Genomic DNA, 288358 nt, shown 5'->3' with positions numbered 1-288358 from the left:
CTATTAGCGTATTAGATGTTAAATGGGAACCAGCTGACGAAGGCCAGGCTGACCCAGAAACTGTTTCACAGCATGATGGTGAGCATGAAGACCAGGTAAAACAAAGTGACACAAATCCAGCTGTCTGTGAGGTACCCGGATCTGTTCCAAACCATGTGCCAGCTTCTGCTTTTTCTATGATGGAGGTTTTTGAAACACCTTCTCATCTAGCAAAAGTCATACAATCTAGAGAGACAATGCAACAGTCCTTCATGGTGCCTTCCTCCTGGGGCACAACTGAGACTAAAGCTCAGAGACCACAAAATAGGGAGTCACATAGTGATCTTGATGACAGTTGTGAAACTGACGATAGTTGCGATTACTCTTCTGATTCAGGACGTAACTATCTGACAGTGTCCAAACAGTTGTTAAATAACCTGTCAGCGCCTGCGTCAGCAGAGAAAAATGACTCTGGTTCTGAAAAAGAAAATGAAGACCATGAGATGGCAAATTTACAACCAAGTCAAACGGGGAACAGAAGCAAGTCTTCAGAAAAGGATGACATCATCAACCTTGATTCTGACACCGAGGATGAAGGTGTCCAAAGCTGTCCAGAGACAAAAACAAAGAGATTATTCTCTACGCGCACAGGGAACAGTGGAGCTGCCAGCCTTAATCAACTAAAGAAACCTTCTCCTGAAACTGTGGAAGGAAACTGTCAAACCAATGGACTTACATCTATAGATTTGTCCGGATGTTGTGACGAAGTGATCCAGAGTGGGAACTCTGACCTTCCAAATAGGACAAAAACACGTAATAATACTGGATCTCACCATGGTAGAAAAGCACTAAGCATTTCAGATGATCCTGCTGTTATAGTAATATTTGACAGTGATGATGAAGAAAAACAAAGCAACAGACAGGTAAAGAGGAAAGGTGCATTCTCTGAGTCAATGAGTGGAGTCAGTACTTCATGTGGAGAACAAGTGAGGGTTATTGAAAAGAAGGGAAGTCCTAAAGCAAACAGCAGAGAGCCGAGTATGCCTTGTGCAGATTCACCAAAGTCACAACATCAGTCCAAACCCCAGCAAACACAGATAAAAGAAAAGAAACAGGATGTAACCTTTAGCCAATCAGATAGTATAAAGAAGAGAAAACTGATTAAAGTTAAAGTGCGTCCTGATCGTGTCCAACAAAACGACAACAGACAGACTACTTCAAAAATCATGGAACAACATTGTGATGATGCACAAAATAGTCTTCATGTCAGCCAAAACACCCAAATCAATTTATCATCAAAGAACCGCTCTGAGAAGCAGTCTGTGGACACGGAGGTAGACATCACTAAAGCTCGCTATCATCACGTTCAACAAAAGGCACAAAGGCAAACCTCAGAAATGGTGCAAAGAGAAGTAGAAAAACACCTTAACAACAAGGAAAGAGAGACTAGAGTTCTCTCGTCAGAAACGGAGGACAGCGATGATACCTTGATTTATATACAAACCAGTCCACCGTTCATGGACCACCGACGCAAGAACCCCCAGTCTGCGGACAAGGGAATGGGCTCCATTTGCCATCAGCATGTTGAACAAAAGGCCAGTGGACATATGACATCAAAAGCAATGGACAGGAAGGTTAAACGAGACCTGAAGAAGCAGAAGAGAAAGACTAGAGTTCTCTCATCTCAAACTGAGGACAGCGATGATACCTTAATTTATGCACAAACTAGTCCATCCTGTTCTGATAGCGAGGATGACTCCACTATGACTCCTGTGATTCCTCGCTTTGTTGTTCAGAAGTCTTCTTCATCTAGTAATTCCCTTAAACTTCTAAAACAGTCTACAGTCCAAAGGCGAGGCAAAAATGAATCCCAGGCAACTCCAGAGACCCCCACAGAAACCAGCAAGACTGACTCTAAAAAGAAGAAACAACAAGGGGCTAAAGGAAAGCTTGTATCCAACCCAAAGCCTATAAGTGATGCACACCATACAGAACCATTGTCTAGGTCTGCACATAGCTCATCTAGTTCCAGGCACTGCTCGTCCTCATCCAAACTACAGCAATCTCACTCTGACAGAAACTCTTCAACATTACATCAGTCTCGCACTCCTACAAAGGGCTCGTCATCTTCCACATCCATGCAGTCATCAGCAAAGGAACAAGTGTTCAGCGACTGGCGAAAGAGCTTTGTCCCAACCAGGAGAGACCGAAAGAGTAGTCTGGAGAGTAACCTGAGACCAAGGAACAGTTACGAGTCACTAAGGGAAGCCAGAGCTGGACCAAGTCAACGTGACAAGCCACACAAACGGAGACACAGCTCCTGTGAGTCTGTACCTCCTCTGATGAAGAGGCCCAAGGATGAAGCCATACAGATAACGAAGGCCAGACATCAGGACGCTCCATTAGTCCAAAGTTTGTAAATGTTTTAATTGATTTGATTCATATATTAATAATAGTCAAGTTCCAAATTGTTATTTTAAATGTGTTTGATCTTGACTGCATGTTTCTAAATGTAGGATTTCCCCTGAGCAAAGGCTACAAGTGGAAGAATGAAACGAGCGTCATGGCCAACAAAAGGTGATGTTCAACATTTAATATCGACTGCATATAAAAGATTGGTCAAGCTTCCAGGTATGAGCAGTAAAACCAATACGGAGATCCCTCTAACTTTCCATTGGCCAGCAGAGAGAAGTAACTTGTAGTAGGGCTGTGCGATATGACCAAAATCTCATATATATAGATGTCTTAATATCCCGATATTAAGACATCTATCGTCCGATAACAATATAAATCACAAAAATTCTGTAAATTCTGTGAATCTCGGGCAGCTCGACTTGCGTGAAGTGTTTCCAGCTGGGCGTCGTGTAGCTGGAGTCGAGTGTTTTAACCGATGCATGAAACGATACGTTTTTAGACATAAGTTGTAACGGACGCCGTTTTCTTTGTGAGTATTTCTTACACGGCGTGCTGCGGGGAAAAGCCTGTTCTAACGTTTGAGTCTAAGGTTTATTTTTTAGCACCTGGCGGCTCTTTTTTACTTCTCATCCGTAAATAATCTGCTCTTTCACGTGATTCAGTTTATTTTGAAAAGTCTCAACAGGATATTGAGCTTTATTGTGAAAGGTTTATGTGGAACAAGCGGACACGCGGTGGTTTTACCACCGTTGTTGCTAACGACAACGCATAAAAACAAACGCTTGTCTGTCTGTAGTGTGGTTATATTAAATATAAGAGAAAGAGAGAACTTTAAGAAATTAATAATAACTACAGTGACCATCAGAACCATGAGAAAATATTGCCGTAAACAGTTTATTTTGCGACACCACGAAACAAACGATAGCGTAAAATGAAACTATAGACGTTTTTATATCGTCATCCGATATATATCGTTATATCGAACAGCCCTAACTTGTAGTTGTTTCGACATATGGGAAAACTACCTTGGCTCCGGACTCAGAGTATTTGATCTGCTGCTGAATTTGACACTGCTTTTTTAACTCATGCTCAAGTCCAAAAGGTTTATTTAACAAATTTAATGTCCATGTAAAATCACTAGTATTAGTCAGTTTACAGGTTGAATGAGGCCATGTCAAATATAACGTGAAAATTGTGGTCTGGGCTTGTTATGTCTGGTTTTAGATAGCTAAGATAACACGTGAATATGCTTAGCTTGAGGCTTCACAACAGAGCTTGACTAAAGAGTCATTGATAACTTGCTGTTTTGTTTTCAAAGTCAAAGCAATGCAGTGTACAGTATGACCAGGTTTTCTGAGGTGTGTCCTGTGTTTCACTGTGTGCAGACCAAGGAAAAGGTTCAACTCTCCAAGACCTCACCACTGAAGGGAAAAACGCTCTGCCAAAGAGGCATTCTGTTGTTTTTGTTATGACTGGTTCTGTTTGATTTAATAAAGCACTTGTGTAAAACAAAGTGACGTTACATATAAAACGATAAGATGTTCAGCATTTTATGTGTTGTACTTGCTGTATTATATACACTCAAATACAGGAACACTGAAGTTGCACACCAGACAATCTTGAAAAGAAAGTTGGAAATGGGATGGAAACTAAAGTCATCAACGTTTTGATGGGTCCATTGTAATTCTAAGCAAAAACTGATTTGTTCCCTTATTTTCTGAGCAGTATACAAACATTATTCTTTGTTTTCTTTGGAAAAAGAAGTGCCTGTATGAAAACCCAACATGCAGCTGTTTACTGGATTTGCTCTGAATTCTGTTCATACTTGAAACTTTGTAAATAGTTTGTTGAATTTTTTTATCTATTCATTTATAAGCTTTTTTTTTTTACTCAGAAAATTCTATGCACCACTTAATAGCTGCATATATATATATATATATATATATATATAAAAACGCCTTATTACAAGAGGTGCTAATAGATTCACAATTGTTTGCCTTCCGAATGTCTGTTTCACTTGATTTTAAATGCAGTATTATGCTCACTCTGTTTAAGTGATGTTCCCCAGTGCCTGTGTTTCACCCATCAGAAGGTTTCAAACCGCTGACAGGTGAAATGAATAAAAGTTGTTACAATGTTCTGCTAGAAAAACATGGGTGCTGTTATTTGTGTGATTGTTATTTCATCATGTATTGCTCACCTGTGGTTGGGGAAATAAGTACTTGATCTGTTGCTGAATTTGTTAGTTTGCTCACGTACAAAGAACTGAAAAGTCTCTTATTTTTATTGTAGTTTTATTTTAATAGTGAGAGGGAATATCTGAAAAATATAGCAGATTCTTTGCATAATCGCAGAGAATACGGATGTAAAATCCATAGACATGGACATAGCGATAGACAGGAAAACAGCCCCAAAGCATGTTTCCATGTCTGTGCTTTGCTGTAATGTACAGTGGGGCAAAAAAGTATTTAGTCAGCCACCGATTGTGCAAGTTCCCCCACTTAAAATGATGACAGAGGTCAGTAATTTGCACCAGAGGTACACTTCAACTGTGAGAGACAGAATGTGAAAAGAAAAAAAAAAAAATCCATGAATTCACATGGTAGGATTTGTAAAGAATTTATTCGTAAATCAGGGTGGAAAATAAGTATTTGGTCAATAACAAAAATACAACTCAATACTTTGTAACATAACCTTTGTTGGCAATAACAGAGATCAAACGTTTACTATAGGTCTTTACCAGGTTTGCACACACAGTAGCTGGTATTTTGGCCCATTCCTCCATGCAGATCTTCTCAAGAGCAGTGATGTTTTGGGGCTGTTGCCGAGCAACACGGACTTTCAACTCCCGCCACAGATTTTCTATGGGGTTGAGGTCTGGAGACTGGCTAGGCCACTCCAGGACTTTCAAATGCTTCTTACGGAGCCACTCCTTTGTTGCCCGGGCGGTGTGTTTTGGATCATTGTCATGTTGGAAGACCCAGCCTCGTTTCATCTTCAAAGTTCTCACTGATGGAAGGAGGTTTTGGCTCAAAATCTCACGATACTTGGCCCCATTCATTCTGTCCTTAACACGGATCAGTCGTCCTGTCCCCTTGGCAGAAAAACAGCCCCATAGCATGATGTTTCCACCCCCATGCTTCACAGTAGGTATGGTGTTCTTGGGATGCAACTCAGTATTCTTCTTCCTCCAAACACAACGAGTTGAGTTTATACCAAAAAGTTCTACTTTGGTTTCATCTGACCACATGACATTCTCCCAATCCTCTGCTGTATCATCCATGTGCTCTCTGGCAAACTTCAGACGGGCCTGGACATGCACTGGCTTCAGCAGCGGAACACGTCTGGCACTGCGGGATTTGATTCCCTGCCGTTGTAGTGTGTTACTGATGGTGACCTTTGTTACTTTGGTCCCAGCTCTCTGCAGGTCATTCACCAGGTCCCCCCGTGTGGTTCTGGGATCTTTGCTCACCGTTCTCATGATCATTTTGACCCCACGGGATGAGATCTTGCGTGGAGCCCCAGATCGAGGGAGATTATCAGTGGTCTTGTATGTCTTCCATTTTCTGATGATTGCTCCCACAGTTGATTTTTTCACACCAAGCTGCTTGCCTATTGTAGATTCACTCTTCCCAGTCTGGTGCAGGTCTACAATTCTTTTCCTGGTGTCCTTCGAAAGCTCTTTGGTCTTGGCCATGGCGGAGTTTGGAGTCTGACTGGTTGAGGCTGTGGACAGGTGTCTTTTATACAGATGATGAGGTCAAACAGGTGCCATTCATACAGGTAACGAGTGGGGGACAGAAAAGCTTCTTACAGAAGACGTTACAGGTCTGTGAGAGCCAGGGATTTTCCTTGTTTGAGGTGACCAAATACTTATTTTCCACCCTGATTTACGAATAAATTCTTTACAAATCCTACCATGTGAATTCATGGATTTTTTTTTCACATTCTGTCTCTCACAGTTGAAGTGTACCTCTGGTGCAAATTACTGACCTCTGTCATCATTTTAAGTGGGGGAACTTGCACAATCGGTGGCTGACTAAATACTTTTTTGCCCCACTGTAATTTGAGGTCATACTCTGCAGGCCAGCTGTCAAGTCCAGAAGGAGAAAAAATAAAAACGACAGGTGCAAAGGAAGCGGTTCATTCCCATTTTAAGATAAGATACCTTTATTAGTCCCACGAGTGAGAAATTTCAAGTTAAGGCTGCCGACCTATTGCACGCAAAAAATGCACCACATGAGGAAAGATAAGGAGAAAAAAATAACTCCCCTCAGACTGAGCACCAATAGGGAGATCAGTTTGAGAACAGAAAAAAAACACCTCTGCACATTGCACATGAAAAAACTCTTAATACACCAAAGAAGCACATGACAAGCAACAGGGGTGGGTAAAGGGTGAGAGACAGCCAATGTAGACAGTACATCCGGGCCTGCAGCCTATGCGCTGGTCTCCTTGATCCACCGTCAGCATCGGAAAGCCAAAACTTGCACCGTAACCTCCACATGACCAGGTTATGTGGTAAATATAATGCTTTATTTGTCTACACCCTGTGGGCACTTTTTCGTAGAACTGCAATAAACTTCAAATAAACTTTTTAAACTTTGCTTTTCTCCAGAGGTTCTACAGTTGAGTCAAAAACTGAAGCTGTAGACTATTGCTACTTCAGTCAAAACCAAACTAAATGAACATTGGACATGCAACTTCAAATTTGCAGAAAAATAGTTCCTCGAAATACATTTTAACTAAACTCAAAAGCATAGAGAAAATATGTTAAGGCTGTCCAATTTTCTGAGAAGCATCTACCGAGTTGCCCAAACGGTGACCTTCTCGCCCTGCCGGATTCAGAACATTTGGTACCTTCCAGTTCTCTCCCTATTTCTCATCCCTATTTGGGATCTCTGACAAGTGTCTGAAGGTTGAGAAGACCTACAGGTGTGCAAAGAAATTAAGTTAAATACTGCACATGTATAACTAAGATTATGAATTATAGAATTGTGCATCATAGTTAGATGATCAATTTATCAATGTGTAAAATAATAATGGCACGGTGGTTAGCACTGTTGCCGCACAGCAAGAAGGTCCTGAGTTCAATTCTACCATCAGGCCACCATCTTTCTGTGTGGAGTTTGCATGTTCTCCCCGTGTTTGTGTGGGTTCCCTCCGGGTACTCCGGCTTCCTCCCACCGTCCAAAGACATGCAGCTTGTGGGGATAGGTTAATTGGATAATCCAAATTGCCACTAGGTGTGAATGTTCGAGTGAATGTGAGTGCGAATGGTTGTCTGTCTCTGTGTGTTGGCCCTGCGACAGACTGGCGACCTGTCCAGGGTGTACCCCGCCTCTCGCCCTATGACAGCTGGGATAGGCTCCAGTGCCCCCCGCGACCCTGAAAAGGATAAGCGAATGGATGGATTTATTTATTACTTCCTGCATAATGCATTGTGTTATGTGTGACCCTGAGCCGTAAAACTGTAAGGTGAATATCAATACATTTTCTCTAGTGCCTTTATGAATTAAATTATTGAATGACTGAAAAGGTTCAATATTGAATCAGCTTATTAACTCAAAACACTTGCAGAAGCCTTTAGATTGTATCTCAGTCTAGTTCTGTAGGCTACACAATCATGGGGAAGATAGTTGTCCAAAAGACGACCATTGACACCTTGCACAAGGATGGCAAGACACAAAAGGTCGTTGCAAAAGAGGCTGGCTATTCACAGAGCTCTGTCTCCAAGCACATTAATAGAGAGGCGAAGGGAAGGAAAAGATGCAGGGCTCGCAAAATCGCTAGCCCGACGTTCCGGGGCTAGCGATTTTTCCAGTCAGGCTACCAAAATCTATCTCTGCCCTGCCCGTCGGGCTATCATAGGAAGGAAAGATATATGTCAATGCTTTTGCATTCTTTCGGAAATGTCTTCTACTTCTGCTTCGATTGGTTTGCATTTTAAACTCCCAACCTTTCAGGCTGTTATGAACGGCTTATATTTCTAACATTTTGTGATGTAAAAGTGAACCACGTGTTTTTTTTATTTTCTGTGTGATGGAAGGACTTAAGACACGAGTTAGTTAAACAATTATAAATGACAGTGTGATGGCCATAGTACTTATGTGGACCAAATATGTTAAGGATAGTGTTTATCAATGTAAAATTGCAAAGAACCTTTGGATAGATTATAACATCCAAAGGCTTTAAACATCCGCTTTGTCTGTGACGACGGCATCAAACTACAGAGCACTGTTTTTACTAAAATTCAGCATTTTCTGATTAAAATTTGGTTGCTTTTTTTTTTCACTGTAACACCCCCTCAATTCTATTTTTGTGATATTCTTGGAGATTTAATCTTTTATACTTATGCTTTTTGGTGTGAGGGACGTAACATTTTAACAACAAAAGTATAGAAATCCCCCCCCCTAAAATGGTTTGTTCCAGCTCACCTCTCCCCTGCTCTGACTCTAGCGCTCTAGTGGCTGAGATGCAGCTGAGCGGAGGTGTAAGTGCCTGGCTTAAAACAGGACATATTAGCTGCATTTAACCTTCAGTTACTCTTTATATAGTTAGGTAGTTATCAGACCGTGTTTCTTTTTAGCTGAAAAAAATTACACCTGGTAACCTGCAGTGTTGAGTGTGTGTGTGTGTGTGTGTTTGTGTACAGAGAGACAGGTTCATAATGGATATAAGAAAGTTTTTTCAAAAAAAGGAGCCACATTCAGGTAAAAGTGTAAGATCAAGTGATTCATCAATCAAGAATAATGTTGGATCAGTGTTTCAATGTTTATATCTTGTATTGGTTGTTCATGTGGTTTGGTTATTTGCCTTTTGGTTAAAAGTAGACTGAAAGAGGACTTTTTGTTAGTGATCTTAATAGAATTTTTTCATATTAATGTCATTTTTCATCTAATTGAATACAACCTATTTATGTATGATTGTCAGTCCAAAGAGGGAGAGAGGAAAGAGGGAACGTGAGGAGAAAGTACAAGGTCAGGAAGAATCAGGTAAGAAAACAGACAGGGAACAGTGACAGGCACAACACAAACTGTTAAACTGGCAAAGAGAAGAAAAAAAACTGATTTTACTCACAATCTGGAAGTTGTGTCCTCCCTATATTAAAGCTGCTGTACAGAATCTGCAAAACAAACTGGGTTGAAACATTTTGACCCTCTTTAACAACATTCAAACATCACATTATCATTGATCGGGGAGATTAAAATTAATAATATATTTTTATGTGGTTCAGCCACAACTCTACTAAAACCTCAGCCAGTAATAGGTAGGCCAACTTTTGGACCGTCCAGTTGTCTGTATGACTGCTACAGTACGTACATCACATTTGCACACTATCAGAAAGAGCCAAACAGCCCTGGTGGAGTGAGGAGCTGTAAAGAGAAGCAGATGCTCTGTTTATATTCTAAACATGTTTTAAGCTTGTTTCAAAGATTCTGTACAGCAGCTTTAAATGTTTTCCAAAAGCACACAAACACTTATCAGTGTTTCTCAAACCTTTTACAGTGTGGACCACCTGATAAAAATGTCAAGCTCTCCTAAGGACCACTATGAAAGCATGAAACTCATAAATCTTACAACACAAAATTAGTCTTATTGAATTAGCAAAATTAGTGTCTGCAGTAAAGATTTTTTCATACATTGTATACATTCTACCACAGGCAAAGTTGCCTCCATTTTTATAGTTTTTTTTTTTTTTTTAATTAATTTATTTGTAATAATTTATGCTGTTTTGGGAGTGTTTTTGTATGTATCCAAAAAATGCACTCAGTTTACTTTTTACTCACTATGAGCATCATTCATTCATTATTCTCCTCCAGTAATTAAGGTTAGGATATGTATTTTTTTTTATTCCAATCCATTCTTCTTTTGCAGCATTTAAATAACCTTTATTAGATTTCATGGTTTTGTTACAGACTTTTCAAAAAAGTGTTTTGCTTTTCTTTCACAAATGTGGGGATTAAATTGTGTTAAAATGTACAAAACAGTGATGTCATGTTCTGTGACGAGGACCCAGGCACAGAGGGACTTGATGAATTTAAGAATCTTATGATTTAATAAAGAAATTTGCAGACTTACACAGAGATGGTAAAATTATGATGACTGATAGCTGTCAGGCGTTGTGTGGAGGCGAGGAAGAAGGAACCCAAACGCAGGACTCACAGGTAGGTGAAGACTGGTGGATGTTTATTATAAGGAGCGGAGGAACAGAGGGTGAACGGACACTGACTGGCTGGAACACTGAATGGCTGACTGACTGAGAGAACACGGGGAGGACAACATCACACGAACATCATCAATGACACGACAAAGAACGAATAGAAACAGAAGACTTAAATACACAGACTGATGAGGATGATAATGAGAGACCGGTGAGTACACAGCTGAACATAATCTGGCTAATGGCACGAGACGAGGTGACAGGAACAAACAGGAAATGGCAAAATAAACTGAACATGAACAAAACGGAAAGCACTGGGTCACCGACCCAGGAACCCTGACAGTACCCCCCCCCCCCCTCCAAAGGCCGGCACCCGACGGCCAAAAGAAAGAAAAACCAGAACAGGGCGGGCGGAGGGGGCCCAGGACGGAGGGACGGAGTCCAAAACAGAAACAGTCCAGGTGGGCGGCCGCGTGGCCGGCGGCCGAGACGAGACAGTTCAGGTGGGCGGCCGAGACGAGACAGTTCAGGTGGGCGGCCGAGACGAGACAGTTCAGGTGGGCGGCCGAGACGAGACAGTTCAGGTGGGCGGCCGCGAGGAAGACGGCGGCGGCCGCTGAGCTGGTCCGGTGGGCGGCCGCGCCGGCGATGACGTCCAGAACGTGGCTGGGGCGACGGTGCGGCAGCCGTAGGACCAGGCGAAGCAGAGGCTGGCGACGCGGCAGCCGCCGGACCAGGCGAAGCTGAAGCTGGCGACGAGGCTGAGGCCGGCCCAGGCGAAGCTGAAGCTGGCGACGAGGCTGAGGCCGGCCCAGGCGAAGCAGACGCTGAAGCTGGCGACGAGGCTGAGGCCGGCCCAGGCGAAGCAGACGCTGAAGCTGAAGCTGAGTCCGGCCCAGGCGAAGCAGACGCTGAAGCTGAAGCTGAGTCCGGCCCAGGCGAAGCAGAAGCTGAAGCTGAGTCTGAGGCTGGCCCAGGCGAAGCAGATGCTGACGCTGAGTCTGAGGCTGGACCAGGTGATGGCACGGGAGCCGGGGGTGACGGAGCCACAGCTTTAGGGCCAGCGGGCGCGGAGGCCCCTGGCTGGAGAGCGGCCGGGCCAGCGGGCGCGGAGGCCCCTGGCTGGCAAGCAGGAGGGCTCACAGCTGGCTCTGGGTGCTGTGGCTGCAGGTCCGGGGACTGGACTGACTGGAGGACGGGAGGCGACTGGACTGACTGGAGGACGGGAGGCGACTGGACTGACTGGAGGACGGGAGGCGACTGGACTGACTGGAGGACGGGAGGAGACTGGACTGACTGGAGGACGGGAGGAGACTGGACTACAGGGGACTGGAGGAGACTGGACTACAGGGGACTGGAGGAGACTGGACTACAGGGGACTGGAGGAGACTGGACTACAGGGGACTGGAGGAGACTGGACTACAGGGGACTGGAGTGAAGGCTGAAGAGCAGGTGAGTGAACTGACTGGAGTGGAAGCTGAACAGCAGGTGAGGGAACTGACTGGAGTGGAAGCTGAACAGCAGGTGAGTGAACTGACTGGAGTGGAAGCTGAACAGCAGGTGAGTGAACTGACTGGAGTGGAAGCTGAACAGCAGGTGAGTGAACTGACTGGAGTGGGGAAGCTAAGGGATGAACAGAGGTTGGCGATGCTAATGGCTGAGCTAATGACAGAGTTACCAAGGGGGATAAGATTGCGGCCTGGGCTAATAAGGCTGGTGCCTGAGCAGGGGACACCTCAGCTAGCCTAACCAGGGACAGTGCGAGGGCGTGAAAGGTTGGATCAGGAGGTGGATGAAGAGGTGAAGTAGTAGGTGGGCCGGTTAGCTCTTCCAAGCCTCCAGGGAGGTCAGGCTGGGTTGAGGCTGCCCTCAGCCTGGGCGCTGGGACAGGCACGGGAGGTGGCTGGACACCAGTCACCCCCACCCGGGAAACAAGAGTGGATGCGGAGGTAGACTGCGTCGCAGCTGCCTTCCTCCTGGGAGCTGGCACCGGTGTGGGAGCTGGTACTGGTGTGGGTGTAGGCCGGGCCCTAGTCATCTGAGGTGATGAAATGGCTGAGGAGGAAGGCCGAATCTGGGCTGCCGTGCTGGTGGGAAATGGCTGAGTGACGGGTGTGGAAATAGTGACCGGGTGTGTGATACTGGCAGGTTCATCCGGGATTAGTCTGTTTCTTCTGCCACCACGATTTACAGTCTTTGCGGGAGCACAGCAGAAAAAATCTTCCCAGTCTACATCATCCAGGAGGGAATCTCCCCATGAATCGGAGATGAGTCCCTTAGTTAATCTGGGTGAAGTGTCAAACGAGGAGGGTGGAAAACAATTACCGGAACTCACCACCGGGAGTTGTTGACAATAGTCCGTGTTATGGCGGCGTGTGCGCCGCTTTCTCCGGGAAGAGGAAGCGGCCGGGGTAAACAGCTGAGCCTCTGGCGCGGTAGCCTCCATTGAGCCGAGGTAGGAGGCGTAGCCGCGGTGCCGTGGCGAAGGTGGAGGTCCGGCGAATGAGGCGGCGGGTGTGTGAACGAGGCGCGGAGCGGCGAGAGAGGGAGCGGCCGAAACGCGGCATGAACCGTCCGCTCTCCGCGGCAAATGCTCCGGGGCAGGTGAGGCAGCAGGTGGGGGAACGCGGCGTCTCCGAGGCCCGCCCAGAGCCAGGCGAGTCCCCTCGAAGACGTGCTCTCTCTCCGCGAAGAGCCGCTGTTTACCCCTGACCATCTCTGCCCAACGGGAAAGCGCTGCCACCTGCCGCTCGTTGAGGTCCGAGTCCGCTGGGTCCCAATCGTGTCTTCGTGGCACGGGTCGTGTCATTCTGTCAGGCGTTGTGTGGAGGCGAGGAAGAAGGAACCCAAACGCAGGACTCACAGGTAGGTGAAGACTGGTGGATGTTTATTATAAGGAGTGGAGGAACAGAGGGTGAACGGACACTGACTGGCTGGAACACTGAATGGCTGACTGACTGAGAGAACACGGGGAGGACAACATCACACGAACATCATCAATGACACGACAAAGAACGAGTAGAAACAGAAGACTTAAATACACAGACTGATGAGGATGATAATGAGAGACCGGTGAGTACACAGCTGAACATAATCTGGCTAATGGCACGAGACGAGGTGACAGGAACAAACAGGAAATGAAACAGGAAGTGGCAAAATAAACTGAACATGAACAAAACGGAAAGCACTGGGTCACCGACCCAGGAACCCTGACAATAGCGGAGACAAAGATAACAGACGAAGAGGACAGGGAGGAACAGGGGTTTAAATGCACCAAGGAGACATTCAGAGACAACTCGGGACAACTGGAGACATTTAAGGATGCAGGGACTGACAAAGACGGGGAAGAAGTCTCATCGTGATGAGTAAAGTTTATCTTGCCTGGCTGGGCAGCTCTCTGGGTGCTCAGCACCCCCAAAGCTCTGATCCTAGAATCGCCCCTGCTGCAGACAGTGAAAGTCTGGTTTATTTCATGAATACAATGAAACATTTTACAGTCCACAGAGCAAAGTAGCATACATGATAATGGATACACATAACACGGACAGTGAAGAGTAAATCTCATCGTCTTACCAGTTGTTATATTCTGTAAACTTAAAATAAACCATTGAAATTAGAGTTTGGTGTTTTAAGTCATCCATTACTGAAGTCACACTTTAACGATGCTTCATTTCACAGTCTTTATGATGATAAAACATGCTTTCACGTTAGCAAATGTCTGCGCTGCCACTTGTCCAGAGCCAGGGTTCAATCTTCCTCTTCAATTACCTTTGATCATTAATAGGGACAAAAGATTTGTCACATTATCCCCATAAACAACATGTTTTTATAGAAATCATTGTGACACAAATATTTATATTCTTGTTTCACAATGTGCACGAACTCAAAATCTTCAGAGTTTCATATTTTTAAAGTATTGAAAAGAATACATTTATACCATTTATGAGCTACACTTCTTGTAAAAAACTGATTGGAAATGCGTTTAAAAAAAACAAAAGGAGCTATGACCTTCCTTCTGCGAGCACACGCACACACATGCACACACACACACACACACACACACACACACACACACACACACACATAGAAGGGGAGAGAGAGAGGTCATTAATACAAAGGATTGCAGCAGGTTTTGGATTTTCACTCATTGTTGGATTTAATATGAACAGTCACATAAAATTGATTCCAATTTTTCCTTTGCTTCAATTAAAATGTGTCTTTAAATCTACCATACCTTTTATTGTTCAAAAAGTTTACTGACATAGTAAGGGAGTAGCTAGGGAACTCAGTAAGTATGAGCAACAATAGCTTAGGGACAGTTTCTCCAATAAAGAGGAATTCATCATCTGCAGTTCATCAAAAAAAAAGTGCCATTAAAAACAATTCAGCACATCCTCAAAGTATGGATACAAACTGTTTTCAGCTGTAGAGGTAGAGGTACACTTCATGCACTTATCAACATGCAGTTTAGAGGCTTGCATTAGAGTGCATTGGTGCTTGGGCGTCTTTTATTTAGCAAGGTTATACCATTGTGAAATTAGCTATATAAATATGCTCAAGAGTCTATCGTATGTTTGTCATGCAATTAAAACTTCAAAAATATATTTTTTAAATCAGTAACTTTGCAAATTTAGAGGAAATGTTTTTGGATAACAAATGTGTCACATTTTAAACAGGCTTTGAATAATCAGCGCTAACACACAGACATTTATGCGCTGGTATAACAGACATGCTTACTGTGTGAAAGGCCCTCGGATGTCTCGGAGCAGAGAAACACGCTGTATTGTTGTTTTTCTCTATTGTATAAGCAGCGCCCGACTGTCAGAAACGCTCTGTGCAGGTAGCAAAGTCGGCTCCAACGCACATCCAGGCATCCGTGTGAAAGAAAGGTGTCGCTGCAGCTAGGCTCTCAGGATAGTCAGGCTTTTATTCATATTTGCATTCTGGTGCGTTAAAACTAGCAGCATCTGTGTCCCGCTTGGATCCGAAAATTCAGATATTTAAATAAAATGGTGAACTGGCTAGTGATGAGGAGCCACTTAGATCCGTAAAATGAGGTTAGATTACAGTTTTTTCTGATTGCTTAAGCACATTTTTTGTAACTATTGGCTATTTTTGCAAAATTCTACACACAAATAAGAAAACCTGTCACCCAATTATCAAAACATTGTAGTTCTCTTGCAAAAGCGAACACAGCTAGATTAACTCTTCACACCTTCGTAAAAATGGTGTTTTCGTATCAAACAGTACACACAAGCCATCATCTACTAAGCACACAATGCGCCAACTGCACACTCATGGTATGAATACAAAACACATCTGGCTTTTGCTTTCTCTGTGCACAAGCTAGGCCATGTCAGTTTGAGCTCATACTTTTGTCATAGGTCTGTAAACATGGAGGGATCCAAACTTCAAGTACTGGTGTTTATTTACACACATCAAAACAAACACAAGTGTTTATTTCCAAGTATAGGATTATTTGCAATCGCCATATTGACTATATGGATTTCTTGGTCTGCAGTGAACATGCGTCCTCTGCCCCCAGCATCTGGTCATCTAGCAATTCTGTAAAGTAACAATTTCAGTATTTTTACATCTATGGTATTGTTGTGTTTCTCATTAGCATATGGCAGTGCTACAAATCTTAGTGCAAAGTGACTGTACTAACCGATTCTCATTTCAAAATGTCCTTATGATGCTTGCTACAGAGTAGCGGCTCGAGTTAGGCTGAACCCGTCGGCCAGCTTCCCTCAGGGTCATTCCACAGTTGATTACATGGTCCACTATTGTAGCTCTGATGTCATCAGCAATTCTATTTCTTACTCTTCTAACCCTTCCTCTCCCCCCTCCTCGTCCTCTCCCCCCTCCTCGTCCTCTCCCCCCTCCTCGTCCTCCTCTTGTTCCTCCTTGTCCTTGTCGTCCTCTTCATCCTACTTCTTCACCTCCACGTCCTCTTCCTCGGCCTCCTCTACTTCTCACTCTTCCTGCTCCCTCCATTGTACTCCACACACAGAGCTTACCTGTATTATAGTGCTTGGGCTGATTGCAAAGTGAACTAATTATCTAAAAAAGTTTTTACATGTGACAGTGTGCCAGACAGTTGGCAAAATAGTGTAAATAATAGCCATAAATGTGTATAGTTTTGTTAGGAGTGTGTTGATCATTTGGAAATTGAGTGTAAAGCAGTGAGTTGTGTTTACAGTTCTGCAAAAAGAGTGCTGTGCAGTGGATTGTAGCTACAGGTTTGCAAAGTGTGTGTTACAAAATGGCAAACTGAGTGCAAAGCAGTGTTTGTGCTTTTAGTTTTGCAAACTCAGTGAGTGGTTTTGCTATAAGTATTAATAGTTTTAGAAATTGTGCTATAAGAATCACAGTTAGTGTTTAAGCATTCAGAAAAAACTGTAAATGAAACTCTTATGAACAGCTATGAATTCTACCTCTCTGCTGATGTGTTCCAAACAAACGATGTTTTCTACATGTCCAAACTGTGTGCTAACTACCTCACACCGCTGTGTCTGGGATCTGAAAAAATGAAAAGTTAAAACGATATAGTTGCAGCAGTTGTGAAGTACTGAGGAAAATACTGTGTGTCTGATGGGGTGTTTTTATATAGGTGGACTTGGTTTCAATTCAATTCACTTTTATTTATATAGTGCCAAATCACAACAAAAGTCGCCTCAAGGCGCTTCATAGATACAGAGGTTTCAGTTGGGCTCTGAGATGCAGATATAAAGAGCAGGTTGTAAAGAAAAAGGTGGAAACTATGGAACTACAGTTGGGATGTGTGTGCTGGGATGCTCTTGATAAGGAAGCCTCTTTATTGTTTTATGACTTGTTTTGCTGACTGTTGGGGCCCTACCTGTAACCCCCTATGTGTAATCATCGAGTCTTACTGTTACAGAGTGTGGCTACTAGATAATTATAGGGGGTCGGTACAGTGTTATTGTGGCTAGGTGTGAATATGTGGTTTAAGAAGTATCACAAGAAAAGTTTATTTCTAAAGGGATACCTGTTGTTTGTGGTGCTCTATTTAAAAACTATTAGCCTCTGTCTCTTTCAGAGCGCAAAAGAAAGTAAAATGCTCCTAAAGCAGTTAAATCATCTATGTGTAATCATTGAGTCTTACTGTTGCAGTGTGTTTGTGACTAGTAGATAATTATAGGGCTATTTGCATTAAAGGAACATTGGGGGTTAACATCACAGCAAATCTCAAACTGGTGGAGGGTTACTCAAACTCCTATAGCCTCTAGTGCCCCCACCTAACCTAAACATTCACATTGTTTCTAACTCCCAGCGAGCCTGACTTATGGCCTTGGCTCCCTATTTCGTCTGCCTTCAACAACGGTGGGGGTGATGTGCTCTCTGTCTCCTCTACTATCAGAAGAAGCAAAATCCTGACTCTCTGAAAACAGTATTTCTTATAACTCAGCAGTGTAATGCATCATAAACAATATCATTCATTCACACTGAATCAGCAGTCTAATGTGATACAAATCAGTTTAATAACTGTAATAGTTTCACCTTCTTCTAATTCAGGAGAATACTACAAACTAAAACTACATAATAATTTCACAATCTTTAATTAGGGGTATAACATAGCATAAGAGAATATTATAATCCCACAGTGTCCATCAAAAAGTCTACAAGCTCTAGAAAAGTGACAACTGAGGTGGCAACAGTGCAGGCACTTTTTTTTTACTTACAGTTTTTTCTGATGGCTGGAGCACATTTTTTGTAACTATTGGCTATTTTTGCAAAACTCTACACACATTTGTGTGTAGAGTTTTGGTCTGGGTTTGGTCTGGGTTTCTTGGTCTGCAGTGAACATGCTTCCTCTGCCCCCAAGTAACAATTTCAGTATTGTTACATCTATGGTGTTGTTGTGTTCCTCATTAGCATACGGCAGTGCTACAGATCTTAGTGCAAAGTGACTGTACTAACCGATTCTCATTTCAAAATGTCCTTATGATGCTTGCTACAGTGTAGCGGCTCGAGTTAGGCTGGACCCATCGGCCAGCTTCCCTCTGGGTCACTCCACGGTTGATTACATGGTCCACTATTGTAGCTCTGATGTCATCAGCAATTCTATTTCTTACTCTTCTTACCCTTGTTACCTCTTACCCTTCCTATCCTTGTCCTTGTTGTCCTCTTCATCCTACTTCTTCACCTCCACGTCCTCTTCCTCGGCCTCCTCTACTTCTCACTCTTCCTGCTCCCTCCATTGTACTCCACACACAGAGCTTACCTGTATTATAGTGCTTGGGCTGATTGCAAAGTGAACTAATTATCTAAAAAAGTTTTCACATGTGACAGTGTGCCAGACAGTTGGCAAAATAGTGTAAATAATGGCCATAAATGTGTATAGTTTTGCTAGGAGTGTGTTGATCATTTGGAAATTGAGTGTAAAGCAGTGAGTTGTGTTTACAGTTCTGCAAAAAGAGTGCTGTGCAGTGGATTGTAGCTACAGGTTTGCAAAGTGTGTGTTACAAAATGGCAAACTGAGTGCAAAGCAGTGTTTGTGCTTTTAGTTTTGCCAACTCAGTGAGTGGTTTTGCTATAAGTATTAATAGTTTTAGAAATTGTGCTGTAAGAATCACAGTTAGTGTTTAAGCATTCAGAAAAAACTGTAACATACAGTTCAAAGGCCTGCATTTGTGTGCATTGGTGCATGCTGAGGTTTTCTTTTGTTCAGCATGGTTATACCATTGTGAATTTTGCTATATAAATATGCTTCAGAGTCTTTCATATGTTTGACATCCAACTAAAAAATTTGAAAATATATAAATGTTTTTAATCGGTAACATTGCATATCTGGAGGAAATGTTTTTGTTTTGTTTTGTTTTTTTAACAACAAATGAGTCACGTTTTAAACATATTTTAAATAACCAGCACTGGCAGTCAGACATTGATGAAGCGCTGCCTGTAACAGACGTGGTTTCTGCGTGAAAGGACCGCGGATGTGTTGGTGCAGAGACACACGCTGTATTGTTGCTATTCTCTTTTGCATAAGCAACGTCTAACTGCCAGAAATGCTCTCATTTCACAAGTTGCCACATGTTTTGCCAGGAAGACGGTAAGACTGCACAGTTAAAAACTGTAAAAATGCTGAACTAAGAAGAAAAAAAAGATTTGCACTGTGTTTCACCAAGTTAAAAACAAATCATGCAAAGCTGCTTCTAACACACACTTTTATATTTTAGATCAGTGTCTAAAAAAGCACCATTAAATAAATTTGATCCTGAATCTATAAACGTAATCCCTGTTTGTATAAATTCACACCAAAAACCAAAACACACGCCACGAGTGATAAACAGAATTAACACAATGTTGTCTGCAGGTTACTGAGATGTTGTTCTGAACCTGTCTCCCAGAATATAAAAGTGCGGGTTTGTAATAGAAAATGCTTTATCTCGGTTGTCTAACAAGATCCTTACTCTGGTTGGCATTGCCTTGAGCCGGCTGCTGTAGTGATTTGGCGCATTATAACTAAAATTGAAGCACACAACGCCATCGCACAACGTCAACATTTATTTATATACAAAAAGAAAAATGCTTTTTTACATAAAAGAAGTCTCACTTCACAATTCATCACCATACTGAAACCGATTTTGTGGATACATAGTGTAAGTCCTCATCTTTAACCCATAGTGATTTGGGTAATTTCTCAGGGACTTGGAAGGGTGGCCATGCCCAGTCTACCTCATCAATGTTGGGGGAGTCGTCAAAATACTAAAAATCTTCCTCATTGTCGGTGTCCATACTCCAGAGTTGTGGTGATGAGGAGGGTGCGCTCCACTTTGACAATATGGTGCATCTTCAGTCCAATCTTCAAATGTAGGGTTCGTGGACAGACCTTCAGAGGCTGAAGTCTGGCCAGCATTCCTTTCACTGTTGTTTCTGTTGTGGTGCTGCTTGTACCCAGTTCTGCCTATTTGATGGCTGTTTGAGCAGAAGGGCTACGAGATGTCATCGTTTGCTGGCCCATTCTCACGTGCTCCTACAAATCAGGCTTTTGTTTTAGAAAAGAAAACAGATTGAATATCCTATGATATACATTTAAAAATTACAATAATAGTCTTGCTTTACTTACCATTTATGAAGTCCATGTTAAAAAAAGAACGCTGTTAGCCTCGCTGACCGACCAAAATGCTGTAATCGCGAGAGCAGTGTGAAGTACTGAGGAAAATGCCGTGTGTCTGATGGGGTGTTTTTATATAGGTGGGCTTGGTTTCAGTTGCCCTCTGACATGCAGAGATAAAGAGCAGGTTGTAAAGAAAAGGTGGAAACTACAGTGGTGCAGTTGGGGAGTGTACCTTTCTTTGTGAGGGTGTGTGTCCTCAGATGCTCTCGATAAGGAAACAGCATGTATTCTTTTTATGACTTGTTTTGATGACTGTTGTGGACCCACCTGTAACCCATGTGTCTAATTATTGAGTCTTATTGTTGCAGTATGTTTGTGTGACTAGTAGATAAGTATAGGGGCAAAAAAAGGTACAGGTATATTACTACTCATGTAATCTGCTGGTGTTGCTCCACTGTCAACGCAGCCATAAACCAGGAAGTTTTAGAGCACTTCATGCTTCCTGCTGCTGATCAACTTTATGGAGATGCAAATTTCACTTGTTGTTCCTAGAGTATTTAAAAGTAGAATGGGAGGCAGAGCCTTCAGTTTTCAGGCCCCTCTTCTGTGGAACCAGCTTCCAGTTTGGATTCAGGAGACAGACACTATCTCTACTTTTAAGATTAGGCTTCAAACTTTCCTTTTTGCTAAAGCATATAGTTAGGGCTGGACCAGGTGACCCTGAATCCTCCCTTAGTTATGCTGCAATAGATGTAGGCTGCCGGGGGATTCCCATGATGCATTGAGTTTTTCCTTTCCAGTCACCTTTCTCACTCACTATGTGTTAACAGACCTCTCTGCATTGAATCATATCTGTTATTAACCTCTGTCTCTCTTCCACAGCATGTCTTTATCCTGTCTTCCTTCTCTCACCCCAACCAATCACAGCAGATGGCCCCGCCCCTCCCTGAGCCTGGTTCTGCTGGAGGTTTCTTCCTGTTAAAAGGGAGTTTTTCCTTCCCACTGTTACCAAAGTGCTGCTCATAGGGGGTCATATGATTGTTGGGTTTTTCTCTGTATCTATGAAGCTCCTTGAGGCGACTTTTGTTGTGATTTGGCGCTATATAAATAAAATTGAATTGAATTGAATTGAATTTTCCAACAAAGCTTCCAGTATCTGGTTTAAGGACCATGGTGTCCCTGTTCTTAATTGGCCAGCAAACTCGCCTGACCTTAACCCCACAGAAAATCTATGGGGTATTGTGAAAAGGAAGATGCGATATGCCAGACCCAACAGTGCAGAAGAGCTTAAGACCACTATCAGAGCAACCTGGGCTCTCTCTCTTGTCAGTTGGCCGAGATTTCTGAAAAACCTTTCTTTGTACTGTAATATTCTAATCTTCTGAGATACTGAATTTGGGGTTTTCATTAGGTGTCAGTTATAATCATCAAAGTTGTGAGACATAAACACTTGAAATATGTGAAAAAAAAGAAAAAAAAGGAAATGTACATATCTTCATGCATGCTTTGCAAGCTCAGTGGATGTTTTTTTTTTCTTTTTTAAAGAAAAGCCTGTCTGTATAACAGAATCATTAAAATGTTAAAGGTTAAAAAAGGAAAAAGAAAGAAATATGTGTGGACTGAATGTATACATTATACAACTTTCACTTTTTGAATGGAATTCGTGAAATAAATCAACTTTTTGATGATATTCTAATTGTATGACCAGCACCTGTATATATATAAATTCACCACCACAGGGAGAATTTGTGTTAAATGTTGCATTGATAGTATATGGATTTGTACACTTGCAATTCTGGATACTAGTCTGTGTTAAATCAATAGTAATATATATTTTTAAATATTGTGTACTTAGATTAGGAACAGCAGTACTTTTACAGTTGTTACATGTTTAGTGAGCAGCTGCCAGATTGTGATGTCATGCATTAAGATGTCAGCTGTCATAATGTGACAGAACCAAGCTTGCACACTTGGATACAGGATTTCCTGAGGACACCCCTGCTTACATATAATTATAGATATTTATTATGCTCCACCTCGTACGAGTTTATCCCCGCCTACTAAAAAAACACCAATCAGAGTTGACTCACATGACACATAAAGGCTCCGTTTCGCCCTGTCATTCCTTCAGGGAGAGGGACAGTTAAGAGGAAACGCAGCAGCTGAGTCGTTCCTGTTGTGTTTATTTGAAGTGTGTGGGCGAGGCAGCGTGCGTGTTTGGTACACCGCCGTTTGCAGGAACACGGACTTTGTCGACAAAATTCCCTTTGAACAGAAGCGGGTGTGAGGAATATATAAGTCCTAATTATTATTTTATAAGGAAGCATGGACTCTTGCTGATGACAACCAACATTCTCGTGGATTTTACTAGTCTGGAGTGGAAATATGCTGCTGCGTTTATGTGGAAGCCTCGAAGTAGACGGAAATTGTCATAAGTAAGGCGAATGTGGTAAGTAAACTGACAAGATTTGTGTGTGTGTGTGTGTGTGTGTGTGTGTGTGTGTGTGTGTGTGTGTGTGTGTGTGTGTGTGCCTTTTATGTTAACTTTATATGTAAAACAAAAAGTATTTCACTTCTTGTCCGTCATCTCTTCAAAAGAAGTGAAACTGTAAGTCAGTGTTTGTATGTGTTTTACATGCCGGTGTGGCTGTTTACTAATCAGAAGGTTTGTTCGAACCAGCTCCAGTCTGCATGCCAAATATCATTGGTCAAGCTGCTCCCGATGCACTGGTTGGAGGGTGAATGTGTGTGGGGAAAAGCAATTAACTTCCTCGCGCGTAAATTCAACAAACCGCGCGTGTTGAACTGAGCAGCCGCGTGCACAAAGAATTCATCGTGCACACCTTGAAAATTTCCATGGTGAAAATTCCAAAACAAAACCCCATAAACTATGGTATGTTACAATAATATGAACTTTGAGTGGTAGATGCTGTTATTCATTAATGCAGTATAGAGGTGGGTCAGAGTAATAATAGAAATTAAGTTTAAAATGACATTTTCTATAGTTACCTGACAGCAGCTGAGCTATGCCATTATGGCCATGTCACATGAATGGTAAAGTAACAGCTATTTTACTTCTATAAGCTAATACGTTCATGTTGAATAAAAAAAAAAAAAATCTTATTCTTCAGTCAAACTTTGAGGCAGTAGCTCTCAAATGTTCTTGTAGATTGTTCAAAAGAACCCCCAAAGTCTAAAGAGTCTTTGAAATGTGAGAGTTTGAGCATGACAGGTAACAACTGACCTCTTTATATACCAGTGGCCCAGTATTAACTTGTTCCTTGTTCTGCAATTACAAGCTCTGTGTAAACAATCTTGGTATCAAAATAAACTTACACTTGTGAGATTTCATCAGAGGTGTAAAACTTGGAGCAGATGTTACTGAGGCTGAAACTCAGAAAGTCAGTAGGCGGAAGTGGCTCTGATGTGGCTAGTTAGCTGCAATAGCTCCTGATAATAATTAGTCTATTGGCTGACTTCGAAAATAACTGAGGAAACTGAGAAGCCAGTTTGTCTTTTTTCTTCTGGTGTTTGGCTGAGATTCTAACGTTTTAGCACGGTTCTAAACTAGTTACATAGCTGCTTTTCATTTTCAAAACCTACATGCTAAGACACACCCAAAAAATATAATGTGAACATTAGGGGTGGGGGAAAAATGGATACTGTGTAGTATGGTGATATTTTGTTTGCTAATAATGTATGGATACAGGGACAGCAGAAATCGATATTTTGTTACAAAAAAGGTTTTTGTGCTCTGACTTCAGAGCATGTTGATCCTTTTTCTGAGCAAGAATCCTGACATTCCTTCACTGTCCAAATGTGTTTAACTTGTTTTTGGCAACAATAAACATGACAGTTTACTTATTTTAATTTAAGACATGTTTTATTTTAATTAAGTTTAAAACTTTTTTATTTAATGTAAAATTATATTTTGTTTTAATTTACTTTCAAATTCTTCAGTTGCTGAAGGGGCTGCATAGTTTTCATAAACTGCATAGTTCAGAATAGCTATAATTGTACCAGATGGTTGATTCAGTTAAGTTGGACTAGACTGTAATACAAACCGTTCAGTTTGTCAACAATCAAACTGAAATGAGAGAGAGACTGAGTGTGAGACTTTGATATTAGATAAAATGAATATTGATAAAGTTTACCTTTATGTACAGAATCTGAATATCGCAAAATATTTTAAAAAATTGCAATAATATCGTATCAAGGGATATATGGTGATTCCCACCTCTAGTGAACATGGTTAGATCCCTTCTTTATGAGGAAACAAAAATGCTCATTAACATCAGAAGTGCTCAAGGTTATGTTTTTCTGCGCCGAACGGAGGTTCAGAGTACTCAGCCTTCTTGGAGTTACTGGGTGTTTGATGTAGTTCCACCTGGGGACCCTGTTGTCCTACTGGGAGACTTCAACACTCATGTGGGCAACGCTGGTGAGACCTGGAGCAGCGTGATTGGGACAGACCTACCAGATCTGAAGCAGAGTGGTGTCCTGTATGTCCATAATGAACACCATGTTCAAACAAAAGGGTTTAAGGTACCATGTTCAAACATAAGTCCACGTGGCATCAAGACAGTTCAGGTTGATGATTGATTTTTGCAATCGAATCATCAGGTCTGCAGCCATATGTTCTGGACCCTCGGGTGAAGAGAGATACTGAGCCGTGGACCCAAGGTGGTTGTTACTTGTCATGTTGGTAACCCCCAAACCAGATAGTGGACACCAGAGGTGAAGCGAACCATCAGGCTGAAGGAGTCCTATCAGGCTTGTTTGCCTGTGGGGCTCCTAACACAGCTGATATGTACTGACAGGCCAAGCGGAACGGGGCTCTGGTAGAGGCTGAGGTAAAAAGTAGTAGTGTTGGTGAGGCAAGGGCGTAGATTTGGCATGGACGGAAGGGCCATGTCCCCACCAATATCCAACGATTATTGAATTGTCCCCACCAATAATTTGATCTCTTCGAGTAAAGAAAAACAAAACTGATGGAAAGAAGTACAAAAAAAAAAAAAAAAAAAGAGCTGTCAACGTCTCATTCACCCAGTGGTGCACAAAGAGTTAAATTACATTCTCTACTGGAATCCTACGTCATGTGACAAATATGGCCAATGTGATTGGCTGTGCCTTTCGGAGAGCTCTGTTTAGTTTTAGCAGTGGCAAGCCTGCGCTGCAAGTAGGAGAGGAGGATGGCAGCAAAAATGAAGAACCTGGATATAAGAAAGTATTTTTCAAAGAAACCTGTAAGTCACTTAAAGTCAAGCTCACTCATAAAATGTGTCCGTCATAATAACGTTACAGGCTATGCTACATGTTACATGCAACATGTTATTGTTTGGCCTTTTCTGTGTTTATTTGTTCGTGAGTAAATCGGTTTGGCTGAGATTTAAGTTATTAGGTTAGATTAAATAAAACTTTATTAATCCCTCGGGAGTGTTCCTCCGGGGTTTTCACACAGCTGAATAAACGTCAAACAGAAAACTGATTAAACAGAAGTGTGAGATGGTTGAAAATTTACACCAGCGTCCGGTTATATTTTAGACATCAAGGAGCAGACAGCTGAGTGTCACTTCACCGAGGGAGCTCGTGACGTCATTCTGAAGGCTAGACCGTCCAATTTCACAGTCGCTCATTTCCGGCCTACCCGGCTTTCGGAGGACCCGGCCCACTTAGATCGAAGGCCGGATCCTCAGGTGGACGCAGCCTCTGAATTTGGACACCCTCGGTAGGGCTGTTTGATATAACGATATATATCGGATGACGATATAAAAACGTCTATAGTTTCATTTTACGCTATCGTTTGTTTCGTGGTGTCGCAAAATAAATTGTTTACGGCAATATTTGTTCATTGTTTTAATGGTCACTGTAGTGGTTATATTAATTTATTAAAGTTCTCTCTTTCTCTTATATTTAATATAACCACACTACGGACGGAGAAGCACCTGTTTTTATGCGTTGTGGTTAGCAACAACGACGGTAACGCCATCGCGTGTCCGCTTGTTTATGTTCCACATAAACCTTTCACAATAAAGCTCAATATCCTGTTGAGACTTTTCAAAATAAACTGAATCATGTGAAAGAGCCGAATTACGGATGAGAAGTAAAAAAGAGACGCCAGGTGCAAAAAAATAAACCTTAGACTCAAACGTTAGAACAGGCTTTTCCCCGCAGCACGCCGTGTAATAAATACTCACAAAGAAAACGGTGGCCGTTACAACTTATGTCTAAAAATGTATCGTTTCATTCATCGGTTAAAACACTTGACTCCAGCTACATGACGCGCAGCTGGAAACACTTCACGCAAGTCGAGCTGCCCGAGATTCACAGAACTTACAGAAAATCTTACATTTTTGTGATTTATATCGTTATTGGGACCAGAGGCGGAGCCAGACATTTGAAACACCCGGGGCTTAGCCCTAAAGGGTAGTATGCATGTGGGATTTTTTTTTTTTTTTTTTTTTTTTTTTTTTTTTTTTTTGGGGGGGGGGGGGGGGGGGGGCGTTAGAAATGACTGAAAGATTAATTGGCTCTGTTTTGAGTTTTGTTCAAAAAAGAATGACTTCATGTAGGGAAAAATATATATCACATATGCAGGACACCTTAAACTAGTTTTTTAATTAAGCAGGAAGGCAGAACAAAGTCAGGGCTGCATCAAGACACAAGGACTAGACCCCAATTCAACCAGACCCAGAACTGATCCAGAATTAAAACAGGACTACAACAGTTCAAAATCAGGACTACTTAGGATTTAACCAAGACAGAACCAGAATCAGAACTAGATGATAGTATCACTAAAAATCATCATAGACCTGCACTACACTTATTTTTTTAATTCTACACTATTTAGATTGAGAAAAGTTTATATAATTATTTAGCCTTGTTGTGCAAACAAGCCTGCATAACTTAATAAATGTAGAATTTGAAAAATAGCAAACCTAAAAAGAAACACTAGGTACGAGATACATGTATCACCGTATCATAGGTACTCTTTTGGTAAACAACCATTTGACTAACAGGTGTGTCTCACCTGCTCTTGTTCAATCTGTTCCTCTCTCTCCCTCTTTGTGCTGACAATCATCAAATATACAGTTGAAACCAGATATTTACACACTCACTTTGAGAGTGACTCAAATTTACATTTTCCCATGTCAAAGAAACAGGCTCTGTGTTTTGCCTTATATGCATCCACAGGTGTGCCACCAATTTACTCACATGGACTCTACGAACCAATCAGAAGCTTCTTCAGCTCAGAATGGAATCATCTGGAGTTTTCTTATTAATTAACAATAAACTTAGTGTATATGTACTCCTACATTTGATGAAAGTGATAAAAAAAAAATAGACAGCTCTGTCTCTCTTTATTCTGACATTTAACTAATTCAAAAGATATTTCAATATTTATTTATCCAAAACAAAACAAGTTTACTCTAAATTGATGTTGTACAGTAAAAAAATGTTCTTGCGTTTTCCATAAAGTGTAAATATCTGCTTTAAACTGTGAATATACTGCTGTGTTGAAATTCCTCTTGTTTTGCATAGAAATATACTGAACAACATACAAAGCATAATATATAAAATAACATCTACCCTTATGTCTATTCTTGTATATCAGTACATTACTGAAACCGATTTATTTAGCCGTGGAGGAAAACAACTGAAAATATGAAATAAACACATGTAAGCTAAGACTCTCTAAAGAAACAGCATTGTTGTTGTTCGGCTTTTCATTTCGCCATTTGTTGATTCACTTGAAGAGCAAGTAACGTAATATGGGTCAAGTGATCAGTTTGACATCAATCTTTCCTGATTCACTGTCATATTTACATTATTTGTACAGTACGAATGATTTGCTTTGGTACCTGGTCAAACTTCAGTTCTCCTCTGTCTGCCTGGCTCCGTTTCTCCAACAGCGCACTCGTAGGCAGCAGCTGCCCCGCCCGCTTAGTGCCTGAGCTCGGATCATACCAATATTAGGGGGGATTTACGCACAGTCGTAAATTCCCACAGTGTGCACTATGTACTTCGAATATTGTGTGTAGTTTTTTGCTTTATACAGTTGTCAGCCAGGCATCTAACTATGGAAAAAAAAAATTACACTCCAAAAGACCCCGGGATTCTGAAAAAACAACCCAAGCTTAAGCCCAGTAAGCCACCCCCCCGCTCCGCCACTGATCGGGACGATAGATGTCTTATATCGGGATATGAGATTTTGGTCATATCGCACAGCCCTAACCCCCGGCCTGTTTCCGGCTGGACAATAATAACGGTGACATTTAACTTAAGTCTTTTGTACATGTATACCACTCCACCCCAACAGCCCTTTTGAATGTCTCCCTAATTCTGAGGTCTCAAGGTTGGGAAGTATGTGCTAGGCTTTGGCCCACATCAGTCGAAAATTGTATGTAACCATGAATAACGTGTTGCCATGTCCACCAGGAGAGACTGGACAGTATAGATGTAAAACAAATATGCCAGCAGTTTATCTCAGTTAACGAGAGGAGCAGGCATGTGTTTGGCTGCTTCACATAGTGGACACTGAGTTGTTGTGTGGGACACCAGTAGTCCATGTCTGTTGCTGTAACAGTAGTTCATGTTTAGAATAAAAAATCCCAGCTCACTGACTTGATCGGGGCAATAGTGCCTAAAATGTTGCATAATTTTGCTGAGAGATCTTTTACTTTGTGGTGATCTTAGATGAGTAGTTTTATGGACAAAAACCACCAGGTCATTCAGTGTTGCCTTAGTGCTAATGTATAAGAGATGTTGGTGTACTATAACTGAAGTAATGTTGTTAAGTCCTTGAAGTCATATTCTTTTATTCTCATGACTGTGTTTGAAGCTATTTGTTTTATTTTTGTATGATACCTGATTTATATGGAATATGGCTGAAGTAAACTAAAGCCTAAAATACTCAGTCATTTGTTTAATAGTAATTTAATATTATATAATTCACATATAAAACTATGAATTGTAATTTTAAATGGTTTAAAATCATGTAGAATAGCATATCTAGGTAGGTGAGTATATTTCTCCTTTGTTTTTTGTTTTTTTGTTTGTTTGTTTTTTAAAAATCAAGAAGCAAAGACAAAAAGAAAAAAGAAACAGGACAGGGTTCGGTGATTGAATAATCCATCCCCACCAATGCCAAAACCAAATCTACACCCTTGCAAAACCGTCAGGCAACTAAGGAGGGGAAAGCAGTGCTCTACCTGCAGTGTGTGTATAGTGCAGGCGGAGTGCTGCTGACTTTGCCTGAGGGCATTGTTGAGCTGTTGAAGGGTACTTTGAAGAACTCCTTAATCCCACTGGCATATCTTCATTAGAGGAAGCAGAGTTTGGGGACGAGAGGAATAACTTGTCCATCTCCGGGAATGAAGTCTCTGAGGCAGTTAGACAACTCCTTAGTCGCAGGGCCCCTGGGGTGGATGAGGTTCACCCCGAGTTCCTGAAGGCTCTGGATTAGGGATGCACCGATACCACTTTTTTGGAAACGAGTACAAGTACTTGCATTTCAGTACTCACCGATACCGAGTACTTAATAAAAACATGATTTAAATTTACAGGTAACAGCTTTAGTCCTATAATTTAACAAAAAGAACAAAACAAGGGACTAGTTTGGAATTAAGAACATTTATTTAAAATTAAAAGCATGTTGTATGCAACATATTACAGAATAAATAATTGTGAAAAAAAAAATTTAAACAGTGACAGTGCAACTCAAGTATTGTTTTCAGTTTATTGTAAACTCTGCCGCTTTGGACAACACAAGGGGCATTAATAAACATCTTTGCCATTTAGTGCACAATATTTGAATAAACTAACATCCACCAACATAGAACTGTGGCAGTCAGTGCAACTGAGGTAGGTATTAACATCAAGTCTAAGACGACTCACTTAATGGAGAGAAAAAGTGAGTGGCAGGATTTTTTTAAGAAAAGTAGCTTTTCTGCATTATCAGCAGTCAGACTGTTTCTGTTTTCATCTATAATGTGTGACACTGAGCTAAAAACGTTCACTTTCCACACTGCTACATGGGGCTGAGAGGTATTTACTCGTCTGTTTCTCTGTTTAGAAGTCTCACTAGCACAGTCACAGCTGGGATGACATCAGAGGCTAGTGCGTCGTAGCTGCTCACTTTTTTAGTTAGTTCCTCAAAGGGGGCGAGGATGGCAACAGTCGTCTCCATAAGAGCCCATTGGTGAGCGGTGAGATAGTCAGGGAGTTCGTGCTCGGACACGCCCAGCACTCGCTTTTGCTCAATGAGGGACTGGAGCATGTAATACCTGCTGTTCCAGTGCGTCTGTAGGTCCTGCTGCAGTCTCTTTATTGGCTGGTTGAGCTGTCCCTGAATGTCCTCGAGGCGGGAGTAGGCTAAGGCGGAGTGTTTAAAATGCCCAACTATTTTCCGTCCCACTGCTATAGCATCAGCTATGCTCCTCTGTGCTAATAAGCGTGGGTAAATAAGCGTGGGTAAACTCTTTGTACTCGTTGTCGTGTTGGGATTTTGGTGCTTGATTAAATTGTGTTAAATGCGCTACCTTTTGAGCCTCCTCTGGACAATTTTGCTGAGCACAATTTGCAGTCTGCCTTTGTTTTCGCGTCTTCGTTCACTTTGAAATAGTTCCACACGGCTGACTTGTCTCGCCTGCCCTCCTCTCCTTCTCTTCTCTCCCTTCTCTGCAGACGGGGCCTGGGGGCGGGCACTCGGCACCTGTGATTAACCCCTTACATGCCGCTCAAACATAGACAGGTCTCAGACCGTGGTATCGGTCCCCGGTATCAGGGGACTTTTAACGAGTATGAGTACTTTAGAAAATGTGGTATCGACGCCGATACCCGATATCGGTATCGGTGCATCCCTACTCTGGATGTTATAGGGTTGTCTTGGTTAACAAGGCTCTACAATGGTACTTGATGATCAGGGGCTGTACCCGTCTTGAAGGGTGTGCTATAAGGGGATCAACACTCCTTAGCCTCCCTGGGAAAGTCTGTGCCAGGGTGTTGGAAAATTGAGTCTGTCCATTAGGAACAATGCAGTTTTTGTCCCAGTCATGGAACACTGGACCCCTTTGGAGAAGGCAATCTACCGTGTCCTGTGGGAGGTGGTTCGGGGGTATGGGGTGTGTGGGCTATTGCTACAGGCCATTCAATCCTCATAAAACCTTGATCTTTGTCTGTATAGACAGGCAGCACATATGTTTTGTTTTGTCTGATCCATTTTGTCTTGTTAAACAGTGGAGGAACATTTTTTTTTGTGTGTGTATTAGGTTGGAGGGCAATCATCTCTGCTTGCCTTTCTGTAAAGGTTACCAAACACTGCTACAATCTAACATCAAGTCTATTCAAATTCATGAAATTAGAATTATGCTAATATTAGTTTCCTGCTGAAGGCATAAGATGCAAGAATATTGAACATAAAATCAGTCTTTGTGGATGATGTCTTGCTTTTCCCCCAAAACTCACAAATCAATCCTTCTTCTTCTTCTTGTTCTTCTTCTTCTTCTTCTTCTTCTTCTTTGAGTTTCAGATTATTCAATAATTACAGTTCTTCTGATTAATTACACCTTCTGTAATTCTTCTTCTACCCCACTGCATTCTGAAAATATTAAATATTTGGGTATCAGTGTCTCTCCTAAGCTTGCAGATTTAACTAAATTAAACCACGTCCCACTTTTAAAGAAAGTAGGAGACAATCTGGCTAGATGGAAATCTCTACTAGGACTGGGCGATATTACGGAGCCCCGCAGGGGACATGGGAAAAAAAAATTTAAGACTGACTTTTGCGGGACCTCGCAAAACAAAGTCGGGGTCTCGCAAAACAAAGTCGGGGTCTCGCAAAACAAAGTCGGGGTCTCGCAAAACAAAGTCGGGGTCTCGCAAAACAAAGTCGGGCATCACATATTTGCAAAAGTGCTCCGACATTTTCGGAGATCTGACACCCACTAGCTCGAAGCTAACGGGAGGTTGAGACCTACTACAGCTGGGAGGAACACCGCTTTCCCAGCACATCATGCCTCGACCTCCCGGTCGGCTTCGCAAAACCTTTGCGAGATCCCGAGTTTGTTTTGACAGACATGACTGGGGGATAGGACAGGGAGAAAGAATGAAACAAAGAGAGGGAGAGAAAGAAAAACAGAGGGGAGAAGAGACGGTGAGAAAGGGGGGAAGAAAGAAAGAGAAACAAACAAAACACTTGGATCACCTGTATGGAGAGAAAAAAAAACAGAAGAGAAAACAAACAAAAAAGAGCAATATAATATAAACAGCACCATCACAATAAACTAGCTAGCAGTAGATAACAGTAGATACTAAATATTAAACGCTATTGTGCAGCACACAAGATAGAAAGCGCACAATGTGCTTTGAGGCAGCAGCCAAGAAAGGTGTAGTCCGCGTCTGTGAACACCCGTGTGTACACCTGTGTGAACACCTGTGTGGATCAGCACGCTTGTATTCCAAAGGTTTCTCCACGATCTGCTAGGGAGTGTGGGGAGCCATAGCCCCGTCCCCCAGGGCATGAAGCAGGTATGGAGGAGATCCGGGCCCCAGACATCCAGAGGCCCCAGAGTACGAGGACCCAAGGAGGACCACCAAAGGGGGGGAACCGTGCCACCCTCCTCGGAAGAGCTGAGTAGAGCCCCAAACGAGAGGTCACGGAGCAGAGGCCAGAGGGGGTTGCAGTGGCGTGCCCACGGGCTCTGCCGGCAGCCAGCTGTGCCAGAGAGGACCGGGCTTCAGGCCTGAGGGCACCCCACCCCCCGGAAGGGGCCCAGGCACACAGGCACTTTTATTAACATACAGCATAGATGTACATGGAAAAAATTACTCAAAACGAAATTATTAGCATTTATTAAATAATAATGCTCCAAAAATAAAAGAGAACAATGTTGTTTTTTTCTGCATAACAAAAAGCTCACAATTGTGCAGTCAAAATGTAAACTAAAACACGATGAGCATAATAACAAAGAGACAGATTTCGCAGCTGCTCTGTTCCCAACTTCTACTGCGTGACTGACAGCCTGGAGTTTGAAATCCTCTTTGTAACCACGTCGCTGAACAGGTGCAATTTATGGTCCTTATACACACGTACGGTAATATTACGTTGAAGCATAGTACGTATCACTCCGCGAGGGTCCTCGGTAGCCATAATGCTCCGACAATCCATAGAGTGGTGCAGCTCCGTAGCTTACCAAAGTCGTACTAAAAAAAATTTTGACGTATTGCTGAGCGCTGTGTTCCACATAAAATCAGTTTGCGGTCATCAAGCACAACCAGAATTCATACATAAGGCGGGCTGTCAATTTGTGAGAGAATGAAAGGATTTTAGGCATTAGCATGGTTAGCTCGTTAACACGTTCATGCCATCCAGCCCCACGCACGGGGCTATGTGCAGTAGCTCGTTAACAGAGATTTGCCGTGTCCATCTTGTCCTTGCCTGCAGGTGAAGCGGTGGGGGAGGAGGGGGAGTTCTGTTCAGTGAAGGAGAGGCGAGGCGCCGAGTAACGTTGTTTAGAGACAAAAGTGGACGAAAGAGAGGCAAACTTGCGGCTCCACAAGTATAATTATAACGTAACCTAGACTATATTGATATAAAGGATATTGTCACATCTTATATCTCGTATAAAAATATATCGATATTTTTTAAAAAAACTCGATATATCGCCCAGCCCTAATCTCTACCCACATCACTCATGGGAAGCATTGCCTCAATAAAAATGATGGTCTTGCCAAAAATTAAGTGATTTCAGGTAAACCATCTTTGTATATTTCCAAATACATTTGGAAAGATAAACCATATCAGCTTAAAAACACTACAAGGGACAAAGGAGGACTAGATCTGCCTAACTTCCAGCACTACTTCTTAGCCAACAGGCTTCAGTTCATCACAGGATGGTTAAAACACACCCTCTTAGATGAGCCCTGGCTGGATATAGAACGGGCACTATGCAATAATCTAGAGATTTCAGATCTACCATTTATCAGCTCAAACATCAAACGACATGAATGCTTTAAAACATCAACGTCAGCTCTTCTCTGACAGCTGGTGGGAGTTTCTAAGAAATGACGGAGTCTTCATTAATCCCATGCAAACGTACACCTATGAATGAAAGTAGAAGAGGAAAAAGAGAGACCTCTACTCATGCTGGGCACCTATGGGAGGACAACATGAGAACAGGAAACAAAACAAAAAAAACTCCTCTGCACAGAGAGCGCATAAATGTCCACAGTACAACAGTGGAGCACGTGACAAGCCACAGGGTTGGGTAGGGGGTGAGGAGTAGTCCGAAGGGGAAACAGCAGTCATCCTGCACAGCGCTACCATTCCAGCGTGGCACACCGACCCGCCGTCTTCCCCCACAGGAAACAAGCATCGAAGGCGTTTGGAAAGGGAGGGGGATGAGTGCGTGCTTATCAGTGTAAGTGTATGTGTGCGTGTCCAGGGTTCAGCTGAGACAGTGTCCTCCGCCCTATCAGGCTAAGTAACAACCCTGACATACTACAGAATAATAAGAGTAACTTCCCTTATTAACAAATTGTATTAACAAATTAAGTCTGTAATAAAAAGGAAATTTAAACCTCAAGTTGGCCATTTAAACTGTTAACAAATGATAGGCCCCCATACCCCACCTCATCACTCAGGCCGTGTGTGTGTGTGTGTGTGTGTGTGTGTGTGTGTGTGTGTGTGTGTGTGTGTGTGTGTGTGTGTCACAACAATGGCCTCAAGGGAACTATTCTGTTCTAACCTAATTGTATAACTATAACCCAGATTTTGGTTTATATTGTTTTTACAGGATGTATGCTCTCCAGGGCTTAAGAGCAAGGTGTCCACATCATGCCCATTGTTGTAGATCCTTAATTACCACCTCATCATCTTCAAGTGACAAAATGGGTTCCAATGTTGAACTTGATATTGGAGCTGATATTTCAGATGAACAACATTGTAAGAATCAAGAAGTGAGTAATTCAACAAACTGCGGACTGAAGAGGAAACGACAGCGGAAGATCTCTCCTTATTCTCACAATCGTCAACCAACAAAATGTGAAGATTTTGAAGTTGAGAAAGCCAAATCATGGACAGATGAAATGTTTGACTTCATCAATAAAGAGATTGCCTTTTACAAGTCAGACGTAAAGAAGGAGACTTCCAACGCTTCTGGGATTCAACACTGCACTGGACAACCTCTTGATCAAGACGGGTTGAAAAGCAGCAAAGGAACAGAATTATTTCCCAGCTCTAACAAGAATTATGATACATCTGCATCAGAGAACTGTTTGAAAGGTACGCTAATCTCTGCTGTATAAAGTTTAAAACATTCTCCCAAAATGCATCTGCTTGGATCGAATTATGTCTGTAAAGGGTTGTCAGTCATGTTCTGATAACTGAAGGTAAAAGAAATGCCAGTGCTGATGAAATAATGTATAACCACTCCTAATTATTCAGTACCTGCACCAAAGAATCCAAATGCTAGACTGAAGCTGGAGCTGGACATCTTTTCTGAATCACACTGCAACAAACCTGGAGTGGCGATATAAGTAACTTTCATCTCTTTATGTCCACAGATTATCAACATGTCATGTTGAACGTTGCTGCCACTTGCACAAAGCATGAAGCAGAGCATCCAGTGACTGTGACAGCAGTGTCTGGGGTCACCGTGCCAGAAGAGACTGAGAAGTACCCAGGACTAACGGTCAGCTGCAGTTCCTCACAAGGAGAGCGTGAGAGACTCAAAGAAACACCAGGCACTCTACCTTTGTTATCCAAGCATGTGAGATGGGAGAGGGAGGATGTTAGCCTCAAACCAATTGAAGGAGTAGGTTTAGGCAGTGGGCCTTGTGTGATTGGTGGAAATCAAGATAAAAATGTAAACCAACTTAAGAAAATTGAAGACCAACACTACTGCCATGTTGAATCTAAGGATGCAGTTGCACTTTCCAGCCTATATTCATTAACTGATAAAACTGAGCTTGGCAAAACACGAGTCTCTATGTACCAAAGTGAACAATCGGTGCGCAACCAAACAAGCTATAAAAATGGTGAAGAGGATACAACTGGTGTGTGTTTACAGGCTTGTTTAAGCGCATCTCTTCCTTTGAATAAAGTGAGCAGGGGAGAGCTGTTCTATGTAACGGTTGTAAAAGATCCACAATATGAAGATATTTCAGACACAGACAATTTATCGGATACGGACACGAATCTCCTAAACACAAATCAAAGGGACCCTTCATATGAAGATATAAGTGAAGATGAGAATCCAGAAGTTGATAATAATGACGAGGAGATGCCTTCACCTTCATGTGAAGTGTCTGAAGCCAGTAATATGCAGTTTGGACGTGTGCAGAGTCAGGCCGAGTTTCCAAAGAACCAAACACTTGGCATAGCACAAGATTGCTCTTGTCCATGTTTTGTTGAAACTGAGGATGGGTTTGAACATTTCTTATGTCCTAAATGTGACAGTGAGAAACATTTAGATTGGCAGGCAAGCTGCTCTTTGAGCCCCCTTTCTGACGCACAAGATCAAGAGGAGACTGATGAGGACGATGATTGGCTTGTTATGCCTATTAACGTATTAGATGTTAAATGGGAACCAGCAGACGAAGGCCAGGCTGACCCAGAAACTGTTTCACAGCATGATGGTGAGCATGAAGACCAGGTAAAACAAAGTGACACAAATCCAGCTGTCTGTGAGGTACCCGGATCTGTTCCAAACCATGTGCCAGCTTCTGCTTTTTCTATGATGGAGGTTTTTGAAACACCTTCTCATCTAGCAAAAGTCATACAATCTAGAGAGACAATGCAACAGTCCTTCATGGTGCCTTCCTCCTGGGGCACAACTGAGACTAAAGCTCAGAGACCACAAAATAGGGAGTCACATAGTGATCCTGATGACAGTTGTGAAACTGACGATAGTTGCGATTACTCTAATTTCGGACGTAACTATCTGACAGTGTCCAAACAGTTGTTAAATAACCTGTCAGCGCCTGCGTCAGCAGAGAAAAATGACTCTGGTTCTGAAAAAGAAAATGAAGACCATGAGATGGCAAATTTACAACCAAGTCAAACGGGGAACAGAAGCAAGTCTTCAGAAAAGGATGACATCATCAACCTTGATTCTGACACCGAGGATGAAGGTGTCCAAAACTGTCCAGAGACAAAAACAAAGAGATTATTCTCTACGCGCACAGGGAACAGTGGAGCTGCCAGCCTTAATCAACTGAAGAAACCTTCTCCTGAAACTGTGGAAGGAAGCTGTCAAACCAATGGACTTACATCTATAGATTTGTCCAGATGTTGTGACGAAGTGATCCAGAGTGGGAACCCTGACCTTCCAAATAGGACAAAAACACGTAATAATACTGGATCTCACCATGGTAGAAAAGCACGAAGCATTTCAGATGATCCTGCTGTTATAGTAATATCTGACACAGAGGATGATGGAAACCAAAGTAACAGACATGTCAAGAGAAGAAGTGGAGTCATCTGTGAGTCGATGGGGAGGGATGGTACTTCACAAGGTGAAAAAAGGAAAAATAATAAAACGCAGGACGGCAAGCATGAAAGTGCTAAAACAAAGACCAAAGAGCCTAGTATGTTTCCTGCAAACACAACGTCTCAGCATCAACCCAAACTTCAACATCCACAGTTGAAAGAAAAGAGACGGGATGTAAGTTTTAGACTATCGCGCAGTATAAAGAAGAGAAAACTGATTCAAGTTAGGCATCCTAAGCATTTTCAGCAAAAAGCCAACAGACCACCTACCTCAAAAACCGTGGAAACAGACATGGAAAAAGTCCTTACCAAAAGGAAGACCATTTCTTTAGAAATGGAGAATAGCAATGGTACCTTCATGGAAGCTCAAACCAACATTTTTGCCAATGAAAACTCTCAAATCAGTCTGTCATCCAAAGACTCATCTGAGAAGCTTCTGAAGTCTGGGGAGAGGGAGGTATACTCCACTAAAGCTTGCCACGAGCATGTTCAACAAAAGGCAAAAAGGCTATTGACCTCAAAGACTTTGGAAGAAGCATTAGAAAAATGCGTTAACACACAGAAGAGAAGAACCATAGTACTCTCATCACAAACGGAGGGCAGCAATGATGCCTTACTTTATGCACAAACTAGTCCATCCTCCAAGTACATGCCTAAGAGGTATCCCCAGACTCTGGATTTGAGTCCTAATCCTGTGAGTCCTCACTTTTTTGTTCAGAAAGCTTCTCAGCCTGGTGAGCACCTGAAGCACATGGAGCAGTCTACAGTCCAAAAAACTCTGGCGACACCAGAAACCAGCAAAAACACTCGCTCCTCTAAAAAGGAGACGCAACATTTTTACAAAGAGATAAATGACAAGACTGGATACAGACGAACGCACTACACTGATACACACCATACATTACTTCCTAAAACTAATACCAGCTCAGCTAGTGCCAGGCAACATTTTTCTTTATACAGTTTACAGCAATCTCATTCCTACAGCAGCCCCTCGACATTAAGTCAGTCTTACACTCATACAAAGGACCCATCATCCTTTACATGCATGCAGCATTCAGCCAAGAAGCAAGTGTTTAATGACCGTCAAAAGAGCTTTGTCCCAACCAGGAGAGATCAAGAAACTAGTGTGGAGAGTAACCTACGAACCCACAACAGTTTCAAGTCAATGAAGAAAGGTAGATGTGGTGATGATGTGGCACCCAGGCGGAGACACAGCTTCTATCCGTCTGTACCTCCTCTGATGAAGCGGACCAAGTGTGAAGCCATTCAGCTGACCAAGGCCAGAAATCGGGACATTCCACGGAAACAAAGTGTGTACTTTTGAAGTCTTTAAAATGTTTTGGATTATTATTCATTTAGGTAAAATGTGTTTAATCTCACTGCATGTTCCTAAACTTGATTCTAAATGTAGGATTTCCTGTGAGTGAAGGCTATAAGTGGAAGAATGAAACAAGCTTCATGGCTAACAGAAGATGATCCTCAACAATATATACATGGACTGCATATAAAACATGAATCCGGCTTCTGCTCAAATGTACAACTATACATTCTTACGTTTCTTTTTTTGCTAACAGCCCTGAGGGAACTATTTTGAGTTGTTTCAGATGTTTGTAGAGGTGCTACCATTTCTGTCTTTGGTTTATCAAAAGCTCTTCTGTACAGCACAGCGACATTTCATATAAAACTGTAAAATATTCAATATTTTACCTGTTGTCAGTGTAAATATGTACATTTAATTAATGTTATATTGTTAACATGTGTCATCATTGTTTGTTTAAACAGGAATTGGTTTGCAAAGGCTACTTCATACTTTACATTTTTACCTTGAAAGCTTATCTAGTACACACCAACTATAACTGTATTTTCAATTATACTGCTAAACAAATATAAATTGATGAATGAAGTATACATGTTGCAAATTTATGCCATAAAATGTGCACTTTTTTTAAGAACATGGCACTGGTCAATGAAAACCAGAACCATCACCTATATATAAACCGTACATTAAAAATCACACCAAAACTTAAAATTTTCCTTGAAGTCCTTTCAAAGCACTTTATACAACATTCTCACATCTCAAAGGCTGATGGGGTTTTGTCACCCTGCCAGGCAGTCGGTGTGGATACTGTAGGAATGTTTAGCTGATTTTAGAGTTTAGAAATGTGTTAACATAGAATGTAGAATTATTGTAGAGACACTGACACTGCCCTCAATGTAATAAAGGCCTGACTGTCATGAACTTAGGAGTAGATTGTAGGAGACCCCTCCCCCAGTTGAACTGTGAAAGGTCTCAACATTTGACCTGGATAACTGTGGTCTGGAAGGGAGATGGGTTTTATGACCTCTAGGGAGTCACCTACACCCACAGTGTTTTAACTGTCATGCACACTCACTCAAGTGCACACACATACATACAGGTATGCGTACACAGTCACACACGAGCACTCACACAGACACAGAGTTTGCAGCACACTGTGGGGGGGTTTATGATGGGGACGCCTCTATAAAGCTGGCTGTAACTAACAAAGGGGTGAAGATTTTGCAGAGGGACACACCGGCCTTGTCTTCCCTTCTAGAAGTGCATGCTTAAATGAAGATGAATAAAGGTTTTGTGAAATAACTACTGAGTTCCGGTGCCATCTCTGGATGCCTCGACGAATAAAAGAACCGGGGTGAAACTGATTTCGTAACAGTTTTGGTGCCGAAACCCTGGTATTCGCTCGAGGCCCAGAGAGGAATTGGCAGAGCTGAGATCGTGAAACGAGGCAAACAGAGAGCTAGCTCACATGATTAAAAGGTAAGTACGACCTGTTTATTTTTGAACCGTGCATATTGTTTAAAGCCTAAATTATCTGTTCGCTAAGTTGCACGTATCTCAGTGTAAATTCACTCAGTATGTTAAAGAAACGGTGTGTGATCCGTCTTAGTAATTAATAGAATCGGTGTTTCATCCATGGCGGTGTCTGATCCGTCTTAGTTATTAGGAAAAAAGTGGCGGTGTGTGATCCGTCCTCCGTGCGTTAAAGCAGGAAACGTGTGTTACTATTAGTTAGAAAGCGGGGTTTAAGGCCTCGTTGCCAGCTGAGAGCTGCGTGTGTCACGGGTTTGGTTACCCCACCTAGTCTCGGACGCGGGGCTAGGACCTGTGAGGGCAGGAGATCCAGGGTGGTGACCTGGGGATTCGTGGCTCCTTAAATAACTAAGTCGGGGAGAGGGCCCTGTCACCGATTACATTAATGTTGACTGAGTACATGGGATGATCCATGTCTGAGGCAAATTATGGTAATAATTGTAGTTTAATGATTGGAGAAAACCTGCACATGATACTTGTCTTTTATGCTGAATACTTTATCACTCTTATGATCTACAGTTGGTTGCAAATGTGAAGTTGTTTTAACTTTAAGACTTTGTCTTCCAGGATACAGGCTCCAGGTGGAGCTGGGAGTTAAACAAGCTGAACATGTAACTGCTGATTAATGTTTTTACACAGGGTTACAGGTTGGAGTATGGCTGCTCCAAGTGGGAAACCCTGGAGATGTGCAACATTCTTGTACATGTCTCATTGGAGAGTTGACACATGGTGAAAGCCATGTGGGGAGAGGAGTGTTATTTTTTAATCTGTAGATGTCGTGAGGTGCCATGACGAGAAGGAGTGGCTGAGAGGATCGTCCACAAGATGGGAGCTGAGGCCAGGAGAGAGGCTTCAGGAGGATCAGAGATCATCTTCAGCACAGCAGACATAGCACAGAGAGCTTCCAGGAGATCAAGAGGAGACTTCCCACAGAAAAATCTTAAATAAAATGAAAAAGATTTAATGTTGACGCTGAGGAAGACAACTAAGGTGTACGACGTGCTCTGCCTTAAATCTTCAGCAGCGTTGGACGTGAGAACTCGAGGGATGGAGAGAGCGTGCCAAGCTCCAAAAGTGACAGCGCAGAGGAAGTCCAGCGAAGGAATTGTGATTCTGTGTGAAGCACGAATGCTAGGAGACTGGGAAATAGTTGACACCACTTTTCCCAAGGATGAAGATCACCTAAAGTGTGTCACTTTGCCATGCAGATTTGATGCTCTGCAGAGAAGCCTTCTGCGAGGTCGAGATGTAAACAGACGAGCCTTTTGTCTACATTTAACTCATGTCAACTTCTCTAGGCTGGTTGAGGGGGAATTGGAGAGAAACGGTAGTGATAGGTGTGACTGTTGTAATTGTAACTGTGATTTTTCTTATAAGTGAATTGCCCAGAGACAGATCTGAGTCCACTCCGGGGACTCCACCATCACAGGCCACGGTGAAGCGAACCAAACGTAGTGAAACAGGTAAATCAGATGAGTGTTTTGATTATTATGGTGGTATAGACTTGGACTACGTTAAAGGGTCCACAATCTCGTATACATTTGATCTTTGTGCTGTCATTAAATGTAAGGGCTTGATGAACAGTTGGGTCCAACATCTTTAATGGCAGTACAAAATCGGATGGTGTTAGATATGTTGTTGGGAGAAAAAGGGGGCGTCTGCACGATGTTTGGGGATATGTATTGTACTTTTATTCCAAATAACACAGTTCCCGACGGCTCTGTGACCCGAGTTCTGGAAGGCCTAAAGACGTTGTCCACCACAATGTATGACACACCTTTCTGATAAAACTCACAACCATAGTGCGTCAACACCAAAGTCGATGAAATGCACGATGGCTTCTGTCAGAAAAACGTGTTATGAGAGAGTCTGTATTTTGTCAGCACCATCAGGATTTTTGTCTGAGGGTGTTGACCCTTTTTTAATGGTGTTGACAAATGTCACAAAAGTGTGCTATTCATCAATTATATGAAGTTAATTTTATTAATATTTCAGTCATATTACTTCTTGTGTATTTTACTGATATTTCTGCTTTTCAGACGTGTCGAATATTATCGAATTTGCCTTATCTTGAATCTCATTGTTTATGTATACATTATTAATCCTGTAGGAAAATGCTTAGTCCTCTGCATTTAACCCATTCACTCAGTGATGCAGTGGGCAGCTACCATTCCAGGATAGCCTCTGTTCGTTGGATTTGAACACCCAACCTTCCGATCATGTGGCATCTGCTGAGCTAGCTGTTCCCCGAGAGCTGGTCTTTAAGTGATGATGTATGAATCCTGCTTCCGTGCCTAAACTACTCTGTGTAATTAAGCCTGTTGTGCTTTTAAAATGTTTTAATGCTTTTTATCTTGTTCTATTACATCTGAACAAGCCCCTAAAAACAGTCAGTGATCACTGTCAACATAACCATCAGAAACCCTGCATTAACTTTTATCAAGTGGAAAAAAGATGACGTTCATCCTCCAGCTTCACTGTGTTTATTTTATGCTAACACAGCTGTGTCACTAGCGATCACCTAGCACATCATTATATACCAGCTAGCCCAACTTCAGTAACCCTACAAACATCACTGTTGTTTAGTTTTCTGTCTTCATTTATGTTGGAATGTAGGTGGAAACCAGCGAGCTAACTTCTAACTCAGCCACACTGATCATTTTATTAAAGATGACCGAATTTAGACAGTTTGTAACTCTCAGTGATGCCGCAGAGTTCCTTTGACTTTGGGATGTGCAGCAGAGTTTGTACCTGGAAATGACTAATATCAGATTTAAAGACCGCATAGCATTTCTATTGCTTAATACATAATTGTGTTGTGAATATTCATCCTTAATCCGTATAAATGCATATGGTTCAGAAAAATGATAGTAATTACAAAATGGTATGTTTCAGGCTAGAATAGCAAAGGGGAAGCTGTCAGTAGAGGGACGAAAGAGAAGGAACAGGGATGATCAAAGAAGGAGAGAAAACATTAACAGCCAGCCCGAGTTGAAGAAAGAGTTTCTCATAAAGGGAAAGATGGAGAAATAGAGTGAAAGAGGGAAAAATAAAGAACATCAGTGATCTGAAAGAAAGAAAAAAGTCAGAAGAGAAGGTTTTGGAAACAAGCACAGAGACAAAAGGAGAGAAAGTCCAGCAGGGTCTAAACACACAACCACAGAGAACTTTAGGAATCGAGGAGCAGGCGGCTACTTGCTGGTGAACGATTAAGATGCAGAACTTGACATGTGCAAAAACAGAATTGTTATTGTCAATGGAAAATTGTACTTAGTAGTCAGTATAATCTCTTAATAATATAAGTTTGCATATGGTAGAATACTGCATGCAATCATTTGTGTTTAGAAGTATGTAGTTGGTGGCATATTGAAAGAATGTCTCATCCTAGCAGGTCTGTAACATTCCAGGATGTTCTGGCGTTCACCCCCACATCCTAGGAGCACGGGAAAGGTTGTACCTTGTCTTATTGTTTTACGGTAGGATTAACGTAGCTATGTCAGTTTTAGTCTAAGTGCCTTTTTTACATATAGATGAACTGTTGGATTTTCCAGACCAGCAGGTTAAGGGAAGTCGTTTATGGGGTCACACTCTGACACACACACACACACACACATATACACACACACATATACACACACACATATACACACACACACACATATACACATCCACATTCCAATGTAAGGAACAAATGCCCACTGATGTAAATAAAGACCGGGGCAGTCACATCTGTGTCTGGAAGTAAGTTGATTTTACAGCACAATAAGCTGCTGAACTACTTCCATTTTTGTTTTCTTTGCTGAGGCTCACGTACTGGTGACAAAGGAGAACGGTTGAGTTTCATCTCATAAAACTGATACCGCTTCACCGTTAGGGTGAAGTCGAAGGCCGTATCAGTAAACCATGCTGAAGTCAAGCATGCCAGCGACAGCTCAGCAAAATCTTTGAAAATGGGGAATAAACAAGCAAAATTAACACCTGATGAGGAATGGTTAGAAAAACAACAAACCGGAGCAGGAATAATAAGTGCAAATAGGTGGAGAAATCCACGAAAAGCTAAAAACCACAGCTGGGAATGGAAACGCAATCCCTCAGCTGTTACCCAGCTGAGAGCTGCTCTGCAACAAGAAATTACACTAACAAAAGACCCAAAGAAAAAATTAAAACGTAAGGAAGAGTATAGACTTTTCCAAGTATGGGAAAACGAAACTGAAAAGAGAGCTGAAAACAAAAAAGGAAAGAGGAAAAGAAAAAACAATTTAAATGTGCTTCCATTAAAGGATTACTACCACCCATTAGGTCTCATGTAGAAAAATATTGTGCAGCACAAGATACAGGTAGAGTAGATGAGGCGCTTCAATATGCTGACCATGCACAGACAGTGAAAAAGAAAGAGAAGGTCTCAGTTTTTGTCCGCGACGCTGACACTGTTCTCACAGCTCTCAGTGGAGGCTACAGGGGAGGTTTCAGAGGCCAAAAGAAAGACAGAGGAATGCATAGTGGAACAGCAAGAGGTAGAGGCAGGTTTAGACACACACCAAAAACTGGTTTTAGCACTGCATGCTGGAGGTGTGGAAAAGAGGGACATTTTGTACGTGACTGTAAGAAACAAAGAAGCAGTTCAGACTAGGAAGAACATAATAATCCCTTGTCAAGTAAAAGATTAGAGATCAAAGTAGAAGTTTAAAAAGGGCTGGATACAGACCCAACTGAATCCATATAAATACAAGAGGAATAAAGTGGAATAAACAAGAGGCTAAATTAAATTAGAGCTTATCTTCAATGTATTCAAACTAATAATAGGACGGATAACAACCTGTAAATTGGTATTAACAATGAAACATAGTCGGGATGACGACCATGCCCGGAATGGATAGAATGAATGAAAGCAGATAATTCACACAAACACATATTAAATGAAATAGAGAGACGCATACGGTATATTAAGGTTGTGTCATCGTTCAGCCAAGGAAAGTGTGTGAGAAGGAAAATGTCTCCAGCTTGGGAAAGGGTGAAACTGCAGATCACCCGCAGCCCTTAGTGGATACAAATAAAATATAAATAAAATATCGTAATATACTATTGCTGTTATATAAAAATAATAGCATTAATAATGACATAATATTAATATTAGGGGCACCTTAGTCAGTTATGATGTAAGGTGGACAATTGTTAAAAGTAGTCTGCATCAAGCTTAAGGTTTGCTCAAATTCAGTACAACAACATATGAGATGAAGAAGATAAAGAAAATATCTAAACTAATAAAGTGCATAAGTGCAGGTGACCTGCTTGAAAATCTGTCATTCTAGATGAGACATTGCTGAGATATAGAGCACACCTATACTAACAACTAATAAGCTAAAGCCTGTATACAACAGCTAAAGCTACAAGAGTGAGAAGCTGAATTAAATATGTGGACACTGTAAGCTGATGAGCAAGTTACACATTTTGTACAGCAGGAGCTGCACAGGAACACATCAGAGGGAAGGAAACAGCTGTTAATAAAAGCTCAAGCACGCAGCTGTCTATGGGCTCAGTTTTTCTTTCTTTCCCTCACACTTCTGATTTGTCTGATTTGTCTTTGGCAGCAGCCTTTTTTGCATCCTGACTTATGTGTGTAAAGCGTTCATGCCGTCAGCAATTTGTTTTTGTTTTATTGGTTTGAAAAATAAATAAATTTGTGACCATACTTGTAGATCACAGTGACACATAATGATTAGGCATATGATTTACAAATATAGATGAAGTTTATTCTAAAGTTCAAAGAGAACAGAGAGGAAAAGCATCTTCAGTTGTGTCTAGGCTGTTTTTGTTTTTATTTTTTGTTTTGTTTTTTATTTTGTTTTTTGTTTTGTTTTTTTTGACGTGTTGCTTGAGTGAGGAGCACTGTGACCTCTGAAGTAGCTCTCAACATGCGATCTTGATGATGATAGGTTCAGAGCCAGCTGAGAGCTGCGTTGTCTGCTTTGTTTTAGGTGATAAGGTAGAAAAGTTCAAACTTAGTTTTTGTCTTTAAAAAAGAAAGAAAGAAAGAAAGAAGGGGTTTTGTGTTTCTCAGTAAAGAACGACTACTATTTCATTTTCTGTTTTTGGGAAAGGAGAATTTAAAATAATAATAATAATAATAATAATAATAATAATAATAATAATAATAAAACAAAGAGTGATGTTTTGTTTAAGTGGTGAAGAAAGCTAATACTGCAAAATACCGTCTAGTGCATGATCTGCAAGCAATAAATGAAATCATCGTACTTATCTTTAAATTAACTCTAATCACGGAGACCTGAGGTCACATACTTAGGGCGCACCCTCTCAGGTGAAGGCAGAAAGCTACGAAACAAAAGGAAAGAAGCCATACAAAATGTGCCACAGCCACACCCTAAGCACACACATTCTTTCTAACTCCCAGCGAGCCTGAGTTATGACCTTGGCTCCTTGTTTTTCTGCATCCAACAAAGGTGGAGGTGACGAATGTGCTCTGTTGTCTCTACTATCAGAAAACAGTGTAACTCCCTCACAGTATGTCAGCAGTATAGGATAATACAAACTTATCTAATGAATCTAATGATTTTCACATTCTTTTAACTCAGAAGTATGATGCAACCTAAAACTACACACTGATTACACAAGAAGTATGATGTGGCCTACAGCAGTATCATGATTCACTCGTTTTGATTACAGGTATAATGTAATATATAACAGCATAATAATCTCACAACTGCTACAAGCACATTTGCCTTTCTTAACATATGCAAGAGAAAGGCAACTGGTAAGAAAATGCCCTTTTGGGTGAGAGAGGCCCACAGACCCTGCATGCAAGCGTACTAACACACATACATGCAATGAAGAACAGCTTACACTATAGCACACACTATACATGCACCTATATCTCCCATTGGTGTTAAAGCAGGAAAAACTTAACAGAGTTTTGTTATCAAATGCTGAATCTCCAGCTTGCAGGACAATAGGAGAAACGTTTGTGAAAACAGAGAAGGATAAAATAAGAATACAGAGAGAATCTGGTATGACCAAGCAGTAATCAGACAATAGATTTAGTTGGTAATGGCATGGCAGTCGACTGGACCAGCGCAGACACGCTGCAGGACCGGATGCGCTGTCTACACCGGCTCTCTCTTCCCCTTTACCCGCCCCTGTTGCTTGTCTGTATTGATAGTCATGTGCTTTTTGTGCTGAGGTGTTTTTTCTGTTATCAAACTGTTCTCCCACTAGGAGCTCAGTCTGAGTGGAGTTTTTTTTTCTCCTCCTCTTACCTCATGTTATGTATTTTCATTGTTTTTTCCCATCAGCCGACCTCTCTGACATGACTTCCCAATGTGATGTTTGTGTGAAGTTGGTCAGAAGGTTCCTTTGTAAGTGAGCATGCGCCATTAGCGAGCTGCCTGCTGTAACCCTGATTTCCTTCGGGATTAATAAAGTATTCTGATTCTGATTCTGATTAATACATTGTGACATGCTTTCAGTCTGATTGATGCAACACAAGTAATTTACTGTATGAAGGAAATTCTCTCTTGTGATAATATTTTGAACGTGCATTTCTGTTGACCTGTCAACTTAGCGCATTATGAGCTAATATGCAAATTAGTTGACACTAGATTTGGAAAAATGACTGGATTATAAAATACGTGAATAAGATGTAACAGAGGGTTGAAATTAGTTTCTTATTTCTAGTGTGTGGAGAAAGGTTTTATCATGGCACACATCTGTTTACATGGGAGAGAACTCCTTATGTGATATGACATTTAGCAATTTGCAAATGTGCAGCACATCAGAAGGATGACTCTGAAATTACAAAGGGAAACAATTTTGCTGATAAATCTGCAAAAGCAGCAGCCGTAGCAACCACAGTCTTATTAACAACTCATGAAAACCACACCCTCCCACTGTCTGTACTGCAGGATGAAACACGGAGCAGTACTAGAATAGAGGATAGAATAATCCTTTAATTGTCCCACAAGGGGAAATTTGGTTGTAACAGCAGCCAAAAAGACACATATACAAACAAACAGGACACAGAACAGAAACACACACAATTTTTACATATTTACATCAAGGACAGTGGTTACTATATACAGAGAGTGCTGTGCAGTTATTGAATTGAATAAAAATAACTACAGATAAGACACTGATACTGATACTAGACACTGATGATATAATGAAAATAGCAGGAAAACCCATTCTTCCCAAATCATTACACAAAACAGCCGCTCTATTGAGCCATGGTTTAAGCCATGTCTCAACGGGAGGGATGATCTTTACCAACAATTCTACACTGTAAATTTTGAAACTTCAGCAAAAGAATATGTGAGAACATGTATGACGTGTCTGTGAAGGTTCTCAGTCATCCAGGTCATCGTAGTCAAAGGAGCTTGCAAAGAAAAGCGTCTGGACTTCTTTAAGTTGCTTGAAGACGTTTCACTGAGCCAAGAGCCAAGGTGTGAAACTGGGTGTGGGTCCCAGTCAGCCAGAGTTTCGGTGAGTTCATTGTGAAACCTGGCCCCACCTTATCATGTGATTTCCTGAGGTCAGATGGCCCAGGATGTGAGTGGGCGTTAAGGCGTCTGGGGAGGGAACTCAAAACTGGATTATAGATGGCAGAGAGTTGGTGTCGTAAACCACCGCCTCTGTTCAAAGATGGTCGCTCACAGTGGACATAGATGCTTCTTTCACTCCTCTTTCAAACCATCTGTCCTCTCTGTCCAAAATGTGAACATTGGCATCCTCGAAAGAGTGACCTTTATCCTTTAGATGCAGATGGACAGCTGAGTCTTGTCCTGTGGAGGTGGCTCTTCTGTGTTGTGCCATGCACTTGTGAAGTGGCTGTTTGGTCTCTCCAATGTAGAGGTCTGGGCATTCCTCGCTGCACTGTACGGCATACACCACATTGTTAAGTCTGTGTTTTGGCGTTTTGTCTTTCGGGTGAACCAGTTTTTGTCTGAGTGTGTTGCTGGGTCTGAAGTACACCGGGATGTCATGCTTGGAGAAAACCCTCCTGAGTTTCTCTGATACACCGGCTACATAGGGGATGACAATGTTGTTGCGTCTGTCCTTCTTATCCTCCCTCGCTGGTGTCTGATCTTCTTTTCTGTGCCTCTTTGCTGACTTTAAGAACGCCCAATTAGGATAGCCGCACGTTTTGAGTGCTTCCTTTACATGTGTGTGTTCCTTCTTTTTCCCTTCAGGCTTAGAGGGAACATGTTCTGCCCGGTGGTGTAGGGTCCTGATTACTCCAAGTTTGTGTTCCAGAGGATGATGGGAGTCAAACAGGAGGTACTGGTCCGTGTGTGTGGGCTTCCGGTAAACTTCGATGTTGAGGTTGCCATTCTCTTCAATGTGCACAGCGCAGTCCAGGAAAGGCAAACAGTTGTCCTTTGTGTCTTCCCTGGTGAACTTGATGTTTTTATCCACAGCGTTAATGTGCGCAGTGAAGGATTCCACTTCTTGTGTCTTGATTTTGACCCAGGTGTCGTCTACATATCTGTACCAGTGGCTGGGTACTCTTCCTTTGAAAGAGCCAAGAGCCTTCCTTTCCACTTCCTCCATGTAAAGGTTGGCTACAATCGGTGACACGGGGGAGCCCATGGCACAGCCATGTTTTTGTCTGTAAAAGCCTTCGTTGTATTTGAAATATGTAGTGGTGAGGCAGAGGTCTAACAGTATGCAAATCCGATCGGGTGTGAAGTTGGTCCTGTCCTCCAAGGAGTTGTCTTTTTGTAGTCGTTTTCTGACAGTCTCCACTGCCTCCGTGGTGGGTATGCAAGTGAAGAGAGAGACTACATCAAAGGACACCATGGTTTCATCTGGATCCAGGGTAAGTTTCTGGACCTTGTCAGTGAAGTCGGTGGAGTTCTTGATGTGGTGTGATCCACACAAACCACATCAAGATGATCCTCTCCAATTAGAGGATCATCAGGGGGTCCTTTTGTCCCTCTGTGGGGGGAAACTCCCACTAGGTTTATATCTGGGACTCCCCACCATTTGACCTTAGAACTGAAGAAGCTTCTCGGATGAAGGTGAAACGTCTTCAAGCAACTTAAAGAAGTCCAGACGCTTTTCTTTGCAAGCTCCTTTGACGAACATGTATGACCTGCCAAAAACACAATACCCAAGGTAACTTAAGATCAAAAAGAGGACATTTTCCTACACCACCTCACTCATTTCATACAATTCACATGGACTTCATTGAATTGAATGAGTGTCAGGGCTCAAAATATGCTCTAGTAATTATAGATGTTTTCTCAAAATGGCCAGAAATCTACCCAGTGAAAAGAGCAGTTGCAAAGTGTCTATGCAACCATTTCATTCTGGCAGATTGGATGACTCGATTGTTGATAAACAGAGAAGTTGTTTTGAACAATAAATTGCCACAAGACTCTTTTTCACCCATTTCCTGCAGGTTGAAGCCAGGTGATTGGATCCTTGTCCGAGTACTCCAAAGGAAAAATTGGAGCTCGCCCGAGGGGCCATATCAAGTGCTTCTGACCACTCCAACGGCCTGCAAAATAGCAGAGAGACCCTCCTGGATACATCAGAGCCACTGCAAAAAGCCTGAGGTCCCAGAGGATTCCACTTCCTCCACAGAAGTCAACGAGTAAAGGAAAGTTTCACCCTCGCTTGGTTGCTTCAGTGGTGAGGGGGAAGTGCTGATTGGGCGCCCGTAGGGAATTGCTCGCACTTCAACCTCCAGCCATTGACCAGCTCTAAGGTAACCAAGCAGTAGGGTGTGACGGACCTGTGCGCAGCCATGGGAAGGTGGACCCTCCTGGTTACCTTGACTACAACGCTCACCCTTACAGGACCCCAGCTGATGCCGGAAACAGCTGAGCCATGAGGCAGACAGAAAAGATGGACGCACGACAACTCCCACCTAAGAGACATGACACAAGACCACATCCATCTGTGGATGAACAATGCCTGGTACCGTTATATCCATGAAAGGACAAAGGCAGAATCGGCAAATACAGACTGTTATGTCTGTCCTCATATGCCCAGCACGTCGACACACCCCACACCACAAACTGTGTCCAAACTGCAGGCCACGGAGAGGGCGCCCTGTTAATATGAGTGGACCTTTTAACGGCACGTACTGGTTGCAAGGAATGGCCTGGCTATGTGGACAACGGGCATATTTCATGCTGCCCCCAGGCTGGACAGGAACATGTGCTCCTATATTCCTGTCAGACCACACTTTCAGGACCGCAGTAATTTGCATGCTGCTTAATATGATTGTTTCTTATAGAGATTAAATACAAGCTTCTGAAAATATGTATGACTGTAACTCTAATAATAAAAAGCCAAACAATCTTACTTTTAAACATGGTTTTTAGTTTGAAAATATATGTGCATAAACAGTAGAACAGAGAAGCTGTTAATAGTCAAAATAGCTGAAACAACTTAATTTAGAATATGTATTTTTGCATTTCTTTGTGACTGACGGTGTTGACAAAAACCTTGCACTTCTCCAGCAAAAACATAAATTATTAAAAAATGTTACACCTGGGAGATTGTACCAAAACATGGCGAGACAGCCAAAACTGTGTGTAACAATTATATGTAAATATGTTTTTGAAAAATCAAAAAATATATTTTAGAAAATTAAAACCTGTTTTGTCCCTAATCTCAGGAATCACTGGAATAATGACCCTATCTAAATCCCAGCAACATTAAACGCTGATTTTGGCATAATAACTAGTTACTGTGCTCGTTACCACAATAATAACGTAGTTACTGTAACGCATTATTTAATAATACATTGGTCCCTACACTGGTCCTGGCGTTCCATACACTCGCTTCCTCTTCTTGATTTCCAAAGTGATCCTAAGGACTACTATCCACACTGTCACTCATTAGTCTACGCCCCACCCCTCCCACAGCACAAAATCAGGCCGAAAGATCTGAAGCTTATAAAAAAAAGAAGAAAAATAAAGCTTTTTTTAAAAACAACAACAACAACAACAACACAAAACACATTTGCATGAAAGCAAATCATTTATCCAAAATAATTTGTGTTTTGTTGTTTTGGCTCATTTTCAGTTTTACTTTTTAAATATCCAAACAGATAGCCTTAAAGAGCTTTGTCTCACAGTCATCTGTGTTAAATAAGAGAGGATCTACCACGAGCTTTGGGACTGTTTCTAACAGAAATATCTGAAACAACTGCAGCGATCAGCTGTAGCTTCACCTAGAAGTGATCACACTGGATGGAGTGTGGTGTTTTGGGTAGGCGAAAACAAAACACAACCTGTCACTTGTGTTAACATTGAAGCTTGTAACGAAGAAACCAGCTGTGTGTTTGTGTGAGTGATGGGCGAGGTGGGCGCTGACAGGCAGGGATGAGTGTAATCACTGGGATCGTGAACGTCTCTGATGCTAACAGAGGCTACAAGGCACTGTTAGCTCCCAACAAACAGCTCATTTTGAGTTTCAGTTTTACTTGTCAAATGCAGGTTTATTATTTATTATTCCACTCAAACCATGTGACAACAAGATGTTGATCAGTCATATGTTGTGCATGTCCCAAAAACACCTGCAGGTATAATACCCATACGGTAAAAAAATACATTTTTCCTGGCCAAAATATATTTCATATATATGGTAAATATATGTTGTGTTTGTGATGCTCAAAAAATATATTTTTAAAATTGAAAATATATTTTTTTTCAAACCAAAATACATTTCAAAAGATATTTCAGGGTGAAGAAAATACATTTCCAACCTTACAGTAAAATGTATATCAAAGTACCCTTCATTTAAAATGTATTTAGTGCAATAATAATAATAATAATAATAATAATAATAATAATAATAATAATAATATAATAATATAGTACTTAAAGGAACACACTCCACTTATTGGAAATAGGCTCATTCTCCATCTCCCTCAGAGTTAAAAATGCAGCGTCTTCTTTCTAGATCCGTACGTTAATAGGGCTCTGGAGCGTGATCTTACCGGATGGGGCGTAGCCAGGATTTTTGGTCGAGGTGCCATATTAGCAGGCCAAACAAATGCTTGCTGTGTTGTCGGTTGTAATGTTAGATTGCACTACCGGCAAAGGAATAAGCTTGAAAACGGGCTCTTTTCATTGTTTCCTCACCTGGAAGCATCATGAGGGAGCTTATGTGTTGGATGTTACCAAAAGAAGGCGTCTAGCCTGGATAGCAGCTGTGAGATGAGCAGATATTCAGTTCTCTACCAGCCACAGATATCTTTTGGTGTGCTCCAGTATTTTCATTCTGGTAAGTTCTAAATAAGTTCATATTACTCTTTTTTATTTTCAATGCGCTCTGAGGTCATAGCAAATTAGAACAAACATGCAGAACTACCTTTATTTATAGAGTTGCTAATTATTTGGCATTATTGCAGCAAACCAGCCAATGAAATGAATGAAACAAATCCTGACTGGGTTCCAACACTACACATGGGGCACTACGAAGTCCCTGCTTCAAACTACATGCTACACACCACCATGCCAATCAGATGACTTCTTCCATGTGAGGGTGAAAAGGTGACCCTCCTGGATAAGATGGTGAAGGTTTGCTGCGTTTGGTGAACAGTGTGGTGGTAAAACCAGGGAAAATACTCTTGTTAAATACTCTTAAAAGTCTTGTGCTGTATATGTAGTGACAGGTTTTCAAAAGAGACAGTAAATTACAGAATGCTAGTAGTGGGTGATATTATTTAAATGCTGTCATGATTTTATGTGAACATTTTGTCATTTGTAAACTATACATGGCATTGATTCTACATTGTAACTGATGTGATGTTCTACAAAGTGCTTTTAATTAAAAATAGGCAAACATTTGTTTGTTTCTTTATTCAACTTTTGAACAGTGGTAATTAGTAAGTACATAATCAGTAAATGCAAATTATTTACATGCCCCCTAAATTAAAACATTATGGGTTATTCAGAACAGAACTATGCTTGGAAAAATATTTTCCCATCAGTTGATCCAACTCCTCCACAGTAGCAGGTGGAATTTTTATTTTCTGAGGACGGCTCCTTTTACCTGTCACTACAAATGGTCTGTTTATGTTTTGATTGAGAGCCTTTTTTGGGCAGCTGAAGAGGAGAAGTCTATCTTATGGCCAACCTCTGGCTGTATCCTGGTCATATTACCCAGCAAAACCCAGTATGCAGGTTCATCTGTAACAGTCCTTGTGCCACAGATCCTCACTGTTGCTTCTACTTTAAACAGAAGAGCAGGGACATGACATACAGCTGCAGTGGGCGGCTTCAACCTTCCCTGTGATGCTCACAGTGACCCATGGCTGCAATGCTGGTTCATTCAGTCTTTGAGAGTGCAGGACCTGAAACACACAGACAAAGTTCAAGACACGAACTCTAATAAGCCAAGGCCGACACAAATGTGTTGTATCTAAGTTCAAATACATTAATCATAAATGTAACAAATAAAGTGTTTTTATGTAACCATCTATAGAAAGCTGCATGTTATATTTTAAATCTGCAAGTTTCTTTTTAGAAACCTGGCAATATAAAATTGTACTTAGTAGTCAGTGTAAGCTTTTAATGATATAAGTTTGCATATGATAGAATACTGCATGATGACCTTTTCATGACTTAGACTGTTGTCCACTACAAGACTGTTTTATAAATTCTTTCTCACAGCGATAATAGCTGAACAAGCTGTTATTATTTCACTCCTGCCAGGAAGAGGAGAGCTGGACACTTTTATCTTCACTCCCTAACAAGAAGAGGGGCCACGTCCTTCAGAATCACACACACACATACATACGCACTAACATTCCTCTGTCTATGAATAGACGTATTCACTGTTGTATTATCCATCCATCCATCCATCTTCATCCGCTTTATCCAAGGCCGGGTCGTGGGGGCAGCAGCCTAAGCAAAGAGGCCCAGACCTCCCTCTCCCCAGCCACCTCCTCCAGCTTATCCGGGGGAACACCAAGGCGTTCCCAGGCCAGCCGAGAGATATAATCTCTCCAGCGTGTCCTGGGTCTGCCCCGGGGCCTCCTCCCGGTGGGACATGCCTGGAACACCTCACCCAGGAGGCGCCCAGGGGGCATCCTTGTCAGATGCCCAAACCACCTCAGCTGGCTCCTTTCGATGTGGAGCAGCAGCGGCTCTACTCTGAGCCCCTCCCGGATGCCCGAACTTCTCACCCTATCTCTAAGGGAGAGGCCAGCCACCCTTCGGAGGAAGCTCATTTCCGCCGCTTGTATCCGCGATCTCGTTCTTTCGGTCACTACCCACAGCTCGTGGCCATAGGTGAGGGTAGGGACGTAGATCGACCGGTAAATTGAGAGCTTCACTTTTACACTCAGCTCCCTCTTCACCACGACGGACCGGTGCAGCGTCTGCATTACTGCAGCTGCAGCCCCAATCCGTCTGTCGATCTCCGGCTCCCTTCTCCCATCACTCGCGAACAAGACCCCGAGATACTTGAACTCCTCCACTTGGGGCAGGAACTCATCCCCGACCCGGAGTGGGCACTCCACCCTTTTCCGGCTGAGAACCATGGCCTCAGATTTGGAGGTGCTGATCCTCATTCCCGCTGCTTCACACTCGGCTGCGAACCGCTCCAGTGCGAGCTGGAGGCCCTCACCCGATGAAGCCAACAGAACCACATCATCCACAAAAATCAGAGATGAGATTCTGAGGCCACCAAAGCGAAAGCCCTCCGCCACTTGGCTGCGCCTAGAAATCCTGTCCATAAAAATTATGAACAGAACCGGTGACAAAGGGCAGCCCTGGCAGAGCCCATCACCCACCGGGAACGAGTCCGACTTATTGCCAGCAATGCGAACCAAGCTCTTGCAACGGTTGTATAGGGATCGAATGGCCCGTAGCAATGGGCCAGACACCTCATACTCCCGCAACACCTCCCACAGGACACCCCGAGGGACACGGTCGAATGCCTTCTCCAAGTCCACAAAACACATGTAGACTGGTTGGGCAAACTCCCATGCACCCTCAAGTATCCTCGAGAGGATGAAGAGCTGGTCCAGTGTTCCGCGACCAGGACGAAAACCGCATTGTTCCTCCTGTATCCGAGGTTCGACTAGCGGACGAACTCTCCTTTCCAGCACCCTGGCATAGACTTTCCCGGGGAGGCTGAGGAGTGTGATCCCCCTGTAGTTGGAACACACCCTCCGGTCCCCCTTCTTAAAGATGGGGACCACCACCCCGGTCTGCCAGTCCAGGGGTACTGCCCCTGATCTCCACGCAACATTGCAGAGGCGTGTCAACCAGGACAGCCCTACAACGTCCAGAGCCTTCAGGAACTCGGGGCGGACCTCATCAACACCAGGGGCTCTGCCACCAAGGAGTTGTTTAACTGCCTCAGTGACCTCACCCCCGGAAATTGGCGGGTCATTCCCCTCATCCCCAGACTCTGCTTCCTCCTCGGAAGTCGCGTCAGTGGGATTAAGGAGGTCCTCGAAGTATTCCTTCCACCGCCTGACAATTTTCTCAGTTGACGTCAGCAGCGCTCCACCAGCACTATACACAGTGCAGGTAGAGCACCGCTTTCCCCTCCTGAGACGCCTGACGGTTTGCCAGAATCTCTTCAAGGCAGTCCGAAAGTCTTTTTCCATGGCCTCTCCGAACTCCTCCCACACCCGAGTTTTTGCTTCAGCCACCGCCCGAGCCACATTCCGCTTGGCCTATCGATACCTGTCGGCTGCATCCGGAGTCCCACAGGCTAACCAAGCCCGATAGGACTCCTTCTTCAGCCTGGTGGCTCCCTTCACCTCTGGTGTCCACCATTTGGTTCGGGGATTACCACCACGGCAGGCACCAACCACCTTGCGGCCGCAGCTCAATGCAGCAGCTTCGGCAATGGCGATGCTGAACATGGTCCATTTGGACTCAATGTCCCCCGCCTCCCTCGGAATGCTGTTGACGCTCTGCCGGAGGTGTGCGTTGAAGATCTCGCGGACTGGGGCCTCTGCTAGTCGTTCCCAGCACACCCTCACTACGCGTTTAGGTGCACCAGGTCTGTCCAGCGTCCTCCCCCGCCACCTCACCACCAGGTGGTGATCAGTTGACAGCTCAGCCCCTCTCTTTACCCGAGTGTCCAGAACATATGGTCGCAGGTCTGGTGATACGATTACAAAATCGATCATCGACCTACGGCCTAGAGCGTCCTGGTGCCACGTGCACTTATGGACACTCTTATGTTCGAACAAGGTGTTTGTTATGGCCAAACTGTGATTAGCACAGAAGTCCAATAACAAAGCACTGCTCAGGTTCAGATCAGGGAGGCCGTTCCTCCCAATCACGCCCCTCCAGGTCTCGCTGTCGTTACCCATATGAGCATTGAAGTCTCCCAGCAGGACAACAGAGTCTCCAGGTGGAGCACCTTCCAGCACCCCCCCCCCCCCCCCCCCCCCCCCCCCCCAGGGACTCTAAGAAGGCTGGGTACTCCGAACTGCCACCCGGCGCATAAGCGCAGATGACAGTCAGGACCCGTTCCCCGACCCTAAGGCGCCGGGAACAAACCCTCTCGTCCACCGGGAAAAACCCCAACGTACCAGCAGCAAGCCGAGGGGATATTAGAATACCCACCCCAGCCCGCCGCCTCTCACCAGGGGCAACTCCAGACTGAGACAGAGTCCAAGCCATGCGTACAGGTGAGCCCGACTATATCTAGCCGGTACCTCTCAACCTCACGCACTAACTCAGGCTCCTTCCCCACCAGAGAGGTGACATTCCATGTCCCTATTGCCAGTCTTGGCAGCCGGGGGTCAGTCCGCCAGGGCCTCCGCTCCTGGCCGCCACCCGGGACACGAAATGCACCCGACCCCTATGGCGCCTCCTGTGGGTGGTGGGCCTGTGGGAGGATGGGCCCATGTCTCCTCTTCAGGCTGTGCCCGGCCGGGCCCCATGGACTAAGGCCCGGCCACCAGATGCTCGCCCTCGGGCACCCTCCCCGGGCCTGGCTCCAGGGCGGGGCCCCGGTAACCCTATCCCGGGCAGGGTAAACTGTTCCCTCGGTGTTCTTTTCATAAGGGTCTTCTGAATCGCTCTTTGTCTGGTCCCTCACCAAGCTGTTGTATTATTTTTGTATATAAATAAAGACAAGTGCAAGAACAGAGCGCACATCACAGGGCCCCCACATCATAGGGCCCCCACTCTGGTGTGAGTGTTCTGTGATTGCCCTTTCAAGTAAAAGCTGCAGCGTCTGTGTGTTTCTACCTTTAGATTCTTAGCTGAAGAAGTGTCTTTAGAATAAATCTCTTGACAAAACCTATCAGCAAAAAACGTAAGTATGTAATGCAAGGATGTAATCACTTTCAAGAGTGAGAAAGCATAAAGTTCGACTTTAAGTGACAATTGTGGACACCTAATATGATAAGGAGATTCTGCTGGTCATTAATCAATGTATAAAACTAAAATAAAATGTATTTTAGTGACACAGCAAAAACACGGAAGCAAGATGTGTAATTAGGATTATTTATAATAAATATGAATTCATTAGTGCAATTTCTTTAACCATTGAGAATAACTAAATCCTTCAGGACAAAGTCACATCAGTGCACTGAACTCACTGTGTTATCCATCTAACAGCCTCCACATGTTCTCACTGTAACTTCCCCTCATGAATGAATTTATGCTGCACTAATCTGAATGTTCGGAGGGAAATCAAACGCATTTTACTCGCAGTACTCGAGCTGACTTACCTTTGTTTGAATGACGGCGTACTCACAATTGTACGCAGTCCTTGGTGAACTGGATGTGCGCCTCCAGAGATTTATAATGGCGAAATTGGTGCGCCGTGTATGCGCTGACTTCACAGAAAAGGTACGAGAATAGATCATGCTAAGTTTGGTAGCGGTTTGGTCTTCAGGGTTTCTACTCCACGGCTGTATTTCATACGGGTCCACATTTCCAATGCACGCTATTTTTTTGCAAGTACCGTCTCTTTGCATCTGGACACAACCTGTCTCTATACCGTCCTTCTCCAGCAAAAACATAAATTATTAAAAAATGTTACACCTGGGAGATTGTACCAAAAATATGGTGAGACAGCCAAAACTTTGTGTAACAATTATATGTAAATATGTTTTTGAAAAATCAAAAAATATATTTTAGAAAATTAAAACCTGTTTTGTCGCTAATCTCAGGAATCACTGGAATGTGTTAACTCAAGAAGGAAGCTAGGATATCCAAAGTCATCCCATAGGGGCAGCTACTAAAATATTGGAAAGTGTCAAATGCCTGTCAACTTTTGTGAAAAACACCTAGGACTTTTAAAATTATACCATGGGTTCATCTACTAACTGCAACCACCATTATTTTCTTTTCAACCTTCCTCTTACCAAATATCGTGTAGTGTTAATTGCAGGTAAACTAAATTAATAATTCATTACAAAGGTTGGACTTCAAGGATTTTCTTGTAATCAGGGAGATAACCAAGAACCCGATGTTTTGACAAAGCTGCAGTATTGTCCTGTGAAGACAGGAGAACCTCCCTTTCTGCAGCACTCCACCAATGTGGCTTGTATGGCAGAGTGGTAAGTTGAAAGCCACATTTCAGTAAAAGACAGCTAAAGGACTGCCAGACCATGAATTGCAGCCTTTCCCCAAACTCTCTGTGAATGGTACTCTTGGCCGTTGATAGCAACAAATACTTCTGGCACAACTTCACCTACTTCCAAGGTGCATGAAGAAGATAAAGATAAATAAAAAATAAAATATCCTCAAATGAGAGTTATCTTTTATGTAAGAATTTAGAAACCAAGAAACCTCCAAAACTTAAATCCAATCTTGTCTTTTACACAACCTTCACACCAAAAACCAGAAACATTAAAGAAATTATTTTAAAACATTGGCATATCCTTCAAAATGATCCAAACTTATTAGGGACCTTTAAAGAACCACCAATGATAACTCATAAGAGAGGTAAAAATATTAGAGACGGGCTAAAATGCCTTGATGCATTCGCAATCATCCAGGTAAGTAAATCTCCAAAAGTTGATTTTGTTCATCTGGACGTAGCGTTTTGTGGGAGAAACATTTCGTAACTCATCCAAGTGGAGTCTCAGCTGACTGCAGGTATCTTATAAACAGCACATTATGCAAATGTGCAAAACATTTGTAAATGTGCATGGAGTTACAAAAAACATTTATAACTGTACATTTGTAAATGTACAGTAAATGTGTCCGGCTGGGAAAACCACATTTACTCAGGGCCTTCTTGATGTTCTTCTGCCTCCCTGGCTGCTGTGTCAGTGGGGATGGTGTTCGCTCTGTGTTGTAGCGTCCTGATGACACCCAGTTTGTGCTCCAGTGGATGATGAGAGTCAAACCTTAGATACTGATCCGTATGTGTAGGTTTCCGGTACACATCAGCTTTTAGACTGATGGAATCTAAGAAGGCTAACCTGCCACTTTTCATATCCTCCCTGGTGAATTTGATGTGTCTGTCCACCAAGTTACTGTGATCCATGAAATGTGGAACGTCCTGAGATTTGATTTTCACCCAGGTGTCATCCACATGCCTGAACCAATGGCTTGGTGTTGTTCCAGGGTCATTCTTCCATGTACAAATTGGCCACGATGGGTGAAACTGGGAGCCCATGGCACACCCATGTTTCTGCCTGTAGGACTGACCCTTGTATGTGAAGTAGGTGGAATGAAGACACAGTTCAAACACACTTGGTTGATGCTGAGAGCGGTCCTGTTGCTGAGGTTGGGGTCATCCTGTGATCTCTTACAAACTACCTCCAACGCTTCTGTGACTGGGATGCAAGTGAAGAGAGATGTAACATCGTACGAGACCATGGTTTCATCTGCCCCCATGATGACATCTCTCACCTTCTCAACAAAATCCAAAGTGTTCTGAATGTGGTGTTCAGAGCTGCCTCCCAGCGGGTTGAGGATTGAAGCCAGAAACTTAGATGTTATAGGTGACCGAGTTGATTATACAGACAATTGGTCTTAAAGGTGCACCCTGTTTATGTATCTTCGGTAAACCATACAGACTTGGTGGGTATAGCCTGTGGTCGATAGCCTGACTTTGTCAAAGCTGGGACACGTAGTTTAATGCCTTTATTTTCAGGGCCGTGTCCACTTAATACTACACTATATGATTATATGGCACTTTAGTTAATATAAAGCATAGAATTGAGGCACTTCAAATAATTCCACCCTATGAAAGATTGAATTAATGAACACAGAAGTTTAATTAAGGGACTTGATTTAACTAGTCCTGTTGCAAGACATTTTAATAAAAAACATTATAAACCAGTTTAATTTTTATAGGCATTGAAGCCATTAAACCCAGTCAAAGAAGTGGTAATATTAATTTTATCAGAAAAAATAGAAGCATTCTGCATATTTCGTGTTTTCGAGTTTACATCCTAGAGCCATGAACGAGGATTTATTACTGAGTTTCTGTGAACTGTACCTTTTGTGTTTTTATGTTTTTTAACTAGATGTTTTGCTTTGTCTCCCTCTTTTAATGTCTGTGTATTTATATTAACTTTAAATTTTTATCTTTTTTTATTTTTATATTAATTTATTTGCATTTTTCTGTGTAATTTTGAGCATTATTACTATAATACATGTGAGGAAATTTTATTGATGTATTTATTTATTTATTTTCCCCTCCCCCTTTTAATCTTTAAAAGTTTCGTCTAGAATCTATTTGGGCTGTGACCTAACCAATGAACCAATTAGCTAATACCACCTCATTAAACATCAATTGGTCAGCTGGTTTATTTGTGAAGGTGTGATTGGTCCATTTGAATTTTTTTTCTGTTTCCACACTTTTATTTAAACACAAACTGTTTCACATTTGACAATGACCCTGATGAAGGCCACAAGCCGAAACACGTTGGTCACTTAATAAAGTTGTTTCTTATTACTTTTAAGTGTTGCTGGAGTCTCCGTGTCGTTTAACTCTTGGATATTGATCAATGATCTTTGATCAGTGGTTGATGATCAATGGTCATGACAAATGTATATTACTGATCAAGAAACTGACCTCACAGCCCATTGTTCGCCAGTGGCGCTAGTTTCAGTCATTGTGCAAACATCCTCCTTGTAAGGTTGGGGAAACCTGAAGTCAGCTGAGACTGAAGAAGTCACTTTATTGAGTGACAAAAAGTTTCTCCAATGAAAATGCAACGTCCAGATGGACAAAAGCAACTTTTTGGGATGGATGAATGAATCACCTGGATGATTGAGCATGCATCAAGACGAGCAATCGTTAAGGATGTACAGCGTTGTACATCCTGAGAAAGCACTGGTGAACTCAATGCAAAAAATATGCAATGCTTTTGTTCCACCCTCTGAATTAAAGCTGAAAGGCTGCACTTGAACTGCATTCAGTGGATTCGAAGATCATTGTGGTAATAGAACCAAAATTAGAAAAAAGTTGTCTCTATCCAAATATTTATGGACCTATCTGTACATCTCACTAGTTTTCTTTCTTTCCAGTCTTTGAAATCAGATCAGTTTAACTTGATTTTTTTATTCTAAAAACTAAGGTTTAATTAAACCATTGTTAGGATGAAATATGTTCATATATGGTTAAGATGTCCTTTTATACTTTCACATTATACTTTCATATTTTTATAATGCATTTCACTACTTGTTGCCTGTTTCAAGTTCAGGGCCTAATATATATAACCAACAGCATGCCCCTATTAGGGTGAGTTCAAGATTGATTGATTGATTGATTGATTGATTGATCATACTTTATTCATCCCGAGGGAAATTGGGTTAAGGCTGCCAGCCATGCCAGCGCCATCTTACCCTTCCGACCATACATACATTACACAAACATCACATGGGGAAGACAGGGAGGTATAACAATGGAAAATACACAACATGAGGAAAGACAAGGAGAAAAAAGAACTCCCCTCAGACTGAGCTCCAACAGGGAGATCAGTTTGAGAACAGAAAAAAAACCCACCTCAGCACAAAAAGCACAGGACTGTCAATACACCATAGAAACACAAGACAAGCAACAGGGGCGGGTAAAGGGTAATAGAGAGCCGGTGTAGACAGCGCATCCGGTCCTGCAGCGTGTCTGTGCTGGTCCAGTCGACCGCCATCTTCCTCGGGAGGGGACAAGCATCAAAGGCGTTTGGAAAGGGAGGAGGATGAGTGTGTATCAGTGTATGTGTGTCCAGAGTTCAGCTGAGACAGTGTCCTTCGCCCTGCCAGGCTAAGTAAACAGTCTTCCAGCCAACCCAGGTGGCCTTGCATACGGGAGGAACAGTCTAAGCACAGTCATTATCAGGGTGTTGTCGTTCGGCTCCAGCCTTGAGACCACAGCTGGCGCAGAAGTGGTATCCGCAGTGATGGTGGTTTTTACTTTAATGCGAACAACTCATATGAATTTCAAAGCTGTTCTAACAGTCCGACACTGGTCTCTCAATCTCCCGTTGGAGAGCCGTGAGCTTCTCCATGATCTTATCAACCTTACACGCCGTGATGTTGTCATTCTTGTGCTCAAAGAGCCGATTCTGAGAACTCACGACCGCAGTGAGCTTCTCCAAGATGTGGTCAATTTTCGCTCAGAGGTCTTATTCTGAGTGTTCACGGCAGCCGTAAGCTTCTCCAAGATCTTATCCGTGCTGCACTCAATAAGCCCATTTTGAGAACTCACCACTCGTCCCATCGATTCAATCCCAGTGGGCAGCCTTGTGGGGTTTTTTGCTTTCTTTAATCTTTGATAAGCCAGCTCTGGTCAGCAAGAACCCTGTTATCATGGTTCTGAATAGGTAGATATCTTCAGCACTCAGGCTCACCCGAGCCCAGACTTCTCATTGAGAAAAGGGTGTTAATTGCATTTAGGGACCAGTTGATCCAATCCATAATTCCTCTTTAGCTTTTAGAGAACAGACTGAGAGAGAGTGTTCCAGGGAAACGTAATACAAAACACACAAGACTAGACAAGGACACAAGAGGCTAAGCAGGGAAGATAAGGGAGGAGAGGAGAAGAGAAAAGTGCGACCGCCTTCGCCAAGAGCCAAAATTAAAGTGCTGCATGCTTATACAACACAGTTTCAGACAGGGGAACCTTCCTTGGCATTGGGTGTGATAAGTGTTGAGTGTTTGGGTGTGTGTGTGGATGTATTTGTATTTCACCAACCAGGGGAGTGGAAATATTGCACTACACACTACAGTTGAAAAAAAAACTAAAACAGTTGTCTTCAACTTAAAAGAAACAAAGTTGTACTGTGATATGAAATAAAAACATGCAAAAACAGTAAGCCACTATCTGGAGTTTATCAAAGAGTGTTTGTTAGCTGAAATTGGATAAACTCTACTCATATCCTCATTTATGTTATGTGGATCTCATGTGGGTTAAAGGTGAACAACAATGTGTCCAGATCTGATGTATCATGCTGAAGGCATGGCTTGTAAAAAACATCTCATTTTTGATGGGCAAAACCACCAATACCACTGTAACAGGTTCTGTCTGTAGTTAATCTAAGTATTATAAGGGGTGGCTGTAGCTCAGGTGGTAGAGCAGGTCATCTACTGATTAGAAGGTTGGTGGTTCGATTCCTGGCTTCCCCTAGTCTGCATGCCAACTATCCTTGGGCAAGATACTAACCCCAAAATTGCTCTCCGATGCATCCATCGGAGTATGAATGTGTGTGAATGTTAGCTATAAAAAGCACTTCAAATTCAAATTTTTATTTGTCACATACACAGTCATACACAGTACGATATGCAGTGAAATGCTTGGACAACTGCTCGTGACCTAAAGAAAAAAGAAAAGGCTATGAATAAGATAGGAAATAAATAAATATGAAAATAAAAAGGGTAAATTTAACCAGGAAGGAATAAAATAAAATATAAAAAATTAAGTTAAGAATGAGATAACTGTACAACACAAATTAGAATGAAGGGTAAATTTAACTGGGAAAGAATAAGATAAAATATATAAATTAAAGTTGAAAATAAGATAACTGTACAACAAAATACAAAGTATAGACATATATAAGAATGTAAGAGAAATATAAATATATATACACACAATAACAGCAGCTGTACAAATATTAACTGGAAATGAGGAATATAATGTCCAGTGTTGTGCAATCCACATTATATAGTGTCTTGTGCAGTGCAAATATGCTTAAAGTGATGAAGTGAAAACAATGTCCAGAGTGTCCAGTGTGTGTAAGAACTATATGTGTGGGTCAGTACTGTGTGGTGGTGTGATTGAGAGACCGTATCGCCTGCGGGAAGAAGCTCCTCCTCAGTCTCTCTGTGTTGGTCTTCAGGGAGCGGAATCGCTTTCCTGACCTCAACAGAGAGAACAGTCCGTTGTTGGGATGGCTGAGGTCCTTCACGATCTTCCTGGCCTTGGTCCAGCACCGCCTGCTGTAGATTGAGTGCAGGTCAGGGAGCTCTGAGCGGATGGTGCGCTCAGCTGAACGCACAACCCTCTGTAGAGCTCGTCTGTCCTGCATGGTGCTGTTCCCGAACCAGGTTAAGATGTTTCCCGTCAGGATGCTCTCTATGGTGCAGGAGTAAAAGTTTCTGAGCACCTTGGGGGGCAGTCGGAAGTCTCTCAAGCGTCTGAGGTGGTAGAGACGCTGACAGGCCTTTTTCACCACGGTGTTGATGTGACAGGACCATGACAGGTCCTGCGTGATGTGAACTCCGAGGTATTTGAAGCTGTCCACTCTCTCCACTGGGCACTCGTTGATGATGGGGGTCTGCTAGTTCCTCTCCTGCTTAGTGCTGAAGTCCACTATCAACTCCTTTGTCTTACTGACGTTTAGAAGGAGGTTGTTCCTCTGGCACCAGTTCTCCAGATTCCTAATCTCCTTCAGGTAGGGCGTCTCGTTGTTGTCAGAGATCAGGCCCACCACAATGGTGTCGTCAGCAAACTTGATGATGGTGGTGGAGCTGGTAGTGGCCACACAGTCATATGTGTACAAGGAGTACAGCAGGGGGCTCAGAACACACCCCTGGGGGGCTCCAGTGCTGAGAGTGGTGGAGGCTGAGACATGTCCGCCCATCCTTACTGCCTGTGGTCTGCCAGTTAGGAAGTTGGAGATCCACTGACACATAGATGAGCTGAGTCCCAGATGCTCCAGCTTGGTGGTGAGTGTGGAGGGAATTATGGTATTAAATGCAGAGCTGTAGTCTATGAAGAGCATTTTAACATAATTCCCCCTTCTAGTGTCCAAGTGAGTAAGTGATGTGTGGAGGAGATGAGAGATGGCATCGTCTGTGGAACGATTTGGACGGTAAGCGAACTGTAGTGGGTCCAGTGTGTCTGGTAGTGAAGAAATGATGAAGTCTCTGACCAGGCGTTCAAAGCACTTCATCACTACTGAGGTGAGGGCTACAGGGCGATAGTCATTGAGAGAAGCAGGGTGGGGTTTCTTTGGGACAGGAACAATGATGGACTCTTTGAAGCATGTGGGGATCACCGACTGAGATAAAGAGATGTTGAATATCTCAGTGAACACAGGAGCTAGCTGGTATGCGCAGTCTCTGAGGATACGACCTGGGATGCCGTCTGGTCCTGCTGCTTTCCTGGTGTTCACTCTCTTGAAGGCTGTCCTTACTTCATGCTCGGAGATGACGAGCACATTTCCGGTGCTGGCAGTATCTTCCTGTCTGCAGCCGTTAGCGCCGCTAGCACTAGCATCGTTGGAGTCCTTAGCTGCAGCCTCGAAGCGAGCATAGAAAGTGTTCAGATCATCTGCCAGAGTCACGGCCGTGTTCGTCATACCGGTTGTTGGTGCTTTATAATCCATTATTGTCCTTAGTCCCCGCCACAGGCTCCTAGAGTCACTCTGTTGGTGTTGTGACTCTAGTTTCCTCCGGTAGCGCTGCTTCGCCTCTTTCACCGCCTTCCGCACGTTATATGACGCGGCTTTGTACGGGTCCATGTCCCCCGTCGTGAGTCCCGTGTTGTAGGCAGCGGTGCGGGATCTCAGAGCATCGCGGATGGTTTTATCCACCCACGGCTTCTGGTTGGGAAACGTTGTGATAGTCTTTGTCTCCACGGTATCATCCGCTAGTTTCCCGATGAATCCCACAACCGCTTCCGTAAACACGTTGACATCATCGTCGGAGCTGTTTCTGAACATGTCCCAGTCTGCGTCGTCGAGTGCGTCCTGTAACGCGGCCACCGATTGATCCGTCCAGCGCGCGACCTTCCTCTGAACCGGAACTTCCCGTTTCAGCCTTTGTTTGTATTTTGGCATGAGGAAGATGGCAGCGTGATCGGATTTGCCAAACGGAGGGCGGGATTGTGCCTTGTAGCCGTCCTTGACCGTAGTGTAGCAGTGGTCCAGTGTCCTTTCACCTCTGGTGGGGCAGGTGATATGTTGATAAAAGTTCGGCGCTGCGCGTTTGAGGTTGGCACTATTAAAGTCCCCCGTTACAATAAGCGCAGCGTCCCGGTGTTGTGTCTGGTGCTGTGTGAGTGCCTCATGCAGCTCGCATAAGGCGGTGACCGTGTCCGCTTGTGGTGGAATATAAACGGCACTTATAATGACCGATGTAAACTCTCGAGGTAGATAAAAAGGACGACACATGATGGACAGTAGTTCCAGATTTGGTGTGCAGGAGCGTGTGAGAGGAACAACGTTCGCACTGTTGCACCAATTGTTGTTCACCATTAAACACACGCCGCCTCCCCTTGACTTCCCCGAGTCCCGTGTCCTGTCCATGCGGTGAACCGAGAAGAACTCGGCCGGCTGGATGGCGTGGTCCGGCACCGCTGGGTTCAGCCATGTCTCGGTGAAGCAGAGGAGATTGCAGTCCCGAATGTCTCTCTGGAACTTTATCCTGGCCCTGAGGTCATCAAGCTTGTTCTCCAGTGACTGGACGTTGGCGAGCAGGATGCTAGGCAGAGGTGTGCGGTGTGCACGAGCTCTCAGCCTGTTCCTGACGCCGGCTCGTTTCCCTCGAGGCTGCCGCTTCGCGTCGCGTCCTTTGTTCCCCCTCAAGATCTCACTCGGCCAGCTCGGATCCGGAGTTAAAAACTTCGAATTGTGAGTACATCGTATACCAATTGAAACAAGAGTGTCACTGTCATACCTAATGTACCCAATGGTGATGATTTTGCCGATTTAGAAACGCTGAAAACTAACTTAAAGAACAAAAACAAAGAAAAGGTGGTCGGAGCAGTCGTGACGGCAGCCGACCTCACTGGCGCCATCTTTGAATTTACTTAGAAAGATGTGCTTGTGTGAATGGGTCTGAATGGGTGAATGCACAAGTTGTATAAAGCGCTTTGAGTGCTCAGATGAGTAGAAAAGCGCTTTATAAGAACCAGTCCATTTATTTATGTACAAAAAGTAACAAAGTGTGCATAATGTATACATATGCTAGCAAGCTTCGATAAGCGCGTTCGCTAAAATAGGATACGATACAGAGAAGATTAGCGTGGCCCCTGGGCAAGGATGACACGCAAATTCGTGAAGCGTTCCGGGTTTTTTTCTCTGTATCTATGAAGCGCCTTGAGGCGACTTTTGTTGTGATTTGGCGCTATATAAATAAAATTGAATTAAATTCCGTATCACAGCAATCAGCTGCATGTGACACTGTTCTGTCATGAAACAACATTTCTCAGGAAGTGGACCCTAGATGCAGGACTCAAAACCCTAACCTTTATCAAGGTTGATTGCAGAGTGCAGCAAAGTTCAAGATCCACGAGAACATGGGGCAGAAAACAGAAACTCACAAGGACAGGACACAATTCTGTTAGCTGGAATCAAGAGTTGTTCTTACCAGCTACTTTGTAATAGAATAGAATAATCCTTTAATTGTCCCACAAGGGGAAATTTGGTTGTAACAGTAGCAAAGGGTGGCTGTAGCTCAGGTGGCAGAGCAGGTCAGCCACTAATCAGAAGGTCAGTGGTTCGATCCCAGGCTGCCTCCTGCATGCCAAATATCCTTGGATAGATACTAACCCCATGTTTGCCTACTGGTGGTGGTCAGAGGTCCGGCAGCCTCGCCTCTGTCAGTGTGCCCCAGGGCTACAATGTAGCTGCCAGTGTGTGAATGGGTGAATGACTGAATGTAGTGTAAAGCGCTTTGGGGTCCTTAAGGACTAGAAAAAGCGCTATACAAATGCAGGCCATTTACCAAAGAAAAAAGCACATATACAAACAGAACAGAAACACACACAATTTTTACAGAAAAAACATTTAAGTCATGTACAATAGTTACAAAAGCAGAGTACTGTACATATTAAGATTAAATAGGAGAGGGATCAGCATTTATGTTGTTAAATGTTTTTGCTTGTAAGACTTAAACATTTAACTGTAGGATAGTAGATATTATTGGACAAAGGATGCTAGAAATGGAGCTTCCAAGAAGGAGGATAAAAGGAAGATCACAGAAAAGGATAATGGAGTACATACAGAGGGTAGGTGTGACCGAAGACAGGGTGAGATGGAGGCAGATGATCAACGGGAAGAAGAAGAGTTTAAAGATTTGTCTTTACTTTGAAAAGGCACCATTTCAAACCATCTCCAGCTACCAGTTGTTGAAACTGCTGTTCTTCTTGTGCGTCTTTGCATTTGACCACCAGAGGGAGACAACGCATATATAGTGCACTCAGCCGAGTTATTAAATTGAGATGATGTATAAATCTGAGGACCTGCAATTACAGAAATTTGTGCTTATCAGAGAAGTCAGCACGTGAATGTTAAATCATGTAGATTTTACTGTTCTGGGTGGAGGGTCAATGACCATTACAAGTTTTGTGTTTTTTAGCACACATGCAACAAAAACTATATTTTTCTATTAAAATCTATTAAAATCATCGTTCACAGACAACTCTTCTTTGTTGTTTTTCATAACAATACAATCCCTATACGCTGCAGTTTATTGTATGTGGCTAATATTACGTGTTTTTACATGGAAGAAAATTTTGTCTCTTTTCTAATTTGTCATTTTCAAAGGTTGATTTTTATGTGCCTTTAAAAGTTAGTTGGACACAACTTTTTATTATTAGAAAATGGAAGTGACATAATATGGGGTATGGGTGATAAGATCTTTTAAAACTATTAAATTGTGCTGAAAAGTCATGAAAATGACCTTAAATCCCTACAAAAATGCAAATAGTCAGTCATATTTTTAAAGTAGGGTATTTATTTAATTATTTATTTATAAACGAGCAGCCGTGTGTTGCAGTCTGTCAGCTTGACGAATATGAGGACCATAGGTTGTATTTGAATATCCCGCCTCGTCATCGACTCCTCCGAGCTTTGCCGAGGCGGGGATTCACAGCTCTTCTCCCGTAGAGTTAGTAGTGTGTTGGGAAGCTGCACAGAAGCTCCGGTCACTGAAAGGTAACTTTTATAAAGCAGCTCTTATACTGCGAATGTTTCGTTTTCTCATACGACGCGTAGCAGAAGAGCGTTATCAAAGACTGGAGCGTTTGATTTAGCCCCCCGCCTTTTCCTCTTGGATGTATCGCTTGAAGAACTAGGAACGGACCGCGCAGCTCACCGAAGCCGGGATGAGCGGGACCTCCGCGGGGTCGGCCGCGGCGCCCTGCCGCTTCGCGCACTACTTTGTTATTTGTGGAATAGACACAGAAACGGGACTTGAACCGGACGAGTTAGCAGGTATGTGGCTTCTTTTCTGTTGTTGAGTTATGAACGTGTTTTAAAGTCAAACGGAACCGCAACGGTCCCCTCTCGCTTAACACAGTGTTGTTAACTGTAACGACCCATCCACCGCTATGGAGCTCTGACTTTTTATTGTAAACCATTTAATACATTTATGTAACATATAGTGAGATTTCAGAACACCCTAAAACACAAGTGACACATACACATCTTTACAAACAAGTGGAATGAAACAGTTACTTCAAAGAGTTACTTAATAAGTAAGCAGTGTCTGTACATTAGGTGAACGGAATAAAGATACGCATCGTTCCTGTCTGATCACAGTATATGAGCTGCGGAAACCAGTGTCGTTTAAGGTAATAAGCTTTTGAGAAATCAGCAGTAACCTATCTTTTCCGAATCCTATAATCTGATCTCGGCTTCCTGTGCTGTGCTACGTCTCAGAGCTGCTCTGTAGCTTCAGTGTTTCCCAAATGAATCGATTTGTTTGATGCTTGTTGTGGCTTAAAATTATACATTTTAAGTAACCTTTACAACAAAATAAAGCCATGTTTGGATATATTACGTGTTCTTCGCCGGTTTGTTTGTATGAGTTTTAATAGTAAAATAAAAAAAAAGCATAGTTACGTTCAGTACTACCACAGGTGTGGACTAAGATGGTGATATTTTCTCCACAGCAGAATGTATTTTTTGACATGTAATTGCTGTACATAGCTGGCAGGATCCCTGTTGTCATCTGAAGAAGACTGAAGAAGAGCCATGTCTGCTCTTCAGTGGCACCAACCTCAGTTTCAGCACGTTTACTTTGTCACAGATGCATTCACTCACAGTTGAATTGTAACTTTTGCCTCTGGGGCAAAGTTGCGAATTGTAAAGTCAATGTGTTCATGTTGCACACAAGTGACTTGGCTTAAAGCCTGAACGAGTGAAGTTAATCTAGAACAAACAAAACTGAACATATACACAGATATATATTAAAATTTTATTGAAAGGGGGAAATAACTTCCCAGCACTGGGTTTCATAAACCAATTGCTTATCCTTGCTTTCCATAAAGACGCTGCTTGACTGTGGCTATCTGCTCAGCAGTGATGCTACTCTGCTGCACTGCTGAGATACAAACTGTAAAGGCATCATTTGTTTAAAAAACACCCTTATAAGTAAGTATTTTAAAAATATACTTAAAACTACTGTGGTGGGAAGCTACAGTTTTATACCAAAGATACATTATATGCGTCCTATGCTTTAAACTTCATCAAAGGTGATCAGTGGTGAAGTGGCCAGCTTGGTGAGGATTCCCTGTTTAAAAAAGAAAATCACAAGATTAGTTAGTCAGCTCTAAGAGTGAGCCTCTGGATGAGCGTCTGGACCAGCTCAAGAAATCCTTCATCCCAAATCATTGAGGCTGTTTCTGCTCAAATAGCGTATCTTTGGTAATTTCATCATACATACTTTTGGGACACAACAAAGGCTGAAAGATGATGTAGTATAGCCTCGTCATGCTGTCAAACTATTACCATGAGAAATCCCAGTCAAATAAAATAGCCTGTTGTTTGGGCTTTCAGGCTGTGAAAAGAAGAAATCTTATCAGGAAAAGAATATGGGATCAGTTTTTCTTATAAATGAACTAAATGTTTATGAACTATAGTAAAAAGTGTGAAATAGCTGCTCTGACTGTCTGTAATCAGATCTGATGCCACGGTCTCTGGTGATCTCCAGTTGTACACAAAGATGATGTTTGGTTGTTTTTCAAGCTTAGGCAGCATCTCAGCACCCCACTTATTCTTTTGCCCCTAAGTTAGAGGCAGAAACAAACAGAGTGACCCACATTAGGCTGTTTCTGCTTTTTTTAGGCTGCGACTCCCCTCCTCCCAGCTTTTTGTGCGCTACAGTGGCCTTATTTCCCTCTGCTTATTGTTTTAGTAAGAGGACCCAACTTCCTGCAGACCTGCCTCAACCTCCTTTTAGAGTTGGTCATACCTTCTCGCTCTCCCTGTATGTCTGTTATCATACAAGTGTTTCCCACATGGTCCATGTGTGGGTAATTGTATCAGTTTGTATTTTTAATTATATTTTCATTAATTTATACGTCAGAGAAAATAACATCAAGCACAATTTATTTCCTCTTGGACAATGCTCACTCTTATTTTTAAAAGTTTCGTTGTTGGTAACCAGCCAATCCTGAGCGTAGTATATCCTAGCTCATTGGCCACTGTGTTATTGTGGCAATCCTTGATATCATCCACCTGCATCCTTCAAAAGGGGTCTTTTGAGTATTTGAATGCAGTCAAACTCATCTTCTGCTCTTGAGCTGAAATCTTCAGAATCAATCAGCTGGTGAGGAACTTTTTCTTAACTGGTTAAATGTCTCCTGTCAGAAGTCACTGTCTCAGCCCAGGCCCACAGCCCATACCACACCACTCAGCCTCAGGGGTATAAATACATCCTGGCTGTCATACAGGCCCTAAAATAGTTTGTGCATTCTAACACCAGATGCATTTTGGGTCAGCAGCATTGTGGAGTTAAAGTGACCAGCCTGAAAAGCTAACTTTGGGGTGAGAGCTGTCACGTGTAGATTTAGATATGAGGTCATGGCTTGCACATCTCTCTTCTGTCTCTCAATGTAAGAAAGGTATGCGCTCTTGGTGGAGGGGAAGCAGCTGGTGGTTTTCAGACCCCTGTAGCCTAAATCTTCCAGGTTATGAAAGACACTTTCATAACCTTTCATAACCATTCCTGTTTTCAGGAATGTATCTAAAATGTTTTCATTAACAGTTCAACTGTTTATGTTAAGCTTGCTCAACCATAAAAAGAATAAACATATATGATGTGATTTCAACTTTCATCTTATGGCAACATTTATGGCAGGTTGTAGCAAAAATAACTTTTATTTTATTGGATACAACAGAAACTGACAAAGTTAACTGTGAGAACAGGATTTGCGGTTGAAATAATTTGATAAATTAGAAATATATGTTATTGCAATACAATATATTAAAAATCTCAATAATAATCTCTCATTGTGATCGTGTCATATTGTGAGATGCTGTGTGATCCCTGGGGAGATTTACTTCTCCGATGGGCCGTTCTATACCCATTTATGACTCTTAATATTGTGTGTGCACAGTAACCTCCCTTGCTGCTAGCTTGGAAGCTGCCCAGTGCAGGTTTAAATATCATTGAAGCACAGGGGCTTACAGGACAGCCGTGACGTGGAAGTGTCTTTGGGCTGCTGCTGCAGGCCACAATGGGATTTAAACTGCTAAAACTCCCCTCCGGCCTGGACCATCTGTCTGCACCAGAGCAGCCTGAGAGCAGTCAGCACAACGACTGCATCATAATGGCCAACATGACAAGTATGCTAATGACAGGGACTAACAACAGTAATGGACGCGCCTGTTGACTCACGTGAACAATAGCGTGCATGGGTAATGGACAGATTATATGGCACAGACACTTATAACGGCTCATGACTGCTAACATCTCTGCAGTTCTTGTATTGTAATAATAATGTTGATCTCATTTTCTAATAGAAATTTTAACTCCGAGGTTTTGTCCTTTTGGACAGTGACTCCACTTTGCTTGCTTTTGCTACAGATCTGAGTCTTTCTGAATGTGGATTTCTTTCTTCACGCATCATTACTTCCTTCTCCTCTCCTCTAGCCTCAGTCTCTTTTACTTTGCTGTCCCCCGTTTGTTGCCTCGTGTTCTGTCAGCATGGCCGGCCTGTCGTTAAGCCTTTTAGAGTAATCTGTTTGGACACTTCCTCCAGGCTACACTGAGCACATCTCTGTAATATAACACACAGCCAGGCCTAAGCAGTGCCTCCTCTACTCCCCTACACACACTCAGGCTATTGACTCCACTCTGCTTTCTTCAATGTTTGACCAACAGCATCCTCTTATTATAAAACTTGTCACTAAAGGTGGACTTTTTAATGACTGTGGAGGTTTTTGCCTCACTTGACATGGAGACAAAAGTTTTCTCCTGACTGAGTTCTGATGTTCCTCAAAAGAACAACAAACACTTGTATGAATGTGTGTAAATGGGTGAATGAGACATGTTGTATAAAGTGCTTTAAATGCTTGAGTAGAAAAGTACGATATCACAACCAGTGATTGACCATTCTGATGGTACCTCCTTCATTTATTGTCATATGCTTTCACCAAACTCGCTCAAGCTGGCGGATGCTCTTTGGTTAAAAAGATCTATCCAGAAAAACCAAAAACCATTGAAGGTGTTGTTTGGTAAACCTGTGGAGCTTTCAGGTAGACTTTGTGTGTTTCTCCTCAATCAGATTAGATCCCACTCAGCAGTTTACAAGTGATTTAACCATATTTACATTTAGGGCTGCCACAAACGATTATTTTGATAGTCGACTAGTCAGATCATCATCCATTGGACGTAAAACGTACAGCTTATTGCACCAGCAGCATCTGCTCTTATATAACTATCATTAGCTTACAGCTTGAAGTGTTTAAGGTATGTGCTAACTAAAAATAAAGACAAGATGATAGTTTATTAAATTTTAATGAAATTTGCAGATTGTTTCAGTGAAGTTTAATAAACTCCTTGCTATCTAAAATATAACAGGACACCGGAGTAAATTCTCGAGCATCTCACACTTCTGATAATCAGCTGTCTGCTTGATGTTTATTCAGCTGTGTAAAAACTATAACTTTAATCTCAGCCAAACCGATTTACTCAGGAACAAATAAAATACTGAAAAAAGCCAAACAATAACATTTTTAAGTTATCTAAGTGACTTATATATATGTTTAACCTGAGTAGCGAAAGACGGCGGTGGGTTTGAAAACGATTTGCCGGGAGTCCGGTGTTCTCACGGCTCTAGTGACCTTGCCCCCGGCTAGCTATCGAGCTAGTGGGTAACAGACGTCTCCGAAAACGTCGGAGTGCTTTTGAAAATATGTGGTGTCTTGATAAACTGAGCAGATATTTGAGGTTTACACAGCTACATTCTCGCCTGAAAATATGTTAAACATTTATTTTGTGACCCAGAAAGAATAATAAGAGTAATATTAAAACTAACTAGCTGCCGCCATTGTTGGAAACTGAGCTGGGCTGCGCTATGAATTCTGGGACACAGCTTCTTCTTCTTCGGGGTTTAACGGCAGCTGGCATCCTTGTACATGCAGTGCTGCCATCTTCTGTTTCAGTCCGTTATTACACTCTTAAATCCTACTACTTATTCCTGCGTCTTTTGGGATCTTACAAAGCTTCAAACGACGCGTCGACTATTAAATCAGTCGTTGACGATTTTGATAGTCGACGTAATCGTGACTAGTCGACTAATCGTGGCAGCCCTATTTACATTTTTGGGCCAACATATAATGTCAGACTCTCTTATAGATTTCCTGGAACAATAATCTGTTTAATTTTGCTTCACTTAACCAAGTAGCATGAAGATAAACAAATGAAATGATGAAATGAATTCTATGGCATTGTGAACTATGAAATAATAGTCACCTCTCGACTCTACGCGTGCCACATAGTTGTGTCGGATGTTCAGTGTTGAAAAAGATCCCAGATCTTGCTCACAGATGTTTGATTTAACTTTTAAAAAATGCTGCTGTTTTTTTCTTAGTCCTTTACATTTTAGATTGTTAGTTTTACAGGGAATTTATAATTCTGTGCTATAGTCACATCATAACCACAGACTATTCTGAAATCCTGCAATGTGAGGTGCATTTCCCTAGAAATGTAACTGCATGTTGCATTGGACTGCACAGATATAAATGCTGGCAATGGCATGGGCCATGTGTGTATGCTGTACATAGATTCAGCCTACACCGTAGTTGTAAATGACACTTTACTGTTTGGAGCAGCGCTGCATTGATAAAAGGGAAGCAAAGAGAGTGTCAAGCAAAGTGTCAGGAGATATGGGGCCCCATCCTGGATGAGAGGCTGCTAATCAAAGTTAAGAGTCGGGGGGTGGTAATGGTCGATCGTCTGCTTGTGGGAGTCAGCGGGGCCTGCCAACCTCAAAGGATGCTGGGAGCTGTTGCCGTAATATCCCTTCGCAAACCCCTCTCAGTCTCTTAAACCAAAGTGAGCAGTTGCTCTTGAAAGGCCTGAACAACCATCTCATAGCCCCTCCCTTGAAGTGACCTCTAACCCCAAGCGCCATATGTTCTGTCTCAACATGACCTTTAAGAGACAAAAGAGGCAGTGAAAGCCGAAAAGATCGTTTCTTGTAGATTTCTGCAACAGTTGTAGTTGGACATGACCATGATGAGTCATCTCCACTGACTTTTTTTTCTGTTACTGATTTTGTATAGAGGCTCGAGGTTTTGTTCTTTGATTGCAGCTGTTCAGAGCGGCTGCATTTAATTATGGGATAAACATGCACGAGCCTGAAGAGTTAAAGGGAAGCTGCAGAGAGAGACTGCAATGGTTGTTGGCAGAAGCACCCATGCATTTACAATTTACGTGTGAGATAAATGGAAATTCTCTATGTTCTCTGATGGAACTCAGCATCTTCTTCCTGTAGTTACTGTTGTTACTACCTCCACAGACACTTTGGGCCAATGAGCAGGCTGGACATTCTCACGTGGTTTCTAGTGACGCATTTTGGTTCGCTTGGAGTTCACTTGGGTTTTTCTCTGTGTGGAAACAAACCAAAACCATGGGAAAAAGCTACAAGTTTACAGGTTTACTCATCAACTGATTCACATATGTGTGTGTGTGTGTGTGTGTGTCATCCTATCACTTTTGATAGAAAAATAAGTTAGCAATGAAAAGAAAAATCAATAGCCACAATATAAACAGAAGCTACTGGGAGGAGCTAACTAAAAACAGAGTACACTGAAAGCTAAGCTTTGACTAATGAGTCCAAATTAGTTTTCATTGATTTTAAATATAATGCTCCAGCATAATACAGCCAGGGGACACATACAGGCAGTATTGGCTCTGATAAACTTGATCACGGTAACTGCAGAGTGTGGTGTTATGGCACAGTGCCTGTAAATCTCCTTACATAACTGAGATAGACTGCCCAGTGGTAGCTAAGACCCCTTATGACGGATTAGAGCTGCTGCTGACATCACCTCACTGTAGCTGTTTTGTTCACGGATACCAGAAAATGTTGGAAGAATTTATACAAACACCATAAAGCCTGTCATATGAGACAGTCGAGATGTGTAATGAGCTCACTTTACCTTTGTGAGGTCACAGTGCTCGCAGAGACTTTTTTAAATGCTTTTGAGATAGTAAGTTGTCACTTTTGATTGCTTCTGCTCTTATAGAATTATATAATCCTTTCTCAGAAACAAAAACCAGGTTGTTTTTACATTCATCAGGTTCCAATCAGCCCAAATAGCAAAGAGAAATTAAAAGTGCACATCATGAAAGAGTTTGGATCTTAGGTGGGTAAGAGAGTTTTCTAGGGTGAAAACTGCATCCTCTCATTTGTCAATCCACAGTGTGTGTGTGTGTGTGTGTGTGTGTGTGTGTGTCCTGATCCTTTTACTAGCCGAATTGGACTTTGATTTTTCAGAGAATGAGCTCCAACTCATCTACTGACCTCTGGTCTGTGTGATAAGGCTGAATAAACAAAAGCACGACCTCTCTCAGATGAACAGTTCATGTCATATTGTCTCTGTTGATCTTTTCTGTTGTGAAATGTGATCTACCATAACTGGTACCAGTTTGAAATCATTCTTTGACCTTGATATTGTCTGATGTAAAACTACAGCTTCTATCAGCTGTCTCTGTTAATCTTAGGATGTTAAATACAGATGATTGGTAAACCCTGCTAATCCCACATTGTTAGCATAAGTACCTTGATGGATTGTCCTATTATTTCACAGCCAAAATCTCCTCCATCATCACATCATTACCTCGTAGCTAACTGTGTTTCAATCTGTGTGATTGAGCTCGAGCCACATTCAGTCACATACAAATAAAGCCCTCTCTCCTACCCTTAAAGCAACACCAGGTTATGTAATTAGGGTGTTGGTGTACTTGTCAAGGCAGATTAGAGCAACTCAGCTGCTATTTCTGAAAGACTGGCTTGGATTGTTTAGTGCAGCAGTGAAACGTGACAAAACGGTCAAATCTGATAGGTGCACAGTCTGATCGGGAGAGAAGCTGATGAACAGGGATTTAAAATAAATAAATAAATAGTGAGAAAATTGAAGAAAATCCCTCCAGTCTGCGACTACTGTCACAGAAAGAGATGAAACCACTAAAAACTGTAGCCTAAAAAATAGAGGTGGGAATCACCATACATCCCACGATACGATATCATCACAATACTTAACGCACGATACGATATTATTGCAATTTTTAAAAATATTTTGCGATATTCAGATTCTGTACATAAAGGTAAACTTTATCAATATTCATTTGATCTAATATCAAAGTCTCACACTCAGTCTTTCTCTCATTTCAGTTTTATTGTTGACAAACTGAACGGTTTGTATTACAGTCTAGTCCAACTTAACTGAACGCAACCATCTGGTACAATTATAGCTATTCTGAACTATGCAATTTGTGAAAACTATGCAGCCCCTTCAGCAACTGAAGAATTTGAAAGTAAATTAAAACAAAATATAATTTTACATTAAATAAAAAAGTTTTAAACTTCATTAAAATAAAACACGTCTTAAATTAAAATAAGTAAACTGTCATGTTTATTGCTGCCAAAAAAAAGTTAAACACATTTGGACAGTGAAGGAATGTCAGGATTCTTGCTCAGAAAAAGGATCAACATGCTCTGAAGTCAGAGCACAAAAACCTTTTTTGTAACAAAATATCGATTTCTGCTGTCCCTGTATTGATACATTATTAGCAAACAAAATATCACCATACTACACAGTATCGATTTTTCCCCCACCCCTACTAAAAAATGTTTTTGCCTGTTTTATTTCATTTTTAGTTCATTGTTCCAGAAGCCACAGACCCAGATACAAGTATAATAATCATAGTAAAGCGCTTAGCAGCTAAAGAGCTAAATATTTTGCTCAAGACGTGGTGGACTGCAAAGATCAGAATGAATAATATAAACTTCACTCAAGTGTTTGCATAAAGAAATTTGTTGTATAACCTTCGACTCTCAATGGCTGCAATTAGATCACCCAGACGACATCACAGTTATATCAGGGCTATTTTTTAAGACTTTAAAAAACTTGGGCTCACGCACAAAATCAACTGTGTTGTCTTGTTTTGTTTTTTATATTTAGTTTTCTTCTTCAGTTTTAGATTGATATAACTTGGTGCTGTGGATAACACAGGTGGACGTCCTAAATGTGTTTGTTTGCTTTGTCTAAGCTGCATCTGTGGAAAGCAGAATATCATGTTGAATCCCTTGTGTACAGATGTTTTTCAGTCATTTCTAAGAGTTTCAACCAGAATGCATATTTGCATTGGGCGCTCCAGTGAGCTGTGTCTCTATGCTCCAGTGTAGTTCGAAGGTTAGTGTCAAGGCAGCACAAAGATAGATATACACTTTACCCACTGAGAGCACACACACACTCTCTCACACCAGCTGTTTTTCACCGGTCTTTTGAACAAACATGTCTTTGTCTGTGTCTGTTGTTATCATGGCTCCATTTTTTCTATAATGTTTTTCCAGGTAAAGCTTTAATAAGCCTCAGGACGCTCACAGTACTCTAGGTTTTAACGGAGCCATTGTGTCATTGTGCTTTGAAGGCTCAATTTAATTTATACAGCACCAAATCACAACAACAGTGGCCTCAAGGGGCTTTATATTGTCAGGTAGACCCTACAATAATACATACAGAGAAAAACCCAACAATCATATTAGGGCTGCCACAAACGATTATTTTGATAGTCGACTAATCAGATCATCATCCATTGGACGTACAACAGTACAGCTTATTGCACCAGCAGCATCTGCTCTTATATAACTATCATTAGCTTACAGCTTTAAGTGTTTAAAGTCTGTGCTAACTAAACATAAAGACAAGATGATAGTTTATTAAATGTTAATGAAATTTGCAGATTGTTTCGGTGAAGTTTAATAAACTCCTTGCTATCTAAAATATAACAGGACACCGGAGTAAATTCTCAGCATCTCACACTTCTGATAATCAGCTGTCTGCTTGATGTTTATTCAGCTGTGTAAAAACTATAACTTTAATCTCAGCCAAACCGATTTACTCAGGAACAAATAAAATACTAAAAAAAAGCCAAACAATAACATTTTTAAGTTATCTAAGTGACTTATATATCATGTTTAACCTGAGTAGCGAAAGACGGCGGTGGGTTTGAAAACGATTTGCCGGGAGTCCGGTGTTCTCACGGCTCTAGTGAGCCTTGCCCCCGGCTAGCTATCGAGCTAGTGGGTAACAGACGTCTCCCAAAACGTGGGAGCGCTTTTGAAAATATGTGGTGTCTTGATAAACTGAGCAGATATTTGAGGTTTACACAGCTACATTCTCGCCTGAAAATATGTTAAACGTTTATTTTGTGACCCAGAAAGAATAATAAGAGTGATATTAAAACTAACTAGCTGTTGCCATTGTTGGAAACTGAGCTGGGCTGCGCTATGAATTCTGGGACACAGCTACTTCTTCTTCGGGGTTTAACGGCAGCTGGCATCCTTGTACATGCAGTGCTGCCATCTTCTGTTTCAGTCCGTTATTACACTCTTAAATCCTACTACTTATTCCTGCGTCTTTTGGGATCTTACAAAGCTTCAAACGACGCGTCGACTATTAAATCAGTCGTCGACGATTTTGATAGTCGACGTAATCGTGACTAGTCGACTAATCGTGGCAGCTCTAAATCATATGACCCCCTATGAGCAGCACTTTGGTGACAGTGGGAAGGAAAAACTTCCTTTTAACAGGAAGAAACCTCTGGCAGAACCAGGCAATTTCTTTGGGATGTTGGTGCTGTCACTAAGACCAACATTCCACATGATAGGGCTTTGTTGTGCATGACTAATATGATTGTGGTTCATCTTAAAGATATATGGTTAAACTAATTCCAGATGCTTATGCCTAACTGGGAGAAGCTTTAGATACAGCAGACTGACCTAATAGCACACTGTTGGAAAAATTTTGCTACATCAATATATATCACAAAGAGACCCAAACCAACAATATCTTAGTCTGTCTCTCAGAGCACCACACCCATTGGTTCTGCTCCCAAGTATGTATCTTTAAAATTGTTTTTATATATGCATTTTTTTAAAAAACGTAGTAATTTCTTAGCAAGCAAAACACAACTTTGTTTACTCCTTTCTTGAGAAGTAGTTTTATTGGTGGATTAAAATTAGTTTAGACTAATTAAAGCAATAAAGAAACTAGACACCAGGACGCTCTAGGCTGCAGGTCGATGATCAATTTTGTAATCGTATCACCAGACCTGCGACCATATGTTCTGGATACTCGGGTAAAGAGAGGGGCTGAGCTATCAACTGATCACCACCTGGCGGTGAGTTGGATCAGGTGACGGGGGAGGACACTGGACAGATCCGGTGCACCTAAACGCGTAGTGTGCTGGGAACGTCTAGCAGAGGCCCCAGTCCGGCAGAGCTTCAACAGCATTCCGAGGGAGACTGGGGACATTGAGTCCGAATGGACCATGTTCAGCATCGCCATTGCCGAAGCTGCTGCATTGAGCTGCGGCCGCAAGGTGGTTGGTGCCTGCCGTGGTGGTAACCCCTGAACCAAATGGTGGACACCAGAGGTGAAGGGAGCCACCAGGCTGAAGAAGGAGTCCTATCGGGCTTGGTTAGCCTGTGGTACCGACAGGCCAAGCAGAATGTGGCTCGGGCAGAGGCTGAAGAAAAACTCGGGTGTGGGAGGAGTTCGGAGAGGCCATGGAAAAAGACTTTCGGACTGCCTCGAAGAGATTCTGGCAAACCGTCAGGCGTCTCAGGACGAGAAAGCGGTGCTCTACCTGCACTGTGTAATAGTGCTAGTGGAGCGCTGCTGACGTCGACTGAGAAAATTGTCGGGCGGTGGAAGGAATACTTTGAGGACCTCCTTAATCCCACTGACACGTCTTCCGAGGGTCTTCTGGGTCACAAAATAAACGTTTAACATATTTTCAGGCGAGAATGTAGCTGTGTAAACCTCAAATATCTGCTCAGTTTATCAAGACACCACATATTTTCAAAAGCGCTCCGACGTTTTCGAAGACGTCTGTTAGCCACTAGCTCGATAGCTAGCCGGGGGCAAGGCTCGCTAGAGCCGTGAGAACACCGGACTCCCGGCTAATCGTTTTCAAACCCACCGCCGTCTTTCGCTACTCAGGTTAAACATGATATATAAGTCACTTAGATAACTTAAAAATGTTATTGTTTGGCTTTTTTTAGTATTTTATTTGTTCCTGAGTAAATCGGTTTGGCTGACATTAAAGTTATAGTTTTTACACAGCTGAATAAACGTCAAGCAGACAACTGATTATCAGAAGTGTGAGATGCTGGAGAATATACTCCAGTGTCCTGTTATATTTTAGATAGCAAGGAGTTTATTAAACTCCACCGAAACAATCTGCAAATTTAATAAACTATCATCTTGTCTTTATTTTTAGTTAGCACATACCTTAAACACTTAAAGCTGTAAGGTAATGATAGTTATATAAGAGCAGATGCTGCTGGTGCAATAAGCTGTACGTTGTACGTTCAATGGATCTGATTAGTCGACTATCAAAATAATCGTTTGTGGCAGCCCTATTATGAATCCACAGCGGCTGCACCTCTGAGCTGCCGTTTCTCTGGGAACTCCCTCCCCCCTCAGTAACATCATTGTCACCACATCCCTGTGGGTACAGCTGCCATGCTAACAGCTGACTATTGACACACATGTACACAAAGAAATGCACAGTTACGAAGTCGGCTCTCTCTAGTCGTCCCATGGGTTCTAACAGGGCGGCCAGAGCAGTCGCTCTTCGGACTGACTACTGATTGAAGGAGCTTTGCTTCTTACCTCATATATATTGATGTATACATCAAATGATTTGTAAACTTTTGCTAAAATGCTTTTCAGCAATGGCTTAATTTCATGGCGTGAAACCACCGTGTGGCGGGGCGTAGTCTGTGGCGCCGGATCAGCTCGTCACGCCTGCCCTGTCTGTACTCGGTCCTGACTGAAGTTGTTGTTGTTGGTGTTGTGTGTGGCTGACAGCTGAAAAGATGCGGCCAAGAGTTGTAAGAAACGAAAACTGTAACAAAGTGTAAATAAAGTGCGAATATGTTGTCGGGTCTGCCATGCTTCATTTACAAACTTATGATTTGTAGGCTTATGATTCCTTTTGGCTTTGATAATCAGGCCAGTGATGTGATGTGTTTTAGTCTCGTTTCCTGTTTTGCTTTGTTTTTTGCAACATTGGTTGCAGTGTTTATATCTTCCTTCGTGTTGTTTATCATATCTGTCAGCAATCCTTCATCTTAGGTTATTTTTGGGTTTGGTGTCTGCTAGGTAGTATTTAGTTCGTCCCTTTTTGTGTTCCAGTCTTGTTTCTCTGTTTTCGTGTGTCCATTTCTCCTCTGTCAAGTTGATCTTGGTCCCCAAGTTTAGTTGTATTTTACTTCCTGTTTTATTTTGACAGCGATTGTTCTCTGTGTTTTGTGTTACGTATAACTTCCTCCTGATGTTTTATGTTGTGTCCTGGACACTTGGAGTTCCTGCTCTGCCAATGTTTTGGACTAAGGTTTGAGTTCACTGAGTCTGAGTCCTGTATTTGGGTCCTAATTAGTGGTGCAACGGATCAGAAATCTCACGGTTTGGATCGGATCACCCCTTTTTTAAGTCGCGGATCGGATCAATTTTTTGGATCAACAAAAAAAGAAAAAAGATAAAAATTTAACATTTACTTATTTACTTAGTGAAGTATTTTTTGCCTGTTAAAAACATTCAACTCAATACTTATTCCACAAAATTATATAAAAACAAATTATGGTACAATATAGGGCAGTATAGGGCTTTGCATCTACCACTCAATTCAATTCAGTTTCATTTATACAGCGCCAAATCACTACAACAGTCGCCACAAGGCGCTTTATATTGTAAGGTAGGCCCTACAATAATACATACCGCTCATATCGCACTCCGCTGTGACATAATGAGCGGTCACGGTCACGTAGCTTTCCGTTGCCCTGGAGCTCCACCCGTTTGTAGTTAGGGCAACAGAAGATGCCTGGGACAGTTCAGCCATAACTTAAATCTTTTCCTGCTCATACATGCTTGGAACGATCTTGCCACTAAAGTGGACGCGTAGCGTGGCTCAAGCACGTTCATCATACGGCCTCCCGTCTGCAGCTAAACACCCCAGTAGCTTTTGTAATAGCTTTAGGACTGGGCAGGAAAGGGATGCTTAAATGCCGCAAACTCCTCTGCTCCTCCACTTTGACCGCTAGCGCTGGCCATAACTACTGCTTGACAGACCCACCACGCGCACCATACACATACTTTTTTTCTTCTGTTTCGAATCTTCGGCTCACGTGCGTGCCGAACCGTGGAGTGGGATTGGTTCGGATTACGGAACCGTGATCCGTTGCACCACTAGTCCTAATCCACAAGATATGCAGCTGATCCATGACATCATGAGTTTGAATATTTAGGAAGAACATCCTGGTCACACTTACCAAACATTGTAAACTTATATTTTTCCCTTTACAACTGCACTCAGAGCTCTGTTCATAGGTTTTGTGGATTTCAGGCACAGCCAGGGGGACAAAGTTGTCTGCTTCAATCATCTTGGGATTATGCTTTTTGCAAACTACATGGTGATGATTTCTAACTCACCTTTGGGTTGCTTGCAGCTCAGTTTGAGATTTCCAGTTACTGAGTTTTTAGTTTAGTTTTGATTGCTATTGTATTTCTCTTGTTCTGTTAAGCTGCATACTCACTGAGATCACTTCTAGCTGGCAGATGCCTGTGTGACCTTCTGATATATTAACTAGCAGCTCATGTATCAATCAATGGGATCCACTCACACTGGTGTTCGCTGGAGCTGCTCACCTGAAAGCTTATCCTGGCTCCTGCCCACCTTGTTTCACCACTAGTTATTTTTTACCACATTGCTTTAAAAAAAATCATAATTCTCGTTTGGCAGCTTTTGCAAACAAAATTATACATTAAAAATACATTAAATTAAAATAATTCTTAATGTGATGTTGTGCCAAATGTAGTTTTGCTTTTCCAAGATGAGGTCTCCTCTTGTTTGTGTGGTTTGTTTATCTGTGTATTTATTCATTTATATTATTGTTTAACCATTACGGTAATTTCAGTTGTTACAGTATATGTGTAGTATGACAGTGACTAAGCTGACAGGCAGAAAAAAGGAAGGGGGGAGAAAATAGGAGGAAACATAATAAAAGAATATCACACAAAGAAAAACAAACATACAGCACCTGGAACAGAAAAATGTGAAAATGTCCAGATAACACAAATCCACAATCCTCTTATGGTCTGCTCTCTTGATTGATTTGTGTTTGTATATAGTTGTAGTTTCCCTGTCAGCGTGTCTGCTAACATGTCCTTGTCTGTAGTGATGGACAAAGCTGTGTTTTGTGAAACACTGAAACATTTGAAGCAGTTGTGCTGGAGTTGCATCGAGTTTCCAGAACAATTGGGCGCCTTTCTCCACAGGGACACCTGCTGGCCACGTTTGCTATTGTCTCGTCTCAACAATAGTGTTTATGAAACGATGACACCCACAGGCATTGCACATTGCAATTCTAAACAATGCTATTTTATTATAGATCTGACTAACAAGAATTATGATGAAACGAGTTTTCTAGAAATCTCCAAACAAACAAGGAAAGAAAACATTAGATTGTTAAAGATCACTGTAACAATACGCCTCAGTGCCTCAGGCTTTTTCAGTTGCTGAGTAATTCAGTGCACAACAGATCAATACATAAAATATATTGAGCCAACACTGCTATGTTTATTGTGACAGACACACAGGTTCCAAATTACTTCCCTATCCTCAGAAAACAACTGCGGACTTCTTGGGAGTTTGTATCATCAGGTGTATTGTACACTTTCAAACACAGCTAGTAGCAGATGTGACATTATATTTTATTTTCAATTAAAAATTTAACTAGAAACAACTAGAAACAAAGATCAAATTGCTTCTCTCTAGTGTAAAAATAACATTTAAATCTTTCTCTTGTCTCTTTTTCTGACACACAGAAGAATGCATTGATCCAGTTTTCCCATGTTTAAAACCATCTCAAGCATCTGATAGTACACGATAGCACCATGTACTATCAGATGGTAAATAAAATAAATAAGCTGTAAACAAACCAGACTCTCTGGAGAATCTTTTTTTATGTGCGAGGCATTATCAGGCCTGACTTTCTCCTAAATGAAGATAATAATAAAATCCTCCTGAAATATAAATAAAAATATATAAATGTGTTGATTTGGTGTTTATTAATTTATTAGCAAAATAACAACAAAACACAGAAGGACCAAAGATAAATAACATGTTTGTTTTCCTCCTCATCATTGTTGGGGTTTTCTTTCTAATATTTAGACTCTTTTGATAGAATCTAAATTTCTTGACCGTGAACTGGCCACTATATAAATAAAACAGAATTCAGTTGAACTCTTACTGGTTCACCAGTGATGTGGTGGATACCATAACACACTTGGTAGTAAACTGATGGATGGTGGGTGTGTAGGTCTTCCACCCCTCACAGCCCGACGTTTGGCTGTGTGCCGACACAGCCGTGTCATAAGTAAAGAATGCTGAACACAAGCTACTGTGGTGCCCACAGCTTAGCAGAGATAAAGGGACTTGTAGGCTAGCATTTTCCCTTCCAAATCCCACAGCATCCTGACACATTCCTCCTCTCTTTTTGTGTATGTAAATGCTTCCTTCTTCATTGTGCCCGTGAAGGATTTCATCAGTCTCCGAACAAGGGGTGGCTGTAGCTCTGGAGGTAGAGAAGCTCATCTACTAATTGGAAAGTTAGTGCTTTGATCCCTGGATGCTCCAGTCTGCATGCCAGATATCCTTGGAATCCTTGCAAGAGAACCCCGAGCTGCTCTCTGATGCTTCCATGGGAGTATGAATGTGTGTTTATGTTAGATATAAAGAACTTGAAAAATCTGCTGCAGATTGTATAAAGTGGTTTGAGTCCTCAGGTATAGTAGAAAAGCACTATATAAGAACCAATCCATTCACCAATGACAATGAGTTGACCAGGCTATTCCAGAAACCTAATGCTAGCCTGCTTTGCTCATTCCAAAAACACTTTTGATGGGATCATTGTCCTCTAGGGAAACACCACCCAACTATTGACTTGAGCTGAAGTTAAAGAATTTGGAGGTAGTCCTTCTTCTTCATTATGTACCACTGCCGCTGGCAGCTAAACACCTGCACAATATGACACTACCAACATTATATTGACAGTTGGTAGATTGTTGTTCAGTCTGAAAACCTCGCCTCAAACATATCTCTTTTCATTGTGACAAAATAGTTTAATCTTTGTCTCGTTTGACCATAAAACCTCTCTCCAGAAGCCATTTGGCTTGTTGGTGGCAGCTGCAAATATCGATTTTGACACAGAGGCTTCTTTTTTTCATGACTGGCACTCTCTCGATGTGTGGCGAGAAAAGTCATGATGTTGGTATTCCAGCAGTTTCCGTTCCATGGCAGGCTTGAGCCTTGGTGGTTCCTGAGTCATTTCTGAACACCTTAACCAACTTCCTGTAATCTGAGGGTGAGAGTTTGAGTCTCCGTCCAGACGGACAAGTGGTGACGCATCCAAATAACTTGTATTTAAGCACATTTGCTTGAACTGAGCCTAGTCACTGCTACACAAGAGCACTGTAGTACACTGGAGCACTGACAGCTCCAGTAGGTGCTTACTACTCACTGACACAAGTAAAAAAGAAGAACAACTACCTTAGAACCATTGAAATATGTGCTTCTACCAAGGGGGGGTTGGCATACCCTCACACCCTCCCAAAAGTTGTATTGTCATATCACATGGTGCTGCCATGTGGAAGCATGTGATGCTGTTTTTTTTTTCCACAGTCAAATGTACGCTTTTGCAAACTAATCTTTTCAAATTTGATTAAATATCAAATTTAGCATCACCACCTACAGACCTACACTTTGGCACACTGTACACACAGACTCAGCAGCGCCCCCTGCAGGCCTCATCTTATAAGCATAACCCATCATGATTAAGAGATTAGAAGCTATTAGCCTGACCTCCTCCCTGCTCCCCTTCCTTTCCCTCTGATACCTCAACAACAATCCCCATTTGTAGTTGTATTGTCGCTAAGGAGACGGACTTGGTGCTGCTCTCACCCAGTCAGTGCCAGTCGCTGGCAGCTGAGCTCAGCACAGCAGGCGCTGGCTCCGTTTAGAGAGGATCTGTGTTCCATGCACATATGAGATGTTTGTGTGGCTGCCAAAATGTAGCAGGTGCTGCTTGTAGAGCACTGGGGTCATGGGATGTGTGAAACGCTGTTGGAGCAGCAGATGAACTCTTGTCTGACGTGAGAGATGGAGGAATCAACCAAAAGCTAAAATCAAGTGAGAAAAGAAGCCTTGAATCATCAACGCTGTTATGCACTTTTTTCCCCCTTTTTAAAAAAAACATCTAATTGGTACAACACAGCTGCTACTGTTTCAGCTAATTCACTTTAAAAGCCAATTGTTATTACATTTTAATTTTGTATTAGCTAACAATCCAGGATACTTCAGATTCTTTGCTCCATTGGTTTAAAAATAAAAGATTCTCCACTTACGTATAAGTGCAGAACTGATGGAATACTTTTTAAAACACAAGCACAAAAACACAAAATAACAAATCAAAACTACAAAAGATTTTTTATTAGTGCTGTTCTTGCATTTCTGTAGCAAACTACTTAACTGCCAACACAGCTGATTGAAGCCCTACAAAAACCGATGCAAGCCAAAAGGATGGGCCAGCCTGCCGACCATTGTCAGGGAAACTGGTTGGACAAAGAGTGTTTTCACACCTGCTGTGTTTAGTCCATTTAAATCCCCTTGGTCCGGTGTGAACTCGGGTATGGACAACAGCCGCACTGAGACCGTGTGGAGAAAGTGGTTCAAAAACTCCAGAGCAGTTAGTTTGTGGTGTGAACGTAATCCAACCAACTTCCAAATGTAAATGTGCGTTACAAGTAGGGGTGGGCGATATAAACGATATAAGATATAAACGATATAAAGTTGGCCAATGATAGAGATTTTGACTATACCGCTCTATTGCGATAGCGCATGTTGATGATGTCATCAAGCTGCGCCTGTTTTGGTCGAAAGCATCGCAGCGGCTACAACCATTATCATCTGCAAATTATGCCGACAGTCATGGCAAAGAGATGAAGCACTTTTGAAATATGGGGAAAGTCAAAAACTGCGCTTCTTCCACTTCCGTAACATTGATTCATTAATGTTGAATTCTCTCGCAGCTGCTCTATTCCCGTGTTGTTGCAGTATATTAATAACTAACCTCGTATTGTGGATGAATAATCTCAGTTGTTCTCCTGACTGAAGTTTGGCCCGTGTATAGCATCCTGCTGTGCGACTGCATTTGTCCCTGACCACCAGAATCCCTCACGTTAACTTTTATCGAGTGGAAAAAAAGTTGGCGTTCATCCTCCAGCTTCACTGTGCTAATGTTATGCTAACATAGCTGTGTCGCTAGCAATCACGTAGCACATCATTATATACCAGGTAGTCCAACTTCAGTAACCCTGCAAACGCCACTGCTGTTTAGTTTTCTGTCTTCATTTATGTTGGAAGTGATGACAGAGCTGTACGTTTTAATTCGTTTCAAAAATCTCTCAGTCAGAACATGGTATGAAATGTTTAGGTGTAAACTAGCGAGCTAACTTCCTGTTAACTTCTAAGATTACTCCGCGAAGCTCCTCACTACGGCAGCCGTAATGCTCTGACAATCCATCAAGCAGTGCGGCTTACCAAAGTTGAACTAAAACATTTTTTAACAGATTTCTGCCAAAATCGGTTCGAGGTCAGTAAGCACAACCAGAATTCATACATAAGGCACACTCTCGATTTTTGAGAAAATTAAAGGATTTTAAGTGTGCCTTAAAGTGGTGGAAAATACGTTATACAGAAGAAAAGAATATATCGCGACATATATCGTTACCGCACATACTTCAAATTATATCGCGATATGAATTTTAGGCCATATCGCCCAGCCCTAGTTACAAGTACCAGAGCCACATAGCTTTATATTCTCATTACGGGAAGGTGTAATTGTCCAGAGCACAGGACCTTCTTCCTGTATTTAATTTTGTTGTTCGTACCCCAAACACACCTGACCAATGAGTGGACTGAACATTCTCACGTGGTTTGTAGTGACGCATTTTGGTTCACTTGGATTTTTCTGTGTACTGTGGACAACAAACCAAACAACAGGAAAAAGCTACAAGTTTGCAAGCGCATCACTTGATTCTGAACTATATGTGTTTGAAAACACCCTAAGAGCCCCAAAATGCTGCTTGTCTACACAATACAAATTAGGGGTGGGGGAAAAAATCGATACTGTGTAGTATCGTGATATTTTGTTTGCTAATAATGTATTGATACAGGGACAGCAGAAATCGATGTTTTGTTACAAAAAAAGTTTTTGTGGACTGGAACAAAAAATTGCAATAATATCGTATCGTGCGTTAAGTATTGTGATAATATCGTATTGTGGGATGTATGGTGATTCCCACCTCTAATACAAATGGACAAGAGAAGACAAAGACTCTGTGTTTGTCTGAATGAGTTCAGTATTAGAATTTAATTCCATCCCATGTTATCTGCATGGTGCCAAATCAAAGGAACAATTGCCTCAAGGCATTTTACTGTGCAATGAACAGAGCATGGATCTGTGCCCCGGAGAACAGACTGAAGTCTTGCAACAGGAAGAAGCTAAAGGCTAAACCAAAATCTACAGAGGAACATGTAGTGTTGGCAGAAAAGAACTGCTCCACAGTAGACTTATGGTCAGAGGAAGTTTGATTGAGCTGGGACATATGTGAGCCATCTTTGTGAGAGCCATGTAGTTTTAAAAGGTGTGATAGTTGAGAAATGCTTTCTGCAACAAGTTCTGCAGCAACGAACTCCAAATCATCCTGTAAATTTTATGATTGGGTAAGAAACAAGGATAAAGGTCCTACTTGAAGCTGTGAAAGAATGAAGTTAAATGAAACCCACTACACACTCCAAATTGAGGAGCATCGGTTGTCTTAAATATGATGCCAGGAGCTAATATTCCTTCACGGTATTAATGAATGTTCGTCTGAATTTCCTCTCCAGCTTCGATGTGCTGTGATTGCTGGTGTAGTGTTGATTCTTCCTGTTCAGATAAAGGAAACAGCTGAGATCTGTCTCAGCTGTGATTGGCTGGAGACTGTTCTGCATCTCCATGATGCATTGATGCGTCTACATATGATAGACTTTGTGTAGAAAGGGGCTAATTTACATGAGATATTCAGGATATTCAAGATGGATCCTTTTTTATGTATTATGCTGTAGTATGAGACATAAAAGCCCCGAGGTTTAAGAATAGTGACAGGTGCAGCGCAGCTTCCAAATCCATGGGTGCACACCTTTCATGCTGGAGGTGAGATGCTGACAGCCTCTTCATAGTTCGGCACAGAGGAACAAAGCCCATCACTCATGCTCATGCCACACACACACACACACACACACACACACACACACACACACACACACACACACACACACACACACACACACACACAGCGGGCCATCTGATTACCTGGTTGCCAGGGCAATAGGCTCCATATGCATTATTCATCAGTGCCTGGGGAGAACATGATTATGCTGTTTATCTTGTATTTATGTGTGTGTGTGTGTGTGTGTGTTCAGGAACATGTTTTCTCTCACTTGTCTATATGTATTCCAGCGATTTCTTCCTGGGACCTATTTCATGTAATCAGAGGGACTTTTAAATAATTTGTGGGTCTAGTGTTGCTTTGTGTGTCACATAGTATCCCAGCTCTTACACTTTGGGGTTGGGAATCCTTGTGGAAGAGTGAATTGGCTGTTTGTTTGTCGATTAATGAAAATTCTTGTGATACTTGTCAGGAAGGTAGTGATCGGCTCACAGCTCAGCTCCTCTCTTCACCCACGTGTCCAGAACATGCAGCCATGTGATAACCTCATAAATTGTTGGGGTTTTTAAATGTTAGGTTTCATGCATGACGAGTGTAGCCAATGTGTTTGAGTTCATATGCAGCTCTCATCAGTATCATTAATATATAACCTAGCACAGCGGTCTCCAACCTTTTTTGCGCCATGGACCGGTTTATGCCCGACAATATTTTCACGGACCGGCCTTTAAGGTGTCGCGGATAAATACAACAAAATAAAACTAGTACTGGTACTGAAAAAAAAGAAGATTTATTCATAACACACGTGAAAAGACCCAGGAAAATAGAGTTAACGATAAAAACGATAACAAAATAACCCTGAAAACTATACATTTCACACCTGAGCCTCAACTCTCGCGGCCCGGTACCAAACGACTCACGGACCGGTACCGGTCCGAGGCCCGGGGGTTGGGGACCGCTGGTCTAGACAATAAAGGTCCAACAACTGATGCTTGTAAAATCTCAGTTTTATTTTTCACAAAAGGGAAAAAACAACAAAAATTGACTAATCATAAGGAGATTTTTTTAAAACTCCTTTTTTGCGTTTACGTGTGGACGAGGAATACAGAGTTCGTCACACAAAGTCAAAGGTATGTGCCTTTTTTCACGTCACGCTGTGCGCCACGTTATTGTTTACATGAGATGAATTGCAGAATGACAGATAGAGACAAAATACTGTTAATCTGACTATCTGCAGGTTTTACACGCAGTTACTGTCCCTCTATTTACAAAGGCAGAGGCGTCACGGTGTGATTATTTTACTGTATGTGTAATAATATTCAACATTGCTGTCAATACATTTTTCAAAAAATGCCTCTCTGTGCAAAATGGGTTCAAAAACATAAACAGCTGTAGGATCCTGTTTGTCCGTGATTTGAACCGGGGGAACAAATCGCTGCAGGATCAGCCTGATGTTATTTGTATCCCGCTGTAACTTTACTGTATAAAGAGCGAACATCTCCAAAATGTCAGGAGTAGTTATTACAACAAGTGTTTGTGAACTAAAAATTAAGAATGTGGGATCCTGTTTGTCCGTGATTTGAAGAGCCCAGCGCTGCTCCTGACGAAGGGAAAACCAATCCTGCAGGGAGACCTACCTCGGCACTTGTGCAGGTGAAACCAAAGGGAAGATTTGCTTCATCATATTTTCTAGTCTTTGGCTCAGAATGAAGTTGTTTTGGAAACATATTCAGCGATTGCTTCATCTCCTGCTTTGCGTTTGTGTGAGAGCCCCGTCAAAAACCTGTCCATGATGCTAGCAGTGTCCAAGCGTTCCTTTTTCTTTTTTTTCCTTTTTCATACCGCGCCCCCCCTGCAATGGCTCTGCGCCCCTCCTAGGGGGCGGGCCCCACACTTTGGGAAGTTCTGACTTAACCTGAGGGGAGGGTGTGACAACAGAGTTATCAGTGGATAATGAAAACGTCTGGTTGGGACTTTGGTCAAAAGTGACTGAGTAAATAAGCGAGTATAATTTGTTAGCTAATGACTACACTCACACTTAGAATGACCAAAGTTGGACTTGATATTTTATTTAGCATGGCCTATAATGAGAGCAAATGAAGTCATCAAGTGTTTGGTTTGGGCTGAGGACGGTTTCCTAGACTTCTTGCAGCCACAAGTGGCTGCTTTGTTTGCAGTTTATGGCTCTCAGTATTCAGTATTCAGGACGGAGCAGAACAACAGTCATATTAAGCTGAATTAGTTCACAGTCAGGCTTTTAAGTCATAGTCAGAACTGAGGCTTGTTAATCCTCTGCATCAATCTCACAGAGGTTGACCGACTAATGCAAATGCATCTTTTTGCTGTGTATTCAGCTGTGGGAAGATTGTTTTATGTTTTTTTAAGAAATCTTGTTATTTTTAGGGCAAAGTTGTTTTTATGAACCTCTGTTCACTATGTAAATATAATCCACATATACACAACCCACTGTATATTACCTTAGCTCTGCAGTTTTAGTACTTTTTAATTGTTGCTGTATTTCCTAACCTGGGACATGAGCTGAGCGAACAGAGACAAACAGAAAGAGGCGCCATGATGTAATAAAGAGATAATGCCAGCAAGCACTGTGTATGTGGTTTTCCTGCCACACGGCAGAAGAAGAACAGTTCACTCCACTTCTTACTACCCAATGATTGAACTAAGTGACGCCAGATTTTTACAGAATGACTGGAGAGACTTTCGGTTCAGGCCTTGTGATCTCAGCATGCAAAGGGGAAAAGAAAATGCAAAATGATGACGACATGGCTTTTTGTGGACAGGCCACACTTGTAAATAACTACACAATTAAATCTTTTTAGTGGATGTGTGTGTGTGTGTGTGTGTGTGTGTGTGTGGGGGGGGGGGGCGGCTTCTATTGTGGACAGTATTCAAACGTCGATGTATTAGAAGAACAATGCTGGGAGCTATTTCAGTGTAATGTTACAACAATGTCACACAATTAAAATAACTTTTCATTATCATTTACACATATACCTGTAAAGTGTGCAAACTGCATTCTGTTCATGTCTCTTTCATGTTGCTTCTCTATTTTTGTGGGTGATGTCCCTGTTTTTAGAGCTTCATTAGAAAGGATCTGTTTCACTGTTTGGTTGCCACACTTTGTACTTACGGTAGAAGGTTACACCTTTTTTTTATTTAATTTTAAAAAGACTTTAAAGACTTTAAAAAGACATTTTCTACTAAAAATAACCAAAGACTGACAAAAACAAGAGGTCTATGATCTCGACACAGTATTCACGTGTAGCATTGTTGTTACATTACAATTCTACAAAGAGATAACGTCCTACAGTTGTCATGAAATCCAAACAGTTCATGCTTTGTTTTAAAGATATGATCGATGAAAAGCAGATTACTCTGACTCTATAATAAAAGTTGATCATTAAGGCAACAGCTCAGCACTACAACTTCAGGAAGAAACAAACACAGTAGTAGTGCTTGCACATGTGTTGTATCAGTAAAGCAGCATCAGAATAGACAGGACAGAGGAGGAAGCTGCAGCGGTGCACACTAATGCATGTTCTAGACTTACATAATACTGATGGCAACGTGTAACTGTGCATCTGTGTCACTGATTGGCTGATGCACAGCTACAGATCATGCTCCAGCAGTGAGGGAAAAAGGTCAGATAAGAGTATAATGTTGTAGAGAGAACAGCAAATGCACATAGCGTGAACTTCAGTCTATTGTAGCACGTAAGCAGCTAAAGGTCATTGAAAAGTTTTTAAATTTTTGAATTTAAAACAAAGAAAAGGAACAAAAACAAACAAACCAACAAACAAGTAAGAGTGTTTTTGTGTGACTCTCTCATCCACATCACATCAATCTAACACGCTAACCAAACGGCCGAGTTCAGGGGTGTCCAAACTTTTTGCAAAGAGGGTTCCTTTTGACATTTTTTTCCATAACAAAGTTACATGAAAACATAATGAAGAACAATTTTAATAGTCATTACCTTTATTTTTAAAATGGAAATGTACCTAAATAAAAGCCACTCAGGCAAACATGAACAACTCTAAAGACACAATTGTGCCTTTCATTTATATCTGGAGTCAGATAACATTGAACAAACTGTATAGAACAATAAATTTCCATGAGTTTGCAATATCTTTGCCTCATGAACATTTAAACAGGAGTTATAAGTAATGAAAAGTGGTCTGTTATCAATAAAGTTTTAAAAAAAGTGAATTTTGCGCTTGACTTTTACAAGATCTTTCCAGAAGTTTTTCACATCAGATCTTTCAAATCTTCACAGGAAGATTACACAACTGGGAAGTTCACTTGCCACAAGAAATAAACACACATGTAAATATACACAATATGTACACAACACACTCAGCTATGAAATAAGAGCATAACATCAACATAACATCAACAGTTAAAACCAGATCTTAAGAGTTTAACAAAATACATTTCCTTTTGTGAATTGCATTAGTGTGCTTTATTCTTTTTACTGTTCAGGAACACATGAGTAATGCAGGGACGTCACTCCTGCTCTTCTGCGTGTTTTCGTTCTGTTTCTGGTTTGCAGTTGAATCAAATGATGGCTCATCAGCACATCTCCTCATTTACCAAAGTTCTGCACAGGCCTGCTGATGAGACATCATTTGATTCAGCTGTGCTAAACCAGAAAGAGAACCAGAACATGCAGGATAGCAGCTCTCCAGTCATTTGGACATCCCTGCTCTAATGAGGGTGATACTGAGATCTAGATTTCAGTAAAGCAATCAGGTCTGGTTTGAGGGCAGTAGTTGAGATGCATAAAATATCAAGCAGGTGGGAGTCACTCATCCTGGATCTCAATTTCATGACAGAGAATGTTTGCTCACACAAGTATTGGAACCAAATAAGCTCAGCATTTTCTTAGCAAGTGATCGCACTTCAGGAAACCTGTCTTTGTCCAGCTGCCGATAAAAGTCAACAAGAGAAGACTGCAGCTCAATGAGCTCCAGCTGAAGCTGCGGAGGAGCATCATCAGGGTCCACGGAGAAGGGAGACGGGAAAAGCAGCATGTCTTTTTCAATAGCTGCAAAGTCCTGAAGGCATTTGTTAAATTCCCCAGAAAGAGACGCGATAGCTGTTGCGTAACTCTTCATGTGGACATTAATGTCCTCTGGGAAACTGTCAATAACGTCTTTCAAAGCTGGGAAGTGTGCAGTACAGGGCTCTGTTCGGGACAAGTGTCTTTGGAAAAGTTGCAGTTTGGTTCCAAAGGCCTTGATGTGAGCGTATAGTTGGCTCACCGCTGCGTCTTTTCCTTGAAGATTAACATTCAGCGCATTCAGATGCTTCGTAACGTCGACCAAAAAAGCCAGATTTGCCAGCCATACAGGATCAGACAGTTCTTCCATTGGTTGTCCCTTCTCATCCAAAAACTGTCTGATTTCCTCTCTGAGAGAGAAAAATCGCTGTAGTGCAGACCCCCTCACATCGTTGTGATAAATTACGTCACCATATTCAGCCTGGATGTCGTGCAGAATCTGCTGAAACTGTCGGTACTGGTGGTACAGAGCTTTAGAGCGACTGGTTTCATAACATCATCAAATTTGAGATGTTTGGCACAGAGAGCCTGCTGATGAACGATACAGTCAAGTTTAACAGCGTTACCTGCTTCTTTGCTGACTTTATTGCAGATCAGTGTGGACAATCCGCTCCGCTCACCAGCCATGGCAGGTGCACCATCAGTAATGATCCCAGAAACTTTACTCCATGGTAGCTTCATATCATCAACAGCTTCACAAACAGAAATGAATAAATCCATTCCTCTGCTTTGACCCTTAAGGCTTTTGGAGATCCAGCAGCTCCTCTGTCACGTTCATCTTGTCGTCAACTCCTCGTAAAAGAATCAGCAGTTGCGCGGTGTCAGATGCATCGGTGCTTTCATCGCAGGCTAATGAAAAATATCAAATCCACTCCTCTGTCCCGCAGCTGTCTGTGAATGTCTGAAGCAAACATTCAGAAATTCTTGCTTCCTCTCGGGGCAAATGTTCTCCACCATTTTCATGACACAGTCTTTGACAAACGTACCTTCAGTGAAAGCTTTGCCATGTTTAGCTGTTAACATAGCCACTTCGTAGCTGGCTTTCGTGATATTTTCATGTGTCTCACAGGCCCCCGTAAAAAAAATCGCTGTTGCAAAGCCAGAGCAGCTTGGAGTTGCTTCACTTTTTCAGCGCGCTCACTCCCTGTTAGCTTGTTATATGTTGCAGCAAGTTTAGTCTCGTAGTGTCTCCTAATGTTGAAATCCTTAAACAAGGCAACAGTCTCTTTACAAATAAGACAAACACAACTGCCTCGAATTTTAAGTTAAATAAAAGCAGAGCAGAGAAGGGTGGGCTCGCAGCTCAGGTGAAAAAATGTGCTGCCACCATGTGGTGGAAAAGGGAATTGCATTTTTAAAGTCATGAAGAAAGTGAGCCATAAATAATACATAATTAGACTGAAGCTGCGGGCCATGTGAAATCTGATGGCCCGCGGGCCGGACTTTGGACATGCCTGGCCTAGTTGATGTCAGTTTTAATCTGTTGTTTTGTGTTAACTTTGTAGATGAGCTAATTCATAATAACTTAGCTAATTTACAAAAGTGCCTCCTCTAATCTGTGATCCAATATAATTTCCAACCTTAGTAGATCTGCTAGAATGTTGCGTCAGTGCAAATTATTTGTTGGGGAAAAAAGTGCTGTTGGTATTTACAAAGTGAGCGTAGTGACAAGTTTGCAGATGTAGGGACTCATTTAGCAAGCCAAAATATCAGGAGGAGAACTGAAGTGTGCAAACTGGTTTATTAATGTTGTGTTGATATTTAATGCCAAAAACGTCTTTAAAAAAGCAGCAGAGACTTAAGAAGGCATGCTAGAACAGCGGTCCCCAACCCCCGGGCCTCGGACCGGTACCGGTCCGTGAGTCGTTTGGTACCGCGCCGCGAGAGTTGAGGCTCAGGTGTGAAATGTATAGTTTTCAGGGTTTTTATCGGTTTTCAGCGTTATTTTGTTATTGTTTTTATCGTTTACTCGGTTTTCCTGGGTCTTTTCACGTGTGTTATGAATAAATCTTTTTCGGTACCGGTACTAGTTTTATTTTGTTGTATTTATCCGCGACACCTTAAAGGCCGGTCCATGAAAATATTGTCGGGCATAAACCGGTCCGTGGCGCAAAAAAGGTTGGAGACCGCTGTGCTAGAAGACAGCAAACGTTGATTTTATTTTAGTCATAGTCTTTTGACTAAAATGTAATTTAGTTTTAGTAATAATTTAGGCATCTAAATTATTTTAGCTTTAGTCTAGTTTTGGTAACCAAAGTAAGATTATCGTTCACTAAATCTGATTTCATTAAAATATAAAATGTAAAAGTTTTTTGTATTTTTACACATTTTTATAAACAACCTGTGGCTTCTGTGGCAGAAACTTCATTCCCTGAAGTTTCTGGGAATGAAGGATGACGATGTTGACCTCATCCTGAACATTTTAAGTTTTTTTATTTTTTATTGAGCGTCAAGAATGTAATTCAAAGATATGCATGTAACGAAGTCACAATGCTCCTTTTTATATATGTACCCACCCAAAGAACATATTGGACACAATCCAGAGAGACAGAAAAATAAATAAATAAATAAATAAATAAAATAAAATAAATTTAAATGAGGTACATCAACATTCACCATATATAAAGATGTGCACTTAAAAGGCAATAGTTTGCACAAACTTAATCGCCTTCACAACAATAAGGGTATACGGTAGCTGCCAAGTGAGTATCAGATGGGAATGGTTTTAATTTTCTCTAAATGTTTTAGCAAAGTATCCCAAACGGCAAAGAGTCTCTCCTTCGAGCCTTTGAGAGTATACTTTATTTTCTCCAGCTGTATAAATCGTGTCAGGTCACTGAACCACAGAGCTGCTTTGGGTGGCTTTTGTGACTTCCAATGCAATAACATCCTTCTGCGCGCAAGCAGTGTAGTCAAAGTGATTATGTTTCTGTAGCTTTTCCTTAATGTTCCATGTCCTCTATCTGTAGCACCAAATATACCCATAACTACACTGGGTTGAAGCTCAACATTCAATGCTTCAGACAGTGTTTGGAAAATTGTTGACCAGACCAAAAATAAAGTTTAAAAAAAATTGTAATTAAATTTTTTTTTAAACTTGTTTTAATGTAGGACACAATGTCAAAATTGACAATTACCTGAGCTTTTTTTCCATTATAATGACTCCACTGCTGCCACTGCCACATTTAACATACACGTTACATACACATGTATACACATATATGTCCTCTTAAATTAATATAAATAAAACCCTTCAGCTGAATATCATCTCTGCCATCAGCCACAGTTCTTGGCAGGTTGGGCATGTCACACTGAAATAAATTACTGCGACACTTTTTGTAAATCAACAACAACTAACCACGTCTATCAGCGCTACGTCACTCTTTAGAATAGAAAAACACTTAAACAGTCACTTTTATACGCTGTCAAATGTACATTACAGATATGAACTGTCATCTCTGTGGTCTCTTCTATGTGAAACTGGTTATTTGACTGCAATATAAATCTGGTATTACACTTGCTGCTTCTGTAGTTGTATTTTGGATATGCTGCTTGGTTTGACTCCAAAGAATGTGTTACTCACTTGCCCTAAACCTCGAGTTTCACCGACAGCTTCAAAAAGAGGTCACTAACATGAATCTAAGCATTTTAGTTTAATCTCTTGTTTCTGTTTTGTAATGTTCGAGTGCTTATTAGGAAAAAAGTGTCGTTTTACAATGTTACCGCTTCCATTTGAAGCATGTGTGTTGCATCCTTAATGGCATGCTATCATCTATTGTGTCATGTTCATGCTTACCTCATTTTCATGCATTTAATTTGCTTTTCTGTGTCCACTTATTATGACATTGCGCTGTTTTTCTGTGTTTTTTGCTCCATGTCTTGCTGCATGTGGTTCACCTCTAGCTTTGCACCGGTGGCTAGAAGCAGACCGCCAAGGCAGGGATCCAGATACTGCATCTGCAGGTAAAACACACTGCCTGTACTCCTCGATTCTGAGCTTACACTTCACATTATTTTCCTGCAAGCCAGCTTTGTTCTCACTCAACTGCTCTCTAAGTGTGTGTGATGTCAACCCTTTCATATAGTCAGTGGTCCGTAGGTGCGCATGCGCTGTCAAAATAAAAGATGCGCGCCAGATAAGAAGTTGCAACGCGCGTTTGTGTACATAAGATTTTCTGGTGGAGGACAGACATTTGTTCAGAACTCTTAAAGATGTCGAAGAAGCTCCTTTAAGCAATTACTTTGGTGTTCCTCCACCTCCAAAGAAATGTCAGGAGGAGTCCGAACCGCAAAAAAAGCGCGTATTCTCGGAAAAGTGGTTGCAGGAGGTGAGCTGGCTTCAAACAAATGCCACTTATGACCACTTATGTGCACCCCTGCATGTAGTATTAATTTTCAGCAACTTCCTTATGAGAAAAATAAACTGGACTGTTGTATATTAAAATAAATATTTTATATAAATATATTTAGATAAACTAGGTGTGGGTGATATAGCCTCAAAATTATATGTTTTTAAAAATTGTTAATTTCAGTGATTGCAGGCAGCAGCATTTACTGATGTCATCAATCAGCTATTTTCCAAAAAGCTCACTGATGACAGATTATCTAATTTGAAGTATGAATCGATTACCAAACAGTGCCAACGGCAGAGTATACGCCGTGACATGGGATACGTCAAAATAGCCTAGGTTCTGTTTTCCATCGAAATTTTTAAATAAAACTGTGACATTACTGCTTAACACTTTAGTTTAACAAAAACAAGAACTAAAGTAACCTCACTGTGTAACTCTTTGGGAGCCTGCACAATATTGTCACATAGGAATTTAGAGAACAAATAAATTAGAGAATAAATAAGTAAATTTAAACTAATTAGAAATTAGATCTTGCTGGTATGTTGTATCTTGGGTTAAGTTTTAACCACTTATTTAAAGCCCTGCTTTTTCATGCAGTTGCACCAGTAATTTCCATCCAAGCATCTTGTTTCTACCTTTAGTTCAAACAGATTTCTAGCATATTTTGCAAAGTAATGTTCTTTGTTTGCAGCTCCCAAAAAATTACGTGTCTCATGTGAGATGAGATGACACTTGTTTTGTATTATTGTACATGTTCTTCATATAATGCTGTGATCCAAACAGTCCCTTTCACCAGTTTACTACCTAAACTCAGTATAGCAACTTCCACTTATTATACCAGTTGTTACTTATCAGCAATATTATGCTAACAGCGTTAGCTATAAAACCTGTTACTCCCTTTGCATGTTTGAAATGGTCTTTCTGCACATCAGCAGCTTGTGATGATCTGTTCATACTTCACTGTGTTTCCTGAATTATGATGAGTTTCTCTGTGAAATTAAACACATCTGAATAGAACTAAGAAAATGTTTTTATTATGTAAACCATACTCATGATTATGTCCATTAAATCTTTTCGCAGTTTTAGTTTTAGGTTAATATTATTTACCAGCTTTAGGGAGTTTAAAGGCCAGCATGAAATTGTCCACATAGCACAGGGCGCATCGTACCACATATTTAGCTTCCAATTAAACTTTTGGCCCTTTTGGGGATAGAGAAATCATGTCAGTCCCTATCTGTTTGTGTTGGGCCAACATTCCTGTGCTTTGTAGATCCCCGTGGATCACCTCACCACCTCCATGTGGATTACAGTCTTCAATCCATTTCATCCTCTTAGCCAGTCGCTGTCTCTCATTTCCTGTCTGCATTCTACAACTGACAATGCTGAATGTAGGTCAGCTTATTTGAACTTGTTATCCAAATCAGTCCCTCTTGTCTTCATGACTAAAGCGGGTTATTGTTTTGGTTTTTTTTTAGTTATTGTGCTTATGCCTGACTTCTCTTCTCTTCTGCCTTAGAGTTAACAGCCTTATAGTAAAGCAGTTATCTGCTGGGGTAGACAGTCAAATGTCTATAGCACAGGTGTCGAGGGCCGGTGTCCTGCAGGTTTTAAATGTGTCCTTGATCCAACACAGCTGATTTAAATGGCTAAATTACCTCCTCGACATGTCTTGAAGTTCTCCAGAGGCCTGATAATGAACTAATCACTTGATTCAGGTGTGTTGACCCAGGGTGAGATCTAAAACCTGCAGGACACCGGCCCTCGAGGCCTGGAGTTCCCTACCCCTGGTCTATAGGTATGAGAGAGCAGAATGGGCCAGTTTTTTCCAAGTTTCTCTCCTTTGTATATTAGATGTTGCTTTAGTGATAGTTGTAAATGTTATCCCTGATGCACAATAGCGAGTATATTGCAGTACCCATGAGAGCACTCTTAAATGCTTTGGCTTCAGGGTTGATGGTGCCCTTCACCAGACATGAAGGGCACCATCAAGCAGAAGAAAGAGTCCTATCGGGCTTGGTTAGCTTGTAAGATTTTGGAGGCAGCTGGCAGGCTCCTGCAGTCCAAGTGGAACACAGCTCAGGCAGTCACTGAAAGAACTTGGGTGTAGGAAGACTTTGTTATGGGAAAAGAAAAAGACTTTGAGCTGTCTCAAAGCAATTTTGGCAAACAGTCGGGTGACTTGGGAGAGGAAAACGGCGCTCTATTTACATGGTACATGGTGTGAGGTGCTACTGACCTCAAATGAGGATATAGTCCCTTAATCCAACTGAAATGTCTTCTGTAGAAAAAGCAGAGTCTGGGTGGTCACTAGACAGCTTGTTAGTGGTAGGGTCCCTGGGGTGAGGTAGCCATGGTCTTTAAGGCCCTAGATGTTGTAGGGCTGTTTTGGTTGACATGCCTGTGCAGTGTCACCTGGAAACGTGGGGCAGTGCCTCTGGACTGACAGACTGGGATGTTGGGTCCCATCTTTAAGCAGTGAGACAGTGCTATCAGGTGCAGCCTCAATGGGGTGGTCTACATCAGGCTAAAGGAAAGAAGAGTCTGTCTGTTAGTCGAATTAGGATTCAGGCAGAAAAACACAGTTTTCGTCCTGGTCACAAAATGCAGGACCAGCTCTTTATCCTCTTGAGGATATTGAAATGTGTGTGGAAACAAGGTGACCGGTCTACATGTATTTTATGGACTTGGAGAAGACATTTGAGCATGTCCCTCTGAGCATTCAGACTGAGATGCTTCAGGAGTATGGAGTGTCTGGCCTGTTGCTACGAACCTTTCAGTCCTTGCACAGCTATTGAACTTGGTTCACACTGTGAGTCAGACTCATTCCTGGTGGGTAGTAGACTCCACCTTCTTTTCAAAATTTTTATGGACAGAATTTCTAGACAAAGCCAAGTGAAATGAAGCAGCATCAGTAAGAATTGGCACCTCCAAGTTTGAGACTGTGGTTCAACCAGAAAAGAGTTAAGTGCCCACTCTGGATAAAGGACAAGTTGCTGCCTCAACTGGTATCTTAGAGTCTTGTTGGGCATTTGACAGTGATGACCACTGGGGACCTCCTGAGTGAGGTGTGCCAGGTATATCCTACTGGGAGGAGTAAAAATCACCAGTATTGGTTTGGCTTAGAAGAAAAGGTTTGATTTTGGAGGAAGTGTGGACATCCCTGGTGATTGGGGATAGGGAGTAAGGGCTAAGGGCTTCTATTAGAGTAGAGTAGCATTGACGCAGAGCTCCTGCCAAGAGCAGTTGAGGTCTCCCAGTTGAGGCATTGACAAAACAATGTTCACCTGTCCCTTTAGCCTTTCCCAGTTCAAAGTTATGCCTTCAAAATGAGGAACGAGCCAGCTAGTTTCCAGAGGCTGATGGAGATAACATTGGGTAATCTCAGAGGTTGGATCTGCTTTTTGTACTTGGATGATTTTTTGATCTATTCTCCAACCTGAGAACAGCATTTTTTCATCTTTGGGCTGTATTAGACAAATTAAGGCAGACAAAACTCACTGTTAATGTAAATGCTGTTAAAATGTTCTGTGTAGATTTCATGATGTAGATGACTGATTTATAATAAGTTACATAATTTCATGAATATATATAGTTTGTGTTGAAATGTCTTTATTTGAAATGTACATGTGTAAAGTGTAAGAGCTAGTGTCTCGTGAGAATACCCTTAATGAGAGTACACGAGACTTTTCATGGACTGCGAGGGAGCAGATGTCTCTCATGAAGTAATTTTAAGCTAAAAGTTTGCTAAAAGAAAAAGCAACACAAGGACTTAAGGACCTCTTTTCAGGACAAGCAGCCAACGAGGTATTTGTCATTTGAGAAATATTTTTATTTGTGTTTGGACTTAATATGTGTACTGTAAAGTTGCTAATTGGTTTGTACTGTTCGCTCGTGACCAGTTCTCACGGCATAATGGCGTATCGGCATACTGGTGATGGTGAAGCTGAGGAGAGAAGGCCCAAGTAATAAATGCCCGTTTCAAAGAACCGACCTGTGTCTGTGTTGTCGTGAAGAGAGCTACAGTTAAGATGAAAAAGCCAGCTATTAGGAATGGCAGGCTGGTATCACAGGTTTGGTATCTCTCAGATTGCTGAGCCACTGAAGTGAAAAGGACCCAAAGTCCATTGGACTCCAGAATGTCAGCATTCCTTTGATGTCTGATATCTCAGGCCATCCCAACCCTGACCTAACCTTTGTGGTGTATACAGATCCCAGTGATGTTGGACTTGGAGTTGTGTTTGTGCAAACAAAGTAGATTATGCAGAGAAATTCTGGCCTATGGCCAGCATTTATTCCACTACAGAAAATGAGTGCTAACTGTAGTGTGGGCATTCAAGAAATGGAGATACCTGACACTCCTCCTTGGTTTGGGTGTTCAAAACCTAAAAGGGATCTGCACAATCACTTGCTGGATCCTGTATCTGCAGGAGTTCACCTTTACAGGTGAGTACAGGAAAATATAACACTGCTAAATGCTTTATCCAGAGCCCCTAGTGACCCTGCCAGCAATGGAACCCAGGTTGCCAGCATATTATCTGTTAAAGGGGAACCTCACAAGCACATTTCATTATCAGATGAGGACATATGGAGAGCCAACCAGAATGATGCAAAAATACAAAAGATTTACCATGCTAAAATAGATGATGGGAATCTCACTGTGACTGAGGCTACCAAGTTCACCATCCTGGAAGACAAGGCCTACAGAGTCTTACAGCTTCCACACTTACAGCTTCAGGTTTGCATACCAGATTGTCTCTGGGAAACCCTTCTACAGTTGTTAGTTGATGACCCTACATTTGGCCACTTTGGCAGATACGAAGCCTGATAAAGGATGCAAACATTGGTATACTGGCCAGGAATAGGTTTGGATTTGAAAAATTATGTACGAAAGTCTCAGGTCAGCCAGAAATAGAAGCCAGAAAACCGTAAGGTGGCGGGAAAACTGCTACAAAGCCTAGTGACGAGGCCCTGGGAGATGTTTGAAGAATTCCTTTGGATGACTGACTAAACGTGTCTCCCAGTGAAAACGCTACATCCAGATGAACTGAATCAACTTTTTGGGTTTTCTTTGTGGATTAAAAACCCAAAGTGGGGTATTTTACATTCTATGATGTAGACTTGAATTGACAGAGGACTACCAAAATATAGAGAAGATTTTTTTTCTTTGTGAATGAACTGAGTTAACTGGAACTGGGCTCAGCTAGCCAGACTTGAGAACAGTTATTTCTATTTGAGGTTTTTCATTTATTGTTTTCCTTTATGAACCACTTGAGTGGTGTTGTTTTTTCTATTATATAGTATTTAATAATCTCTTTGAAAACTTCTTTGATTGCATCTTCAGGAAAGCTCACTGCAGAGCTTCCAGTTGCACAAGTGTGAACTTGGTGTTATCTGCTTTGCAGTTCAGTCGCTCACAGAGATATTCTGTCCATTTGGTTTACTGAGCCAGTGCTACTGATTCTGCTAAGCTTTATGTTCTACTTCTGTATCTCATGTCCAACATAATTGGAACTCTGTCAGGACCACTTTTCAAAATAGGATTGATATTTTATTTGGAGTAATGTGTTTGTAAAATCATATGCCTATTTTCTGGAACCTCCCAAAACCTTCTTGCAAATTCTAAAGAGGGGAAAGAACCCATCTCTGCGCTTTCACTTGCATACATGACAAGCACACCAGAAAAGCATCGAGTTTAGCAGCAATAGCCCTCACAGAACAAAGTAGGCATTAATATAACAGATATGGCATTGCTAAAGTCAGAAAAAGCATGGGGGGCATCCTACAGAGTCACCAGCAAACAGTATCCTGCTATTTGTGAACAGCACGCCAAACGGGTATCCGTTTAGCTAAAACTGAGGTGGGCTGGCATTGAGCTCAGCTGATCTGGAGCATGACTCTGCAGGTTCAGGCCCAAGTTGTTTGATTTTTTGTTTGTTGATGCATTATTACCTTTTTATTTTCCCTTTCTCATTTGTTCAGGTGAAAACTTTGAGCAGAGTCCCCTGAAGAGGACATTCAAGTCCAAAGTTCTGGCACGTTATCCAGAAAATGTGGAGTGGAACCCATTCGACCAGGATGCTGTTAACATGGTATGTGGACTGTGATTTCTAGAGAAATGATAGGCAGTGTCATGAACCGAAGTTCAGTACACAAGCTGGACCCAGAAGCAGAGACAATACGCACAGGAGTACGAAAAATAAATTTTATTTCAACTAAAGGTGTCCCGGAAGGGTCAAAGGAAAACACGCGAGAAACTAGAAAAACCAAGGGACCGGGGGATGAGTTACGCAGGAACGCCGTAATCGGGACTGTGGGAAGCTGCAACAGAAAGAGGAAGAGAGTTACTGGGGAGCGGGGAAATAGCAGCATACGTGGGGGAGAGTATGAGTCTTACAGTCAAAGCGGGGCCGTGGGAGCCGGAGGGAGGGGTGAGGGTCTGCGGGGGAGCTCCAGGAAAGTAGAGGCGATCGGTACTGGAGGTGATCCAAACTCCAGACGAGCAGGTGGACAGGCAGGTGGCTCAAAAACACACCGAGCTGTTACCTGAGCGCAAAGAAAAAGATTAGCGTTTGTTCAGGTAAATGAGGGTTTTCACAACCGCCTTCCCGTGGGTGTACGTTACTGCTGTGAGACGACTAACGGACTGGCGTGGAGCAGCTGGCTGGGCTGGATCAAATAGTCCACCTGATAATCGCCTGAGATGGGATGCAGGTGTGGAGTTAACAGCCACACCCGTGGGCGTGGGCATCCCATCAGCTCCTCGGACACCGGGCCGCGGACCATGACAGGCAGAGGATAAAGGAGACTATGGATTCTATCAAAAGTACGGCGGGAAGAGCCCAATGGGATCATTTCTAGAGGAAATGGGGCAGATTAGTGGTTTTGGTCAGAGACAGAGGAAGAAGGTCTTGAGGCTTTGATTTAAAACACAGTTGGGCCTCAAGGAATTGTGGGTAACAAAGCAATTAATACAAATCCCCCTTTTACATTTAAAGCTGTACTGACAGTGGCAGATTTATGGTTTTGATTTAGGTCTTTTAAAATCTTGTCAAGAGAAGAGTTCCACACTGCCAAACAGTATTTGGGATAGAGATACCAGACATATATGAACAGATACAAATCACATGTAGATGAAGAAATAATAGATTTTTAAGGTTTAAGTCTTTAGACATCTAGGAAGATCTATAACAACACAACAGTTAAAAAGGGACAGGCTATGTACTGAATATATGGCTTTACATTCTACCTGTGGCAAAGGTGCGTATATATGCGCACACATGCAAATATGTGCCTTAAAGGGAGTTTCTACTCTGCAAATAAAATATTTTAAAGTGCTTTCATATAAATAAATTACTAAGTAGTGTAATCAGCTGCCTTTCGGTGCAAATATAAACTTGATGATGGCAGTCCCTGCTCTGCTCTGAAGCATAGGTGAGCCCAACGTACTGGGCTGTCAGCTAGTTCTCCACCTACAAAGTTCTCTTTGTAGCAGCCCTCCAGCTTCCAGCAACTCACAGCAGACCAGAAGAAATCCTACCATCACCAACCGTAGTCCTAGACAGCATAGATGGACCACATGTGGCAGCAGGACAGGAATGAAGGAGACATGACCAGCACAGTGTTCGTGATGGAAACAAAGGTGTGTACTCTCCGTGTGGATAAAGAGTACACACCTTGTTTTCCACCTCACCCAGCACCACATCTTTTAAATAATTCAGCCGCGCATCTCTCCTTACATTGACATGGAAACAGTCCATTATGCAGCAGTGCAGCAGCTGAAACTTGATGCTATGTCAAGGGCATTTAATGACAGAAATATCATTCTTTCTTTTCCCATGTTTTCTGATCATTGTAGCTCTTTAAATCATTATCATTATAGCTTTAAATCTCCTCTTCTACCTACATACCTCCATCATCTCTTCATCTTATTACCGTCTCACCGTCTGTGGAATCTAATCTCCTCTTTAGGTTTCTGCTGGGAGGGGAGCAAAGGAAAATCATATATGTAAATGGCAGGGAGGTTTGCCCACTTCTTATGGATATGGTCGTGTCAGTAAAGAGAATAAATACAACCAAATGAGTATTAGCCCATGTTCTGCAGGCACAGAAATCGCACACTTTTCAAAACTTTACATTACACTAATATATATACTAGTATATATATATATACTAATATACTAGTATATATATATATATATATATACTAGTATATTAGTATATATGTATACTAGTATATATATTCCCATTCTTGCTCTTTAAGTTAAGCCACATTTTACATACTAGATCTCTGATGTGTTGCAATCTGTGACCAACAACATAGAAAGTTAAGTACGTACCAGAGCATATTTCTGTGCTTCTCTAGTTGTGACTTTGCTTGATCCAATATTTGGTTCAGATATTGGTCCAATATACCTCAAATCCTCTAACTATGGGCCAATCAGTGGGGACAGTTCTGTCCTGCTCTATATTTACTATGACCTCTGTCAGCAGCAATGCTTTGGATGCTAAACCAGTACCAAGGAGAACCTGCGTAGCTTGAAGGAAGCTAACAGTAAAAGTCAACGAGCAGGTGGAGCGGGTTTCCATGGCCACACAGCTTACATCAACAAGTGCAATGCAAATCAATGGAGGCAGTGGTGTAAAGAATGCCCCCACTGTCGAGTGACGAGTCTGGGTTTGGTTGTTGTCGTGAAAACTGTACTTGTCTGACTGCATTGTGTAAAGTTTGGTGGAGGGGGATTATGGTGTGGGAAAGGAACTTTACATGTTTCAGCATTACAAGACATTTTGGACAATTTCATGTTCCCAACTTTGTGGGAACAGTTTGGGAATGGCTCCTTCCTGTTCCAACATGACTGTGCACTCGTCCATAAAGACTTGGATGAGTGAGTTTGGTTTGGAAGAACTTGACTGGCCTGCACAGAGTCCTAACCTCAGGCTTCCATAACATGAATTAGAGTGGAGACTGTAAGCCAGGCCTCATTCAAGATCAGTGCCTAACCTCACGAATCTGCTCTTGGAAAAGTTGTCAAAAATTCCCATTAACACACTTCTAAACCTTTTGGAAAGCCTTCCCAGAAGAGCTGTTATAGCTGCTAGCAGTGAGCCAACTTCATATTGCACCCTATGGACTGAGAATGGGATGTCACTCAAGTTTATATGCTTCTGAAGGCAATAAGAGAAAATACGTGTGGCAATATAGTACATCTTCATTTTACCTTATGGATTGGTGAAGGGTGGTGGAAGTATGGTACACTGGTACTATACACAGTTTCTACAGTATGTCAGTGTTTTTTCTCTATGGTATTTCAGGTGTTTGCCACATTTTCATTCTTACAGCTCCGTACAGACTCTTCTTCTGCAGTTTAGTAAGCCTGTAAAGGTCTCAGCAGTTTTCCTGTACCATAAACAATAAACCGTGCACATAGGTTGAACTGCTGCTGTCCTCATTTCTTTTTCACATCAGTATTATAAACAGGAAGACATTTAAATTTGGTTGTTTTGTCCTTTAACTGCTACGTCGTGGAGCTCATAAGTATATTGGCTCCTACATGAACAGCCACCCTGCACCGGTATATCCTGTTGCTCCTCACTCACGTAGTTAAATGATTGTTACTGCTTCCTGGTTCATTCTGCAGGCTTGTACTGAAGCCTGGTTAATGCTTATTTGAGACAAGACTTGCCAGATGTCATCATTTATATCATTATCTTTCATTGCTGACTGAACTCAGAGGCAAAACTCTTGCAATTGTTCTGTAGAAAACAACAAAAAAGAATAAAAATGTTCATGGACTATTGTCAGACGCAGGATGGGTGTGGAAAGGAAATGATCTCCAAGGGCTCATTAAGACCCATGGATAATCCAATTAGGCCTAAATATTTGTTTAGATCAGCACAGAGCACAATAAGGAAGAGAATTCAAAATGTCAAAACAATTATTGTGGATGACAGTTTGTGTGCATGTACACATGCATGGACATGGTGACCTGAGACTTGTCTCCACAGTGTGTCCTTCGTCTCAGCAGCCAAGTAAACCTGATGATGGCAATAACTGATTGGCTGTGAAAGCAACAAGTGATCAAGTAATCATGACGTGATTGCTATAGAGAGTTAGCAAATTCCAACAATTATAATTTATTTAATAATTAATCTTCTCATTTCTTGAAAACAGTGGATGTGTGGTATAAGACGCCATGAAAGACTTCCTCAGTGCCGTAGTTAACATATTCAGGTCACAACAACAAACAAATCAGTTCAATAGGACAGATCATTAGAAGGAATCACAGAATACAGACAGACGTTTGGCGGTTAGACTCCGATGGTCTGTCTCGGCAAAACAGCACCCCAGCTGTAAAAAGGATTAGGGGAGGACCCCCTGGAGCCTAGACGCCGTTGGTGGAGATGAAGGTGGCTTGAATGGAGCTTGAGTGATGAGATGGGGAGGTGGTGGGTAGCACAAAGACGCAGAGAGATTTAAAGTACGTGGCATGAATGGAAGTGATGAAGCTCAGATTTAGCCGGCAGCACCTTGTAGCCAGTGTTGCCAACTCCTCAGTAAGGAAAATTGCTATTGGTTGTCCTAAAAGTCGCTAGAAGTCGCTAAATGACGTCATCACCTAATTTGCATAATTGGTCATGCTAATGTAATTGTAACCTACGCTGCTGGAGAGAGAAATAACATCGTGGTCGAGACATAAAGTGAGCAAAAAACGTCCTAAATGCATTTAGAATTTATTTAGAACTACAAATTAAATTTCTTTTAGCAATTATTGTTTTTTGTAATGTCTTTTATGTCTTTTTTTAGCGACTTTTTTTAGAAAAAAAGTCGCTAGGGGGTCTGAAAACTCGCTAAATATAGCGACAAAGTCGCTAAGTTAGCAACACTGCTTGGAGCGGACAAACGTGAGGCCATAGATCTTCCTTATTGAACTCATTATAACAATAAAATGGAAAACAAAAGCATAAAACTGCAGAAATTCAAATTTGAGAACGGTCATGCAGAGAATCGCTGCCTTTTTCTTGTAGGATTTTCAGCTGTAGAATTAAATGTAAGCACCATTTTTACCGGTGTTTGAAAAACCGATGAGATCTGGAAAAGTGAAAGATTATGGACACATAAACAAATTCCAGCGTGAGTGACTCAGAACTGACGCGATGATTTCTGTTTACCCTTCCTCTCTGCAGCTCTGTATGCCCAAAGGCTTGTCATTCAGGACACAGGCAGACCAGCGCGAGCCTCAGTTCCACTCCTTCATCATCACCAAGGAGGATGGATCTCGAACATATGGTTTCGTTCACACCTTTTATGAGGAGGTGACCAGCCCACAGATCTGCTCTGCCATGCAGACTCTCTACCAGATGCACAATGCCGAGCAAACAAATGCCGCTTCTTCCTCCTCCTCTTCTTCCTCCAGCATGGACTCACTAGCCAGCAGTTTAGATGATGGTTACTCCCCCACCTCATCATCCTCGTCATCTTTATCTCGTGCAGCGGGGAGCTATGACTCGTCACGGGACACGCTCTATGTGTCCAAAGCCTTGTGTCTGATCACGCCTATGCCCTTCATGCACGCCTGCCGGCGCTTCCTTGCACAGATGCACTCTGCTGTCATAGCTGCAACCGCACCCCCCTTGCCACTGGAGAGCTACGTTTACAACATCCTGTACGAGGTGCCGCTGCCTGCTCTGGGGCGTTCACTCAAATTCCACGGCATATACGAACCCATTGTCTGCCAAAGGCCGGGACCGGGAGAGCTTCCCCTGGCCGACTTCCCCCTGGCAGAGGCCTTTTCTCTGCTAGGCGTGGAAAACCTGGTCCAGGTGTTCACCTGCACCTTGCTGGAGATGCAGATTCTGCTGTACTCACAGGGTAAGTACATTCTACACATGCTGTTGGATTTCTGGTGCTATTACACTTTGAATTGGTTCTACACAAAGAATACAAACAGGCTGTGTCAAGTATACCACACATGATAGTTCCATTAACCTATTCTCTAAACATGCTTCCAACATGGTTTCAATGGACATTTTAACATGTTGTAGGACCTGGAGAGTCATTGATAAGTTAAATGTCCAGTCGTCAGCTTCAGTTTACCTTATTTTAGTAATATCTTATATATATATGAACAATTGAGAAGGGTCACTGTAACATTATACAGAAGTGGGAAAAATGTTTGCCCCCTTCCTGATTTCCTATTTTTTTCTATGTTAGTAACACTTAAATGTTTCTAAATTTCTAAATGAAGGGTTGTTATTATTAAAGGGGAAAAATCCAACCCTGCACAGCCCTGTGTGGAAAGTGGGAAAATACTTTCAATTCAATTTTATTTATATGGCACCAAATCACAATAACAGTCACCTCAAGGGGCTTTATATTGTAAGGCAGACCCTACAATAATACATGCAGACAACAATCATATGACCCCCTATGAGCAGCACTTTGGCGACAGTGGGAAGAAAAAACTCCCTTTTAACAGGAAGAAACCTCCAGCAGAACCAGGCTCAGGGAGGGGCGGGGCCATCTGCTGCAAGTAGCCAGGACCAGTAGCAAAGGTAACTTTAAAGTTGAACTTTTTGGAAAGCGTGTGTCACACTGCATAATACAGCGTTTCAGCAAAGGGCCATGATAGCAGCAGTAAAACATGGTGGTAGTAGTGTGATGGGGCTGTTGTGTTGCATCAGGACCTGGAAGACTTGCTGTGGTCCCTAGCTTTTGGTCACTGTAAGATAATGGCACATTTTCATTTTTAATCATTGTTATGTTGCCAGTTTGTGGGTAGCTAACATACGATCAGCATACTTTGGTTTCATTTCCAAAATTGGGACAATTCAGCGTCCTGGGTGCCGGTGGAGTTAAATTATGTTAAAGATGCATCTGTCTTGGCAGGAGTTGGATCTCCACTCCACAGCCTTCTGATAATCCGCTGGTCTGGCACACTGTGAGGATACGGGCTCAGATGACACAACACTTCTGTCTGACTGATTTGTCTTGTTTGAGTCCAATCGCATCAAATGACCCTTTCTAACCATCTATAAGCAATCCTGTATTTCAAGATTGGTGTGGTCGGAGCACTAGGCGCTTTAATGATTTGTTCACTGATAATAACTTTGCATCTTTAGTGAAACTTATTTATTCAGGCATCTTCAGATTAGACACTTTCTTCAGTCTTAGATGTCGAACTTTCCTGAGGTAGATATGTTCCTAACTTTGCGCCCAACTCAGAAAAAGAAAGAAAGTGTACTTCATTGATCCCTGAGGGGAAATTCCTCTCTGCATTTAACCCATTCACTCAGTGAAGCAGTGTGCAGCCATTGGGTGCCCGGGGAGCAGTGTGTAGGGACGTTACCTTGCTCAGGGGAACCTCAGGGTAGCTGTTCAGGGGAATCGAACCCCCGACCTTCCGATGATGGGGCCACCACTCTACCTACTGAGCTATCCCTGCCCAAGAAAGGGGTTAATATCTGCTATCTGTCACATTCTGGTGGGCATTAAAGGCCCTTTGATTGTCAGGCATTAAACTGCTTGTGAGCAGGACTTAAGCATGTCTCTGTCTGAGGATATGTGAGATTCATAGTTGATAAATTCAACATCCTTCTGTCTCGACCCGCTCGCACCGGCTGAGAGATCCGATGTCCTGTCCAAGCCTGGAAAAGATCTGTTCTGATTAGCGATACCAGCGAAACATACAAACAGCTGTGAGGGTCCGTGCTGAAATATTAGCAAATCTTCAGGCCCTGAGCCCAAGTTCATCACTGCTCTATGAGCCTGCATGTAGATGTTCATCTATTTATTCTTATATATTCTATTCTTATTCTATATTATTTTTTCTACATGTATATTTCTCTATTTAACTGCCACCTTAACAATAACTAAGTTTAGCTCTGTTCTTTCTAATCTGAGACCACATTGCAATATGCTTTTTTTTCCCTTTCACAACCTCTGCGATGTTTTCTTTTTTATTGTGCTCGTTATTAATGTGCGTGTATTCTGTTTGGTTAACCTTACTAAAAATATCTTTGAGGAAAAAATGAAATCAAATTCAGTTCAATTAATCAACTTCAGAGGTTTCAGTGGATACATTTTTGTCTTCACTCTATTATGCTATGACGTTGTTCCTTAATTTGAGGCCTTTTAGCCACTGGAAGCTATTGTAAGGCTTTCTGTCTGGTTGCCAGAAGTTGTGGATGTTTGTTTCAAACATACTGTTCCTGTTTTCTATACTTTGAAGCGGAGAAGCATTAAAAACTTGTAAAGTAAAAAGAAGCAGCTGAAAACAGAGAACCCTGTAATGAGGCTTTATGTGCAAATCACACTCGGATACACAGTGATCCGATTTTCCTGCTTCTTGGATTCCTTTCATTTATTATTGACAGCTGCAGTGAGACAGTCTTGGCAGTGTGTGCGTTCCTCTCTGTGTTAGATGCAAATGCAGAGAATCTAGTGTGTAGACTGAGATCATTATTTGTCCTACATTCCTCAGTCATGCTCTTTTGCAGTTTCAGTGCAGCTTCAGCACTCTCTCTGCAGCTTGATTATCTTCCGTGCATGATGAGTCATGCAAAAAGAAGCTGTTAGCTCGCACACCAGACCTAAAACTCCAAATCAAAAAACGCCAGTTTTAAAGGTGGCGTTCATAACAACCATCAGAAACTACCTCTAAGAGGTCCAGGTTCTCTGTGGGCACGTAGAAATCACTCGTGTAAATAAATGAAGAGGAAAACACTTTTTTAATTTGTGAGTCACGTTTGATTAAATGGGATTCTGATAAATGCCGTAAGGAGTTATCTGTCCAGACAGAACAAACTCTGCTGAAAGAGGGACATTTAACTGCTCAACTTTGAGGCAAGCAATTGAAGTGGCTATCAATTAGGGCTGCCACGATTAGTCGACTAGTCACGATTACGTCGACTATCAAAATCGTTAACGACTGATTTAATAGTCGACGCATCGACGCAGGAATAAGTAGTAGGATTTAAGAGTGTAATAACGGACTGAAACAGAAGATGGCAGCACTGCATGTACAAAGATGCCAGCTGCTGTTAAACCCCGAAGAAGAAGAAGCTGTGTCCCAGAATTCATAGCGCAGCCCAGCTCAGTTTCCAACAATGGCGGCAGCTAGTTAGTTTTAATATTACTCTTATTATTCTTTCTGGGTCACAAAATAAACGTTTAACATATTTTCAGGTGAGAATGTAGCTGTGTAAACCTCAAATATCTGCTCAGTTTATCAAGACACCACATATTTTCAAAAGCGCTCCAACGTTTTCGGAGACGTCTGTTAGCCACTAGCTCGATAGCTAGCCGGGGGCTAGGCTAACTAGAGCCGTGAGAACACCGGACTCCCGGCTAATCGTTTTCAAACCCACCGCCGTCTTTCGCTACTCAGGTTAAACATGATATATAAGTCACTTAGATAACTTAAAATGTTATTGTTTGGCTTTTTTTAGTATTTTATTTGTTCCTGAGTAAATCGGTTTGGCTGAGATTAAAGTTATAGTTTTTACACAGCTGAATAAACGTCAAGCAGACAGCTGATTATCAGAAGTGTGAGATGCTCGAGAATTTACTCCGGTGTCCTGTTATATTTTAGATAGCAAGGAGTTTATTAAACTTCACCGAAACAATCTGCAAACTTCCTTAAAATTTAACAAACTATCATCTTGTCTTTATTTTTAGTTAGCACATACCTTAATGCTGATGCAATAAGATGTGTTTTACGTTCAATGAATGATGATCTGATTAGTCGACTAATCGCAAAAATAATCGGTGACTAGTCGACTATCAAAATAATCGTTTGTGGCAGCCCTACTATCAATGAGAGTGACCAAAAACTCGACTCCCTCACTATAAATGTCAAAGTTGTCCCAGTGATCCTTTCTACATTTGTAAAATCTTGTCTGGTTCCTTTGTTCTGGCATCTTTACTCTCTGGATCTGATCACGCACCTCACTGTGTATTGTTCTTAGTAAAGAAAAGGTTTTTCAACACATTAAGTATGAGCTTGTTAGTAAAGATGATTCTTGTGGCCCTTCTGAGTCACATTTATTCTGCAAAGGAGATTTGCATTTAAAGTGTTTGCATTACAAAAAATGTATATTAAAGTGTCAAATGACATAATGATATATATATAATATATTAATGACTGCAAAGACAGTGTGCTTAACCGACTGGTTTAATGATGTCAGACTTTAACAAGCACTGAACCTTTTGCTCCAAATTAAAGGCAAATAAAAACCTTTTCATCAGACAGTATAACTGTAATCACATTCTTGGCACATGTCAACGTGATTTCCTTGTTTCAGCATGTTCTGAGGTTACCGTCAAAGTCAATTTAGGTCAACAAACTTTCTTACAGAATACAAATTCATGAGTGCAAATTCCAGAAAGACTGTGTGTTTAAGCTGCAGTTGAACTGCTACATTTAATGTTAACTTAAGTAAACAAAGAAAAGTTTAATATGCTTATAGGTACTTTTGTTTCTGCCACAAGTTTAAAATCAAGGATATGACATCATGAATTAGGCCGGTTTCTGCAATTACTTTCTTTGAAAATCCATAATAATACTCAATAATACCAACTTTTTACACACTGCACAGATTACACAAACACGAGTGATCAAAAAAAGTTGAGTAATTATGTGCGTGCAGAAATATACCAACTTCATATGTAATGGTGCTATAGGCAGGGAAACATGGTACAGTGCTACATGTTAATGAGCTGCTGTCCTGCCGTGTCGTTATGGATTGTATTCATTTTATTAAGCTAGCCATTATTATTAAGCACTGTGGCATGGTGGTTAGCACTGTTGGCTCACAGCAAGAAGATCCTGAGTTCAATCCCACTATCAGGAGTCTTACTGTGTGAAGTTTGTGTGTCTCCACGTGCTCCGGCTTCCTCTCAAAGACACACAGTTAGAGAATGGAAGGATTAGTCAAGATTCTTTGTTTGTCACATGCAGTGAAATTGTTTAATAATGTTCACATTCCTACTAGAGGTGGGAATCACCATACATCCCACGATACGATATTATCACAATACTTAACGCACGATACGATATTATTGCAATTTTTAAAAATATTTTGCGATATTCAGATTCTGTACATAAAGGTAAACTTTATCAATATTCATTTTATCTAATATCAAAGTCTCACACTCAGTCTTTCTCTCATTTCAGTTTGATTGTTGACAAACTGAACGGTTTGTATTACAGTCTAGTCCAACTTAACTGAATCAACCATCTGGTACAATTATAGCTATTCTGAACTATGCAGTTTATGAAAACTATGCAGCCCCTTCAGCAACTGAAGAATTTGAAAGTAAATTAAAACAAAATAGAATTTTACATTAAATAAAAAAGTTTTAAACTTAATTAAAATAAAACATGTCTTAAATTAAAATAAGTAAACTGTCATGTTTATTGCTGCCAAAAAAACAGTTAAACACATTTGGACAGTGAAGGAATGTCAGGATTCTTGCTCAGAAAAAGGATCAACATGCTCTGAAGTCAGAGCACAAAAACCTTTTTGTAACAAAGTATCGATTTCTGCTGTCCCTGTATCGATACATTATTAACAAACAAAATATCACCATACTACACAGTCTCCATTTTTTCCCCCACCCCTAATTCCTACTCAGAGTCTCTGACTTTGGCAACTACTCAAAGAAGGAAAGAAATGTGTAGATGCTAAAAGTTAGACCTCAAACTTCCAGCAGCAGAAGGTCGATGTCTCTACCCAAAGATGGAACCACTGACTTCACTGGCTGTTGATGGCCCACTGCAGGAAATTCACAGGTGTTTTGTAGATACACCTTAAGGATCTGTCTGCAGTTATTCTCTGTATACAGAAATTGCCTGAACTGCTTAAAAAGCATCAGACAGAGCCAGGCGCCTGTGTGCACTAACACTGCACTGATGCAAATGTCATTTCCTGTCCTGACCTTCACAAGAACTGTTTGCTGTTTGCTGTTTAAGGTGCATCGTATGCGTTTATCCAGAGCAGTTGGCCAATGTTTCACACAGTGTGATTAATCAGCGTGTTTGACTTGTCATGGGATGACAACTTGCTTCCTGACAGTAACAGCTGTTTACCACAGACTTGCTCACTTCTTGCCTTGTGAGACTGAGCTGCTGGTCGTTATCAGTCCCTGATGCACCGTTACAGTTTCACAATGACTCGACCTGTTTCGTCTTGTTTTTCAGTTCTATAACAACAACAGCATCCCTGAGCCCTGTCACTGCTGGGGCTTTCCAAAGTATATCTGAAGGTGCCTCGAGTTAGCAAGTTTAAAGTTTGTCAGTGTGAGCAAAGGGAAGAGGAGGGAGATACTGCACCTCACCACTGAAGTCAGATTAGAACAGCAAGTGTTGATGACTAAAGTAGAACAGCTGAACTTGTTAAGGTGTTATTTTAAAGCTAAAGAGAGCAAATAGGATGAGACATGCTGCAACGTTAAGAAACAGGAGTGTTTGCTTGCTGTGTTTCCCACACAAAGGAGAAACTTTGAACATGTACAGACATATGCTCACACACCTACAGGTAGGAGCTTCAAAACCTGGCTTGTCTCTTTCCCACAAAAACATTTATTAATTACTCAGATTTTCACTTTAACAATGCGTCCTTATGCCTCATTCACCCCTAAATTTAACACTCGCCTCGGACGGATCGGAGAGCAACTTGGGGTCAATATTGCCGAAGGATATTTGGCATGCAGACTGGAGCAGACGGGGATCAAACCACCAGTCTTCTGATTAGTAGTAGCTCAACTTCCTGAGCTACAGCCAACCTGTAAATCGTGCTTTGATTAAGTGCAGTTATTTTAGATTTGCATGAAAGGTCATCTTCATATATGTGTTATAATGCAGTTTAAAAAGTAGGCCCAAACCTGAGCACTGTGCCAACTTAGCCCCACATTTTACTCCCATATGGCCCAGTATGCCAATAGTGCCCAGTACCATGATGTGTACGAGGGGCTTTGAATACCACGAGAGCTTTAACATACACAAGTGTCTGCTGTGGTAGCAGCTTTAGTAACTTCTAGTAACACTGCCTGTGGAGGTTCTTAATGACGATGAAGATGGGGAAAGTGTTTTCCCTCTTCCTGATTACTTCTTTTGGCATATTTGTCACAACTTTATGTTTTAGATCATCAAACAAATTTGAATCTTAAACAAAGCTCACTTAAATACAAAATGCACTTTTTAAATAATGACCCATAAAAGGTGATCCTGACCTACTTGATGCTGTTTGAAAAAGTAATTTCCTTGTAAACCTTATCAAACCTTTGTGATAATTGGTCGTGAGTCTTTAACATCAGTTGCCATTACAGAATAGCAGAAGCTGGTTCCACAGAAGAGGGGCCTGAAAACTGAAGGCTCTGCCTCCCATTCTACTTTTAAATACTCTAGGAACAACAAGTAGGCCTGCAGAGTGGGAGCGAAGTGCTCTAATAGGGTGATATGGTACTACAAGGTCATTAAGATAAGATGGGGCCTGATTATTTAAGACCTTGTATGTGAGGAGCAAATCAGTTGTCAGCCAACTCTTACTGCCTTTATCAATGAGGCGGAGCCAGTTTCTGCTGTGCTCATAGCTGCCGTTCTTCTTCTTCTTTATTTAAGAATAGACTAGAACACGTGTAGGTATGCTGCCCCCTTTAGTTTCAGAACAATTGCACCCTTGGTTTGCTGCCTATGGTATTTACCTTAGTAAAAAAAACATCAAGTACTATTGCAGATTCCAACATTTGCCTTTGAGAGGAATCACACGTGTTGGTTCTTTAGACATCCCAAATTCTCCAAACACAAAAGAAAAAGACCTGTTGCCTCACTTTTTATTTGAGTGTGTGACATTTATTCTAACGTGTATTTTACACACTTACCGAGAGCAGCTGTGCTTATACTTTTTTACAAGTGTGTGTGTGTGTGTGTGTGTGTGTGTGTGTGTGTGTGTGTGTGTGTGTGTGTTTATATAGACATTTAAACACAATTGTAAATACATTCTGCTTCTAGAAACTGACGTTTTCCGATAAGTGAACCAGCTGTATCTCCGACACGCAGGCTGTGGTTAAGACTTTAAACCTTCAGTGAAGGTGCACATACAGACCAGGAGATGCTGGCTGAGCCAGGGGGAGTGGACCACAGGAGAGGAGAGGATGATGAATTCATGAAACCTTAGTTATGTTTGATACCCTCTCACCTCTGTTTCCTCCAAGTGGACTTTTCACTCAGACCATAATGATGAAATCTGATTGAACTGCTGCTGAACTCAATATTAGATTGTGCCTGCAAAGGATTTGTTCTTACACACTCACTCACTCAGTCTCACATATGTGACAAAGAGATTGAAAAGAATCCATCAGATTGTAATTGCTTTGGTTTTGCACTCTAACTCACTCACCTGCTTTATGTATTTTATAAAGCTGTTGCTCTTTCTCACTCACCTCATTGGCACAGTTCAGTGCAGTGAAACCAGCTGTACAGACGAGACCATCATCTTAGAACTTTATGTCTGAATGATCTGAATATTTGAGTGTTTTCTTTGATGCTGGTTAAAGAAAGTCAGTTCTATATTGATAGGAAATTGACATAATAGGTTTTTAATATCAGTGGCCAGGTCTGGCACTTCTGTCTTACTTGCCATCAGCGCCATTCATGTTGTACCACAGACAGTGTTGGGAAGGTTACTTTTAAAATGTATTCCATTACAGATTACAGATTACATGCCCCTGTGACGTATTCCGTTACGTTACTCAATGAGAGTAACGTATTCTGAATACTTTGGATTACTTAATATATTATCATGCTGTTTACAACTACATGAATGTACTATTGCTGTGATTTATTACTGTTACTGAAGGTCCGCGGCTCCGAACCGTAGTAAAGGGACCTCTGGCTAATACGGTGGGTTCTGTGTCGGCTTGTAGCCGAAAACTAGCTTTACTTTGTTGTCTGGGTCAACTTTGCTAGCAGAGACAGAGAGAGGCGTTGAAAGGCTGCTCCAACGGGACTTATTGTATAAGAGGAAAACACGAACACGGTGTACAGTCGAGTCTTAATAGCTTACTTACAACTGGGCTCGTCAGGCTCTCTTCTTGGCTGCAGTGGTTATTATTATATTTACATGCTTCCAGCTCCCGTTTCTGCTCGATGACAGCTGTACTTTTCCTTTTTCTCCCTCCCTCGCTCACAGACACATAACGGGTATGGCAGTCCATTCTCCCTGCAGCACGGACTACACTGCCCATGATGCTACATTCTTTAGAGCTATACCTGTAGCATTCTGCCTGTTAGCTTAGCACAACAACAACAAAAAGGCCTCTCTCACCCAGGAAACACGCAGAGAGAGCATCACCATGTAACCATGGCAACCGTAACGCTGCCACCTGGAACAACAGAACGTAGCTGTCAAACAAAACCCAAACAGTCCTGACCCGCCACAATATGAAACAGGGAAGTACCGCCGTGTAATCCATTTATTTCAACAAAGTAACTGTATTCTAAATACCACCTTTTTGAACGGTAACTGTAACGGAATACAGTTACTCATATTTTGTATTTTAAATACGTAACGGCGGTACATGTATTCCGTTACTCCCCAACACTGGCCGCTGAAGCCTGAAAATCATTCAAAAGAGCCAAAATCCTCTTCTGTACTCAGACACACTGTCCCACTGCCACCACAGTCAAATGTCGTGTGCACTGTTTTCAGTCTGATGCTTCAGAGCGATTCAGGTTATTACAAAAACTGTTACAGAGACAGTGGAAAGGGGTTAATTTTACCACTTATTAATATTAAGTCACAAACTACTTTGAAAAAACTAGGATATTCTCTACGTTAATAAAATCACAAATTTGTGAGAAAGACAGAGTTGTTGTTGTTGTTTTTTATATATAAGATTATCTAAAGAAAGTTTCATTTTGTTTCATTTTTAAAGGTTATGATGAAATATATTATATATTCAAATTATTGGAATCAACCACTCTCACAAAATGTTGTTAAACCACTGGAAATACATCTTTACAGCCATATTAGCGAGACACAGAGTAGTGCAACATTATTTATTGGAGAAACACTGTAGCAGTGCTTGTGTGTTTGGTGGAGCTTAGTGTGAATTTAGGATCATCAGAGTGCAATTTTACCACTGACATGAAACGACGTGTCGCTGTAATGCTCTTGTCTCACATCAGTTCTTTCTCTGTGTTTCTCAGACTACCAGCGGTTGATGACAGCGGCAGAGGGCATCACCACCCTCCTATTTCCCTTCCAGTGGCAGCACGTCTATGTTCCCATCCTGCCAGCCTCCCTCCTTCATTTCCTAGATGCACCTGTTCCCTACCTGATGGGCCTGCAGTCCAAAGAGGGCACTGACCGCTCCAAACTTGAGCTTCCTCAGGAGGTACAACATCAGCATGGGTAGCATTAATGCACAGACCAGCCACAACATTAAAACCAGCTGTACCAGTGTTGGTGTCTATGGTCTGGCACAGGATGCTGGCCGCAGATCCTTTGGTGCTGTAGGTGTATGGTGCGTCTATCACTGGGTTTGATCAAGCTGTGGATTCATGAAACTGCATCAACAATGGTCAGAAGGCAGCCAAGTTTGTGAACGCCGTAACTGGAGAATGAAGGATTTTCATAGTTCTGTCACAGGTGCATCTCCTAGAAATTTGGGACTAGTTTAAATCTGACCTCTGACCTCTGGGTCAGGCAGAGGTGAAAAAGTACAGACATTCTGTATTTAAGTAGAAGTGCAGATACTTGTAAAAATACTCCGGTAAAAGTCAAATTACTGAATCAAGAGGATGACTTCACACATGAGTACTGTCAGGGGTCAAAGTGAGATACAGCATGTGCTGTGGCTCAGCTCAGGGACAAGAATCACAGCTCACTGTATTTCTAATGTGAGTTTCAGTAGATTTCCTTTGTGCACAGGCTGTGATCTGCTGCTCTGTGTGCATTTACAAAACTGATTTCAACAAGATGTAAGCAAATGTTTCACAAGCTATAAGACAAAATGTCTTAAATTTGTCAGTTACTGAGCCATCCTGACCTTTAAATCCAACCTCTCGTCTTCCTCTCCTGTCCTGTCTTTCTCATCTTTCTTTATTTCTGACTGAAGTTGTCTCTCACTCTTGTTTGTTGATGTTTGTGCAGACATCGGATGCCCCTTAAAAAAAATTTATTCTCTTTAAATAAACCTAGAGTAACAGACATGTTTAAAATGTAGGGAGCAAAAGTTGTCAGAAGAAAAATACAGATACCTGAAAATTCTACATAAATACAGTAACGAAGTACTTTGTTACGTCCCACCTAAGAGGTCAGAGGTCAGGTTTTCTGAAACTCTTGTGAACACGAAACTCCAGAAAGATGTCACCTTTGCATTTACACCACATCAGGATGTCATCTGTATTTTTATAAAAAATGTTCGGAGCACCCAAACTGAAACGCTTGTAACAGGAAATTGTAATAACATAGAAGTTAATTTATAATTTCACATCTTCTAGTTTCTGTTCAGGTGTGTAAGTAACCTCCTTTAAGTCTAACCACACACACACAAAACAAACACACTTGCACATTTAAATGAGCATGGCACACATTTTACTTATTAAACCAGAAAAAAACTGAATCAAACTTTATTAATAATGGTTCTGTTTGATCAGGTCTCTATAAGGACACAGCAGCCAGCTCAGCTGAATGAAATACAGTCTTTATGTTGTCATTGTTCTGGATCTGCTATCTTTGTATTTGTATTTATTGTAGTTTCACGTTTATAAAAGCCTAACATTATTTATATAGCGCTAAATCACAACAGCAGTCGCCTCAAGGCGCTTCATAGATACAGAGAAAAGCCCAACAATCATATGACCCCCTATGAGCAGCACTTTGGCGACAGTGGGAAGGAAAAACTCCCTTTTAACAGGAAGAAACCTCCAGCAGAACCAGGCTCAGGGAGGGGCGGGGCCATCTGCTGCGACCGGTTGGGGTGAGAGAAGGAAGACAGGATAAAGACATGCTGTGGAAGAGAGACAGAGATTAATAACAGATATGATTCAACACAGAGAGGTCTATTAACACATAGTGAGTGAGAAAGGTGACTGGAAAGGAAAAACTCAATACATCATGGGAATCCCCCGGCAGCCTACATCTATTGCAGCATAACTAAGGGAGGATTCAGGGTCACCTGGTCCAGCCCTAACTATATGCTTTAGCAAAAAGGAAAGTTTGAAGCCTAATCTTAAAAGTAGAGATAGTGTCTGTCTCCTGAATCCAAACTGGAAGCTGGTTCCACAGAAGAGGGGCCTGAAAACTGAAGGCTCTGCCTCCCATTCTACTTTTAAATACTCTAGGAACAACAAGTAGGCCTGCAGAGCGGGAGCGAAGTGCTGTAGACATATAAATAAACTGATATGAAATAATTAAATGAAAAACAGTCAGTTTCCTTGTTATCGTTAAATTCCCCTCAAGGCAGAGCCAGACAGGAGTAGTCTTTTATTGCTTTGTCACTTTTCAGCCTCAGTCAGACAGTGAGGAGGTGAATGTGTCCTGGATTTTAACCATTGCATAGTCCAGTGCTGGGTACAGTTACTGTGTGTGTGTCTGTGTTTATTTGTTAGGGCAAGATAAGCTCTAACAAAGCAGGAAAACGCTTTGCTCACACCCCCATCGTCACCCTGGGTCGTTAATCTGGGACTTTACATATGGGTGTTAATTATCCAATTCAGTGCAGGATGCCTGTGTGCATCACCCACAGCTCCCTTCTAACTCCCCTCACCTCCTCCTGATCCCCCTCACAGGAGCCCCTGCACGAACACAGTTTGTCCCTGTGTTCGCCTTTGAAGTGGATGTGACCTAGAAATGAAAAGCCACACAAAGAGTAGATGATGAGAGGGAGGAAAGTGTAGCCAGAGTTTGTCTTTTTCTAACCCTCTTTATTAAAAACGTGAGCATGAGAGATGCTTGGCTCTGTTACACCTTTCTCTGCCTGCAAGTATCGCTATGAGAGTCAAAGGAGCTTGCAAAGAAAAGCGTCTGGACTTCTTTAAGTTACTTGAAGACGTTTCACCTTCATCCGAGAAGCTTCTTCAGTTCTAAGGTCAAATGGTGGAGAGTCCCAGATTTAAACCTAGTGGGAGTTTCCCCCCACAGAGGGACAAAAGGACCCCCTGATGATCCTCTAATCGCCTGAGCCAAGGTGTGAAACTGGGTGTGGGTCCCAATCAGCCAGAGTTTCAGGTGAGTTCATTGTGAAACCTGGCCCCACCTTATCATGTGAATTCCTGAGGTCAGATGATCCAGGATGTGAGTGGGCGTTAAGGCGTCTGGGGAGGGATCTCAAAACTGGATTATAGATGGCAGAGAGTTGGTGTCGTAAACCACCGCCTCTGTTCAACGATGGTCGCTCACAGTGGACATAGATGCTTCTTTCACTCCTCTTTCAAACCATCTGTCCTCTCTGTCCAAAATGTGAACATTGGCATCCTCGAAAGAGTGACCTTTGACCTTAAGATGCAGATGGACAGCTGAGTCTTGTCCTGTGGAGGTGGCTCTTCCACAGGACAATTCAATTCAATTCAATTTTATTTATATAGCGCCAAATCACAACAAAAGTCGCCTCAAGGCGCTTCATAGATACAGAGAAAAACCCAACAATCATGTGACCCCCTATGAGCAGCACTTTGGCGACAGTGGGAAGGAAAAACTCCCTTTTAACAGGAAGAAACCTCCAGCAGAACCAGGCTCAGGGAGGGGCGGGGCCATCTGCTGTGATTGGTTGGGGTGAGAGAAGGAAGACAGGATAAAGACATGCTGTGGAAGAGAGACAGAGATTAATAACAGATATGATTCAATGCAGAGAGGTCTGTTAATACATAGGACACTCTTTCGAGGATGCCAAAAACAAATGTGTTTTTGGACATCAAAAAATGATGTCCAAAAACACATTTTGGACATCATACCTCCTAAAAATTGAATTCACTTGTTGTGCCAACAGACATGCACATCACAGAACTGAAACATGCACCATTAGTTTATTTCAGAGCCTGATAAAAACGTGTTTTCCTCTCACAGGCCAACCTGTGTTTCGTGGATATTGACAACCACTCCATCGAGCTTCCAGAGGACTTCCCTCAGTTCCCAAACAAGACCGAATTCATCCAGGAGCTCACCGAGGTGTTATTAAGCTTTGGCATCTCTGCCAACACCGGCGCCCCGCCCCGGACCCGCTCCAGTCCTGGCAGCACCTCGTCCACCCCAGGAAGGGAACGCAAATCCGCCGCCCTTCGACAGCTAGAGGACGATGGACGTAATGGCAATCTGGCAGGAGAGGAGTTAGTGGTGCTGGAGCTGCTGCAGGGAAACGCTACGCTGGAGAGACTGCAGGCGCTGACTAAACGCACTGGGGTGACTGTGGCACGTGTGGAAGCCCTGAGGGCTGGAGTCAAAGGTCAGCCCACCGACGCAGGAAACCAAACAGGAGGTGAAGAAGAGGAGCTAAGGAACGCCAAACTGAACGTTCAGCTGAGGGAGGTGTTCGCCAGCCGCTTCACTACCATGTTTGCAGACTATGAATCCTTTGTTATCCAGAGCGCTCCTGATCTGGAGTCCTGGCTCACCAACAGGGAGCAGATGCACAACTTTGACAAGGTGATCAAAGGTTTCTTTCCCGCTGTGCCTCAGTCAGAGATATGTTTGTAAAAAGGTCGAACCTTATTGGGAAATAAGTGTTGTACTCAAAAGAGACATTTTTCTTCTTACCGGTTTGCCTTTGTTAGTGAATCATGGGACTCAAAATAAAAAGGCATCTTTTTCATTTTGAGTCCCAAGATGTTTTAGTTATTATTAGACAGAAGTACAAAATGATATCAAAAGAACATGAGGCCAGAATAACAAACAAATCACAATATAACCAAGAAATAAGTGAAAAAACAGCAGCTTACCTCCATAAAATGACATAAACAGGAGGAAACGGTTTCAAAATAAGTTGTAGTTCATCTCACATGGTAGTGATTTAAAAAGCAAAAGAACAAATGGAAAGAATAATATCTAAGTGAAGGACAGCGGATCATAAGAAAAGCCAGCGGATTTATCATGAATTAGCTGTTGATCATCCATAATTGGAAGAAATGATAGCGTAGTCTATTTGGACTCTATTTTCTTTGTTCTGTTAGTTCCTGTTCCTGTTTCCTATTAAAGTATTTTATGTAAGAATGGGCAGTACTGTAAACTGAAGAATCAGTCTGCATGTTTTCAGTGCTGATTAGACTTGTTTATTTCATTGTGTTGTTTTCCTTTCTGTTAAAATTCTATATTTACATTTTCCAGGACATCCTGGCATTTGTGGTTTAAGGCTAGCTTTGTTTATTACAAAACAATTGTTGTCTAAAAGTGGGTTCTTTCTCCCCGTGCTTGCCGTGGGGGATTGTTTGATAGTTGAGGTTTTTCTATAACATTGTGCTGTCTTTACCTTAAAATCTAAAGTTACTAAAGATGCTATATAAATGACGATGAACTGAAACACATATGCTCTTGTGAATAGGCTTCATTCCTGTCAGACCAGCCAGAGCCCTACCTTCCCTTTCTGTCTCACTTCATTGAGACACAGATGTTTGCCACCTTCATCGACAACAAGATCATGTCTCAGTGGGAGGAGAAGGAGCCTATGCTCCATGTCTTTGACACTCGTATTGACAAGGCACGCCTCTATAACATCCGTGCTCCCAGCCTCCGGTCGTCCTGCTACCAGAGGTGCTCCATCCTCAAAGAGTCTGGTAAGCTCCGATGGGGAAGTGTGTGTGTGAGAGATTTATTTCTGTGTGAACATGGTTCAGATTGTTGGTGTGAGAAGCATGTGTTGTGAAAATGAAAATATTCCAGGCTAATTAACTTTCTCACTGAAGTGAAATAAGTCTTTTTCAGTGGAAGAGTTGGTATATGTAAGTAATGTTTGCTCAGAGATGAGCAAAAATGTTGATACATTTCTTTATATTGTGCTTATGAAATGGGAATTAGGTCAGTGATTGATGCAAAGTAGCAGTTACCATGTAAACCATGTACTAACATAGATGGAAGATGTTTGTACAACTCTTATCAAGTTTGAAAGCCAACCTTTATTCTTCATCACAGCTTTGTTTGGAATTTCTTTGAATATTCTTCAGGAATAGTTATCTAGACTCCTTGAAGGACATGCTACAGCTCTTCTTTGGATGTTGTGTGCTTGTTGTTACTTCTCTGTCAACATAATCCTATACTGCTTCAGTAATGCTGAGGTCTGTGATTGTTGTCATGCTGAAAGTTGTTGTCTGTTAAACACTGTGGTGGATAAAAAAGTGACTGTACTTTGTCACTTTCATAATTCCATTTGTTTAGATAAGATCATCTTCACACTGGCTGAAATGCAGCTCTGCACCGTGACAGAACCGCAACCACAGCATAGTTTGGCAAAGCGCAACATTTTCTTCCTGTTTCCATTAGAGATGGACCGATCCGATATTACGTGTCGGTATCGGTCTACTTCAATCATGAAACTGATCTATGATCAGCTGATCGTCTCTCTTCTTTGTTTTTGGCCCACTTCGCTCCAGAAAGAGGAAACCAGCAGCTGAACAACAGCAGCACGTTTAAGCTTGATAAGCTGTTGTTAGAATTTATTTAATATTATTTCTACACCAGGATCTTTTTCTACAGCTGGTAACTGTGCAGGGGCGGATCTAGCAAAGTTTAGCCAGGGGGGCCGATAGGGCATGAACAGGGAAAAGGGGGCACAAAGACATACTTTATTTTCTTATTCTCATTTAAAATGTCGAACTTTTCATAAATAATTATCTGAATCTTACACCCAAAGTTTTAATCTGATGTAAAATGTATAGAAGTCCATTACTGTATATAGTAACTGTTAAGTCTAATATAGTAAGCTATAGTACTTTTTCCTTTGGGAACCATCTGTGCAGTCTGCAATTCTGTTGAAGAAAGATGTTAAATCTATTTAATATTTCTTGAAAAATAATTTATTTCTGTGCAGTTTTTTTTCACACTGCATCAAATTAAAGTTGATTACGTCGATTAAGCATCATGAGATGGGGGGGTTCCCTATTTCTTATTCTTTTGCTGGGAGTTTTAGAGCCCTATTAGTTAGGTTGCTTACTCTTTAAAATACCAGAATAGGGAGGATGGAGCAGGTTTAAGTTTATTAGATTGATCAGTTTTGCTGAACTATGAAATATTTTGGGTGCACCTGTATTTTTTACATACAGGTATAACAGAATAGCTTTAGTGTTTGTTTTTAACTTGAGTATGAACTTATACAAAAAGCAGCAAGATATAAAAAAAAACTGTTTTATTGATTAAAAAAACACACTATATTGGATTCATATTGGTATCGCCAGATATCCAAATTTATGATATCGGTATCGGGCATAAAAAAGTGGTATCGTGCCATCTCTAGTTTCCATACTTCAGATTGGCTTCTTAACAAATATTCTTCCACTGAGACAGTGCATGGATTAACTGAAGGGCAGGTCTTTGCTGGATTTCTTCCAGTTTCTTTAGGATATAATTTTGAGATACTTTTCATCTGCTGTAGATCATTTTTAGTCCTTTTGTTCCCCACTCTCGTTTTTTTAAAAACACAACTAACAGCTCTTTGGGATCTTTTTGATGCTGCAAAAGTCGATGTAATGCCTGTCAAACTGTGATTCAACTATAGAAATGAAAAATAAATTATGACTTTTTGCAAAGGCTAATGGTGTCAAAGTCCTAAAGACACAAATTAAAATTGGTTCTTTGCTAAGTTACCCGTTAATCTGTTGTCTATTCGTCGTTGTCAGACAGGTTTAAAGTGCATTACCTCTGCTTTTGTCCGTAGTAGCTTTTTGAATCCTATCAGGCACCTGTTTAAAAAACTCTCCCCCTTTATGACCATTTAAAACATATAAACTCTTTATTAACAATTGCAAAGAATAATAACCTGGCCTTGTCTGGAATTTCTCAACATTCAGAAGTCAATAAGGAGTAGTCTCTATCAGACCAGCTGTTGCTTCTAGAAATAATCCCTTGGATGAAGTGTGGGCTGCTGCCTTTAGCATGCTAAAAATGCAGGACATGACACAAGAATAAGAAAAAAAAGCAGGGAGCACAATGTTCTGACAGTGTTGGTGTTCTTGTGGTTTCCTGCCAGTTCTCATGATCGTTGCTGAGATCGACAACAGTGGTTATAACGCTTCACATGTCAGCTCAAGCTAACACTGTTTGTACGAGTGAGCTGCCGTGGTCCAGTGTGTTCATGCACTAATCCATGTGAACTGCAGTTGCCAAGGGTGACTTCATTTGCAATGGTCTGCATACTTAATTATGCAGACCATGGACAGGCCTTTCCTCTGCCTCCCTCCAGTGCCTCCACTCAGAGAACACGCCACCTGCTCTCTGAGGACTTCAGTCAGAGACAAACGCAGTAAAACCACATGACAGATGAAGATGGAGTGTTTGCAATCGCTGCTGTTGATGATGTTTAATCTTTAGAAGGATCAACAAGGAAGAGTCAGTCCGAGCAGGTCTCTAGAGAGACTGAAACACAACATCATACATCATGCTGTGATTTAATATATAAACAGCCTGTTTTGAAGTGACACAGAATAGAACAAACAGGAAGCTGAGTCACTCTTTGCAGCAAAACTTATCTGAGAAGGACCGCAACATATATTACGTGTGTGTGTGTGTGTGTGTGTGTGTGTGTGTGTGTGTGTGTGTGTGTGCTCAGATAAGATGCGATCTCGATGGTGGAATCAGTGGACACATAAATCCATATGCATGCCTGCAGCGTTTAAATCTGGAATTACCTTCAGTAATGTGACACCTACTGGAATTCTCCAAATGCCGTGATGATTTCACGTCCTTACCGTGTTGTCTGAATCTGTACCGTCTCTTGTTTAGCTCAGGCCATTGAGCAGCGGCTGATGAAGATCGACCACACGGCCGTCCTCCCACACCTGCTGGACATGAAGATCGGTCAGGGGAAGTACGAGCAGGGGTTCTTCCCCAAACTGCAGACCGAAGTGCTCAACACAGGACCAAGCAATAACAAGTGAGTCAGCCTCCACTGTGGACAGATGTCACAGACGACAGCAGAACCTTAAGGCTGTGTTTGTCAGAATACTCCAGTACAGTTTGAATGTAGGCTCAACAGAGATTGGTTCGATCAGGTTACACACATATAACTGAAAGCCCAGCTAGACGCGCTCAGATCCTGTTTCCTTTTCTCCATTTTATTCGTGTGGCATAATCAGTGATACATAACAAACAAAACTGCAAAAATGTTGACAAATCTGTTTGCACTGCTGAAAAATCTTTATAGAATAGTTTAATAGGATTGTTTTAAGCTGCTCGTAATAATATCATCAATAGGGATGGTCATAAACGGTAGTAACCAGACCAAAAAGCAGCGCACATTTCGGTGCTTTATTTTCCTGAGATGTGATACACTTTAGATTCTAGCCAATCATTTTACGTTTCCGAGGATAGTAGGCAGGTCCAGGTACGTACGTTCTTTTAGAGCAGAGCTACAGAATAAAAACACCCAAGGCGAAGCGGTCAAAGTCTGGCTGTACTTCACAGCAAAAGATGCAAACTCAGCAGCTGCAACAAGTGCTTTAAGCTGATACTGTGATACTGTCAAAGGAGGTAACACCTCAAATCTGATGAAACACCTGGCGACGCATAGCGTTTTTTTAAAAGCCGAGAAATGCGCCGTATTTGATAGCTTGCTGTGAGACCTCACACCGAGCACATCTACTGCGGGTGTGGTGCCTGTTATCAGAGCCGGAGTTAGCAACATCCCCCAAAAAACCCGAAGAGGAGAGTCCTGGCCCCTAGCCCTGCCAGTGTAGCAGAAATGATGATGATGATGATGCAGCAGCAGCCGTTCTTCTCTGCGTGAGTAGCTTAATGTTGTTCATGTGTAATTTACGTTGAGTAGGCTAACCACGTTATTACATTAATGCATGTAAGGTGAACTAGCAAACATCATCATAGCTACATGCAGCTGTCTTCTTGTTTGATGGCAGATACTCCCTTCACCCTGGACAAAAAGGCTAAAATGACCAAAGAAAAAGTGGAAAACAGTTAAACATGAGACGTTTTTGGACAAAGTTTGTGTTTTTTCCATTGATTAAGCACTGCTTCCAGCCAAGAGTGATACCATATATGCCCCATAGCTGCAGAAAAGGCTAACATTGTTATCTTTTTACAAAAAAACAGGTTTTTGGACCAATTTTGTGTTCTCCATTCTTTAAGCACCGGTTTGAGCACCGGCACCGTTTCAAAAGTACCGGTTTGGCACCGGTATCGGATAAAACCTAAACGATACCCATCCCTAATCATCAATGTTAAAATGCAGTTCAAATCAAAGAGGAAGTAAAACATAAGAAACTGTTGTGAATTAACTGCTTTACTGTTAAAGGCAAATGTTTTTGTTACCTTAAATCTTAAAGTAACTTCATACAACTGATTCACTTTCTTCTCCCTTCAGTTTGACTCACAGGAGCTCAGACAGATAGTTAAAGGTTACACAGGATATTCACAGCGTGTTCGTTCTGCAGGTGGTGTCACAAGGCAACAACAGCTCAGCGCAGGAAAGATCGCCACAGACAACAAACGGAACATCTAACCCTTGATAATGAGCTGAAAGAGGTGAAGAACCAACCTTCTGACCGCTCCCTGTTCTCCACTGTTCTCTAACTCTATCATCTTTATTTTCTGCTTATTTGTTCTGTTATGTAACGACATTTATGTTTCCTTCTGTTTGAACTTTCTTTGTTTGGTTTATGTTTATGCACATGCTACCTTCACTGTCTTCTTATTTTCCATTCTTTTGCCTCTGTCGTCGTCTATCTGGCTGTGTGTCCTGTTCCGGTCCGTCCGGGGTCGGGTTGTACCGCTCTTCCTCCTCGAGCAGGTGGAGGGCTGCCTGGTCCTACAGAATTCCATGGCATTTTGGGAGTGGGACAATGCATCCCCTCCTCCTGTCAAACCACCTAAAAAATCTGCTTCTGCTTCCTGCCTGGTATGTGCAGGAGATGCTTGTGTTTTGGATTCCCTCTCGTAGCCTCCACCCTCACTTCCACCTACTTTTCCGACGTTCCCACATTCACTAAGGCACAATTCTTTGCTGAATAGTAAAAAATATAAAAGTCTAAAGGAAAACAAGAATAAAACAAGCAAAATAACATCTTTTTGCATATCTGAGGGTGTTTAGGCTTGGTGAGCTGCACAGTTAGCAAAGGCCTTGGGCATATCTTCCAATTCTTTGTTTTGAATGTGCAGCAGTCAAAAATCCAGAGATTCACTTTTAAGGTACCGCAAGTAATTTTTTAGGTCCTTTAAGAGGGAAAAAGTTGCACTCATATGTAATTGTGTGTTTCAACAAATTTACATTCTCATAAACCTGTGAGTGAATCCATCAAAAATATATTGGACCTGCCACCGAATTATGGAAACCACCATGTTGCCCTCCCGTCTTGAACACAGCAGTCGAGATTTAGCTAAATGCGTGTTATCGTTTCATGTATGTGTGTGTCATCCTCTTCTGTCTTACCTGAAGCCTCGTCTCCTGAACTGAAGTCCGGGCAATAACACAAAAACGTGCATAAACAAGCTTGTTTTTTCTTCATATTGTTGCAATTTGTCATTGTGAGTAGATGAAGATGTGACCATCCCATATCCAGACAGTTATAGCCATTATGCCAGTATACCAATTAGGGGTGGGCGATATAAACGATATATGATAGAAACGATATAAATTTGGCCAACGATAGAGATTTTGACTATACCGCTCTATCGCGATAGTGCATGTTGATGATGTCATCAAGCTGCGCCTGTTTTGGTCGAAAGCATCGCAGCGGCTAAAACCATTATCATCTTCAAATTATGCCGACAGTCACAGCAAAGAGATGAAGCACTTTTGAAATAGTGGGGAAAGCCAAAAACTGCGCTTCCTCCACTTCCGTAACATTGATTCATTAATGCTGAATTCTCTGCAGCTGCTCTGTTCCCATGTTGTTGCAGTATATTAATAACTAACCTCGTATTGTGGATGAATAATCTCAGTTGTTCTCCTGACTGAAGTTTGCCCCGTGTACAGCATCCTGCTATGCGACTGCATTTGTCCCTGACCACCAGAATCCCTCACGTTAACTTTTATCAGTGGAAAAAAAGTTGCCGTTCATCCTCCAGCTTCACTGTGCTAATGTTATGCTAACATAGCTGTGTCGCTAGCAATCACGTAGCACAACGTGTTTAGGTGTAAACTAGCGAGCTAACTTCCTGTTAACGTCTAACTCCGTTAAATTTAATATATTCTGTTTTCATGGATGTTAAACTTAATTGTTACACCTGGTAAAGCAGCAACGCTGATGATTTAATTAAAGATGAAAGAATTTAGACCGTTTTTAACTCTTAGTGTTCGTTTGACTTTGGGACCTGAAGCGGACGGAGTTTTGGACCCAGATTACTCCGCGAAGCTCCTCACTACGGCAGCCGTAATGCTCTGACAATCCATCAAGCAGTGCGGCTTACCAAAGTTGTACTAAAACATTTTTTAACAGATTTCTGCAGCCAAAATCGGTTCGAGGTCAGTAAGCACAACCAGAATTCATACATAAGGCACACTCTCGATTTTTGAGGAAATTAAAGGATTTTAAGTGTGGAAAATACGTTAGAAAAGAATATATTGTGAGTGCTTCAAATTATATCCCGATATGAATTTTAGGCCATATCGCCCAGCCCTAATACCAATGTTAGGCTTCGGTGTCATAAAAAGTCCCATCAGTTTCACTGATGCCATCTAACAGCAGCTAACAATGGCAAAAACAGCAGCACTTACCAACAGAAACATTTATGATATCTTCAAAAACCTGCCTCAGTATCGCTGTCAACAGACAGACTTGAGCTGCGCTGACTCATCAACACATATCGGAAAGTTGTACAGCCTCCTTCAGAGTAAATACACATGCAGGCGTATTGACAGCTGAGGGAAACAGCAACAGAGTGAGTTGTTTGTCCCACAGCAGACACCATAGCTAGAACTTTCCTCTTAAACTGGGATGGTAAAAAAAAACAGAATTTAATTTAACTGCAATCTTCTGACATCTAGTGGTTAAAGTTTTAGACACTGAACCTTTAATTTGAAAAAAAAAAAAAAAAGACATCAAATACATCATTGACAGTGTTTGCAGCTATTTGCATGTCATGTTCTGTTTTGAACACTTTAAATGTGAAACAGCAGCAGTGGGAGATCTTCTGTGATGTAAGAGCATGGATTTCTTCTTTCTGCGAAGCACTCAGAGCTCATTATAGGAAACATTTTGAATTTGGTATGCCATGCTCCAGACTGAGTGATACTTCCCTTTCTTTAAGGATTCCTCCAATTTTTACTCGCCTCCTGTGTCACACCCTTTAGCTTAACTCACTTAAGTTCCTTGAAGTGTCTCACATGAACAAAATCACCATTAACAGTCACAGAACTACTAGAACAGGTTATTAACAGTGTATAAGGAAGGCACGTATTTGTGAGATGCTCACCTCAACCTCTGATATGTGTTAACTGCAAACATTCATCCAAAAGAATGACACTTTCAGTGCCTGTTATTTAAATCTCACTAAATATCTTCGTCTGCACTTCAGAAGTACATGCAGGAGGCCCGCAGCCTCGGGAAGAATCTGCGGCAGCCGAAACTCTCCGACCTGTCGCCTGCCGTGATCGCCCAGACCAACTGGAAGTTTGTGGAAGGGTTGCTCAAGGAGTGTCGCATGAAGGTGAAACACAGAGCCCCAGCAATGCTGCTGCACTTAGAAATGACCCATGATTCTTGATTCTTGCATGCACTCATCCTCTGTTATTACTGAAAACTGTAAATATACAGTTTATACTTCTCAGTTAAAGGGTTACCCTTTTAAACTTAATTATTGACATTTTGCACAAGTGTTTCCAGTTCATTACAGATTTTCTGATGCTTGTTTTAATCAGCTATCATGACCATAGTATTAAACTGCTGCTTATTACACATAAACTGCCACAGGCGTTTCCTGGTAGTCATTACTATTCTTTAAGTTTGTTTTCAAGGGTTTTTACCTGGTTAGTAATATGTTATTAAATAGAAACGGGCAGTTTTGCATTTGCTCTGTATCCTGTTTATAACACAGAAACTACCCTGGTGAATGAGTGGTAATAACTGTGAAATTACCACATTATTACGTTCTATCAAAATGACTCCCGTAATGTTCAGCGATGAACTGCAGTGTGTCGCATAGAATACCTCCAAATCCATACTAGAGATGGACCGATCCGATGTTACGTATCGGTGTCGGTCCGATACTGACCTAAATTACTGGATCAGATATCGGAGAGAAATAAAAAATGTAATCCGATCCATTAAATATAAAAAAGCACCTCACAAAACTTGCAACATGGCATAACTCTGCTCATAACCGTAGCATGTTGCAGCAGTATGCGTCACGTGATAGAGCGGCTGTGGCCTGTGAGACCTGTCGGTGGTCTGGTTGAGCATTTGGAGCCTCGCTACCAAACGAGCATTTTATCTCAGAGAGAAGTAAAGCAAGTGTGTAAGTTCATCTCTGAATGTTTGTAAAGCATTTCCGCGTTAAGCTTAACAACCGATATATGGAGCGACTGCCTCTTCTTGCTGCTACTTCAGTCATGAAACTGATCAATGATCAGCTGATCGTCTCTCTTGTTTGTCTTTGGCCCACTTTGCACCAGAAAGAGGAAACCAGCGGCTGAACAACAGCAGCACGTTTAAGCTTGATCAGCTGTTGTTAGAATTTATTTAATATTACTTTCTACACCAGGATCTTTTTCTACAGCTGACGTAACTGTGCAGGGGCGGATCTAGCAAAGTTTAGCCAGGGGGGCCGATAGGGCATGAACAGGGAAAAGGGGGCACAAAGACATACTTTTCTTTCTTATTCTCATTTAAAATGTTGAGCTTTTAATAAATAATTATCTGAATCTTACACCCAAAGTTTTAATCTGATGTAAAATGTATAGAAGTCCATTACTGTATATAGTAACTATTAAGTCTAATATACCCTAGTAAGCTACAGTACTTTTTCCTTTGGGAACCATCTGTGCAGTCTGCAGTTCTGTTGAAGAAAGATGTTGAATCTATTTAATTATTCTTGAAAAATAATTGATTTCTGTGAATTTTTTTCACACTGCATCAAATTAAAGTTCATTACGTCGATTAAGCATCATGAGGGGGGGGGGGTTTCCCTATTTTTCTTTTTTTGCTGGGAGTTTGCAACCCTATTAGTTAGGTTGCTTACTCTTTAAAACACCAGAATAGGGAGGATGTTTCAGGTTTAAGTTTATTAGATTGATCAGTGTTGCTGAACTATGAAATATTTTGGGTGCAGTGTATTTTTTACATACAGGTATAACAGAATAGCTTTAGTGTTTGTTTTTAACTTGAGTATGAATTTATACAAAAGGCAGCAAGATATTAAAAAAACAGTTTTATTGATTAAAAAACACATTATATCGGATTTGTATCGGTATCGGCCGATATTGAAATTTATGATATCGGTATCGGACATTAAAAAAGTGGTATCGTGCCATCTCTAACCCATACACATAAAAAGTTCCTCAACTATGATACAAATTCTCCACAATACAAAGCAACGCTCTTCTACTCCAGTTTGTCCATTTAGCCATCATAAGAAATGATGGAGAAGTACGTCCATCCTCAGAGTGCAGTGGTCTTAATATAACTGGAGGGTAGGTTACATGGACGTGTCATATGCCCTGGTATCTCAAAGTCACATGTTCATAATATCTCACAGTGATTCCTCTAATTGTATGTGGGTGTGTAGACCAAGCGTATGCTGGTGGAGAAGATGGGCCGCGAGGCGGTGGAGCTGGGTCATGGCGAGGCCAGCATCACTGGATTAGAGGAGAACACTCTGATCGCCAGTCTGTGTGACCTGCTGGAGAGAATCTGGAGCCACGGGCTGCAGGTCAAACAGGTCAGCACACACACACTGAAATAAAGATACACACAGTGCTGCACAAATGTTTCTTCAACACACTATAGACATTGGATGTTGAGGTTCTTTCTGTGTCTGTGTATAATGTGACGCCTCATCCATCGGTGCAATAACTGCTGTCATGTGTCATTTCTGTCCTCGGCTCTCTCACACGCTAATCGTGATGTTTCAGGGGAAGTCTGCTCTGTGGTCTCACCTGCTGCACTATCAGGCCCGGGAGGAGATGCTGGCGCTGCAGGCTGACTCACCAGGTGACATACACGTACACACACGCAGTCGAAAGCCACGGTCACATGTTAAAGCTTCAACAAGAAATCCATCTCTCCTTGTAGCGCCTCGCCTTCTTGAGAGGAGGAAGTCTGATAGTTCCATAGCGATGCCTTCTCTGCGTGTGTCTCTCATTCAGGATATGAGGTATGATCGTGTTGTCATAAATCCTTTGCACTGTCCAAGCCTCTTCTACAACAGGTAGACTAGAGTAACACTGTTTAGGTGTTCCTGTTAGTATTAAACATTATATACAGTATGCTCGCTGCACGTGCTGTAAACGTGTTGGTGCATCTGTGAAAATGTATAAAATTTGTAACTGAAGTTAAAGTAAATAACTTCATCTTAAAACCACAGCGTTATTCTTCTTCTCCGTCTGTCCCAGGCATATCCAGAGTATGTCAGAGATCAAGACGGATGTTGGCCGAGCCAGAGCCTGGATTCGCCTGTCGCTGGAAAAGAAGCTGCTCTCTCAGCATCTCAAACAGTTGCTGTCGCGACAAGCCTTAACCAAGTAAGCGTTTTGGTGACTGAATCCCGCCTTCATATTTACATGTTGTGCATTATTAAACATGCATTTTGCAGTTGTTTTCACAGTTAGGGTTTGCATACACATACACATGACGCAAAGTTGTAGAAAACCCTCCGTTTTATATGATGTGGGGGGAAGTGGCTCTTTTTTGTGTGGCTTGATCATGCCACAGGGGGCAGCAGTGAGCACCCTGAGCCACACCAGTGCAGCACTGGGAGTATTTTTGTGCTGTATTCATTTACAGAAGGTAAAAGGTAGGGGTGCAATGATACACAAAATTCACGGTTCGGTTCGATACTTTGGTGTCACGGCTTGATATTTTTTTGATACAAAAAAATGTTCATGCTTTTTTAATTTGTCATTTATTAAAATTATAAATATATATTTTAACTCAAAAGTACAGTTTTTAAATTTAATGTTGCTGAAACAACAAACTAATAAAAAAATAAATCTATCTGATCGAGAAATCCCTCATCTTTGGAAAAGAGAGTTTATAACAGAGAAATGTCTCTTTCCAAAATAAAAGCTCTACTATACGCTTCTTCTGGGCTATATTCTCAGCAGCATATTAAACATATCAGGTCCCCATAAGGAGAATCATGTGCTAACGGCTGTCTAAATGACTCGGGTAAAGTTTGTAGCATGCGTGCTTGTTGTTTTTGTCTGCTTCCACTTGTCTTTGCACTAGGATGATGTCGGAGTAAATGTGCAGTCATATTCGTTGTGTTCCCACTAGTGCTGTCAGCGTTAAACTGAAATGACGTTAACGCCACAACACGGCAAATCTCCGTTAACGAGCTACCGCGGATCGCCCCGTTGTCGGGCTGGACGGTGTCAACACGTTAACGAGCTAACTGCGCTAACACACTAGTTCCCACCAATGTAATTGAGCATTGCGTGGCACATCCGAAATACTGTTTTACTTTTGTCCATGACGCGCTTACCTTCAGGGTCATACGTCACATGAAAGCCAAAATAGTTCCAAACACCAGATCTGAATGAGGGTGGGGGAGGATCAATTTGCCATGTTGCAACGAGCTTAGCTTCTGTCTTGCTAGCTTGTGCTGCGCTCAGTGGATCTGCGCTCGACAGTGCAGTCTAGGCGGAGTAGTCGAGCGCAGATCCACTGAGCTCTCAACACAGACAGCACCGTCAGAAGAAAAGTTGATAAAATAAATTTAAAATTTTGTATTGTTTGATACATATGCGTACCGAACCGAAAGCACTGTATCGAACGGTTCAATATCGATACGAGTATCGTTGCACCCCTAGTAAAAGGTCCATCTGGCCGAATGACATTCCCACTTGACTTGCACACATCCATTTCTGAGTGAAGTATAACTGTAAGCTTCCCTGCACTCGTCCATTTTGCCCCGTCAAACAAAAGCGTTTGAGTTCATTGCTAGTTTCATGGTAGGGCTCTCTAATTGTTAGTCTAGAAAGACAACGTTTTATTTTGTTGTTTAGTTATTAAGGGTGCAAAAAGTGTCAAACTAAAACGACTTTTGACATGGATGTTGATGAGGACAGATGTGATGTACTTTGCTATATCTGAACCTGACTTGACTGACCGCCACAGGAAGCTGTACAAACGTTACGCCTTCCTGCGCTGTGAGGAGGAGAAGGAGCAGTTCCTCTTCCATTTGCTCTCTCTCAATGCTGTTGACTACTTCTGCTTCACCAGTGTCTTCACCACCATCAGTGAGTAACCTCTGACCTCTGGCCACCCCCAGCAATGCTTTTCTTGAACAAAAGAAACGTTTTAAGACTTTGATTGGAAACAGCATGTAGTGAAGTTATGCTGTTAAATATGTCACATATCAATGTGTGTTTTTATGAACTGTATATATACACTCACACATATACACGTATATGGAACTGAAATTGTGTGTCAGCAGCATTTCTATGAAAAGAGGTCATGTTGTTGTTTATAATGAGGTCGTGTTGTTTATAATGGCGTGACATTCTTCAGCCCTGCTGCACCGCCTACTGAAGCCTTACAGTAAAAATGTCATTACTTTATTCACAGAGCTACGGATCAATGGCTGTAATTAGTATAAATTGTGAGGCTTTTTTTGTCTTTGCTTTTGGCAGTGATCCCGTACCGAGTCATCATCATCCCCATCAAGAAGCTGAGCAACGCTATGACCACATCCAACCCCTGGGTGTGTGTCTCAGGGGAACTGGGAGACTCGGGCATCATGCAGATCCCCAAGAATGTATTAGAAATGACCTTTGATGTGAGTACTGTGACCTTTGACCTCCCACAAGTTGATCGTGCTGTCAGCCACTCTGATGTTGTGTGCAGGCACTAAGTTTGTGTTTTCTATCTTTCACTCCTCATCACTGTTTGTCAAACATCACATGGTGCACTCCAGCTTATTTAAAGCCACAGTAATCAAAAATCAGTGTTTCGTAAAAGTACTGTAAAGAGAATACTTCATCCCAGAAGTCTCGGGAGAAGGCTCCAAAACATGACGTGATATGTAAAATGCTTCTTGCCTTGGCTTCAGCATTTCTTGAATAGGCAATATTGGACTGGAGAGTTAGTTCCCATAACTTCTGGAGAATTTCTCCTGCTCTGTGTCCATGTTGCACGAGTTTTGCAGTTTTAAGAACTAAAGTTGGCCGAGTGGATGAATGCATCGACCATCGACGATAGGACGAGCCTTTCGCCGATCATTTTTACAAGAGCCATTCATTTATTCGCCCATGAGTAAGTTTGCTAATAATTTTGGTTGAACATAGTAGAAGGAGCCAATGGAAAAAAATAATAACACTGTTTTAACGCCACTGTCTTCCAGCTGCAGCCTCCTCAGAGTGCGCCCAAATTCAGCCATTCATTTCCTCAAACTCATAACAGAAAGAAAGAAAAGCAGCAACTTTATTACATTATTTACATTTTTTAAAACCCACAATGGAGGGAAACAAAGAAACTGGCTTCTTTTCCCCATTGTAACTGTGTTTACAGGTCGTTCCAGTGTTTATCCGTCTTACACACCCGACCAAACAACAAATACAAAATAAAACACAAAGTAAGTTAAAAATAAAAATGTAAAATAAAAATAAATCTTTGATGTAACGTTAAGTCTTTTGTGCGATTTGGTGCATCTTAAATAAATGAATAATCCAAAAAGTAGCTATAATAATTCTGACACAAACAAGAAAAGAAAGTAAAATATTCGCTCCAAACAAAACGTATGAATTCACAAAAAAGTCGCCTGTGCGAGTTTATCGCCCGTCCTGACTAAGAAGCATTTAAAGCTGCTCTTTTAGTTCTAAAAGTGAACCAATTGTGGTGAATTTCAGCAGCATCCATCACATTCACAGCAGTCTACTTCCTAAACAATTCTCCTTTTACCTCAAGAAATTTTCCATCAAGCAAGATCGATTATGAAATGATGTAGGTTGTGTGAAGACTGCCCCCTAGTGGCACTTCTATGCAGTGCACTCCAATACATCAATTTTGTTTTACAGTGTCAAATCCAACAAGTAGGATTTCTGTGAGCCAAGCCTAGTTTGCATGCATGAGTGATGTTTTTATTGTCCATTCTTTGTGTCTTAACGTGTGTTTCCATCTCCCTCAGTCTGCTTTCAGGCCTCACACGCACATCTCTGCCATATTCAAGGTTAGGCAAAGCTCTACAGCTCCATCTCCCACCATCAAGCCCTTTGAAATGCTTCTTTTCTGTGTTTGACTTGCTCAAAGTTGCTCCTTTACCCTGCCAGAATGTGCTGCGTACATGAGTGCTGACTGAAGCTTTGCTCTGTGTGTCTTTGCTGGAGCTATTAGGAAAATATGCTGAAGGAAATGTAAAAAATAAATAAAAAATAGAGCGTTTGTGCCCAAATAACTGAATTAACCAGAGACAGACAAGTATATCATGCACAGTGATGAAAGAGATTATCGATTAACTAGTTGCTCTCTGTGTTCAGTGTCAGAACCTGGGGAAGCTCACCACGGTGCAGCTGGGTCACGATAACGCCGGCCTCCTGGCTAAATGGTTGGTGGACTGTGTGATGGTGCGGAATGAGATCACAGGACACACCTACAGGTGAGTAGAGTCTTTGTTCTGTTGTTGTTACTCATTTAGTAAACGTCCCTCACATGCTTTTCTGTTGTAGACCTCAGACAACATTACGACCAATAAGAGTGTAGCTAGCAGCCGATAACCGTCCTGTCATGAGTGTAACACGTGTCACACTCGCACTTTAGTAGTTTGCTGCTTCTCTGCAGTTTTGATGAATTTAAAATGAAAATGAATAAAGTGTTTTTTGTTGTTAGTGAGTTAAAAAAGGCATATTCATTCATTCATATTCATGAAGAGCCACCTCCACAGGACAAGACTCAGCTGTCCATCTGCACCTAAAGGTCAAAGGTCACTCTTTCGAGGATGCCAATGTTCACATTTTGGACAGAGAGGACAGATGGTTTGAAAAGAGGAGTGAAAGAAGCATCTATGTCCACTGTGAGCGACCATCTTTGAACAGAGGCGGTGGTTTACGACACCAACTCTCTGCCATCTATAATCCAGTTTTGAGATCCTCCCCAGACGCCTTAACGCCCACTCACATCCTGGGCCATCTGACCTCAGGAATTCACATGATAAGGTGGGGCCAGGTTTCACAATGAACTCACCTGAAACTCTGGCTGATTGGGACCCACACCCAGTTTCACACCTTGGTTCAGGCGATTAGAGGATCATCAGGGGGTCCTTTTGTCCCTCTGTGGGGGGAAACTCCCACTAGGTTTATATCTGGGACTCTCCACCATTTGACCTTAGAACTGAAGAAGCCTCTCGGATGAAGGTGAAACGTCTTCAAGCAACTTAAAGAAGTCCAGACGCTTTTCTTTGCAAGCTCCTTTGACTACGATGACCTGGATGACTGAGAACCTTCACAGACAAATTCATTCAGCATTATATTATATTATAGAAACATTTGTTAAATTAACTGGAATGTGTGGCTCACTGACAATGTTGGAGGTAAATTTTGTTTGTATAACAAGGGTGGCTGTAGCTCAGGAGGTAGAGCAGGTCATCTACTGATCGGAAGGTTGGTGGTTCGATTCCTGGCTCCTCCAGTCTACATGCCAAATATCCTTGGGCAAGATACTAACCCCAACTTGCTCTCCGATGCATCCATCAGAGTATGAATGTGTATGAATGTCGTTAGAAAGCACTAAGTGTAGATAAAGTGCTTGTGAGAATGGGTATGATTGGGTGAGTGAGGCATGTTGTATAGAGCGCTTTGAGTACTCTGTGAGAGTAGAAAAGCGCTATATAAGAATCAGTCCATTTATAACCCAATCGGAGAAAATATTAAATGTATAAATTGTTTGTTTCTCATAATGTCAAAAAGCAGACAAGAAAAGAAACAAGACACTGAAAAATACAAAAGACAAAGAGAGAAGATCAGAGCAGAGACGTGTGGAGAAAGATTAAACCGATATACGGATGAAAACGCGTAATTTCGCCCGCCTGTGTGTCTGAACCACATTTAGTGCATCATCCTCTGATGCACACCAAGTGCTAGTTAGTAGGAACCATTCTGCGTGTTTGTTGACAGCAAGTCAAATATAAAATATCTCCTCTGAAAATCAGAAGAACAAATAGAAAGATGCCAACAGATGTGGAGCGTCGATGTGTAACCTCAGCACTTTGTTGTCCATCAGGTTCCCGTGCGGTCGATGGCTCGGTAAGGGTGTGGATGACGGCAGCCTGGAGAGGGTCCTAATCGGGGAATTAGTGTTGCCCAGCGGAGAGGATGACTCTGCAAGGGCCTGCCGTACACCCCCGCTACAGCGTTCGCCTTCCCAGGGCCGACGCATCAGCATCACGTCGCTCACCGGACGAGATACCAGTCAGTCACTGTCAGCGTTCTCACACAACAGGAAGTCTCTAATACTGAGAAGGAAATGTTTTCATTTCCTGACAGGGTTGGCCACACTTTCTGATATTTAAATCGATTTTATCCACAGTAGGAACAAAAGATGGTCTGTGTGCAATTACTCATCCACTACCTCACTAAACACTTTCAGAAGGCTCTATCGATGAATCTCATAATGTTATCAAAATAACACTGCCAGGCTTCCATTAAATGCTTTTTTAAAAACCCTTTCTGCAGTAGTTTTTTGAAAACTTTAAGGCATATTAACTTCTATAATAATAATGATAATCTCTTTATTAAGCTGCCAGGAACTCAATTATATGGGTAATTCTTAAAATGTGCTCAAAGTGGTTTAAAGCTCAGACTTCCATTGCAGCTCAAGCGTTTCCAGGAAGGATGGTAGCTACAGACATGTAGCTGTTGCTACCTCAGGCTGTCTGTACTGATGCAGATGTTTTCCCCATTCTAGAGCTGAATTCAGCACAAATCCAAGAGGGGATTGGAGAGGCAGTGAACAACATAATCAAACACTTCCACAAACCAGAGAAAGAGGTCAGTGTCAGCAAATCATTTTCTAATGAGTGCATGCCTTATAGCTTAACTGCTGCTATGCTGTCTGTGAATTCTGAGTAGTGTGGGTTCTGTTTTCCTGTTTCCATCAGGGAGTGCTTTCACTATGTTTCCATAAGTAAAGTTGTGCTTTGACCATAGAAAGTCTGAAAGAGTGATGATCTTTCAAGTTGTGTAGTCCAAAAGGAAACTAAAAGGTTTCCCACAGCACTTTCTCTGCCAAGGGCTGCAGTAATTTCTCTTCAGTGACAGTCTGTCGCAGCACATTGTTGAATCAAATTTCAGAGCTACTCCAATGTTCATGGGAATCGCGTAAATAGCAAAAAGTGTTAAGCCACTTAGATGATACGGTGGAGGGCCGAGTTACCTGCCCAAACAACCAAGCTTCACTGTACATCTGTCCATATAGAACTAACTAGCAGATATGTGTGTACTAAGTAACAAAGTAACAGTATCACTTGCCAAATGTCAAACTTCTTATATTGTATCAACATTTGCTTTTGTGCGTTGACGTGTTGACGTGTGTTGCACAGAGAGGCAGTCTGACTGTCCTGCTGTGCGGCGAGAACAGCTTGGTCGCGGCTCTGGAACAGTTCTTCCATCACGGCTTCAAATCTGCTCGGCTCTTCCAGAAGACGGTGTTTGTGTGGGACTTTGTGGGTGAGTGTGAAGAGACAGCACGCTCTACTGCTGACGAGGAAAACTGTTCAGTTTGGCCCACGGCAGAAAATCAAGGGCTAGTAAACTGTTAGAGTGTGTACTGGTTTTACTGGATTAAAGAAAAAATGTGGAATAGCTTTTTATTCATGTGTCGTGGTTTTTATACGTGTTTGTGGAGGATTATACAACATTTACAATTATTTTTGTGTAATCTGGGCTTTCAAATGAATTTGTAACACAGCCTTCAGCCTAGTGTTCTCAGTTTGTTGAGCTGTTACACAACAGTGTAAACTGATATGGTGTGTGATGCTCCTCTAAAACCCTGCAGAGAAGGCTGTTGCCTACATGGAGTCAGCTGACCAGGTGGGAGACCTTCAGGAGACCACTGAGGCCATGAAGATGACCTGTCAGTCACTCTGTCATTACTTCAACGCGATCAACTCCACCTCCAGAAACATCGGCAAGGACGGAAAGTTCCAGTTGTTAGTCTGTCTCGGAGCCAGGTCAGTGTCGCGACAACGAGTTAATGTCAATTATGTTGTGATGGAAGCTGTCCCTGCTCAGGTGTGGGCTCTAATAGCATCTCTTGATATGTGATTATTCGATCAGAAATGTGACATATTAAAAACACGTCACGATTGTGGTCAGAAGTTTTCATTTGTCTTGGATTTCCTCTAGGGCAGGGGAGACAGGACAAAATAAATGCTCACTGTCGAGGCGAGTGCTGAGTGGCTGGCAGCAAATGCAGGACTCAGACGTCCAGAGTGAAACTCTAATAGCAGCTTTCATTCAAAGAATAAAACTAAAACCTGAAAACTAGAAATTAAACTGGACTCAAGAACTAAACACTAAGAAACATGAACTAAGATTTAGTCAGGAACACAGACAGGAAACCACCAGCATGGTGAGGGTACACCATGACACAAAGCAAAGAAAACACAGCCTTAAATACACACCTGAGTGATCAGGGAATGGGAAACGGGAGGGAAACACAGCTGGGATTAATTAGCTATAACGAGACAAAGGAAGCAAAACTAGATACATTGACATGAGACACGGGACCGCCAAAATAAAACAGGAGGTATAACAAAGATGTGGACTTGACACTGAGACAGAGAGACGTGGCTGACCGGGAAGACAGAAGGAACACGAGACAGCCTAATGACAGAAACCAAAGGACTGAAAATATAACACAGCAGAAGCAAAACCCATGAATTACAATAATTAAAGAATATAACTAAAGCACACAAAACACTGAGTCACAGGCCACAGGTGACACTTGGCTTATTTTCTTTTTTTCTTTGTTTCTCTTCACTGTGGAAGAGAGGCAGAAATTAATGATAATTAATGATAATTAAATGCAAAGTGGTGAATAAATACATGGTGAGTGAAGAAGGAAGGCACAATGTATCATGGGAAGCCCCCAGGAGCCTAGTGCAGCATAATTAAAGAAGGGTCACCTGATACAGCCCCAACTACAACCTTAATGAGAAAGGAAAGTTTTAATCCAAGTAGAAAACCTGTTTTTCTCCTGAATCCAAACTGAAAGCTGAGGCTTCTGCCTCCCTTTCTACTTTTAATGCCCTAGGAACTAAAAGTAATCCCACAGTCTAAGCGCAAAGTGCTCTTTTGAGATGATACAGTACTTTGAGCCAGGAAGCCGATCCTCTTCATTGGCCAGAGATCCTAGAAGGAACCTTCAGTGGATTCTGCACAGTCTGAACATGAGCAGCCGGAAGCTGAGCCAGAGGGTCCCACGTTGTCTGAGCCAGATGACTGCTACTTTCAAAACTAGCAGATTGTTGTGCTTTACCATCAGTTGCTTTAAATTCAGCTACCAGCTCGGCTTTCCCTCAGCCGTTAGTCTCCCGGCCTTTCTCCTTGTCTTCGGCCTCCCAAGCATTGCTTGGCCACCAGATGGCCTCTGCCGTAGCTGCTGCTTCCCTGCCTTACCTCACCATCGCCGGCCAAGTCATCTCTGGTAGTCCACCGTCTTCATTGCTGGGCTCCTGTTCTGTCTTCTTATGGACAGCCTGCTCTCAAGACTCCTGAGGGTTTCATTTGTTCTCCAGAGGGGCTTCAACTTGTCTTCTTCTGGCCTCTTTTCCAAGTCTCTGTCTTCATCATCTGTTGAGCCTCCGGATATTCCACCTGTCATGCTTCATCTCAAGTCCAGACCCAGTAATCCACCTGTCTTATCTTTTTAGTCCTGTTGAAAATCTGCAGTCTCACCACTAATTAACATTTAAGTTGATTTAACTACGTTTAACTGACACAGACTGCTTGCTTATCATATTGTTTATAGCATAAGCACACACATTTACTATTTGTTAATAACACTACACATATTAAATCGTCTGTCTCATTATTACAGTTAATAAAACTAAAGCTAACACTACTGTCGGTATGCAGAAAAACATTGTTCACTGAAATTAAAATTAAACTGGACTCTTGATTAAGACTAAACCAAATCATATTGTGCGTTCAACCAAAACTAAACGAAACAATAATTAGGAGATGAGTCTGTCAGTGTGGTCAGGATCGTCACCCCAGCAATGGGAGGCTTTGTGTAGCAACTCAAACTGTTCAGTTGTGTTTATATAGCAACAGTCACCTCGAGGCGCTTTATCTTGTGACATAATGCTACAATAATGAATAAAAATAATCAAACCAAACTGAAACTAACATTTTTTAAAAACTAAATTGAATTAAAAATTGAAATTTAAAATGTGATAAACAGAAGTTTTAATAATTTGCCCCACAGAGACCGCCTGCTGCCCCCATGGCTCCCCCTGCTCGTGGAGTGTCCAGTGATCCTGCAGATGTATGAGGACACAGCAATGCTCAGAGACCCCTCCACTCTCAATACCCTTATAAGCGTCCTTGAGACACTGCACGACTTCTCCATCACACTGGAAGCCTCACTGGTCAAAGGCATCAACCTTTAGCTCCACAGGACTCTGGTTCATTTTCTGTCTTCAGTTCACCCGTCTAACTGTCAGCTCCTTGGCCTTGTGATAATAAGGTAATAAGGTTTGGAGGACGTTAAATTGAAAGGACAATTTGGGAACCAAAGCAATACGTTCCACATGTTCTCATGTTGCTTGATTCTTCATGGGAGACGTTAGAATCTGTGGGTGACCCATGAGCTCGGATGCAGTATTTTCACTCTTCCTGTGAATTTCAAAGACTATTTAAACAAAAGATCAGACCAAGGATCTGTAGTTTTTTACTTGATGAACTAATACTGTTCATCACAGAGCTCGAGTTTCTGCAGACATATCAGCTTTTAGAAGCACTTCCTGCCTTCCATGTATCCTTTGTTATTTCAGTACACTTGGGAAATGACTGTTTGGCTTCCTGCTCACATGAAACTCAAGCTGTAGGTCAAAAATCTGTTCCAAAAAGACTTTTGCAAAGCAGTTATTCACTGTCATGTTTGAGGGAACTACTTTTTATATTCCCAAAAACTGTTCATCTGGGCGATCGTGGCTCAAGAGTTGGGAGTTCGCCTTGTAATCGGAAGGTTGCCGGTTCGAGCCCCGGCTTGGACAGTCTCAGTCGTTGTGTCCTTGGGCAAGACACTTCACCCGTTGCCTACTGGTGGTGGTCAGAGGGCCCGGTGGCGCCAGTGTCTGGCAGCCTCGCCTCTGTCAGTGCGCCCCAGGTGGCTGTGGCTACAATGTAGCTGCCATCACCAGAGTGTGAATGGGTGGATGACTGGATGTGTAAAGCTCTTTGGGGTCCTTAGGGACTAGTAAAGCGCTATACAAATACAGGCCATTTTACCATTTACGTAGCGGTGGCCAAGCGTACGACGGAAGAAGTCACTTGGATGAGTGACGAAACGTCCAGATGAACAGAATCCACTTTCTGGGATTCCCTGACCTCGATGATTGAGCATGAAAATTCTTTCTATATTGTTTTTGCTTTAAGGTCTTTTCTCGGCTGCAGGATTGTCGTTGCTGATATGAATCACAGCATCTTTCTGCCTTATTGATTCTCTCAGTGTACTGAAATATGGCTGCTTGGAAGAAAAACAAAAACTGAGTGCATGCTGAAGTGACAACATAGAAACACAACTGTAGCAGCAGACATGTAACAGCTGTGTGTAGCACAGCCCCCTTCAGTTGGTACGAGCAGATGCATTATCTTACCTGTAACTGTTGGTTATAGTACCATCAACCTGACTGTTGTTAGCGTGAGCAACAATGCTTTTGTGCACGGAAAGAATACGATGCCCTGAAGAGACTGAGGGATCACTGACACGACGACAGACTCAGTTTTAAGAGTTTAACCTTGGCTAACATTCCTACCTACATCTATGTCTCACTTCACAGATGTACGCATGTAAGATCAGGTTTTAAGGCTGTGTGCCTTACAAACTTACACCATCTGCCTACACACAAATTCATTTAGGATTTCGTGACAGTTTCAACAACTAAATAACAGCTAAACTAACATACAGGCTCATCTAAGAATGAAAGATGAATTTCAGCTGTTCCTCATGGTTCCAGTCATCTCAGGCTACGTCCACACGTACCCGGGTATTTTTGAAAACGCAGATTTTTCTATGCGTTTGCACCTTTCGTCCACACGTAAACGCCGTTTTTGGTCACTGAAAACGGAGATTTTCTAAAACTCCGTTTTTGCATTTACGTGTGGACGAGAAAAACGGAGAAAACGCAGCATCAAAGGTGTGCGCCTTTTTTGACGTCACACTGTGCGCCACGTTATTGTTTCGGTGAAATGAATTTCTACAATACTGTTACTGTTAATTGTTCTCTCTGCAGTGTTTAAATGCTTACATATACACACAGTTACTGTCCCTCCACACATACGACTCTGTTCTGCTTCTATGCCCCAGCTTTGTTTACTATTTCCCACCGAGGCTTCTAGACTTCTGATTGGCCAACATTTCTCCACGATTAGGAATATATCGCCACCTGCTGCTTTGGCATGTTCCTAGCAGCGTTTTCCTTCATTTCTGCCTTTACGTGTGGACGGGATTATTTTTTAAAACAAAAACAGAAAATCTCAGTTTTCAAAAATATCCGTGTACGTGTGGACGTAGCCTTAAAGTCGACCTGTTCTTCTCATTTCCAGCTCTGTATCTTTATTCTGAGGCTTGCTAATAGCATTTAAAAAAGAAAATGTTTTAATTGTCTTATGTTTGCCCTTCTGTGTAGATCCTTTGCTACATCTAGTGTGTGAAATGAGCCTTTTGACTTGTCCGTTGTAATTTAATTGGGTATAAGCTCTATGGAGCCACACAAGTGCAGCCCTCAGTATTTCGTACCTGTGCTGCGCCTGAAGCAGATAACTGTATAATGAAATCTGCAACAAGCTGATGTCAGCTCGTTGTGAAAGTATGAGTAGCCTGAAGCCTGGAATCTTTTCAAACATATAACAATATGAAGCTCATTCAGAAAGAGTTGAAAACACATATTTGATTTGGCAGATTTTTGACTGGATGCTCTTCCTGATGCACTCCGAGGGATTTATGCCTTTTCCTTGAAACCAGCGTGTGTGAGCCAAAGGTGTGAACTCCTACACTGTGGAGATAACCTAACACATTAACAATATACGACAGAAATTAATTCAAGTATAACTTTAATGAATTAAAGTCCAGTTATTAAACTTTTCCACAAAACAATAATCAGTATACACAGTTCAGCTTTTTACTGCATTCATATCACACATCAGGAATAAGCTGAAATTTTAGAAAGTCTACTTCACAAAATGACGCTACTATAAACAAGACTGAATGCAATAGCACCCATTTGTCACCAATTAGCATAGGAAGTGAGAAGTAGCAGGTTTATGGTCTTAACCACCTTCATGCTTGTGTATGTGTCATGATTCCCGTAAAGTCCCACTTCAAGCCAGTCACAGGTTACGTCTTTAGTCCCTGTGTAACAGCCCCAGCAGCACTGGCTGTTTATACACTGTTTAAAATCTAGATTTTATTTTTTGTAATAAAGCAAACTAGCCATTTGTCCCTTCTTCAGTATTTATACTCAAAGCTAAATGTTCTTTAATTGTTTAAAGGGGTTTTTATGTAAACTGCAGACTTGGCATAAATGGATGAATTTCACAATTAGAATTGTTTAACCTTGTTTTCTGTGGTCCATAAATGTGTCGTGAAGGGACGCGCCATATTTGTGTTTCACCTCCTCTAAATGCGTTCAAAATGTAAATATGTTTGGCAGCAGAGAGTAAAATGTTTGGAAACGTGTATCTTGGGCAGATCTTTGAACTTTTGCAGCATTAGCAGTTTTGTGTTGCCTCTTGCTAAATGGATACTTTCTGGTGTACATATTGTCAACGCATGCTGTCATTTAAGCCTCAGCTGTATTCATGTGGCACTCGAATGGATTACAAATAGCAGCAGAGTTTATCTGCTTTGTTACGACAAAATGTGGACACGGTTGGATTTCTGCAGTATGTGATGGGCAACACATCCTGCCTTCCTGTGTTTTTAATTTATATTGACTTTGACTGGCTGACAGCAGCACTGGTGTTTTACGGTGGACAAACCTGTGGAGTCGATGCGTCCTATGCACCTTTAAAGTAACCACTATATCTCCTTCATGTGCCCCTGGTGATTAACCTGTGGGACTGTTGACAGCTCCAAAGCACAGACGTGGATTCCTCCACCTCTTCCTGGACGTCTTTATGTACGGACTATTTTTCTGGCAGCACCAGAAACGACGCGTGGACGACCATCCACCCTAGTAGTCACACTTCATGCCAGCGTTGGGACTGACTGCTCTCTACTGATATTTATTGTTCCTCAATAAAACACCGAAGTCTAAGATGTGTGTGTGTGACATGTATAATTTTGAAATATAATAATATTATAAAATAAAATATATTTCATGCCAGGAAGTCACCACTTTTAGACTCAGTTGCTTGCTAATCTTGAGCAAAGTTTTAGTAGAGGCTACACTGGCTGTTGCTTTTTGTTTTGCATGTGTATTGCTTATTGGATAAATAAAGTATTTATCTCATGTCAGTCAAAAATGTTGCTACAAATACTCTTTGTAACAGCTGAAATTATAATCTTGTTATCCTGTTGTAACTAATGAATTTAATTAGTTTCACAGATAGTTATATAACACATGCAGTGCTTTACCTGCTTGCAAGAGAGAGACTCATTAGAGATCATGTTTAAAAATTCAAATTCAAATTTTATTTGTCACATACACAGTACGATATGCAGTGAAATGCTTACACAACTTCTCGTGACCTAAAGAAAAAAAGAAAAGGTTATAATAATAAATAAAAAGAAAAAAATAATAAAAAAAATAATAAAAAAATAAAAATAAATAAAGAATAAGATAGGAAATAAATATGAAAATTAAAAAGGGGAAATTTAACTGGGAAAGAATAAGATAAAATATGTAAGTTAAAGTTGGAAATAAAATAACTGTACAACAAAATACACAGTATATAAATATATAAGAATGTATGAAGAAATATAAATATATATATACAATAACAGCAGCTGTACAAGTATTAAATGGAAATGAAGAAATAGAAGATTTTTAGGCCAAAGTGCAATAAACTCAGAGTTCTCAGAATTTAAAAGTAGCAAGTTATGGATGCCTGTAGTTTAACTAGTTGATTTGTGTCATCTGGATGTGTGTATCACCTCCATAGAAAAAAAACATATTCAATTCAATTTTATTTATATAGCGCCAAATCACAACAAAAGGTGCCTCAAGGTGCTTCATAGATACAGAGAAAAACCCAACAATCATATGACCCCCTATGAGCAGCACTTTGGCGACAGTGGGAAGGAAAAACTCCCTTTAAACAGGAAGAAACCTCCAGCAGAACCAGGCTCAGGGAGGGGCGGGGCCATCTGCTGTGATTGGTTGGGGTGAGAGAAGGAAGACAGGCTAAAGACATGCTGTGGAAGAGAGACAGAGGTTAATAACAGATATGATTCAATGCAGAGAGGTCTGTTAATACATAGTGAGTGAGAAAGGTGACTGGAAAGGAAAAACTCAATGCATCATGGGAATCCCCCGGCAGCCTACATCTATTGCAGCATAACTAAGGGAGGATTCAGGGTCACCTGGTCCAGCCCTAACTATATGCTTTAGCAAAAAGGAAAGTTTGAAGCCTAATCTTAAAAGTAGAGATAGTGTCTGTCTCCCAAATCCAAACTGGAAGCTGGTTCCACAGAAGAGGGGCCTGAAAACTGAAGGCTCTGCCTCCCATTCTACTTTTAAATACTCTAGGAACAACAAGTAGGCCTGCAGAGCGGGAGCGAAGTGCTCTAATAGGGTGATATGGTACTACAAGGTCATTAAGATAAGATGGGGCCTGATTATTTAAGACCTTGTATGTGAGGAGCAGGATTTTGAATTCTGGATTTAACAGGAAGCCAAAACAGGAGAAATATGCTCTCTCTTTCTAGTCCCTGTCAGTACTCTTGCTGCAGCATTTTGGATTAGCTGAAGGCTTTTCAGGGAGTTTTTTGGACATCCTGATAATAATGAATTGCAGTAGTCCAGCCTGGAAGTAATAAATGCATGAACTAGTTTTTCAGCGTCACTCTGAGACAGGATATTTCTAATTTTAGAGATGTTGCGCAAATGGAAGAACACAGTCTTACATATTTGTTTAATATGTGCGTTGAAGGACATGTCCTGGTCAAAAATGACTCCAAGGTTCCTCACAGTGTTACTAGAGGCCAAGGTAATGCCATCCAGAGTAAGAATCTGGTTAGATACCATATTTCTAAGCTTTTCAGCGCCGATTACAATGACCTCAGTTTGATCTGAGTTAAGAAGCAGAAAGTTAGTGGCCATCCAAGTCTTTATGTCTTTAAGACATTCCTGAAGTTTAACTAATTGGTGTGTGTTATCTGGCTTCATGAACAGATAGAGCTGGGTGTCATCTGCATAGCAGTGAAAATGTATGCTATGTCTTCTAATGATGCTGCCTAGGGGAAGCATGTATAATGTAAACAGAATTGGTCCTAGCACTGAACCCTGTGGAACTCCATAATTAACCTCAGTGTGTGAAGAGGACTCTCCATTTACATGCACAAACTGGAGTCTATTAGATATATATATGATACAAACCACTGCAGTGCAATACCTGTAATACCTACAGCATGTTCTAATCGCTCTAACAGGATATTATGGTCAACAGTATCGAATGCTGCACTAAGGTCAAGAAGGACAAGCACAGAGATGAGTCCACTGTCAGAGGCCATAAGAAGATCATTTGTAATCTTCACTAAAGCTGTTTCTGTGCTGTGATGAACTCTGAAACCTGACTGAAACTCTTCAAATAAACCATTCCTCTGCAGATGATCTGTTAGCTGTTTGACAACTACTCTTTCAAGGATTTTTGATATGAAAGGAAGGTTGGAGATTGGCCTATAATTAGCTAAGACTGCTGGGTCTAGAGATGGCTTTTTGAGTAAAGGTTTAACTGCAGCCACCTTGAAGGCCTGTGGTACATAGCCGATTATTAGAGATAGGTTGATCATATATAAGATCGAAGAATTAATCAATGGCAGGACTTCTTTGAGCAGTTTTGTAGGAATGGGGTCTAAAAGACACGTTGATGGTTTGGAGGAAGTAATTATTGAAGTTAACTCAGAAAGATCAATTGGAGGAAAAGAGTCTAACTTAACATCAATGGTACTAAGAGTAGCTGTAGATAATATTACATCTGTGGGATGATTATTGGTAATTTTTTCTCTAATGATAAAAATTTTATTTGTGAAGAAGTTCATGAAGTCATCACTAGTTAACGTTAAAGGGATGGTTGGCTCAAAAGAGCTCTGACTTTTTGTCAGCCTGGCTACAGTGCTGAAGAGAAACCTGGGGTTGTTCTTATTTTCTTCGATCAGTGATGAGTAGTAAGCTGTTCTGGCTTTGCGGAGGGCTTTCTTATAAAGCAACAAACTATTTCTCCAGGCTAAATGATGATCCTCTAAATTTGTGACACGCCATTTCCTCTCCAGATTACGAGTCATCTGCTTTAGGGTACGTGTTTGAGAATTATACCACGGGGTCAGGTACTTCTGATTAGAGACCTTAGTTTTCACTGGAGCTACAGTATCCAGAGTCTGTCCCCATTACCAAATCGATTATACTGGATGACGTTGCTGGCTGCACAATGTTGACTCCTCAGACTCATTCAAGTAAAATGATAATTTAGCCGACTGGTTTGGGAAGTGTACTTCACGTGGAGCTCTATATCACCACCTGTTTGAGAGGACATCTTTGATAAGCAATGAAGATCAGTTCTGTGGATTCTGGAGCCGGACACACAGGCTTAATAAGCATCAAGGTTACAACCACTCACCAGTGGTTTTATGTTTAATGAGGCACTTAATACTCATGTTTGGAATGGTTCTTATAGAGCATTTTTGTATGTACTGGAGTAGGGCTTTTAAAGCAACTGGACTTTTTGGAGTTTTGTGAAGACATTTCACCTCATCCAGGAGGCTTCTTCAGCTCTGAACTGATGCTTGATTTGCCAGAGGTACGAATAACTGGCTCTTAAACAAACCTGCTTAAGTAATGTAACCAAAGAGGGGTTTTTTTTGTTTTTGTTTTTTTTTTACTTAAACAAATAAAACACAAAAACCACTACACTTCACTGCTCATCTTTTATTTCATCAACAGACCTCTTTTATACCTTCACAGTAGACTTAGTGCTACAATTTTGCCTTTAGTGTTCGACACCACACCCACCACCAAGAACAATCCTTTTCTCAGTAAGAATGAATGGATAGGAGCACAGCATCAAGCAAAGTGCTGCAAATACAGTTTGTCAAGTCACCTGATATGTTGAACTAAATGAATGACTTGAGGTTAACATCTGGTCAATGCAAACATTCATTGAACAAAAAGGCACAAAATGATTCCATTCTTGCAGCTGCTGCTTTACAGCAGATGGTGTAACTGTATCAGTCAACGTGGTCGTTCATCACAATGATTTTTATTTTGGGGAGAAGGTGGTCTGCCTGGTTTGTCAATTGGTAACAGACCCCATTTGAAAACAGGTAAGTTGTGTAAGTGGTCAAAGTGTATAAGCTATACTCTCACCCATGTTGTGAACAAGTCTTATGCATTAGCATGCAGCCTGACCACTATACTCAAACGTCAGTGCAGTCACCGTTCAATGCAAAGCAAACAGTCACACACTGGAAGAAGAGTCCCAGCAGGCTGACTGCTACTCAATCCTGGTACAGCAGAAACCCAGAGAAGGTGCTGTACTTCCAAGTGCTGCCATAGATGGCTCCACGATGCAACCTGAGCCACACCTGGTCTCCTTGGAAAAGCGGCAAAATGGCGTGGTTGCTGGCCGTTTCATGGTCTGGGGCTCCATCGTTGGCGTATGCCGACACCATCACCTCCTCGTTGCGCATGAGGTTAATGTAGAGTGGCACATTGATGGCAAGCTTCAGGATGTGGAAGATAAAGACATAGGTTCCATTCACAGGGCAGGTAAAGCGGCCAATGTGGGTATCGTACATCTCCCCTAGGTTGCTATGGAGCTGGTCGAATACAATCGGCTGGTCGAGATTTCCCGGAGCGAAGTTGGCAGTGCGAGAGGCAGTGAAGGCCACTCGCAGAGGCTGGGAGAGTGGGTAGAGCTGCATAGGCAGTAAGGCGGTGTGGTGGTGTCCATGTGGAGTGAGTGGGACCTCCACAGTGGAGACAGACAGGGAATCCCCGTGACCCGAGTCCACAATTGTGAATGCTCCCTCCCTGTCTGGGCTGCTCACCTGAGAAGAATCACTCCAGGCTGCTGTGGAGTTGAAACGACACAGAATGCCATGTTGATTGTTTTTAACTGCAGGAAGACAACATATCAAATCCCAAATTTGAGAATTTTGCTGTGGAAATATGTTGGTGGCACCAAACTTAAAATCAGAAATGCCAGGCATTCATTACAACAAGCAAGAGGAGCAGCGCTCGACTATCCAAACCTAAAAATGGAAATCAATTAGAATAGATGTGAAGAGAGGGACTGCACTCCCGTCCACACGTAAAAGCCAAAAACGAAGGAAACGCTGCTAGGAACATGCCAAAGCAGCAGGTGGCGCTCTATTCCTATCCGTGTAGAAATGTTGGCCAATTAGAAGTCAGCCTGGGTGGGAAAGAGTAAACAAATTTAGGACTCAGTTCTGCTTCTATGCGCTGTGTGTGGAGGGACAGCAACTGTGTGTGTATATGTAAGCATTTAAACACTGCAGAGAGAACAATTAACAGTATTGTAGAAATTCATTTCACCGAAACAATAACCTGGCGCACAGTGTGACGTCAAATAAAGGCGCACACCTTTGACGCTGCGTTTTCTCCATTTACCTCGTCCACACGTAAATGCAAAAACTGAGTTTTCAAAAATCTCCACCCTGGCCGGAGTTTTTAGAAATCTCCGTTTTCAGTGACCGAAAACGCCGTTTACGTGTGGACGAAAGGTGCAAACGCATAGAAAAATCTGCGTTTTCAAAAACACCCGGGTACGTGTGGACGTAGCCTGGAACTCATGTCACCCGTTTGCATCCATGAGTGAGCTGCACTGCTGCCACTACTGGGCTCTAAGTTTGTTTGTAAACTTCAAACAAATTCAGGTATGAAAAAAAAAAAAAAGAAAAAAAAAAGTGGAAACTGTAGCAGAAAAGACAATCATTGGTTCCTACCACTGTTGTTATGTCTCCCTGCTCGCCTGTAGTTGTGCTGGTACCCTGAGTCCTGAGGAAAAAGGCCACAGAAGCACAACAGTGACTCACGCAGACACAAAAAGGACAACCGTGGATAATCAGCATGATGTCGTCCATGTGTACATCGTTTTAAACACAAGCGTTGCTCAATTTAACAGCTGTGACGTAGTCACATGTTAAAATGACCATAAGAAAATACTTTTACACAGAAGGAAACAAGGACAGAAGATGAGCTTGGTATAAAATCTAAGTTTAAAAATAAAAATTCTGTAAGATGGAAAATTTTGCATCTTCATTCAAGTTGCAGAGTCATCTCTGCGAGGTCATCTCTTTTCATGAAATGGGCCGTCTATACTTCCTGCTTTGAATCTAAATTGTGAGCAGCTGTCTGACACAAACTGGAATTTTATATTTTGTTATTACCTTTAAAAGATGATTTTATATAAAAGTCAGGGATTGTTCAAAGCTTTTGGTGAGCGCTGATGATCATTTGTTATGGCAACCAACACAGTCAACATATCCCACAACTGCAGCCTACTTTGTATAAGCAAATACACTTCTACACACCGCTGCTGATGATCTACTTGATTATGAATTTTAAAGCTGCAAACTTCCTCAAAACAGATTGTGCTTACAGAAAAACTGCCCCCCCCCCCCCATATAGAAACAAAACGTGCTCCCTTTCCACATGAACAGATTGGTATGAAAATTGCAGGACTTGAATAAGTTGTGCTTTTACTTAGTGAGCAGCTTCACTTCTGTAAATAAATTGATTTGCTTGTTAAGTAGGTTTCCTCATCCTTTGCTTGGGTCATTTCATGAAATGCCTTTTTGGTTTATGGCCGTATTTAATCCATCATTAGTGCTGGGATTATAAAACATAGGTCGACTTACTCTAGCTGCATAGAGGAGGGGACCAGGGTCCCTGAGATGAGTTGGAGAGATGTAGGATCCTCCTGTAATCAGAATCTAGTTTAAGAAAACCTCAGTTTAAATTGAGCCAGTTCACAAAGATGCTTTATGAGAAGGTCATAACCCCACAATAATAAGGAAAACTTCACACATAAACACTTTGTGGTTGTAGGAAGAAGGACTCCCTTTTAACAGGAAGAGCCCTTCTGCACAGCCACAGCTTGGGGTGGGGTGAGGAAACGCACAACAAAAACAAAACAAACAAACAAAAACAAACAATACCTCGTTGCCACCCAGAGGAGCGAAAGGTTTGAGCCAGTGCCTTGCCACCACGTGCCATACCTCTCACAGAGCCTCTGGTGTAGTATGATTGGCTGGGTCGATTCACACCACCCGACTGGCTTGGAGACGCAAAGATCTGTCCACCATTACCCACCGAGTAATCCGACTGGTACACTAGAGAAAATGCATCTCAGAGGATGTCGACCGGTCTCGCAGTGAGGACAAAGCCAAGAATGCAAAACTCTACATACCTGGCTGTGCCTCCTCCTCTGAGAGGGCAAACTCAGGTGGTGTCTGGGTGCTGGCAGTGGTGAATCTGGGCTCAGTGAAAACAGAATCTGGTTTATAGTTCACCTCCCCCGTCTGAGTTAAGGAGGTGCTCACTTTAAAGACCTACAGGAAGCAGAAAGTGGACAACCAACAAAAACCTTGAGCTGTTTTTTGGAAGTCACAAAACAGACATTGAGAAAATGTAGGCTAATGAGCTTGTTTAGCATCCATAAGCTGTATGGGTGTTTAATAGTTAGTACCACAAACTATTAAAATATTAGACTCTTACTTTCCAGAACAGAACCACAAAAATATTTTAGATGAGATGTCAATTTTTAACTTTAAATATGATGGTTCTCAAAAATGACCCATCTTAAGACTTCCACCAACTTTAAGTTTGTGAACACTCTGAGACTACAGCTGGAACAGCTACACATGTTCAGACTCCCAGTAAAATGGAGATATAATACCCACTAACAGCCTTTGACCCATTAGCTGAAGCCACAAGATCTTTAATCAGAATCTCTCATCCTGAGCTGCACCATGTCTGAGAAGTCTCAGCTCTCTTTCTTGCATACAGTGAGATCTTCTCACCTCATTTCTTTTTATATGAACACCGTCTGAATCAGAGAGGAGCTACAGCCCTGCACTTTGACTTTATCCACCAATGATCACAGTCGGAGTGATACTTTGATGAAACTTACTGACTGGATGTTCTGAAACTGTGCAGAGGTCAGAGATCGCCTGGTGGGCGGTGTAGAGAAAGTCTGTCCCTGAGGGGGGGTGGAAGTGCAGGACGTTACCCCATTACAGGGCGACTGCTTCCCTGAATCTGTTACTGGTGTCTGGGAAGGTTAAAAGAAACAAAATTAAGTATTCTGGCAACACTTCACAGAAGAAGTTCTCTCCGATGGCTAAACTCATCTACCATAGGGCAGCTCTTCTCCTCCAGATTGCTGGAGACAGTCGACTCGCGGCGAAACAGTGGCGGTGAAGGAAAAATCTCTTTTTCAGCCAACTGGAGAGACTCCTAGATTGACAAGAAAGCTTAAGAGAGGCACACAGAATGCAGAGTATAACTTTATATTGAAACGAACGGCTCCTTACATGAGGTAGGGCCTTTGGGGAAAGTTCTACGTCACATGTCTCCAGGCTCGGATTTCCATTGGTCAGACTGACTCTGCGCTCCGTGAGCCTGGTGGGCAGTGGGGTGGACTGAATATAGGAAAGGTGGATACGTCACAACTAAAAACGGTTCTCATTATTAGTCACACCTGCTTTGTTAAAAAGGGAAAGAGCTCCTTACATGCATCGCTTTGGGTAGGACATCGATTGGGCTTCTCAAACCTGCTTTAGCTGTTTAGGTGAGATGGAAACAAAACAATAAATATTAGGAAAGTTATTCCAAAAGTCTAAGAAATATTTCTTTTGTACGACTAAAAGACCGACAAACTGCTAAAACACAACAAATCACATTTGCATATACTGCTAGTACATTTATAGGCCACACCCAGGCCTGCAAGCGCTTCCTGAATATTATGTTTAGAATAGATTTAAATGTCTTTTAGTGTATTTCACCGTTCTGTCTTTATCCTACATCTCCCTATAGCGGCTCAACCCCTTCATAGGAGCATCGCCACGCTAAATGATGAACACGTTTTTATTGAGTCCTCAAATGGCTTTTTAATCACACCACCAACTGGATCGGGGGAATTTGAGGTTCAGCATCGAGTCCTGGGATAGACGTGGAGACTAGATGAGCTGCGAAGTCAAACCACTGATCCAAGCAGAATGCAACCCGCTATACCCCCTGAGCCACAGCCTGTACACCTGGTGAGGTCCAGCACACTCAAAACCTCCCCTCAGTGATGTTTCCAACACCAGTAAAGTTCATCCATCTCAACCCTGACAAAACAGAATTCATGTAGTCATCCTGTGTACTGACTACATGAATTCTGGTGTAGTAATCGACTCACTGTGAGTTGATTACTACACCGGCTCCTCCAGATCATCAGCCACCGAGATTCTTCCCATCCAGGTTTGCTTCTTTTAATTTAGATTCTGTGTTTACTTTTTTTAATTTAAACAAAACTATTGGATCTTTTGTACACAATCTAGATCAGGTTTGTGTAATTATACAAGACTAAGATGACTCCATCCTAACCACCATCTATTCAACATTCTGCCCTCTAAAAAACAACAACAAAAACAAAGTTCAGGTGCAAAACCAACAGACTAAAGAACAGCTTCTACTCGTGGGCTGTGAGAACCATAAATGCAAAGTGAGCAGACCTCTCTCATACAATCACTTTGCTGCTGCTATTCATTCCAGTCCCTGTGCAATATTTCATCAGATGTGCAACTTCCATCCCTATCCTTCGTGACCAAAGCCCCCACAATGCTTCCTGGAGACAAACATTGTGTAGTGTTCTTATATTTTTTCTTTACTTTTGTGGTCTTGCTACCTTATTTCACTGTGCCAGCAACCCTACGATGACAATAAAAGTTCTAATTTTTCTCTTTAAGTACCTAGCCCTTCCAGATTGATCTTTAATAGTTCTCATGATGCAATATAATCACTGCTGCATTAGCAACTTTACAATGATCCCAAACACACGGCCAATGCAGCAAAAACATAGCTTTACCATTAAAGAGTACTTTGGTTGGATCTCTTAGTTTTCAGAGTTCAAAGCTGTGCTGGTCAGTGCTTGTTGGTGGCACCTTCGCCTAGACAAGGACAAAAGGACCTCCTGCCATTGAACTTTGATAAGCTTCTTTTAAAAAGGTAAGGCCCACCTGTGCAGTCTTGCTTTCATCTATGCCATTTTATATGATAAAGCACTTTGTGACACCTGAGAATTACAGATCTTGTTAATTTTTTCTCAATTTACCCAGAATAGAGGGAGATCCAGAAGGCTGTCTCTTCAGTCTGAGCTGGTCATTTGTCGGCGAGCTCTCACCATCTAGGACAGAGTCCTGAACAGAACAGCATTAAAAACAAACAGCAATAAACCTTCAGTCACTGGCAAAGCTGAAAAACACTATACAATAGTACCACCAGTTACACACCTGCATAAAACTGAAGGAGCCATGGATCTTTGTCATGAGCTCCTCGAGGTGTTGTTTTCTCAGGATGGGATCTTTAGGTAAGGCAGATGCAGACCTGAAAACTTCCACAGGTATATCCATGGCAACTACCTGTCAGGAATTACAAGGGGCTCATTTGTACACCTAAAAATATTTACAGAGCATCAATGCGCGTCTGGTGAAGATCAACTGTTCAACTCACCAACTTTGAATTTTGCTCTTGTTTGGCCTTCTTCTCTTTCCTCTGGGAAGAACATGATTTGAATCACCTGAGCTTTTGAGCCAAAACTGGCAGATTTAAGATCAACTGACTACTTTCAATGAGTGCGCTCACAGAGAGTTACAGTACATCTGCAGCCCTTATAATAGCGAGTCTTTGCTGTCCCCTCCCCCAAAGTAATGCAGTCCCTGGAATGTTACCTTTGCTAAACTCCAGCATTAGTGTTTCGTTTTATTCGTATCTCTACCTGAGCTGTTGTTCACAGACAGCCTGTTCTTCATGAGAAGAGGAATGCATAAATCATGTTATACTTCCGTTCGATTCATTCTGGATACTAATATAATCAATAGTCGTCTTCAAGTCACCGAGTTTTACTCGTCATTGCAGACGACGACTGAAGAGCAAACATGTTGGACTATATTTTACCAGTTTGCAGTCTGCAGACTGCTTCCTTGTGGTGGATGGAATGACTTTAGGTATTAAAGTGGCAGCTCCTCTCCATGGTTTGAGGACTGCAGTTTGCGGTGATGAAGGTTCCTCTGGGAGCTCCACATCCCAGCAGTCAGGAGGGTCCTGCTCCTTCTCGCTCACATATAGTCTATTGAAAAACTGTCATACAACCAACAGAGCAGTGGATTGGGAACTGTTTGTATATAAAGCATTGAAATGCAGTCGAAGGAAAGGGTGGGGGAGGGGACCTTACCTCCTTTGAAACTTCATTTGATTTTGACTTTAGTATGGCTGACAGGGCAAAGCAGAAAGAGAAATATGGAAGTCAACTTTTTCAGGGAAAATATGGCAGTTACAGAAATACATTTCATGTAGTGATGCCTCTTAAAGCTCAGCTGAAGCAGAAACAGGGTGGGAGTGGGATCACAACACTGTCAAAACTAACCTTGGAGCTGTGCAAGGGCCAGCTTCCCTCAGAACTGTTAAACAGGAGCCCGAGGTGGGACACCTGATGACAATACAACTACACAACGTAGATGGCTGCAAGTCGCAGTCTAAACAAGCAAGAAATCAAAGCCCGGAGGTGCCGTAGTCTGAAATCACCTCCCTCTCTACAGTCTATATTGCAGATCGACTCAAACTCATTTTTCAGCACATGAAGTTGTTCTTTGCCTGCTACAGCTTCTGGTTGGAGTAATACTTCTAGCTTACAGAACACAAAGAGGACTACCACGCGCATTTCCAAGACAGCACAGTTTGTACAGTTTGTGTCAATTCCTGGACAGGAAACTCAGGAAGCACCAAAACAATGTCAAGGACTAGGGATGCACCGATACTGGTATCGGGCCCGATACTGTAAAATGTGTGTGTACTCATACTCGTAAAAGTTAACCGATACCAACTTATTTCATTAATCAGAGGGTGGCTTGTGATTTCTGTTGTAGTTTTTTAGATTGGCCACTAGGGGGACATCCCGTGCTAAACAGGCACAGGGTTAGGCGAGTGAGACTGGCAGCTCCAGATAAAAAAGAGAAACTGGAGGCTGCTGTAGCTAGGCTAAACAAAATGTCAGCAGTGTGGAACAGCCAACTTTAACTCAGGTTTTGGAAAAGCGAAGAAAAATGTCAAGAGAAAATCCACGGGCAGTTAAAATAACAGAGGCTCGACTCATTTTATCGCTCTGGATGACCAGCCAATGCCGGTCGTGGAAAACAGAGGATTCTTCTCAGCATACTCGAGCTGCGATATGAAATTCCCAACCGCCCATACATCAGGGAGATAATGGTGCCAAAACTTTCTAAAGAGGTAAAGACAAGCAGTGTCTGCGCGATGTCAGTCCTTGGTTTAACGGCACAGTGGACTGATGAGCCACGGGATTGCATTTGTGTGTGTGTGTGGTAGAAGTTTTTTTGGTTTTTGTACTCTGTATCGGCAAGTACTCAGATCCAAGTATCGGTATCGTATCGGTTTGAAGAAATTGGTATCGTTGCATCCCTATCAAGGACCATCAAAACACTAACCTGGTCAACCTGCTGGTAGGAAAGTACAAAATAAAAACATAAAACACTGATCCTGTAACACATGCGAGGCGTTTCGTGGCTGAAAAGTTGCTGTTGAAATGTAATTTTGGAAACTTACGAGTGCGGCTGGCTGAGCTCAGGACCAGCTCTGGAGTCTTGCTTGGAGGAGGAGGAAGACAACTGAAGTACTCGCAATTCAGCAGCCTGGTGAGCTCCTCTTTCAACTGTTTAACTGAAAAGGAAAAAGAAGGCAAGTAGTAGGGAAGATCTTCTTAGTAAGGTAAATCTATACGCACGAAAACCAAGCGGCTAAAACCAGAATGAAAAAAAATGTGTTGCAGTCAGTAAGTGTATGGTGTTATGGTCAAAGTAGTTCCTTTTTATTTAGGTGATAACTCCTTGAACAGAAATATTGTGATGTAAGGCTTTTACAACAACACACACCCTGTGCTACACTCTTGTACACACACACACACACACACACACACCTCCAGATTAGCATGTGACAAGCTTCAAAAGCAAACTGCGTACTCTCAGTTTGACTCAGTAGGAGCCTGAGTGAGTGTCAATCCTGAGTGTGAAAGAAAAACTCATTTGCTTGGTTGCCATTCACACTCAGGGTCAATGCAGGTACTTCAAACAAATCATCCGTCAGTCGAGCCTTACAACTCTTGGTCAAAACTGTCTTCAAACTAATTCAAATTCAAATTTTTTATTTGTCACATACACAGTCATACACAGTACGATATGCAGTGAAATGCTTGGACAACTGCTCGTGACCTAAAGAAAAAAAGAGAAGGCTATGAATAAGATAGGAAATAAATATGAAAATTAAAAAGGGTAAATTTAACCAGGAAGGAATAAAATAAAATATAAAAATTAAACTATATCGAGATCCTTTCTTGGAGTGAAGTAATAAGTCTCATTGAATCAAGAACATGTATGCCCTGAAATAAATGCTGTGGATTAGAGAAAAACCTCCAAACGCCTTCAACAGGCTGAGGTGGAGGTTTATGAATATTTTGCTGTTTTTCTTGTGTCTAATATGTTAGAATTACAGAAGCTCCAGAGATCTTTCCGGTTTTTGCACTCACATGAGGATCCAGCCACCGGCTTGTCTTTTCCCTCCAACAGGTCGATGTAGACCAGAGCCGCCTGCTCCATTTGCTCTTGTAAACTACAGCAAACAGAAAAGATGTCAGCAGCTACATCCTGAAAGTCAAGCCACCCTGTGCCTGACTAACGAGAACAAGTCTATGTCAACACTCAACTTCCACTCAAGGGCAGAAAACGTGGCTCAGAATTTGTGGCCTACTGAAAATATTGTGACATGACCGATGAGAAGTGAAAGACTTGGGTCAGAAGTTTTAGTCATTTCAGTTGCTACGTCATCTTCAAAGGAGGAAGTTCACCATCTCACGGTCACTCTCACCTCAGTCTGTTATCTCTCTTGACTCCAAGCAAGGTGGTGAGCTGGCTCAGACTATGCAGCTGCTGGCCTGGAACGCATGGTGCCTGATTGTGGCCGGCCAGCAGGTCCCTCCTGACGTGCTCCTTCTGCAGGCTAGCAAGGAGGTGCTGGACCTGCAGTACAGTGGCCAGACGTCGCCTCTCTTCCTCCACCTTGGCTACTTGCTCCTTCTTCATGGCTTTCCTCTGGGCCTTAATCAGCTGCAGGGGAAGATTAAAGGAGTTTTCAAATTCTACAGCTAGTTTTCTGACTATACAACAGTTTAATTTATATAATGCATATGAAGTCATGAACGCGCATTTATTTACAAAGTACAGTTCAAGTGCAGTTTTAGACCAGATCGACATCCAAACAAAAGGAAAGACGACTATAACAGATGAACTCTGGCAATCTTTTCTCCGATATGTGCCAGGCATGGGCTCCTTCAATTCAAGGTCCTACACCGATTACACATCTCCAAGGAAAAGTTAGCCAAGTTCTATCCAGGAGCTGACCCTCTGTGTAACAGATGTAAAGCGGAAACAGGTTCGCTCCTTCATACCTTTTGGACATGCCCCAATCTTCATAACTATTGGGTGTCTATATTTAACACTCTGTCAGAGATGTATAACGTTAAATATGATCTTCTGCTCTAACGGCTATCTTTGGGGTGATACCTCAAGACATCACTTTGCCAAAATACTATTCGAATTCTATTGCCTTTGCTTCACTTATCGCAAGGCGCCTTATACTTTTAAGATGGAAGCAGGAAGCTCTCCCACACATGAACAGTGGCTTACAGAGCTCATGAGGTTTTTACATTTAGAAAAGATGAGATATACACTGGCAGGTTCAACCACCAGATTTAAGGCATGGCAGCCATTCCTGATGTACATGGAAACGTTTAAAATGACCACCTTATCATGACCAGATGCCATATCTCTATATCACTATCATAGTTAACTGTACACTGAATGTCCCTTATACATTTTATTTTTATATTTGTTTGTTTGTTTTTTGTTGTTTTGTAGGGGTTTCTTTGGTTTGTTTGTTTTCCTTCTCTATTTCTGTTATCTTTTGGGGTATTGTAAATACTGAACAGCAAACTACTTTATGTTCAATGTTTTGTTATTAACATGCTGCTGTGACTGAAAATAAAATTTATTAAAAAAACAAAACAAAAACAAAAGGAAAAGCACAGGTTACATTTCTAACTGGTGGGCAGCCCACAGCCCAAAAATATCATCGAATTACCAGGAGTCATTTTGGATATGCTCATCTAATGCACCGGAGACAAACACAGCACAAGCAACCTAATACCCCGGGCATAATAACGGCGAGCCAGGATATAAAGACAAAGGGACACATTTACATTCTGAGTCAAGCCATCCAGGGTTTTGTGGAGCTCTCGTGCAAAGTCCAAGTTGTGCAGCACCTCCTCATACTTTTCCACAGCCGCCTAAAATGGAAATCAAAAGCTCAAATCACCAGTGCAGGTTCTAGAAACAGAGCTCATTTAAGACGTCACTACTAGCTGGACTCACCATTTGATCTTTGTTCAGAACCTCACCCTGCTTCAGTCTCTTCCTGTAGCCGAGCAGTTTCAGCTGCGGGGACGACACGCGTCACAAACAGCAGGCGCCCACTTTCACAGCACTGTCAGAAACTTACCTTCTTTTTCTCTAGGTTGCGAATTTTGTGTTTGAGGCAGATGAGGCCATCTTCTATGTAGGTTTCGTAGCCGTAGTAAGCAGTGGAGATTTCCATGTTGAGCTGCAGCGTGTTCAACCCAGCAGGTGAGCCCATCTTCAGGAGACCATCAGCGACCGAGTCCTCTTCTCTTCCTTTTGAGTTCTCAGGTGGAAAGGTGATATCCAGGGTAGGTGAAGGAGACAGCTGCACCATAGTGAGCTACACACTGCTATGAAAAAACAAAACATCAAAGCTGGAGAGGAAAGATCCGGTTGTTGCTTGCAGTGTTTCAGTAGAAACAGTGGCTGGGTGGACAGAAGAGTTTGGGCAGCCGCCAACCCCGTGACAATGCATTTATCCCGGCCACTGAACAGCCGGCTGTCCGTGGATGAATCATGAAAGGAGCAGAAAGCGCAACAACACGAACAACGTGCGCAAGAAGATGGTTTTATTTGAACTGAACAGTTGTTTAAAACATCCACGTGAGTCATTTTAGCCTCACTTGTTCTGCTGACTTGTCAGGGATTAATATCAGCAGAATGGCCTGTATTAAACATCATAATTACAGCTTTTGGCTCAAGCTTCCTCGTGCTGCAGTCAAATCCCGATTAAAAATCCACGCAAACTTTCCTGCAGATATCGCGTCAAAAGAGCAGACACTTAGCGGATCACAACTTTGCCTTCATATTGTCGTCATTTCAAATGTTATCACTACAGACGCCGCAGCGTTTCAAACAAACACGCACCTGGTAGCTTGTAACAATCTCACAGGAAGCGCCGCCGGACAGCTGCGAGCTCCAAACAATCCCCTCTTTTCTAACGTGATGTTCAGCTGGCAGAGGCCACGCCGGTGTCGGCTCACACCTTTATATACTCTGCCGCTTTACACATGCCTGCTGGGGCCGAAAAAAATCAGCCACACCACATCCGGTTCTAGTACCTGTCGGTGACCAGACCGGATTCTCTCTGAAACATCATTACATCACTTTATAACAATATTTGACAAGTGATTTGATGGATGGAACCATGTTGTGTGTTTTGTTGTTGGTATAAATAATTCAATTGAATCATGAAATGAGTTCACACACTGTTCAGGACATAGTTCTCTGTTTAAACCACAGACTGTATTTAAAAGATAGAAGTAGTCATCTCTGCATTTAGAAACATCACCTTTACCTTTTCAGTCAGGTGATTTGATTTATCTGTTTATTCATTTATGAGCAAAACGTGACCATACAAGAGTGTGGGAGTGCAAGGTTGTTAGTTATTAGTTAGCTGTCTCCAAAAACTACTTTTGTCACACAAAAATAGTTTGTGACAAAAAGCTATTTTTGTCACACACAGAAACATGCATCATGGCGACTTTTGGAAGCAGCCTCAAGTGACACTGGAAGAACTGCAGTTTTTCACCACAAATCTTTCTGCTCTGGAGGTTTGTGCTGTGTCTATCTCTAACATACATTTACAAAGCTGCACAAAAGTCTGTCATGACTCTTGTTTATTCAGCTCCTCATATTTTTGCGTTGCTTTGCTTCCATATTCAGAACTTCTTCAACATGCTGAAATGTATTTATTATTTATTAAACAAATTAATTATTGAATTGCGTGATACATATATTATATTATTATTATATTATTAATACTAATATTTATTTTCTTTCACATCTAATGTACAGTGTTATTCATTTACGTGTTTAGTTATTTATGTATTAATTTTACTTACTTATTTGTGCTGTTTCTCCACAGGTGTGGATTTTCTTTGAGAGACTGAAATTATAGATACAAACGGTGAGTAACTGATAACTCATTTAAATGAGCATAACGGCAGGAAAAGGGAATAATCGTGGGAACTTCCCATTCCTTGCAGAAATATTGCATTTTGGAGTCACGTATTCACACTCCAGCCCAGCAGGTGGCGGTAATACAATAAAATGTTGAATGTCAACTGCCTAAAAAAAGAGCTAGAGCCAATATTGACAGGTCGTTGCCTGTAACACTGATAAGACCGCTGATAAAGTGTCGGGACATTAACAGAAAGAACACCGATGTGTCTTTAACAGAAACTCGCCTCCGCTCCTTTAAACAAAATGCTAAACATGTGTCCGATAACAAGACTTTTATTTTGAATGCTCTGACCGGACGTTGTGTTTTTACTACCGGAAGCCTTTTCGTGTTTAGGCCACACTGGATGCAAAAGGCACGAAATTTGGGTGCAGAAACGTTAGCTTCTGTTAGTTTCATGAATGTGAGAATAAAAATAGAAACGGAACCGTGGAAATAAACACACATGGATCCCAACCGTATAATCCAGGCTCTGAAGGGAACTATCGACCCCAACCTGAGGATAGCGGCAGAAAATGAACTCAATCAGGTGGGTGAGCTAAATAGTTTTGGTTTGCTTGTTTTCTGTTTTCATTCGAGCCGAGGAGGGCTGCTGGTGTTTGTGGAGGATGGCGGACCGTGTTTTGGGCATTGCGCTCGGCTTTACCTGGTTAACGTTCAGATGCATATATTAGGCCTAAGATCAGCATTTAGACTAACCGGTACCCCAACAGTCACTGCGGCAGCTGCCCTCGAGAACAATAGGAGGCAGTTCTGACAGCCATCATGAGCCGACGGTCAGCAGCGGGGGTTCCCAAACTTTCTCATGTCAGCACTGGAGTTCAGGACTTCCTGCTGTTCTCTGTTGTTGCTCCTGCCTTCAATGGCCGAATAATAAAAAGGATCGCAATATCTGGCGATTGAGAGCTTTGCTGAGTTACTAGAATGATGCAGAAATCCACTAATGTTTATGCTGTGTTATTATAACGCTGGCTGTATCATGACTGAAACTTGAATTGATAAATCTTAAATGGATTTGAGCTGTGGGCATTCACACTGTGTAATAACTCCTTATTTAATTACACATGCATTGTGTGATTATATAAGCTTTACATCTAAGCTCTAAATCACCTGCTGGACAATCCTCGTTTTTTTTAAAGGAAAAGAAATCTTCTTCTGTCCTCTTTTTCTTTCTCCATCTCTGAGATCGCACATTACTTTGTGTTTTTTTTCTTTCTCGGAAACGGATCTATTGCACTTTTAGTTTACAGAGCTATACAGAAAGAGTTGGTGTGTTTGTTTCATTTTAATTTGTCTGCAATTTCAAAAGAAATAACTGTGATAATGTCTTCGATGTCACAACTTTGACATCGTCCTGGATGAATTCATGGCAGGCATGAGATGTACTTCAGGATGCAGAAGACTGAGTAAGACAAAAAAGTATTTTACTTTAATCTTGGAAAGGGGGAGCTGGCCGGAGAGGAGGTGGAGAACAACAGAAGGTTTTATGTGGGATTGGAAAGTTTACAAAGGCCAGAATACATTCACTGACCAACAGCTGAGAAGTGCAATCCTCTAGAAAACATCTGTCTAGGATCCAATATTCTCTTGCGAGTGGAGCATGAATGGACTTTGGCAGAAGTACAAATGGTAATAAAATAATAATAATAATCAATCTTGCACTGTTCAAGACAGAAATGTTAGATGGCGCCAAATTATAAGAACAGTTAGACTGTATACTGTGATGAAGTGACGCGACAATAAGGCAGCGTCTGTGGGGTGCTGCAGCTGCATGAGTGGGCCAATAAAAGAGAATTACACCACTAATGCACGCAGACCTGCGCAGCACATACTTGTCTTTGCATGCGTAGGCTGCAGTCAGCAAAACAGGTAGAATTTTCATATCAGTGTTATTTTCATTAATGCACTCACACTTTCCTCTTCATCCTTTGTCTTTGCAGTTTAAGCCTTTACCTGTCACACAGTTACACACTGGTGAAGGCTTCAGAGGCCATTTTTAAGAGCTGCAGCTTTGGCATCTTATATTTCATTTCCAAAAACTTTGGGTTTAAAAATATTTTAATATTGTTTTGAATTCATACGAAATTTTGAAGCTGTCCATCTGTCTGTGTTTCAGTCCTACAAGATCATTAACTTCGCCCCTACCCTGCTTCAGATCATTGTGTCGGAGCAGGTAGAGTTTCCTGTTCGCCAAGCAGGTAAGATGCTAACTGGTTTTGGTCACTATGTTTCCATCATTATTTAGTAGTTAGAAAAATAGCACTGACCTGCTGAGAGAGACTGTTGTATGAGTATGTCTAAAACTAGCTGCCATGGCCGACCATTTGGGAAGCACTTCACTAGTAAGTATTTGAAATAGCAGAATGGTGTCAGGGGTTTACACCGAACTCGAAAGGTTAAAGATTTGGATCTGCACGTGTGGTTTCTCAGCCTTAAGAAAATCAGCAGACCAGTTTTAAATGGAGTCTTTGTGATTTGTAGAAGCACATAAATAAATGAACAGTGTGAAACTATATTAGCTATATGACCCGTGTGATGATGGTCTGAACGTGTGCTGTGGTTGTCTCGGTGTGCGCAGCTGCAATCTACCTGAAGAACATGGTGAGTCAGTACTGGCAGGACAGGGAACCGTCTGTCGGGGAGGTTGTGTTTCCCTTCAACATCCACGAGAACGACCGGCAGCAGATCAGAGATCAGATCTTGGAGGGTATCATCCGCTGTCCAGAGTCCATACGGTACATGCACATGTGCACACACCATTAAAAGCCCTTTGAATAGTGCCCACGACATGATAGTGACGCCACATATTTTCTTTTTTCTGTAGTGCCCAGTTGACCATGTGTTTGCGAGCCATCATCAAGCACGACTTCCCCGGCCGCTGGACTGCCATTGTGGACAAGATCAACATGTACCTGCAGTCTCCAAACAGCGGCAGCTGGTATGGGACGCTGCTGGCTCTCTACCAGCTGGTCAAAACATACGAGTAAGTAACCTGTTCATGTTCAGCCCACCCACCAATCACGTCTGGAGAGCAGAACGGGTTATTATTATTTTTTATTACGTCTGAAATCCTTTATTTAAAAAGATGGTGAAATTGAGATCAGGGCCCCTTTTTAAGAGTGATATGTGTGCAAAAGAAAAATGGAGTCTTAGGCCAGCGGCCCCCATCCTTTTTTGAGCCACGGACGGTTTAATGTCAGGCAATGTTTTCACGCTGTGGCCTTTAAGGTGTCGCGGATAAATACAACAAAATAAAATCCTACGACCGAGACAAAAACTGGGATTTTGTAAATATAATAATAAAGATGAATTCACTGTGTAACTTTATTAGCAGCGCCCTCCTGAAATCCTGAAACAACATGGAGAGTAACATCCTCCTCTCTGCCCCTTAATGCTCCCTGGTCACTATGGTAACATGTAAATATTTCTTTCAAAATAAGACGCATGACTACAACACAGGAAAAGACCCGGGGAAACTGAGTTAACGATAAAAATCCCGAAAACCATAAATTTCACACCGGAGCCTCAACTCTCGTGGCCCTGTACCGAACGACTCGCGGCCCGGTACCGGACCGTGGCCCGGGGGTTGGAGACCACTTGATTTTTTTAAAGTTCATCCGGCATGAAGCTGAAGTTTTATAAGAATCAGCAGTTTTAATCTGACGACCATGAAGGGTCTGAGTATGGATGCTTTTTGGTGACCTCATAAATATTGATGTAGAGAAAGATTTCTGACATCTGTCAAAAGCAGACTGTGGATTTTCAGTCTTGTCATCTGCGTATTTGCCTGTAACACGTGTTGCATTAAAAATACAGGAGCAGTGATCATATCAGCACTGAGGCGCAGGAGGGACAGTTTACTGTAGACCATCGTTGGTTTATCGAGGTAAACGTGAATTAGTTTTTACAGTTCTGAATATTTGGTGGAGAACATGTAAAATTGGAGATACTCTGTTGTTGGACAACAAGGATATAAAGCAAATTCCCAGCGTGAAAGCATTCCAAAATGATTCCTGAAGGAAGTGATGTAGGTAAGGCTTTCCAGAACTTGGATGCTTTTCCTGGATGTTTGTAAGAGATAACCAATAGAAATATGATTTCTGTTGTCTAGTTTTGATGATGAAATTTGGGATTAATCTTTGTTTTTCCTCTCCCCAACATACAGGCTGTGTCTTTAGCATTGAGATCTCTGGGAATGACTAATGCAAACCAGGCTTGTTCTGTTTGAAAAACACATTCAGAACATTTAAACTTTAAATGTCACAGTGGGGCGAGTCATTTATCTGTAGCAAAGTTAGCAACCAGCTAAATCGCTTCTTTTGAGGAGCATTATAAATCTAGTGGAACAGCGGCTTACGAAGACCCCGTTTAATGAAGAATTCAAGTTACGAAGGCACTTAACGGCAAAATGCCCGCGTAACGAAGTAGATAAAACAGAAAATATTAAAAAATTTAATAAAATTCCATAATGTTATGTACATGTATACGTACATATTAGGGGTGCAACGATACACAAAATTCACGGTTCGGTTCGATACTTTGGTGTCACGGTTCGATATTTTTTCGATACAAAAAAATGTTCATGCCTTTTTAATTTGTCATTTATTAAAATTATAAATATATATTTTAACTCAAAAGTACAGTTTTTAAATTTAATGTTGCTGAAACAACAAAGTAATAAAAAAATAAATCTACAGTGGGGCAAAAAAGTATTTAGTCAGCCACCGATTGTGCAAGTTCCCCCACTTAAAATGATGACAGAGGTCAGTAATTTGCACCAGAGGTACACTTCAACTGTGAGAGACAGAATGTGAAAAAAAAAATCCATGAATTCACATGGTAGGATTTGTAAAGAATTTATTCGTAAATCAGGGTGGAAAATAAGTATTTGGTCAATAACAAAAATACAACTCAATACTTTGTAACATAACCTTTGTTGGCAATAACAGAGGTCAAACGTTTACTATAGGTCTTTACCAGGTTTGCACACACAGTAGCTGGTATTTTGGCCCATTCCTCCATGCAGATCTTCTCAAGAGCAGTGATGTTTTGGGGCTGTCGCCGAGCAACACGGACTTTCAACTCCTGCCACAGATTTTCTATGGGGTTGAGGTCTGGAGACTGGCTAGGCCACTCCAGGACTTTCAAATGCTTCTTACGGAGCCACTCCTTTGTTGCCCGGGCGGTGTGTTTTGGATCATTGTCATGTTGGAAGACCCAGCCTCGTTTCATCTTCAAAGTTCTCACTGATGGAAGGAGGTTTTGGCTCAAAATCTCACGATACTTGGCCCCATTCATTCTGTCCTTAACACGGATCAGTCGTCCTGTCCCCTTGGCAGAAAAACAGCCCCATAGCATGATGTTTCCACCCCCATGCTTCACAGTAGGTATGGTGTTCTTGGGATGCAACTCAGTATTCTTCTTCCTCCAAACACGACCAGTTGAGTTTATACCAAAAAGTTCTACTTTGGTTTCATCTGACCACATGACATTCTCCCAATCCTCTGCTGTATCATCCATGTGCTCTCTGGCAAACTTCAGACGGGCCTGGACATGCACTGGCTTCAGCAGCGGAACACGTCTGGCACTGCGGGATTTGATTCCCTGCCGTTGTAGTGTGTTACTGATGGTGACCTTTGTTACTTTGGTCCCAGCTCTCTGCAGGTCATTCACCAGGTCCCCCCGTGTGGTTCTGGGATCTTTGCTCACCGTTCTCATGATCATTTTGACCCCACGGGATGAGATCTTGCGTGGAGCCCCAGATCGAGGGAGATTATCAGTGGTCTTGTATGTCTTCCATTTTCTGATGATTGCTCCCACAGTTGATTTTTTCACACCAAGCTGCTTGCCTATTGTAGATTCACTCTTCCCAGTCTGGTGCAGGTCTACAATTCTTTTCCTGGTGTCCTTCGAAAGCTCTTTGGTCTTGGCCATGGCGGAGTTTGGAGTCTGACTGGTTGAGGCTGTGGACAGGTGTCTTTTATACAGATGATGAGGTCAAACAGGTGCATACAGGTAACGAGTGGGGGACAGAAAAGCTTCTTACAGAAGACGTTACAGGTCTGTGAGAGCCAGGGATTTTCCTTGTTTGAGGTGACCAAATACTTATTTTCCACCCTGATTTACGAATAAATTCTTTACAAATCCTACCATGTGAATTCATGGATTTTTTTTTCACATTCTGTCTCTCACAGTTGAAGTGTACCTCTGGTGCAAATTACTGACCTCTGTCATCATTTTAAGTGGGGGAACTTGCACAATCGGTGGCTGACTAAATACTTTTTTGCCCCACTGTATCTGATTGAGGAATCACTTATCTTTGGAAAAGAGAGTTTATTACAGAGAAATGTCTCTTTCCAAAATAAAAGCTATACTATACGCTTCTTCTGGGCTATATTCTCAGCAGCATATTAAACATTTCAGGTCCCCATAAAGAGAATCATGTGCTAACGGCTGTCTAAATGACTCGGGTAAAGTTTGTAGCATGCTACTCTTTGTTTTTGTCTGCTTCCACTTGTCTTTGCACTAGGATGATGTCGGAGTAAATGTACAGTCATATTCGTTGTGTTCCCACTAGTGCTGTCAGCGTTAATCTGAAGTGACGTTAACGCCACAACACAGCAAATCTCCGTTAAAGAGCTACCGCGGATCGCCCTGTACGTGGGGCTGGACGGCCAACACGTTAACGAGCTAACTGCGCTAACGCAGTAGTTCCCACCAATGTTATTGAGCATTGCGTGGCACATCCAACATACTGTTTTACTTTTGTCCATGACGCGCTTACCTTCAGGGTCATACTTCACATGAAGACCAAAATAGTTCCAAATGTCAGATCTGAATGAGGGTGGGGGAGGTTCAATTTGCCATGTTGCAAGGAGAGCTTAACTTCTGTATCATTGCACCCCTAATACATATGTATGCATGCATACGCATGCTTTCTTCAACCTGGAAAAAGGTGCTTTGCCTTAAGAAAAATTTGATTTACGAAAGACCCTCTGGAACTAATTAATTTCGTAAGTCGGGGTTCCACTGTATTAATTTCTTTTACAATTAGTAAAAATGTGCAGCTAGTTACAGTTTACATTTTTATATGAAATGTAACATTACAGTATGGAAGCCCGTTTCTGCCACTAAAAAAAAAGGATCAATAACTCGAAATTTCGAGAAAATAACTCGAGTTATTAACTCAAACTTTGTAACCGCTGCCAATCATTAATCTACGTGAATGACGTCTTTGTCACCCGGAAGCTGAAGCCCTCAGGTACAAATGCTACAGCTAAGCTAGCGGTATTACATCCAGTCATGAATGCACAGATTGCTGAGTATTTTCAGCGTGGCTTCAAAAATGATGAAGTCCTTGTGTTATTAGCTGAATCACACGGCGTCACTATCAGCAAACGTACTCGCAAAAGCACCAATTTGTTGCGATCCGGTTTTGAGTGCATGTTGCTCTGCGCCATATGCTTCCAGGTAACAAGAAAGTGACCTCATTCACGTAGATCACTGATTGGCAGAGCTGACTCGAAATTTTTAGTTACTAACTCGAAATTTGGAGAAATATAAGTCGAAATTTCGAGTTATGGATATTTGTGTTTTTTTAGTGGCGGGCTACCATATTACAGTGTAATGACATTTAAAGAAATTCTCTCAGAGTAGTATTATAGAGACAGAAGCAGATCAGGCGCTCTCTGCTTCAGTCTAACCGTTGAAGGAGAATGATGTCTACAACCTAAAGCTCGTTCTGATTTGAACTGAGATCATTTAGTAAGTATCACGCATGTGTGTGTGCTTCAGGTACAGGAAAGCAGATGAGAGGGAGCCGTTGCTTGCAGCCATGCAGATCTTCCTGCCCAGGATTCAACAACTCATCAGCCAGCTTCTGGTTGATGCAACAATCTTTTCAGTCCTCATTCAGAAACAGATCCTGAAGATCTTCCATGCTCTTGTACAGGTGTGTGCACGTGTGTGTGCACGTGTGTGTGCACGTGTGTGTGCGTGTGTGTGTGCACGTGTGCGTGCACGTGTGTGTGCACGTGTGAGCTTTTTTTCAGATCAGACATTTTCATGTGCTAAAAAGCCTGAAACTTTGAAATGTCTCACGTCAAAACATGTAGTTGGTGTTGTCGACACATGTAGCTCTAAATTGATGTTTCCTTCAGTTGTCTCATGCTGAGGTTACAGAATGTGACTGTGGTCAGACTGAATGCTAACAGGGTGAGAGGGGCTACAGTCGTGCACCTTTTTATTCCTAATTACACTTTTCAATGTGCCCTAAACTCCACTGCACTGGTACAAACAGCAGCAGTTGCTGTTTATTCAGATTAACTGTCGTCATCCACTGATGTGACTTATGTGTTAAGGAAAGGCTCAGAGATGCTTTCAGAAAGTACACAGGTGGTCGTGATGGAGTAAGAATGGTACTTCTTCTTTCCTGCAGTATTCGCTGCCTCTCCAGCTGATCAACAACACAGTGATGACTCAGTGGATGGAAATACTCCGAGCCATAATGGACCGAGACATCCCAGCTGTAAGATCCCGAATCATATAGACACAATGTGATTTAACAAATCCAACAGTAACGCGTAGATGCATTCTCAATCATCTAGATAAGAAAATCCCAAAAAGTTGACTCTGTTCATCTGGACGCAGCGTTTTCAGTGGTCACTCGTCCAAGTCTCAGCCGACTGCAGGTTTCCCCGATTTTATAAACAGGACATTTGCATAATGACTGAAACCAGGACCACTGGTGAACAATAGGCTGTGAGGTCAGTTTATGAGCTGACCTCACAGTTTCTTGATCATTTTCACATTACGGATCATTGATATGCAAATTTCCAGATGAGCAGAATCAACTTTTACATGGGATTTTATTTTCAAAACTTGTGTATTGCACTTTAATTCGAGTCACAGAATGATCATTAAAGTACCAGCATGCTTATTCTATGTGCTTTCAGCCTTTTATCTGCCTCACATTACCAATCAGCCTAGCGTGGATGTTTGTGGACTGTGGGAGAAAGTCACACAGACACAGGGAGACCAGCAAACGTTTTGTGCTGAACATTTGTTTTAATAAAAAAAAAGTCTATAATGAGCTTTTTTTTAATTAAGTCCAAACAAACCACATTCATTTTGTTTCATATTACACAATTTTACAATTACACATGTGAGCCTGAACTGTCAGAAGCTTACTTCTGCTGAGACTAGGGATGCAACGATACCAATTTTTTCAAACCGATACTTGGATCTGAGTACAAAAATTGATACTTTTACCACACACACACACACACACACACACACACACACACACACACACACACACACACACACACACAAATGCAATGAATTGGAAGACAGGTTTTATTTTATTCTCTGACGATAAAAAATAAAATCTTAATAAAAATGACCACAAAAAAATTTCGAGTGAAAAATAAGCTCTTCTGTTAAATTATTGCAGAGTCTCCACATTGTAATTTAACAAAATATCACTGAACTATTGGCACTGTCTCGAGCTTTCAGAATAATAAATAAACACTTCTGTTTGGACTAAAATAAATACAAATTAGGTTTGAGAATAAAATAAACTTTTAAATTGTTGCTGAGTGTCCATATTGTAAACAAACAAAATAACGAAAGTATTTGGCATTGACGAACTGCCCATCTGCCCGTGGATCATCAGTCCACTGTGCCGTTAAACCAATAATAATCCTATGTTTTCCACGACCGATAAAATGAGTCAGAGCCTCTGTTATTTAAACTGCCCGTGGATTTTCTCTTGACAATTTTCTTCGCTTTTCCAAAACCTGAGTTAAAGTTGGCTGTTCCACACTGCTGACATTTTGTTTAGCCTAGCTACAGCAGCCTCCAGTTTCTCTTTTTTATCTGGAGTCGCCAGTCTCACTCGCCTAACCCTGTGCCTGTTTAGCACGGGATGTCCCCCTAGTGGCCAATCTAAAAAACTACAACAGAAATGACATGCCACCCTCTGATTAATGAAATAAGTTAGTATCGGTTCATGGTATCGGTTAACTTTTACGAGTATGAGTACACACACATTTTACAGTATCGGCCCCGATACCAGTATCGGTATCGGTGCATCCCTAGCTGAGACATTCAGTTATTGTGAGAGCTGAGTGGCACAAAACAGCATCATCAGTGTAGAAACGTTTTTTCACTGACACAAGTGCTCCACAGTGTACTTAAAGGTTTGTTGATCAAACGAGCGCACTGAAAATTGAACGCTCGATTACTGAAAAAAGCATCTTTCTAGACGCATGGATTAAAATTCTAATGAATCTGTTCTTCACAAGGACCAAGTACTGACCACACAGTGTGTTTGTTAGGAGACACTGGAGGTGGATGAGGATGACCGTCCTGAGCTGGCGTGGTGGAAGTGTAAAAAGTGGGCGTTGCGCATCATCACGCGACTGTTTGAACGGTGAGTCCAGAAATGCTGTTAAATCATCACCGAGCAGATTTGGATGTGGCAGAAAGACCTTTTCAGCATTCCTGTATCTCTGATGTGAATCACAGATATGGAAGCCCAGGAAACGTGACGAAAGAGTACTACGAGTTTGCAGATTTCTTCCTGAAGACATATGCAGTGGGGATACAGCAGGTAAATATGTGTCACTGAGTCTGTTAGAGTTATAGGGAATGTCCAGTAAATAACACTCTTTGATCTTTAATATAGATTCTCTAGTTGATACGTATCTTTGTGGTATTTGTGCGTTACAGTCAGTAACCATGCACTCTTGTTGTTTTACGTGTATTTTTCACCTTTGGTTTTGTTCCTCGGCATTACAGCAACAGGTTAACCCTTTAAAACCGGTCCGAGTGGGCACGCTCTGTTTTGCGCAACTATTTTTAAATCCCGGTAGCTCTGCAACCACGTGAGCTAGCGCAGTAATTTTTTTTGCATATGAAACCGGAGGAGTTGTACTTACATCTTATGCCATCAGCTTGTCCTCGGTCACAGTTTCCTTCCACATATAGCTTTGCAAAAACTGCATAAAAAGCACTTGCAGCAACAAAAACATAATATTCCAGAAACACGCTTTGCCGATCCGATCAGCTGTTTGTAACACTTCCTACGTCCATCAGCGCGAACTATCGCATGTCCACCATGACCTGCCCGAAACCGGAAGTGACGTCATTTTCGCGGAAATGTAGTTTTTTACCATCACCTCATGAGCCTATACTGGTGTTTTTAAAAGTTATCTTTGACTTTATGACTTTTTGTGTGGTTTCTGGGATGCTTAGGACTCATATTGCACTGCTGGAAATAGTTTATTTTGATGCACATGCTGCTTTTTTGCAAATTTGCGCTATAATATTTATTTTTGTTTTTCCTGCAGTGTATAAAAACTGGTGTATTTCAAAAATAAAACTATGAAGACACTCAAAATAAATTTCCTGTGGTGGGAAACTATTTTGTGCAACTTTTTTGTATTTACAGATTTGAGGGATAAACCTCTTAAATTTCTCTAACTAGAAATATATGTTGAAAAAGCAAAAACAATTTTAAATGTTTTTGTAGTTTATTGCACTTTTTTGCAATTTATCTAATTACTATGCACTTAATGCAGACATATTATTAAAGTTTAGGCTTTATTGATGTATAGCAACTTGAAATGCTCCCAAAAATGGCTCCACAGCATGTAAAAATATAAAGTAAGCTCTGGCGACTTGGTTCTATGGTAGGTCTTAAAGGGTTAACTCAAGAGCTCTTCAATATCTACTTGAAAGTGCTGTTTTATATTAGGTGCATTCCAAATTCAAGGTTATGTGATATTCATAAGGCGTTTATGCTGTGCCTAAAGGCAGACAAAAGAGCATCTCCTAGATTAAAGGATGGTCCTTAACAACCGGAGAGTCAAACTCGGATAATAGCAACCATTCAGGAGCAAAGGGGCAGGTAGCTAACAACATGACTGGGAGCTGAGAAACTTTTATTGAGAAAATAGTGAAGAATTCTGTGCAATTAAAGACTCTACAGCTGCTCCACTGTAGGGTGGAGCAGCTGTAGAGCTGCTGTAGGGTGGAGCAGCTGGAAATGTCTGAAGGAAATTTTCGGAGGGAAAAGTAAAGAACCACTCTGGACTTGCTTCAACTTCAGAGGGAGCTGGAGACTTGGATGACTGCCCAAGAGAGACGGGAATATGAATCCCTGATATTACAAAACAGGTGGAAGATAACTTCCTTGCCGTGGTGTTTTTGGAGAACATTACGAGAGAGGTTGGAAATTCCTGAGATGACTAGTTTGAAAATAAAGCACATGAAAGTTTGGCTTCACAGCCCGACTGAGCCACGAGCGCCCAGCGCGACACCGAGAACCACCAATGCGCCGACGGCTGAGAGCATCAGCCACCAGCAGGGAGTGTGGTGGGGGGTAATAGGTCACCACAGATGGGGGGGGCCTGAGATGTTCCCAGAGGGGCAGTCTGCCCCCAGAGCCAGGAGATGTTGCCCTCTGCTCTGGGGTGGAGACAAGCAGACCACCCCCGGTCCTGCAGCAGCAAGGAGCATCCCAGACGCCAGCCCCTCAGCCCCCCACCCCCCAACAGAGAACGGGGGTGTGAAGACCCCACACCTCTCTCCGGCCGCTCATATGTGGTGATGCTGTGTGTTGTTCTGAAGTGCATTTAAAACACGGGAGGGCATGGTGCTTCCTGCCAGAGAGCAGCTCGGCCCCTCATTTGTGAATATTGACCAATCGCAGCAGCGTATTTTACACTAACCAACCAGAGCAGTCTGCCTGTTGCTGTCTTTACCAAGTCCTGCTGGTGATGCTTTGCATTGCTGAGACAGGCAGAAACTTTTGTTGCTCTGCTTCGACATCTGCAGTGTTGTTGTTTTCAGATGAACAGAATCAACTTTTTGGGATTTGCTTACCTGCATTATTGAGCAAACATCAAGACTAACAGTTTGTTGCAACTAATCCTCTGAGCGACGGCGGTTATTCATCCTGTGCGGTGTGTTATCCATCCAGGTCTTGCTGAAGGTGGTGGACCAGTACCGACAGAAGCAGTATGTTACTCCTCAGGTCCTACAGCAGTGCCTCAACTACCTCAACCAGGGTCTGTCACACTCACTGACCTGGAAACAGATGAAGCCGCACATGCAGGTAGGACATGCATGAAAGAATATGATCGTTACCTGTTCCTGATTGGACCAGACCCTCTTATTCAGTTTAGAGCGATCTGAATTTAGTTTCACCAAATACTTAAAGGTACTATTCCACCAAAAATGTCAGGAACTGTAGAGAGGGGTCCTTCTGACTCAGTTCAAAGTTGACTTTAATAAAGAGTAACAAATGGATGCTGACTGAAAGTTTTTCTGTCTGTGATTTCATCATTTAATCAATCATAGAGTTACAAATTTCTGCTTTTTCCACTCTGGTCATTTTTATTGTCTGTTTATTTTAATAAAGCCAGTCTTATTTTTCCCTCTTGAATCATCTTTAATCTCATTAATATTATGAAGACTATTGTTTCATGTAGACCATATGCCAGGAGGTCATCTTCCCTCTTATGTGCTACAAAGACGAGGACGAGAAACTATGGCAAGAGGATCCATATGAGTATATCCGTATGAAGTTCAGTAAGTGTTCAAGTATCCTGGTATTAGGCTTGTAATGATACTAGAATTTTAGTCTTGAGTTACTTCTCCACACTCTGGAGTAGGGATGGGTATCGTTTAAGTTTTATCCGATGCCAAACCGGTACTTTTGAAACGGTGCCGGTGCTTAAACGGTGCTCAAACTGGTGCTTAAAGAATGGAGAACACAAAATTGGTCCAAAAACCTCTCATGTTCAGCTGTTTTTTTGTAAAAAGATAACAATGTTAGCCTTTTCTGCAGCTATGGGGCATATATGGCATCACTCTGGGCTGGAAGCAGCTTAAACAATGGAAAAAACACAAACTTTGTCCAAAAACCTCTCATGTTCAGCTGTTTTCCACTTTTCTTTGGTCATTTTAGCCTTTTTGTCCAGGGTGAAGGGAGTATCTGCCATCAAACAAGAAGACAGCTGCATGTAGCTATGATGGTGTTTGCTAGTTCACCTTACATGCATTAATGTAATAACGTGGTTAGCCTACTCAACGTAAATTACACACGAACAACGTTAAGCTACTCACGCAGAGAAGAACGGCTGCTGCTGCATCATCATCCTCATCATTTCTGCTACACTGGCAGGGCTAGGGGCCAGGACTCTCCTCTTCGGGTTTTTGGGGGATGTTGCTAACTCCGGGTCCGATAACAGGCACCACACCCGCAGTAGATGTGCTCGGTGTGAGGTCTCGCAGCAAGCTATCAAATACGGCGCATTTCTCGGCTTTTAAAAAAACGCTATGCATCGTCAGGTGTTTCATCAGATTTGAGTTGTTACCTCCTTTGACAGTATCACAGTATCAGCTTAAAGCACTTGTTGCAGCTGCTGAGTTTGCATCTTTTGCTGTGAAGTACAGCCAGACTTTGACCGCTTCGCCTTGGGCGTTTTCAATCTGTAGCTCTGCTCTAAAAGAACGTACGTACCTGGACCCGCCTACTATCCTCGGAAACGTAAAATCCATGCCATCATGGCACCGGATACCGGTACCCATCCCTACTCTGGAGTCTCTGCTTAGTGTTGCTATGGTTCCCCTCCTGCTCTGCACAGGAACAGTGGGTCCCCGTGTGTCTGTAATCTGCAGGTTGCAAAGGCAACAACAGCATATCTGAGTTTGGAGTTTGCCTACAAAAAAACCCTAAAAGTAAAGCTGAGAGAAAGTCAATGGGCTTTGGCCACTGACTGTCATTGCTATAATACTGAGTGGTGAAGGTGAGTGCACGTCACGTCTCGGGATATGTTGTTTTTGAGAGTATCCATCTTTGTTTCTAGACCTCTATGATGACCATGCTCTCCCAGTCACTGCTGCCCAGAGCCTGCTGTGTAAAGCTGCACGCAAGAGGAAAGAGGTGAGCGCGGGGGGGGGCATGATAGCGCACATCTACAGGAACCAGAGTGCTTGTACACAGTATGTGGCAACTAGCCCTTTGCCCAGGGATATTGATATTATATTATAGTTTATTCCACCACATGAAAAAAGGACTCTTTTTCTCTTTTCCTGCTGGTGTATTTTATCTTTATTACCGTCAGAAGATTTCACTTATGTTTTGTCTGTAAGCTTTAGTTCTGCGCACAGATCTTGTAAATGTAATCTGCAGCATGTCCTTTATTCATCTTAACAGGTCCTGCCTCAAATGATGGAGTTCTGCCATCGTATCCTGATGGACCCCTCTGCTGATCCTTGCAGGACGGATGGAGCGCTGCACTGCATCGGCGCTCTGGCTGAGCTCTTACTTAAGGTGAGAGACACGCATCTGGATGGAACTGTAACGAGCACTTTTATCAAGTGATCAGCTTCAGGATTCGCTGCATTTCTGTGTGTCTGGTCCTACAGAAGCGGCTGTACAGGGAGCAGATGGAGCTGATGCTTCAGAACTACGTCTTCCCCTTGCTGAACTCTCCTTTGGGTTACCTGCGTGCCAGGGTGAGTAAGCTTCCTCCCTTCTTGGTAGAGCAGTATAAGAGTCATGATGGCTAATAATGCATCAGCACTGAATGAATAATGTGGGTGCATTTTAATCCTGTGTGTATAATTTTCACCCAGTTTTATTTCATAAAACTAAAAAAAAACCATTATGTCCAGTTAAGTTATTTGAGTTCTATATTAAATTGAACTGCATGCATGTACAAACTCATCATTTAGGTTTAGGACCTAAACTGGAATAATTCCAGTTTATTTGAATCTGGTATATGTATTCCAGTGGCTGTTGAAACTAGTGAAAAGTACGCAATAACCACTGGTAGGGCATATATTCATTAAATGAAACTTAAAGATGACCTTTGAGGAATTATTTACAAGCTGCACTAGAAGCTGATGTGGACTAGTGCTGTACTGCTTTCAGCAGATGTGTCAGAAATACCATACCACCTTTATTTATAAAGCACTTTAACATAAAACCAGAGTTCACAAAGTGCTGTACATGCTAATAGCATAAGTAAAGAAAATTAAAATGAGATAAGATAAAATAAATAACTAAAAAAAACTAAAATATTGGGTCCAAATGTTAATCTTACAGAACTATAGACACAGTCTGTGGTAAAGCCTGCAGTGACCACCTGGAAAATGAAAACTCGTTGAGGGTTGTCGTTGCTAAAATGTTCACAAAGGAACTCTTTATTTTATTTTATTCCTTTAACGCGTCGACTGGCTCTCTTCTCTGCAGTGCTGCAGGGTGGTCCGTTTAGTCAATGTGAGTTATTGTTTTAGTCTCTTCAGCACACCAGCTGTACTGCAGACCAGAGTGATCTGGTGGGGGCATCGCTGACGGCAGCAGTAGACAGTTATGGTGGTTTCACAAATTTGACTAAGGTGAAAGTTGTATGGATGCTGTACAAACTTGGGATACTCTCCTTTGTTAGTCCTGCTGGGTGTTGCACTCCTTCAGTCCGCTGCGTTTCCATGACGAGCTGGTGCTGAGGAATGCCGTGGAGTTGGTCAAACAGGATCTGATAGATGACAAAGAGATGCCGGTCAAGGTGGAGGCTGCCATCGCTCTGCAGACGCTGGTCAGCAACCAGGAACAAGGTCTGTTTCTTTACCATCACAGGCCCAAGCCTATTATTTTTCATTATTTTTAAATATGTGTGTAAGAAAGGAGAAATGGGTATTCCTTTAAGTAGGGATTAGAGACTGGTTTTCATTGTAGTAGAAGCACTTATGAATATTGGTAGAAAGTTCATCTCCCATACAGAGGTTTAGGCTACGTCCACACGTACCCGGGTATTTTTGAAAACGCAGATTTTTCTATGCGTTTGCGCCTTTCGTCCACACGTAAACGGCGTTTTCGGTCACTGAAAACTGAGATTTTTTAAAAACTCCGTTTTTGCATTTAGGTGTGGACGAGAAAAACGGAGAAAACACAGCGTCAAAGGTGTGCGCCTTTTTTGACGTCACACTGTGCGCCACGTTATTGTTTCGGTGAAATGAATTTCTACAATACTGTTACTGTTACTCTCTGCAGTGTTTAAATGCTTACATATACACACACAGTTACTGTCCCTCCACACATACGACTCGGTTCTGCTTCTATGCCCCAGCTTTGTTTACTTTTTCCCACCGAGGCTTCTAGACTTCTGATTGGCCAACATTTCTGCACGGTTAGGAATATATCGCCACCTGCTGCTTTGGCATGTTCCTAGCAGCGTTTTCCTTCATTTCTGCCTTTACGTGTGGACGGGATTATTTTTTAAAACGAAAACGGAAAATCTCCGTTTTCAAAAATACCCGTGTACATGTGGACATAGCCTTAGTCTCTGTTACGGGCCTAGCAGGGCCTCCTCCTGAAGGTGTGGGCGTGTCCTTCAATCGCTTCTGCCTGAGGTGCCACCTTTCCCTTCTACACAGCTGACTCTCGTCAGTAATCAAAGTATTTAATCCCAGGGAAAGGTGAGCTCTGGGCCAGAGCGCCATGTGAGTGGTTACAGCTAGTGAGCTGCTCTCTTTCTTTTTGGCTCACGTTTTACTTTATTGACCAACGTCTGAGTTTTGTTTGTTTCCTTAAATGGTGATAGCAGCTTGTCTGTCTCTTTTAGTTGAGCTACTTTAATAAAACTCTTTAATTTAACCCTTATGCCTTCTTGTCTCCTTTGTCTGACCTGGACACTTTTTGTTACCTCCCCCTCACCGCCTAGACCCCTCAGGGGAACGTAACAAGCTTGACCAACTTACCTTTTGCTGCACACACATTAACAAATACAACTTACCCAGTTCCTAAGCACACCAAACTATACCTCCCCATCTTCTGGAGCGTGCTGGGCTCGAGGCAGCTTTAAAGGCAAAGCTTCAGCAACTGGAGCACTGAATTGCCTACCCCCCAACAGGGAACTAATCCCCACCCAGGATTACTCCAAAAATAAAGGCAAAATAATAAAAGAGTGCCCGAAGGAAGAACTTAAAAAGCTCAGCTGGACACTCACCTAACTTAACTGGGAAGGTGCATTTCTACTCTTCTCAAAAAGCAACACAACCGTCACAAAAGCCAAAAAAAAACCCCAACACCACTAACTTCAAGCTCCCTTTTCAGATCCCGGACGAGCCCCCACTTGTTACGTACCCCTGAGGGGTCTAGGCGGTGAGGGGGAGGTAACAAAAAGTGTCCGGGTCAGGAAAAGGAGACAAGAAGGCATGAGGGTTAAATTAAAGAGTTTTATTAAAGTAGCTGAAGTAAAAGAGACGGACAAGCCGCCATCACCGTTTAAGGAAACAAACTAAACTCAGGCGTTGGTCAATAAAGTAAAACGTGAGCCAAAAAGAAAGAGAGCAGCTCACTAGCTGTAACCACTCTCATGGCGCTCTGGCCCAGAGCTCACCTTTCCCTGGGATTAAATACTTTGATTACTGACGAGAGTCAGCTGTGTGGAAGGGAAAGGTGGCACCTCAGGCAGAAGCGATTGAAGGACACTCCCACACCTTCAGGAGGAGGCCCTGTTGGGCCGTAACAGTCTCATTTTCTCACTCAATCTTTTTTCATTATAAAGCCAAGCTGTACATCAGGCCTTACATTCGGCAAGTCATGCAGGAGCTTCTGCACGTGGTCAGAGAAACGGAGAACGACGACCTGACCAACGTCATCCAGAAAATGATCTGCGAGTACAACCAGGAAGTGGCCGTCATCGCTGTAGACATGACACAGAACCTGGTAGGACGACAACATGGACTTATTTTGTAGCTTAATCAGGTATTAGGGAAGCATGCAGCGTGTGTGTGTGTGTGTGTGTGTGTGTGTTAAGTTAAGATTAATGTAGATGTCCACAAAATGAATGAAGGTCAGTGAAGTGATGTGAAACACCACTGTGTGTGTGTGTGTGTGTGTGTGTGTGTGTGTGTGTGTTCGGCAGGCAGAGATCTTCACAAGAGTTCTACAGAGTGAGGAGTACGAGGAGAACGAAGATAAGACTGTCATGGCTCTTGGTATCCTCAGTACAATTGACACCATCCTCACCGTGATGGAAGACCACAAAGAGGTCCGAGGCGCACACAAATACACACGCACACGCACGCACACGCACACACAGCAATAAGTATTTGAATTTGGGACAGTGGTGAATGTTTGACGCCTTATTTGTTTTCATCTCTCAGATCACACAGCAGCTCGAGGGGATCTGTTTGCAGGTGATTGGCCTGGTCTTGCAGAAACCCATCATAGGTATGGCAGGTGTGTGTGCACGGGCAGTCCAAAGAGTGTGTTTTTTATGTTTTTTTTCAGTGCGCCTTTTCAAATTCTGGCTTCCTCCACATTTTCACACTTTATCCTTGTCCTAGATATTGCAAGTGTTCCAAATTTTATTAATGAATTAATTTAGTTGTTTCAAGTAAATGCATTCCTTGCTGTCTTCATTAAGAGCCACAGTGATCTCTAGATTAGTTAATTAGGAAGCCGTCTCATACGCTGGTGTCACGTTTTATCTCCTGCATTTAATGGAAGTATGTGTAGAGATTGCATGTTCATGCTGAGTGGTCTGTAAACAGGCACCGAGATGTTTGCTGTTAGCGGTGTTGGATTGTCTTTCTCTTGTATCTCAGCGATGTGGCAGAGTATCATTGTCATCCTTTAACCGCTGCAGAATTCTATGAGGAGATCCTGTCACTGGCATTTGGCCTTACCTGTCAGACCATCTCCCCCCAGATGTGGCAGCTGTTGGGCGTCCTGTATGAGGTCTTCCAGCATGACTGCTTTGATTACTTCACAGGTTTGTCCTACACCCAGTTTCATCTCCACTAACTCTTGACTCTATGCGGTATTTTCCTCCTGGATACGTGCAGAAGTTGTGTTTGTGTTGTTTTGTCCATAAATTTTCAAATTATATAAAATACGTCTGCTTAAGTTCCAGCATCCGTCTAAATGTGTTATTTAACCTAATTAACCGTCTGCAGCTGCCCAGAAATAGAGGAAATGATCTCCCCTGAGAGGCAGAAACAAGCACATATTTCACACGTTTAAAATATTCATCATAAAACAGTTTTTCTGTTATCACAACAGCTGTGAAACCACAAATCGGTAACAACAAAGAAAGTGACATGTAGCCACATTAAGACAGTAAATCAGCCTATTACCATAAAAAAATCCACATTTGTGTAAGTTTGATGCTGTGTTGGTGTTTTTACACGTCTCTGTGAAAACAGCTGCAGATGATTCACATGATTTTTGTGTGAATACACAGAGGTTGTGTCACATAGTTCCAAGAATATGAAACGTAAATGACTATTAACTTAATAAAAATAACAACAACTTGAATAATAAGCCTTTCCAGCCTCCCCGGGAAAGTCTATGCCAGGGTGCTGGAAAGGAGAGTTCGTCCGCTAGTCGAACCTCGGATACAGGAGGAACAATGCGGTTTTCGTCCTGGTCGCGGAACACTGGACCAGCTCTTCATCCTCTCGAGGATACTTGAGGGTGCATGGGAGTTTGCCCAACCAGTCTACATGTGTTTTGTGGACTTGGAGAAGGCATTCGACCGTGTCCCTCGGGGTGTCCTGTGGGAGGTGTTGCGGGAGTATGGGGTGTCAGGCCCATTGCTACGGGCCATTCGATCCCTATACAACCGTTGCAAGAGCTTGGTTCGCATTGCCGGCAATAAGTCGGACTCGTTCCCAGTGGGTGATGGGCTCCGCCAGGGCTGCCCTTTGTCACGATTCTGTTCATAATTTTTATGGACAGGATTTCTAGGCGCAGCCAAGTGGCGGAGGGCTTTCACTTCGGTGGCCTCAGAATCTCATCTCTGATTTTTGCGGATGATGTGGTTCTGTTGGCTTCATCGGGTGAGGGCCTCCAGCTCGCACTGGAGCGGTTCGCAGCCGAGTGTGAAGCAGCGGGAATGAGGATCAGCACCTCCAAATCTGAGGCCATGGTTCTCAGCCGGAAAAGGGTGGAGTGCCCACTCCGGGTCGGGGATGAGTTCCTGCCCCAAGTGGAGGAGTTCAAGTATCTCGGGGTCTTGTTCGCAAGTGATGGGAGAAGGGAGCCGGAGATCGACAGACGGATTGGGGCTGCAGCTGCAGTGATGCAGACGCTGCACCGGTCCGTCGTGGTGAAGAGGGAGCTGAGTGTAAAAGCGAAGCTCTCAATTTACTGGTCGATCTACGTCCCTACCCTCACCTATGGCCACGAGCTGTGGGTAGTGACCGAAAGGACGAGATCGCGGATACAAGCGGCGGAAATGAGCTTCCTCCGAAGGGTGGCTGGCCTCTCCCTTAGAGATAGGGTGAGAAGCTCGGCCATCCGGGAGGGGCTCAGAGTAGAGCCGCTGCTGCTCCACATCGAAAGGAGCCAGCTGAGGTGGTTTGGGCATCTGACAAGGATGCCTCCTGGGCGCCTCCTGGGTGAGGTGTTCCGGGCATGTCCCACCGGGAGGAGGCCCCGGGGCAGACCCAGGACACGCTGGAGAGATTATATCTCTCGGCTGGCCTGGGAACGCCTTGGTGTTCCCCCGGATAAGCTGGAGGAGGTGGCTGGGGAGAGGGAGGTCTGGGCCTCTCTGCTTAGGCTGCTGCCCCCGCGACCCGGCCCCGGATAAAGCGGAGGAAGATGGATGGATGGATGGATGGATGAATAATAAAAGTCATGATTCATGTTGGGTAAAGCTGATATGAAAACTCTGTTGGAGATTCAAAGTATGAATTGTGTTTATGTCACAGATATGATGCCGCTTTTGCACAACTACGTTACTGTGGACACGGACATGCTCCTGTCCAGTCCGAAGCACTTAGAGGTCATCTACAGCATGTGCAAAAAGGTCTGTCTGCAGATGTGTTGAACTGTGGTTCACAGAAATATCACCAGGAACAAACATCCAGCTTTTTTTCCAGTGTTGTTGCTGTGTTGTGACCAGTGCGCCTTTTTGTTTAAGGTGTTGTCCATGGATTCAGGCGAGGATGCAGAGTGTCATGCAGCCAAACTGTTGGAGGTTATCATCCTGCAGTGCAAAGGCAGAGGCATCGACCAGGTCAGGTGCAGCTCTGTACCTTTATTCTCCACTGATCACACAGCCAGCACTGTTTCTTATTTCTACCGTCCTGCAGCCAGAAGTGTTTCTCTCTGTCGGTGTAATTATGCCCAATCCTGCATATTTCAAACACACTGTGGTTCAAACCACATGTTGCTGACACTCTGAGGAAACTGCAATATTGTCTGCTCTTTTGTTTCTACAGTGCATCCCTCTTTTCGTGGAGGCAGTGCTTGAGCGTTTGATGCGGGGGGTGAAATCCAGTGAGCTGAGGACAATGTGTCTCCAGGTTGCCATTGCTGCTCTCTACTACAATCCAGCCCTGCTCATCCATACGATGGACAACATGCACTTTCCACACAACCCGCAGCCCATAACCACACACTTCATCAACCAGTGGATGAATGACACTGAATTCTTCTTGGGGTAAGGCAGCAAAGAGTCCTTTGTTGCTAACTACTGAGTTAGGGTAGAGAAATTCTGGATCAATGTTCTCTTATGATTTTAAAAATTTCATGTTGTGAAGTTTTTGAGTGAAACTGTGATTGCTATGAAGGGGGGGGGGGGTCAGTTTAATTCAGTTTTATTGCTTCAAAGCGCTTTCTATTGTGATGTAAAGATCCTGCAGTAATAACAAGAACATCCAGACGGTTTGACGAGTTGGAGGAAGAAGTCGTTTTTCTGTGGCTCAATCAAGAAGATTTTTGTTTTCATTTTAAACACAAATTAAATAAATTCGACAGCTAATCAGAGAGAAATGTTGATTCGATTCAATTCAATTCAATTTTATTTATATAGCGCCAAATCACAACAAAAGTCGCCTCAAGGCGCTTCATAGATACAGAGAAAAACACAACAATCATATGACCCCCTATGAGCAGCACTTTGGTGACAGTGGGAAGGAAAAACTCCCTTTTAACAGGAAGAAACCTCCGGCAGAACCAGGCTCAGGGAGGGGCGGGGCCATCTGCTGTGATTGGTTGGGGTGAGAGAAGGAAGACAGGATAAAGACATGCTGTGGAAGAGAGACAGAGATTAATAACAGATATGATTCAACACAGAGAAGTCTGTTAACACATAGTGAGTGAGAAAGGTGACTGGAAAGGAAAAACTCAATGCATCATGGGAATCCCCGGCAGCCTACATCTATTGCAGCATAACTAAGGGAGGATTCAGGGTCACCTGGTCCAGCCCTAACTATATGCTTTAGCAAAAAGGAAAGTTTGAAGCCTAATCTTGAAAGTAGAGATAGTGTCTGTCTCCTGAATCCAAACTGGAAGCTGGTTCCACAGAAGAGGGGCCTGAAAACTGAAGGCTCTGCCTCCCATTCTACTTTTAAATACTCTAGGAACAACAAGTAGGCCTGCAGAGCGAGAGCGAAGTGCTCTAATAGGGTGATGGTGATCACTGAACCATAGAGACACTGTGTCCCGGTGAACATAGATTTAGAAATGTTTGGATCTGTTTTTCTGAGCTTTGAGCAAAGCCAGACTGTTTCCCACCTACTTCCAGTCTAGCGTCCCTGTAACTCCAGCTCTGTGATGGACACACACATACCAACAGGTGTTCTTTCATTAATTCTTTTAATTAACAGATGACAGTTTAATTTGTGTGAACACTTATTCATTTATTTATTTATTTTTGTGCTCCTTCAAAAAAACAAAAGCCTTCTTTCTCAGAAACTTCTTCTGATTCTCTCCGCAGACTCCATGACCGTAAGATGTGCATCATCGGACTGAGTGTGCTAATCGAGCTTCCTAGCCGGCCAGCAGTGCTGGATGCAGTGGCTGCCCAGATCGTCCCCTCCATTCTCCTCCTTTTCCTGGGCCTCAAGCACATTAATGCCTCCCGCCTAATCAACAAACCGGAGCTGCTTGCCCGTGCAGGGGCTCAAGACGAAGACCAGAATGGTGAGAATAGAGCGCAGAAAGCGGGAGGTTGGCACCAACAACAGAAGAAACTTGCAGACAGAAAGAAAGCAAAGAGTCAGTCAGATTAGCCACTGAACTCAGCAGCACGATGTTTCTCACTCTCTGCTCTACTTTGCTTCGGTTAAAAATAAAGGAATCGGGTCCTTAAACCTTCTCTACTTCTGGCGGGTCACACTCATAAATGTATTTGCTGTTATTGTTGTGATTGAGGCGTCATTCTTTTACTCTGACATGTAAATATTTTGGTTGGGGTTGTCAAAACAATTGATACTAAAAATGAATATTGAATTCAGACACTCATTTGCATCAATATCGATATGAACTATGCCGTCTTTGCCCCTCCAGCTTCACACAGCAGTCAGACAAACAGCTCCTCACTAACAGCTGAAGTAGTTTGTAAAGAGGTCAGTAAAGCTCACGGTTCAACAACAACGGAGGAAACGGTCGTCATGAATGTTAACTTGACCGGTGCACATTTGAACATTTAATGTATTTAAAATGTGTTTCTTATTTTGCTGTAGCCAGCTGTGCGGTCAGGTTTAAAATGCAGGCAGTGGCTGGTTGAATAGTTCAGTGAGCGTTCTGAGTAACCTGGAGTATCAGTTATGCTCTTCTGCAATATTTCAATCATTTAAATGTTTGGCCTTTGTTTTTATTAGTAACTGAATCAGTCTGTTCATGATGCTGCTGTCTTATCTTTGTTTTTATCACCGTCTTTATTAGCTGGACAGAGAAAGGTGGACGTAAAACGTCACAAATATTCTGCACTACATTATTCTACCCAGTAGTAATGTTACAACATTCAACCATTTTTAAAATTCTAAACATTGGTGATGCCAACCACACTTTCTTCTTTTTTATTTTTGAGTGCTTGTTTGTTTTTTTTAGCTACGGAGCCCCGCAAGGGACATTAGAGGCAAAAAAAAGAGAGAAGAAGATTAACTTTTGCGAGATCTCGTAAAATAGGCTGCATCCTTTGGAGGGCGCCAGCTCGAAGCTGACCGGGAGGTCGAGGCACGCACAATCTGATATCCTCGTGTTGGTGTTGTTCCCAGATCATCATACTAAAGGTTGTTCCAGGATCAACATTGCAAGTGACCAATCAGAATGTTGTGATGTCATACTTTTGCGACTTTGGGAAAAACCGGCGTAAAACAAAAAACTGTACTTAAGCTGCGAGAAACCGCCTTTGTCCGCCGATCAACGGACCCTAACCCTGACCCTAACCCTTTAATAAACGCTAAGCAGAACTGATATTGTCCTTGCAACATTGGAATTTCATAAATGCACGAATGGGTTGGTGCGCAAAAGAATAACGTCACAATAATGTGATTGGTCACTTGCAATGTTGAACCTGGAACAACATTTTCATGATGATCTGGGAACAACACCAACACGAGGATATCAGATCATCCGTCGAGGCACGGTGTGCCGGGAGTGTGGTGTTCCCCCCGGCTCTAGTGGGCCTCGACCTCCCGGTCAGCTTCGAGCTGGTGGGTAACAGACGTCTCCGAAAACGTCGCAGCGCTTTTGAAAATATGTGGTGTCTTGATAAACTGAGCAGATATTAGAAGTTTACACAGCTACACTCTCGCCTGAAAATATGTTAAAAGTTTATTTTGTGACCCAGAAAGAGAAATATTAAAACGAAGTAGCTGCTGCCACTTTTGGAAACTGGAATATGCTGAGCCGTGCTATGAATTCTGGGAAAGGTTGGGCCACAAAGGATAGCAACTTGGCCTTCAAATGTGACCTGCAAAGGATGTGGCCTATTTTACGAGATCTCGCAAGAGTAACTCGACATGATCTTCACGTGTTGTTTTTTCTCCACTGTCCCTTGCAGGGCTCCATATTTAACCAGTTTAAAGCTAAAGATCCAATGTTACCAAAAAAAATAAAAAATAATCCTGATTGTGTGGAAATACACAAAAGACTAAGCTGACTATCATTGTCAGCTTCTTTAGAGATTTCAGCAACAACTAGTACAATGTCTCATTAGACTGCACTGTTACCAGGTTCCCTACCTGCCTAGACTGTAATTTTGTAATAGCTAAAGACTAAAGGTTACATTACACCCTCACAAAAAGATGTTGTGGTGTTCTTTCACATAGGAAAACTCTTCTGTTCACAAAGTTGCTTTGGTGTCAGAACCATAAGCAGTTGGTCTGTTGACCACGACCCACCTATAGCGACTCGCCTCTTCTGGGCCAGCACTAGTTTGTGAGCCGCTCCCCAAATCAAACTGTACGCTGGAAACAACTTCTCTTTACATCCTGGTACCTCACTCTAAATGTCTGTGTTTGTGTTTACGCCAGAGGAGATTCCCAGTGATGAAGATGAGGTGAATGAGAATTGTAACACCATGCAGCAGCAGTCCAGCATGCCAGCAGGCCCAGGAGGCGATGATGACGACGACGATGAAGATGACTATTGGGATGACGATGGTTTTGAGGGAACGCCTCTGGAGGAGTACAGCACGCCTCTGGACTACGACAATGGAGAGGACGAGTATCAGTTCTTCACTTCTGCCCTGCTCAGTAGGTCATCACTCACATGTTGGATCACCTTTACTGTTTGTTTCCGGCACACTGGGAGCAGATCTTTGGGTCCTTTAGGAAGCAGCTTGGTGCTTCATGGATCAGGCTTCAGGTGTAACCAAGATCTAGGAAGTTTCGAAAAAGGGTCAACAGCGTGGCCCCTTCCTCAAACCATGTGTGTAGTTTTTGTGCTGCTGTTAAAGAATATTGTTGACGTGGAGGTGGCTGATGCTTCACTCCCCTACTCGTCCACGCCCTGCTTGCAGTGACTGTGGTGCACTACAGCCTCTGCTTTTATACCATTTTATTCTTTACTTAAATATTTATTCGTTCACTCACTGTGACAAATACAAGACACCAGCCAATTGCAACTGCATGTTTACATTCTTGCTCTGATTGGATTCGTTGAAGTTGAAACTTTTTAATATCGCATACAAAAACATTGCAGTGGGATCAGTTCATTGGTCTGCTGTATTTATGCAGCTATTTTTCCACATAGTTTGGTAACGAAACAGGACAAACACAGATGGGGCCGTCCTGGACAAAACTGTGATTCTCAGTAACTTCTTTGTAAAGCAGTATAACCCATATATAGCAGTATATAACGCCTGCATGTTATGCATGCTATACTAAAATGAAGTTAGAATTAAGCATACTATGTTTTAATGTGTTATTAAGAGACTTATTTAAAATATGTTAACAACATTTAATGCTAAAAATTGCTCAATAAGAAGTTTTAAGCACTTACTTTTCTTCTTCCCTTGAAATGTGCTTGCAGCGATGGCCGCCACGTTCCTTAATGAAAAAACTAAAGTTCCCAAAGCTCCACCCCTTCACGTTTGGTATCATTGGAAAGCCCTAAATGTCCTCTGTAGATACCAAAAGGAGGCAATTCTGTAGTATGCAGTGCATGGGAGATATTCAGGTTTAGAAAGGTGCTCTACAGAGGACAAATTTGCATTGCTGGTAGTCAGGAGGATATATATATAACGCCTGCATGAAACCACCGTGACACTAGAGCTTTGCTGTGTGTTTGTCTGTAGGGGTCCAGAGTACTGATCCAGTCTGGTACCATTGTTTGACGGCTGCGCTCAGCGATGACCAGAAAAAACAGCTTCAGGAGATCTACAGCATCTCACAGCAGAGGAGGAGCACTGCAACTAAGGGCCAATGGTGAGAGACGACATGAGGAGAGAAGTTAGAAAGACGGGAAGAAACATGGTGAAAAAATTGTAATTGACTCGGTGCATGCGTTACCGCATCCAGGGGTCCGGGCTGTTCAGCCGTTCTGGCCGTTTGCTTAAGCCCGCGGTCCTGGGCTAGTAAGAGACCCTACTGGGTGTTTGCAGAGGGGCGCACCACTAGGGGGCTCCATTCACACCCAGTGAGAAGGGAAGGAGGGTAATGTGTTTGCCGCCGTGAGTTCAGTTGTGTGAAGCCGAGATTAAAGCTCTCGTTTCGTTTTTTCAACGTGTCTGCGGTGACCAGAGATGGGCAGTAACGCATTACTGTAATCCGATTACTTTTTCAAGTAATGAGTAAAGTAAGGGATTACTATTGCAAAAACTGTAATTAGATTACCGTTACTTTCCCGTAGGAACGCTGCGTTACTGCGTTACTAAAACCGTGATTTTTTTTGCGAGAATGTCTCATGACAGTGACGTAAGCGAGTGCGACGTTGGTGACAACAGCTGTGTGCAGATCAACAATGGATCATATATCGAGTGCAGAGAGAGTATGAGCGTGCAGCGTTTAAAGCGTGGAAGTACTGACCTTACTTTGAGTTTGTTTCCATAAAAAGTGACAAAAACATTAGTGTCCGTTGTGCGTGGGAAGAAAACTTCTTTTTACAGCGAAAAAAGACCCCAAAAATTTCAAGCAATCACCAAGTAGCTACGACGTAATGGGAAACTCACAGAGAAACTCACTGATTCTTCCACTGACCGCTGCGGCACACCTGCACCAGGGTAAACCTCCGCCTGCCCCACTCCTGCTTTACAGGTGAAAATAGAGCAACAGGACCGCTAGTCTTTGACTTTATTTATTTTCTGCTGTGTTTTACTTGCATCTATTTGAAAGAGTGAGTGTAAACACACAAAATATTTTATTTTATGAGCTGGAATGTGCAGAAAATAGGTTTAAATGTTAAACTAATTTCTTCCAGTCAGAGAATGTTGCAGATAATTTAATGTTTGCTTGATGCATAAAGTTAAAAGATTAAAACTAATAAAACAAGTTTTAAAAAGAGACTTTTCCATTTGATTACATTTTGTATGATGATTATGCAGAAAAAGTAGAATTGGGCTGAAAGATCTATCACTTTATCACCTATTCAGGTTGTAAATCGTGTTTTTAAAAAGTAACTAAGTAACTAAGTAATTAATTACTTTTGAAAATAAGTAATCAGTAAAGTAACAGGATTACTTTTTGGGGGAAGTAATCAGTAATTAGTTACTGATTACTTTTTTCAAATAACTTGACCAACACTGGCGGTGACACCTGTAACCTGGGCGCACACGACATCATTACTGTACGTGGAGTTTATGTTAAAGCCAAAGTTCTTGTGAAGAATTATTTCGGACTTGAACTTAGTGAACGAACATCTTCTTTGGGAACATTGTAGGCAATGTTAGACTTAATCATCATCTCGGCCTCCTCTGACAACCTGCTGCCTGAAAGGCGGCGGGGAGAGGGGACACGGTGCATTTATCGCAGCACATAATGTGTTTTCTGGATACATTTTTCAGCGTGTTAGTTCGAAATGTGTTAGCACCAGTCACAATCGCAGTATTGCCATGGTCTTTCCACACTCGCCACAGCTGGGGATTGAAACTAGGTCGCTCTAGAGCCCTGAGCTTTTCCACACACAGCATCAGGACACGGCACTGACAGTGGGCTATTTTAGCAATCTATTCAATTCAATTCAATTTTATTTATATAGCGCCAAATCACAACAAAAGTCGCCTCAAGGCGCTTCATAGATACAGAGAAAAGCCCAACAATCATATGACCCCCTATGAGCAGCACTTTGGCGACAGTGGGAAGGAAAAACTCCCTTTTAACAGGAAGAAACCTCCAGCAGAACCAGGCTCAGGGAGGGGCGGGGCCATCTGCTGTGATTGGTTGGGGTGAGAGAAGGAAGACAGGATAAAGACATGCTGTGGAAGAGAGACAGAGGTTAATAACAGATATGATTCAACACAGAGAGGTCTGTTAATACATAGTGAGTGAGAAAGGTGACTGGAAAGGAAAAACTCAATGCATCATGGGAATCCCCCGGCAGCCTACATCTATTGCAGCATAACTAAGGGAGGATTCAGGGTCACCTGGTCCAGCCCTAACTATATGCTTTAGCAAAAAGGAAAGTTTGAAGCCTAATCTTGAAAGTAGAGATAGTGTCTGTCTCCTGAATCCAAACTGGAAGCTGGTTCCACAGAAGAGGGGCCTGAAAACTGAAGGCTCTGCCTCCCATCCATCCATCCATCCATCCATCTTCATCCGCTTTATCCGGGGCCGGGTCGCGGGGGCAGCAGCCTAAGCAAAGAGGCCCAGACCTCCCTCTCCCCAGCCACCTCCTCCAGCTCATCCGGGGGAACACCAAGGCGTTCCCAGGCCAGCCGAGAGATATAATCTCTCCAGCGTGTCCTGGGTCTGCCTCGGGGCCTCCTCCCGGTGGGACATGCCTGGAACACCTCACCCAGGAGGCGCCCAGGGGGCATCCTTACCAGATGCCCAAACCACCTCAGCTGGCTCCTTTCGATGTGGAGCAGCAGCGGCTCTACTCTGAGCCCCTCCCGGATGGCCGAACTTCTCACCCTATCTCTAAGGGAGATGCCAGCCACCCTTCGGAGGAAGCTCATTTCCGCCGCTTGTATCCGCGATCTCGTCCTTTCGGTCACTACCCACAGCTCGTGGCCATAGGTGAGGGTAGGGACGTAGATCGACCGGTAAATTGAGAGCTTCGCTTTTACACTCAGCTCCCTCTTCACCACGACGGACCGGTGCAGCGTCTGCATTACTGCAGCTGCAGCCCCAATCCGTCTGTCGATCTCCGGCTCCCTTCTCCCATCACTCGCGAACAAGACCCCGAGATACTTGAACTCCTCCACTTGGGGCAGGACCTCATCCCCGACCCGGAGTGGGCACTCCACCCTTTTCCGGCTGAGAACCATGGCCTCAGATTTGGAGGTGCTGATCCTCATTCCCGCTGCGTCACACTCGGCTGCGAACCGCTCCAGTGCGAGCTGGAGGCCCTCACCCGATGAAGCCAACAGAACCACATCATCCGCAAAGATCAGAGATGAGATCCTGAGGCCACCAAAGCGAAAGCCCTCCGCCACTTGGCTGCGCCTAGAAATCCTGTCCATAAAAATTATGAACAGAACCGGTGACAAAGGGCAGCCCTGGCGGAGCCCATCACCCACCGGGAACGAGTCCGACTTATTGCCGGCAATGCGAACCAAGCTCTTGCAACGGTTGTATAGGGATCGAATGGCCCGTAGCAATGGGCCAGACACCCCATACTCCCGCAACACCTCCCACAGGACACCCCGAGGGACACGGTCGAATGCCTTCTCCAAGTCCACAAAACACATGTAGACTGGTTGGGCAAACTCCCATGCACCCTCAAGTATCCTCGAGAGGATGAAGAGCTGGTCCAGTGTTCCGCGACCAGGACGAAAACCGCATTGTTCCTCCTGCATCAGAGGTTCGACTAACGGACGAACTCTCCTTTCCAGCACCCTGGCATAGACTTTCCCGGGGAGGCTGAGGAGTGTGATCCCCCTGTAGTTGGAACACACCCTCCGGTCCCCCTTCTTAAAGATGGGGACCACCACCCCGGTCTGCCAATCCACGGGTACTGCCCCTGATCTCCACGCAACATTGCAGAGGCGTGTCAGCCAGGACAGCCCTACAACGTCCAGAGCCTTCAGGAACTCGGGGCGGACCTCATCAACACCAGGGGCTCTGCCACCAAGGAGTTGTTTAACTACCTCAGTGACCTCGCCCCCAGAAATTGGCGGGTCATTCCCCTCATCCCCAGACTCTGCTTCCTCCTTGGAAGACGCGTCAGTGGGATTAAGGAGGTCCTCGAAGTATTCCTTCCACCGCCTGACAATTTTCTCAGTCGACGTCAGCAGCGCTCCGCCAGCACTATACACAGTGCAGGTAGAGCACCGCTTTCCCCTCCTGAGACGCCTGACGGTTTGCCAGAACCTCTTCGAGGCAGTCCGAAAGTCTTTTTCCATGGCCTCTCCGAACTCCTCCCACACCCGAGTTTTTGCTTCAGCCACTGCCCGAGCCGCATTCCGCTTGGCCTGTCGATACCTGTCGGCTGCCTCCGGAGTCCCACAGGCTAACCAAGCCCGATAGGACTCCTTGTTCAGCCTGGTGGCTCCCTTCACCTCTGGTGTCCACCATTTGGTTCGGGGATTACCACCACGGCAGGCACCAACCACCTTGCGGCCGCAGCTCAATGCAGCAGCTTCGGCAATGGAGGCGCTGAACATGGTCCATTCGGACTCGATGTCCCCCGCCTCCCTCGGAATGCTGTTGAAGCTCTGCCGGAGGTGTGCGTTGAAGATCTCGCGGACTGGGGCCTCTGCTAGTCGTTCCCAGCACACCCTCACTACACGTTTAGGTGCACCAGGTCTGTCCAGCGTCCTCCCCCGCCACCTGATCCAACTCACCACCAGGTGGTGATCAGTTGACAGCTCAGCCCCTCTCTTTACTCGAGTGTCCAGAACATATGGTCGCAGGTCTGGTGATACGATTACAAAATCGATCATCGACCTACGGCCTAGAGCATCCTGGTGCCACGTGCACTTATGGACACTCTTATGTTCGAACAAGGTGTTCGTTATGGCCAAACTGTGATTAGCACAGAAGTCCAATAACAAAGCACCGCTCGGGTTCAGATCAGGGAGGCCGTTCCTCCCAATCACGCCCCTCCAGGTCTCGCTGTCGTTACCCACGTGAGCATTGAAGTCTCCCAGCAGGACAACAGAGTCTCCAGGTGGAGCACCTTCCAGCACCCCCCCCAGGGACTCTAAGAAGGCTGGGTACTCCGAACTGCCACTCGGCGCATAAGCGCAGATGACAGTCAGGACCCGTTCCCCGACCCTAAGGCGCAGGGAACAAACCCTCTCGTCCACCGGGAAAAACCCCAACGTACCGGCAGCAAGCCGAGGGGATATTAAAATACCCACCCCAGCCCGCCGCCTCTCACCAGGGGCAACTCCAGACTGAGACAGAGTCCAGCCCCTCTCCAGGAGACTGGTTCCAGAGCCCAAGCCGTGCGTAGAGGTGAGCCCGACTATATCTAGCCGGTACCTCTCAACCTCACGCACTAACTCAGGCTCCTTCCCCACCAGAGAGGTGACATTCCATGTCCCTATTGCCAGTCTTGGCAGCCGGGGGTCAGTCCGCCAGGGCCTCCGCTCCTGGCCGCCACCCGGCACACAATGCACCCGACCCCTATGGCGCCTCCTGCGGGTGGTGGGCCTGCGGGAGGATGGGCCCATGTCTCCTCTTCGGGCTGTGCCCGGCCGGGCCCCATGGACTAAGGCCCGGCCACCAGACGCTCGCCCTCGGGCACCCTCCCCGGGCCTGGCTCCAGGGCGGGGCCCCGGTAACCCTATCCCGGGCAGGGTAAACTGTTCCCTCTGTGTTTTTTTCATAGGGGTCTGCCTCCCATTCTACTTTTAAATACTCTAGGAACAACAAGTAGGCCTGCAGAGCGAGAGCGAAGTGCTCTAATAGGGTGATATGGTACTACAAGGTCATTAAGATAAGATGGGGCCTGATTATTTAAGACCTTGTATGTGAGGAGCAGGATTTTGAATTCTGGATTTAACAGGAAGCCAAAACAGGAGAAATCTGCTCTCTCTTTCTAGTCCCTGTCAGGACTCTTGCTGCAGCATTTTGGATTAGCTGAAGGCTTTTCAGGGAGTTTTTAGGACTTCCTGATAATAATGAATTACAGTAGTCCAGCCTGGAAGTAATAAATGCATGAACTAGTTTTTCAGCGTCACTCTGAGACAGGATATTTCTAATTTTAGAGATGTTGCACAAACGGAAGAATGCAGTCTTACATATTTGTTTAATATGTGCGTTGAAGGACATATCCTGGTCAAAAATGACTCCAAGGTTCCTCACAGTGTTACTGGAGGCCAAGGTAATGCCATCCAGAGTAAGAATCTGCTTAGATGCCATATTTCTAAGCTTTTCAGCGCCTTTTTTGATCTCTTATCAAAAGCCTCCAACGAATTTAACAAGCAAAAACAGTAGAAAATAAGTCATTCGGTTTACAAATCTTGTGGGTTTTGTCGTAGCAGGATGCCGTTTTAAACACGTTGTGTCCTGAGCCAAGTTTCATCTTGTGTTTTCAGAGCACTGAAGAAACAGATGGGCTGCAGAATCAGGAGAGGGGTCAAAGAAGAGAAACGCTGGTCTGAGCTGTACTTCAGTTCAATCTGAACGATGTCAGTCTACATCAAACCATATCTGAACAGATCCCACCAGTTCCCAGAGTTTCAGTAGACCTGGATGGAGTAGCAGGGGCTGGTTTCAAATCACAATAACTGCTGATTTGCTGCACTGCTTCAGAGCCCCACTGGAATAATACTTTCACTGGGACAGGTCCACCGGCCTGTGACTGTGTCTCTGTGTATACTTGAGGAAAAGATCTGCATTATAAATATAAATGTTCTTGACCAGCACAATTCACAAAATATTTTGTACAGTGCAGTGCTTTAATTTGTAACTAAGTCAGTCGTGTTTTGTGTTTGTCTCTCAGCGAAACTGTAAAAAACAAAACAAAATAAAACTGCGTCAGAGTGTTTTTGTATGTGCTGTAAAAGCGTCTTTCTTCTCTGGGCAAGGAGAGTCTGTCTGCCTGCGGTGTACATAGACTGTGTATGGAAACGAGATCAGATCCACTGTAATGTTACATATGTGATGTAAAGTGGGAGAGGAATTACACGAGCAGTTTTTAGTAGGGATGCAACGATACCAATTTTTTCAAACCGATACGATACAGATACTTGGATCTGAGTACTTGCCGATACCGAGTACAAAAACGGATACTTCTACCACACACACACACACACACACACACAAATACAATGAATTGGAAGACAGGTTTTATTTTATTCTCTGCCGATAAAAAATAAAATCTTAATAAAAATGACCACAAAAAAATTTCAAGTGAAAAATAAGCACTTCTGTTAAATTATTGCAGAGTCTCCACATTGTAATTTTACAAAATATTACTGAACTATTGGCACTGTCTCGAGCTTTCTGTTTAGCGCGGGATGTCCCCCTAGTGGCCAATCTAAAAAACTACAACAGAAATGACAAGCCACCCTCTGATTAATGAAATAAGTGGTATCGGTTCATGGTATCGGTTAACTTTTATGAGTATGAGTACACACACATTTTACAGTATCGGCCCGATACCTGATACCAGTATTGGTATCGGTGCATCCCTGGTTTTTAGTCATGTTGGATTTGTTTTTGTGAGGTTTTTTGAAACTGATTTAAGAAAACCATGGATGTTCACGCAATAGCATCGCAGTTCTTTCTTTACTGTCGTTACTCTTTACAGTTACTAAACCAACATTTCTGGTGTGTTGTTAAATAACCTGCTGAAATAATGCAGTTAGTCCAGCTATAAAGAATTTGCTCAATTTTTATTTATTTATCTTTTTTTGTGGATTACTCAAAAAAAAAAAAAAATAAAATAAAATAAAATTTCAGTTAAGTTAAAAACAACTAAACTTATAACACAAAAACACTTTTGACATCAGTAACAACCAAATTCATGTTTTCTGTAGCTGCATCGTCAGTGATAAGCAGGGTTTAGGGAACATCAACAGATACTTTTGGGATGTTTTGATTCATTTTTCATTCTGTTTTTGCTTCAGTGTTTTTGTTCTACATAAGTTGTAGAAGTCCTGCTGTCCTTTGGGGGGGGGGACTCTTTCAGGACTACACATTGTGCTTCTGTTGTGATCTTTACAGAATACTTGCTCACAACGAGTCGTCCTGAATTTACTCAATTTGTGTTTTTGCAAATGGATCAACACAATAGTCTTTTGCATTGATTGTAAAAATCACCACAGCAGTTTGCTCTGGGTGCTTTATATTGGAAAATACAGACTCTACCAATGCCAAGCAAGCATTTGACAATGCTGGGAAGAAACTCCTCTCTTTAAAGAGACTTCATCCAAGTGACGAAACGTTTCTTCCACTACAAATGCTACGTCTAGATGAACAGAGTCAACTTTTGGGGAATAGTAGGACTTCTTTGCGCATTTTTGAGGGAATAAGCTTTTAAGAGAGGAAGGTGGTTTGGAGGAAGTAAATACTGAAGTTAACAATTGAATGCACCACTCAGGTGCATCCCAGCTGCTACTGTAAGGGTTTGCTCACTGTTTTCAATAAAGATCTGAAGAGTTTCAATGTTTGCATTAGTTTAGTCAGATTGAGTTTGTTTATACTTTGTGAAGATGGACCACATTTTAGTTATAAATTCAGAAATTCCAAATTGTTCACATCTCTTTCTCCCGACGTGTGTATGCGCTGAAGAAGGAGCTCTGAGACGATGCTGTACGTGCAACACTTTTAGGAGATGGCGCCAGTGTGTCGCTGTACTGAAGAGGTTTCAATGACACAGAGCCACAGGGAAGCCTAAGAGAAAATGATGTTTTATCTTCAGCTTAGCCGTTGTACAGAAGTCCAAAGAACTGAAATTTTTAAGATTAAAAATCGATGATGCCCGCGTGGTTTGACCTCATGGGTCTCAGCCCCGACTCTCCAGAGGACGAATCTGGAATCAAGAAGGCAGCAGAAAACATCAAGGCCATAATCGAGCACGAGGCCAGAAATGGGATCCCTCCAAACCGTATAATACTTGGCGGTTTCTCTCAGGGTGGGGCCTTGTCCTTGTATACCGCCTTGACCTGCCAGCACCAGTTGGCTGGTGTTGTGGCCCTCAGCTGCTGGCTTCCACTTCACAGGAGTTTCCCATCGGCGTCAAGCGGCAATAAGAACCTCCCAATCCTGCAGTGCCACGGTGAGATGGACGCCTGTGCAGTTTGGTGCCATGACGGCAGAAAAACTCAAATCCATAGTCAACCCTCAAATGATTACCTTTAAAACCTTCCCAGGGCTCCCTCACAGCTCCTGTCCTCAGGAGATGGCAGCTGTAAAGGAATTTATCGAGAAGCTTTTGCCCCGGATGCCATGCTGCTTCTTTCCTCTTTTTTTTTTTTTTTAAATAAATGTGATTAAACATCATGGAAGTATATGATCAGAGTCCAACAGAAATAAGGCTAATCAGTGGATTAAAATAAATAAATAAAAAAAAATCTTAATTGTGATAATGTCCTAAACAAGTAAAAGTAAAAAAAGCACAGTAAGTTTGCTCTTTGCTCCTTGAAGGACGGTTTTACTACCAGCTGTTTTTATGCAAGGGTAGCTCAGCCTTGTGCTTTATTAATATTATAATAAAATAATATTAGTACATAAGAATGCAAATGTTATGCAAATTGAAATTCTAATTCTAATTAATGTACTCGTACGCTTGAATCTATTATGTAGGACACAAGCAGTAAAACAGAATTTGAAAAAAATAACCATTTTCTGTTGATTACATCGTAGACGGTGACTTAAATTAAATTAATAAATTTAAATAAATTAATTAATAAAATATCCGGCATATGGGGGAACCCTAAAACCCAAGTAGCTCAACATAGGAAAAAGAATCATGACTCATAATCATTTCTGTTGTGAGCTCCAGTAAGTTTTCTGTATACAGCTGGTATAAAGGTGCAATTCAGTTAATTTACCTTCATCAGCTTAAATGCAAATTAATCTTGATGTAATCTGACACTTACCATGAGCCCCAAACCAACACAGGGCTTCACTCTGAAATCACCACAGTACTACAAGCTAACCTTTTTATCCAGAACAAAAGTACCAGTATTGTCATGCAACATTTCATCACAAAGTTACGTTTCAAGAGATGAGATTAAAAGAAAATGTCTCCCCGACTTAAGATGTAAAAGGTCTTAAAAGCCACCCTTTTATGATTAAAGTGAGTGCTATGGAGGGTTTCTGTGTGTGATTTTGATAATACTTAAGCTGCTTAAATTTAATCAAAATATAATCAAACATTAGTTTAATAAAAATATAATTAAAAAAGTCGAATGAGAATTTAATCATTGGAATGACATGTTTTTAATACCCGAGTTCTGACATTTTACTGATATTGTGTGTGTCTGTACTTCTTTGCTGGGATTGTTTGTGTCGATGGAGAATGTAAGTAAGTAAAATTGTGTTTATATAGCACCTTTCTAGATAAAAATATCACAAAGTGCTTCACACAGGGATGAAAGTATAAAACAAAAACAGACAGAAGTTAACAAAATGCAATTCTAAAAAGATGTTTTTAGTTGTCCACAGATCTTAAGCTCAGTGGGAGAGACTTCCACAGTCTGGGAGCCACAGTGGCAAAAGCTGTGTCTCCCTTAGTTCTCAGCCTTGTAGGCTGAATAACCAGTAGGCCCTGATCACATGACCTCAGAGACCTGCTGGGGACACAGGGCTGTAAAAGTTCAGTGATGTAGGCTGGCGCTTGTCCATGAAGAGCTCTAAAGGTCAGAACCAGAATCTTAATATCGACTCTGAATTCGATGGGGAGCCAAAGCAGCTGTGTTAGCAACGGTGTCACATGAGAGTACTTAGATGTTTTGGTCAGAAGCCTTACTGCAGCGTTTTGGACAATCTGCAGTCGCTCCAGGGAGTCCCTGTTAGACATGTAAAGAGGGAACAGTAGCCCAATCGTGATGAAATGAATGCATGGACAACAATCTCCAGTTCAGTACGAGATACAATAGGACTTAATTTAGAAACGTTTCTTAAATGATAAAAGCAGGACTGAACCAGAGATTTAATGGGTCAAAAGTTACCTCTGGGTTCCTGATAGACAATTTCACAAATGTTGAAAGAGGACCAAGAGCATTCATTATGTTAGGAACAGGTCTGTCAGCACATACAAGGACTTCGGTCTTTCCTTCATGACGTTGGAGGAAGTTGTTGGCCATCCAACCTTTGATGGATTCTAAGCACTAATTCAGAAGCTTAGAAACATCTCGGGGTTTAAAAGAAATGTCTAACTGGATATCATCTGTGTCACAGTGGTAACAAATGTCCTCAAAATGGCTCAAAATATGCTGGAGAGGAAGTGGATATATTAAAAACAATAAAGGCCCCGACACAGAACCTTGTGGCACACCATAGGTGAGAGAAGTGGAAGATGACCTGTACTGAGAAACTGCCACAGAAAAATATCGTTCAGATACGAGGAGAACCACTCTAAGGTAGATCCAGACACACCGACCCAGTATTTCAGCCTTTCAAGCTGAATGTGATGGTTAACGGTGTCAAAGGCTGACGTGAGGTCCAACATCAGGAGTACAGAACATTTTCCTGCATCGTTAGACTGAAGACTCTAAGAAAGGCTGTTTCAGGAGAATGAGCTCTGCAAAAGCCAGACTGAAATTTGTCAAGGATGTTGGGTTTGATGGTATTTTTGAGATTGGCCTGTTAGCATTTGGCAGCATTTTTAAAATAAGCAGGGACTTTACCAGACACCGGTGACGTGTCAATTATGGTGAGCACACAGGGACCGATAGACTGGAAGACATTTTTGAATAATGATGCAGGTAAAATGTCAAGTGAACAGGACGATGCTTTCATTGAATTACAGTTTTTTACAGACGCTAGGACACATTTCTCAATACTTAGGTCACTTTTGCAAAACTCCTCACACAGTGAGCACAACAGAAGTCTATGTGGGCTAAACTGAGGATCAGTTATCATTGTTTTGGCACAAAATGCATTCAATGACTACATCTCTCAAATTTCATGAATTATTTTCTCACTCAGTCACAACAACTGCCAAAAATCTTTGTACATACAGGACATTTTGCATGTACTTACATACTGTTTTCAAAACTGTTAAACTTATGGTCAAAACAATAACATAATGCAAAACTGAATAAGACAGCAAAATTCAACAGCAATATTTTATTGAAACATATTCTAAAAATGCAGTTTAACCAGCCACAGCTGATTCTCATTTTAGATGAACATCTACACAGGTGTTACTCCTTCAATTTCATTACAAAAGGAGACAACTGCTGAATAAGTTTGTTTTGTGATGTAAACATGGACCCAGCCAGAAATGGAGAAGTGGCTGAAAGAGGAAGAAGAGTGGCTGGGAGGGGGCGAGCCCTAGATGACATAAGATGTGATGTGGATGAGAACCTGTGGCCAAATGGAGAAGACCAAGTAGATTAGCATTACTATTGTATGTGTATCAGTGGATGGTGTGTATACAAATTCTTGTATTTTGGGATTACTTAGTGCAAAAAAATAAAAGTACATAAACAAATATTAACGAATTCTGCATGATATGCAACTATATGCTTTTTGCTAAAGCATATAGTTAGGGCTGGACCAGGTGACCCTGAATCCTCCCTTAGTTATGCTGCAATAGACGTAGGCTGCCGGGGGATTCCCATGATGCATTGAGTTTTTCCTTTCCAGTCACCTTTCTCACTCACTATGTGTTAACAGACCTCTCTGTATTGAATCATATCTGTTATTAATCTCTGTCTCTCTTCCACAGCATGTCTTTTATCCTGTCTTCCTTCTCTCACCCCAACCAATCACAGCAGATGGCCGCCCCTCCCTGAGCCTGGTTCTGCTGGAGGTTTCTTCCTGTTAAAAGGGAGTTTTTCCTTCCCACTGTCGCCAAAGTGCTGCTCATAGGGGGTCATATGATTGTTGGGTTTTTCTCTGTATCTATGAAGCGCCTTGAGGCGACATTTGTTGTGATTTGGCGCTATATAAATAAAATTGAATTGAATTGAATTGAATTAAATGATGTCTGATTCATTCCAGTAACATATATTGAAATTATAAACAGAGATGTGTCCTTGTTTTACACAAGAAAACACTGTGTAATGCTACATGTTGTTAGTGTTTTTTAGGTCATTGTTTTGTGGGTGACAAAGTGTGTTTGTCGGCTGTCAACCTTTGCTAGTGTTCTGGAAGAATGAGTTTATTTGAGACCTGAATAAAGTGTTTTGGTAGTTGTAGTGCATTTTGAATGTGAAATGAACTGCTTTGCCAAGCTGAAGGTCAGTTAGGAGAATTGTGTGAAGAGTTTTGCAAAAGTGACCTAAGTATTGAGAAATGTGTCCTAGCGGCTGTAAAAAACTGTAACTACTTTTACCAGCTCTGGTAGCGAGATGGGTAAGAAACGTTCTGAGATAACAGGCCGAGCTGGAGAAGGAGCCGACTATGCAGATGCTGATGGGGAATTATTTTTTCTAGAAAGAAAGAAAAAAAATGTAAACATGGCACACAGGCCAGATCTTGTCTGAACATGTCAGAATAACTGGGCAAATATTCAGAGAAAGTAACAAATTCAGACTTCAAAAAGGCGAGAAGAAGCATAAATGAGCCACATCTCTGTTTTATCTCAGTTTAGCAGATTCTGTATGCATGTATACATGAACCATTCTGAACATGTTCTGGTTTCTTAGGTGATGTAAGCACATCCTGTTCCTCTTCAAAGTGTAATTTCCTGCAGCAGCTTGACAGATGTCAAAGCGATTCACAACAAACCACAACATCACCGCTTTAGCTTGTTTCCCTTTACTGATCTGGAGCATGGCGAGTGCAGTGGAGAGGTTGCTGTGGGCCTGCATTATCCTGGATTCTGGTGTGCGCTCGATCTCACTGCCAGCAATCACTGATTTGAAGTTCATTGAGGAATGTGTGAAGGAGCACAACCTGGCGCGGTCATCTGTCAGTCCGCCTGCTACCGACATGCTGTACATGGTAGGTGAAGAAATGGCGTTTGTTTCCTCTCTCTAGTTCTGGAAAGCAGTACTAAAATCACGGTGAGTGAGCAGTGATCGAAAAAAATGACTTGTTCATGTCTTCTGTGATCTGTCTGCAGACTTTGTTGGGAATGAGGAGGTGAGGGAAAGAAAGTTATTAAAGCATGTACAGTTGTACAAAGCTTCATGCAACACATTCACAAAGCAGACTTGACGTTATTAAGCAGAAGTCAGAGGAAGTAATATAAAAGATAGACAAAGGCACCAATAGTCACAGATAGAAAAGATCTACGGTAAGTAAAAAAATAAAGAACAGTTCGGTGACAACAAAACTGCAATAAATTGCACTCAAACGGCCTTTCTGGCCTGGCTAAAGTGCACTGCAAATGTTGTGGCAAAAACCTCGCCACAAGTTTTGGAAGTCGACTCAGCAATTTGACTTTTTCACGAGTTTTACTTCTGCTTGTGTATCACAAATGTAATGTGCTGACGTTTTGTACTGACTTAGGAAAACAGTGAGGAAGTCAGAAATGTGTATGCACGAAAATGAAACTAGCATGTTAGAAAAAACTGAATTAACAAAAGATGACGTCTAATGCTTCAAATCTTCTGTATCTGCTTATTCAGACGTGGGATGAGGCCTTAGCCATTACTGCCAAAGCGTGGGCGAAACGCTGTATATTTGATCACAACATTTACCTCAAAAATGCTTCCCGCGTGCACCCTTCCTTTCCCTCTGTGGGAGAAAACATATGGACAGCCTCTCCACCATCACAATTTAATACAACAAAAGCCATAAAGAGATGGGTGGATGAAGTAAGAGACTACAGCTACCAAGAGAACAGCTGCAATAAGGTTTGTGGCCACTACACACAGGTATGTGACCTTTTTACTGCACGCATATTGTGGAAAAATATTTTATATTTGTCTGCATGCAACACTTTAACCTCTTTGGTCTTTGCAGGTTGTGTGGGCCAGCACCTACAAAGTTGGATGTGCAGTACAGCTGTGCCCAGATGGCATCAAGCACTTCACTAGTGAAAAAGGTGTCCTCTTCGTGTGCAACTATGCCACAGCGTAAGTTGAAAACATGTATAAATAACAGTGAAATTAGGAAATGAATACTTTAGTCTCAGCAGGTTATTCTGGGCTGCCCTGAGTGTCACGTGAAAAAAGGAATTTGTTTATACGTATGTGTTATGCTGCAGTCAACTCATCCAAAATGCTGCTGTGAGAGTACCCACAGGAACTAGAGCCAGGGTGGGCAACTCCAGGCCTCGAGGGCCGGTGTCCTGCAGGTTTTAGATGTGTCCTTGATCCAACACACCTGAATCAAATGAATAGTTCGTTACCAGGCCTCTGGAGAACTGCAAGACATGTTGAGGAGGTCATTTAGACATTTACAGCAGCTGTGATGGATCAAGGACACATCTAAAACCTGCAGGACACCGGCCCTCAAGGCCTGGAGTAGAAAGACTGAGCATATCTCTCCCATACTGGCTTCTTGCCATTGGCTCCCTGGCCCCGTCTTATCTCAAAAACCTTATGATCCCAATACAGCACTTCGATCTCGCACTGAGGCTTACTTGTTGTTAGAGTATTTAAAAGTAGAATGGAAGGCAGAGACTTCAGTTTTCAGCTCCCTCTTCAGTGGAACCAGCTCCCAGTTTAGATGTGGGAGTTGGATCAGATGACCCTACTTTAGTTACACAGCAATAGGTCCTAGAAAGTGTTTCTTCTTCATTCAACTTTTTCACTCACTGGATGTATTCTTATCTCCTATTCCTAACCTTTCTTCCTTGTACACCTTGGAATTGAAACAACCTTATACTAGTCTCTCCCTAACAATGTGATGCTGGATGTCTGCCGTTCTGAAACTCCTGTTTGCAGAAGACAGACGACAAAATCTTACCTGGGACAATGTGTTCTAACCCCGTTGTTTTATGGAAGTCATACAAACGAAAATAGTCTGTAAAAAATATCATTCAGTATGATTCAAAGGTGAAAGTTTAGAGCCAGTCTGCAGCAGCACAAAGTCTTCTTTTGGCATTAAAAAGCTGCTGGATTTACTAAAGAGGCACAGTGTTAGTTGTGGAGAGGAGTATTTTTGCCACTGGCCTTATGTTATGTGTAAGAATTTCACTTTCAACTAAATATTGTTTTAATAGCTGGGACCACATCCTTATTTAGGTTTGACAGCGCTTCTAGTAGTTAATGGCCGATGCTTTGAGCCTGAATTGAGGCTCCAGTTTGGGGAAAGCCTCAGAGGGGACTGGAGGCTCCTGGGCCAGGCAGATCCTCGTGTACCAGTGAGAAGTGAATGAACTGAAAAGGGAGCAAGGGTGCCGTTACAATGATCTGAGACACTTTTTTAAAATCATGGCCCCAATTAATTGTGGGACAGTGTTTTCTCCTCCCCTTTCATAAAGGTCCAGTGTATTCTATGCTAAAGGAAGCATGTTTTTAGCAAGGATGTTTGTATCTCCAGAATTGGAACAGCTCTTAGTATGGATGCCACACAGATACTCACAGGTCTCTCACTTAGGACCCTCCCTAAGCAGCATGGACTGTTGGAACGAACCCACTGTGTGTTTAGTTATTATTAATCTTTGGCTCTTTTCCATAGCTTCACTTTTATTCTGTCCTTCTCCCCGAACCTTTTTTGTGGTATAAAGAGGTTACTATAAGCAGAAAGTACTGAGAAACAAATTAATATCACTGATTTATACGTTTTTCTGGGATTTTTTGACAATAACAATGAAAGAAAGAAACGTCATCTTTAAAATGACCCTATGTTGAAGCAAGCAGAAGTGTGTGTGTGTGTGTGATAACGTGGAAGGTGGAGGTAAGATGATAAGGGGAAGCAAAGATAATTCCAGAAATCTTCCACCTAGAGTGTGATGAGGTGACTGAGCCTCTGTTTCTTTTCTTTTACAGGGGTAATATAATCGGACGGCGCCCATATGCATCTCAGGGGGGAGCCTGCTCTAAGTGCAGTGACACTTGTGAGAATAAACTCTGTCGTAAGTATCAAGTGTCTCTGGTTCAGTGTGAAAAGTTGCTGCTTATCTTCAAACAAACCACAAGTTCAAATTTCAGCCCAGCTCATTTTAAAGATGTGAAAATTCTGATTAGAAATCAGCATGGATATTAACTCTTTAACACAGTGGGCCTCATTAATTAACATTTGCACAGTAATGTTCTTGCTGTTATTTTTCACAAACCTACAGGATTCATGAATCGTGTGTCCTGTGTCAGCGAATGTGAATCATTGTAAATAAACAAGTTCATGCTTGCTGTCTGCGGGTTGTAATCTGCAACCTGGAACGTTCACCGTGCATGCTGCCCAGGCCCTCTGTTATAGGAAAACACATTTACTGTGGTGTGAAGGAGCTCCAAGAGAAAAACTCACATCCCATAATCAAAAAAGCAGAATTCTGACTAAAGGAGGCCAAAAAAAGTCAGAGTGTTTTCTTTGAAGTGACACTGGTTTTAAACATTTTTAAAGTATTTAATAATAATATAAAACTCCACTTGGACTGCATGTATCCCCTGAAACTAAAAAGAGAAAAGGTATGACATAAAAGCTGGTGTAGGACAAACTTATAAAAGACCAAACAAAAAGAAGGAAGCAGGTGGAGGACGGGGAGCACCTTATCTTCCACCATGACTAACTAGGGCCGTGCGATATGACCAAAATCTCATATCCCGATATAAGACATCTATCGTCCCGATAACGATATAAATCACAAAAATGTTACATTTTCTGTAACTTCTGTGAATCTCGGGCAGCTCGACTTGCGTGAAGTGTTTCCAGCTGCACGTCGTGTAGCTGGAGTCGAGTGTTTTAACCGATGCATGAAACGATACATTTTTAGACATAAGTTGTAACGGCGCCGTTTTCTTTGAGTATTTGTTACACGGCGTGCTGCGGGGAAAAGCCTGTTCTAACGTTTGAGTCTAAGGTTTATTTTTTAGCACCTGGCGGCTCTTTTTTACTTCTCATCTGTAAATAATCTGCTTTTTTACCTGATTCAGTTTATTTTGAAAAGTCTCAACAGGATCTTGAGCTTTATTGTGAAAGGTTTATATGGAACATAAACAAGCGGACACGGGATGCTGTCACCGTCGTTGCTGCTAACGACAACGCATAAAAGCAGGCGCTTGTCTGTCAGTAGTGTGGTTATATTAAATATAAGAGAAAGAAGAAATTAATACAGCCACTGCAGTGACCATCAAAAGGATGAACAAATATTGCCGTAAACAGTTTATTTTGCGACACCACGAAACAAACGATAGACGTTTTTATATCGTCCTCCGATATATATCGTTATATCGAACAGCCCTATGACTAACCCCCTTATCTTTCTACCATGAACCATGAAGTCCGTTTTACATCCTGTCTTTAAATGACTGTAACTTGGTTACCGTTGCAAAATTCAAATGGTTTCAGAAAAAAGAGACAACAAGCTTCATGGTGATGTTCACTTTAGCACAATCACAGGGTAGCGTCTGAACAGAGACAGGGAACTCCGCTCCGCCAGGCTTTGCTTCACATTTCTGTAACTCCTCAACTATTTTGGGCTCAAGAGAAAATTACATTTTTTTCCTATTATTTTATAACCAAAGTCACTAAATAAGTCCAAGTAGCCTGTATGCTACTTGGATGATTAAGGACTAATGAATGCGGTAAAATACAATTATTACTCATAGTCATTGAGCTGTGCGTTTACATATTAAAAAATGTCATCTTGTTCTCGTGTGTCTTAATGTTGTTGCAGGTAGTCCTGGACGTGATTCGCAGAAAAGTAAGTCTGATGGTGATTAAGCCAAAAAATAACAGCAGTGAAGGGTAAGGTGTAGTTCACATGGCTTTAAAAGTCCACAGCTGAAGTTTGTCAGTGTGTAGTAATGAAGTAAGCAACACGTTCCACTGGACTCAAAATTTGTCATAAAAACCATTTTTGCATTTCCAGGCTACAACTGGAGCCCAGACTGGGACACCTCGGATACCAGCAGCTCTACCTCTGTCAGCATTCTGATCGCTCGGCCGGTTGCCCTCAGCTTCACTTTCATTGCAGCGTATTTAGTCCACTACTTCTACCCTGATGTATTCTGCTATGAATAAAGCAGCTTGGCCTGAGCAACACTGATTTCCTTTAGACATTAAACAAATTATTCTGTCCATGTGAGGCTTAGGCCCAAAAATGTAACATGTATGAAAATTAATAAAATTACTTTTATCTCTGCTTAATTATTATCAACTCCACTATCAGTCTCACATTATAGCACCAACAACAAAGTCAGTGCTCAAAAGTAATCTCTCATTTGACAGCACATTTAAGGCGGTCAGGCCAGACGGCTACGAGCTGATGACAACAGTGACTCAGCCACGCGTTCAAACCGGGGGGTGCAGAAGAGCAGTTTTAAATGCACAACACAAACCTTGTATCAGTTGGGCTCCAGTAAGAGCAGAATGGGGGATTTGCACTATTCATGTACAGACAAGCAACTGTGTGATGCTGTCATGTCAATATGGACCAAGATCTGTGGTCACCAGGTGGTCCAGCACGTGGTTAACGTACACAATACTCCCCAAAGTATTCGCTCATCTGCTTTCACACACATATAAACTTGAGACTTTAGTGACATCCAGCTGCAGAGTGGGGGGGCACAGTTAGGCTCAGTGGGTGAACAGGTGACCATATGGCTTATAGCCAGAGAGCAGTAGGCCTGGGTTCAACTCTTCTAGGAAGGCTTTCAAAGGTTAAGGACTTTTTTTAAATGAGAATTTGTGGCCATTCTTCCAGAAGCCCATTTGTGAGGTCAGACACTGATGTTGGACGGGAAGGCAGGCTCGCTGTTGCTAATTCACCCCAAAGGTTTTCTGTTGGACTGAGGTCAAGACTCTGTGCAAGCCAGTCAAGTTTACTCACACCTCACTTGCTTGTCCATGTTTTTCTGCACTGACGCACAGTCATGTTGGAACAGTCCCTAAACTGCTCCCACAAAGTTGGGCCCATGAAAATGTCTGTAGTGATCGACTCTAAAGAAAGATGGTGATCTCTGCATACTCTGCGCCTCACTTTGATGTAATACCAATCAACAGTTTACTGTGAAATATTTAGGAGAGGAAATTCCATAGCATTCCTGAGAGCAATCCATTCTTTCACAAATACTGGTAGAAGCAATCTGCATGCCCAGATACTTGACTTAATACACCTGTAGCCATGGAAGTGACTGGAATGCCTTATTCCCATTATAGTGCAAGTCAAAGAAGGCAAAAAGGGTCCAACCCAGGCCTCGAAAGGTGTGCGGGGTGTATTTCTTTAAGTTTTTGGAGACTGGACATCTATGGTAACACAGTAAAAATGGAAATTAAGGGAAATGTAAGAAAACAAGACCTAGTTTATTTAAAAAAGAAAACAACTCCTTTAATTTTACAACATTTTTGTTCCTCTTCTTTTTTCTGGAAATAATTAATAGCAAGCGAGTCAAACAGAAGGAAAAAAACAATTCCCGTCACTGTAACTCTGTAAAAAGGAACGTCAAGACAGACGATGAAGCATCATCTTGATCCACGCTCTACACATTCACTGAAACTCTTCTTGCTGTGAGCTCAGAGTCTTTTCTCTGTCCAACACGTACCACAGCACAGGGAACAGTTAGCCTTTGCTTTTCGCTTTGTTGCTCTTCTTCTTCTTCTTCTCACTGGTGCTGCTGGTGGGAGCTGCAGGGTTTAATGGTGGAGCACCCAGTTTCTTTGTTTTGGCTTTCTTTACTTTGTCCTTTATAGCTTCGATGTCCAGCTTGCCTTCTGTAGGAGCTGTGGATACATTGTTAGATGAGACAAGAGTTGACAAATTAAGGGCAAAGCTACACCAAGTGCTCAAGCATCCAGGTTTTTCCTTTAATTTGTCACTGCTAGGTTCTGAGATCAGTGCTTGTTTTAATATTTCTACCTTTAGCAGTCTTCTTCATCAGAGGCTTCTCTTTAGGAGGAATGAAGGCTTTGTTCCGCTCTTCTTGCTTCTTGGTCAGTGCGGTGGCCTGTTTCACCTAAAAAGAGGAAGTAAGTTCACAAAGGCGACGTTACACAACGCTTGGTTGCTGCCACTGAAACTCGAAAGCAGCCTGAAGAAAACACAAAGCCACCACAAATTCTCACTTTGATTTCTTCCATCTTCTTCCTTTTCTTCACACTCTCCCGCAGGAAGAACTCTCCTGTGGCCAGCTCCTGGTCAACCTGCACAGGAAGTCCACATATTTGAAACGCACTTTAAATTGCCTCAACATGCAATTTAGTCTCAGTGTCTGTGTGTTTGTTATACACATAAACATGCTTCCCCTGACCTTGCTCTCTGGCTGTGGAGGAGGGAATGGGGTGTACTCCTTCTTCACGCTCTTCTTCTTGGGTTCCTTGCGCTTGGCGAGATTCTTGTGTCGGAACTTGGGCAGGAAGCGCTCCCAGTTTTGCATCCGCAGTTCGGGGTCTTTGGACAGCTCCCGTTTGATCATCAGAGTCTGATGGTTGCAGTCGTGGGTGGTGGTGGTGATGGAGGGGCAGAACAACAGTTATAAAGATGCAAAACTTTGGTCATGTTGTGTATTTACACCTTATGTAGAGACTGCAGTAAAATGCTGTTTTATTAACTGTACTGTGCAAAAGTCGCTTATTTCGTTTTTTGCTAGAAAACTGGGAAATAAGTACAGCGGTTGGTGGAGGGATTTACTGAAATGTGCAAACATAAATGGAAATACAGAACAAAGTGAAACCAAAGAACATTTCCAACAAGTCAACGTCTCAGAGGAAATTCCAAGGCTCTTATTGTCACGGTTCTGTGTCCGTGGGACCCAGTATTTTGAGTTTATTATATTTTGGTTTTATTCTGCTTCATGTATGTATTCCATGTTATTTTGTCTCTCAGTGTTGAGTCTGCGTTCTTGTTTAGTAATTCATGTTTCCTGTTTTATTGTGAAAGTCTTTGTCTTAGGTTAGTGTGTGCAGCTCGGTTCCCCCGTCTCGTTAGCCCTGATCTCTCCCAGCTGTGTCTCCCTTCTGTTGCCCATTCCCTCATTACTACCCTGTGTATTTAAGCCCTGTGTTTTCCCGTGCTCGGTGTCGCGTCGTACCCTCAGATTATGCCTGTGTGTTTTTGGTCTCAGTGTTCAGTCTTCACTTCATGTTTTGTTTTCATACCAGCAATAAAGCTGAGGTTTTGAGTTGGATTCTGTTTTCCGAGTCCTGCATTTGGATCCTCACCTCCGCCTGCCCGCACACAGAGCCCTGACACTTCTTTTGTTCAATTCAATTCAATTTTATTTATATAGCGCCAAATCACAACAAAAGTCGCCTCAAGGCGCTTCATAGATACAAAGAAAAACCCAACAATCATGTGACCCCCTATGAGCAGCACTTTGGTGACAGTGGGAAGGAAAAACTCCCTTTTAACAGGAAGAAACCTCCAGCAGAACCAGGCTCAGGGAGGGGCGGGGCCATCTGCTGTGATTGGTTGGGGTGAGAGAAGGAAGACTTGTTCTGTTCACAAGATGATCCCACACAGTTTGAACAACACTGATCTGCTTTTCCATCAGATATGCTTTTACTGCATTGGCAGTGAGTTTGAGATCACTGTATTGCATGACAGCTCAGAATCTGATGTGTTTTTCTGCAATCAGAATTCCACCATTTGTGACGAGACCTCTTAAACTTTTTTTTAGACCTCTTAAACTTTTTTATTTAATGTAAAATTATATTTTGTTTTAATTTACTTTCAAATTCTTCAGTTGCTGAAGGGGCTGCATAGTTTTCATAAACTGCATAGTTCAGAATAGCTATAATTGTACCAGATGGTTGATTCAGTTAAGTTGGACTAGACTGTAATACAAACCGTTCAGTTTGTCAACAATAAAACTGAAATGAGAGAGAGACTGAGTGTGAGACTTTGATATTAGATAAAATGAATATTGATAAAGTTTACCTTTATGTACAGAATCTGAATATCGCAAAATATTTTTAAAGTTGCAATAATATCGTGCGTTAAGTATTGTGATAATATCGTATCGTGGGATGTATGGTGATTCCCACCTCTAATTGGCAGTGAGTTTATCATGCAATACCATGTCTTCCACATGGTATTGCATGATAGCTCAGAATCTGATGTGTTTTTCTGCAATCAGAATTCCACCAATTGTGACGAGAGCTCCACTGAAACCACGACAGAACCTCCAGCGTGTTTTACAGACGCTGGAAACTCGCTGTTGTATCTCTGTCCTAACCTCTAATACCAACAGGAACATTTAGAGTTTCAATCCATCAGACCTGTTGACACTGATCTTTAGTTCAGGGCTTGTGTAATTTAAGCCTTTTTCCCAGTTAACTTCCCTTAAGAAAAGCTTCTTCAAAGCCTGGAATACTTCAGTTAGAAGGTTTTCAAGGAGGCGTTGTGTTGATGCCTGAACCAGCTCAACAGGCTCCCTTTGATGTTCTGTTAAGGAGGAATATTTTTCTGTTGTAAAATATTGGAAAAACATTCCTATGAAAATGATCAGGTACTTCGACTGTAAAGGAATGAGGGAAGAAAAGCTACTATTCAAGACCACTTTACAAGAAGGTCTGGCTCCATGGAAGTCAAATATATTAAAATGATGGCTGGCTAAAGACTTTTGCACAGTGCTGTAAGCTGTAACTACTGGTTAGGCTATTTAAATAACATTCTGTGACTCATACAAAACAGGAAGTCCTATTTTAAATAGTCAGCTGTGTGAAGCGTGCTCTTTCATGCCCTCAGCTCTGGGCTGAGCCAACCTTGGCGTGCAAACCCAGAGAGATGGACTTCAGTCAGGAAATCAAGAACAAGGATGGAAAACATCATCACTGGGCATAAAGGCAGCGCACAGTTTCACTCTGACTGTTGTTTCTGCAGCAGTCTGAACACACCTTGATGTTGTAAATGGGATGAATGTTCTTCATGGTGTCCGACACCACTTTACGAACCTGAAAAGCAGAAGAACAAGTTTTGAAAATCCTAAATGCTTCAACATTCTTTGCCTCATTACAGAAACAGTTCACCTCTCCATCAGGTTTAGCTACACCCAAGCTGAAGGGCGTTTGTGTTACACCAGCAACTCCTGTCTTTTACTCTCACGCATGAACCCACACAGTGGGCTCAGGTGTTTAGCTGTCAGGAGGTTCTGTATACCCTGATGTCACAGGATAAACAAACACACTAAAGTAGTCAGCGTAGGCACCGTTTCATTAATACAACTGATCTTATTATGTTTAGTAGGGCTGGGCTATATCATACCGTTCACGGTAGTACCGGTATAATGTTGGGCAACGATAGGAAAATTAAATATCGCGATAGAATATGGGTAAAACGCGCATGCGCACTGCCTTTGTTTACATAGGCACATGGCGGCGAAGCAGAATGAGAAGAGCGAAAGTGGATGGTTGAATGAAACAGATGAACCTGAACTGGTTTGTAAAAATGCTGCAGCTTCAGTGGTGGAACTGGTTTAGCTTTCGTCCCTCAGATACACAACAAAGCACTATTTTTGGTAGCGCATGCTAGCGGGCCGTCGTTATTACCGTGTTGTTTGGAAAATACGGCACACTTAAAATCAATCCTTTGATTTTTCTGAAAGTCGACAGAGCCCCTTATAATCCCGTGTGCCTTATGTATGAACTCTGGTTGTGTTTACTGACCTCGAAACGATTTTATGTGCACGGCGCTCAAAAATCCGTCAAATGTTTCAGTACGACTTTGCTAAGCTACGAAGCCGCACCGCTTGATGGATTGTCGGAGCATTACGGCTATCGTAGGCGGAGCCTCGTGGAGTGATACGTACTGTGCTTCAACATAATATTACCGTATTGTGTGTGTTTAACCTCTTTTTAAGTTTTGTGGATATTATACATGGTTATGCTGAGGATATGTCGGCCAGTTTCCACTGGAAATGCCTTTTGGTTAAACTGTCAGCGAGGAATTTGCACTGTTACATTTTTATAACTTTAATGCAGATAAAAAACAGCTGCTTGTTTAAGTGAAAATACATTGATGGGTTTTTTTTGCACTAATAAAGTTGTGGAGTTGTAAAGCATTTTGTCTAGTGTCAATTATATCGTCAGTTATATCGTTATCACAAATTTTCAAATGTATATCGTGATAAATATTTTTGGTCATATTGCCCTGCTCTACTGTTTAGTCAGCCATTATTGACAGTCTTACCTCCTTTAATCCGCCGTAGGGTCCCAGTGCAGACACCGTGTTCCCCTGCACCATCACATAGCAGTTGGTCAGTAATTCCAGTGCCTGCAGAGAAGAAACATCAACATGAAGCACACAGACAAACTTCAAAAGAAATCATCTGTTAACGAGTTGCAAAGACACATGGGCTGATAAATGCTGCCACCTACTGACATTGATTCAAAAGTACACGACACTGAGACTTGTTTCCATTGCAGATCGGTGAAAATCAGTGACACAGACGCACAATTCATGATTTAGAAACAAATTGGATTCTCTTACTTTCTGCTAACATCCATCACAACACTCTGTGGAAGCCGTGATTAACTTCAGACAGAAAGACCTCAGAAAGCTGGACTCTGGTGTGAGACTCACCTTCAGGGTGGAGCCTTTGGGGCCAATGAGCCGCTGCCTTCGCTTCACAAACCGCTCTCTACTCCTCACCATGGTGCCGACTTTGATGATGTCACAGGCAATGTCATCCTGTAATATTCTTACAGCCTGGAGGCAACAACACATCGCTGAGTATCTGAGTGCTCAGTGACAGCGATCACACACATACTCCAAAACATTAAAGGATGAAATCTGCATGTTGTGCATGTCGCAAACTGGCACAGTAGTGTTACCTGTTCAAATGGCACACTCCTCGCCAGCAGCTTAATAAGATCTCTGGCTCTCACAATGGCATAAGGGTCAAAGGTCTTCTTAGTGGTGCAGACTGTCATGCTGCCTTCTATCAGGTCCAAAGAAGGTTTAATGTGCTGAGAACAACAACAAATGATTCAGTGTGTGAACAGCTCAGGTCTGCAATTCAGCCTCGTAAAGCTGCCGATGTAAGAGCCAACGTGACACTTAACTGGAAGAAAATGTTACAGAGGAGAGAAATAAAACCAGAATAATGTGTGATAATAACTGAGGGTGTGGCAAAGTTCAAAATGAATTAAAATATAGTTCAGCTGTGGGACTTTCTGACACTGTGGACCGTGGCCTTTGCTGAAAGATACAAAGAGCTTACAAAGCATCAAAGAAATCTAGAAATTTCCACAATTTCCAAGGCATTAAACATTCCCTAGAACACAATGAAGACAGCCATCAAAGGGGGAAGAAACCATGGCAAAACAGTGACATTACCAAAACACTAATGGGAAAAAAGCATGGAAAACCTGATCCAGGAAGCTTCCAAGATCACTGCAGAAATACTAAAAGGAGCTCCATATACTTGACCAGTATTGATTGTGTGCTATGTGTCATGACTATCTCTGTATTCTTCATGTGCCTGGGCTGTGTGGTAACGTGTGTTACACCGCTGAGAATGGGGAAGGAACAGACAAATTAAAAGGGAATCCCAGTCAAACCAGAGTCTAAGAGTAATCTATGAACAGCCCAAAATAACAGCCTGCTTTTGCACAACACCCTCATGCACCTGGCAGAAGGCAGGTGGGGAGGAATTTCACATTTCAATACACTCATCCAAACATATCTCCAAATAAAAAATAATAATAATCACCTCCAATAGAAAGATATTGTTTGGGAAAAGCCCAGAGCTTAGATATGATTTTAACTGAATAACTATGGGGACGACTATATGATGACAATATAACGAAGGTATATCAACAACAGCAGGCTTTCGTTGGCATTAGATGGTTAAAATGTAGAACCAAAAATTTGTGCTGCACTTAAAATATGGCGTAAACAACAGATTCACAGGAAACATGGTGCCTGCTCCTGAGAGGTTTGTGCTCAGCGTGTTATTGTAGCGATTTGGCTAAAAAGAACACAAAACTAACACATTTGGACCACTAGTGCTGAATTTCTCATTTTTATTCCTCCGCTTACAAGATTTCAGTGTTTTCTCATTTGAACTTACAGGTGATAGGTCACAATAACATTTTAAAACCCTGAAATAATTTATCCTGGAACCTGTTTTACATTGTAAATCTGTTAACAGGGGAGTGCAGACTTTATATCCACTATATGTATGCATTAATACAAGATAGCATGCAACCTGATTAGACTAAAGAAAGTGTTAAAAAAAAGGTCGACTTCCTCCATAGAGCTACATTATAATTGAGATACAGTTGACAGACAAGTATTATCATCTGTGTTCAGTGCAAGCAGCTTATTCTGACTGGGGGCGACCGTGGCTGGAGGTCGCCGGTTCGATCCCTGGGCTCTCTGTCCTGGTCGTTGTGTTCTTGGGCAAGACACTTTACCTTGGCCAGAGGTAAAGTGACAGAAGCGAGGCCAGAGGGGCCGATGGCGCGATATGGCAGCCTCGCTTCTGTCAGTCTGCCCCAGGGCAGCTGTGACTACAACCGTAGCTGCCTCCACCAGTGTGTGAATGTGAGAGTGAATGAATAGTGGCATTGTAAAGCGCTTTGGGTGCCTTGAAAAGCGCTATATAAATCCAATCCATTATTATTATTATTACTCACCACCTCTCCTAAAGCCTTCTCCACCAGAGGCCAGCACTCTTTCAAGTAGGCCTCCCTGTACTTGGGGAAGAGGGTGGCAAAGCTACTCTCCTCCAGCAAACCGCGGGGGTTATCCTCTTTGGTGAACAGCGGCTCCTTCCATCCGTCGGGAACTGTCAGGAGTTCGGATTCATCCACTGCAGGACGCACGTGAAGTCACGTTACTACAGCGTTACTACAGCGGAGGCATAGACTACCAACACGAGCTATACTTAAGCAAAGGGACTAGAGTTAGAGACAGAATATTGAAGAGATATACTGAAGGAGCGCGGAGAGCGGTCCACTGACTAAAATAATACACGTTTAAATTCCCCTGGCTGAGGCGGCTCCGTCTGCAGACTTTGGAAACGTGTTTGAATCCCGGCAGGTAATAGCTAGCTGCCCGGCGTCAGGAAACACGTGTCAGTTTAAGTATGTGAAAAGTAAATGTTCGGGTTATTTTTCTTGATGCGACCATTTAGCGAGTGAGGGTAACCGCACTCACCAAACCGATCTGTTTACAGTGCGAGAGCCGCCATGCTAGCAGAGCTCCACATGCCTCGCTGCCGTCGTCTAAAGCTGGGAAACAGTACTGTCCTTCACGCGGCTCGCTGGCGTCACTTAACCTCACCTGACGCGAAACAATCAAACTCACCTTGGCTTTTAGTCTTTTTCGATTTTTTCCCCGTTTGCTCCTCACTCACGCCGTCACTGGCTGTGGAGGACGCCATTGCTGAGAAGAAACGGAAGTGACGTACAGTACTCTTCCTGGTGCAACCTGGAGCGTCTACTAAAATAAAAATAAAAGCTTTCTAACATCTCACCTGTTTGTTTTTATTCAGGCAAACATGGATACATTTTTATTGATGGAGCGATTAAGCTTGTGTTTCTGTCATGTAGTGATTGTGCTTAACTGTATGAAGCTTACTGTGTGATGCTGTAGGCACTCTGTGTGTGTGTGTGTGTGTGTGTGTGTGTCCCAAATTAAAGGTAAAAACACACACACTCTGACACACAGATGCAAACGCACAGATAGATTCCTTGCATGCGTCTTCAGCATTACTGGGTTTCTGCAGCTCCTGTTTTTCGTGTTTAACACATCCGGCACACGAGCAATTAAACACTATGAATCTGTTCCACAATATTTGCAGTGACTTTATAATGGGTCACTTTAAAAGGGCAGTCACGGATCACTACTATAGCATTTTGACAATATTTTGACAGTATTTGAATAAAACTGTTTCCTGTAGCCTAAATACTCTCTGTACCTGAATGGACCCTGTGCACGAGAAAATGCTAACTTCCTGGTTTGAGACCGGATGTGGGGTTGTACATTTCCGGTAGCTTTACTTTGCGGTCAATCGCTACTGCGAAGATATACTCCAAAATTGATGTCCAAAACTCGAAAACGGAACGATCGCGTTAAGTTACAAAGAGGAGAAGGTGGGAACACTCACCACTGTTGTGTCATAAAAATCTAATGATCAATTTTGACGTTTAAAGAGTTTAGATCGATCAGTTGTTTACATCACTCAACACAAGCAGAACTGCAGCAGAAGACACATCGTCCACATTCAGAAGCACATCTCTGTATAGTGACTGGTCTCATGATTTAAACAGGCAGATGTTCAGCATTCAAACTACAGGTGAAGAATAGTCAAACCAGATGTTTCCCCGTTATGTCGATATCAGCTAGTCAAGTACACACACACACAGCATGTTAACAAACTGTGAAAAAAAGCCACACAAAAAATTAATGCTTGCTGGTAACGGTTTCTATACATTAGTATTTACGAAGGGTATGTTGTGACTTACCTTCAAAATTACAGTGGTCCCTCGCTATAACGCGGTTCACCTTTCACCTCGCTGTTTCGCAGATTTTTTAGTGCAAGTTTGCATGCTTATTTACGTCCTGCGTCCTGATCGCTGCAGACGATCTCCTCCGTCTCTCCTGTACAGTACAGAATCGCTGCATCTATCGCTAGCAGTGTGACTCTGAAGTGCAGTGCTGTATGTCCACGATGTACACGAAACGTTTTGCACCGTCAAAAAATAAAATTGGCTACTTGATTTCACCCATCGCTGGTTATTTTTAGAACATAACACCCGCGATAAACGAGGGACAGCTGAGAAATATAACATTTGAATCCATTTTCTCTTTTCCCCTGAGGCGTGGGGGAAAAATATCGACAAGTCGATGAACATCATTTACAGATATATTGGGTAAATGCCCGAGACATCTATAGAAATGTAAATCGCCGCTTTATTTATTTATTTGCTTAACTTGTTTTGGACCGTAAACAGGGCGCGAATAGGACACCGGAAACAAAGCTCCCCACAGGAGTTTCCGCACCGGAAGTAGCATATGCTAACGTGCACATAGTCAATAGAACTAAAGATTTTTCTCATAGGGTTAATAACATGTCTACCAACTATTTCACGTCCACATTACTGCTGAGAGTTATTCCAAAAACTTCCTTTAGTGGCTCTTCATCAGAATATTTATTTACTTGTTGACATGAAAATCAGTCACTGTGTATTTTTAACACCTAAAATTCAATGTGATGCCATTATCCTGCCAAACAACATAAAAGTCTCCAAAAAGGTTAAGTATGGAACATATTAAAAGACCCTCAGGATTTTCTATACAGGCGCTGTGGAGAGCATCCTCACACAGAACATCGTGGTTTGGGAACAGCTGTGTGAAGGACCAAAAAGCGTACAGCAGAACGCTGCTGCAGGATTGCTCTCCCCCCGCTTCAGGACACCTACACCAGGAGATGCTGGACTAGAGCAGCGCAGATACTGAAGGACCATCCTGGCAACAAACTGTTCCAACTTCTGCAATCTGGTAGAAGGTTCAGCATCATCCGGGCAAGGACAGAGAGACTCAAGAGGAGCTTCTATCCCCAAGCTATCTGGGCCCTGAACACACACACCCGCCCTCTCACATCATCTATAATTGACTGAGACACTTTAACCCAGGCACAATGTACATTTCAAATTCCTTTAATTTTAAATATGTTTACATTGTCTATTCTGTAAAATAGTCAGATTGTCTATTCTTATTAATGTACAGAATTCACCTGCTTGCTGGTACTACTGCACATTCACATTATACTATATATATATATATATATAATGTTCTTCCTCTAACCCCCCCCATTTTTGCACATGTCGAGGAGCGTGTCAGGTTATATTTCACTGTGTGTTATACTTGTATAACTATGCGTGTGACAAATAAAGAACCTTGAACCTATTATAAATGGAAAATCTTATATTGCACTCTAAGCACAACAAATGTGAAATGGCAGGAAAGATCAGTGCTCTGTTGCTGTATGCAGAGCACATGTGTACATTTTCCAGAGTACCAAAAAACACATTGCCTTTGCGGACTGATGATCAAACTAGTGATGGGATTTCCGGCTCTTTTTAGAGATCTGGCTCTTTCGGCTCCGAACCGGCTCTTCAGGTTGTTTTGTAGCTCTAATTAATTTATTATTAACAATAATCTTAAATTATGCACAAAAGGAATTACTAACGTAAAAAAAGTGGTTTTATTTATATATAAATATATGCGGTGCCCCCTAGAGACAAAACACGTACAAACTCCAAAACACATTTCTAGCATGAACTGAACTTCCAAAGCAGAGCTACTAGATCACTTAAATTACACAATTGAAAGCATGTTTGTGTATTTATACACAGGCACTCATATATATTCAAATAATTTAAAAACAATGTTCATTTACCTGTTACTACCACACACCAAATCCGGTCGTTGGTACTTGCTGGCTTGTGTAGCCACGAGGTAACAAAAGCTCAACACTGCATCCTGGAGCACTTCTGTTGTGTTTTTACGTGTTTTGGAGTTTTTACGTGCTTCAGGGTTTGTACGTGATTTGTCTCGAGGGGCCACCGTAAATATATTTTATTTATTCACTCCATATAAAATGTAATAAATAAATCATATAATACAAAAATCAACTATTCACATTTCAACTTTTAACTATTTAAATTTTCAGCTTTTTCCTTTTACAAATTTAAAGTGAAACAACACAAAACACTGCAAACCACAACACAATTAAATACAAATTAAAATATGAAAACAAAAAGAAGATGCATATTCTCTGTCATATGGACCTGCATGAATAAACTTTCTGAATCCTTTATCATCTGCAACTGAAAATAGTTGTGGATGATTACTATACCTTTCTAATGTGATGTTGTTGTCCCTGGCTTTTTCTCTCCCTCCCGCTCTGTTCCTGTGCTACTGAGTGTAACTACCGCCCCTCCCCCCTCCGCCCAGCGTAAAGCACAAGGCTCGCGTGCTGAGTGAAGCAGAAAAAAATTGCGAGAGAGAGGCTGAGAGAAAGAGAAAAAAAAACAAACACGTGACGGCTCGCAATAAGGAGCCGGCTCGCGTCGTTCACGTCAAAGAGCCGGCTCTAAGAGCCATTTCGTTCGCGAACGACCCATCACTAGATCAAACACAGAGATAGAGGTCGCAGAAACATTACAAATACCTGCACGTTGCTGTCTTATGTCATTCAGTCACCTAAAGGTAGTAAGTTTGACCTTCGGAGGGTCATCATGACTAGGTCTGCATGCCTACTGTAAATGCACCGATTTCCAGTCATGTGACTGGCTGATTTGTCTTAATGAGCAGTTGAGCAGCTGTACCTAAGTTACCTGTTTAGTCATTAGGCCTTTTATAAAGTATTACTGCCATTTGTGTCTTAATATTTCTAGTAACACTACTTTACCTGCAGTGAGCACGTGAGACATCCCTTTTTATGGAAAAGGAAGGAAAAGTCATGTTTATTAATATTCACATCTTACACAGACTGTTTGTGCTGACTGCACAGGCTCAGGCTGAAGCAGTGCAGATCCTGGCCTGTTTTCAAGTATCATTAAAGTTATCACATGTTTAAATCTCACCATTAGATGTCAGTAGATTACAGATTGCAGTCAATTCAGGCACTTTTCTTATCCCTCCTGACTCAAGTGCATAAACCGATCTACGTTAGCTCTGGTAATTCTGACGATCGTTCAGTAAATTTTTGTTTATTCTCTTTATTTGCTTTTTGGAGAAGTGAAGTTACAAAAAGCTCTTCAAACAAATTTGCTTTGGTGGAGAGAAAACAACCGTTGTAGACTGTTTGGGGTTCCCTTTTATAAAGTGAAGTCAGTTCTTCAGACCAGGTTCAGACCAGGATGAACACGAGTATAATACTGAACCCACTAGAGAACCGCTCCCAGCTGTGGGTTCACCTCCTCCTGCTGAACTCACAGAGCAGCAAACAACCAGCCCAGGGACAGACTCTAATGTAGCATCACTTCATCGGTCACTCCTGACCTCCTGTGAAACATGACGAATGTGGCTTCTCTAAATATGAGTAACTAAGAAAACATGTCAGTAGGCATCCTAGTAGTTAATGACTTAATTATTTGGGGTATTATTGCTATAAAAATAATATTAATGGTATTATTATTATTGTGCTTCTGGCTTTAGGCTCTACTGATAAGAGGTCTCTTCCTCTGGGCCAGTTTATCCAAAGCTGTGTATATACCAGCTGCTGTCAGGCTTCAGATGTTTGCATTAGTCCACAGTCCCAGTTCCCATCTACTGTAAAGAAATGGAGATAAGCAGGCACATAATATGAAAAGGCATGCTGTAGGTTGACTTTGTCTTTTCTGATCCATCGGTTTGTGTGGCTCTTTTCACAGGAGTGACCTAACCCACACTTTATTTACTTATATGATAAGTTTAGTGGAATGTAGAGCAAAATACACAGTGTTTACTTTTAATTTAACAGCATGAAGCTGCATCAAGTTTCCATGGTGACTGCTCAAGAAATTCTGCATTCATAAATAAACATCAGACTGTCAAAAGAGCTCATCTGTGCGAGACCATCGAGCTGAGAGCATTTTCAGGTCGAGATCCCCCCGTACGCCATCGTTGGAGAGCCGTTAACGTTTTTCTTCCCAACTGTGATTTGAAAACGTCTAAATGGAATCAAGTCAAGGAATCTATAAACCTATCAGGGTATGTGAGGTTTTTGCTTTTACTGCATTCAATAATTTGAAGAATTTGTTGTAGTTTTAAAAGTGGACAAACTGAGAATCCTTTTAAGTAACAATGACTAAATTGCTATTTCTTTGACAGGTGTTGTTCAACACACCGATTTATGAAACTGCTGTAAAGATCTGCTGGCATCTTCCGGGCTACAGGACTCAGGTTAGACCCAGATTCATGCAAACCAAAGCTGACAGAAAATATCAGGTAATTTCTGAGGACCTGAGAGTGGTGGTGATTAAATGTCTCCTTTACTTTTAGATTGCGATTATGACGGAGTTTCTCAGACTTCAGCAGGAAGATCTGATTCCACCGAACCTCACTGCTGAAGATCTGAGAGATCTTTTGGTGGAGAAGAGCAGGGAGACACTCAGAGAGCAGTGAGTTACTGTCACACCTGAAAGTCTGTTTGTGATGACATGTAAATGCTGAGAGAAAACCTCTGCTTTGCTTTCTTTTGAAGGCTGTGGGAGTTTGAATTAGAGGGTTTTGAAGAAGAGGAAGCCAAACCTCTTCTAAAGCTGGTGAGACGAGAAAACCCACAAGACTTTTTTCATTATGTTCACACAACCTTTAAACATAAGCGCGCTGTACATGTGTTTTCTGTTTCAGGTGTGGGCGGTGAACGTCATCAACAAAATGAGGGACGTTGAATTTCAAGCCAGAATGCTTCTTCAGTTCCCAGAGGCCGTACCTCCTAAATTTCAGTGAGTCACATGTAATAAACAGTTATTAACCCTGTAAGACACAACCCATCAAAAAACAGCCAGAAAATTCAGATTCTTTGGAGCTGAGATGTTTATTAACCCTTTAAACAAAAGCCACACATTAGTTCTTTGCTATGTCATGTTGTGTATGATTTACTTTTATTATGTATTTATCATATTTTTTTGTATCACATTTGATACATTGGGTGTTTTTGGCAACTTTTTGTTAATGACAATGTTAATTTTAGACAAAATATTTTTTTTTGTCCATAATATTTTGAAATTATGGCAAGTATTGATCATGTTGATGAGATAGAAGTCACAGAAACCCATGTATGATATAAAGGGCATTATAGGGTTAGCAGTCCAGCTACAGTGTTTCAATATTTAAGTGATGCTTTGAATATGTTTAAAAGATAACTCTTATCATGTTTTTCTACAGAGCACCTAAACTCCTGAGCGTGGTGAAGGATTACGTTGAAATCCTGAAAGAGAAGCAGCAGGAACAGCATAACAGCAAACTGCTCACCGTGCAGGAGGTAGTGATCGAGGTAGTTCCCCGCGTTCTCCAGGGCTTCTGGGAGCTTCCTCCTCGTCCCCTCCTAAACATGGCCTCCCAGAGTCTAAGCGTCCTCTCCACGAGTGTCACCAAGGCCACTTTAGATCGTGTCTCCAGGAGTCTCACGGCGATGGAAACAGAGGCCATTTTCACCCGCTCCATCCGAGACGATATGGTCGACAGAATCCTGACGGAGATCAGGCAGAAATTTCCTCCAGAAATTCTGTCTATCAAAGTTGCAAACTTTGCGCCAGTGTTGCTGAAGACCATTGCTGATGTAGCAAGGATCCGGATATGTGAAATCTTTGAGCCCCCTTCAAGTCTTCCTGATGTGAAGAACACAAATGGAGAGCGCTCCTCTGATGGCCTTCCAATGGCAAATGTTCCACCAGCTGAAGGATCTTTTTCAGAAAGTGTTCCAGAGCCTGACGTTCCCTGTGAGGAACTTCTTGCTGAAGGGGCATCCAGTCTGAGTTTTCAAGACCTTACGATCGAAGGAGCTCTTTCCGAAAGTGTGCCTGACATTCCCTGTGAGGAACTTCTTGCTGAAGGGGCATCCAGTCTGAGTTTTCAAGACCTTACGATCGAAGGAGCTCTTTCCGAAAGTGTTCCAGAGCCTGACATTCCCTGTGAGGAACTTCTTTCTGAAAGGGCATCCAGTCTGAGTTTTCAAGACCTTACGATCGAAGGAGCTCTTTCCGAAAGTGTGCCTGACGTTCCCTGTGAGGAACTTCTTTCTGAAAGGGCATCCAGTCTGAGTTTTCAAGACCTTACAATCGAAGGAGCTCTTTCCGAAAGTGTTCCAGAGCCTGACGTTCCCTGTGAGGAACTTCTTTCTGAAAGTTCATGTAGTCTGAAGGCTGAAGACCTTACGATTGAAGGAGGTCTTTCAGAAAGTGTGGCACTAGCTGACATTCCCTGTGAGGAACCCTATGCCGAGTCCAAATCCAGTGTTAAAGGCGAAGAACATAAGATTAAAGGATCTCGTTCGGAAATTGGGCCAGTTCCTGATGTTCCCTGTGAGGAACCTTTTCCTGAACCCGAATCCAGTATGAAGTGCAAAGACCTTCAGATCAAGAAGAAGAAGAAAAAGGGCTTCTTCAAAAGACTGAGAAATCTGTTCTGCTGTTGTTGCAGACCAAAGGACACAGACTGACATTGAAACTGTGACCCAGTATTGGTGTTCCAGTAACTGTAAATATGTAAATATGTAAATATGTTCCTTGATGATTGTTGTTCATGATTTTGGGAGTTTTCAGTGGGCTGGGTGTTTTTCCCCTTCGTGTTCTTTACTTAATTCTTGTTCATAGTTCCTGATTTGTTTTCCTAGTTCTTGTTTCTTAGTTTTTAGTTTGAGTCCAGTTGAGTTGCTATATGAGTTTAGAGTTTTCTTTTTTTGTGACATTTATCTCTAATGAAAATGTTTTTCCAGCAATAAAAGCTGCCGATTTAAGTTTCATTCCACGTTAGAGTCCTGTGTTTGGGTCCTACTACCTGCCTGTCACAACACACCATGACAGAATCCAGTTTTATAAACTCATATTTCTACATGAGTCTCCATCTATATTCAAGATTTTTTTCTTTCAAACATTTGTGTCTCTTATGGTTCTCAAAATACTTCCACAAGTCCAGTAAGTGTAGTCCAGTAACATAACACACTGATGGTATTCATTTAATACAATTTCAACCCATTCTGTTGACATATGAACAACAGTAACTGAAACTGTATATAAAATGCATTTCCTGTCAGAAATGCAGTGTTAATGCTAATAGCTGAATAGTTCGAATTGAATTTTTAGAATTGCTAAAATCTTTGGTGAAAAACATGTTTCATGGGCTGAAATACACCAAAACATTCATCTGACAAATTTTTCTAGTTAGACACTATGAAACATGACATGTAAAAGTGAATTTTGCCAAAGTTCTTAAGATACTTTTGTTTTTTTAAGAAAAACAATTAAAAACAAAACTACTACATCATGTATAATTTTCTCATGTCATGTGTAATTTCCATTGCAAATATTAATCACAGTTAAAGTAAGAAGGGGAGGCAGTAAAAACTCTGGAATGGAGACGTCATCAAGTACGCTGTCGTTCCTATTGTAAAATGATCGCGCTGCGTTCCTGGAAAGGCCACACTCGTGTGCAAACTTACTAGCAAGAACAAGTACAAACTCGGGTACTTGAGAATCAGTCCGAGAGTTTACAGCAGAAAACAACAAGTCACACATACTGTTTCAGACACTTTATTGGGGCCGTAGCTGTTCATAGTAAGTCATGATTGCTTTAGTAGCGCTCACTGAGAGCACCGTTACTCCCAGAAAGCCTATTGATCCAGCCACAATGGCGATTACAGTCATGTACTCTGGCCCTGGAAAGAGATGGATATAGGTTCATTTCATCACCTCTGTATTCACAGTACACACAGCTACACACATGCGCAGTAAGTCAAGACATATTAGAAGATCAGTGACAGTCTATATCAGGACTGCCTTTTTTATATGAACCGAGTAGAATTGAAGTTAAAACAAAAAACTAACAACAGAAATGCATTGATGCATTGTAATTTAAGGTTATGGAAGCAGATGCAGATTCTTTTAAGAGTTCAGTCTTAAACTAACTGAATGATCCCTCGACAAGCTTACAGTAAGACGGTGTAGCTGACGTCACTCTTGTGTTGACAATCAAAGGTCCAGCAGACACGACAGCAGCTTGTTTCCTCTCACTCTCCATTTGACTCACGGACCTCTTTGTGTGCTGCTTGTCAGTGCATTTCTGCAACAGAATGAGAGTCAACTTTAGATTCATGCAGAAACACAAGAAACAAACAAACTTCTGAAATCTGGATACAATAAGGTAAATAGATTTAACATAAATCTGACTGAACCACAGAGCAGCATGTTAAACGAGCAATAATGGTCACCTGAGGGAATTCCATGTACCTGTAGGTTTTTGTAACCAAAAAGCTTTGAGCTCTTGTCTTCAGAGTGTACCGACACTTTAAAGATTCCAACAGCTGACATCAAATCCAAGTGCAAAGCCGACCACCGCAAAATGGGATTTGGCTGAATCTCATTGTGGCCTTATTTGGCAAAATATCCAAACTAAATGTTCCACAATAAATGTTTTGGAAACTTAAAAAAAAAAAAGATATTTTTTCCTCTATTCATAGAAACCTAACTAAAATAAGAGTCCTACTCCAAATAAAAACTGAAGTGGCAAAGTGCATGAACAACAACCTGTCAAAACTTACAGCCATGACTATATGAATGTCGTTTCAGTATAATGACAGCCAAGCAGGAAACAAAATGCGCTGCGACTGACATACACGTGCAGTAGTTGTTGCATGCCAAGACACAATCAGAGGGGGGCAGAAACAAGACAATGTTCCCACCTGTTCGTCCCTTTTGTCTGAGTAACCTGTAGCCAGACACATCAAATGGATGAACTACATTATTTTACCAAGTGCATCTCAAGCTTGAAACAATTGGCCATTTTACCAGTCGACAGTCTTCATCGTGTCCACATATGCTGGCCAGGCAGTGGAAGTAAAGAGGTAACTTCTTAGGCATGTTGAACATCTGAATGGAAAACCTGCTTCTATGTGCCAGACCGTTCACAGACAGCCAGTGGAAAGTGGGGTCAACAGGACAACTGAAAGGCATATGCAACAAGGAAGAAACATAAGCGTGTGGTTCCATTTAGCAATCCTAACCTTTCAAAATGCATCTTCTGAAAGTCATCAAGTCTGTGGGCACAGAGGAACCAGACTTAACAGAGCAACTTGAAGAAAGCTTGAGATTTTTTTTATTTATATATCTATCTATATCTCTATATAGATATCGATCGATCGATTGATCGATCGAGAGAGAGAGATCGATATCTCTCTCTCTCTCTCTCTCTCTCTCTCTAGATCGATATATCTCTCTAGAGAGAGAGAGAGAGAGATCTAGAGAGAGAGAGAGAGAGAGATCTAGAGAGAGAGAGAGAGAGATCTAGAGAGAGAGAGAGAGAGATCTATCTCCATACAGTTTTAAAAAGTTTTATTCAAATAATTTAAAAAAAAAAAAAAAAAAAAAAAAGGAGGAATAGGTATTTGGTATGTTCCAAGTCTAGCCCATTCATTGCCAGCTGCATGCTCAGCAATGGATCCTAGTTGTCAAACATAAAACGTCAGTTCTCTAGAGAGAGATTTCATGAATACCCATCTTGCAAAAGGACGCCCTGGGTAGGGTCGTGAGGGTCGATGCTCTCAGTCGTCCAGCACGACTTCACCTGCAGGAGCAGGTCTACAGCAAAAGAGCCGTTTGTCTCCAGAGCCACCTGGAAGAACAGCGTGTCCTCGAGTTCCAGGGTTATGGCATCCCGGTAACTGTTTGTGTAAGACTCATCCCTGTACAAGGTCATTTTCAGGCCCAGGTGCACTGACGAGTTAAACTCCACCAAGGTCATGGAAGTGAGCCTACAAGCAGAGAGTCAGAGAGCTGAATCAGGATCAGAGACTTTATTTATCCCCAAGAGGCAATTAAGAAGTCATTTTCTTTCATGTTGCCCTGATTTACAGTATATCATGATAAAAAGAAAGCACACCTGCCTCACTTCACTGAAGTTTGCATGGATTTGTTCATGCACAGCCCCGTGAAAGCACTACCACAGCATTCCCAACAGGTTTAGCCTCTTAATTTAAACGTATTCCAGCATTCCTCCCCATATGGAAAAGAAATAGTAAAAACTTATTTACTCATGAAAGTGGCCACTTTCTCATTACTTTCATATATTGTTGCAGTAAGTATCCAAAACATACAAGTTTCATTTATATAATTTTTCAAGGGATCTTATATCTGTTTTCACTCTTGTATGTTTTTCATACAAGTTTCACACAAGACAGATACAAACTTTATAAGATTTATAGATCTTTTCCATATGGGTCATCCTACATTAAAGATTACTACTACCCCCCTCCACCTTCATTGCAATGAGTTTCTCATCTAAGGCCAACAAATCACATATTTTGGATGCCTCAGGGGAACAAATATTCAGACACATGATTTTAACTGGAATAACAGACATTTTTTGGTAAAACTTTTGGCTTCATATTTTTCTTTACAATAATTTGGTAAGGAAAGTAAGGTCAACTCAATGACTGCAAGGTGCTCGGGTCCTGTGGCTACATGACTAGACAAAATCACCAACCTTCCAAAGGGTGTACATTATGGCAAAACATCCACACTTTGGTTTCATCTGTCTAAAGTCTTGCAGTTGGTTCTAAGAGTTTTATAAACATAATCCATACTTCCATATTAAAAGGCTGAACAAGTCATATCTGCTCAGCCTTTTCCCTGTAACTGTACTGTTCTGAACTTTGAGGCCTGTAGAGTCTGAAACGCAGCTCTTGGGTGTTTTGCAGTTTCTGAACACTGCAGTGTGAACTTGGGCCAAATGTGTTGCAGATTCTACTCCTGAGAAGATATGCAAACATCTTGAGTGCTTTCCATTTGTGATATTGAAGACTTCAAATTGCTCCCACTGATCAAAAGGGAGCAATGCTCAAGGATCATGAAGATTATATTGATCTTTGAGAAACAAACTTTGCTGCTGTTGTCTTACTTTTTTAATCCCTATGGAAACATTAACAGTGTTTTCACACATTGCTTCTGCATTTTGGCTTAATTTTTGTATATAATGTAGTCTAATATGTTTTGTAGTTTCTGTGAGGTTGCATTTACTTAAACCCCAAACTGGTAAATGTATGAATAGTCCTACAAACACTGGGATTTGATGACTCTCACCATTCCATATCCACGCTGACTTGAGCGTTGCGGACATAATGTCGTGGGTAAACACACTTCCACACCACTTTTAGGTCCCGCCTGCTGATCATCTGCCCTTTGGTCAAAGTGACACTCAGAGTATTCTGGAAGTTGATGTGAGTTTTGTTAACCTAGACAAAACCGACAAACAGAAATAAAACTCAAACCACAAGTATGAGGGGAAGGAGTAAAAACGAAAGACAAAAAACTGCACAGCAGGTAGATTTTCCATTATTGTAAAACTCAGCTAATTTGACTGCACAGCTAAACAGATACATTCAAGTTGGGAAAACAAACCCTAATTTGAGTATACATCATATCACTTGGTGAGCAACAATTTTCAGACTATTGTTGAAATAAGATTATAGGACTCAGGATGCTTTATGCAGACTATGAATCATTAATTATCCAGCAAATATCCAGTCATGACGTAGGCAGCGGCACCCACCACATGTGTTTGCCTTCCAAAACAAAGATCACCAGGACTGCACAAAAATACAAAATCTTTGCATCGCTCACCTGTGGCATGACATGCACATCACATAATCCTGTGTAATCAATCCTGTCGAGGGCAAATATTCAGAGGTCACCGATGTATGCTAGGGTGACAACTTAGGATACTGAGTGAAAACTAGCAGATATTTTTTTAATATTGGTAAGAAACCTGGCAAACAAACCTTTCGGAGCTTCTTGCTGAGCGTAGTTACTCACCTGCTTCTCAGTTCCACATTCAGAGACTTTTCGTGAGGTACGGAAGTAGTACAGTGTCTCGCTCTCATTCACGATGCAGCGACCATCATTCAGCTTCACTGCAACTGCTCCTCCCATGCGAGAATGCAGGTAGGGCTTTGCTATTACACCAGCCATCAATTTATCCAGACACCGACTGAAGAGACCTTTTTCTGTTTGAAATCAAGGGTCAAAAAAACAAAACAACAACACAGCAGCTGTACTACACAAGCATTTCTTTTAAAGGATCAGCTTTTAAAATAAAATACATAGGTTTAAGAGATTGATGAGAGGTCTCTGTACCTCGGCAGACTGGATGTGAAGCTGGAGCACGCTCAGTCACAGAGCTGACGTCATAGTAACCATGCTGGCATACACAAGAATATGAGCCCAGAGTGTTGATGCACAGAGAATTGTGAGGACATAAAGGCTGTTTGGAAGCACACAGGTCTGGACCTAATAAACAAGCAGGCATGCAAAGAAAATAAAATCCCACTAAGAAGATGAAGTTTTAACTGGCGAGGGCTGAGCCAGCTTTTTACCAACACTTACCATCCCAGTAAATGACTCCACCTTTAACAGTGATGTTGGTGGCATTTAGAGAGCCAGTGTAATGCAGAAGATCTTCAATAGGTACGGGCACATTTTCTTTCGTTTGGGAGGCATCAAAAGCCGTGAAGAAAATCTCCGTTTTGCCTGGCTCATCTGCAGGTTCAAAAGAGTCCAACTTTATCCGAACTGGTTTATCTTTCAATAGCTCCTGCAGCTGGAGGACAAGACAAATTTTCAACTTGGCAAGTCAAAAAAAACAACAACAACCTTAAATTCAGTAATCTTCATAAGAAACTAAAAACCTTGATTTTAAAGTTTAAATGGAATAGCAAGCATAGAGAGTGAGGTTACTCATGTATGGCACCTTGCAGTCTGCCAACATCTCAAACCTGAAAGCTAAAAATTGATATTAAAACATAAAAGCAAAAATTTCTGGCACAACTTCACCTACTTCCAAATATGAGACCGATGGGAGTCTAGTGAGCTAAACAAGGTATTGCTGACCTTTTTTCACTACTCTGAGATCACTGTGTGGAAACAGAGCTACTATCAGCAGGTAAATTAGCATCTGTCATCTTAAGGTTTTTCCCTCTCACCAAGCACCCTGGCTAACATTAGATGTAGAAGAGTGGGAGATACTTTTAGCCGGGTTTTCACTTTTTATACAGAATTGCATAAAATTAAGATGAGCCGAGTACACAGCAAAATCTCCAGTGTTAAATTGACACTAGAGAGTGTCTATATGGGTCCACCAATCTGAGTGTTAAATATAACACTGTTGAGTGTTAAATGAACACTTTTTTTGGAAAATTTTTAACATTTTGAGTTATTTTCCAGTGTTAGAAAGTCAGCACTGCTCAGTGTTGGTCATTGTTAATCTTCAAAACTGACTAGGTTACTGTCAAAAGTGTTCATTTAACACTCAGTGTTATATTTAATTAACACTCAGATTGGTGGACCCATATAGACACTCTCTAGTGTCAATTTAACACTGGAGAGTTTGCTGTGTACAGATTTTTTAGTCCATAGCTGCTGATATAAATTTTTGATGTTTTGCTCACCTTGTTGTTGAAGATCTCCTCTATTTTATCTTTAGCTTCTGATGTGCCGTTGTCTAGATCCTCAGGCAGTTTCCAAGGTACAACCACTGTGAGACCCATGTTGTCATAATCTAACTCTAGTTCTAAAGACACCAGGAAATGGGAACAGTGGGTAAAGGTTTACGTCAAACACTATTGAAACAAAGGTATGTCAAACCAACCCGTGTCGTGAGCAGGTCCAGCAGCCCTCACATGGAGCTCTGTAGATGAATTGGCTGCCATGAAAAACAAATGCGAATGTTCAGACTCCAGCTGGTTGTCACATTCTTCCCACACATTGAGAACATAAGTTTTCCCTTCTTCCAGCCCTAGGAGGCGTAGCTTTGTGGCTGACACGCGGCTGCTGTCGATGGTGGTGCCGTTCTTCAGGGACAGCTCATATATGAAGCCCACAGCTTGCTGCTGTGGGCTAGTAGGGGTCCACACAGCAGTAGAGTCATTAGAGTGGTACGTCAGCTCAGACACACCGTGAGGTCCTGGATTCACATGCAGAATCGATACAGAGGACACAAAGACAAGTAAATAACATACATACATATGAAGCCCAACATGTTACAAATAGCAGCAGTAAGACAAGTTGACAGTGAAAATAGCGAGAAGCTAATAAAGCAAACATGTCTTTAGCTGACTTACTGAACCATCCTGAGACAGCTGTTTTAAATTCAGTAATGTATGGCAACTACCAGTTTACAATGTAATTATACTTATAATTCAATATTTCATTAATCCCATTAACACTAAAAGTAGTTACATTATTAAATGCCAAACACCACCAGTTACACAACTTGGCTGGCCAACGCACACAGCTCATGTTTTACCCGTTTGTGCTGTGACCATCTTAGCACTCATGAGCACACCATCTCCACAAAGTGCCTCCACCCTGGCCTGGTACTGTTGGCATGGCAGCAGCCCCCTCACAGCGTAGCCGTTCGTGAGAGTAGTACCCTGCAGCACACCTTCATGAAACACTCTGAACATGGAGATGGAAGAGGTGTTCCTCACCTCCCAGCTCAGGGTGTAGTTGGTGGGGCCAAACAATGTCTGACGCAAGTCCTCAATGTTGGAATGGACTGAGGGAGAAGCAGAGGGGCTTTCACTGAAGGATAACTAATAGCTTCTCTGCATGAAGTTTAATTTAAAAATGCTATTCTATAGGGAGATAAGAGTGCCAGTATGGTCAAAAATGTGAGTGGTTCATAAATTAAAGCAGGTAAACTCTGTCAAACTGCTACACAGGTTCAAATCCAAACAGTGTGTTTGTGAGTCACATACAAGCGTTTCCGTCATTCAGGACCATCTTGCTGTAGCGGGACTCGATTCCTGCCTGGCAAACAGACTGTAGGCCGAACTTCACTCTGCTGCAGGGCTGCAGGTCAGACAAGCTGACCTCAAAGTTATCTTTGTGCCAAAACGAGGCCTCGTCTGTGATGTGGTTTGTACCGTTGAGGTAGAAGGCAGTGAGAAGGAAGACCGAGTACTTGCTGTTCACAGGGCAGTCCCAGGATAAAGATATGCTGCTGCTGTTCCATGATGTAACCTCAAAGTTCTCTGGAACATCTGGATCTGACGAGAAACAGAACAAGAGCTACAGCAGTTTTAGCATGTGTTGAAAACAACTGATGTGTCATTTAAAACAAAAAACCCCAAAAAGCTTTGAGGTTAAAAATCATAGCTGGCGCCATCTAGAGGTTGTTATGTGAATTTAAGGCCTTTAACCTTTGCAAATGTAATTTAATTTAACTAAACGTCACTCATTAGCCCATACCAGTAATAGTAGAGAGGCATGCTAAGGAGAGAGTGTCTGCAACCTCTACACAGGCCATGTAGAGGGTGCAGGGGTCCAGAGCAGAGAAGCGGTAGTGGTTGTGAGTGGTAACATCCGAAGTCTGCGTGTTATAGGAGCCTAGTTCAACATGGTACAAAGTCACATTGTGACTATAGATGACATCTGGTTGATTCCTCTCCCAGGAAACCAGCAACATGGAGGGACTGCGGGACACCAGTTTGAAAGCGAGGCGCATTGTGTGACCTGAGGAGAAAAAATAGTTTTAAAGATGCAGAAAACTGCAGCAGTAACGCACACGTTCATCTTAATCATCATAATAGTTTGAATGGTAAACATTTTTACAGCACAACTGGGTGGCTGTAGCTCAGGAGGTAGAGCAGGTCATCTACTATTTGGAAGGTTGGTGGTTTGATCACTGGCTGCTCCAGTCTGTATGCCTAAGTATCCTTGGGTACTGAAGCCCAGGTTACCAATGCATTCGCTGGAGTGCAAATGCTAGAACAGGTGAAAAAACATGTTGTATGAAGAGCTTTGAGTGCTCGAGTAGAGATGAAAAGCATTTACTTCAATGATATCCACGCTAGGGTAGCCTAGCTACAGGTCACGTGGTCTTCAAACAACTTAAATATCAACTCTAAAAGTTAGATACTGGTTGGATTAAGTTAGCAGCAAACATCAATGCAAGGCAGAAGAGACTAGAACCTTTCCTGAATATTCAACATCAGTAATGGTCACTTACCTTCTTGCTAATAGTTAAATGACAAAATTGGCATCTTTTACCAGTTTATTATAAATACAGGGTATAAACATTAGGAAACAACTATCCATATATAAATAACACCCTGTGGTTTTATGCAATTCTGCTGCTAAGGACCATTTCATAGCTGGTTCAGGTGACTTCCCAGTTTTGCTGTCTAAAGTGCAACTATAGGAACGACACTCACCCAAAGCAAGGAAGAAATTTTCCTCCTGTTGGAAGTATACGGTTCCATTTTCACATGCAAACACTTCAGTGGGACTCAACAACTTGAGGAAATCCTGAGGAACGATCATATCCCAACAACAATCAAACTATGCAGTGAGGTGGACTGTGCATGAAATCCAACATAACCACTCATCTGTGTAAAAGTTGCTGTCAAAAGTACCTTAGTGGCATTTGTTGGATGTTGTAGTGGCTGCTTTCGGCCTCTGATTTTAGTAAACTTTACACCTTGGGGTGAGGTAAACACATTTAAAGGAACATTAAACAAGAGGTTGGGGTGTCAGATTAAATTGGGATTAAGACGGTGCGTTGCTTACGTGGGCTTTGTGGAACTGTTAGAGTCCATGCCTGGACAGAGCCACCATATTGGAGGGTGAGCTGGTTTTCAACACCCGGCGACAGAGTCACAGAAGTCACTTTGCCCGCCTTTCTGATGGATTTTAATGATGTGCCATTGAGCCATATGTCTCCATTTTTCCTTAAAGAATGGGAAACATCTCCCGTATATTACATGATCATTCCATATGACTGATTAATAGCTGCCTGTTTATCGTCACCCTTATTCAGACATGCAGCATAACATGATCTGGTCACATTTGAAGTTTTAACAAGCCGTTCTCTTTATCATCTAATACAGTAAGTCATGTTGGCTAAGCTCATTAGACCTCTTTGATCAAAACTAAACAGTATATTTACTCAGTTACTTCAGTTGAGTAGTTCTAATGTAATAGTGGGAAGTTTTGTCATTGGTGTATGAATTCTTGAGGTTATAGTGATCTTAAAACATTTGTTACATTAAACTTTAATAAACATTAAGAATTATTTGATCATAATGTATGCAGTTCTGTAAATACAGGTACTTTTAATTAAGGTACCTAACGCATATTTTTCATGTTAAAACCTCTGTACTACTAACTTATTTAAGAAACTAAATACTTATTTCATCCCTTTTACATTTGTCCCGAGGTCTCTGAACAGCACAGGGGGAGATTATGCAAATCTATGAATCCCGTTTACCTGTCCAGATCGTTCCCTTTGCTCATCCAACACAACGAGAAGGAAATATCGTTGCAGCGTCCTGGAAGAAAGTCGATGAGAACACCTCCAGATGTCACGTTTTATTTTCACCATTTTACCTCAGCAACCAAACTCACCGAGCGATATGACATGAGGCACCAGGATGAAGAAGACGAACGAGTACTGTAAGGAGTTCCTGAAAATATTAGAAGCATATAAATCCGCTGAATTTGAGTGAGATAAGTTTGTATGAGCCGGTAGTGATGAGTTATTTCCTTACATGTTCTTTGGAAATCCAGCAAAGGAAAGTAGGTCGCGTTTATTAAAAGAAGGCCGGGGCTTGAATCAGCAGGCTGCTAATAAGCGACAGGTGTGCACTTTCAGCTCACCTGTCAGATCCTCGGTGACGGATTACTGACGTAAAGAAGCAGCAAAGTCTTTTTTATTTGTTAGGAACAGAAAAAAAACTCCGCCTAGTGTTGCACCAATAGCGATACGTTGTATTATTCTTTTTCTGCTAATGCAGAGGGGAAGACCACGAAGAAATACACAAATGTGCAAATGTTTTCATCTCCTGTTCAACAACATGCCATCGCGCACGCTGGTCGATACTCTGCTATAGGGAGATGATATGTACACGTCTGTTTCCAGGTGAAGCCAAGTGGGTCATACTTACCGATTCACTCATGTGTAGTGCGTCACTTTATATGTTACAGCTGGAGATTATTTTAATTGCTTATATTCTGCTTTCCAGCTTTATTGTAATAATACGCATTCGTTTATTTATAATAACATATTACTACAATCAGTTATCGTCAGAATGTTAAATAATTAACACTTTGAAATAAAAAAAAAGGGTTAATCTGAAAAAACATACCATCTATATGTTTGATGGTGAAATTACACGAGAAACTGCTTCCATTATATTTTATAAGTGATTCTACAGTCTGAACTCTGGGTGCAACTCAAAAAGAAATATCACACTGTAGTCATTATTACTGGAAACAAGAAAATGATCTAATGCGATACTTTAAAAAAAAGAAAAGAAGCAGGTTTCACGAATTTTCTGGATTTAAATTCGACTTTTAATTCTTTTCGAGAACAGCCGACATGCTAAAGATTGAGATCTTCCAAAATTGGGAAATGTGTGTTAATAAAATAAAATAATAAAAATTTAAAATCAAAGCATACTTTTCTATGACATAACCCCAATTACAGAATAACTGTGGCATGTTGTTGTACATAAGGCCTGTAGATGGCACTGTGTACCTTATGTTTGCTGTCCTCTGCCTGTAAAGAAAAGTGTATTAATAAATGTATTGGTTTTAATTATACATCAGTGACTGATAAGTCTGAATGGTGAAGGAGAAACTGATTTTTATATAAGCACAGAAACCATTCATGGAGCCCTCTGCTTGGCTCATCCCTGTTTACCATTTGTGCGTGACTGCGATTACATTAAGCAAAGGAAAGACGACTCGTCCTCTATTAGTGGTCCTGCACCGCAGTGTCTGCATCCAGCTGTTCAGAGTCTACTGGACAGCACTCAACAGTAAGACAGAGCAGCTTTTGTCTGTTTAATCTGAATAAGGAACCAGGCAAATTGGAGTCACAAGCATGCAGAGTGTGCAGAGAGTTTCAGGCTGCAAGCGTATGAGGGCCGCAGCCATAAGTCAGGTCAAATCATGATCTAGGCAGCTGGTCTGGGGAAGTATTAAGAGTATTCTATCACAATATGGAGAACTGGCACTGTTTGCTGCTGCTGTGCACACTGCGTTTAGAGCTTTCCTCTGGAGGAGTTACAAAAAATGATGATGACATCGACCTTGTCAGCTTTTTGAGAAATATCTACCCCGAGCCGTTCATCATCAACCGAGACTTTGAGATAAACTCCGTGGAGAAGCTGGGACGCCCGGGGGACCCTGCAATCATACAGCAAACCAAGGACAAACCTGTCACTCAGGATACAGATGGGGCTGCTGGACCAGTGGTGATAACCAAAGATGGCCAGATCAAGGGGGTCACTGTGGATAAGGCCCATGTATTCTATGGTGTTCCGTACGCAAGTCCTCCTGTTGGGGCTTACCGCTGGAAGCCCCCCAGACCCGTGAGTCCTTGGCGCGGGGTTTATGATGCCTCCTTTCCCAGGGCTGCATGTATGCAATTCTGCAGTAAAGCTATCACTGAGGAGTGCCCTAAGAGTGTAGGTGTATTACAACCTTGTATTTCTTTATATCCTGCTATGATGTTTTATATCACTTTAATGTTACAGCTCGAGGTTATTTTAATTGCTTCTGTTCTGCTGCTTTGTGATAATACATAGCTGTTGTGATTAATGTGCTGACATGCTAATTATGACACTAACAGTATAACACTGAAATTTTAATTTGCATAGGCTTAGTGCACACAAACTTTCACATGTCAAAGATATTTAATATTCAGTTCAATTAGACTGATTAGATGCAGGTGGATCAAAAGAGCTGCCGTTACTTTTGAGAGTGTGATGAAGCCATGGATGCTAAATTCTGCACTCAGAGATGAAACTAATTTCATTAGAGTAAAAGTGAACAATCCACGTTGTAAGGCTCACGTCACATGGAGTGGCGTCCCTTTATGAGGCCATTGTTAATCAATTATATTTAGCAAAAAGATTCTCAAAGTGACAAATATATATAAATAAAAATCTATGTATATTTATATATTATATTTATTTTTTATATATTTAAATTGTATTTACAGAATACAAACTAGTACAGTTATTTACAGTTATGCTAGCTACTTTGCTGTATGCTAGATTTTTAAGGACAGCTGATAATAATCTTGTGTGAGTAGAAAAGTAGTCAAAATCCAAATGTAATTTAAGTTAGTGATATTAACAACATGCTCCAGTTATCCATCTATTTGTTTAAACCAGCAAACCTACCAAGACTATTAACAATATCTGTGTATATAAATAAGAACTATGTCCTTACACTAATACAATAAGCTTTCTGAATCAACTTTCTGTCTAAATATGATTTAAAAACATAACAACAACAACAACAAAAGTGCTAGCCACTTAAAATAACTGCAGAATGTATGTTGGTAATATGACAGCAGATAACTGAGGCAATGAACAGTCTGTAGCTCAGGAGGTAGAGCTGCTCGTCCAATAATTGGAAGGTTGGTGGTTCGATCTGGCTGAGATCACCAACCACCAACCAAGATACTAACCCCAAGCAGTTGCACAATAGGTTGGAGTACGAATGTGTGTAAATGGGTAAATAAAGTATGTTATATAAAATGCTATGAGCGCTCCAGTAAAGTACAAAAGCATCCTATAAGAACCAGAACATTTAACAAAAAGCGGGGAATCCAAGCACTCGTATATGGAGCTCTGGGACTATCTAATCTCTGAGAAATTAAACTTTATTAAAAACAACTAACAAACAATATCAATAAAATTCCTTCAGAAAATGTGAGTAAGCACCAACCAAGAGACGGTGCTCAAAGGGGACAAATGTCCTTATTTAGTCCTAAATAAGGTGTAAGGAGTATAAGAAACCTGCTCTGTGAGCCTACTAATTAGTTTGTACCATAAACACTAAATAAATAATTTATATTCTATCTGCAGTTTTTACCTTTCACCTGGCTGGCAATTGCCTCCCAACTCATATCCGTGTATCCATGTATCCGTGTATCCGTGTCACACATGGCCAGAACTATTAAATTCAAAAGAAAAAAACAAAACAAGATAAAAGTGACAACAAAAAGTGAAAAATTGAATGACCTGCATCCTCTAATGTCTCCAAAAAGGTCAGTGAGGATTGTCTCTACCTCAACATCTTTGTACCGCTGGATGTGGACTTGAGCTCTCCTCTGCAGAGCCACCTGCCTGTCATGGTTTGGATCCATGGTGGAGATTTCATTGCTGGTTCTGCCTCCAAGCCTCTGTATGATGGACGTTTCATTAGTAACTTCACCCACAGTGTTGTTGTAAGCCTGGAGTACCGACTGGGTAAGAAGGATTACGTTTAAATGGATCCATTAATGTGTAATAGCCTGTGTATATGATCCCACGTCAGATTTCACTGTGCACACAGGGATAACATTCAGATGAACGTTAGCAGCGGATGTCTCAAAGGCAACAACAAGAAACTCGTGGAATCACTTAGTGAAAATAAGAATTTACTTATTATAGAGAGCATGTGTGCGTCTGTGTGTGTGAGACAGTATGAGCCTGAATAATGTTTGTGTGCCACTTTAAATGGCCGAGCCTGTTGGTAATTACTCTGCTTTCCTGCGAGACTGAAAACAGGAGCTCTGATATGTGAACAGTAATTTGGAGCTCGGAGGAAATGAATGTCTTGCCTGAGTCAATTACGTCTTGTTGATCATGTGAAATCCTGCATTAAAGGTGCATTTGGGTTCCTTGTGTCGGGAAAAGATCCTCACACATCAGCTGCAGGGAATTATGGGATCCTGGACCAACAGGCAGCTCTTCTTTGGGTCCAACAGAACATTGCTGTGTTTGGAGGGGATCCCGCCAAGGCAAGCAAGCACACACACACACACACACACCTAAGATAATTATTTCAAAATAAGGCATTTATTAATAAGGTACAATATTGTGTGGGAATAAACATTGTAAGAAAACAGGACAAAAGAAGAAAAAGGGGAAAATACTGAGAGAATGACCACAGTCATTGTGGGGAAAATAGTGACGCAGTTGCTTCCAACAATTAAAGCTACTCATTGTAAACTTTATGCTCAGAAGCTCCGACATATTTTCTCAAATTCATAAAGTATAAACATTTAAAGAAGATTATCTCAGAGGGAAAAAAAGGAAACACATTTCCAAATTTGATAACTCACTTGGTTTGGTTTAGACCAAAAGTATTACGCTATTTCCAACGCCATATTTAATTCTTGGACTTTGCTAGAGTAACTTTTACAGTTTAAAGTCATTTTTTGTTTATCTCCTGTCAAATGCAGCATCTTAATTAACTTTCTACTTAAAGCATGTGCTTTGGATCATCATTCCACTTTTCTTTTAATACAACGTTGTTGTGATTTGTTGCCCTTCACAAACAACAGATTGGAACAGCATTCAAGTGCCCTTAGATGGCCATTTTAAGGAGATCTGCTTTCAGTGACATCATCTGACATCACAATTCTTACCTTTTTCTGTCATTCTGTTATTTATCTGCTGGTGTGGTTGGGATAATTGTCCTCTTGTAAGACCGAGGCCAAGCTTTAGCTGTCAGACTCACTTTTGTCTCTAGAATACTTGAAACAGGATAGTTGACTCAATAACTGCAGTGTGCCCAGGTCATGTGTCTGCAGAATAAGCCCAAATTAACACCTCTCTACCACCGTGCTTGACATTTAGTTTGAGGTTTTTATGCTGATATGGTGTGTTTTGTTTTGTTTGGCACAAACAACCAACCAACCAACCAACCAACCAACCAACCAACCAACCAACCAACCAACCAAACAACCAAACAAACAAACAAACAAACAAACAAACAAACAGCCAACCAACCAACCAACCAACCAACCAAACAAACAAACAACCAACCAACCAACCAAACAAACAGCCAACCAGCCAACCAACCAACCAACCAACCAACCAACCAACCAACCAACCAACCAAACAAACAAACAAACAAACAAACAAACAAACAAACAAACAAACCAACCAACCAAACCAACCAAACCAACCAAACCAACCAAACCAACCAACCAACCAACCAAACCAACCAAACCAACAAAACCAACCAACCAACCAACCAACCAACCAACCAACCAACCAACCAACCAAACAAACAAACAAACAAACAAACAAACAAACAGCCAACCAACCAACCAAACAAACAAATAAACAACCAACCAACCAAACAAACAAACAAACAAACAAACAGCCAACCAACCAACCAACCAACCAACCAAACCAACCAACCAACCAAACAAACAAACAAACAAATAAACAACCAACCAACCAACCAACCAAACAAACAAACAAACAGCCAACCAACCAAACCAACCAACCAACCAACCAAATAAACAAACAAACAAACATGTCAATTATAGCCAAATATCTGCACTTTGGTCTCATCTGTCCAAAGGACATTGATCCAGAATTCTTGTTTCTTTTTCAGATGCAACCTTCCAATACTTAGCCATGCAACCATGTTCTTTTTAGTGAAAAGAGACTTTCTCCTTGCAACTCTTAATATTCCTTTATCATTATCATATTTAACATGCTAACTGAGGCCTGTAGGGCAATGTTTGTGGCCCACTATTGTTGGTGCTCTTTATCCTCATATATACCTGAATTATCCAGACCAGCAAAACGCCAAAACTTCTGCTCTCATAGCAGAAGTTTTTTGCTGATGAACAGTTTGTGCATTTGATTATCAGCACCACTTTATAATTTCACTTTCTATGGGAGCAGTATGGGCATGCTCAGTTTTCACAAACTTCTTCTACATTTTGGCTTAATTTAATTTTTGTTAAATAAATAATGAGATGATATAATATGTCCTCTTTTGTTGCTCATCTGAGCTTATTTTACCTAATTTTATTACCTGGTAAGGAACAGGTTATTTCTGTTACACCCTGATAAGTTAAGCCTTTCTCAGGTCAAGCCAACTCCAAATTACAAAGTTTCCTTGAAGAAGGAAACTCGCTTTTCTTTCCAAGCTCCTTAGACTATGATCACCTGGATGTACATGTCTTACATTTACTAAGCCTAACTTTCATTGTTCTGTTTGTATTTTGTTTGATCTGAAATTAATATTTTTTGCAATATTAACAGAAATTAAGTTAAAGAATTTTAAGTAGCGACATTTTTTTAAATCAGGTCACAGTATTTGGGGAGAGTGCAGGCGCTCAGTCGGTAAGCCTTCACCTGATGATCCAAAGCAGCAAGCCTCTGTTTAGCCAGGCCATCCTGCAGAGCCTGCCCTTCTCCATCCCTCTGAAGACCAGGTGAGGAACTAACAGCTCAGGCAATACTGGGCATGGATGTGAGATAGATGCATGCTTCGATGGGGTTTAAAGGATACCGAGCGATCAAAACGTTAAAGCTGAGCGTTAGATTACGTGAAAGATCTTGATCACATTTCAGGATGACTTCAAGCTGAAATGTAATTTTCTTTTTTTCTGCACATCTTTCCCAGACATGATGCCCTGAAACTGGGAAGAGACTTTGCTAAACAGACAAACTGCTCTGTGAGCGACTTTGTCTGCCTGCTGTCTCTCACTCCGCAGGCCATCCTGGCCGCCCAGATGAAAACAAGTAGGACGCCACAAACCCCAGATTTAGAGCAACACTCATTGCTGCCCACATATTACATAAGGAAGCAGGATATAGTATATTTGTCTGCAAATGACTGTGAAAAACATGTTCATAGTGAGATACTTGTAAACAAAATCATTATGACTGAACAATGAGCCTCTAAAGGGGCAATTAGAGTAATTTTACTGTCTAACAGCAAGGAATAAATTTGATATATCTGCAGGCCCGACATAGTTATTGATCTGTATCACTGTGATTACATCATCGACAGCAGTTTTCAGGATGGGTGAACTCACGGTTATAGCTTATAATTGAGGCAGGAAAATGCACTCTGGAGAAGAAGTTTATAGTATAAGACTGAAAAGCTCCCTTCCTTAGACAAATAAATCACATTAATAGGATTTTGAGTTTTTATAACTCTGCATACGATGCATTGCTTAATATACTTTTTTCCCTCTGTGCTTTAACTTGCCAATCTGTTTTTGATCCCAGGTTCCAAGATTTTGAACCCATTCAGGTTTCTGGAGGTTTTTGAGACGTGGGGTCCGTGTATCGACGGGGAGTTAATCAAAGAGCAGGCTGTCACTGCCTTTCAAAAGGGGCACTGGCAGAAAGAAAAGCCAATACTGCTGGGTAAGAGCTATAAGAGAAACCACTTTGTATTATTACTGTTATTATTCACGATTTATATTTTATTCTCTCAGCTTTCTGCTTAACTCCCACTGGTTCTTGTTATACAGCTATTTGATATGAAAATTCCGACATCATGACAAAGCTGAAGGCAATGTTTGATTTTTAAGTACAGAGACGATCAGAAAAGCCATTGGGCAGAAGAATCACAGCAAGTCCACAGGCAACACAGACATCTACTTGTTTCTTTAGAGTAATGTTGTTTTCTGTCTTGCAGGTACAACGTCCGAGGAGGGGGTTCTGTTTGCGTATGGGGTCTTCAACAAGCCAGTCTCCACAGTGGAGTGCACCGTGTACATCACAGCCATCTTTAAACAGCACACCCTACAGATCCTACACAAGTACCTGCCCCTGTACAGGGATGCTGACCACAGGAATATGCTGGCTCAGGTAAGAGGAGTTTAATACGTCTTTTTAGTGTTAGTATTGCTCTTAGATTGGAAAAGAGTCTTTCACATGGCTGGGGAGGAATTTCGGCCTGCGTTTGTTTTGCAGAATTTTGCAGACGTTTTCAAACTTGAATGACCCGTTTAAAGCCCTGCTGAAGCAGTTTGGCATTTCCTTCAGCACTTTCTGGCAGAGAGTCTTGTCTTGTAGCAGCCCCGATCATCACACTACCACCACCATGTTTGACTATTTGATATTTTTTGAAATGCCAGAGATAACTGGACACAAAACTTCCCAAAAGTTCATTTTTGTCCCATCAACCCAGAAAAATATTTTCACAAAGTCTTGGGGATCATCAGATTTTAGCAAATGTGAGTTGAGCCTTTATTGTTCTTTTTAGTAAGCAGTCATTTTCGTCTTAGAACACAGATGCCATTTCTGCCAAGTCGCTTTCTGATTGTAAATGATGAACACATTGACCTTAACTGAGACAACAGAAAACTGCAGTTGTTTAGATGTTGTTCTCAGTTCTTTTGTGGTCTCCTGGATGAGTTGTGTTTGTGCTTGGAGTCATTTTGGAGAGAAGTTCACCACTGTTCAAAGTTTTCCTCCCAACGACCTTGTAAACTTTTCCAGAATGTTTTTCTCATCTATTCTCAAGTTTCCTCAAAATATGGCATGATGGTGGTGTTTCTTTGAGATTTTTTACTTTCTCACGTATGAATTTGGATAGCTTCTATCCCTCATTAAACGAAATCATCATTTAAAAAGTACATTTTGTATTTACTTGCGCTATCTTTGTCTAATATTTACATATGCAAAAAAAAGAGAAAAGAAATAATCTAAAATTTACACCTTTTACCACTTTAAATATATAAAGTGCACCATACTGGCAAATATTTAAAAGTGCCAGTATGGTGCATATTATTAGGATGCAATGTTTGACTTTAAGCCTCGGTTTTATAGGTAGGGCTGGTGTGCAGTTTAACACTGAAAACAGGTCAAATGTAGTCCACATGTAAAAGAAGTTCTGGTTTGAACATGCTGGTTGGCGCGTAGGTCCTCTCTGTGCTAGCTTGTTAGTTAGTTAGCTCTCATGGTTTTGATCTCTATCTCACACACTCATACTTAACAGGTGGAGAAAATCCACGTCACTTACATCGTCTTGATGCATTCTTAATCATCCAGGTAAGTCCATCTGGACATAGCGTTTTCAGTTGGAGAAATGTTTCGTCATCATCCAGGTGACTTCTTTAGTCTCAGCTGACTGCAGGTTTCAATCTTATAAACAGGACATTTGCATAATGACTGAAACCAGCCCACTGAAGGAACAATGGGCTGGGAGGTCAGTTCCTTCATAATTATGCAAAATGTCATGACCATTGATCAACAACCACTGATTAATGGCCATGAGTCCCATTCACAGAGAGTTGGGGAATGGCTGCAATCACAGCATTGTAAGATGGTGACAGATGTACCCTTAGGCCCCCTCCTCGATTCAGAGATGGTCTTTCCCTTTTCACATAAATGGCCCCATGAAAAGTGGCAGGTTAGCCTTCTTAGACTGTGAGATTTCCATCAGTAATGGGGGACATCTAAAAGCTGATGTGTACCGTAAACCTACACATACGGATCAGTATCTAAGGTTTGACTCTCATCATCCACTGGAGCACAAACTGGGCGTCACCAGGACGCTACAACACAGAGCGAACACCATCCCCACTGACACAGCAGCCAGGGAGGCAGAGGAACATCAAGAAGGCCCTGAGTAAATGTGGTTATCCCAGCCGGACTTTTGTCAAAGCTGGGAAAGATCCTAAAGAAAGCTCCAGCCGATCCAGGAGAGAAGGACAACCGCTGCCTAAGCGAAAACCTGTAGTGATCCCATACGTGTCAGGAGTATCAGAACAGTTGAGACGCAACACCGGGTCTCTGTGGCTTTTAACCCCCAAAACACGCTGCGCCAAAAATTGGTCCACCCCAAGGATCGGGTCCCCCGACACAAACAGAGTAACATAGTGTACGCTGTTAAGTGCAGGAGGATTGCCAGGATTTATACATCGGGGAAACCAAACAACCTCTGGCAAAGAGGATGGCACAACACAGAAGAGCTCCCTCGTCAGGCCAGGACAGAATCAACCTTTGGAGACATGTCACTTACAGCTGTTTGTAGTAGTCTTTTTTTCATACCAGCAGCATGAAGTAGCAGATTTAGCTCAATAATTATTCATGACTGCTTAAATTTCCAGCGGACACTAATTTTATAATAAATTGCTTCAGATATTTGTAATGGTTGACATGATGGTTGGTAAGCAAACCAACATTGTCTGATGTTGGCCTGTGCTAGCATAAACGTCTATGTGTGCTGTGTTTATCATTAATTTTCATGAGGGAAAAATGAGAAACCCCCCGAGCAGTATTCTGGCTGCGATTTTGATGAATAGTGTAAAGTGTCAGCCTCTGGGAGCGCGTCAGGAGGTGACACCTATTTAGTATTCAGTCACAGCTGACTGTGCAGTGAGGCTGTCTTGCATGTCTTCGTGAAGGGTGCTTCTTCACAGGACCGGGGGTCAGTGCAAATATCCGAGCATGGCTGAAAACTCTAAGTGTTGCTGGGAAATGTTGTTTAAAGAAGCTGTTTTTAATTTCTTTCCTGCCATGCTACTGTGAATAATTATTGCTGTTCCTTTATAAAGAGGAAATGTTTTCCCTCACTCATTAAAAGTGTAACCCCTAGCCTCCATTGCCAACCTTGAAATTGTGACAATAATTCTGGTTGCCTGCCAGAGACAAAGTTTTGAAGAGACCAAAGGCTAATTATCTGGAGTCCCTTGCTTGCATCTCCTCTGCTACAGGGTGCACTGATTAACACTTGAAGGAGAGTTCACAGAAATAGAGAAATATTCAGTTCACAGAAGCGGAAGTTTCTGAGGCATGCTGCTTTTGATCCGACAAATTGCATATAATTAATATTCCTCCATTTGCTGTGGCTTCGTTTCTATCGTTGTTCTATCTGGTGGCTGTCAGGAAAGTGTCAGGGAGCTTTACATTCAGCCAATAATTTGCAAGAACCTGCAGAGCCGAACATCTCTACAACCCTAATGCGCTGTCTGTGTTCAAGAAGTCAAACAGCTTATGTAAAAGAAAAAAAAGGATGCATTTACATAATGAGCTGCATCTGAAGAGCTTTTGTTCTGTTCCATTTCTCCTCTTGCTCACGGACTGAACAGTAAATCCTCACACACACTCTGCCACACACATGCATCAATAACTACTCATTGCGTGGCTGCGTGAGGCAGGACATCACGTGTGGATCGATAACCCTCCTGGCCAGTGCTTGGTGTGTAATGAGGACCCAGCTGTGTTGTACTGTCTGTGTGTAACGAGTGGTGGGAAACTGAAAACAATTGAACTCTTGCTGCTGAAGTTGGTTTGAAAGAAATGTTGCATTTCCTTATGACCAGACTGAAAAGACAGGAAGATTTCACCACACATCAAACTTCCAGATTTCAGTGGAGATCAAACAACATGCTTTAACGCTGCCTACAGAGGGAGCTACAGCTCCACTGTCTCTCACTCAGTATTTTTTTTCTCACCTCCATCATTTGTATGGGTGAATCATTGGGACCACCTGGAGTCAGGGAGGTTGTCTGCTTGAGATTCAGCTTGACTGCTCCACTAAGAAGCAACTCGTCTCTCCTGAACATCTACAATGACAGGGGGGACGAGCTGAGGAATCACAGATGAAGTCGAGGACAGGCTTTCAGAGGAGGAAGCGATGACTGGAGGAAGACACCCTGTTTGTATTAATGAGAGTAAAGTGAATAACAAAAACATCTCTCAGAATGACGTACTCTGATTGGCCTTCAAAAAGATTATAATGTTGTAAACTCCATAAAGGTACAATCTCTTGCAGCCTGTGTTATACTGCATCAGCTCAAACTAAGTATATAAAAACAACTGTCCCCTGAGTGTAATTGTTGGGTCTAAACTCAGACCCCGCTGTATCCAGGACTTATTCCCGTGAAAGAAAAACAAGGCAACAGCGATCGGTCGTCTCACTTGCAAGGGAGGCCTCGTTGATGTCTACCACGAAATGACCCCAAATCCGGCCTCCTCCCGCTGCCTTTTATTGAGAGACAGTTCACACAAAACACATCACAGCAAAGCAACGCCCACATGGTTCTAAGACAAGGCATTGTATGTATATGTGTGAACTTCTGTAAGAATGTGTGTGTGTGTATGTGTCATGGGGTGCGTTTGTGTGACCTCCTGCTGACCAAAAGGGTCATAAAAGCAGGAAGCTTACAACACAAGAAACAGATCTTCCAGATAGGATGTATCTACAATAAAACACTACAGCCCCCCACCCAGAACCTCGAGACTCTGGGGGGGAGGACAGTGGAATTCCTTTCATCAGAGCTGGCAAGCATAAAAATGACAACATTTAACAGTAATCTTAAATAATGTCATAATTACTGATGTTAAAAACTGTAATACTTTTGCTACATGTAATATGAGCAGTGTTAGTCATTGTGACTGACCCACAGAGAATCAGCAGTTGACTTTGCAGTTCCCCACTGAGTGTTTTAGCATCACTTACATCATTGTTTTGGTTTCTACGTCCAACAGCTGTTTTTATGGTTTAGTCTCACTGATGTCATCAACCTCATTTTCAAGTAGCTGCTTTCAGAGAGGGAGCTTTAATAAATCCAGAGTAAATAGCCTGAGGTATACTCAGCACTATCTGTCGGCATCGAACAGCAAATAAAGTCAGGAACGGGCAAACATGCTGGAGATTTTTCCAGTTAAAACACCAGCTATTTCCAGAAAGACTAAACAAAGCAAAAAATGATCCAAAGTCTGAATGTGTCTGTCCAAAAATCAAGATAAACTGCAATAAATACAAGTGCCAGATTGAGATTAAACATGCAGCTAGCCAGCTTTTTATCTTGCAATATGTAGTAGTACCATTACTGGTAGTGTCGCATGTTTTCCAAAATTGTGGCTTTGAAGCAAAACGATACTGAGCCATGGGGGTAAGTTCAACTTACTGAAAAGTAAAATATATATGTTCTACCTTATAAATAACCATCATCATATTTGCAATAATTCAGAATGAACTATTAGAGGTATATGTCTGTGAAGGTTCTCAGTCATCCAGGTCATCGTAGTTAAAGGAGCTTGCAAAGAAAAGCGTCTGGACTTCTTTAAGTTGCTTGAAGACGTTTCACCTCTCATCCGAGAGGCTTCTTCAGTTCTAAGGTCAAAGGTCTAAGGTCACATCCTGGGCCATCTGACCTCAGGAAATCACATGATAAGGTGGGGCCAGGTTTCACAATGAGCTCACCCGAAACTCTGGCTGATTGGGACCCACACCCAGTTTCACACCTTGGCTCAGGCGATTAGAGGATCATCAGGGGTCCTTTTGTCCCTCTGTGGGGGGAAACTCCCACTAGGTTTATATCTGGGACTCCCCACCATTTGACCTTAGAACTGAAGAAGCTTCTCGGATGAGAGGTGAAACGTCTTCAGGCAACTTAAAGAAGTCCAGACGCTTTTCTTTGCAAGCTCCTTTGACTATTAGAGGTATAATTGCCACAGAATTAAAGAAGCATACTGATGACATGGCATCAATCTTGTTTTGCCATTTTGAGCTGCATTTTTCACACATGTGTGACACTAATGTTCAGCGTTTGCTGCGTTTTTACTAACTGGAAAGTTTCTTTTTCTGTCCAAATGTACCAAGACTTGGTTTCACACTTCAGTCTCAGTTTGGTGTACAGAGGTTAGCATTGTTGCCAGCTAGAAGGTTTTGGATTTCTGATCTTCTAGCAGTGTTTGTTGAGTTTTCATGTTCTTCATGTTTCACTGTGGCCGTCTCAGGTGTCTGTAGGTGTAGATGTGAGTGTTTGTGGTTATGTGCTGCTTTTTCCCACCCAAGGAAAATCATGTAAAACACTTTTACCTTTCAGAAAGATGCATTTATTGCTTGCATTTAAATCATAAACACCAATAAAACCAGCAAACCTCACATATTCCTTAGCTATACACCTGTGGAAAATGAAGTACAACCTTACTGCTTCTATAGGAATCAAGAGGCTGATAATCAAAGGCACTTCATTAGTTGATCATTAGCAGCCGTTGCTCACTTCTGCACTGAAGCAAAAGATTTGCTGGTCTGAAGCAGTCGGGTGTGTCTTAACTCAATAGCAGAAATGATCGTTCCAGCAAATTCACCCCAAAGTCAGATTGGGAAATGATCTGTGAAACATGCACCTCAGACTTTACAGGTCTGAGTTAGCATTTCAAATATTAAAGTTCGTGACAGTGCAGGACTCTTCTTTCTTTCAGCAGGTTTCTGTCACATTTTTCAATTCAGAATGGAAGGTATCTCCCCCCAGGGAACTCCAGGGGGGTCAGGAGGTGACACTGCTGGACATATTTAATATTCAGTCGCAGTTCACTCTGCAGCTGGGAGTTGGTAAAATTACAACAGGAGCGTCCACGTACACACACTGTGTGTCTTTATAAATGCCACTTTTCCTGAGGCCCGCAGGGGTCAGCGCAAACCAGTCACAGTGGAAGCAGAGTTCAGCTTTAGTCCTACAATTTTTATATTTATGGAGTATATACATTTTCTCTGCATTAGACAAACACAGTATTTCTGAATGCATTTTGAACAATACGACTAACATAATCAACTTCCTTCCCATTGAAAACTCCACTAACCAAGTCTCTCTATGGCAGAATTATAAACACCTCTGCTGTCCTAAGGAAAAATGAGACTTGATTTTGTAAGCGAGGGAATTTCAGCTGAATCACTGACAAGCTCATCGACTGTGTGAAGTGCTGCCATCACTATGAGCAGTTTCAGTAAAGCGGCAGCTTCTGTCAGACTACTAGAAATGACGTGGTACAGATTTTTATGTCTGTGAACGTTCTCGGTCATCCAGATCATCGTAGTCCAAGGAGCTTGGAAAGAAAAGCGTCTGGAGGTTGGCAAGCAGCCTCCCAAAGAGAGAGTGAAGACCAGAGAGATTGCAGGATCTAGCTTTTATACTCCGGTCACTCCCACCGATCATTAACGATCTAAGCCAGTGCTGCGGGGAGGGAAACACAAAAGGGCCCAAACAGTGCTACCAGGCCATCACACGCCCACCCATAAAATAGGGCTTAGACAGCCATGAAGTTAGTTAACATTTTGCCAACACTTGAAGTTGTATTACTAGGACACAGCCCTTGATAATGCATCAGCCAAAACATTGTCTGCTCCCTTTATGTGTCAAACTTCCAGATTATATGGCTGAAGAAAAAGGCACCATCTCAAATGCTGATTGGGATTGTGGAAGGAAGGTTAGGCCTAAAACAGGATTCCCCCCTGCCCCTACATACACTTCAAAATGTTGTAGAGCCCATATTAAAGCTGATGCGCCCTTCTCCACTATCGAGTAGTTCATTTGGTATAATTTGAACTTCTGGGAGAAAAAACTGACAGGAAGGTCCACTCCATCCTCCCCCTCCTGCAACAGAACAGCTTCGGCTCCCACCATACTAGTATCTACCTGTAGTTTGAGTGGCTTATCCATGCAGGGAGCCGCTAGAGCAGGTACAGAGGAAATCAAAATTTTCACTTCCTGAAAGGCTTCCTGACAAGGTGGCGTCCAAAAAAACGTAACCTTGTAGCCGAGAAGGTTAGAAAGAGGGGCAGCTACCGTGGAAAATTCTTACAGAATTATCTGTAGTAGCCAACAATCCCAACAAAGCATCCAAGTTACTGAGCGGCTCAGATGTCCCTGTAAAATGGAATCGCCAATCACATTGGTGTCCTCTGCACCACACGCACAGACATAATAAGGCTTTAACAGGTATGCATGAAAAAGTGATTTCCTTCTGTGGTTGGGAGTAGCAACCAGATGATTTCGATCTGACACCTGCCGCAGTGTCTTCCAATCATCCTGTAAAACTGCTAGTGGACCCTGAACAGTGTGACCACAAACCAATTAATTTGGGCTGAACCCAGTCCCAGCCTGAGTAACTTCTCGTACCTCTAGCATGAGCCAGTCCCTCATTGTTTTGGTTTCTACGTCCAACAGTTATTGGTAGGCAGTCCCTCCTTCCAGTCACGATCCACTTCCGTACAATAAGCAACAGGACTTCAAGGTTTGGTGAAACCTTTCAGTAGCTCCCTGACTTTGTGGATGGTAAGGATTGGACTGGGCATGTTTTACCTGAAGGAGCTTCAATATTTCTGTGAACATACTTGATGTGAAATTTGTCCCTCGGTCACTCTGAACAATCTTTGTGATACCAAAAACTGAGATAACCTGTGACAGGGCTTTAACCACCGCTCTCTGGTAATGTTGGGTATTGGGTAACCAGCTGCGTAGCGAGTAGTTAAACACATCACTGTTAATAAGTACATATTTCCTGCCTTTGACCTGGGTAACGGCCCCACACAATCAATCAGCAAATGCTCAAAAGGCTGGTCAATTGCTGGAACGGGACATAAAGGTGCTCAATTGCTTGATTGGGTTTTCCAATCACTTGACAAATGTGACCTGTTTTAATGTACAAGGAAATGAACTTTTTCAGTTTTGGCGCCAAAAAATGCCAAAGGACTCTGTCATAGGTTTTCTGAACACCTACAGTGGGGCAAAAAAGTATTTAGTCAGCCACCGATTGTGCAAGTTCCCCCACTTAAAATGATGACAGAGGTCAGTAATTTGCACCAGAGGTACACTTCAACTGTGAGAGACAGAATGTGAAAAAAAAATCCATGAATTCACATGGTAGGATTTGTAAAGAATTTATTCGTAAATCAGGGTGGAAAATAAGTATTTGGTCAATAACAAAAATACAACTCAATACTTTGTAACATAACCTTTGTTGGCAATAACAGAGGTCAAACGTTTACTATAGGTCTTTACCAGGTTTGCACACACAGTAGCTGGTATTTTGGCCCATTCCTCCATGCAGATCTTCTCAAGAGCAGTGATGTTTTGGGGCTGTCGCCAAGCAACACGGACTTTCAACTCCCGCCACAGATTTTCTATGGGGTTGAGGTCTGGAGACTGGCTAGGCCACTCCAGGACTTTCAAATGCTTCTTACGGAGCCACTCCTTTGTTGCCCGGGCGGTGTGTTTTGGATCATTGTCATGTTGGAAGACCCAGCCTCGTTTCATCTTCAAAGTTCTCACTGATGGAAGGAGGTTTTGGCTCAAAATCTCACGATACTTGGCCCCATTCATTCTGTCCTTAACACGGATCAGTCGTCCTGTCCCCTTGGCAGAAAAACAGCCCCATAGCATGATGTTTCCACCCCCATGCTTCACAGTAGGTATGGTGTTCTTGGGATGCAACTCAGTATTCTTCTTCCTCCAAACACGACGAGTTGAGTTTATACCAAAAAGTTCTACTTTGGTTTCATCTGACCACATGACATTCTCCCAATCCTCTGCTGTATCATCCATGTGCTCTCTGGCAAACTTCAGACGGGCCTGGACATGCACTGGCTTCAGCAGCGGAACACGTCTGGCACTGCGGGATTTGATTCCCTGCCGTTGTAGTGTGTTACTGATGGTGACCTTTGTTACTTTGGTCCCAGCTCTCTGCAGGTCATTCACCAGGTCCCCCCGTGTGGTTCTGGGATCTTTGCTCACCGTTCTCATGATCATTTTGACCCCACGGGATGAGATCTTGCGTGGAGCCCCAGATCGAGGGAGATTATCAGTGGTCTTGTATGTCTTCCATTTTCTGATGATTGCTCCCACAGTTGATTTTTTCACACCAAGCTGCTTGCCTATTGTAGATTCACTCTTCCCAGTCTGGTGCAGGTCTACAATTCTTTTCCTGGTGTCCTTCGAAAGCTCTTTGGTCTTGGCCATGGCGGAGTTTGGAGTCTGACTGGTTGAGGCTGTGGACAGGTGTCTTTTATACAGATGATGAGGTTAAACAGGTGCCATTCATACAGGTAACGAGTGGGGGACAGAAAAGCTTCTTACAGAAGACGTTACAGGTCTGTGAGAGCCAGGGATTTTCCTTGTTTGAGGTGACCAAATACTTATTTTCCACCCTGATTTACGAATAAATTCTTTACAAATCCTACCATGTGAATTCATGGATTTTTTTTTCACATTCTGTCTCTCACAGTTGAAGTGTACCTCTGGTGCAAATTACTGACCTCTGTCATCATTTTAAGTGGGGGAACTTGCACAATCGGTGGCTGACTAAATACTTTTTTGCCCCACTGTAAATGTCCAGCAGTGGAATCATGAGCCGTCTTCAAGACATCCTCTCTAAGTTTATGTGAGATGACAGAAAGCATGTCCCATTAAAGCTGGGCTCACACTGTGCGATTTTTGGCCCATTTTGAGCCGATTTTTTAGTCGTGCGACCGTTTTGGTGATCGGCCCGAGTTGATATACTGCTTAACGATGGTGGCCACCATCGTGTGTCGTGCATCGTGTAGTATACGTGGGGTAAAGCCTCCAAACCAGCTCCCGATCATCAATCGCTTGGTCTTTCAAAAAGGTTTGAAGTCCTCACGACCGTTGTGAGGGTGTCACCGCAGCTTCTCACACTCCGCACGCGCAAACCCATAAATGTCGGTGGAAAAGACGGAGCAGCACGGCGGTGCAGCGTGTGATCTGGACACAAGCGATGGAGGCACAACTTGTAGAACTTTGGCAAGCTGATCTGAGCCTTTTCGACGTGGCCTCACAAAATCATCACGACCACAACAACCGTGAAAATAGTTGGATCTACACTGCTGCTCAATCACAGCTGCCTGATCAATGTTTTTCATTAGCAATTTAGCAAAGTTGATGGTGGTGGTGTGCGTGTCTGTGAGTGAAAGAGAAAGAGGGAGAGTGAGCGGCAGATTTTGTTATAACCTTCTTGTTATGCACAGTGTGAGCACTCAGGTCGCATCAGAGCATCAGGCCGTATAGTGTGAGACTCTGCATCGTGACCTACGAACTTCTAACCCCTGCGAGTCAATCATGCAGTTTGAGCAGGAGCTGAATAACGCGACTGAAAAAAATCGCAGTGTGAGCCCAGCTTAACTTATCATGATGAGTCCATTTTTGAACCAAAAGCCATCATCCAAAAAAAATACCTGGCTGTCTCCATCTCATCTGTAGGGTGGACCAACTATAATGTTCTTGTAAAGATGTGTCATCCCTCACTACACATGACTGACAAAGCATATTCTGACAGAGGAAATGACACATTTAAAACATGGGTTGTGTTTTTATTCCTAGAAGCTGTTGAAAAAGAATCTTCGGGAGAGTCTTTACTCCTTGCCCGAGTGATCACACAGTACTTTGTGTCTGGCTTACCTCATCTCTGTGCCTTAGTGGCACATTTTGAGATGGTTTTCCACACTTTAGTCCCAACGAAATCATTTCCCCAAATCACCTGGATTTCCTCGGTGGGTAGCCTGGGGCACACTCCAAGAGCAACTTCACCCTGTACTAGCTCTAATGACAAAAACAGATGATGTAACGGTACAGTCATTACATTTCAACTCATACCCAGGACTTTAGAACAGCAACCAGTATCAATTTCTGAGGGCAACACTGGGATAAATAAATGATAAATCCAAAGCACCTCTGTCTCTAAGAATGTTTACAGCTATCTTCTGGTCATGACCCACCAATGAGACGAAACCTGCAGATACGTATGGTCTATACTGGGTCAGTGAACTGGAAATCCAGTGAATTTCTTTGAATAATCCCAGGAGTAATCGCAGACCTAGTGTGAAACTGCACAGCAGCTATTACCTTATTTCTTTCAATGGGGGCAGCCAAAACTGCAAAGGCAATAGGTTTCACTGAACGAGTTCCCTGTGCAGATTTAGCCTCAGCCTGCAACAAAGGGCACTCATTTTCCCAGTGCCCTTTACCTAAACAGCAATTGCATGTCCTACTTTAGTTTCAATTTGCGCTGGTAGAGTCTTGTTTAGTAACTGCATTCTGTTGGCCCTTTCTCCCAACTAACAAGACAATCTCCCTGCTTCCAACCACAACCTCCTTTGATTGTCAAAGTAAACTCATCTGCCAACACTGCAGCATCAGAAGCATTTTTCACTTTCTCCTCATTCAAGTATGTAGCTACTCGTTTAGGAAGAGTGGACCATAACTGCCCAGCAAAACAAGCTCCCCCAACTGTTCAAATGTACTTAACCAGAGGCAACCTGCCAACGGTTAAACAAAATTCTTAGCCCACCAACAAATTCCACAAAAGTTTGGCTTTGCTGTTTCTGGGAAGTTCTAACCTTTTGTCTATAAGCTTCAGGAACTAGTTGGTAAGTTTGTAAAACAGCCTGTTTAACTGTTTCATAGTTTTCACTGTCAGCCTTTGATAAAGCTGAAAAGGCTTTCTGAGATTAACCAGTCAAAACACAATGCATTAACAATGGCATCAGACCACTGTCGTATCTTAGCCAACCTCTCAAAATGCAATAAATGAATAAATAAATATTGTCATAAGTTAGTAGAGACATCAAAAAGTTCTCTGAAGTCTGGTGAGCTAGTTTGACAAGAATCAATAAGCTGACCCTTAACCAGGTTTAGTCTATAATGCTCTAAAGTTAGTGAGAGGCACACAGCAAGCTAGAGTTCAGAGTCTTGGTCTTGAGCTTGTTTTTGTCCTACAGCACAGTGTGAACAGTACTCTATGGAGTGCACCATGATGTAAGAGCAAACCTGACATGCCTAAGCTGAAAAAGCTTTGCCTAGTGAGGCCAAAGCTTGGACTGTCCTGCAGTAGAGTAAGTAAGTAAAGTTTATTTATTAAGCGCTTTTCATAGACAGGTAGTCACAAAGCGCTGCACACAGAGATTAAAATAAACAGTACGATAAATAGCAAAATGCACAATATACACAATATAGAGTTTAAATGTAAATTAAAATATAAAAATGTAAAAAGCATTGGTCAACAGAAAGCTTGTTTAAACAGTAAAGTTTTTAACTGTTTTTTAAAGGATTCCACAGAGTCAACCAGTTGTAGACTGTTCCACAGCCTTGGTGCCACAGACTGAAAGGCTCCGCCCCCTTTCATCTTCAGACGTGTTCTGGGAGCAACCAACAAACTCTGAGTCTGTGAGCGGAGACGGCGAGCAGTAGTGTATTTTGTGAGAAGCTTGGATAAATAATCTGCGGCCATTTAGTGCTCTGTACGTTAAAACAATGATTTTAAAACAAATTCTAAAATCTATTGGGAGCCAATGTAAAGAACATAAAATAGGAGTGATGTGAGCTCGCTTGCTAGAGCAAGTTAGTAGTCTAGCTGCTGCGTTTTGTATAGCTTGGAGGCGAGAAAGAGATGATTTATCCAAGCTGGTAAACAGGGAATTACAATAATCTAAACGCGACAGTAGACAGTTCATGTGCTTTATACAGAGTGATGCAACTTGGGTAGTGTTGTTTCCGTGTGATTTCTACTGATGACTGGAAAAATCTCATACTTGGGCTCTGACGTAGATGCCGCACCTCTCCTCTCTGGTGCACCTTGAGATGTTTTATCAAACAACCTGTATGAAAAAGAGCCATAACCTATTTTCTGCTCCCAAGCTTGGCAGGTTGTTGTTTGCTATCTGTCTTTTGTCATCATCTCTTACTAAAAAAAATTCCAAAAGGAACCTTATCAAGATGTAAAAAAACCCCCAAACATTATCTCCATGGAGACGCAAATGGTGCCATGACACAGAACAATATATTGAACACAATTAACTTTACTGAAAAGAGGCAAGGGCAAGTTATTCCAGGGGTAGAAGATGGGGATTGGTCTGGGTGGAACACTCTAGGTCTCAGAAGTGGTATTTACCAGATGTCATCATGTGGTCACATGTAGGAAATAAAACCACAAAGGTGGAACTAATAGTAAAACAGAAGGTGGGATATTAGGAAGCAGCAGCAGACAGGAAAACAATCTAGTATCAGCAAATGGTCCAGCATTACATGACTGCTTACAATGGAAGTGGCCCAGCTCAACCATTCTGGAATCTCCAGATAACATCAGGCTTAAGTGTTCATGAGAGAAGAACTCATTTAGGAAAGTGGTGGAAAGAGTTTCCTGATGGCTCTGGCCTAGGAGAGATGACAAGGCCTTGAAACTGTATGGAGATAAGTCGTGTTCATTGCTGAACAGCCAACTCATGACCTCAGTGGCCACATTTACTGAACATGGTTGTGATATGCCTTCCTGTCAGTAATTGAAATTGAAATGTCCTTTGGTAACATGGTCATTTTGCATTGTTCCCTCTTTTGCTGCCACTGCTCCTTCCTTGGACGACTTTTGATAGATACTAACCACCGTATCCCACAAAAGCCGGAGCTTTGGAGATGTTCTGCCCCGTCTTCTATCACAGCTTGGCTCCTGTCAAACCAGGTCAAATCTTTATACCAGCCCATTTTTCCTGCTTCTAACACATCAACTTTGAGGATAAAATGTTCACTTGCTTCCTGATATATCCCACGCACTAACAGGTGCCACATTGAAAAGATAATCAGTGTTATTCACGTCACCTGTCAGTGAATGTTATGCCTGATCGGTGTGCATCCATAGATGAATACGTTCAAATGCACAACAGTTACTGAATGGAATTTTTAAAGCATTTGTTCTTTCTGAACATGACAATAATCTGACACTGGAGAAAAGAAGCGTGCCCAAAAACAAAAACAGATTTTAGCAACGAGAGAGCAAGTTGGACGGGGAAGAGAGAAGAATAGAATAGAATAGAATAGAATAGAATAGAATAGAATAGAATAATCCTTTAATTGTCCCACAAGGGGAAATTTGGGTGTAACAGCAGCGATAAAGACACATATACAAACAAACAGTACACAAGACACAGAACAGAAACATACACAATTTTTACATACTGTATTTCCCGGACTACAAAGCGCACCTGAATATTAGCCGCAGGTGTTTCAATGTTGACTTATCATATGTAAGAGAATATGCACAAAGGGAATTGTCAGGAAAGAGATGGCTGTTTGGAGACACAACAACATAACAATAACCTACAGCACACCAGAAAAATAGATTCGGACTACCTTTTAGGCTCAGGTGCAGTGACACGGCTTTAACAAGAAGAAAAGTCAGTCATTCACCATCTTTCTCTTCTTCCTGCGCACTAAAACCACCAAAGTCCTCTTCTCCAGTGTCGGATACGAACAGGCTCAGGATGGCTTCTTCATCCACTCTCAGCTTCTCTCCTTCGTTGTCACTTTCAAAACCAAACAAATCCTCGTTGTCAGTGTCAGAGTCGAACACCCTCTGAAGGGCCGTGGCGGTGTCCTGCTCTCCATCATGCAGCAGTCCAGCCCTTCGAAATCCGTTGGTGATCGTGGATGTTTTCTCACTTTTCCACGCTGTCAGATTCCACCGGTGGAGTTGAGCATAACTTGCTTTTCGCAAGTTTATCGCTCGTCATCCACGCCTCCCGCTGAACACGTAGCGCTACTTTGAAGTTTGTTTTTCGCGCTACTTCGTACGGCACTATGTTGCCTGGCAGATGGACATGTGACCAACATACCACTCTTGAACCCCGATCCTTCCGCCAGGCAACGTAGTGCCGTACAACAGCGGAACAAACAAAACAAATCCTCTTACGATATCACAAAAATCATGGACAATCCATAGAAAAGCTGCACCTGACTAAAAGCCGCCGGGTTCAAAGCTTGTGCAAAAGGTAGCGGCTTATAGCCCAACAATTACGGTATTTACATCAAGGACAGTGGTTACCCAAAACAGAGTCCTGTACCGTTATTAAATTAAATACAGATAAGAGGCAAACCCAGGTTGTAGTGTGAATCGGTTGTGAGGAGAAATTCATTTCAAAAGATATAGTAAACATAACTTGTGCTCGTATTGCCTTGAATGCGTGAGACATGATCATAAACCTGTGTGGCAATAAATAAATAAATAAATAAAAAGAATCGAGTGAGAGAGACAGAGAGAGTCCCGTCAAAGTCAGCATGTTGTTTTCAGCTTTCAGATGTTCAGCTGTGTGGGTGCAGGTTGTGTGCTGCTGAAAAAGACACATTGGTTTCTAGGTAACAGGCAGGAGAAGACAGTCTACCTTCGTTTTCTTTGCTTCCTTTTAGCCGAGAGGGAACAACATTGTTGCTGCTCTGCCCTCAGCCCATCTCTTTGTAGATGCAAGGCTAATTAGTTATTCTTTTTCTACACACGGCAAACTCCACAAGAATCGCGGTAAAGTACCGACTTGGATGTTTCTTTTATTTTAAATCAGATTGGTTGTTTTCATTTTGTTTCCAGGTTTAATACTTTTTAATACTAGTATCTGACTAGTTAATTAATATAGAGCTACTTAACCAGCATATGGAACATACAGCCATGAAATTTGTCCATACTTAACCTTAACCCACAGGTTATTATGGCTTTAAGCAAAGGGTAGGCAGTAGGCAGAGAGACAGACATAGTAATATAATACGAATATGGTAATTACTAGGGTAATTTTTGTGTGTGTTCACGTTTGTTTGATTATCTAAAATGAGTTGAGGATCTGTAAGTGTGGCAAATTTGCAAAAAAAAAACTTTACACTGCACTGATGGGTAAAGTGCAGAAATAAAGTACTATTTGAAAAGCTTGAGTGTCATAAGTAAATGACAGTTTTCGCAAAGGTGGGCTTACCTACCTTGACATGACCCTTGCCAATGTCAAACTTTAGGTGAGCATCATAGATGTGACTGCAAATTTAAAGGACTTTGTGGTAGCAACTTGTCACTCAGAAAACAGCACCCACAGACACAGTGCTTCTCTCTAAGCCGTAAATGGTAAGGTGAACATCAAGCTTTACTGAGATTTGAAATTCATAATTGAGACTACAGCAGAGGACCAGAGACATGAGTGCGAGTTTAAGGCAATTCATTATTAACTTCACTTTGAAGAGTGAGATGATGATATATCCACCATTTATTTTTCCAGAAAAAAACTGTTTAATGAAGATTTGATCCATTACTGTATGAGGAATATTGAGTGAACTGCATGTCAAGCAAAAGGCTTGTTTTACAGTGTTAAATAGCATCTTTCATACACACATAAACCATCAGTTTTCTTCTAGCTTTCAGATGACCACAAAATTACAGACAAGTTTTTACTGATGTGTTTTGGTAATTTGAGTCATATGGTGGTGGTACTGTTAATTTCGGTCGAGAATGAAAAGTCCTAACTTTTCCCAAGAATACATACATATATATATACATATACATATACATATACATATATATGTAGATATATATGTATATATATATATATATATATATATATATATATACATACATATATGTATATATGTATATGTGTATATATATATATATATATATATATATATATATATATATATATATATACACATATACATATATGTATATATGTATCCCTCTGAATGTTAACTTGTGACTGTGTTCATAAGATGAGTTGAACTTGAGGTTTGTGATGAAAATAAGAAACAGAAACATTGTATCTGCAAGCTCATTCACCTTAATTTTAGACATTCAAACCTTGTACATAATTATATATATATGTATATATGTATATATATATATATATATATATATATATATATATATATATATACACAAAATTCACGGTTCGGTTCGATACTTTGGTGTCACGGTTCGATATTTTTTCGATACAAAAAAAAAATGTTCATGCCTTTTTAATTTGTCATTTATTAAAATTATAAATATATATTTTAACTCAAAAGTACAGTTTTTAAATTTAATGTTGCTGAAACAACAAAGTAATAAAAAATAAATCTATCTGATTGAGGAATCACTCATCTTTGAAAAAGAGAGTTTATAACAGAGAAATGGCTCTTTCCAAAATAAAAGCTATACTATACGCTTCTTCTGGGCTATATTCTCAGCAGCATATTAAACATATCAGGTCCCCATAAGGAGAATCATGTGCTAACGGCTGTCTAAATGACTCGGCTAAAGTTTGTAGCATGCGTGCTTGTTGTTTTTGTCTGCTTCCACTTGTCTTTGCACTAGGATGATGTCGGTGTAAAAGTTGTGTTCCCACTAGTGCTGTCAACGTTAATCTCGTTGAAATAACGTTAACGCCATAACGCGGCAAATCTCCGTTAACAAGTTACCGCGGATTGCCCCGTGCGTGGGGCTGGACGGCGTCAACACCTTAACAAGCTAACTGCGCTAATGCACTAGTTCCCACCAATTGAGCATTGCGTGGCACATCCAACATACTGTTTTACTTTAGTCCATGACGCGCTTACCTTCAGGGTCATACGTCACATGAAAACCAAAATAGTTCCAAACGCCAGATCTGAATGAGGGTGGGGGAGGTTCAATTTGCCATGTTGCAACGAGCTTAACTTCTGTCTTGCTAGCTTGCGCTGCGCTCAGTGGATCTGCACTCGACAGTGCAGCCTAGGCGGAGTAGTCGAACGCAGATCCACTGAGCGCTCAACACAAACAGCATCTTCAGAAGAAAAGTTGATAAAATAAATAAAAAATTTGTATTGTTCGATACATATGCGTATCGAACCAAAAGCACTGTATTGAACGGTTCAATATCGATACGAGTATTGTTGCACCCCTAATATATATCTCTATCTATCTATCTATATATATATATATGATGAGGTATACTATACAATGCATTGAGTACTCAAGTAGGTTAGCAAAGCACTATATAAGAGCCAGTCCATTTACCAGGCAGCGATCGAGATGAGATTCATAAGAATTTAGTGATTCCAACTCCATTATCGATATCGGTTGTTGATTAGTTTACTTATCGATTCTCTTATCGACTTTCATTAGGTTCTCACTGGCTGCACTTTGAGAGTGGCCACCATTGTTAAGCAGCATATCAAAGACATGACATTCATGTATTCGTTCTTTTTGTGCATGCTGTGTGGTCAAATGTTTCTGCATGTCCAAGGTATTTCAGCTCTTTGTTATGATCAGTGTTGGCGTTATTGCTCACAAAAGTAATGTAGTGAACATATTACCTTAAGTGATGCAGTATGTTACGTTACAAAACAACCTGAAACGCATTGTCTCATAATTGTCAGTTAACAATATAAACCTGTAGACTACAGTTCCACACACACTCCCCTGGTACATTTCCTACAATCAGCAGACTATTGCACAAGTTCAGATAGAACCGATAGGCAAGCAGAACAACAATTTCAAGGAACTAAAGTACTAGGAGCTGGTTCTTTACAAGAACCGGTTCTCTATTCCCATGCCTCATAAAGCTGATAAAAAGTCCAGGTTTGTGAAAGTCATTACAAATCATCCTGAGAGTGTAGATTTGCCAAATTTCATTATAGTTCAGGCACTAAGACAATTTTGTGCCAACCCACCCATGGGATGTGTGATTGGACTTTGGTGGTACTATTAGTAAGGTTATGTTTTCTGGAGTTATATAATTTATGGAGTTATATAATGTGTTAGAAAAGGCTTATTATTGTCCTGAGAACATGGGTATATTCTCCAAGTTTTACTCCAGTCTTAATCTGCAAAAACCGCAAAGATCAGGTGGTGTTACTACAGGAAAAACAATGCTGATCATCAGAGTTAGTGGGTTTTATCTTCATCCAACATGCTTGTTTGTAAAACATTTAATAACAAGACAAGTTGTTTAAGTCTGAGCCACTACAGTGCTGAGAAATCATTGAAACCAGTTTAAAATAATGTGACCTCACCATCTCTCTCTTATTTTCCTTTCCTCAGATTGTCACCGATTTTGTCTTCTTATGTCCATCGAGGAGGTCAGCACGTGCTGGCACAGCAGCGGGGAGCAAGGTCTGGATGTATGTTTTTGACCATGTGATCTCGGACCGCAGTGTCTGGTCAGGTCTCACTTTCTGCTATGAGCATTCCTGCCATGGTGCAGAGCTGCCCTTTCTTTTTCATTCAGCCTCTGTGGCCAACTTCACCCTGTCACCGTCGGAGAAGCTGCTGTCCAGTCGAATGCTGTGCTACTGGGGTGCCTTCGCTCACACTGGCGACCCTTCCTCCAGGAGCCAACAGACAACTTTCTGCCGGGAGCAGCGTCTCCCTATTTGGCCGCGCTATTCTGACACCAGTGGCTTTCTGGTCATGAACCTCACTGTGCGTTCCCATACACAAGCCGGGACCAGAAACCATATATGTGATTTCTGGGACCAGCTGGGCATCTACTAGAGAGGGACCAGGCTGGGCATGCTGTTCTTTTGTTGAAGCTAGATTCAAAAGAATGGCTCTTTCCCTGCATTGTTTTGTTTCTAAAAGTAGGATATGTAGATGTCTGCTCTAGCTTTGCTCTAGAGACGGGCAAGTTTTGCTAGTTACTACAGTACTCCTGCCCTTTTGTCTTTTGTTTGTTGCAAGTAAACCATGTATTTGTTTGTATGCGAGATTTCTTTTCTAATTGAATTCAAGTCTGCGTGACTTGAATTGTTATCTAGGAGCAAAGCAGCCAGACTGCACTTTTTAGCTACATCAGTCACCAGACTGGATTATTACAACAATTCACAAATTAATAATGTTTGGTACAAAAATTCATTGCTTAGGGGGAATCCTGCTAATTCCGTTCTGTTGTTTATTCGGGATTTGCATATTTGGACTGGAGTGAAATGTCTTGTGGTCCAAAATATTTTTCTGCCCTGAAAACACATCACTGAGTTATTTCTGCTCACAACTTATTAGAGAAATGCCTCCCTTTACAAAATTTTATGACTCATGAGACACTGGCATCAAACACTTAGCCAGAAGAAAGCTGGTTCTATCTGGCAAAAGGGGAAAACGCATTTGGTAACAGTGGTAAACATCAGTAGGACGATTGGTTGATGGAAGGCTAGTTTGGTTTTTGGGATCACGTCTTCTATGCAGGCTAATGTCAAAGAAATGCAGAATATCTCAAACAACAGGAAATTGGATTTATGTTGACTCGTAGCAAGTTAATGGTGAGCTGGTGAACCATATCTTGCTGCCTATCTGTAACCAAATCCTACCTGGAAATACTATTTACCTTATATAACCGACTTTAAGGCAAAGTGATTGAAGATTAATTGAACTAATAATGCTGGTAGAGAAAACCAATTCAATTCAATTTTATTTATATAGCGCCAAATCACAACAAAAGTCGCCTCAAGGCGCTTCATAGATACAGAGAAAAACCCAACAATCATATGACCCCCTATGAGCAGCACTTTGGCGACAGTGGGAAGGAAAAACTCCCTTTTAACAGGAAGAAACCTCCGGCAGAACCAGGCTCAGGGAGGGGCGGGGCCATCTGCTGTGATTGGTTGGGGTGAGAGAAGGAAGACAGGATAAAAGACATGCTGTGGAAGAGAGACAGAGATTAATAACAGATATGATTCAATGCAGAGAGGTCTGTTAATACATAGTGAGCGAGAAAGGTGACTGGAAAGGAAAAACTCAATGCATCATGGGAATCCCCGGCAGCCTACATCTATTGCAGCATAACTAAGGGAGGATTCAGGGTCACCTGGTCCAGCCCTAACTATATGCTTTAGCAAAAAGGAAAGTTTTAAGCCTAATCTTGAAAGTAGAGATAGTGTCTGTCTCCCGAATCCAAACTGGAAGCTGGTTCCACAGAAGAGGGGCCTGAAAACTGAAGGCTCTCCCTCCCATTCTACTTTTAAATACTCTAGGAACAACAAGTAGGCCTGCAGAGCGGGAGCGAAGTGCTCTAATAGGGTGATATGGTACTACAAGGTCATTAAGATAAGATGGAGCCTGATTATTTAAGACCTTGTATGTGAGGAGCAGGATTTTGAATTCAATTCTGGATTTAACAGGAAGCCAAAACAGGAGAAATATGCTCTCTCTTTCTAGTCCCACCACTGACCGGCATATGACAGTATGGTAAATACTCTACTTTAAATGTGGGTCACTGGAACTAACTGCCAGTCACAAAGCAATGGTAAAGAGGGAATTGTTGCATATGAGCCCTAGAAGGCAGGTACTACTCAAATTTGGGCTGCCGGTGATTTTTTTGCTTTTCGCACCCCCCTGCAAACCCCAGTAGTCTTCCAGTGGCACCATTTCTCACAAGTCATTGTTATGCTCTCCTGGCTATTGTTTCTATCTTAGATTATTAAGTAATTAAGAATTAAACCCCTGTCAGTCTCCACTTTATATTGTACCTTATGAGCCAGGTAATAATCCTAAAGGCCATCAGCAACACATCTGCGTGTTGTGAAAAGAAATTGCTCGACGCTCTCAGCTAAGTCACTGACATTTTATTTGACATGTTACGTCAAAACAATTCAGTTATGATTCTCATCATATCAGTCTTGCCAGTAAGTGATATGGGTCCACAATGAATGCTAATCTAAATTTACATAAATAAGGGTACAGCTTGTCATATCATCCAAGAACAAAGGAGGCAGTGATTTGTGTGAAATAGTTGCAGTTTATGAGTTTTACGTTCCAACAGAAGTGGTTTGAAATCTTTCAAATCCTTCACTTGATCTGGGAGCTTAACTGGCAAATGTCCAGTCATAAGCCTGCTTCCTCAGCCTTCAGGCGTTCACCACTCCTGTCTCTTTCTAGAGCAACTGAAGTGGCCTCTCTCCCTACTGGCACAAAGGCCACAGTGAATTGTCCAGTTTAATATATGCCACAGACACACACACACACGACCATTTTTATTGGCTGTTTACACACGACTGGTAGAGCGCTGACACACTAGGGTGTGTTGAGGCCACCTCATTATCTCAGCAGACATTTACTTTGCTGTCATCCAGTATCAAAGCACGGCCCGCGCTGCGACTTAGCTGTCTGAGTTGGCCGCACAGCTAATCAATTGCTGTTCATCCCAACACTGCGCCAAAGGCTGTGCTCACAGGCTGTCGCCCTCCCCCTAAAAAACCCTGCTGCTCATTATTGTGACAGCTGATAAGAGGGAGATGGAGTGAGAGCAAGAGGCGACAAACAGACACAATCCTTTCTGTTGCCTGTATAATTTAGAAAAGGTTATGGAATCAATGTCTGGCTGTCACTCTCCAGATCGAGGTCGTTGGCACAGACATTCCAATAAGATCTGATTATGGCCACTGCATTCGCAATTAAAAATCAGATGACAGCCTTCGCTGCCCAGTATGCTGCTTGGGACAGAATACAGCAGCACACTGTTCACTGGCGTCCTTCTCAAAACAAATTCAACCGGGCGTCCCAATATGTGGACGTCACATTTTGGGTTGTCTAGACCAAAATACTAATTTTTGCTCTACAAGGGCCTGATATCCACTTACGAGGACGTTATACTGCCACTGTTCTTTCAAAATTTAAAATGAATGTCCTCTTATGTTGATCTCATTTTTCTCAGAAACAAAAATCAGATAATTCTTTGTTTTTACATTCATCAGGTCCCAATCAGCCCAAATAGCAGAGAGAAATTAAAAATGACAAAGTTTGGGTCTTAGGAGGTTAAAAACAGTTGACATAGTATATGTATTGGGGAAATATGTGTTGTTGCTTTCAGTCAGTGAACTGATATAAAATGTATGCCACTCTCACATCTGTGTATACTGTTGTGGAAGTTTTCCATTAAATAAAGCCTGCAGACGAGCGGTGAGCGGTAGCTAACATTCTTTAATCAAAGCACACAAAGAACAGACGACCAAGCTTGATGAAGTCCCTGAATGACCGCGGGACAGACGGTCAGCAGAGTCTCCCTGAGCCTAGCATGGCTCTCAGTTAAATACCTTCTCCAGGAACAAAGGCAGTACACAGCTGTTTCACACCTTAAGGTTCACACTCCCTTGCTACCTCCCAGAGTCCTCGAAGAGACAAAAGACTCTTCCTGTGGAGTTCCTGTTTCCCCCAACTTCCTTACTACACCCCCACCATTTGTCTTAATGTATGAGTGTAAGACATGTTAAAATCCAGTGGCACCAAGGCATCATACAATAAAATGTGATTAATATATAAGTAAAATAAATTCCTATACAATCCCACCCTTTGATTCTTAAATCAAGAATCACATTAAAACCAGAATTTCTTTCCTGACATTCTGTTTATCACATCAACATTATTGTACACTTAAAGGAGTTTCACACTGTGTATCCTGACTTCACTGTTCTCCCACCACCCTTTGTGGGGATGATTAAAGATGAACAATCTAAGCTCTCACATGCAAATGGCAACAACATCGATACAGAGGACAGGTCTTCTCCAGAGTGTCAAAGTACTTTGCATGGCAGAGTGAAACAGCATTAGGTGGTCATTCTCAGTCACAGTCATGGCTCCTGGTGTCTGTGCCATTTACAGAGTCATAATTCCAACGCTGGTCTCCCTCTGCGCTGTCACTTTTGGAGCTTGGCACGCTCTCTCCATCCCTCAGTTTCTGTTCCAACGCGGCTGTAGATTAGGAGCAGAGCAAGTCTTACACTCCTGTAGTCTTCCTCAACGTCAACATAGAAATCTCTTTCATTTTATTTAAGATTTTGCTGTTCAAAATCTCCTCATGACAATCTTTTGGAAGCCCACTGTTGTTTGTCTGCTGTCCTGCAGATGGTTCCTGCTTCTCACTGGTCCTCTTGAAGCCTTCTCTCCCAGTCATGGTCTGCATTTGCACCCCAGTCTATCCTTCCATATCCCGCATGTCACGGTCTCTGCAATTTAAAATGAAAGCTCCCCTGGAAAACCCTCTTTTGCCCTCTGTCAGCTTAGCACTGTTAGACATGCACAACAAAGTTGTGCATTGTCTGTTAAAAACTCCCAGGGCTTCTCCCCTGGAGTAGCTTCACTCCAGGCCCTGTCGTAAGAAAAAAACATTAGCCAGTGGTGTGTCCTGCTGTAAATCATGTGATTAGATCACATGATTAATTCTCTGCTGTGAAAAAAGTGATGTAGATGTTAGCGCAGCGCATCTGCATGCACACTTTCTCACAGTGACCTCTGCACTGTAAACAATACAAGGTCACACACTGCTGGTAAATTCACAAAGACACAGAAAGTGGCATTTAAAAGGTTATGTCATGCAACCTGCTGCTGTCATCTTTCTGCTCCTGTAAAAAGAAACATACATCCACCCATGCTTTTAAAGAAGCATAGTTAGCACTGAGCGGCATTTTAAGTAAATGTGTCAAGACCTCTCTCTCCAGCTACCACCTGTAAACTCTAGACACCAAGGTGTTCTCAACCCAAGACCAACAGTCTGTGACCTGGGTTTGCCCTTGGTTCTCCTCCCTACAGGATATGCAAGGACAGTCTGGTACCTGAACCAACTTAGCTGTCTCCTTTTCAATGTGAAAAAGCAGCAGTTCTACTATGAGCAACTCTTGTACGTCATCCTTGGATTCTTCATCTCTAAGGTTTAAACCTTAGGCACAGGAATCCCCTTCAGTCTCAGTCTTCAGACTGAAGAAGCCACTTGGTTGAGTGAAGAAACGCTTCTCCCACTGGAAACGCTACGTGCAGACAAACATACGTTTTTGTGATTTCCCTACCTTAATTAATAAACATGCATCAAGACACTCTGGAGGAAGTTTATCGCTGTCACTTGTATCTGTGATCTTACTTTTTTGGTAACTGCCCACATCTTGTTGCCATATGATGCAGGGACATAGTTCAAAAGCTTTGTCTGTGTCTGTGATTCCAAAATACTAGAGCTCCTCTAACCTGAGATGGGCGCTCCACCCTTTCAATACTGAGAACCATGGTTCTCATAGTGAGGTTGTAAACCACCTCCATCCTGGAAGTCACTGGTGGTCACTGCCCAAGAAGGTCATACCTTTCCAAAAATGGTAAGGATAATTCTGAGAATACCAAATTGAAAGGTGTAGCCGATATCCCTGTGTTGCTGTTGTTCCTGCATCATAATGATAATGTTTGTAATTGAACCAGTTACACTGTTGTGATGTGATAGCATTGCAATGTGAAGAGGACAACTGTTTATATAAAAGTCTGTACAGGAACAAGTGTGTCAGCTGTTTACTTTATTATTTGACATCATTTACTCATGTTGGTTTGCTCATGATCATTTTTAAAAGCATTAGCTCACTTCTTGGCTAATGCTAACTGCTCAGACAGCATCACCGGTCAGTTGATGATCCTGGACCAAAATTATTACGAGGATGTAGGAACAACACTAACACAGGGATGTGAGATTGTGAACTTGGATACCCTTCAGTCCTTGGATTCACCTGGAAATCCTGCTTATTAAAGTAATGAACGGAGTTGATGACAAAGACCATCCCTGGAAAAATACATCTTCCCATGGGCACAATTCTGACTCTTTATCAGCAGTGCAAACTAAATTATTTCTACAGGAACTGAAAAAGCTGTAACAACAGGCCACAGAACTTCTCCAAATCAACAAAGCACACTGGGTAATTTCTCATGGACCCCAAAGTATCATTAACAGGCTAAAGAGCTGGTCCAGTGTTGCAAACCTTATTTTGAGATAAAGTTACCTGCAGAGTTTTAACATGTGTTTTTATATTATTTGACCTGTGATTCTATATAATAATGTCCAGATGACTACAGAAATATTGTGACTCTCTTCCGATTCATTTGGATAATTCAATTTAATTCAATTCAATTCAATTCAATTTTATTTATATAGCACCAAATCACAACAAAAGTTGCCTCAAGGCGCTTCATAGATACAGAGAAAAACCCAACAATCATATGACCCCCTATGAGCAGCACTTTGGCGACAGTGGGAAGGAAAAACTCCCTTTTAACAGGAAGAAACCTCCGGCAGAACCAGGCTCAGGGAGGGGCGGGGCCATCTGCTGTGATTGGTTGGGGGGAGAGAAGGAAGACAGGATAAAGACATGCTGTGGAAGAGAGACAGAGATTAATAACAGATATGAGTCAATGCAGAGAGGTCTGTTAACACTAGGGATGGGTATCGTTTAGGTTTTATCCGATACCGGTGCCAAACCGGTACTTTTGAAATGGTGCCGGTGCTTAAACGGTGCTCAAACCGGTGCTTAAAGAATGGAAAACACAAAATTGGTCCAAAAACCTCTCATGTTCAGCTGTTTTTGTTTATTTTTAAACAATGTTAGCCTTTTCTGCAGCTATAGGGCATATATGGTATCACTCTGGGCTGGAAGCAGTGCTTAATCAATGGAAAAAACACAAACTTTGTCCAAAAACCTCTCATGTTTAACTGTTTTCCACTTTTTCTTTGGTCATTTTAGCCTTTTTGGCCAGGGTGAAGGGAGTATCTGCCATCAAACAAGAAGACAGCCGCATGTAGCTATGATGGTGTTTGCTAGTTCACCTTACATGCATTAATTTAATAACGTGGTTAGCCTACTCAACGTAAATTACACACGAACAACATTAAGCTACTCACGCAGAGAAGAACGGCTGCTGCTGCCATCATCATCCTTCATCACTTCTGCTACACTGGCAGGGCTAGGGGCCAGGACTCTCCTCTTCGGGTTTTTGGGCGATGTTGCTAACTCCGGGTCCGATAACAGGCACCACACCACCAGACACCACAGGTCTCACAGCAAGCTATCAAATACGGCGCATTTCTCGGCTTTAAAAAAACAAAACTCTATGCATCGCCAGGTGTGCATCGGATTTGAGGTGTTACCTCCTTTGACAGTATCACAGTATCACCTTAAAGCACTTGTTGCAGCTGCTGAGTTTACATATTTTGCTGTGAAGTACAGCCAGACTTTGACCGCTTCGCCTTGGGCATTTTTAATCTGTAGCTCTGCTCTAAAAGAACGTACGTACCTGGGCCCGCCTACTATCCCCGGAAACGTAAAATGATTGGCTAGAATCTAAAGTGTATCATTCCATACCAGTTGGTGGCGGTAATGCACCTTTCAGTTGTTTGCCAACCGCCAATACAAATGTAAGGAAGAAGAAAGTGTATCACAGCTCAGGAAAAAAAAAGCACCGAAATGTGCGCTGCTTTTCGGTCTGGTTACTACCGTTTATGTCAGAACCGGTGCCATCATGGCACCGGATACCGGTACCCATCTCTAGTTAACACATAGTGAGTGAGAAAGGTGACTGGAAAGGAAAAACTCAATGCATCATGGGAATCCCCCGGCAGCCTACATCTATTGCAGCATAACTAAGGGAGGATTCAGGGTCACCTGGTCCAGCCCTAACTATATGCTTTAGCAAAAAGGAAAGTTTGAAGCCTAATCTTGAAAGTAGAGATAGTGTCTGTCTCCTGAATCCAAACTGGAAGCTGGTTCCACAGAAGAGGGGCCAGAAAACTGAAGGCTCTCCCTCCCATTCTACTTTTAAATACTCTAGGAACAACAAGTAGGCCTGCAGAGCGAGAGCGAAGTGCTCTAATAGGGTGATATGGTACTACAAGGTCATTAAGATAAGATGGGGCCTGATTATTTAAGACCTTGTATGTGAGGAGCAGGATTTTGAATTCAATTCTGGATTTAACAGGAAGGATAAGGGCTTGGTCTTGTAGCCTGGAATAATTTATTTCTAGAAGGACTTTGACTGAGCTCAGACCCAGTTAGCATAGCTTAGTAAGAAAACTAAAACCAACCTGACTCTGATAGAAGTTAATAAAACTTACCTCTACACTGTGAAGCTTATAGTTTGAACTATATGATCAAATAAGTTTCAAAATTCTTATTAATAATCTGGAGAAGTGCTGCCAGGAGGAGTTTGTTACATTTTGACACCTTTCTTCCATTGTTGTACTTCTAAGTGAAGCTAACCCAGCAAGAAGTTAAACAAGTGTTTTTCTCAAAATGTTAAACCTTTCTCTTAAATTCTGAAAAGAGCCACAAAAACTGTTTAAAATGAATGCATGGCTTTCTAACACTTGTGATATTCTGTTTGAACTCAGCTAAAAGAAAAAAAAGTTTGCTTGTAGATTTTGGCTTTGGAAACCCCCACAATGACACTGCAGACAGATAAGACTGTTCATTTCTGTTTGTGGCTGCCTCTTCTCTTTCCTGGCTTTGCTCTTGGCTACATGAATAAAAGCAACACAAGCACATATGCTCCGATCTGTCTCAACACAGCGAAGGCTCAAGGGCAGATAGGAGAGGCGAGATGAAATTAGGACTGCTGCTGTTTATTTCCAAGATTAAAAACAGAGCACAAAGGCCTTTGGCTGAAATATCACATTGTATATGATAGTTACAGTTTTGCTTTGAATGTGGAAGTGATATTCTCCCTTATATTACATTTTAGTGCTGTGGGCAGATATCACCGTTGACAAACTTGTGCTCTAAAACAAAGCAGCCTGTGAAGGATAATCTTTTATTCTGCTGCAGACTCAGCAAACATTTCACAGAAGGCAACAAGACCAAGTTTCCTCAAACAAGTGCAAACTTTCAGCCTGTTTAAACTGAAGTTATGGCCTTCTCATGGACTTGGGACATATTTTAGTTGACCACGAGCGTGTAGGCAAGCATAAACAGCTATCAATACTTTAGTGTAAAGCATTACATGTGGTATATTCCTACTGCATTTTGAAAGTATTCAGAATCTTGAGTTTCAATTGCACATTTCAGTCAATTAGCAGCCTTTGGATATCTTTGGATATCTTTGTACGTACCTTTTAATATTTAAACTTGGTGTCTCTGCAGATTTTGGGTATATACTACTCCTATCAAAAAAATTATTACAGTAAGTATTTTCAGCTCAGCTCAGTTTATTCATTTATTTCTTTTTTCGCTCTAAAGATTTTTGTAGCACTTTCTATTACAGCTCATTAACAAAGTGGTAATAGTAGCAAGGCAGAAATAAACAAAAAAACAACCTTTCCATGTGCATGAAAGTGCTGCGAGGACCTAAAACAAAAGAAATATTAGATATTACTCCTTTTAGATATAATGGTCACGGATACTGCTACACCTTTCTGAGATTTGCTGGATTTTAAGGAAAGACTGTTTTTGTTCTTTCTTGGACAGAAATCTCAGAAATCACCAAAATAAATTCCACAATAATATAATTTCTTTAAAACACATTTTTTTCAATTTGTCATAATACGTTATTGAATCACATGACCAAACATGGTATTTATTGTTACATGGTATGTCATTTGTATATGATCTCAGTTGGATATATTGTAGCTGAACAATCCCTCCCTACAGTAATTAGTAACATACTGACAACCACCAATAATTCCGCTGCTTTTACATTTCTAGTGCTAGGCTCCACATTTTATGAGCTACGTTTCTGTGCTATCAGGGATTAACACAGGATGGATGGCTGTCAGCCAGGATGCATGAGATTAAGGTGCAGACATGCATTACTTTGCACAGCTTTGTTTTGCTGTTTACAGTCAGTCATCACTTCACCATGAAAAATAAACACAAACACTTTAAATGAAGGACTGTTAGTCATTTATGCAAATAATAAATAAATAAATATGGTGAAGTATTGGTTTCAGCCAACCTCTTGGTTCAGTGCAGTGATGCTTAACATTGCTTGATGACAGAGAATGAGTAAGCATATGGATTACAGCACAGATGCATCATGGGACTGAGACATACAGATATTGAAAATCACTAGCACACTCAGAACCAAACAGAAACATTAGAAGCAATTTGGATTCGAACCATGAATTTTAAGTTTCGAGGAGGCAGACTGTGGAATAATCTTCTTCACTTTAACTTTGATGTAACAATTACTTTACTTTATTTTCCCATTATCTTCTTACTCCACAGGGAAACACATATTCTTCTACACTTATTAACAAAGTCATCCCCTCCATATGTTTTGAAAAACACTTGCACATGTTTAGTAGGACCTTTAGGCGTAAGGCCCAGTTAAGTGCCAATTAAAAGAGAAAAAATAATTGAATCAGCTTTTTTATTACAGTATTATACAGAAACCATGTGCATACAAATGACCTCATTCAGAAGATGGAGCTTTCTGCTGACCTGCGAGCCTGCGTCTCATTCTCTGGAGATTTACTATTTTATGGCCAGAGCTCTAGAGTGCGACCAAATTTTTCAGTGGTGCGACTAAAAATAAATATTTGGTCGCAGCCGTGCGACCAACTGTTCGGGTAACAAAAAAAAAAAATCTCTGCAACTCTCCGTGTGGTCAACAACAGACACACATTATGCCCCTATCGTGGACTAAACCAATCGAGATAGTCAGGGGCGGGACCTCTCTGATTGGCTGTGGTCCAGTTGAAAGTGCAGGTGGAAGAGAGAGGTGAGTAGCTTGAATAAAGCGATATCAATTCATTAACGGATTCCACACAAAGACGTAAACACAGAGCGGACCCGACGCATCAGAATCAGCTTTGTCTTTCTCGGCTTTCTCACCCGACGGCCCGAACACGGACACGCTGTCGGAGCTTAGCGATTCTGATGCGTCGGGTCCGCTCTGTGTTTACGTCTTCTTTGCGCTGATTCTGAGCTGCAGGTTTTGTCTCTCTCTAACCAAAATTCGTCGAGTCAGCAGCAAAAGAAGCAGCAAACTACGCTTCACATTTGATCAATGTCGTCATGAATTCCGTCTGACTTTTGCTGTTTTGCGTCCACCACGATAAAAATCACACTTTATGCACAGCTCTCTCTGTGTACTTCAAGAACAGTTTCCCGTCTCAAATCTCTGTTTTCTGCATTATTCATTCGCTTATTACTCACCAGTCTACCGTTGTTTACAGCGCTGTCTTGTTCTTTTTCACTTAAATGACCTCGGACAAGAAAGTCTAATTTCTGCTGTTCAATACTGAAGAAATTTAAACTTCTTAAAATTATGCAATATTGCAGAATATTTTTAAGGTTATCTGCTACAAAAAGCCAGACCAGGAAATTCTCCTTCATGTTTTTCTGTGTTTTATTCTCAGTTACTTTCACACAAAGGCATCTGCTGTGATGTTCACAATTCGGATGAAGTCTCAACATGTATCAGTACTGATAAATGATCAGAATTATAATATTTCTGACTGTCTGAGGCGAAACTGAATCAAATCAGGACTTTGAGAACCGGAATCGAATGGATTATAGAAATCAGTGATGATACCCAGCCCTAGTGAGCAGCCTAGGCCTGACAGAAGTGGATGTAGCTGTGGAAAGAAAAGATGAAAAGAACTATCCATCCATCCATCCATCTTCATCCGCTTTATCCGAGGCCAGGTCGCGGGGGCAGAAGCCTAAGCAGAGAGGCCCAGACCTCCCTCTCCCCAGCCACCTCCTCCAGCTTATCCGGGGGAACACCAAGGCGTTCCCAGGCCAGCCGAGACATATAATCTCTCCAGTGTGTCCTGGGTCTGCCCCGGGGCCTCCTCCCGGTGGGACATGCCTGGAACACCTCACCCAGGAGGCGCCCAGGGGGCATCCTTGTCAGATGCCCAAACCACCTCAGCTGGCTCCTTTCGATGTGGAGCAGCAGCCGGAAAAGGGTGGAGTGCCCACTCCGGGTCGGGGATGAGTTCCTGCCCCAAGTGGAGGTGTTCAAGTATCTCGGGGTCTTGTTCGCGAGTGATGGGAGAAGGGAGCCGGAGATCGACAGACGGATTGGGGCTGCAGCTGCAGTAATGCAGACGCTGCACCGGTCCGTCGTGGTGAAGAGGGAGCTGAGTGTAAAAGCGAAGCTCTCAATTTACCGGTCGATCTACGTCCCTACCCTCACCTATGGCCACGA

General features: G+C 42.0%; 10 protein-coding genes and 2 pseudogenes across 18 annotated transcripts in view; 9 read left to right on the top strand and 3 right to left on the bottom strand.

Annotated features, from left to right (window-relative positions):
• The window catches only part of LOC102777324 (uncharacterized), a 12915-nt gene extending 8580 nt beyond the window's left edge, over nt 1-4335 (top strand). For 2 of the 3 annotated variants that reach the window (XM_006805558.3, XM_006805557.3), the window contains exons 3-5: nt 1-2391; nt 2496-2556; nt 3780-4335. The exon at nt 1-2391 is cut by the window's left edge and continues 687 nt beyond it. In XM_006805558.3, coding sequence (XP_006805621.2) covers nt 1-2391; nt 2496-2556; nt 3780-3819 — 2492 coding nt within the window. In that variant the 3' untranslated portion in view covers nt 3820-4335. Of the gene's footprint in view, nt 2392-2495; nt 2561-3779 lie in introns of those variants that run through there. The other variant, XM_087830656.1, reaches the window with a different exon arrangement.
• An 18446-nt stretch (nt 4336-22781) lies between these two features.
• On the top strand, nt 22782-40944 carry LOC102782192 (uncharacterized). Its single transcript, XM_087830826.1, has 4 exons — nt 22782-23088; nt 35435-35922; nt 36204-39440; nt 39542-40944. The coding sequence occupies exons 1-4, from the start codon at nt 23084-23086 to the stop codon at nt 39604-39606; spliced, it is 3795 nt and encodes a 1264-aa protein (XP_087686952.1). The 5' UTR covers nt 22782-23083; the 3' UTR covers nt 39607-40944.
• Nucleotides 40945-69299: 28355 nt separating this feature from the next.
• On the top strand, nt 69300-69412 carry LOC148098016 (U6 spliceosomal RNA; annotated as a pseudogene).
• A 1817-nt stretch (nt 69413-71229) lies between these two features.
• LOC102781902 (DENN domain-containing protein 5B) lies at nt 71230-154088 on the top strand. Of its 4 annotated transcripts, XM_087831004.1 has the most exons (24): nt 71230-71552; nt 102112-102171; nt 108540-108649; nt 113745-114429; nt 124769-124956; nt 128628-129203; nt 130096-130327; nt 133485-133635; nt 135149-135239; nt 135505-135612; nt 138231-138362; nt 140439-140591; nt 140785-140863; nt 140945-141026; nt 141265-141393; nt 142991-143112; nt 143506-143651; nt 144999-145040; nt 145348-145466; nt 147086-147273; nt 147770-147852; nt 148404-148530; nt 148859-149033; nt 151295-154088. In XM_087831004.1, the coding sequence occupies exons 1-24, from the start codon at nt 71444-71446 to the stop codon at nt 151476-151478; spliced, it is 4071 nt and encodes a 1356-aa protein (XP_087687130.1). In that variant the 5' UTR covers nt 71230-71443; the 3' UTR covers nt 151479-154088. The 4 variants fall into 4 exon arrangements, with proteins under 4 accessions (XP_087687130.1, XP_087687132.1, XP_087687131.1 ...); XM_087831006.1 differs by lacking the exon at nt 135505-135612; XM_087831005.1 differs by lacking the exon at nt 144999-145040.
• Nucleotides 154089-159169: 5081 nt separating this feature from the next.
• On the bottom strand, nt 159170-172026 carry caprin2 (caprin family member 2). The gene is made up of 21 exons (XM_006805555.3): nt 171866-172026; nt 171099-171348; nt 170972-171034; nt 170800-170886; nt 169410-169648; nt 169072-169154; nt 168096-168209; nt 166711-166748; nt 166434-166616; nt 165990-166031; nt 165770-165898; nt 165592-165676; nt 164007-164056; nt 163808-163915; nt 163629-163730; nt 163405-163545; nt 162682-162823; nt 162431-162604; nt 162131-162192; nt 161216-161267; nt 159170-160320 (listed from the first exon to the last, which is right to left on the bottom strand). The coding sequence occupies exons 2-21, from the start codon at nt 171330-171332 to the stop codon at nt 159746-159748; spliced, it is 2703 nt and encodes a 900-aa protein (XP_006805618.2). The 5' UTR covers nt 171333-171348; nt 171866-172026; the 3' UTR covers nt 159170-159745.
• Nucleotides 172027-173092: 1066 nt separating this feature from the next.
• On the top strand, nt 173093-207327 carry ipo8 (importin 8). Of its 3 annotated transcripts, none has more exons than XM_087830296.1 (25): nt 173093-173490; nt 175078-175159; nt 175540-175696; nt 175786-175944; nt 180756-180912; nt 181399-181488; nt 183302-183396; nt 183492-183576; nt 185950-186084; nt 186461-186560; nt 187841-187917; nt 188191-188307; nt 188403-188492; nt 189428-189593; nt 191546-191706; nt 191906-192031; nt 192147-192213; nt 192632-192757; nt 194703-194800; nt 194915-195010; nt 195216-195436; nt 196715-196920; nt 199257-199478; nt 200522-200651; nt 206870-207327. In XM_087830296.1, coding segments are annotated over exons 1-25 (3048 nt in total). In that variant the 5' UTR covers nt 173093-173406; the 3' UTR covers nt 206871-207327. The 3 variants fall into 3 exon arrangements, with proteins under 3 accessions (XP_087686422.1, XP_087686421.1, XP_087686420.1); XM_087830295.1 differs by having other exon boundaries at nt 192147-192222; XM_087830294.1 differs by lacking the exon at nt 206870-207327 and having other exon boundaries at nt 192147-192222; nt 200522-200655.
• A 1925-nt stretch (nt 207328-209252) lies between these two features.
• On the top strand, nt 209253-209760 carry LOC102785107 (acyl-protein thioesterase 2 pseudogene; annotated as a pseudogene).
• Nucleotides 209761-214157: 4397 nt separating this feature from the next.
• Nucleotides 214158-219653, top strand: glipr1a (GLI pathogenesis-related 1a). The gene is made up of 6 exons (XM_006805554.2): nt 214158-214397; nt 215027-215275; nt 215364-215476; nt 217337-217422; nt 219181-219207; nt 219376-219653. Exons 1-6 carry the CDS (start codon nt 214158-214160, stop codon nt 219525-219527), a joined length of 867 nt encoding a protein of 288 aa, XP_006805617.2. The 3' UTR covers nt 219528-219653.
• Nucleotides 219654-220787: 1134 nt separating this feature from the next.
• krr1 (KRR1 small subunit processome component homolog) lies at nt 220788-228851 on the bottom strand. 2 transcript variants are annotated; one of them, XM_006805553.3, is made up of 10 exons: nt 228757-228851; nt 228084-228259; nt 226275-226409; nt 226024-226149; nt 225631-225714; nt 224340-224396; nt 221753-221923; nt 221568-221645; nt 221362-221458; nt 220788-221225 (listed from the first exon to the last, which is right to left on the bottom strand). In XM_006805553.3, exons 1-10 carry the CDS (start codon nt 228830-228832, stop codon nt 221065-221067), a joined length of 1161 nt encoding a protein of 386 aa, XP_006805616.2. In that variant the 5' UTR covers nt 228833-228851; the 3' UTR covers nt 220788-221064. The 2 variants fall into 2 exon arrangements, with proteins under 2 accessions (XP_006805616.2, XP_087686951.1); XM_087830825.1 differs by having other exon boundaries at nt 228087-228259.
• A 5171-nt stretch (nt 228852-234022) lies between these two features.
• On the top strand, nt 234023-236618 carry LOC148098015 (uncharacterized). The gene is made up of 6 exons (XM_087830585.1): nt 234023-234150; nt 234271-234342; nt 234442-234560; nt 234644-234704; nt 234793-234887; nt 235330-236618. The coding sequence occupies exons 1-6, from the start codon at nt 234115-234117 to the stop codon at nt 236600-236602; spliced, it is 1656 nt and encodes a 551-aa protein (XP_087686711.1). The 5' UTR covers nt 234023-234114; the 3' UTR covers nt 236603-236618.
• Nucleotides 236619-237692: 1074 nt separating this feature from the next.
• Nucleotides 237693-248110, bottom strand: LOC118455403 (uncharacterized). Its single transcript, XM_087830417.1, has 20 exons — nt 248099-248110; nt 247703-247707; nt 247560-247618; nt 247423-247483; nt 246723-246883; nt 246569-246633; nt 246368-246461; nt 245403-245666; nt 244910-245200; nt 244456-244707; nt 243799-244113; nt 243599-243720; nt 242538-242751; nt 242289-242441; nt 241968-242158; nt 241236-241387; nt 239651-239908; nt 238947-239100; nt 238092-238221; nt 237693-237817 (listed from the first exon to the last, which is right to left on the bottom strand). Exons 1-20 carry the CDS (start codon nt 248108-248110, stop codon nt 237693-237695), a joined length of 3078 nt encoding a protein of 1025 aa, XP_087686543.1.
• Nucleotides 248111-249132: 1022 nt separating this feature from the next.
• On the top strand, nt 249133-277031 carry LOC102775588 (cAMP-regulated D2 protein). Its single transcript, XM_006805552.3, has 8 exons — nt 249133-249625; nt 251218-251419; nt 251819-251952; nt 254267-254394; nt 254586-254704; nt 255197-255337; nt 255612-255784; nt 275519-277031. The coding sequence occupies exons 1-8, from the start codon at nt 249158-249160 to the stop codon at nt 275969-275971; spliced, it is 1818 nt and encodes a 605-aa protein (XP_006805615.2). The 5' UTR covers nt 249133-249157; the 3' UTR covers nt 275972-277031.
• The last annotated feature ends 11327 nt before the right edge of the window (nt 277032-288358 follow it).

The sequence above is a fragment of the Neolamprologus brichardi genome, chromosome 17 (assembly GCF_056152115.1).
Source record: "Neolamprologus brichardi isolate AB-2024 chromosome 17, ASM5615211v1, whole genome shotgun sequence".
Taxonomy (NCBI): Eukaryota; Metazoa; Chordata; class Actinopteri; order Cichliformes; family Cichlidae; genus Neolamprologus; species Neolamprologus brichardi.
This window is presented reverse-complemented; position numbering and strand designations above follow the sequence as displayed.

Excerpts from the sequence above, each read along its gene's own strand:
- krr1 (XM_006805553.3), bottom strand. The coding sequence starts at position 228,832 with ATGGCGTCCTCCACAGCCAGTGACGGCGTGAGTGAGGAGCAAACGGGG. Across the intron at positions 226,410-228,083 it reads AGAAGGCTTTAGGAGAGGTG|CACATTAAACCTTCTTTGGA; the intron begins GTGAGTAATAAT and ends TGTTGTTCTCAG. Across the intron at positions 221,226-221,361 it reads GATGAAGAAGACTGCTAAAG|CTCCTACAGAAGGCAAGCTG; the intron begins GTAGAAATATTA and ends ATGTATCCACAG.
- caprin2 (XM_006805555.3), bottom strand. The coding sequence starts at position 171,332 with ATGGTGCAGCTGTCTCCTTCACCTACCCTGGATATCACCTTTCCACCT. Across the intron at positions 166,617-166,710 it reads CAAATGAAGTTTCAAAGGAG|TTTTTCAATAGACTATATGT; the intron begins GTAAGGTCCCCT and ends GTTGTATGACAG. Across the intron at positions 163,916-164,006 it reads TCCTACCCAAAGCGATGCAT|TCCACCCCACTGCCCACCAG; the intron begins GTAAGGAGCTCT and ends TCCTATATTCAG.
- ipo8 (XM_087830294.1), top strand. The coding sequence starts at position 173,407 with ATGGATCCCAACCGTATAATCCAGGCTCTGAAGGGAACTATCGACCCC. Across the intron at positions 186,561-187,840 it reads GTATATCCGTATGAAGTTCA|ACCTCTATGATGACCATGCT; the intron begins GTAAGTGTTCAA and ends CTTTGTTTCTAG. Across the intron at positions 196,921-199,256 it reads TCAAGACGAAGACCAGAATG|AGGAGATTCCCAGTGATGAA; the intron begins GTGAGAATAGAG and ends TGTTTACGCCAG.
- LOC102782192 (XM_087830826.1), top strand. Across the intron at positions 35,923-36,203 it reads ATCAGAGAACTGTTTGAAAG|ATTATCAACATGTCATGTTG; the intron begins GTACGCTAATCT and ends TTATGTCCACAG. Across the intron at positions 39,441-39,541 it reads GGACATTCCACGGAAACAAA|GATTTCCTGTGAGTGAAGGC; the intron begins GTGTGTACTTTT and ends TTCTAAATGTAG.
- LOC102781902 (XM_087831004.1), top strand. The coding sequence starts at position 71,444 with ATGAGCGGGACCTCCGCGGGGTCGGCCGCGGCGCCCTGCCGCTTCGCG. Across the intron at positions 147,853-148,403 it reads TCCACAAACCAGAGAAAGAG|AGAGGCAGTCTGACTGTCCT; the intron begins GTCAGTGTCAGC and ends TGTGTTGCACAG. Across the intron at positions 148,531-148,858 it reads GTTTGTGTGGGACTTTGTGG|AGAAGGCTGTTGCCTACATG; the intron begins GTGAGTGTGAAG and ends AAAACCCTGCAG.
- LOC118455403 (XM_087830417.1), bottom strand. Across the intron at positions 245,201-245,402 it reads ATGCCTCTCTACTATTACTG|ATCCAGATGTTCCAGAGAAC; the intron begins GTATGGGCTAAT and ends GTTTCTCGTCAG. Across the intron at positions 244,114-244,455 it reads GATGGTCACAGCACAAACGG|GACCTCACGGTGTGTCTGAG; the intron begins GTAAAACATGAG and ends ATGTGAATCCAG.
- LOC148098015 (XM_087830585.1), top strand. The coding sequence starts at position 234,115 with ATGGAATCAAGTCAAGGAATCTATAAACCTATCAGG. Across the intron at positions 234,343-234,441 it reads TTCCGGGCTACAGGACTCAG|ATTGCGATTATGACGGAGTT; the intron begins GTTAGACCCAGA and ends CTTTACTTTTAG. Across the intron at positions 234,561-234,643 it reads AGGGAGACACTCAGAGAGCA|GCTGTGGGAGTTTGAATTAG; the intron begins GTGAGTTACTGT and ends TTTCTTTTGAAG.
- glipr1a (XM_006805554.2), top strand. The coding sequence starts at position 214,158 with ATGTCAAAGCGATTCACAACAAACCACAACATCACCGCTTTAGCTTGT. Across the intron at positions 215,276-215,363 it reads TTTGTGGCCACTACACACAG|GTTGTGTGGGCCAGCACCTA; the intron begins GTATGTGACCTT and ends TGGTCTTTGCAG. Across the intron at positions 219,208-219,375 it reads TGGACGTGATTCGCAGAAAA|GCTACAACTGGAGCCCAGAC; the intron begins GTAAGTCTGATG and ends TTGCATTTCCAG.
- LOC102775588 (XM_006805552.3), top strand. The coding sequence starts at position 249,158 with ATGGAGAACTGGCACTGTTTGCTGCTGCTGTGCACACTGCGTTTAGAG. Across the intron at positions 249,626-251,217 it reads CTGAGGAGTGCCCTAAGAGT|GTCAGTGAGGATTGTCTCTA; the intron begins GTAGGTGTATTA and ends GTCTCCAAAAAG. Across the intron at positions 251,953-254,266 it reads TTGGAGGGGATCCCGCCAAG|GTCACAGTATTTGGGGAGAG; the intron begins GCAAGCAAGCAC and ends TTTTTAAATCAG.